We start from the raw sequence: 288358 nt of genomic DNA on the forward strand, positions 1-288358 counted from the left end.
AGAAGGTTTAAAAAATCATTTGAAATGGAGTCCGACTTATTATCAATGTGTAAGTTAAAATCACCAGTTAAAATGATTCTGTTGTATGTAGGGTGCACAAGTGATAGTAGGTCAGAGAATTCGCTGATAAAACCAGTGGAATGCTTGGGTGGCCTATAGATTGTGAGGCATAAAATAGGAGGTCTGCTAAAAACACTGGCGTGGTACTCAAAGGTGGTGTAGTGGTGTAGTGAAATCTCCTTGGATGTTAATGATCCTGAAATAATTGAGGCAGTACCACCACCTTTTTTGCCCATCCTGGTAGAAAATAAAAAATTAAAATTAGGAGGAGAGGCCTCAGTGAGAAAAACCGGTGCATCAGTGCCCAGCCAAGTTTCTGTTAAAAATAGACAGTCAATCTTATTATCTACTATCAAGTCGTTGATAATAAAAGTCTTGTTTAAAAGAGAGCGCACATTTAAAAGTGCCATGTTAATGGTCTGTGTTGGCTTGGGGTCCTTGGATGATGGTGTGATGGGTGTCTGTGGTTTGATATTAACCAGATTTTTACTGGTCACGCCGCCAGTCCGGTGCCGTTGGAGTCTATTGGAGATGATGGGGGGAATGGGGAAAGAGTTATGTGGCGGATGGCAAACAGAAGATGCGGCGGGGTGGAGGTCTGTGGTGGAAAGTGATGCTGGGTGAGAAGAAGTGGGCTGCTGGTGCCTGTAGGGGGAGCTGTTACGGGAGGGAGTACAGAGGGAGAGAACCATGGAAGAAGGATGACGGGGACAGGAAGGTGATGAGGGGGTTTGGCAGGTAAACAGTCACGCATGTGGTGTTGTTTGGACGGCGTGCTGGATATTAGCCGCAAGCATTTGGCTACCTAAGGAGCTGGGGTGGACTCCATCTCTGCTAAAAAGAGTCGGGCGGTTCCAAAACAAATTAAAATTGTCAATAAAACCAAAGTTGTGGATCCTGCATGCGGACTGAAGCCAGGTGCTGAGGGCAAGGACTCTGCTAAAACGCTCGGATCCATGGATACGCGCCGGGAGGGGCCCGCTAATGAAGACGGCCCTGTTACAAGTTTTTAAAAGACTAAAAAGGCTGTTGAAGTTCTTTTTTGTCAGTTCGGACTGGTGACGGGCCGTGTCATTTGATCCTACATGGATCAACACCCGGGTGATGGAGGATGGCAGTGAGCGCAGCAGTCCGGGGAGTTTATCCAGAATTAATGGGACAGTAGCACCAGGGAGGCAGTGGGTGATGGCGTTTATGAAGCGCATATCTCGGGTGTATGAGTCTCCTACAATTGCAGTGGAGGGTGGGAAAAGTGGTCGCGGTCTCCCATGGCTCACACACACACCCTCCGCGGTGTGCGTCAAGGTAGACAAGCCCCGCGGGTGCGTAGCAACGGCCGAGCCGGGGGAGAGGGAAGGGGACCCCGAAAGCTCCGGGCGGTGTCGGCCGCCGGAGTCAGGAGCGCCCTCATTCCCGAGAGGAGTGTCATGAGCCCGCCCGCCGAGGAGACCCCCGGAGCGCCTCAGCACTGCCTCCTTCAGAAGCCTCCGACGCGAGACAGAAGTCGTGGTCCGGGAGGACAGCTGTTGATCCGGGGCTCCAGCGGAACGACTCCGCGCACCACCTGGAAGCAGTGAAGATGACAATCCGGCTGAGTGGAGAGCCGCAGCCGCCTCGCCATCCGGTGGTGGAGATGGAGCCGTGGAGCCCGTGGGAGACGGGTCACCGGAGCGGGGAGCTGCAGGGACCGCACCGATCGGTGGCACGGAGGGAGCCGCAGCAGCCACTGGAGCCAGGTCCGAGCTCCAGCGCTGACCATCTACATTGTTTGAGGTGGAGCTGAACTTCATTGTTTGAGGTGGAGCTGAACCACATTGTTTGAGGTGGAGCTAATCTACATTGTTTGAGGTGGAGCTGAACTTCATTGTTTGAGGTGGAGCTGAACTACATTGTTTGAGGTGGAGCTAATCTACATTGTTTGAGGTGGAGCTGAACTTCATTGTTTGAGGTGGAGCTGAACTACATTGTTTGAGGTGGAGCTAATCTACATTGTTTGAGGTGGAGCTAAACTTCATTGTTTGAGGTGGAGCTAAACTACATTGTTTGAGGTGGAGCTGAACTTCATTGTTTGAGGTGGAGCTGAACTACATTGTTTGAGGTGGAGCTAATCTACATTGTTTGAGGTGGAGCTGAACTTCATTGTTTGAGGTGGAGCTAAACTACATTGTTTGAGGTGGAGCTGAACTTCATTGTTTGAGGTGGAGCTGAACTACATTGTTTGAGGTGGAGCTAATCTACATTGTTTGAGGTGGAGCTGAACTTCATTGTTTGAGGTGGAGCTAAACTACATTAAACTACATTGTTTGAGGTGGAGCTAAACTACATTGTTTGAGGGGAGTTAAACTACATTGTTTGAGGTGGAGCTAATCTACATTGTTTGAGGTGGAGCTAAACTACATTGTTTGAGGGGAGTTAAACTACATTGTTTGAGGGGAGTTAAACTACATTGTTTGAGGGGAGTTAAACTACATTGTTTGAGGTGGAGCTAATCTACATTGTTTGAGGTGGAGCTAAACTACATTGTTTGAGGGGAGTTAAACTACATTGTTTGAGGTGGAGCTAATCTACATTGTTTGAGGTGGAGCTGAACTTCATTGTTTGAGGTGGAGCTGAACTACATTAAACTACATTGTTTGAGGTGGAGCTAAACTACATTGTTTGAGGGGAGTTAAACTACATTGTTTGAGGTGGAGCTAATCTACATTGTTTGAGGTGGAGCTAAACTACATTGTTTGAGGTGGAGCTAAACTACATTGTTTGAGGTGGAGCTAAACTACATTGTTTGAGGTGGAGCTAAACTACATTGTTTGAGGTGGAGCTAAACTACATTGTTTGAGGTGGAGCTAAACTACATTGTTTGAGGTGGAGCTAATCTACATTGTTTGAGGTGGAGCTAATCTAGATTAACTGATTTGAATTTGTTTGCAGAAGCAGCTGAATGACTGTGGAGAGTTGTAATATTTGGGAAGATTCAATTGAACTGATAGTGAAGATTTGAATAAACCTCATGATGTATCAAAGACTCGGGCCATGGTTTGAAGGAGTCTTCAGTTTAAATTATGAAAGAGCAGATATAAATTGAACAGAGTGCTTGATGAAGTGAAAACATCAGAGATGTACACGTTTGATTGTGTGTTCTTGTGTCTGTGTGTCAAACTGCACTCATTACCAAATCAAAGACAGTAACTACCATCACCTAAAAGATGACATCATAAGAAATATGAGGTCCTGCTGAGCACAACGTGTCAAATTTCTGTGTCTGAAGAATTAAATGTGAATTTCCATCCTGGTGGTCTTCCTCTGTGTCTAACAGGATCTATAGGAGACCAGCTACTGCTGGACCTGGACCTGGACCTGAATCTGAATCTGAATCTGAACCTGATCCCAGCTGTGTGTCCTTGAAGAGTGACCAGTCATTTGGTCGCTACATTAATTTTAAAGGACAGCATGATTCAGACAGACAGTAAGTTGTTGGACAACATGATCTAAATGTTGATGTTCCCTCCTCATGTTGCTCTCTGCTGATGTCTGTCCTCAGTGAATCCAGTCTGACCGGTCGTCCTCATGATGTTCATGGTCTTTGATAATGATTCCTCATGTGGTTTCAGTGGCAGTGATGGAGGACAAAGTCCAGTCAGGATATTTGTGCTGAGACCTTTCAGTCCTGGTTTGGTTGAATATTTGATGTTAAAATGATCTGATGGCTGAAATCATTCAGCTTCATATTTTATTGAACTCTGGTGTCTTGATCCTTCTATGAAAGTATTCCAGGATCCTTATATCCCAGAATACTTTCTCTACAACAATAGCTGCTAGTTTCTCCAGCAGCTTCTGTGTCTGAAGACAAAAAGGTGGATTTCCATCTTGATGGTCTTCCTCTCAGTCCTACAAGAGACCAGACTCTGCTGGACCTGAACCTGGTCCCAGCTGTGTGTCCTTGAGAAGTGACTGGTCATATGGTCGCCTCATTGATTTTAAAGAAGATCAACCCTCTGCTGCACGGAGATAAACTGTTAATAACATTCATCTGATTGTCAGTGTGCATTATGATAATTATAATAATGATTTATTATAAATAAAGATACTTTTCCTGTATAATTGGGGAGTAAGAACACCTTCAGGTGTAGTCGGCACTATATAAGGGCTGTAGGTGTGTAATGGCTGTGCCACATGACACAACAGCTGCCTTGGTGTTACAAGAGGAGGTTGCAAATGCGCAAATTTTGGCTGGAGCGAGTTTTCAGTGACCGTACAGATGTTCACGCCCATGATGATGACATCATCAAGCGGAGAGAGTGCGGGGAACCACCTCTCCTCCTACAGTAGCTTATACACTCCAAAGTCTGTGGTTCTGAACTCACAGCGTTCACCGCTTCTGCCACTTTGTGCCACCCCACCTGCTTCATTTTGTTTTTAAAGCCAAAACTAAAGCCTTCAAGTAAAACTCTTTTTCATCTGTCAGTTTGATCAATCATTACATCCAGTTCATGGTCCGCAAAATTACACTTCCTGATCTTCAATCGCTTCCTTGCTTCTGACATTTCTCCTCAACACTGAACTAAATTCTGGCCCTTTATATGCAAACCAGGTAATTTGGGGCGTGTTTAAAGACATTTATAGTGAATTGTGAGGATGGTCAGACGGCTCGTGCTAGTGCATAAAATTTCAGGATGACTGAGATGAATGAGGAAAAGACACACAGAATCAGACAAGGGTTTTTATACATCTGATGAAAAGGTGCACACAGATTTCTACACCTGAACATACAGAGGTTTGGACATTTAACCCCTGATGTTTTTTGTTCTGTGACTTATCTGACCATCACCCTCTATTTTATCCAGTTGCTCAAGAAAGTCCTGTTAATGAGGTTGTTCTTCAGTATTTTCATAACAGTGATATTAATAAATACATCGGTCTGCTGTTGAAGATGAATAAGACACTGAAGTTGCATATGACATCTTCCATGGTATATTTGTTTAGATCTTTGAGGCTTTTCCACTTCAAAGAAACCAAAAAAGGCACCAACCCAAGCAAACTGTTGGTTAACTGATGGTTTGAAACGTTCTATTAACAAGAAGCATAAACTCTTTTTGGATTACCTCACAGATCCATCTCCACTATTTTTAAACCAATACAAAACATTCAGAAATACATCGAAATGTTCTGGTTGTCAAAAAATATATGAAAACTACATGGAAGAAGAGCAGCATTGATGAAATTGATGAAATTATACATAAAAAACTGATGACACTGTTCAAAGTAATTCAAAGGGGGTGACAAAATAATTTCTTATTTTTTAATAGCTAATGAATTCAATAATTTCTTTGTGAATTAAAAGTGAATTTTCATCCTGGTGGTCTTTGTGTGTAACAGGATCTATGGGAGAGCAAGCTCTGCTGTACTCCACCCTGGACCTGGACCTGGACCTGGACCTGGACCTCAGCTTAGCTTTGTGTCCTTCAAGAGTGACTGGTCACTTGATTGTCGCATTGAACTTAAAGGGGAACAAAACTCTGCTGCACAGAGGTAAACTAATAATAACATTAAATCTGACTGATTCATGTTTTTACTGTTAATTATCCAGAGAAGTTTTTTAAAGCTGTCAGTTTGTTTTCAGCATCGTTCTTCGTCACTCACTTTTATATTGTCACATCTGAAAGCTGCCCAGTATAACCAGTCTGCCATTCTCCAGTTTAACATTTTCTCCGGACACTGGTAGGGAAGGAGCTGGAGGTTTGACTGTCTGGTCAGTGGGGGGTCTGTCACCCTGACCAATAGTCGCTCAAAGCTGGGTCTCTTGGCAGTCTTTTCATATGGTGTGAAGACTGGAGAATTCTGTTGAACTGAGTTCAGACCAGAGTCCATTTTAATCCACAATGAATGACTTGATCTGTGGATTACAGAGTAAATAAGTAAATATAATTACCATGAAACAGCTGACGGAGCGGTGCGGTGTGTCAACAGGCGGAAGCGCGCAGTGATACGAAGGGAGGGGAAATAGTGCCAGGTGATCGTGAGGTCTGACTTTTTTGTCGTAAACGATTTTGTGATGCAAATGTTTTACTTTTTTGAACGGATATTGTTTTTTGAAGCAAAACACTTTATCTTCGTGACCCCGCAAACTAGCAGGAACTACTTTCTTCAGCAACAACAGCGGGACAGACCTCAGCTCACAGGACGCAGTGGGGGGAAAGTCACTGCTGATGCACGACACTGATGGTGAGGATGTCATACAACTTCATGTCAAAAAATCCGAACTATCCCTTTAATATGAAATTATACAGAAAGAAATAGAAAAAAATAGTTGTAAATGCAATCAGAGTCAGTGAAGAACAGGTCAGGTTGTGCTAATCACCTGGTGACAGTCTGTCAGAAAGTACAGAATCCAGTTACACAGTACGAGAAATTGAATCCTGGGTGAGAGGGAGGGCTCTTAGTTCAGATGAGGGATTTAACCAGCCTCTCAAGACATTTACTGGTGATTGGGGCGATGGCTATTGAGACTGGCCGCTTTCTGCTGTTTGGGGATGATGGTGGTGGATTTGAAGCTGGTGGGGACAGTCTGGAGGAAGAGGGACAGGTGAAATATGTCCATGAAAACTCCCACCAGCGGGTGGGCGCAGGTCCTCAGGACTTGTCCACGTATGCCAAGCAGGCCAGCTGCCTTGTGTGGGTTCGTCCACATGAATGACTGGCAAACTTCAATAACCTCAATAACCCTTTTCAGACAGAGATTCAACAATAATGCCACAACGAAGCCTTGCCTCTACACTGCCTTTGTTTGTTCACACTAACCAAGCAGCACCGGCATAAAGCATTTTATCTTCTTCTTCCTGATGTTTAGAATTACAACAGAAAAAATTCTAAGTAAGAGATGTCGAGGTGAGGGTTAGAAACACAAACTACCTGGCCTGCCTATAAACTACCTAGCGTAATTAAATAACTTAAAATAAACCAAATAAAGTAAGTAGTAAGTAAATATCAACACTGACAGCTGCATCACATCAGACTGAGTTCTGCCAGAGCTGCAGACTGGACTGTTGGTTCACAGTGGGATCAGCAGTACGACCAACACTTTGATGTCAGGGGAAACCATCTGATTCAATGATGTCATCAGCACTTTAACTCAAAGGACCTTCAGCTTGTGTTTGTCTCTGAGTGGACAGACATAATGTGGCTGATTCTTCATGATTCCTCCACAGAGTCGACCAGGAGAGCTCAGAGGTTCCCAGAGGTCCGTCTGCCCAGCAGCATCAAACACACCTGGACTCCATATTTATGGTCTGTACATGAACAAGAACTACTTTTACATCCAGTCTGTTCACAATAAGCTCCATGCTGCACTTTACAGACCAGTGGTGAATCTGTCCAACATGGATCTGATGTTTGGCTCCATGATGTTAAATGTTCACATAATATTCTGTTCCAGCTGCTGGAGGAGGACATTGTCACTTTTGTGAAGAACGAGCTGAAGAAGGTCCAGAAGGTTCTGACTTCAGATTACCCAGAATGCTTAGAGAGTCAGAGGGAGGATGAGGAGGTGTTGGATGGTGAGGATGAAGAGCAGAGGAGGAGCAGCAGAGAGGCATTTCTGAAGATCACACTTCACTTCCTGAGGAGAATGAAGCAGGAGGAGCTGGCTGACTGTCTGCAGAGCAGTAAGAGGATTTCTCTAAAGATTTAACACGATGGATCAATGAGTCAATTTTCTCAACAGAAGGAGGAAAACTTGTTTATGTGTGCAACTGTAGGGGAAGGAAATTGTCATATTTTCTTCATAAGTAACTTAATGAACTTGTTTGTTGTGTGTTTATTCAGGAAGTCATTCTGGAGTTTGTCAGCGTAAACTTAAATCTAACCTGAAGGAGAAGTTCCAGTGTGTGTTTGAGGGGATCGCTAAAGCAGGAAACCCAACCCTTCTGAATCAGATCTACACAGAGCTCTACATCACAGAGGGAGGGACTGCAGAGGTCAATGATGAACATGAGGTCAGACAGATTGAAGCAGCATCCAGGAAACCAGACAGACCAGAAACAACAGTCAGACAAGAAGACATCTTTAAAGCCTCACCTGGAAGAGATGAACCAATCAGAACAGTGATGACAAAGGGAGTGGCTGGCATCGGGAAAACAGTCTTAACACAGAAGTTCACTCTGGACTGGGCTGAAGACAAAGCCAACCAGGACATACAGTTCACATTTCCATTCACTTTCAGAGAGCTGAATGTGCTGAAAGAGAAAAAGTTCAGCTTGGTGGAGCTTGTTCATCACTTCTTCACTGAAACCAAAGAAATCTGCAGCTTTGAAGAGTTCCAGGTTGTGTTCATCTTTGACGGTCTGGATGAGTGTCGACCTCCTCTGGACTTCCACAAAACTGAGATCCTGACTGATGTTACAGAGTCCACCTCAGTGGATATGCTGCTGACAAACCTCATCAGGGGAAACCTGCTTCCCTCTGCTCGCCTCTGGATAACCACACGACCTGCAGCAGCCAATCAGATCCCTCCTGGGTGTGTTGACATGGTGACAGAGGTCAGAGGGTTCACTGACCCACAGAAGGAGGAGTACTTCAGGAAGAGGTTCAGAGATGAGGAGCAGGCCACCAGAATCATCTCCCACATCAAGACATCACGAAGCCTCCACATCATGTGCCACATCCCAGTCTTCTGCTGGATCACTGCTACAGTTCTGGAGGATGTGTTGAAGACCAGAGAGGCAGGAGAGCTGCCCAAGACCCTGACTGAGATGTACATCCACTTCCTGGTGGTTCAGTCCAAAGTGAAGAACGTCAAGTATGATGGAGGAGCTGAGACAGATTCACACTGGACTCCAGAGAGCAGGAAGATGATTGAGTCTCTGGGAAAACTGGCTTTTGATCAGCTGCAGAAAGGAAACCTGATCTTCTATGAATCAGACCTGACAGAGTGTGGCATCGATATCAGAGCAGCCTCAGTGTACTCAGGAGTGTTCACACAGATCTTTAAAGAGGAGAGAGGACTGTACCAGGACAAGGTGTTCTGCTTCGTCCATCTGAGTGTTCAGGAGTTTCTGGCTGCTCTTCATGTCCATCTGACATTCATCAACTCTGGAGTCAATCTCATGTCAGAAGAACAAACAACAGACCATCAATCTGCAGAGACACGTCTCTACCAGAGAGCTGTGGACGAGGCCTTACAGAGTCCAAATGGACACCTTGACCTGTTCCTCCGCTTCCTCCTGGGTCTTTCACTGCAGACCAATCAGACTCTCCTACAAGGTCTGCAGACACAGACAGGAAGTAGTTCACAGACCAATCAGGAAACAGTCGGTTACATCAAAAATAAGTTTGAAGAGACTCTGCCTGCAGAGAGAAGCATCAATCTGTTCCACTGTCTGAATGAACTGAACGACCGTTCTCTCGTGGAGGAGATCCAACAGTACCTGAGATCAGGAAGTCTCTCCACAAATAAACTGTCTCCTGCTCAGTGGTCAGCTCTGGTCTTCATCTTACTGTCATCAGCAGAAGATCTGGACGTGTTTGACCTGAAGAAATACTCTGCTTCAGAGGAGGCTCTTCTGAGGCTGCTGCCAGTGGTCAAAGCCTCCAACAAAGTTCTGTAAGTGTGGAGAAGTTTTTTCAGAATGCAGTAAATGTGCTGTTATTGACCCAAATAGAAATAATTTTCTTGTTCTGATCATTATTCTTTATCCAGACTGAGTGGCTGTAATCTCTCAGAGAGAAGCTGTGAAGCTCTGTCCTCAGTTCTCAGCTCCCAGTCCTCTAGTCTGAGAGAGCTGGACCTGAGTAACAACAACCTGCAGGATTCAGGAGTGAAGCTACTTTCTGCTGAACTGAAGAGTTCACACTGTGTCCTTGAAACTCTCAGGTCAGATAGATATTTCTTTAATGTTTGAATTAAATTCTTTCTCATGTCAGAACTCTCATGTTTTGAAACAATGCCACTTATTATTGTTTCATGTCTGTTTAGTCCAGATTTAGTCTTGTTGATTTTTCATATCTCCGACATATTAGAGTAAAACAGAAAGCAAGTTCACATGTGCTACAATGATATTATAAATACTGTAAATGTCTTTTTTACTGTTCACTCTCCAGGTTCAGTGCCTGTCACCTCTCAGAGAGAAGCTGTGAAGCTCTGTCCTCAGTTCTCAGCTCCCAGTCCTCTAGTCTGAGAGAGCTGGACCTGAGTAACAACAACCTGCAGGATTCAGGAGTGAAGCTACTTTCTGCTGAACTGAAGAGTTCACACTGTGTCCTTGAAACTCTCAGGTCAGGATTCATTACTTTATTTCATTATTTCATGTAACTTTACAATTGGAGTAGGTCTTGATCATACTCTTAATATTATTCAATTTGTTAAAGAGACGCAACATTTCACCTATGATCAAGCACTTGACACAGTGGCGAGAAGAAAAATACCTTTTAACAGGCAGAAAGCTCGAGCAGAACAGGACTTAGTGGTGGGCCGCCATCTGTCTCAACTGGTTGGGTTGAGAGAGAGAGAGACTGAAGCCCCATTCACACTGCCTTTTCAAGACGGGAATCTTGTGCCGATATTCCACCTCGCTGCAGAATAGAATAGATGTTTATTGTCATTGTTTGAAAAACAGCTAAACATAGATAGCAGCTCTTAGTTTGACAAATAGATATCAAATATAAACAAGTCTAACAAAATAGATAAAAATAGTAAAATATATACAACAAGATAAATAGACACAAGATTCAAGTATGTAGGTAATATGTACACAAGTGAGTATGTGTGTGAGGGGTGGTAGTGGAGGGTTATTGCACTGGTGTGAAGTCTTTAGAGAGTGAGGGGTGAAGGGAGGGTTGTGCATTTCACTGCCTATGGAAAGAAACTGTTCTTCAGTCTGTTTGTTGTAGATCTGATGGATCTATATCTCTTCCCAGAGGGGAGAGAACAGGTAATGTCAGGGGTGAGTGGGGTCCTTAACAATACAGCTGGCCTTCTTTTGGAGTCTGCCAGTGTAAATGTCTCTGAGAGGGGGTAGTGTCGTCCTGATGACACGCTCCGCTGCCCTCACCACCTGCTGCAGGTCCTTCCTGTCCTGTGTTGTGCAGCTGGAGAATCACACCGTGCAGCAGTAGGTCAGGAGGCTTTCTATCGCTGACTGATAGAAGTTGGTCAGCAGGTGGTGAGGGAGGTGAATGTGCTTTAGCTTCCTGTAGGTGTGAAAGTTACAAAGGTGGAATGGGGGGACAGTTTCATTCCACCTCTGATCCTCCAACAGAGGTAGTAACACAACCAAAACACAGGCGAGATGACCTGTGTGGACAGGAGTGTGATGTTCTGATAGTGTTCACAGTCTGACAACTTAACATATCCTTCACTCATCAAAGTAACGATACAAAACCAGTGACATCACTAATCTATTTATATATATACACATAAAATGTGGGTCTGTCAGTCTATTCTGCACTTTGGTCCCGACTTACATATCTCAACAACCATTGGATGGATTGTTATGAGGTTTGGTTCAGACATTCTTGCTCCCCTCAGGATGAACTGTAATTACTTTGGTGATCCTCCATCATCAGGTCATCATTTTAATCTGTACAATATGTTGGTTCATGACCAAATATTTGCAAAACTAATGGAATTTCCGTCATCTTCAGTTATACTCTGGGTTTAGTGCTGATAAGTAAATTAGTGAAATTAAGATGATGATATAATAAACGTTAAACCCTTAAACACCGATGTGCACTGAATCATCAGGACCCTCAGCTGATCTGTGATGTGTGTTGTTTTGTGTGTCTGCAGGCTGTCAGGCTGTCTGATCACAGAGGAAGGCTGTACTTCTCTGGCCTCAGCTCTGGACTCCAACCCCTCCCATCTGAGAGAGCTGGACCTGAGCTACAATCATCCAGGAGACTCAGGAGTGAAGCTGCTGTCTGCTCGACTGGAGGATCCAGGCTGGAGACTGGACACTCTCAGGTATGAAGAGTCCTGCTGCAGCCACAGACAGTCAGTGTGAGAGTCTGTATCTCGACTGTAGATGGTTCAGTGTCGGGAGGTCTGCTTCGTTTACTCCACCTCCAGTTGTTCAGTTCAGGTCAGGAGAAAAGGCAGCATGGCACGAAGCCAAGAGTTACAAGTGAAGAGAGGAAGATGAGAAGAAGAGATGAAGATCAGCGACCAGGAGAGTCTTGGCACAAACACTAAAGTTACACCTCTTTTTTCAGACTAGTTTAGTGCCTGTTCAAAATGTGCCTGTTTGATTTGTTGGCCTCTGGTTTTGCTGCTTGATGAACCGTCATCCAAACTACTTCACACTCCACACTGATTGCAGAGGGTTATCAAAACATTAACATTAAATCTAATTTCCACCACGTCACTGCTGTGTTATGATATTAATAATAACAATAGACCCTCTGTGTCAGATGTGTGATCAGAAAATACTGAACTGGACTGGAGAATCAGTGTTTCTGCCAAAGTGCTTGACTTTGAACTTAAAATGGTTCTGACATGGATCTTTATCAGCACTGGAGTAACTGCATTCTAGATCATCACTGACAAGTGTATCTGTGCCTCAGTGTGAAACCATTTACAGACTGTAACAACTGTCTGTGGCATCAGTTTAAAGTGAACAGAAGATATAAAACAGTCCAATAACAACGTTAGATGACACGAGGTGGAACATTCCCGTCACATCACCATAACAGCAGCAGTGCATAGGTTAATTTAAGATGGGTCAGTGGTGCCGTCTTGGCTCCTGTCATGAGGAAACTGCTGCTCCAGCTGAGTTTGGGCTGTTTTGGGTAGTTCTCATTATAACAGCCTGCAGGGGCAGGAAAGCTTCAGTGTTTTGCACCGTCAGCAAAATCAAATGACAAAAGAAAAGAAAACATTCAGCGATCAATCATCTGCTCCGTTGATTAACATGATATGTGACCTGTGCAGAGCTGCAGCTCTCTACAGTAGCTGGTGGACCTCTGGTTTAATGCTGTTGTAATGTACTTCAGCCTGGCTCGTAGCTGCTGACTCAGCTTCACTTTCAGCTGTTCTGGAGTCGTGTTCAGGTTCTGCTGGTGGAAATCCAATGTTTCCTCATTTTGCTGCTTCACAATAAAAGCTTTCAAATAACGACATAATGCAGGACCTTTATTGTGAAGGATGTATAGGAAGTGTTAAATGAAGGAAGATGGCGTGACAACATTGCATGAATGGACTTTTAATTTCTCTTCTGTGGCAGCAAACAACGCACATGGTTTCAGTTACTAACTGAGTCCATCCACACACTTTATGGCCAACTACAGTAATAACAGCGTGCACTTTACTGTGACTGCAGCAACGTGCTCGTAGCTCTGTCACATACCAGAGAGACTCACTCCTACCAACACAACACAGAGTAGTGTTTGTTGGCACTAATTATAGGGCTGCAACTAACAACTATTTTCATAACCCATTAATCACTTTAAAAGACAAAAGCAGGTTTATTTTACATTTCCAGCATTTTATTAAAAAATAAAACATTGCTGTCACATTTTCCTCTTTAGTCTTGTTCAGTTCACTTTCAAACAACTTCAAACTGTAAAAGCAACATAAATGTATTAGAGGTGTGGAAATGTCTCCATTATAAGATGCATCACGATGCAGAGACAGAGCAGAATCCAGAGTCTGCAGCTCGTGTTGATTGTTGATTGTTCGGCCTCAGCTGAACAATAAAGATACGTTGTGACGTTGCTCCCATGTTTTGAACTGTGGGAGGACTTCTGACTAACGTTCCTGATGTAGGAGGGATGTTGGAGGGAGGCAGAGATCATCTGAGAGGGATTAAAAAGAGTGTTTTTTAAACGGACATCTCGGGACACATGTCAGATTTTATGAACTTGCTGTGAAGCAGGAACTGGACGAGACTTCTGCCTCACAACAATCACTAATCACGTCGGCCATTTTCAGCTGAAGCTAACGTCTGCAGCCATAAATAATAACTGTTACAGCAGCCCAGCTGATCAGCCGAGATCTGAGGAGGTGCTGTCAACTCTGCTGTCCAACTCTGAGAGAGGTGTGTGCAGCAGAGTCAGTAGATGTTTCATCTTAAAGCTGCCATGTGAAAACTATATTATTGTAGACACACGTGAAAGACGCTGCAGATGGAGACATGTTTTGTTTGATTACTGAAAAGATGCAGCTTTTATTTTGTAGCCTGCTGTAGTCTGATGATTGGAAGGACTTTCAGAATAAAAGGGGGATTTAAATGATGAAAAGTAGCCGTGTGCAGTGATACAGATCATCGAGGATGACGAACACTGAGATGCATCGAGAATCGTCGACAGCTGAATCGTAATCGAATCGTGAGGCCGGTGAAGATTCACACCTCTAAAATGTTTGTTACATGAAGAATGCAAAAGTAAAATATAGTTTGTTTTCTAAAGTGCACATAGCACTCCTTCATCCTCCACCATTGATAGTGGCCTCATGTGTGTTAGCAGCATACTGAGGATAGCATCAGTCAGAGCAGCTGCTGGCTGTGGTGTCATGGGGCCTCCTTCCTCGCAACGTAGTCGCCATGTTGACTTGTTTCTTTGTGAAGTGAGAGACACAATATTATATAATATCAGTATGCAGAGTAGCACAATTCACATGAAGCTCAGTGAACTCAGTAACTGCCTTGTTGTTTGAGGTAATATGTGCTGATGTAAAGGGCAAATACAGATCAGGCCTGTACAATAAAACACAACAACAACAGAGCAGCACTTCCTCACAACATGTGAAAAGTATCAACACATTAGAGAAACACATGTTCAACATGTAATAGATTACAAAGGGTTTGTTGAGCCAGTAGATGAAGAAACATGAACAGTCCTACTAGGGGAGAACCCAAAGAGCTGTGATCCAGCAGCAGTCTATGTTCTGCTGCCACAAACTGAGGGACAGTGAGTGACAGTCAGCTGAGAGTTGTTCATGTTATATGTGACGACACTTATTATTTAGTGTTGTGCTGTTATTGTCAGCTTTGGTTATAGTTCTGTCTCTGTTGTGTTTTGATCTACTGTACTAGTCTTTACACCAGAATGTTCTTCTTCTTTATCTTCTCAATGTTTGTGCGCTTGCTTTGGCCACATGTTTGTGTTACATGGTGCCAATAAAGACAGTTTTGAATTTAGGAAACGAAATAAAACAATAACTGGACATTGTGAATGCAGCCTGAGCCGTGCACTGAGAATAAAAAGGACATGTAATATATATTTGAACAGAACAGATATGCTCAAGTTTCTATTGTGCAGAAATAAAGACTTGACTTCAGACGATCTCTTACTATGACATGAAATATTGTAAAAACTCCTCTTATGTACTCCAGTGTCTCTGAGCGTACTTCAGCTAATTACCCAGCAGGGGGCGACACTGATCCATCACAAACCTGAGAGCACAGGTGGAAGGTGTTTCTGTCTTAAACGCTGCTTTTTAAATTGAAAGCTGTGATGTAGCCGGGCCCTAATCTTGTGTTTGCAGGAACAACAGGTTTACTAATGGATGAAGTTCATCAGCTCCAAAAGTTCATCCTGTCCAAACTTTTGTCTGTCAGCCTGTCCAACAAACAAACACTGCTGCTCATTAAAACACTGAACAATCAGTGGCTAAAGGGACAGACACTACGGATCAGTGTAGACAGGTTCTGGGTTTGAAAGGTTTCCTAAGTTACCGTGCCGAGTCTCCTTCACCCATAGTGGCTCCGACCTGCTTTCTCTTCAGCTGCTCAGTGATGTGGTGCTACCGGGCCATGTGAGAGCAGCTCTGCACATCTTGCAGCTGTTTTCTTTGAACACTTTAATATAAAGTGCTGCCACTTTTGATGACTTGGCTCGTACACTTTTCTCTTCTGTAACGTTTGTAGTTCCCGTTGCCTCCGTGGCCTCCGCTATATTGCAAACGCTAACGGAGCCCATTCAGAAAGGAGACGGCGCGACTCCGAGTAGCTTCCTGTTTCATCACCTGAGCTACGCGAGGCGCCATTGGCTGGCTTACTGCTCCCCACCGCAGGAGACCAGAACTGCTGCACTGACTGTGTTTTCCTGACGTATCTTCGGCTCGGCCGTCTTTGACTATGAAGTGAAACAGCTCGCTCCGTGCCACAGCGCCTGCATCGTAACGTCAACCGACTAATCCACCGTGAAACTGGTCGGCAGCTGTTTTTATAATGGATTTAATGGGTCAGTTGTCACGGCCCTAAAAACTTCTAACATTGAATTCAAAGTCAACACTGCACTTCTGTGAGTCCTCAGCAACAAACCTGCCAAGTATAAAGTAGACTGGATGAACGGTTCTGGAGACATGTGGACCACAGACAGACAGACAGAAAGACAGATTCCTGGCTTCATAGTCAGATGTTCCTCTGTCACATCTGGACACATCATGTTTACCACAGCAGATTTCACACTAAGAGACATTTTCTGTCATTTGTTGTGCTTTTAATGGCATCAAACATGACATGAAGTTCTCCTCACAGTAACTATTACTGCTGTAACATCCATCAGATATCAATCCAGCACCAAACTATAGTAACATGAACATGAACACATGAAATGATGCTGTTTCTACCACAAACAGCTTCAGTGACACTTGTGAGCTTCTGGAGGGAAACAGTCTGGGAGTCTCTGTCTCTTGGTTTTGTGGCAGAGGTCGGGAACCAACGTCCAACGTTTCCTGATGATTTATTACGTATAAACTGTATTTGTTTCTTTGCACAGTGAAACAAAGCAGCAGAAACACAGCGAGAACAAAAAGCAGACTGTGCAGGTGAGATTCAGAAAAGCCCTGGAAGCTTCAAACAGGAATCTGACCTCAAAAGTTCTGACATCCAAATCCAAAAGTCCTGTAATATACAAACATAAGCACAAGCTGACATTGGATCAGACAGCAAGCGTCAGGTAGCCCACAGGAAACAGCAGCAACATCCAATAACATAAAGATGAAGTCATAAATCCAAACAGAGGTTTGTGTGTGTCCTCACATGTTGTCGTCCTCTTTCACACACACCAACATCCTGTGGCTCACTCTCAGTGTGTGAGGAGAGTGGCAGAGGTGAAGAGGTTCAGGGAAACAGGGAGAAGCAGCCTGATGGACATGTTGTGTTTCTGTGTATGAGTCATGTCATGTCCATGTTTGCATGCTGAAAGAGGATGTGCTGCTCTGACCCCCCTCCTCCTTTCAGGGTGGAGCCTGCTGGAGTCCGATGGTTGACACCAGGTCTGAGGAAGTGTGAGTGTGTTTTTACTTTGATTCAGCTTCACACTGTGACATCACTCAGTCACATCTGTGATGTCATCACCACACTGATGATACATTAATAACTGCAGCTGTGTTGTGTCTTTTTCTCTCCATCAGATTCCTGTGAGCTCACAGTCGACACAAACACAGTCAGCAGAGACATCAAACTGTCTGACAACAACAGGAAGATGACAAGTGTGAAGGAGGTTCAATCATATCCTGATCATCCAGAGAGGTTTGAGATCTACTGGCCTCAGCTGCTGTGTAGAACTGGTCTGACTGGTCGCTGTTACTGGGAGGTCGAGTGGAGAGGAGCTGTTTCTATATCAGTGAGTTACAGAAGAATCAGCAGGAAAGGAGACAGAGACTGTGTGTTTGGAGCGAATGATCAGTCCTGGAGTCTGATCTGCTTTGATGATGGTCGTTTCTCTGTCTGGCACAATAAGAGAAGAACAGACATCTCCTCCTCCTCCTCCTCCTCCTTCTCCTCCTCCTCCTCCTCCTCCTCCTCCTCCTCCTCCTCCTCTGGTAGAGTAGCAGTGTATGTGGACTGTCCTGCTGGCACTCTGTCCTTCTACAGAGTCTCCTCTGACTCACTGATCCTCCTCCACACCTTCAGCACCACATTCACTGAACCTCTTTATCCTGGATTTGGGCTCTTCGGGTCCAGTTCTGGTTCCTCCTCAGTGTGTCTGTGTGGTGTTTAGTCTGCAGAGTCTCCTCCTGTCACAGAAACATTGTCAGTGCTGAACAGTTGAGTCTGTACAGGATCACAGTCACATCAATCTTTCAGCTTCTTGTAATAAATTCATCAGTGAACTTTGTACAAAATGATTCAAACTGATTGTAAAGATTCTTCATTTACATTTTAAACTTCTTCCATTAAATTGCGTTGACTTGTACTTTCTGTCGTGTGTTGTTTTGAATTCTGGCTCTTGTTCCAATAAAATCCAGAAATATCAGTAAAATGTCAGAAACACTCTGACTTGTTTCATGTGTTTCTAATGATGAACAAAAGAGCACCTACAAATAAAGTAGGTGTAGAGCAGAGACACTGTTAGCTAGGTGTAGAGCAGAGACACTGTTAGCTAGGTGTAGAGTAGAGGCACTGTTAGCTAGGTGTAGAGTAGCATTTCTGTTAGCTAGGTGTAGAGCAGATGCACTGTTAGCTAGGTGTAGAGTAGCATTTCTGTTAGCTAGGTGTAGAGCAGACGCACTGTTAGCTAGGTGTAGAGCAGAGACACTGTTAGCTAGGTGTAGAGTAGCATTTCTGTTAGCTAGGTGTAGAACAGACGCACTGTTAGCTAGGTGCAGAGCAGAGGCACTGTTAGCTAGGTGTAGAGCAGAGACACTGTTAGCTAGGTGTAGAGTAGCATTTCTGTTAGCTAGGTGTAGAGCAGATGCACTGTTAGCTAGGTGTAGAGCAGAGGCACTGTTAGCTAGGTGTAGAGCAGAGGCACTGTTAGCTAGGTGTAGAGCAGAGGCACTGTTAGCTAGGTGTAGAGTAGCATTTCTGTTAGCTAGGTGTAGAGCAGATGCACTGTTAGCTAGGTGCAGAGCAGAGGCACTGTTAGCTAGGTGTTTAGTAGAGACACTGTTAGCTAGGTGTAGAGCAGATGCACTGTTAGCTAGGTGTTTAGTAGAGACACTGTTAGCTAGGTGTAGAGCAGAGGCACTGTTAGCTAGGTGTAGAGTAGCATTTCTGTTAGCTAGGTGTAGAGTAGAGGCACAGTTAGCTAGGTGTAGAGTAGCATTTCTGTTAGCTAGGTGTAGAGCAGATGCACTGTTAGCTAGGTGCAGAGTAGAGGCACTATTAGCTAGGTGTTTTGTAGAGACACTGTTAGCTAGGTGTAGAACAGACGCACTGTTAGCTAGGTGCAGAGCAGAGGCACTGTTAGCTAGGTGCAGAGCAGAGGCACTGTTAGCTAGGTGTAGAGTAGCATTTCTGTAAGCTAGGTGTAGAGCAGAGGCACTGTTAGCTAGGTGCAGAGTTGAGGCACTGTGAGCTAGGTGTAGAGTAGCATTTCTGTTAGCTAGGTGTAGAGTAGAGGCACAGTTAGCTAAGTGTAGAGTAGCATTTCTGTTAGCTAGGTGTAGAGTAGAGGCACTGTTAGCTAGGTGTAGAGCAGAGGCACTGTTAGCTAGGTGTGGAGCAGAGGCACTGTTATCTAGGTGTAGAGCAGAGGCACTGTTAGCTAGGTGCAGAGTAGAGGCACTATTAGCTAGGTGTTTTGTAGCGGCACTGTTAGCTAGCTGTAGAGTAGCATTTCTGTTAGCTAGGTGTAGAGCAGAGGCACTGTTAGCTAGGTGTAGAGTAGCATTTCTGTTAGCTAGGTGAAGAGCAGAGGCACTGCTAGCTAGGTGTAGAGTAGCGGCACTGCTAGCTAGGTGTAGAGTAGCGGCACTGTTAGCTAGGTGTAGAGTAGCATTTCTGTTAGCTAGGTGTAGAGTAGCGGCACTGTTAGCTAGGTGTAGAGTAGCATTTCTGTTAGCTAGGTGTAGAGCAGAGGCACTGCTAGCTAGGTGTAGAGCAGAGGCACTGTTAGCTAGGTGTAGAGTAGCATTTCTGTTAGCTAGGTATAGAGCAGCATTTCTGTTAGCTAGGTGTAGAGCAGAGGCACTGTTAGCTAGGTGTGGAGCAGAGGCACTGTTATCTAAGTGTAGAGCAGAGGCACTGTTAGCTAGGTGTAGAGTAGCATTTCTGTTAGCTAGGTGTAGAGCAGATGCACTGTTAGCTAGGTGCAGAGCAGAGGCACTGTTAGCTAGGTGTTTAGTAGAGACACTGTTAGCTAGGTGTAGAGCAGATGCACTGTTAGCTAGGTGTTTAGTAGAGACACTGTTAGCTAGGTGTAGAGCAGAGGCACTGTTAGCTAGGTGTAGAGTAGCATTTCTGTTAGCTAGGTGTAGAGTAGAGGCACAGTTAGCTAGGTGTAGAGTAGCATTTCTGTTAGCTAGGTGTAGAGCAGATGCACTGTTAGCTAGGTGCAGAGTAGAGGCACTATTAGCTAGGTGTTTTGTAGAGACACTGTTAGCTAGGTGTAGAACAGACGCACTGTTAGCTAGGTGTAGAGCAGAGGCACTGTTAGCTAGGTGCAGAGCAGAGGCACTGTTAGCTAGGTGTAGAGCAGATGCACTGTTAGCTAGGTGTAGAGCAGAGGCACTGTTAGCTAGGTGTAGAGTAGCATGTCTGTTAGCTAGGTGTAGAGCAGATGCACTGTTAGCTAGGTGCAGAGTAGAGACACTGTTAGCTAGGTGTAGATCAGATGCACTGTTAGCTAGGTGTAGAGCAGATGCACTGTTAGCTAGGTGCAGGGTAGAGGTACTATTAGCTATGTGTTTTGTAGAGACACTGTTAGCTAGGTGTAGAACAGACGCACTGTTAGCTAGGTGCAGAGCAGAGGCACTGTTAGCTAGGTGCAGAGCAGAGGCACTGTTAGCTAGGTGTAGAGTAGCATTTCTGTTAGCTAGGTGTAGAGCAGATGCACTGTTAGCTAGGTGCAGAGTTGAGGCACTGTTAGCTAGGTGTAGAACAGAGGCACTGTTAGCTAGGTGCAGAGCAGAGGCACTGTTAGCTAGGTGTAGAGCAGAGGCACTGTTAGCTATGTGTAGAGCAGAGGCACTGTTAGCTAGGTGTAGAGCAGAGGCACTGTTAGCTAGGTGTAGAGTAGCATTTCTGTTAGCTAGGTGTAGAGTAGCATTTCTGTTAGCTAGGTGTAGAGCAGATGCACTGTTAGCTAGGTGCAAAATAGAGACACTGTTAGCTAGGTGTAGATCAGATGCACTGTTAGCTAGGTGTAGAGTAGCATTTCTGTTAGCTAGGTGTAGAGCAGATGCACTGTTAGCTAGGTGTTTAGTAGAGGCACTGTTAGCTAGGTGCAGAGCAGAGGCACTGTTAGCTAGGTGTAGAGCAGAGGCACTGTTAGCTAGGTGTAGAGTAGCATTTCTGTTAGCTAAGTGTTGAGTAGAGACACTGTTAGCTAGGTGTAGAGTAGCATTTCTGTTAGCTAGGTGTAGAGCATATGCACTGTTAGCTACGTGTTAAGTAGAGACACTGTTAGCTAGGAGTAGAGTAGCATTTCTGTTAGCTATGTTTAGCATAGCATTTTTGTTAGCTAGGTGTAGAGTAGAGGCACTGTTAGCTAGGTGTAGAGCAGCATTTCTGTTAGCTAGGTGTAGATCAGAGGCACTGTTAGCTAGGTGTAGAGTAGCATTTCTGTTAGCTAGGTGTAGGGTAGAGGCACAGTTAGCTAGGTGTAGAGTAGCATTTCTGTTAGCTAGGTGCAGAGCAGAGGCACTGTTAGCTAGGTGTTTAGTAGAGACACTGTTAGCTAGGTGTAGAGCAGATGCACTGTTAGCTAGGTGTTTAGTAGAGACACTGTTAGCTAGGTGTTTAGTAGAGACACTGTTAGCTAGGTGTAGAGTAGCATTTCTGTTAGCTAGGTGTAGAGCAGATGCACTGTTAGCTAGGTGCAGAGTTGAGGCACTGTTAGCTAGGTGTAGAACAGAGGCACTGTTAGCTAGGTGCAGAGCAGAGGCACTGTTAGCTAGGTGTAGAGCAGACGCTCTGTTAGCTAGGTGTAGAGCAGAGGCACTGTTAGCTAGTTGTAGAGTAGCATTTCTGTTAGCTAGGTGTAGAGTAGCATTTCTGTTAGCTATGTGTAGAGCAGTGACACTGTTAGCTAGGTGTAGAGTAGCATTTCTTTTAGCTAGGTGTAGAGCAGAGGCACTGTTAGCTCGGTGTAGAGTAGCATTTCTGTTAGCTAGGTGTAGAGTAGCATTTCTGTTAGCTAGGTGTAGAGCAGAGGCACTGTTGGCTAGGTGTTTAGTAGAGACACTGTTAGCTAGGTGTAGAGCAGAGGCACTGTTAGCTCGGTGTAGAGTAGCATTTCTGTTAGCTAGGTGTAGAGTAGAGGCACAGTTAGCTAAGTGTAGAGTAGCATTTCTGTTAGCTATGTGTAGAGCAGTGACACTGTTAGGTAGGTGTAGAGTAGCATTTCTGTTAGCTAGGTGTAGAGCAGAAGCACTGTTAGCTAGGTGCAGAGTTGAGGCACTGTTAGCTAGGTGTAGAGTAGCATTTCTGTTAGCTAGGTGTAGAGTAGAGGCACAGTTAGCTAGGTGTAGAGTAGCATTTCTGTTAGCTAGGTGTAGAGTAGAGGCACTGTTAGCTAGGTGTAGAGCAGAGGCACTGTTAGCTAGGTGTGGAGCAGAGGCACTGTTAGCTAGGTGTGGAGCAGAGGCACTGTTATCTAGGTGTAGAGCAGAGGCACTGTTAGCTACGTGTAGAGTAGCATTTCTGTTAGCTAGGTGTAGAGCAGATGCACTGTTAGCTAGGTGCAGAGCAGAGGCACTGTTAGCTAGGTGTAGAGTAGCATTTCTGTTAGCTAGGTGTAGAGTAGAGGCACAGTTAGCTAGGTGTAGAGTAGCATTTCTGTTAGCTAGGTGTAGAGCAGATGCACTGTTAGCTAGGTGCAGAGTAGAGGCACTATTAGCTAGGTGCAGAGTTGAGGCACTGTGAGCTAGGTGTAGAGTAGCATTTCTGTTAGCTAGGTGTAGAGTAGAGGCACAGTTAGCTAAGTGTAGAGTAGCATTTCTGTTAGCTATGTGTAGAGCAGATGCACTGTTAGCTAGGTGCAGAGCAGAGGCACTGTTAGCTAGGTGTTTAGTAGAGACACTGTTAGCTATGTGTAGAGCAGAGGCACTGTTAGCTAGGTGTGGAGCAGAGGCACTGTTAGCTAGGTGTGGAGCAGAGGCACTGTTATCTAAGTGTAGAGCAGAGGCACTGTTAGCTAGGTGTAGAGTAGCATTTCTGTTAGCTAGGTGTAGAGCAGATGCACTGTTAGCTAGGTGCAGAGCAGAGGCACTGTTAGCTAGGTGTTTAGTAGAGACACTGTTAGCTAGGTGTAGAGCAGATGCACTGTTAGCTAGGTGTTTAGTAGAGGCACTGTTATCTAAGTGTAGAGCAGAGGCACTGTTAGCTAGGTGTAGAGTAGCATTTCTGTTAGCTCGGTGTAGAACAGAGACACTGTTAGCCAGGTGTAGAGCAGAGGCACTGTTAGCTAGGTGTAGAGTAGCATGTCTGTTAGCTAGGTGTAGAGCAGAGGCACTGTTAGCTAGGTGTATAGCAGAGGCACTGTTAGCTAGGTGTAGAGCAGAGGCACTGTTAGCTAGGTGTAGAGCAGAGGCACTGTTAGCTAGGTGTAGAGCAGAGGCACTGTTAGCTAGGTGTAGAGCAGAGGCACTGTTAGCTAGGTGTAGAGCAGAGGCACTGTTAGCTAGGTGTAGAGTAGCATTTCTGTTAGCTAGGTGTATAGCAGAGGCACTGTTACCTAGGTGTAGAGTAGCATTTCTGTTAGCTAGGTGTAGAGCAGAGGCACTGTTAGCTAGGTGTAGAGTAGCATTTCTGTTAGCTAGGTGTAGAGTAGCATTTCTGAGGCTGAGAGGAGAGGGAGGATGAGGGAGGAGGCTGAGAGGAGAGGGAGGATGGGGGAGGCTCAGATGGGAGCGATGGTGAATCAACAGGTTTCAGGTGAAGAACAGATTCTGGTTCTGGTCCTGGTCCAGGCTGACTGTCCACAGGGGGGCACAGTCGTCCATTACAGGGACCAGCTTGAGATCCAGGAGTCGGTGCCAAAGCTGCTTGTGGAGCCAACAACTCTGCAAATATTGCAAATAAAATAAAACACTTTTTAAACAGAATATTGAACTTGGCTTGATTTCAGGGCAGAACTTAGACAACTAGCAGTGAATTGATTTTGTATAAAGCTCCTTTAACAACTTGTTTATTTATTACAGACCATCATCATAATGGAAATGTAGTTACTGTCACTTAAAACGTGTGAGATGGATCATTGATGGCACTGCCATTACTGTGGGACGCTCATCACACTGTTTTGGTCTCCACAATAACTTTGTTTCCATCCAAACATTTTCATGCAAAGTCAGTAACACCAAATGAAAAATACCTTATGAAAAATGTAAAGTGTGATTTAATTTTATGAGTATCAACACAAAGTTTATGTGTTCAACCTCATCAGATTCTCTGTTAATGGTTAAAAGGCTGCGCAACAAATGCTACTGGAAACGTCACATTAACACAAATCTGTTTTGCCATTCAGTGTGAAAAATGACTGGATACACCTGAAAAAGTCTTCACAGGATTATTTGAGTTATTCATATTCATCACTCATTTCTGTTAGTGTAAGAAATGAGTTACACTAATAAGTAGACAGGACACAACGCAACGCAACTTTATTCATGCAGCAGTTTTCACAGTTAAAAAGGGCTTTACGAGGTTGAAACGGGATTAAAACATGTCAGAGTTGAGGCCAATAACAGCAGACGTGTATAAATAATACAATAAATAAAGAGCAATATGGAGGATAATCAAACAGACGAGACATGTTGAAATGAAGCAGCCTGGTGGCAGCATTAATAAAAGACTTCCTGCTGATTTAAAAGATGTCAGTGATTGTGCCGCCTCAGAACAACACTGAACATTTCCCTCATTTGACTCCAGGACGACAAACAGTGAAACATGTGCAGTGAAATGTGACAGACTGAGATTTATACAGACTGAACAGTGTGATATGAGCTCACTGGATACACAACAGCTGTGCTGTGTTTTCACCAGCAGAGGGCGGCAACGTCCTCCAACTCCAGCAGAATAAAGCTGAATAAAGAGCAGAGAAAACTCAAAGTACTGAGAAATACTTCAAGCTGAGGCTTCACACAAATATATGAGTTTTACTGTAACACACTTTATTTATACAGCAGCTTTAAACACAGTTCACAAAGTGCTCTGACAATCAAGCAAAAGCAGGAAAGTGAGGACGACGATATGACAGAATAAAGAGTGAAGAGTGGAGACGAACACGAGGAAGCCTCGTCTGAGGTCCAAACAAGAAGCAGAACAGAACATGTCAGAACACAAACAGGAAGTTGAGTCTGTGACAGAAACGTGACGACACGACGAGGACAAGATGACGGGAGAAAGTCACGACCACTTAAGTTACTTGATTCGATAGAGGAAAGAATTATATTTGGGCAGCAAATCCCCAAACTCTCTCCTGTTAATTGGTGGAGGCTGTAATATTGCTCTGGATAATGCTGTTGACAGGTGCCTCCCTCCCCCCTCAGCACAAACCTTACAACACTTATGGGAAAATGTAACATTGTGGATGTACGGAGAGAAAAATCCCCTGATGAAAGATCCTTCACTTGGAGCAACAGATCAGGATCCAGCCAGTCTCGCATTGATTTCTGTCTGCTGTCCAATAACATTGATAAAGAAAAAAGTACAGTACACATCGTTGCCGCGCCCTCACTGACCATAGAGCGATTCATATAAGCATCCAATTTAATGCATCTCATACAATCCGTAGATCTTGCTACTGGAAATGAAACAATTCCCTGGTAAAGCACGAAAAGGTTCAGACTGAAATTATTCATTTAATTACTCGTTTTTACAACAAGGCTGAAAGGGAAAAATCAACAACACTGACTGGGAACTACTGAAGTTTGAGTTGGGAAAATTCTTAAGTCAGTAAACAGGAACATTTATTGCCGAAGCTAAAAGAGCAGAAGACGAGAAAGTAAAATTCCTTCTTTTTATCAGAGACCCCCGATGAAGTTTCAGAGGAGGATGAGCTGCTTCTATTAGACCTCCAGAACAAATGAGACGAGTTGTATCGACAACAAGCAGAGGAGCCTTGAAGGTCCAGGAAGAGATGGCTGGAGGAGGGGGAGCAAAGTTCTGCCGACTTTCTCGTCTCCAAAAATACCGATCCAAAACCAATTCCATCCATAATTTAAATATTAATGGGGTCGTTACTGAAGACGAGAAATCAATTTCTACAGCTCAACATATAATGAGGAAGTTACCACTCGGTTTCTAACCTGAGTAAATAACGTGAGGAAGGTCGATCTGGCAGATAAAGATTAGTGTGACGCCCTCTTACAATGGCAGAGGTGACTGATTCGATCGCTCTGCTCAGAAACAATAAATCTCCCGGCACTGACGGTTTAACTGCAGAGTTTTATAAAGCGCTCTCAGATCAGTTCGCCCCGTTTTTACTACAGGTTTTTACGGAGAGTTCAGACGATGATGCCCTTCCTCCTCGTCTCACTCAAGGTCTGCTCACATTGATTCCCAAACCTAGAAAAGACCTGCTTTTTATTGATAACTGGAGACATTTGTCTGCTAAATAATGATTATAAAATGATGGCGTTAATATTTGCCAGGAGAATTAAAGAAAATCTTGACACAGTTATGGATGAGACACAGTCAGGCTTTATGAGGAACAGGCACATCTCTAATAATATTAGACTAGTATGAGATATTGTTGACTACTCTGACCTGATATCTGAAGATGGCTTCATCCTCTTCTTAGATTTCTATAAGGCCTTTGATGCAACACAACACCAATTTATTTTTCTCTCCTCAGAAAATGTTTTTTCTGCAAAGCAATTAAAACGTTATATGTTAATGGCAATAGCTCTGTTAAACTGAAACATGGGACTTCCCCTGGATTTAATCTGAAGCGGGGCCTTCGTCAGGGACGCCCCATTTCACCTCATCTGTTTCTACTTTGTACACAAACTCTCACATGTCATGTTGTAAACAGTGGTATACAAGGAATCTCTGCTGCGGGAAGGGAGATCATCAGTCAGCTCGCTGACGACACCACAGTCTTTCTAAAACATGCCGTCAGATACCTGTCGCCATTCATGTGATGAAGCAGTTTTCAGAGGCCTCTGGTCTGTGTCTGAATATAAATAAATGTGAACTGTCCCTTTAAAAGATCGAAATATACAAACTATTTGCAACATTACGATCGAGGAAGAAGTTACATACTCGGGTATTCTTATTGCTGAAGATGGGAAGGCGAGATGTCCTTTAAACTTCTCTCCAATCGTTAAAAACACTCAGAACAACTTGAATGAGTGGCTGCAAAGGGACTTGTCTCTAAAAGGCAGAGTGCTCCTGACCAAGGCTGAGGGGAAATCTGGGCTCACATACGCAGCTCTCTCTTTACAGCTGGACAGTCACATCTGGAAAGATGCTGATAGGATGCTTTTTGACTTCATCTGGAAAAATCGTACACGTTATATCAAAAAAAGTGTTGTTATGAATAATTACGAATCCGTGGGCTCAACTTTTTGGACTTTAACACACTAAACAATACTTTTAAGATCCATTGGGCTGAGCACTTTGTAAAAAACCTGCTGTCTCAATGTGGAGTTTTATTCCCCACTGTATATTCTCTGGCTTTGGTGGTCTGAGCTTTATTTTGAACCGTAATTACAATGTGGACAAACTCCCTGTGAAACTGTCCACTTCCAGGGGTGGACTGGGACAAAAATTCAGCCCTGGCAATATTCTGCCCGCTACATTATCAGCGACACCACGTAGAAGTCCACAAATCTCGCGGCGTCTTCTCTCACACATACTACAAAGCAGAGTCATATTCCTTGATAGCAGTTAACAAATAAAGCACGTAGCTATGAACTCAAGGACTAAAACTGACAGCTACAGCAATCAACCAATCAATCTGTGTTCATTATAGTGTCAAATCACTGACAAGTATATGAAGCCAAGTAGCCTTTTTGTGACGTGGTGACACCTGGTGAACACATTTAACTTGAACTTAAAAGATATGCAGATGTTGGAAAATTAAAATCATCAATATGAAAATCTTCAACAAGGAAATAATCATAATCAAACTCATTATTTCCTACAGGTTTACTCGTGTTTTGCATCTCTGTTTGCAGCTCATCAGGCCACGTGAATGTTCACTGTTGCTATGGCAACAAGAGACCGCCGACATTAGCATCTGTTAGCTAGCTTAGCTAAATCATCTGAACAATAATAATCCATAATATCAGAACAGAATCAGCCGCAGCTCCCAACAGTCACAGCCCTTTAACTCTGGGCTGATGTAATAATAACTGTATAATAATGTGCTGCCACATGTGAGATTGTCAAAGTGAGAACAATAACGGCTTCAGTCCCTGAGCAGCTGCGTTATTACATGCAAAGATATTAGCTTTTCTTTTTAACTTCATTCAATCTGAGCGATAAATCTACATGACACAGATCCGCTCCTGAGTCAGTGGAGTCAGGGACAGACAGTGTTACTGATGTATTAAATAACGCTGCGGGCACTTTCTGTTATTCCGACACCACACAGTCACATCTGCAGCACACGCATGATGAACACGCACACATGCTCGCTCAGACTCACCCCTCTGATCCCACTCTGACACTCACACACAACAGGACAAGCCTGTGTACACACACACGCACACATGAAACTACAGCAAGCAACAAAGTGCATCCAGCCCACAACCACAACCACAACTCATCTGGCTGCCTTGAATCTAAATCAGCATCATAGTCATGATCATCACAAGTCAACACTCATATCAGACTGATGTGCAGAGCCGCACACACACACACACACACACACACACACACACACACACTGACCTGCGTTAGTGGCCCTTGAACTTCCTGAAGACCAGTCTGCGTCGCTCATTTGCTGGATGAGCTCCTTTAACTTTTCCAAATTTCGTGTTGCAGTGACTGAAATGGTTTCGTTTGGGGGATTTGCTTAATCAGGTGTCACATCGTGCACAATATCCAATGCATCTGGCATCACTTTGCATTTTTTCCCAGCGTCTTGGAGGCATAAGTTTAGGCAGCGTGGCAAACAGTGCACAAATACAGCTGCAGGATCGTGCACGTTAAAGCTCGCAGCGACTCCCCTCAAGTGACCTGACATGTTGCAGATACTGTGTCACAGACAAGATAAAGGACGTTTCTTTTAAGATCATACATTCAATTTATCCTGTCAATCATCTCCACATCTGTGTTAATGTCAACTGCACTTCTTGTGAACAGGAGGAAAATATGCGTCATCTTTGTTTTGAATGTCGTTACACTTATTTGTTTTGGATGGAACTGGGAAACATGTTTGAACCTTTGACAGGCATCGAGCTTAAACTTAAAAACAAGATATAATTCTCACTCATGATGAAAAAAACTTAAGGGAAAGGAATTGTTTTTGTTGAATCTTTTTATTTTACAAGGAAAATATTACGTCCATAAATGTAAATGGTCACCAAAAAAACACATGTTTATGAATCTAAAATAGAAAACAGATTTTACATGCAGCTACTAAAAAACATGAAAGACAGAAAAGCTGCAAGAACCTTGAAATATTATAAATTATTACAAACAATTATATGATTTGCGAAAACTCCTATCTATGTATATATGTATATATATACTTGATTTGTTTGTTTATTGTCTGTTTATGCAATAAATGTTTTGTTTTTTTAAATGAACCCCCCCCCGCCCCCCCCCAGCTGTTTCCGGTTTAAAGTTAACTTTCACTTTCACTGATCCTCGTCGTGTCGCAGCAGCTTCTTCTCTCCGTTTGAAGGTAATTTAACGGTCATTTCTAATGTTTCACACTTTAATGACGCGGTGAAATCAGAGCAGAAGTGGAGTTAGTTGGTCAGTATCTGAGCACAGAGTGGTTGTCACTGTGTAGCTCCACTTACTGATGACTGAAGGCAGCTTTTCCTGCCTGAATCAGCCTGTGGAGGAGGCCGAGACGAGCCGCCGCTCTCCCGCTGTCTGACAAACGCGGCTGGAGAGCAGCTGTTCGCCTGGATGCGGGAGCTGGAGGTGCTGAGGGGGCTGCAGCACCCCCTAAAACGAGGCTGTAACATGGGCCGAACTTACAAGAAGGCCCGAATCATTCAGAATTTGTCATCGACAGCGTTTCACACAGTTTATAAAGGTCCTCTTAACTCAACAACTCACAAAATGGAGCGATTTTTCAAGGGAGTCTGGGGACTTCCTGTCCCTCCTCCTCTCCCTGCTGCTGCTGACTGCAGCTGATGTGACTTATAATATGTTGGTGTTCAGGTTCTTGTTCATAATGATCAGATACGTGTTGTCCTGGAGATTCAGATGAGTCCAAACACATGAGTGTGGCCCACCATTTACTATGACGTCATCATACAGACTGAGCCCTCAGCACCAGCTGCATGAAGTGGAAACACGTGGCTGAAGTACCTCAGGATTGTAGTTACGTGTAGTACTCGAGTAAATGAACTTTCCTCCACTGTTACTGGTGTTTCTAGAACAGTGAGTCCAGTCGTGTCTCGCTGGTTAAACTGGTGTTCAGAGCAGACGACTCACTTCCAGTCTGATGGCTCCATGACACCATCTAGTGGACTGACAGTAGAAGTGCAGCGTTCATGTGACGCTGATATGAAGCAGCCAATCAGTGGAGGAGCAGCTGATGTTCTGACAGGAGACATGATGGAAAGGCTGATTTCAGTTGATGTGCAGATGAATGATTTGTGTTTCCTCTCCAGATGAAAGTGTGAGTGAGCTGAGCAGCATGAATCAGTGTGAGGACAGAGAGGAGGGAGGCCCTCCCTCTAAAACCACTGGACCTGGACCTGGACCTGGACCTGGACCTGGACCTGGACCTGAACATGGAACTGGAGCTGGACATGGACCTGAAGCTGGACCTGAGCCCAGCTGTGTGTCCTTCAAGAGTGACCGGTCAAAGGAATTTTATATTGATTTTAAAGGACAACAGCCTCCTGCTGTAAAGAGGTGAGCTGTTAATAACATTAATATGTGACTGATTCCTGCTTTAACTGTGGAGAAAGATGTTTTTTGAAACCTGATGTTTATTTTCAGCTTCGTTCTTCTTCACTTAAATTTCTATTGTCACTTTAGAAAGCGGCCCAACAGAACCAGTCTTCAACTCTTCATTTCACTTTATTGAATTAGTTTGGTCCAATATTCTCTGAGGTTTATTCCTCATGTTTTCCACTATTTTATGGACACAAGCTTCTGTGTCTGAAGACTAGAAAGTCAATTTCCTTCATTGGTCGTTTCCCTTTCTGTCCAACAGGATCTATGGGAGACCAGCCTCTACTGGACCTGGACCTGGTGCTGGACCTGGAGTTGAACCTGGACCTGAGCCCAGCTGTATGTCCTTCAAGAGTGATCGGTCAAAGGAATTTTATATTGATTTTAAAGGACAACGACCTCCTGCTGTAAAGAGGTGAGCTGTTAATAACATGAAAATATGACTGATTCATGTTTTATGTTGTTTATTCAGAGAAATTTGTTTAAACTTGTTTTTTTCAGCATCGTTCTTCTTTACGTACATTTATATTGTCACATGTGAAGCTGCCCAGTAGAACCAGTCTTCATCTCTTGAGTCCAGTTTAACATTTGTCTGATGACTGGTTGAGTGTAACACAGTGATTTTATTCAGGCTAACAGATGCTAGCTGCTAACAAAGAGCTGCTGCTGCACCGTGGGCTCGTATTGTACGCAGGCAACACAAGTTCAATGTCCAAACAAAGTTCCTCTTCCTGTTGCAAATCCTGCAGCCTCTCCTGCTCTGGTAAGAAACTACAGGCCCGCCCAGGTGCATCATGGTCCTGCACCTACCCTGCTACCTATAAAACCCAGGGTGCCCACAGTGTTACCCAAAACAAAACAAAACAAAACACTAAGTAGACAAAACTGAACCTGATAAAGAAGGAAATAATTAAACTAAACAGATAAGTAGCAAAATAAAATGCTGTCAAACTCTAAATAAACTAAACATGTAGAATAATCAAACAGAAAGTGAAGCTTGTTATCACCAAAAATATGAACTAACAACAACACTGGATGTCATGGTTTGGGTTTTTGTTTGTTGATTTCCTGTTTTATTTTGTAGCTCTATCCTCACGTGTTTCACTTTCCACTTCCTCCCTTTGTTTGTTTTCCCGCTCTTTTTCTGTGCACACCAGGGATGTGCATCTTCAACACTGAGGTGATACGATACATTAAAGATTCATATGAAACAACCACTGATAAGATACGATACGATTCTCCCACCTACTGCGATACAGTACGATTTGATTTAACACAGTGCGATACAATGCGATACGATACGATGGGATATGATGCGATGCGATGCAGAAGAATATTGTACAATGTTTTACAAAGCGGTACAGATAGTTCATGCTCGTTCTTCATTTCTACAGTGTGCTTCACACTTTTAACAGGGACAATGGGACAATTCCCTAAACTCAAAGCAGTGGTGCCTTTTGGCCGTTACAAGCTGCTGACTGAATGCAAAAGCTGTACAGTTAAACAGATTACTCTCCATTTCTACAGTTTGCTTCACACTACAGGTGGGACAACTCAGCCCTAAACAGAAACAGTGCTGCTCTTCCTATGAGCAATTACGATAAATTACAAAACATTTTCACACAGGTTCACATTACAACTTCCTCCAAAAGCAAAAGGATGGAAAATGATGAACTAAGGGCATATTGGCAGTAACAGTCCCCATCTCGCAGTGTAGGCTACTTAATTCAAACATTTAACGCAGATGTTTCTTTTTAAGGTTTTTTTTTAGGAATATCAATTGATCAACATGATCAGGGTGAAGGAGACTGTGTTGGGCAGTAACAATATCACCCGCTGTGCTAAAGACACGCTCAGATGATCCTAGCCAAGGCTGAAAGCAGTGGTAGATCAACCTGCTTTTTCCACCATTGCAACACATCACCATCTAGATCTAAAGAATCCCTCTCTCTGTATTTTAACATTTCATCCTTAGCTTTCTCCCTTATGGTCTTCACTGGTGCTCTTGTGGTGAGGAAATCCCCAAACAGCTGGCCCAAGGCAGACTTCTTTTTGGGAGAGGCATCATCTATTAAGTGGAAGAAATGAGATGAGGGGATTATCAGTTGTGTTGAAAAATAAGAGCTGTCAACACAACACTCACACACAGTGCTTAACAATGATGACATGTATCTTTAAATCGACATTTTATAAGTCCTGGCACAGTTCCTATCAAAACAAACCTCTCTTCCTCTATGTCGGGATGCCTGTCACCTCCTCCTTCAGCTGCCTCTCCCTCATCCAGTACGCCACTGTCCCCTGTCTGATAATCCGCAGAACCAGAGACTAATTAGATTTCATTAAACTAAAAATTAAGAATTAAGACACATTTTAAATATGACATGGAAATTCAAGTAACAAATAGGAAAGAGACAGAGACAGATTGGAAGCTGACCTACATTCTATAAATTCCAAGTTGTTATCATCAGTATATCACCTTTTCATTCATCTTCACCACCTCTGTTGTTATTTTCACGAAGATGAAGTGTCTGGTGTCACCATCATCGAAAAACGTCAGGTCTTTAAAGCGGGGGTGGAGGGCCGCTGCACTGTGGAGGAGGTCTTTGAGGTGCATTCATTGAGATGGTTGGGTTTTTTTCCTCACTGAGGAGTGTGGTGGCCACTTTAAGAGGGGACAGAAATTTGATTAGTTCTTGGATCAGTTTCATGTCCTCCTCAGTCCAGCTGGCTGCAGCCAGGCCTTCTCCCCTCTTTATCCTCCTAGACAGCAAGGCGTTCAGCAAGGCAGGTTGTTGTTCCCAGAAACGCTCCAACATGTCCAAGGAGCTATTCCATCTTGTGGAAACATCATGGATCAGCTTGTGGTTGGGCAGGTGTATCTGGGCTTGTATCTCACGCAAAATTTCAGTTGCTTGTGGGCTTTTGGGAAAAAAAGTAATCACCTTCCTCACTTTCACTAAAAGCTCAGATACTCTTATCTCTATTCTTATATCTGATTTTCCACAAACATCCTGCAGTAAAGCTGCTAGATTAATTCCTGTGTGAGACTGGTTGAAAACTCTCGTTTGTAAAACGTGACTTTGCAAGTCCCACTCATGTAGTGTACTGTTACAGTGATGTAGGAGTCAGTGGCGCGAGATGTCCAACCACCAGCTGTAATCGCAACTCTCTGTGCTTTGCTCAGAGACTCGGCCACTTCTCTTCTTACTTTGTCGTACATGACCGGACTTTCCTGTCTGTGAACACTTTCCTGTTGGGTATGTGATACCTCGGCTCCAAGACTTCGAGTGGGTATAGGAACCCCTCGTTACACTGTAGGGCTGGATGTCTTTGCAAATAAAGAATGAGATGGCATCTGTTATTTTGGTCGAACCAACCGAATTGCTAGCCAGTGGGGCGTGAAAAAAAGTTGGGATGAGGCTACTTTGCTCACCAGTCATTGTGTTAGCAGCAGCTGCTCCGCTGGTGCTGACCGCTGGAGCCGAAGGGGACCTCTCTGTCACATTAACGCCATGTCGCCGCTTCAGGTGGGAGCTTAGATTGGTTGTGCTCCCTGTGTGTTTAATCGCAGCACGGCACATTTTACAGATGGCATTAGTTTTCTCAAGCTGACCATCTCTTTTATAAAAGCCGAAGTGTCCCCAAACACCAGACTTGTAAGTGACGGCGAGTGTATCTCTTCTTCATCCGTGCTTACTTTCTCTCTGACCGCCTCTGATTTCAAGCCTGCTGTTTGGTGCGCTGCTCACCCCGCCGCCAACTCGCGCGAGACTTGACTCTGGCTGAATTTGCCGATGACGGCCGTGGTGATGAGAACGCAAACAAGCACTTGGTCCTACTTCTGAATTAGTTTATTTTAAGTATAGATACAAGTCGGTTTTTATCGATGCAGAGATTTTATACATGATACATCTCGAGTTCATCCGGATTTTTAACCGATGCACACTTTTGTCATCGATGCAACCGCATCTTAAATGTTCATACCGATGTACCGATACGAATTGGTGAATCTTACCATCCCTAGTGTACACCTGTGTGTCATGAGTTCATCACAGCTGTACGACGGTGCACACAGTGAACAATTGCCCTTTGGCTCTGCCTCCTGGTCGCTCAATGCCCACCCCTGGTGCCTTTCACCCAAAAATCCCCAGTTGGCAGTTTTTGTCTTCTAGTTTCTCTTCACAGGGTGTTGGGGTTTCTATCTATTTGTTTTCTCAAGTGAATGCAACCTACGCTTCTGTAGATTCCAGTGTGGCGGTTGTGTCGATAATCAGTCAAAGCAACACACAAAAAGTCAATAAATAACTTTTGGGTCACACAAATCAGACAAATTAAACCTGAGGCCCTTTTTTATTTTCATGTCCTGTTTTTGATCTGAGAATAAAATCAAAGGTACGAAAAACAAACCGGAATTTGTTTTTTTGGTATCAGATTCATAAACAATTAAATAACAAATAATTTTTTCATTCTCCAATGCTGGAATTTCAATTGAATACAAGTTTATTGTGACTCTTCACCAATTTGCACTGGACAGTTAGCATCCAACTAGCTTGTGTTAGCTGTGTGTTACTGTCCACAGTATTATAGGGGTCAAGAGCTGGAGGGACTAAACCAGACAAGCTGCTGAACCAACCCAGTAAACTGACTGACTGTTGGTTCACAGTGGGATCAGCAGTACGACCAACACTTTGATGTCAGGGGAAACCATCTGATTCAATGATGTCATGAACGCTTTAACTCAAAGGACCTTCAGCTTGTGTTTGTCTCTGAGTGGACAGACATAATGTGGCTGATTCTTCATGATTCCTCCACAGAGTCGACCAGGAGAGCTCAGAGGTTCCCAGAGGTCCGTCTGCCCAGCAGCATCAAACACACCTGGACTCCATATTTATGGTCTGTACATGAACAACAACTACTTTTACATCCAGTCTGTTCACAATAATCTCCATGCTGCACTTTACAGACCAGTGGTGAATCTGTCCAACATGGATCTGATGTTTGGCTCCATGATGTTAAATGTTCTCATTCACATAATATTCTGTTCCAGCTGCTGGAGGAGAACATTGTGACCTTTGTGAAGAACGAGCTGAAGAAGGTCCAGAAGGTTCTGACTTCAGATTACCCAGAATGCCTTGAGAGTCAGAGGGATGATGAGGAGGTGTTGGATGGTGAGGATGAAGAGCAGAGGAGGAGCAGCAGAGAGGCATTTCTGAAGATCACACTTCACTTCCTGAGGAGAATGAAGCAGGAGGAGCTGGCTGACTGTCTGCAGAGCAGTAAGAGGATTTCTCTAAAGATTTAACATGATGGATCAATGAGACATTTTGTAATGTCTCAACAGAAGGAGGAAAACGTGTTTATGTGTGCAACTGTAGGGGAAGGAAATTGTCATATTTACTTCATAAGTAACTTAATGAACTTGTTTGTTGTGTGTTTATTCAGGAAGTCATTCTGGAGTTTGTCAGCGTAAACTCAAATCTAACCTTCAGAAGAAGTTCCAGTGTGTGTTTGAGGGGATCGCTAAAGCAGGAAACCCAACCCTTCTGAATCAGATCTACACAGAGCTCTACATCACAGAGGGAGGGACTGCAGAGGTCAATGATGAACATGAGGTCAGACAGATTGAAGCAGCATCCAGGAAACCAGACAGACCAGAAACAACAGTCAGACAAGAAGACATCTTTAAAGCCTCACCTGGAAGAGATGAACCAATCAGAACAGTGATGACAAAGGGAGTGGCTGGCATCGGGAAAACAGTCTTAACACAGAAGTTCACTCTGGACTGGGCTGAAGACAAAGCCAACCAGGACATACAGTTCACATTTCCATTCACTTTCAGAGAGCTGAATGTGCTGAAAGAGAAAAAGTTCAGCTTGGTGGAGCTTGTTCATCACTTCTTCACTGAAACCAAAGAAATCTGCAGCTTTGAAGAGTTCCAGGTTGTGTTCATCTTTGACGGTCTGGATGAGTGTCGACCTCATCTGGATTTCCACAACACTGAGATCCTGACTGATGTTACAGAGTCCACCTCAGTGGATGTGCTGCTGACAAACCTCATCAGGGGAAACCTCCTTCCCTCTGCTCGCCTCTGGATAACCACACGACCTGCAGCAGCCAATCAGATCCCTTCTGGGTGTGTTGACATGGTGACAGAGGTCAGAGGGTTCACTGACCCACAGAAGGAGGAGTACTTCAGGAAGAGATTCAGAGATGAGGAGCAGGCCAGCAGAATCATCTCCCACATCAAGACATCACGAAGCCTCCACATCATGTGCCACATCCCAGTCTTCTGCTGGATCACTGCTACAGTTCTGGAGGATGTGTTGAAGACCAGAGAGGGAGGAGAGCTGCCCAAGACCCTGACTGAGATGTACATCCACTTCCTGGTGGTTCAGTCCAAAGTGAAGAACATCAAGTATGATGGAGGAGCTGAGACAGATCCACACTGGACTCCAGAGAGCAGGAAGATGATTGAGTCTCTGGGAAAACTGGCTTTTGATCAGCTGCAGAGCGGCAACCTGATCTTCTATGAATCAGACCTGACAAAGTGTGGCATCGATATCAGAGCAGCCTCAGTGTACTCAGGAGTGTTCACACAGATCTTTAAAGAGGAGAGAGGACTGTACCAGAACAAGGTGTTCTGCTTCGTCCATCTGAGTGTTCAGGAGTTTCTGGCTGCTCTTCATGGCCATCTGACATTCATCAACTCTGGAGTCAATCTGATGTCAGAAGAGCAATCAACACCCTGGTGGTCTAAACTATTCAGAGACAAACCTGAACCAACACATCTCATCAAGTCTGAAGCAAGAAAAAACGAAGTTGCATTGACACAGTACCTCCAGAGTTCTATAGACGAGGCCTTACAGAGTCCAAATGGACACCTGGACTTGTTCCTCCGCTTCCTCGTGGGTCTTTCACTGGAGACCAGTCAGACTCTCCTAAAAGATCTGCTGACACCGACAGGAAGTAGCTCACAGACCAATCAGGAAACAGTCAGTTACATCAAGAAGAAGATCAGTGAGAATCTGTCTCCAGAGAGAAGCATCAATCTGTTCCACTGTCTGAATGAACTGAACGATGGTTCTCTAGTGGAGGAGATCCAACAGTACCTGAGATCAGGAAGTCTCTCCACAGATAAACTGTCTCCTGCTCAGTGGTCAGCTCTGGTCTTCATCTTACTGTCATCAGAAGAAGATCTGGATGTGTTTGACCTGAAGAAATACTCTGCTTCAGAGGAGGCTCTTCTGAGGCTGCTGCCAGTGGTCAAAGCCTCCAAGAAAGTTCTGTAAGTGTGGAGAAGTTTTTTCAGAATGCAGTAAATGTGCTGTTATTGACCCAAATAGAAATAATTTTCTTGTTCTGCTCATTATTCTTTGTCCAGACTGAGTGGCTGTGACCTCTCAGAGAGAAGCTGTGAAGCTCTGTCCTCAGTTCTCAGCTCCCAGTCCTCTAGTCTGAGAGAGCTGGACCTGAGTAACAACAACCTGCAGGATTCAGGAGTGAAGCAGCTGTCTGTTGGACTGGAGAGTCCACACTGCAATCTGGAAAGTTTGAGGTCAGATCATGTTACTGTTTGTTGTGAATCATTTATATATTTCTGGTAGATTTTTTTGCTGTCAAACTTGTTTTCTTTCAATGTACCTTTCATTAATTCAGCTCCTGTGCAGCACGAACAATGAGGATGGAGAACCTCATTTATGTTTGACATCATATTACTTTAATACCTGGATGTCTGTTTATTCTTGATTGAGTCATGATTTATTGTCACGTTGACAATATACTTAGAACTGAACAGCAGTGATCAGTGGAGCAAGAGATTATATATACCAGTCATTCCCAGCGAGTTTTTTATTTGGGTTGCCAAATAAATTGGCAGACTTTCCTTTATAGTCTTTAATTTAAGATCTCTATGTGCAGTACACCTTTGAGCCACATGGGGAGCTTGTTGGTATCCAGTGCTTGATTTATAAATCAGGCGGTCTCGAACACAGAGACAGTCCTACTCCGGTGGGTCCTTCCTGTGGACTGCTACAATGGTGGGGAGAAATGGACTTTAGGCCCAATGTTTTATTTACAACCACAAAAAGCAGCAGGCCAAGAAACCCTATGAAGTGACATGTTCCATCTGTCTATCTATCAGTCCATCTCTGCTCCATTTCAGTGAGATGGACAGCGTCACACTGAGACACACATCCTGACTGAGTTCATCATTTCACTGATTCACACCTAAAACACCCACTTGCTTGTAGGACTTACAGTGATCATGTGCCAAAATATTTAGACACTAAGAAGCATTGAACCACATTCCAGCATAGTTTATGTGACATACACAAAACTCACAGCTTCAGGAGACACTGAGTGACCTGACCGCTCTGTCTCTCTTTGAAAACTGCATTGAGATGATCTCATTCATAATGTATTTGTAACATATATGTTTTTGGTAAATACATTAGTTATTTAATGAAGTATCGCTTTGAAATGGCTGGTGTATTCAACACAATATAAGTGGACGTGGATAAATAGTTTGGAGTGTTAATTTATGCACAGATCTGCTCTTTTCAAGTTTATTAGGCCTATTGTGAATTGGGTTGCAATGTTATCATTTTTAAAATGTGGGACCCCCTGCGGTGCTCCTGTAGCTCAGTTGGTAGAGCATGTGTCCCATGTACAGAGGCTTTGTCCTCACTGCAGCGGCCCAGGTTTCAAGTTCGACCTCTGGTCCTTTGCTGCGTGTCATCCCCCCTCTCTCATCCCCATTTCCTGTCATCTCTGTGAGCTGTCCTATATAAATAATCCTCCTAATATAAAGACATGAAAAGGCCTATAAATACTTTTTTTTAAATGGGACCCCAGAAGAAAAGTTTGGGAAAACCTGATACTGTATCACCAAAACTCAACATTTACCATGTTATCTGTCTTCTTTTTTTTCTCCACAGAATAAGTAGCTGTGACCTCCCAGAGAGAAGCTGTGAAGCGCTGTCCTCAGTTCTCAGCTCCCAGTCCTCTAGTCTGAGAGAGCTGGACCTGAGTAACAACAACCTGCAGGATTCAGGAGTGAAGCAGCTCTCTGTTGGACTGGAGAGTCCACACTGCAATCTGGAAAGTTTGAGGTCAGATCACTGTTTGTTGTGAAATCATTTATGTATTTCTGGTAGATTGTTTTGCTATCAAACTTTTTTTCTTTCAATATACCTTTCAATAATTCAGCTCCTGCGCAGCACGACCAATGAGGATGGAGAACCTCATTTATGTTTGATATCATATGACTTTGATACCTGGATGTCTGTTTATTCTTGATTGAATTTTTATTTATTGTCACATTGACAATATACTTAGAACTGAAAAGCATTGGAGCAAGAGATTATATGTACCAGTCACCAGAGAGGATTTTATTTGGGTTGCCAAATATATTTGCAGACTTTCGTTCATAGTCTTTAATTTAAGATTTCTATCTGCAGTACACCTGTGAGCCACAAGGGGGAGCTTGTTGGTATCCAGTGCTTGATTTGTAAATCAGGAGGTGTCAAGCACAGAGACGGTCCTACTCTGGTGGGTCCTTCCTGTGGACTGCTACAATGGTGGGGAGAAATGGACTTTAGGCCCAATGTTTTATTTACAACCACAAAAATCAGCAGGCCAAGAAACCCTATGAAGTGACATGTTCCATCTGTCTGTCTATCAGTCCATCTCTGCTCCATTTCAGTGAGATGGACAGCGTCACACTTAGACACACATCCTGATTGAGTTCATCATTTCACTGATTCACAGCAGAACGCCCACTTGCTTGTAGGACTTACAGTGATCATGTGCCAAAATATTTAGACACTAAGAAGCATTGAACCACATTCCAGCATAGTTTATGTGACATACACAAAACTCACAGCTTCAGGAGACACTGAGTGACCTGACTGCTCCCTCTCTCTTAGAAAACTGCATTGAGATGATCTCATTCATAATGTATTTGTAACATATATGTTTTTGGTGAACACAGTAGTTATTTAATGAAGTATCTCTTTGAAATGGCTGGTGTATTCAGCAGAATATAAGTGGATGTGGATAAATAGTTTGGAGTGTTAATTTATGCACAGATCTGCTCTTTTCAAGTTCATTAGGCCTATTGCGAATTGGGTCGCAGTGTTATCATTTTTAAAAAGTGGGACCCCCTGGGGTGCTCCTGTAGCTTAGTCGGTAGAGCATGTGTCCCATGTACAGAGGCTTTGTCCTCACTGCAGCGGCCCAGGTTTCAAGATCGACCTCTGGTCCTTTGCTGCATGTCATCCCCCTCTCTCATCCCCATTTCCTGTCACATCTGTGAGCTGTCCTATATAAATAATCCTCCTAATATAAAGCCATGAAAAGGCAAATAAATACCTTTTTCCTTTAAATAAATAGATAAATACTTTTTTTTCTTAAATGGGACCCTAGAAGAAAAGTTTGGGAAAACCTGATACTGTATCACCAAAACTCAACATTTACCATGTTATCTGTCTTCTTTTTTTTCTCCCCAGAATAAGTAGCTGTGACCTCTCAAAGAGAAGCTGTGAAGCTCTGTCCTCAGTTCTCAGCTCCCAGTCCTCTAGTCTGAGAGAGCTGGACTTGAGTAACAACGACCTGCAGGATTCAGGAGTGAAGCTACTGTTTCCTGGAGTGGAGAGTCCACAATGTAGACTTGAAACTCTCAGGTCAGTTAGTTCAATTTGTCTCAAATTATTTGTTATTTCTTTAACTTTTGAATTCAATTCTCTCTCTCATGTCAAAACTGTCATGTTTTGAAACAATGCTACTTATTATTGGTTCATGTCTGTTTAGTCCAGATTTAGTCTTGTTGATTTTTCATATCTCCAACATATTAGACTAAAACAGAAAGTAAGTTCACATGTGCTACAATAATATTATAAATACTGTAAATGTCTTTTTTACTGTTCACTCTCCAGGTTCAGTGTCTGTCACCTCTCAGAGAGAAGCTGTGAAGCTCTGTCCTCAGTTCTCAGCTCCCAGTCCTCTAGTCTGAGAGAGCTGGACCTGAGTAACAACAACCTGCAGGATTCAGGAGTGAAGCTACTTTCTGCTGAACTGAAGAGTTCACACTGTGTCCTTGAAACTCTCAGGTCAGGATTCAATACTTTATTTCATTATTTCATGTAACTTTACAATTGGAGTAGGTCTTGATCATACTCTTACTATTATTCAGTTTATTTAAGAGACCCAACATTTCCCCTATGAACAATCACTTGACACAGTGGCATGAGGAAAAATGCCTTTTAACAGGCAGAAACCTCGAGCAGAACTGGACTTAGTGGTGGGCGCCCATCTCTCTCAACTGGTTGGGTTGAGAGAGAGAGAGACTGAAGCCCCATTCACACTGCCTTTTCAAGACGGGAATCTTGTGCTGACATTCCACCTCGCTGTAGAATAAAATAGATGTTTATTGTCATTGTTTCAAAAACAACGAAACATAGATAGCAGCTCTTAGTTTGACAAATAAATATCAAATATAAACAAGTATAACAAAATAGATAAAAATAGTAAAATATATACAACAAGATAAATAGACACAAGATTCAAGTATGTAGGTACACAATGTACACAAGTATGTACACAAGTGAGTATGTGTGTGAGGGGTGGTAGTGGAGGGTTATTGCACTGGTGTGAAGTCTTTAGAGAGTGAGGGGTGAAGGGGAGGGTTGTGCATTTCACTGCCTGTGGGAAGAAACTGTTCTTCAGTCTGTTTGTTCTAGATCTGATGGATCTATATCTCTTCCCAGAGGGCAGGGGGAGAACAGGTAATGTCCGGGGTGAGTGGGGTCCTTAACAATACAGCTGGCCTCCTTTTGGTGTCGGCCAGTGTAAATGTCTCTGAGAGGGGGTAGTGTCGTCCTGATGACACGCTCCGCTGCCCTCACCACCCACTGCAGGTCCTTCCTGTCCCGTGTTGTGCAGATGGAGAACCACACTGTGCAGCAGTAGGTCAGGAGGCTTTCTATCGCTGACCGATAGAAGTTGGTCAGCAGGTGGTGAGGGAGGTGAGCGTGCTTTAGCTTCCTGTAGGTGTGAAAGTTGTCAGTCTATTCTGCACTTTAGTCCCGACTTACATATCTCAACAACCATTGGATGGATTGCCATGAGGTTTGGTTCAGACATTCATGCTCCCCTCAGGATGAACTGTAATTACTTTGGTGATCCTCCATCATCAGGTCATCATTTTAATCTGTACAATATGTTGGTTCATGACCAAATATTTGCAAAACTAATGGCATTTCCATCAGCTTCAGTTACACTCCATGTTTAGTGCTAATTAGTAAATTAGTGAAAACTAAGATGATGAATATAATAAACGTTAAACCCTTAAATACAGATGTGCACTGAATCATCAGGACCCTCAGCTGATCTGTGATGTGTGTTGTTTTGTGTGTCTGCAGGCTGTCAGGCTGTCTGATCACAGAGGAAGGCTGTACTTCTCTGGCCTCAGCTCTGGACTCCAACCCCTCCCATCTGAGAGAGCTGGACCTGAGCTACAATCATCCAGGAGACTCAGGAGTGAAGCTGCTGTCTGCTCGACTGGAGGATCCAGGCTGGAGACTGGACACTCTCAGGTATGAAGAGTCCTGCTGCAGCCACAGACAGTCAGTGTGAGACTCTGTATCTCGACTGTAGATGGTTCAGTGTCGGGAGGTCTGCTTCGTTTACTCCACCTCCAGTTGTTCAGTTCAGGAGAAAAGGCAGCATGGCACGAAGCCAAGAGTTACAAGTGCAGAGATGAAGATCAGCGACCAGGAGAGTCTTGGCACAAACACTAAAGTTACACCTCTTTTTTCAGACTAGTTTAGTGCCTGTTCAAAATGTGCCTGTTTGATTTGTTGGCCTCTGGTTTTGCTGCTTGATGAACCGTCATCCAAACTATTTCACACTCCACACTGATTGCAGAGGGTTATCAAAACATTAACATTAAATCTAATTTCCACCACGTCACCGCTGTGTTATGATATTAATAATAACAATAGACCCTCTGTGTCAGATGTCTGATCAGAAAATACTGAACCTCAAATTCAAAAGATTTCTGTGACACATAAATGAATTTAATCACTGAATGTCATAGAAACTGTTTCCCTGCATTTTGACCCTTAAGTACGAATTGCTGCAGGTACAACAGATCCAGATCACAAACAACACATTTCGCCGGTTTCAGTTTCAGTTTCGGTACTCGGATTTTGACCCTTAAGTACGAATTGCTGCTCTCCAGGTACACATTTTGTTGCATCTCGCAGTTCGCCAGTTTCAGTTTCTATGCAAGTTCAATCTATGAAGTTGATTCTGCCGCTGAGCCACAACAGTCTGCATGTAAGTGGAAAAGCTTTTGGCCAATCAGAGCGCTACATTTTAACACCCTCGCCCACCTAACCCTCCAAATGCTTCGCACGTTCAATTCAATTCAGTGCCTCAAGCAAGCTGGCCGATCCCTCTTTGCCCGCTTGCTGTCACTGCATCCCTATAGTTCTCAGCCAATGCAAGCAGCATTGAAAAGGTAAAATTAAGACGTTGAGTTTACCCGACTGTGTTGTTAACCACTCCAAAACTGTAGTCTTGCGTGAACCGCCTCAAAAAAAGGTTTGGTATATTGTATATTATATATATATTATGGTGTTAGGTATCTCACTGGTGGGTGGGCACATTGAATTTCTTCAAGGTTGAAAGGTCACACTGACTGTCCTGATGTTGCTGCTTCAAAATATAAAATAAAAGCTTCCAAAAAACTACACAATGCAGGACCTTTATTGTGAAGGATTTATAGGAAGTGTTAAATGCAGGAAGATGCTGTGACGACGTTGCATGAATGGACTTTTAATTTCTCTTGTGTGGCAGCAAACAACACACATGGTTTCAGTTACTAATTGAGTCCATCCACACACTTTATGGCCGACTACAGTAATAACAGCGTGCACTTTACTGTGACTGCAGCAACGTGCTCGTAGCTCTGTCACATACCGGAGAGACTCACTCCTACCAACACAACACAGAGTAGTGTTTGTTGGCACTAATTATAGGGCTGCAACTAACAACTATTTTCATAACCCATTAATCACATGAAAAGACAAAAGCAGGTTTATTTTACATTTCTAGCATTTTATTAAAAAATAAAACATTGCTGTCACATTTTCCTCTTTAGTCTTGTTCAGTTCACTTTCAAACAACTTCAGACTGTAAAAGCAACATAAATGTATTAGAGGTGTGGAAATGTCTCCATTATAAGATGCATCACGATGCAGAGACAGAGCAGAATCCAGAGTCTGCAGCTCATGTTGATTGTTGATTGTTCGGCCTCAGCTGAACAATAAAGTAACGTTGTGACGTTGCTCCCATGTTTTGAACTGTGGGAGGATTTCTGACTAACGTTACTGATGTAGGAGGGATGTTGGAGGGAGGCAGAGATCATCTGAGAGGGATTAAAAAGAGTGTTTTTTAAACGGACATCTCGGGACACCTCAGATTTATGAACTTGCTGTGAAGCAGGAACTGGACGAGACTTCTGCCTCACAACAATCACTAATCACGTCGGCCATTTTCAGCTGAAGCTAACGTCTGCAGCCATAAATAATAACTGTTACAGCAGCCCAGCTGATCAGCCGAGATCTGAGGAGGTGCTGTCAACTCTGCTGTCCAACTCTGAGAGAGGTGTGTGCAGCAGAGTCAGTAGATGTTTCATCTTAAAGCTGCCATGTGAAAACTATATTATTGTAGACACACGTGAAATCGCTGCAGATGGAGACATGTTTTGTTTGATTACTGAAAAGATGCAGCTTTTATTTTGTAGCCTGCTGTAGTCTGATTATTGGAAGGACTTTCAGAATAAAAGGGGGATTTAAATGATGAAAAGTAGCCGTGTGCAGTGATACAGATCATCGAGGATGACGAACACTGAGATGCATCGAGAATCGTCGACAGCTGAATCGTAATGGAATCGTGAGGCCGGTGAAGATTCACACCTCTAAAATGTTTGTTACATGAAGAATGCAAAAGTAAAATACAGTTTGTTTTCTAAAGTGCACATAGCACTCCTTCATCCTCCACCATTGATAGTGGCCTAATGTGTGTTAGCAGCATACTGAGGATAGCATCAGTCAGAGCAGCTGCTGGCTGTGGTGTCATGGGGCCTCCTTCCTCACAACGTAGTCGCCATGTTGACTTGTTTCTTTGTGAAGTGAGAGACACAATATTATATAATATCAGTATGCAGAGTAGCACAATTCACATGAAGCTCAGTGAACTCAGTAACTGCCTTGTTGTTTGAGGTAATATGTGCTGATGTAAAGGGCAAATACAGATCAGGCCTGTACAATAAAACACAACAACAACAGAGCAGCACTTCCTCACAACATGTGAAAAGTATCAACACATTAGAGAAACACATGTTCAACATGTAATAGATTACAAAGGGTTTGTTGAGCCAGTAGATGAAGAAACATGAACAGTCCTACTAGGGGAGAACCCAAAGAGCTGTGATCCAGCAGCAGTCTATGTTCTGCTGCCACAAACTGAGGGACAGTGAGTGACAGTCAGCTGAGAGTTGTTCATGTTATATGTGACGACACTTATTATTTAGTGTTGTGCTGTTATTGTCAGCTTTGGTTATAGTTCTGTCTCTGTTGTGTTTTGATCTACTGTACTAGTCTTTACACCAGAATGTTCTTCTTCTTTATCTTCTCAATGTTTGTGCGCTTGCTTTGGCCACATGTTTGTGTTACATGGTGCCAATAAAGACAGTTTTGAATTTAGGAAATGAAATGAAACAATAACTGGACATTGTTGGACAGGTTCTGGGTTTGAAAGGTTCACTAAGTTACCGTGCCGAGTCTCCTTCACCCGTAGTGGCTCCGACGTGCTTTCTCTTCAGCTGCTCAGTGATGTGGTGCTACCGCGCCATGTGAGAGCAGCTCTGCACATCTTGTAGCTGTTTTCTTTGAACACTTTATTATAAAGTGCTGCCACACTTTTGATGACTTGGCTCGTACACTTTTCTCTTCTGTAACGTTTGTAGTTCCCGTTGCCTCCGTGGCCTCCGCTATATTGCAAACGCTAACGGAGCCCATTCAGAAAGGAGACGGCGCGACTCCGAGTAGCTTCCTGTTTCATCACCTGAGCTACGCCAGGCGCCATTGGCTGGCTTACTGCTCCCCACCGCAGGAGACCAGAACTGCTGCACTGAATGTGTTTTCCTGACGTATCTTCGGCTCGACCATCTTTGACTATGAAGTGAAACAGCTCGCTCCGTGCCACAGCGCCTGCATCGTAACGTCAACCAACTAATCCACCGTGAAACTGGTCGGCAGCTGTTTTTATAACGGATTTAATGGGTCAGTTGTCGCGGCCCTAAAAACTTCTAACATTGAATTCAAAGTCAACGCTGCACTTCTGTGAGTCCTCAGCAACAAACCTGCCAAGTATAAAGTAGACTGGATGAACGGTTCTGGAGACATGTGGACCACAGACAGAAAGACAGATTCCTGGCTTCATAGTCAGATGTTCCTCTGTCACATCTGGACACATCATGTTTACCACAGCAGATTTCACACTAAGAGACATTTTCTGTCATTTGTTGTGTTTTAATGGCATCAAACATGACATGAAGTTCTCCTCACAGTAACTATTACTGCTGTAACATCCATCAGATATCAATCCAGCACCAAACTATAGTAACATGAACATGAACACATGAAATGATGCTGTTTCTACCACAAACAGCTTCAGTGACACTTGTGAGCTTCTGGAGGGAAACAGTCTGGGAGTCTCTGTCTCTTGGTTTTGTGGCAGAGGTCGGGAACCAACGTCCAACGTTTCCTGATGATTTATTACGTATAAATTGAATTTGTTTCTTTGCACAGTGAAACAAAGCAGCAGAAACACAGCGAGAACAAAAAGCAGACTGTGCAGGTGAGATTCAGAAAAGCCCTGGAAGCTTCAAACAGGAATCTGACCTCAAAAGTTCTGACATCCAAATCCAAAAGTCCTGTAATATACAAACATAAGCACAAGCTGACATTGGATCAGACAGCAAGCGTCAGGTAGCCCACAGGAAACAGCAGCAACATCCAATAACATAAAGATGAAGTCATAAATCCAAACAGAGGTTTGTGTGTGTCCTCACATGTTGTCGTCCTCTTTCACACATACCAACATCCTGTGGCTCACTCTCAGTGTGTGAGGAGAGTGGCAGAGGTGAAGAGGTTCAGGGAAACAGGGAGAAGCAGCCTGATGGACATGTTGTGTTTCTGTGTATGAGTCATGTCATGTCCATGTTTGCATGCTGAAAGAGGATGTGCTGCTCTGACCCCCCTCCTCCTTTCAGGGTGGAGCCTGCTGGAGTCCGATGGTTGACACCAGGTCTGAGGAAGTGTGAGTGTGATTTTACTTTGATTCAGCTTCACACTGTGACATCACTCAGTCACATCTGTGATGTCATCACCACACTGATGATACATTAATAACTGCAGCTGTGTTGTGTCTTTTTCTCTCCATCAGATTCCTGTGAGCTCACAGTCGACACAAACACAGTCAGCAGACTCATCAAACTGTCTGACAACAACAGGAAGATGACACGTGTGAATAAGGATCAGTTATATCCTTTTCATCCAGAGAGGTTTGAGTCCAGGTCTCCTCAGCTGCTGTGTAGAACTGGTCTGACTGGTCGCTGTTACTGGGAGGTCGAGTGGAGAGGAAGAGTTTCTATATCAGTGAGTTACAGAAGAATCAGAAGGAGAGGAAACAGTGAAGACTGTTGGTTTGGATGTAATGATCAGTCCTGGAGTCTGTGGTGCTTTGATGATGGTCGTTACTCTGTCTGTCACAATAACAGACAAACAGACATCTCCTCCTCCTCCTCCTCCTCCTCCTCCTCCTCCTCCTCCTCCTCCTCCTCCTCCTCCTCCTCTGGTAGAGTAGCAGTGTATGTGGACTGTCCTGCTGGCACTCTGTCCTTCTACAGAGTCTCCTCTGACTCACTGATCCACCTCCACACCTTCAGCACCACATTCACTGAACCTCTTTATCCTGGATTTGGGCTCTTGTGGCTCAGTTCTGGTTCCTCAGTGTGTCTGTGTGGTGTTTAGTCTGCAGAGTCTCCTCCTGTCACAGAAACATTGTCAGTGCTGAACAGTTGAGTCTGTACAGGATCACAGTCACATCAATCTTTCAGCTTCTTGTAATAAATTCATCAGTGAACTTTGTACAAAATGATTCAAACTGATTGAAAAGATTCTTCATTTACATTTTAAACTTCTTCCATTAAATTGTGGAAATTGTGTTGACTTGTACTTTCTGTCGTGTTGTTTTGAATTCTGGCTCTTGTTCCAGTAAAATCCAGAAATATTAGTGAAATGTCAGAAACAGGAAACATTGTCTCGTCTGTAGCTTTAATTGTAAAGAGTCATTGTGAACAAAGTTGTAAAGTGACAGTAAAATATGATCAGATGTACTCGACACTCCACCTGAAACACTCTGACTTGTTTCATGTTTCTAATGATGAAACAAACAGTTTGATCGTGTTGGTTCACACATGTAATTATGTCCGTAGTGACGTCATAAACTGTCAACATCTGTTCATTTCTGTGTGATTATTATATGAGAAGAAAACACATTTTAATGACAATCATTGTGTTTCTCTCAGTGTTTTGTGGCTGTTGAAGTCCGGCTGTATTTTGAGGATGTTTGTTGGATTTGAATCTGTAAATATGAATCATCACTGACGTCCATTTGTTTGAGACGGTTCGTTGCATTATTAGTTGAAGCACTGGTGCTGAGTTCTGTATGTGTCATAATAATAATAATAAACTTTATTCACACAGCAGTTTTCACAGTTAAAAAGGATCTTTACGAGGTTGAAACGGGATTAAAACATGTCAGAGTTGAGGCCAATAACAGCAGACGTGTATAAATAATACAATAAATAAAGAGCAATATGGAGGATAATCAAACAGACGAGACATGTTGAAATGAAGCAGCCTGGTGGCAGCATTAATAAAAGACTTCCTGCTGATTTAAAAGATGTCAGTGATTGTGCCGCCTCAGAACAACACTGAACATTTCCCTCATTTGACTCCAGGACGACAAACAGTGAAACATGTGCAGTGAAATGTGACAGACTGAGATATATACAGACTGAACAGTGTGATATGAGCTCACTGGATACACAACAGCTGTGCTGTGTTTTCACCAGCAGAGGGCGGCAACGTCCTCCAACTCCAGCAGAATAAAGCTGAATAAAGAGCAGAGAAAACTCAAAGTACTGAGAAATACTTCAAGCTGAGGCTTCACACAAATATATGAGTTTTACTGTAACACACTTTATTTATACAGCAGCTTTAAACACAGTTCACAAAGTGCTCTGACAATCAAGCAAAATCAGAAAAGTCAGGACGACGATATGACAGAATAAAGAGTGAAGAGTGGAGACGAACAAGAGGAAGCCTCGTCTGAGGTCCAAACAAGAAGCAGAACAGAACATGTCAGAACACAAACAGGAAGTTGAGTCTGTGACAGAAACGTGACGACACGACGAGGACAAGATGACGGGAGAAAGTCACGACCACTTAAGTTACTTGATTCAATAGAGGAAAGAATTATATTTGGGCAGCAAATCCCCAAACTCTCTCCTGTTAATTGGTGGAGGCTGTAATATTGCTCTGGATAATGCTGTTGACAGGTGCCTCCCTCCCCCCTCAGCACAAACCTTACAACACTTATGGGAAAATGTAACATTGTGGATGTACGGAGAGAAAAATCCCCTGATGAAAGATCCTTCACTTGGAGCAACAGATCAGGATCCAGCCAGTCTCGCATTGATTTCTGTCTGCTGTCCAATAACATTGATAAAGAAAAAAGTACAGTCCACATCGTTGCCGCGCCCTCACTGACCATAGAGCGATTCATATAAGCATCCAATTTAATGCATCTCATACAATCCGGAGATCTTGCTACTGGAAATGAAACAATTCCCTGGTAAAGCACGAAAAGGTTCAGACTGAAATTATTCATTTAATTACTCGTTTTTACAACAAGGCTGAAAGGGAAAAATCAACAACACTGACTGGGAACTACTGAAGTTTGAGTTGGGAAAATTCTTAAGTCAGTAAACAGGAACATTTATTGCCGAAGCTAAAAGAGCAGAAGACGAGAAAGTGAAATTCCTTCTTTTTATCAGAGACCCCCGATGAAGTTTCAGAGGAGGATGAGCTGCTTCTATTAGACCTCCAAAACAAATGAGACGAGTTGTATCGACAACAAGCAGAGGAGCCTTGAAGGTCCAGGAAGAGATGGCTGGAGGAGGGGGAGCAAAGTTCTGCCGACTTTCTCGTCTCCAAAAATACCGATCCAAAACCAATTCCATCCATAATTTAAATATTAATGGGGTCGTTACTGAAGACGAGAAATCAATTTCTACAGCTCAACATATAATGAGGAAGTTACCACTCGGTTTCTGAACTGAGTAAATAACGTGAGGAAGGTCGATCTGGCAGATAAAGATTAGTGTGACGCCCTCTTACAATGGCAGAGGTGACTGATCCGATCGCTCTGCTCAGAAACAATAAATCTCCCGGCACTGACGGTTTAACTGCAGAGTTTTATAAAGCGCTCTCAGATCAGTTCGCCCCGTTTTTACTACAGGTTTTTACGGAGAGTTTAGACGATGATGCCCTTCCTCCTCGTCTCACTCAAGGTCTGCTCACATTGATTCCCAAACCTAGAAAAGACGTGCTTTTTATTGATAACTGGAGACATTTGTCTGCTAAATAATGATTATAAAATGATGGCATTAATATTTGCCAGGAGAATTAAAGAAACTCTTGACACAGTTATGGATGAGACACAGTCAGGCTTTCTGAGGAACAGGCACATCTCTAATAATATTAGACTAGTATGAGATATTGTTGACTACTCTGACCTGATATCTGAAGATGGCTTCATCCTCTTCTTAGATTTCTATAAGGCCTTTGATGCAACACAACACCAATTTATTTTTCTCTCCTCAGAAAATGTTTTTCTGCAAAGCAATTAAAACGTTATATGTTAATGGCAATAGCTCTGTTAAACTGAAACATGGGACTTCCCCTGGATTTAATCTGAAGCGGGGCCTTCGTCAGGGACGCCCCATTTCACCTCATCTGTTTCTACTTTGTACACAAACTCTCACATGTCATGTTGTAAACAGTGGTATACAAGGAATCTCTGTTGCGGGAAGGGAGATCATCAGTCAGCTCGCTGACGACACCACACTCTTTCTAAAACATGCCGTCAGACACCTGTCGCCATTCATGTGATGAAGCAGTTTTCAGAGGCCTCTGGTCTGTGTCTGAATATAAATAAATGTGAACTGTTCCTTTAAAAGATTGAAATATACAAACTATTTGCAACATTACGATTGAGGAAGAAGTTACATACTCGGGTATTGTTATTGCTAAAGATGGGAAGGCGAGATGTCCTTTAAACTTCTCTCCAATCGTTAAAAACACTCAGAACAACTTGAATGAGTGGCTGCAAAGGGACTTGTCTCTAAAAGGCAGAGTGCTCCTGACCAAGGCTGAGGGGAAATCTGGGCTCACAGACGCAGCTCTCTCTTTACAGCTGGACAGTAACATCTGGAAAGATGCTGATAGGATGCTTTTTGACTTCATCTGGAAAAATCGTACACGTTATATCAAAAAAAGTGTTGTTATGAATAATTATGAATCCGTGGGCTCAACTTTTTGGACTTTAACACACTAAACAATACTTTTAAGATCCATTGGGCTGAGCACTTTGTAAAAAACCTGCTGTCTCAATGTGGAGTTTTATTCCCCACTGTATATTCTCTGGCTTTGGTGGTCTGAGCTTTATTTTGAACCGTAATTACAATGTGGACAAACTCCCTGTGAAACTGTCCACTTCCAGGGGTGGACTGGGACAAAAATTCAGCCCTGGCAATATTCTGCCCGCTACATTATCAGCGACACCACGTAGAAGTCCACAAATCTCTGGGCGTCTTCTCTCACACATACTACAAAGGAGAGTCATACTCCTTGATAGCAGTTAACAAATAAAGCACGTAGCCATGAACTCAAGGACTAAAACTGACAGCTACAGCAATCAACCAATCAATCTGTGTTCATTATAGTGTCAAATCACAACAGAAGTGATGTCATGACCAGGGGCGGGACGAGACTAACGGGAAGAACCCAAAACCAGACTCGGGGTGGGCGCCACCTCTACCAGTTGGGTGGAGGGGGGAGAAAGAGCGAGAGACAAAGAGACAGAGACAGGGAGAAAAGGACAAACAGGGACAATAATAACAAAATATCCCCTCTGATCTGCCCTTTAACTCTGGGCTGATGTAATAATAACTGTATAATAATGTGCTGCCACATGTGAGATTGTCAAAGTGAGAACAATAACGGCTTCAGTCCCTGAGCAGCTGCGTTATTACATGCAAAGATATTAGCTTTTCTTTTTAACTTCATTCAATCTGAGCGATAAATCTACATGACACAGATCCGCTCCTGAGTCAGTGGAGTCAGGGACAGACAGTATTACCTTAAAAAAACCAAATTTCGTGTTGTAGTGACTGAAATGGTTTCGTTTGGGGGATTTGCTTAATCAGGTGTGTCACATCGTGCACAATATCCAATGCATCTGGCATCACTTTGCATTTTTTCCCAGCGTCTTGGAGGCATAAGTTTAGGCAGCGTGGCAAACAGTGCACAAATACAGCTGCAGGATCGTGCACGTTAAAGCTCGCAGCGACTCCCCTCAAGTGACCTGACATGTTGCAGATACTGTGTCACAGACAAGATAAAGGACGTTTCTTTTAAGATCATACATTCAATTTATCCTGTCAATCATCTCCACATTTGTGTTAATGTCAACTGTACTTTTTGTGAACAGGAGGAAAATATGCGTCATCTTTGTTTTGAATGTCGTTACACTTATTTGTTTTGGATGGAACTGGGAAACATGTTTGAACCTTTGACAGGCATCGAGCTTAAACTTAAAAACAAGACATAATTCTCACTGATGATGAAAAAAACTTAAGGGAAAGGAATTGTTTTTGTTGAATCTTTTTATTTTACAAGGAAAATATTACGTCCATAAATGTAAATGGTCACCAAAAAAACACATGTTTATGAATCTAAAATAGAAAACAGATTTTACATGCAGCTACTAAAAAACATGAAAGACAGAAAAGCTGTAAGAACCTTGAAATATTATAAATTATTACAAACAATTATATGATTTGCTAAAACTCCTATCTGTGTATATATGTATATATATATTTGTTTTGTTTGTTTGTTTATTGTAATAAAAAATGTTTTTAATAAAAATGACCCCCCCCCCCCCCCCCCCCAGCTGTTTCCGGTTTAGAGTTAACTTTCACTTTCACTGATCCTCGTCGTGACGCAGCAGCTTCTTCTCTCCGTTTGAAGGTAATTTAACGGTCATTTCTAATGTTTCACACTTTAATGACGCGGTGAAATCAGAGCAGAAGTGGAGTTAGTTGGTCAGTATCTGAGCACAGAGTGGTTGTCACTGTGTAGCTCCACTTACTGATGACTGAAGGCAGCTTTTCCTGCCTGAATCAGCCTGTGGAGGAGGCCGAGACGAGCCGCCGCTCTCCCGCTGTCTGACGCACTAAACGCGGCTGGAGAGCAGCTGTTCGCCTGGATGCGGGAGCTGGAGGTGCTGAGGGGGCTGCAGCACCCCCTAAAACGAGGCTGTAACATGGGCCGAACTTACGAGAAGGCCCGAATCATTCAGAATTTGTCATCGACAGCGTTTCACACAGTTTATAAAGGTCCTCTTAACTCAACAACTCACAAAATGGAGCGATTTTTCAAGGGAGTCTGGGGACTTCCTGTCCCTCCTCCTCTCCCTGCTGCTGCTGACTGCAGCTGATGTGACTTATAATATGTTGGTGTTCAGGTTCTTGTTCATAATGATCAGATACGTGTTGTCCTGGAGATTCAGATGAGTCCAAACACATGAGTGTGGCCCACCATTTACTATGACGTCATCATACAGACTGAGCCCTCAGCAGCAGCTGCATGAAGTGGAAACACGTGACTGAAGTACCTCAGGATTGTAGTTACGTGTAGTACTCGAGTAAATGTACTTTCCTCCACTGTTACTGGTGTTTCTAGAACAGTGAGTCCAGTCGTGTCTCGCTGGTTAAACTGGTGTTCAGAGCAGACGACTCACTTCCAGTCTGATGGCTCCATGACACCATCTAGTGGACTGACAGTAGAAGTGCAGCGTTCATGTGACGCTGATATGAAGCAGCCAATCAGTGGAGGAGCAGCTGATGTTCTGACAGGAGACATGATGGAAAGGCTGATTTCAGTTGATGTGCAGATGAATGATTTGTGTTTCCTCTCCAGATGAAAGTGTGTGTGAGCTGAGCAGCATGAATCAGTGTGAGGACAGAGAGGAGGGAGGCCCTCCCTCTAAAACCCCTGGACCTGGACCTGGACCTGGACCCGGACCTGGACCTGGTGCTGGACCTGAACCTGGACCTGGACCTGGACCTGGGCCTGGACCTGGACCTGGACCTGAGCCCAGCTGTGTGTCCTTCAAGAGTGACCGGTCAAATCCTCGTTACATTAATTTTAAAGGACAACAGCCTCCTGCTGTAAAGAGGTGAGCTGTTAATAACATTAATATGTGACTGATTAGTGCTTTAACTGTGGAGAAAGATGTTTTTTGAAACCTGATGTTTATTTTCAGCTTCGTTCTTCTTCACTTAAATTTCTATTGTCACTTTAGAAAGCGGCCCAACAGAACCAGTCTTCAACTCTTCATTTCACTTTATTGAATTAGTTTGGTCCAATATTCTCTGAGGTTTATTCCTCATGTTTTCCACTATTTTATGGACACAAGCTTCTGTGTCTGAAGACTAGAAAGTCAATTAACATCTCTGGTGGTCATCTTCTCTGTCCAACAGGAGACCAGCCTCTACTGGACCTGGACCTGGACCTGGACCTGAGCCCAGCTGTGTGTCCTTCAAGAGTGACCGGTCAAATCCTCGTTCCATTGATTTTAAAGGACAACGACCTCCTGCTGTAAAGAGGTGAGCTGTTAATAACATGAAAATATGACTGATTCATGTTTTATGTTGTTTATTCAGAGAAATTTGTTTAAACTTGTTTTTTCAGCATCGTTCTTCTTTACGTACATTTATATTGTCACATGTGAAGCTGCCCAGTAGAACCAGTCTTCATCTCTTGAGTCCAGTTCAACATTTGTCTGATGACTGGTTGAGTGTAACACAGTGATTTTACTCAGGCTAACAGATGCTAGCTGCTAACAAAGAGCTGCTGCTGCACCGTGCTCTCGTATTGTACGCAGGCAACACAAGTTCAATGTCCAAACAAAGTTCCTCTTCCTGTTGCAAATCCTGCAGCCTCTCCTGCTCTGGTAAGAAACTACAGGCCCGACCAGGTGCATCATGGTCCTGCACCTTCCCTGCTACCTATAAAACCCAGGGTGCCCACAGTGTTACCCAAAACAAAACAAAACAAAACACTAAGTAGACAAAACTGAACCTGATAAAGAAGGAAATAATTAAACTAAACAGATAAGTAGCAAAATAAATGCTGTCAAACTCTAAATAAACTTAACATGTAGAATAATCAAACAAAAAGTGAAGCTTGTTATCAGCACAAATATGAACTAACAACAAACAAGTAGCTCTTTGACGAGGACGTGGAGCAGCCAGCCAGTGGGGAGAAGAAGCCAGCCAGGAGTCTGAGGGCATCAAGTTCATCAAGACATGTCACAAGGATGGTTCATGTTTAACTCACAATATAAATGCAGTTATTCAACAAAAACAAACACCATTATTTTAGAGGACAGAATGTTTTTGCTCCCATTTCAAAAACTGTTTCACTGGATGTCATGGTTTGAGTTTTTGTTTGTTGATTTCCTGTTTTATTTTGTAGCTCTATCCTCACTTTCCACTTCCTCCCTTTGTTTCTTTTCCCGCTTTTTTTCTGTGCACACCAGGGATGTGCATCTTCAACACTGAGGCGATACGATACATTAAAGATTAATATGAAACAACCACTGATAAGATACGATACGATTCTCCCACCTACTGCGATACAGTACGATTTGATTTAACACAATGCGATACAGTGCGATACGATACGATGGGATATGATGCGATGCGATGCAGAAGAATATTGTACAATGAAATACAAAGCGGTACAGATAGTTCATGCTCGTTCTTCATTTCTACAGTGTGCTTCACACTTTTAACAGGGACAATGGGACAATTCCCTAAACTCAAAGCAGTGGTGCCTTTTGGCCGTTACAAGCTGCTGACTGAATGCAAAAGTTGTACAGATTGCTGTACAGTTAAACAGATTACTCTCCATTTCTACAGTTTGCTTCACACTACAGGAGGGACAACTCAGCCCTAAACAGAAACAGTGCTGCTCTTCCTATGAGCAATTACGATAAATAACAAAACATTTTCACACAGGTTCACATTACAACTTCCTCCAAAAGCAAAAGGATGGAAAATGATGAACTAAGGGCATATTGGCAGTAACAGTCCCCATCTCGCAGTGTAGGCTACTTAATTCAAACATTTAACGCAGATGTTTCTTTTTAAGGTTTTTTTTAAGGAATATCAATTGATCAACATGATCAGGGTGAAGGAGACTGCGTTGGGCAGTAACAATATCACCCGCTGTGCTAAAGACACGCTCAGATGATCCTAGCCAAGGCTGAAAGCAGTGGTAGATCAACCTGCTTTTTCCACCATTGCAACACATCACCATCTAGATCTAAAGAATCCCTCTCTCTGTATTTTAACATTTCGTCCTCAGCTTTCTCCCTTATGGTCTTCACTGTGCTCTCGTGGTGAGGAAATCCCCAAACAGCTGGCCCAAGGCAGGCTTCTTTTTGGGAGAGGCATCATCTATTAAGTGGAAGAAATAAGATGAGGGGATTATCAGTTGTGTTGAAAAATAAGAGCTGTCAACACAACACTCACACACAGTGCTTAACAATGATGACACATGTATCTTTAAAACAACATTTTATAACTCCTGGCACAGTTCCTATCAAAACAAACCTCTCTTCCTCTATGTCGGGATGCCTGTCACCTCCTCCTTCAGCTGCCTCTCCCTCATCCAGTACGCCACTGTCCCCTGTCTGATAATCCGCAGAACCAGAGACTAATTAGATTTCATTAAACTGAAAATTAAGAATTAAGACACATTTTAAATATGACATGGAAATTCAAGTAACAAATAGGAAAGAGACAGAGACAGATTGGGAGCTGACCTACATTCTATAAATTTCAAATTGTTATCATCAGTATATCACCTTTTCATTCATCTTCACCACCTCTGTTGTTATTTTCACGAAGATGAGGTGTCTGGTGTCACCATCATCGAAGAACATCAGGTCTTTAAAGTGGGGGTGGAGGGCCGCCGCACTGTGGAGGAGGTCTTTGAGGTGCATTCATTGAGATGGTTGGTTTTTTTTCCTCACTGAGGAGTGTGGTGGCCACTTTAAGAGGGGACAGAAGTTTGATTAGTTCTTGGATCAGTGTCATGTCCTCCTCAGTCCAGCTGGCTGCAGCCAGGCCTTCTCCCCTCTTTATCCTCCTAGACAGCAAGGCGTTCAACAAGGCAGGTTGTTGTTCCCAGAAACGCTCCAACATGTCCAAGAGCTTTTCCATCTTGTGGAAACATCATGGATCAGCTTGTGGTTGGGCAGGTGTAACTGGGCTTGTATCTCACGCAAAATTTCAGTTGCTTGTGGGCTTTTGTGAAAAAAATTAATCACCTTCCTCACTTTCACTAAAAGCTCAGACACTCTTATCTCTATTCTTATATCTGATGTTCCACAAACATCCTGCAGTAAAGCTGCTAGATTAATTCCTGTGTGAGACTGGTTGAAAACTCTCGTTTGTAAAACGTGACTTTGCAAGTCCCACTCATGTAGTGTACTGTTACAGTGATGTAGGAGTCAGTGGCGCGAGATGTCCAACCATCAGATGTAATCGCAACTCTCTGTGCTTTGCTCAGAGACTCGGCCACTTCTCGTCTTACTTTGTCGTACATGACCGGGACTTTGTTGTCTGTGAACACTTTCCTGTTGGGTATGTGATACCTCGGCTCCAAGACTTCGAACCCTCGTTCTCAGTTACACTGTAGGGCTGGATGTCTTTGCAAATAAAGAATGAGATGGCGTCTGTTATTTTGGTCGAACCAACCGAATTGCTAGCCAGTGGGGCGTTAAAAAAAGTTGGGATGAGGCTACTTTGCTCACCAGTCATTGTGTTAGCAGCAGCTGCTCCGCTGGTGCTGACCGCTGGAGCCGAAGGGGACCTCTCTGTCATGTCGCCGCTTCAGGTGGGAGCTTAGATTGGTTGTGCTCCCTGTGTGTTTAATCGCAGCACGGCACATTTTACAGATGGCATTAGTTTTCTCAAGCTGACCATCTCTTTTATAAAAGCTGAAGTGTCCCCAAACACCAGACTTGTAAGTGACGGCGAGTGTATCTCTTCTTCATCCGTGCTTACTTTCTCTCTGACCGCCTCTGATTTCAAGCCTGCTGTTTGGTGCGCTGCTCACCCGCCTCCAACTCGCGCGAGACATGACTCTGGCTGAATTGGCTGATGACGGCCGTGGTGATGAGAACACAAACAAGCACTTGGTCCTACTTCTGAATTAGTTTATTTTAAGTATAGATACAAGTCGGTTTTTATCGATGCAGAGATTTTATACATGATACATCTCAAGTTCATCCGGATTTTTAACCGATGCACACTTTTGTCATCGATGCAACCGCATCTTAAATGTTCATACCGATGTACCGATACGAATCGGTGAATCTTACCATCCCTAGTGTACACCTGTGTCTCATGAGTTCATCACAGCAGTAAGACGGTGCACACAGTGAACAATTGCCCTTTGGCTCTGCCTCCTGGTCGCTCAATGCCCACCCCCGGTGCCTTTCACCCAAAAATCCCCAGTTGGCAGTTTTTGTCTTCTAGTTTCTCTTCACAGGGTGTTGGGGTTTCTATCGATTTGTTTTCTCAAGTGAATGCAACCTATGCTTCTGTAGATTCCAGTGTGGCGGTTGTGTCGATAATCAGTCAAAGCAACACATGAAAAGTCAATAAATAACTTTTGGGTCACACAAATCAGACAAATTAAACCTGAGGCCCTTTTTTATTTTCATGTCCTGTTTTTGATCTGAGAATAAAATCAAAGGTACGAAAAACAAACCGGAATTTGTTTTTTTGGTATCAGATTCATAAACAATTAAATAACAAATAATTTTTTCATTCTCCAATGTTGAATCTCAACTGAATACAAGTTTATTGTGACTTTTCACCAATTTGCACTGGACAGTTAGCATCCAACTAGCTTGTGTTAGCTGTGTGTTGCTGTCCACAGTATTTTAGGGGTCAAGAGCTGGAGGGACTAAACCAGACAAGCTGCTGAACCAACCCAGTAAACTGACTGACTGTTGGTTCACAGTGGGATCAGCAGTACGACCGACACTTTGATGTCAGGGGAAACCATCTGATTCAATGATGTCATCAACATTTTAACTCAAAGGACCTTCAGCTTGTGTTTGTCTCTGAGTGGACAGACATAATGTGGCTGATTCTTCATGATTCCTCCACAGAGTCGACCAGGAGAGCTCAGAGGTTCCCAGAGGTCCGTCTGCCCAGCAGCATCAAACACACCTGGACTCCATATTTATGGTCTGTACATGAACAACAACTACTTTTACATCCAGTCTGTTCACAATAATCTCCATGCTGCACTTTACAGACCAGTGGTGAATCTGTCCAACATGGATCTGATGTTTGGCTCCATGATGTTAAATGTTCTCATTCACATAATATTCTGTTCCAGCTGCTGGAGGAGAACATTGTGACTTTTGTGAAGAACGAGCTGAAGAAGGTCCAGAAGGTTCTGACTTCAGATTACCCAGAATGCCTTGAGAGTCAGGAGGATGAGGAGGTGTTGGATGGTGAGGGTGAAGAGCAGAGGAGGAGCAGCAGAGAGGCATTTCTGAAGATCACACTTCACTTCCTGAGGAGAATGAAGCAGGAGGAGCTGGCTGACTGTCTGCAGAGCAGTAAGAGGATTTCTCTAAAGATTTAACATGATGGATCAATGAGACGTTTACTGAAGTCTGATGATGATGATGATGATGATGATGGAAAATCTGTTTATATATTCAATCTTTAAGGGAAGGAAATTGTCATATTTTCTTTATAAATAACTTAATGAACTATTTTGTTGTGTGTTCATTTAGAACATCTTGCTGCAGTTTGTCAGCGTGAACTTAAATCTCACCTTCAGAAGAAGTTCCAGTGTGTGTTTGAGGGGATCGCTAAAGCAGGAAACCCAACCCTTCTGAATCAGATCTACACAGAGCTCTACATCACAGAGGGAGGGACTGCAGAGGTCAATGATGAACATGAGGTCAGACAGATTGAAGCAGCATCCAGGAAACCAGACAGACCAGAAACAACAGTCAGACAAGAAGACATCTTTAAACCCTCACCTGGAAGAGATGAACCAATCAGAACAGTGATGACAAAGGGAGTGGCTGGCATTGGGAAAACAGTCTTAACACAGAAGTTCACTCTGGACTGGGCTGAAGACAAAGCCAACCAGGACATACAGTTCACATTTCCATTCACTTTCAGAGAGCTGAATGTGCTGAAAGAGAAAAAGTTCAGCTTGGTGGAGCTTGTTCATCACTTCTTCACTGAAACCAAAGAAATCTGCAGCTTTGAAGAGTTCCAGGTTGTGTTCATCTTTGACGGTCTGGATGAGTGTCGACTTCCTCTGGACTTCCACAAAACTGAGATCCTGACTGATGTTACAAAATCCACCTCAGTGGATGTGCTGCTGACAAACCTCATCAGGGGGAAACTGCTTCCCTCTGCTCGCCTCTGGATAACCACACGACCTGCAGCAGCCAATCAGATCCCTCCTGGGTGTGTTGACATGGTGACAGAGGTCAGAGGGTTCACTGACCCACAGAAGGAGGAGTACTTCAGGAAGAGATTCAGAGATGAGGAGCAGGCCAGCAGAATCATCTCCCACATCAAGACATCACGAAGCCTCCACATCATGTGCCACATCCCAGTCTTCTGCTGGATCACTGCTACAGTTCTGGAGGATGTGTTGAAGACCAGAGAGGGAGGAGAGCTGCCCAAGACCCTGACTGAGATGTACATCCACTTCCTGGTGGTTCAGTCCAAAGTGAAGAAGGTCAAGTATGATGGAGGAGCTGAGACAGATCCACACTGGACTCCAGAGAGCAGGAAGATGATTGAGTCTCTGGGAAAACTGGCTTTTGAGCAGCTGCAGAGCGGCAACCTGATCTTCTATGAATCAGACCTGACAGAGTGTGGCATCGATATCAGAGCAGCCTCAGTGTACTCAGGAGTGTTCACACAGATCTTTAAAGAGGAGAGAGGACTGTACCAGGACAAGGTGTTCTGCTTCGTCCATCTGAGTGTTCAGGAGTTTCTGGCTGCTCTTCATGTCCATCTGACGTTCATCAACTCTGGTGTCAATCTGATGTCAGAGGAAAAAACAGCAGACAATCAATCTGCAGAGACACGTTTCTACCAGAGTGCTGTGGACGAGGCCTTACAGAGTCCAAATGGACACCTGGACTTGTTCCTCCGCTTCCTCCTGGGTCTTTCACTGCAGACCAATCAGACTTTCCTGCGAGGTCTGCAGACACAGACAGGAAGTAGCTCACAGACCAATCAGGAAACAGTCAGTTACATCAAGAATAAGTTTGAAGAGACTCTGCCTGCAGAGAGAAGCATCAATCTGTTCCACTGTCTGAATGAACTGAACGACCGTTCTCTCGTGGAGGAGATCCAACGGTACCTGACATCAGGAAGTCTCTCCACAGATGAACTGTCTCCTGCTCAGTGGTCAGCTCTGGTCTTCATCTTACTGTCATCAGAAGAAGATCTGGACGTGTTTGACCTGAAGAAATACTCTGCTTCAGAGGAGGCTCTTCTGAGGCTGCTGCCAGTGGTCAAAGCCTCCAACAAAGTTCTGTAAGTGTGAAGAAGTTTTTTCAGAATGCAGTAAATGTGCTGTTATTGACCCAAATAGAAGTAATTTTCTTCTTCTGCTCATTATTCTTTATCCAGACTGAGTGGCTGTCACCTCTCAAAGAGAAGCTGTAAAGCTCTGTCCTCAGTTCTCAGCTCCCAGTCCTCTAGTCTGAGAGAGCTGGACCTGAGTAACAACAACCTGCAGGGTTCAGGAATGAAGCAGCTGTCGGCTGGACTGGAGAGTCCACACTGCAATCTGGAAAGTTTGAGGTCAGATCATGTTACTGTTTGTTTTGAAATCATTTATATATTTCTGGTAGATTTTTTTGCCATCAAACTTGTTTTCTTTCAATGTACCTTTCATTAATTCAGCTCCTGCGCAGCACGAACAATGAGGAGGGAGAACCTCATTTATGTTTGACATCATATGACTTTGATAGCTGGATGTCTCTTCATTCTTGATTGAATTTTTATTTATTGTCACGCTGACAACATGTTTAGAACTGAACAGCACTGGAGCAAGAGATTATATACAACAGTCTGTTTGTTTAGGATTTCATTTGAGTTGCCAAATATATTTGCAGACTTTCGTTCATAGTCTTTAATTCAAGATTTCTATCTGCAGTACACCTTTGAGCCACATGGGGAGCTTGTTGGTATCCAGTGCTTGATTTGTAAATCAGGAGGTCTCGAGCACAGAGACGGTCCTTCTCTGGTGGGTCCATCCTGTGGACTGCTACAATGGTGGGGAGAAATGGACTTTAGGCCCAATGTTTTATTTACAACCACATAAAGCAGCAGGTCAAGAAACCCTATGAAGTGACATGTTCCATCTGTCTGTCTATCAGTCCATCTCTGCTCCATCTCAGTGAGATGGACAGCGTCACACTTAGACACACATCCTGACTGAGTTCATCATTTCACTGATTCACAGCAGAACACCCACTTGCTTGTAGGACTTATAGTGATCATGTGCCAAAATATTTAGACACTAAGAAGCATTGAACCACATTCCAGCATAGTTTATGTGACATTACAACTCATAGCTTCAGGAAACCTGACCACTCTGTCTCTCTTAGAAAACTGCATTGAGATGATCTCATTCATAATGTATTTGTAACATATATGTTTTTGGTAAACACAGTAGTTATTTAATAAAGTATCTCTTTGAAATGGCTGGTGTATTCAGCAGAATATAAGTGGATGTGGATAAATAGTTTGGAATGTTAATTTATGCACAGATCTGCTCTTTTCAAGTTTATTAGGCCTATTGCGAATTGGGTCGCAGTGTTATCATTTTTAAAAAGTGGGACCCCCTGCGGTGCTCCTGTAGCTCAGTCGGTAGAGCATGTGTCCCATGTACAGAGGCTTTGTCCTCACTGCAGCGGCCCAGGTTTCAAGTTCGACCTCTGGTCCTTTGCTGCATGTCATCCCCCTCTCTCATCCCCATTTCCTGTCATCTCTGTGAGCTGTCCTATATAAATAATCCTCCTAATATAAAGCCATGAAAAGGCTGATAAATACTTTTCTCTTTTTTAATGCGTCCCCAGAAGAAAAGTTGGGGAAACCCTGATACTGTATCACCAAAACTCAACATTTACCGTGTTATCTGTCTTCTTTTTTTTCTCTCCAGACTAAGTAGCTGTGACCTCTCAGAGAGAAGCTGTGCAGCTCTGTCCTCAGTTCTCAGCTCCCAGTCCTCTAGTCTGAGAGAGCTGGACCTGAGTAACAACAACCTGCAGGATTCAGGAGTGAAGCTACTTTCTGCTGAACTGAAGAGTTCACACTGTGTCATGGAAACTCTCAGGTCAGGATTCATTACATTATTTCATTATTTCATGTAACTTTACAATTGGAGCAGGTCTTGATCATACTCTTAATATTATTCAATTCATTGAAGAGACCCAACATTTCCCCTATGAACAAGCACTTGAAACAGTGTTGAGAAAAAAAAGCCATTTAACAGGCAGAAACCTCAAGAAGAACCTGACTTAGTGGTGGGCCGCCATCTGGGTTGTATCGGCAAGATACAATTACACAAGATTCCCGCCTTTTCAAGAATCTTGTGCCGATATTCTGCCTCGCTGTAGGTGTGAAAGTTACAAAGGTGGAATGGGGGGACATTTTCATTCTGCCTCTCATCCTCCAACAGAGGTAGTAACACAGCCAAAACACAGGTGAGACGACCTCTGCGTTAACAGTAGTGTGATGTTCTGATAGTGTTCACAGTCTGACAACTTAACAGATCCTTCATTCATCAAAGTAACAATATAAAACCAATGACACCTCTAATCTATTTAGATATAATTAAAATGTGGGTGCCATGAGGTTTTTGACATTCATGCTCCCCTCAGGATGAACTGTAATTACTCTGTTGATCCTCCATCATCAGGTCATCATTTTAATCTGTACAATATGTTGGTTCATGAATATTTGCAAAACTAATGGCATTTCCATCAGCTTCAGTTATACTCTGTGTTTAGTGCTGAATAGTAAATTAGTGAAAACTAAGATGATGAATATAATAAACGTTAAACCCTTAAACACAGATGTGCACTGAATCATCAGGACCCTCAGCTGATCTGTGATGTGTGTTGTTTTGTGTGTCTGCAGGCTGTCAGGCTGTCTGATCACAGAGGAAGGCTGTACTTCTCTGGCCTCAGCTCTGGACTCCAACCCCTCCCAACTGAGAGAGCTGGACCTGAGCTACAATCATCCAGGAGACTCAGGAGTGAAGCTGCTGTCTGCTCGACTGGAGGATCCAGGCTGGAGACTGGACACTCTCAGGTATGAAGAGTCCTGCTGCAGCCACAGACAGTCAGTGTGAGACTCTGTATCTCGACTGTAGATGGTTCAGTGTCGGGAGGTCTGCTTCATTTACTCCACCTCCAGTTGTTCAGTTCAGTTCAGGAGAAAAGGCAGCACGGCACGAAGCCAAGAGTTACAAGTGTAGAGAGGAAGATGAGAAGAAGAGATGAAGATCAGCGACCAGGAGAGTCTTGGTACAAACACTAAAGTTACACCTCTTTTTTCAGACTAGTTTAGTGCCTGTTCAAAATGTGCCTGTTTGATTTGTTGGCCTCTGGTTTTGCTGCTTGATGAACCGTCATCCAAACTACTTCACACTCCACACTGATTGCAGAGAGTTATCAAAACATTAACATTAAATCTAATTTCCACCACGTCACTGCTGTGTTATGATATTAATAATAACAATAGACCCTCTGTGTCAGATGTCTGATCAGAAAATACTGAACCTCAAATTCAAAAGATTTCTGTGACACATAAATGAATTGAATCACTGAATGTCATAGAAACTCTTTCCCTGAACTGGAGAATCAGTGTTTCTGCCAAAGTGCTTGACTTTGAACTTAAAATGGTTCTGACATGGATCTTTATCAACACTGGAGTAACTGCATTCAAGATCATCACTGACAAGTGTATCTGTGCCTCAGTGTGAAACCATTTACAGACTGTAACAACTGCCTGTGGCATCAGTTTAAAGTGAACAGAAGATATAAAACAGTCCAATAACAACGTTAGATGACACGAGGTGGAACATTCCCGTCACATCACCATAACAGCAGCAGTGCATAGGTTAATTTAAGATGGGTCAGTGGTGCCGTCTTGGCTCCTGTCATGAGGAAACTGCTGCTCCAGCTGAGTTTGGGCTGTTTTGGGTAGTTCTCATTATAACAGCCTGCAGGGGCAGGAAAGCTTCAGTGTTTTGCACCGTCAGCAAAATCAAATGACAAAAGAAAAGAAAACATTCAGTGATCAATCATCTGCTCCATTGATTAACATGATATGTGACCTGTGCAGAGCTGCAGCTCTCTACAGTAGCTGGTGGACCTCTGGTTTAATGCTGTTGTAATGTACTTCAGCCTGGCTCGTAGCTGCTGACTCAGCTTCACTTCAGCTGTTCTGGAGTCGTGTTCAGGTTCTGCTGGTGGAAATCCAATGTTTCCTGATTTTGATGCTTCACAATAAAAGCTTTCAAATAACTACATAATGCAGGACCTTTATTGTTAAGGATTTATAGGAAGTGTTAAACGCAGGAAGATGACGTGACAACGTTGCATGAATGGACTTTTAATTTCTCTTGTGTGGCAGCAAACAACACACATGGTTTCAGTTACTAACTGAGTCTATCCACACACTTTATGGCCGACTACAGTAATAACAGCGTGCACTTTACTGTGACTGCAGCAACGTGCTCGTAGCTCTGTCACATACCGGAGAGACTCACTCCTACCAACACAACACAGAGTAGTGTTTGTTGGCACTAATTATAGGGCTGCAACTAACAACTATTTTCATAACCCATTAATCACATGAAAAGACAAAAGCTGATTTATTTATATTTTTATTAAAAAATAAAACATTGCTGAGGACTTCCGGTTGAGCAGCCATGTGGTAGGCAGCACAATAACAGAGCTCCCTGATCATCAAGATAAACGCCATATTTTTTCAAAAGATTGGTACACATTAACAGAAGAAGTTAAAGAGGCGTTTTAAAATATGCCCAAACCAAAACAAAAAAACGTTTCACAGACGAAGGAAAGGGCGCAAACAGCCGAGGAAGAGTCCGTCGAGGACGATACAGCTAGCAACCCTGACACAGGGGAGCTACAGGTGGATGCGGACATGGCTAACCTGCAAACGACGTGAAAATGCAGAGACTCTCCGTGAAATACGAGAGGACATTAAGGCAACTAACAGCAGAGTTGACGAAGCCGAAATGCGGATTTCAGAGACTGAGGAAAGAGTGCAGGGGCTGGAGGAGGCTACGAGGGAACTGCTAAAGCTACAGGCTAAGTTGGAAGATAAGCTAACGGATCAAGAGGGAAGAGCAAGACGGGAGAACATAAGAATTCACGGCATAGAAGAAGGGTCGGAGAGCAACTCCACATCGATGATAACATTTGTGGAAAATCTACTGAGGGAAAAACTGGAGTTGCCCCACACCGACGACCTAAAGATCGAGCGTGCGCATCGCGCACTGGGACCAAAACCACCGGCTGATTCTCCCCCGAGATCCATAGTTGTCAAGTTCTCCAGCAGCAAAACTAAAGAAGAAATCCTGAAACAGGTTTGGCGAAAAAAAAAGGGTTTCTGTATCAGGAGAAAAAAGTGTTTATGGATCACGACTATAAGACTTGTGTATACAAACTTAAGAGCAACATGTATAACTTGTCTTTTCTGCAAATAAAAAGTTTAATAACAAAAAAAAAAAAAAACATTGCTGTCACATTTTCCTCTTTAGTCTTGTTCAGTTCACTTTCAAACAACTTCAGACTGTAAAAGCAACATAAATGTATTAGAGGTGTGGAAATGTCTCCATTATAAGATGCATCACGATGCAGAGACAGAGCAGAATCCAGAGTCTGCAGCTCATGTTGATTGTTGATTGTTCGGCCTCAGCTGAACAATAAAGTTACGTTGTGACGTTGCTCCCATGTTTTGAACTGTGGGAGGACTTCTGACTAACGTGTCGGACACAGTCGTCTGCAGTACAGGGGCCCCACAGGGAACAGTCCTGGCCCCTTTCCTGTTCACCCTTTACACTGCTGATTTCTCCCACCAAACACCCCACAGCCATCTACAAAAGTTCTCTGACGACTCTGCTATCGTCGGCCTCATCAGGGACGGGGACGACAGAGCCTACAGAGAACTTATTCAGGACTTTGTGGACTGGTGCCAGCGGAACCACCTCCAGCTCAACGCCGGGAAGACCAAAGAGCTGGTGGTGGATTTCCGCAGGCGCAAACAACCCTGCACACAAGTGGACATCCTGGGAACAGACATTGAGATGGTGACGTCTTACAAGTACCTGGGAGTTCACCTGAACAATAAACTGGACTGGACTGATCACACTGCAGCAACATACAAGAAAGGTCAGAGCAGACTCCATCTGCTGAGGAAGCTCAGGTCCTTTGGGGTGCAGGGGGCACTCCTGACAACTTTCTATGACTCTGTGGTGGCATCAGCCATTTTCTATGGAGTAGTCTGCTGGAGCAGCAGCATCTCGGCAGCAGATAGGAAGAGACTTGATAAACTTATCAAGAAGGCCAGCTCCATCCTGGGATGCCCTCTTGACCCAGTGCAGGTGGTGGGAGAGAGCAGGATGATGGACAAGCTGTCATCGCTGCTGGTGAAGGAGTCCCACCCCCTGCAGGTCACTATCACTGCACTGGTCAGCTCCTTCAGCGACAGGTTGATACATCCCAAGTGTGTGACAGAGAGGTATCGCAGGTCCTTCCTTCCTGCTGCTGTCAGACTATACAACCAGCACTGCTCCCAGTAGACCTCACATGTGCACTGTGCAATACTAAACTCTACACATATCCACACACTCTCTGGTTTGCACTAATTGGACAATTTTTTAATACCCATATTTATTATTTAATGTTTGTAAATAAAATACAAAACTGCTTATACTTACACTGTTCATATTATAAATACTATGTCATATTGTAAATACCAAGTTCATATTGTAAATACTATGTATATACGAGTTAATTCTATTTCTTATCTCTATTATATTGTTTATTTTTTACTTTTTATTATTGTTTAAGTGTGATACTGTCCTTTGGCTGCTGTGACTAAGGAATTTCCCCATTTGCGGGACAAATAAAGGATTTCTGATTCTGATTCTGATTCTGGGTTACTGATGTAGGAGGGATGTTGGAGGGAGGCAGAGATCATCTGAGAGGGATTAAAAAGAGTGTGTTTTAAACGGACATCTCGGGACACGTCAGATTTTATGAACTTGCTGTGAAGCAGGAACTGGACGAGACTTCTGCCTCACAACAATCACTAATCACGTCGGCCATTTTCAGCTGAAGCTAACGTCTGCAGCCATAAATAATAACTGTTAGAGCAGCCCAGCTGATCAGCCGAGATCTGAGGAGGTGCTGTCAACTCTGCTGTCCAACTCTGAGAGAGGTGTGTGCAGCAGAGTCAGTAAATGTTTCATCTTAAAGCTGCCATGGGAAAACTATATTGTTGTAGACACACGTGAAAGACGCTGCAGATGGAGACATGTTTTGTTTGATTACTGAAAAGATGCAGCTTTTATTTTGTAGCCTGCTGTAGTCTGATTATTGGAAGGACTTTCAGAATAAAAGGGGGATTTAAATGATGAAAAGTAGCCGTGTGCAGTGATACAGATCATCGAGGATGACGAACACTGAGATGCATCGAGAATCGTCGACAGCTGAATCGTAATCGAATCGTGAGGCCGGTGAAGATTCACACCTCTAAAATGTTTGTTACATGAAGAATGCAAAAGTAAAATACAGTTTGTTTTCTAAAGTGCACATAGCACTCCTTCATCCTCCACCATTGATAGTGGCCTCATGTGTGTTAGCAGCATACTGAGGATAGCATCAGTCAGAGCAGCTGCTGGCTGTGGTGTCATGGGGCCTCCTTCCTCACAACGTAGTCGCCATGTTGACTTGTTTCTTTGTGAAGTGAGAGACACAATATTATATAATATCAGTATGCAGAGTAGCACAATTCACATGAGGCTCAGTGAACTCAGTAACTGCCTTGTTGTTTGAGTTAATATGTGCTGATGTAAAGGGCAAATACAGATCAGGCCTGTACAATAAAACACAACAACAACAGAGCAGCACTTCCTCACAACATGTGAAAAGTATCAACACATTAGAGAAACACATGTTCAACATGTAATAGATTACAAAGGGTTTGTTGAGCCAGTAGATGAAGAAACATGAACAGTCCTACTAGGGGAGAACCCAAAGAGCTGTGATCCAGCAGCAGTCTATGTTCTGCTGCCACAAACTGAGGGACAGTGAGCGACAGTCAGCTGAGAGTTGTTCATGTTATATGTGACGACACTTATTATTTAGTGTTGTGCTGTTATTGTCAGCTTTGGTTATAGTTCTGTCTCTGTTGTGTTTTGATCTACTGTACTAGTCTTTACACCAGAATGTTCTTCTTCTTTATCTTCTCAATGTTTGTGCGCTTGCTTTGGCCACATGTTTGTGTTACATGGTGCCAATAAAGACATTTTTGAATTTAGAAAATGAAATAAAACAATAACTGGACATTGTGAATGCAGCCTGAGCCGTGCACTGAGAATAAAAAGGACATGTAATATATATTTGAACAGAACAGATATGCTCAAGTTTCTATTGTGCAGAAATAAAGACTTGACTTCAGACGATCTCTTACTATGACATGAAATATTGTAAAAACTCCTCTTATGTCCTCCAGTGTCTCTGAGCGTACTTCAGCTAATTACCCAGCAGGGGGCGACACTGATCCATCACAAACCTGAGAGCACAGGTGGAAGGTGTTTCTGTCTTAAACGCTGCTTTTTAAATTGAAAGCTGTGATGTAGCCGGGCCCTAATGTTGTGTTTGCAGGAACAACAGGTTTACTAATGGATGAAGTTCATCAGCTCCAAAAGTTCATCCTGTCCAAACTTTTGTCAGTCAGCCTGTCCAACAAACAAACACTGCTGCTCATTAAAACACTGAACAATCAGTGGCTAAAGGGACAGACACTACGGATCAGTGTAGACAGGTTCTGGGTTTGAAAGGTTTACTAAGTTACCTTGCCGAGTCTCCTTCACCCGTAGTGGCTCCGACCTGCTTTCTCTTCAGCTGCTCAGTGATGTGGTGCTACCGCGCCATGTGAGAGCAGCTCTGCACATCTTGTAGCTGTTTTCTTTGAACACTTTAATATAAAGTGCTGCCACACTTTTGATGACTTGGCTCGTACACTTTTCTCTTCTGTAACGTTTGTAGTTCCTGTTGCCTCCGTGGCCTCCGCTATATTGCAAATGCTAACGGAGCCCATTCAGAAAGGAGACGGCGCAACTCCGAGTAGCTTCCTGTTTCATCACCTGAGCTACACCAGGCGCCATTGGCTGGCTTACTGCTCCCCACCGCAGGAGACCAGAACTGCTGCACTGAATGTGTTTTCCTGACGTATCTTCGGCTCGACCGTCTTTGACTATGAAGTGAAACAGCTCGCTCCGTGCCACAGCGCCTGCATCGTAACGTCAACCAGCTAATCCACCCTGAAACTGGTCAGCAGCTGTTTTTATAATGGATTTAATGGGTCAGTTGTCGCGGCCCTAAAAACTTCTAACATTGAATTCAAAGTCAACGCTGCACTTCTGTGAGTCCTCAGCAACAAACCTGCCAAGTATAAAGTAGACTGGATGAACGGTTCTGGAGACATGTGGACCACAGACAGACAGACAGAAAGACAGATTCATGGCTTCATAGTCAGATGTTCCTCTGTCACATCTGGACACATCATGTTTACCACAGCAGATTTCACACTAAGAGACATGTTCTGTCATTTGTTGTGCTTTTAATGGCATCAAACATGACATGTCTCCTCACAGTAACTATTACTGCTGTAACATCCATCAGATATCAATCCAGCACCAAACTATAGTAACATGAACATGAACACATGAAATGATGCTGTTTCTACCACAAACAGCTTCAGTGACACTTGTGAGCTTCTGGAGGGAAACAGTCTGGGAGTCTCTGTCTCTTGGTTTTGTGGCAGAGGTCGGGAACCAACGTCCAACGTTTCCTGATGATTTATTACGTATAAACTGTATTTGTTTCTTTGCACAGTGAAACAAAGCAGCAGAAACACAGCGAGAACAAAAAGCAGACTGTGTAGGTGAGATTCAGAAAAGCCCTGGAAGCTTCAAACAGGAATCTGACCTCAAAAGTTCTGACATCCAAATCCAAAAGTCCTGTAATATACAAACATAAGCACAAGCTGACATTGGATCAGACAGCAAGCGTCAGGTAGCCCACAGGAAACAGCAGCAACATCCAGTAACATAAAGATGAAGTCATAAATCCAAACAGAGGTTTGTGTGTGTCCTCACATGTTGTCGTCCTCTTTCACACACACCAACATCCTGTGGCTCACTCTCAGTGTGTGAGGAGAGTGGCAGAGGTGAAGAGGTTCAGGGAAACAGGGAGAAGCAGCCTGATGGACATGTTGTGTTTCTGTGTATGAGTCATGTCATGTCCATGTTTGCATGCTGAAAGAGGATGTGCTGCTCTGACCCCCCTCCTCCTTTCAGGGTGGAGCCTGCTGGAGTCCGATGGTTGACACCAGGTCTGAGGAAGTGTGAGTGTGTTTTTACTTTGATTCAGCTTCACACTGTGACATCACTCAGTCACATCTGTGATGTCATCACCACACTGATGATACATTAATAACTGCAGCTGTGTTGTGTCTTTTTCTCTCCATCAGATTCCTGTGAGCTCACAGTCGACACAAACACAGTCAGCAGAGACATCAAACTGTCTGACAACAACAGGAAGATGACACATGTGAGAGAGGATCAGTCACATCCTGATCATCCAGAGAGGTTTGAGTGGTCTCAGCTGCTGTGTAGAACTGGTCTGACTGGTCGCTGTTACTGGGAGGTCGAGTGGAGCGGAGATGTTTCTATATCAGTGAGTTACAGAAGAATCAGCAGGAGAGGAGACATTCATGACTGTGTGTTTGGATGGAATGATCAGTCCTGGAGTCTGGAGTGCTTTGATGATGGTCGTTACTCTGTCTGTCACAATAACAGAGACACAGACATCTCCTCCTCCTTCTCCTCCTCCTCCTTCTCCTCCTCCTCCTCCTCCTCCTCCTCCTCCTCCTCCTCCTCCTCCTCCTCCTCCTCCTCCTCCTCCTCTGGTAGAGTAGCAGTGTATGTGGACTGTCCTGCTGGCACTCTGTCCTTCTACAGAGTCTCCTCTGACTCACTGATCCACCTCCACACCTTCAGCACCACATTCACTGAACCTCTTTATCCTGGATTTGGATTCTACAGGTCCAGTTCTGGTTCCTCCTCAGTGCGTCTGTGTGGTGTTTAGTCTGCAGAGTCTCCTCCTGTCACAGAAACATTGTCAGTGCTGAACAGTTGAGTCTGTACAGGATCACAGTCACATCAATCTTTCAGCTTCTTGTAATAAATTCATCAGTGAACTTTGTACAAAATGATTCAAACTGATTGTAAAGATTGATGGTTTCCTCGTCATCAATGATTCTGTTCTGCACATTAAAACTGAGACATCACTTCACTTTGTTCTGCACTTGTTGTATTTGACAGTCGTCAGCATGAAGCTGGTGACTCACAGAAGGACTTTAACAGGCAGCCGCTGTAAAGACTTTAAAACAGGCGTAACGTGCGTCCACTTCTGGTCTGAGTCAGCAGTCGTGCAGCAGGATGTTGAATTAGCTGCTTTCATAATGTTTCTGTGCGAGTGTTACGGCCTCCGTTCATAAAAGTCAGAGCTGAGGCTCAGAAGGGGCTGGAGGATGCAACATATGAAGGACACCAGACACAAGGTTCATAGTTCACTCACAGCTTTTATTACATCATTCAAATTATTCCCAAAAGAAACCCAGGAACAAACAAAAAGGGGCTGAAAGGAACAAAAGATGGGAAGACGCTGGACCAACCAGGCAGTGGGCCGTCGTTCCCCGCGTCTCCCCCTGAACCACCTCGATGAAGACTGATCCTAAAACAAAGAAAAGGAACAACTGAACCAGCGGTGACCTCCGGCCCAAACTAACACAGTGAACTAAAATAACACAACCCCAGCACCGAAACTATGGAGGCTGACAAACCAACCTGTTGGAGGAGAGGAGGAAACTCTCCGACACGACGAGGACAAGATGACGGGAGAAAGTCACGACCATGTCCAAAATAAGAGCGAGAGCCAGATGGAGTAATGACACAAGTGGTTTCTTTGACCAATCAGAGGCCGGTAAAGTCAGCTGCGAGATGATGTCACAGAAGCTGTTGTGTGACTATTATTCCTGTAAGTGTGCAGATTCCAGATCCCAGTGTCAACTTGTGGACCAGAACCAGGTCACTGAATGCTTCCTACAGCACTGAAGATGTGGACTCCCATCAGGACGTCTCAACACAGCAAAGGATGTGAAGAGAAAAGTGAAGAATCCACTTTGTTGTTCTGATCCCTGCAGCTCTACGTGCACCAATCAGCTGCAGCACATGCATCATGTTCTGGTGGCCATGAAAGCGTTGGTTCTGTCTGCCGGTCCAGAATCTTCTAAAGAGCCTCAGTGTTTCCTAAACTGAGCCTCAGACTCTCAAGTGTTGATGTCAGAGTTTCCCACGTCCGCTCCAGAAATGATCAACCTGCGGCAAACACCGGTGTTGGATCGCAGCGTCGTAGTCCAGACCACCTAAACCGAGACCGGGTCCGGTGTCGGCGGCTCTCGTCCTCACATTCCCACCATGGTGCCGTACAGAAGATCTGGATTCTTCACTGCAGTCGTGTCCCTGCGGTCGTGCTCTCCACCGGTCTCCGGATCAAACCCGAGTCCTCTTTGTCCCAGACCGAGACCAGACCGGGAGACGTGTGGTGGATCTGGAGACGAGACGCATAAAAACACAAACATATGTGCTGTTGTCCCAGTTTAAAAATATAACAGTCATGAAATTTGGATTTCACTTCTACAAAACAACATCTTCAGATAAAACTGGCTAAAACAGTCGGTGTTGAACCTCAGCTCTCTGCACAGTGCCTCTGTGAGAACCGGCCATTTGTTACGGGAAGTCGGACCATCTCCATCCATGATCGGGGCGACTAAAACAAGTCAACCAAAGAAGGAGAAGAAGAGGAAGAAGAAGAAGGAGCATCTCCATCTGTGATTGTGTCGACCAAAACATATATTTTAAGTCAAACCACGATGTTTTCTAAACCTAACCAGGGTACAAGCAGAGTTGTGATGAGAAACAAATAGAAAATCGACTCTGCAATAAAAATGTTTTAAATGGAAGTAAAATGAGACGTAAAGAAAACAGCGCTGATTTAATTGATGTCGTTACCTTAGCATGTTAGCACTTCCTGTCCCCTCGTCTCAAACTCAATGTGTCTTTTAAATGTGTTTTCAGTTAAATGTGTGAATAAAGTGTGTGGTTACCAAAGTCTGAAGATATTTACATGTTTTGTTCTCCAACATAAACTCATCATTAAATGTCCACAGTTTAATTATAAAGCTCTTCATGTGTTAAAAACAGTTAGCGGTTGCTAACAAGTGTCTGAATGAGACTACAGAGGTTGTCGGGGACATTAAACGTCCTCACAGCGAACACGGAGACTCATCTGCTCACTAGTCCGTCTTTACAGGCCACTTTAGTTACACACTGTTCTGACTCTGACTTTACAACTCGTACATTGATCAGTTTATAGAAAACCTGGATAGTAATTGTGCAGTAAGACGCTCAGTGGTGGAGACGTTTAAGTCATGTGACCGTGATGTCGTCTGTTTGTAGCCTAGCATTAGCTTTTTACTGCTACACATTTAATTTACGCTCCGAAAATCAAAGACACAAAGATTATCTTGATGAACTAAACCTGTAAGTGTCATGAACTTATTCTTTAGATTAATTGGGAGATGAATCGATCAATCTACGGAAGCTCGCTGGGAAAACGGTGGAAGTAGTTGGACCATGATCGTTACGGGCTTCCGTAGATTCCCAAATTATATAAGAACAGAATAATATGATTAGTTTTTAATGTTTCGAAAAGTAATTTAGCCATTATTTAATAAACTAATTTTATTATTACAAATAAAGCAACATGAGCACTGAAAACACATAAAAATAAGATTACTATCTGATTAAAGATGATTTTTAACACGTTTAACTTACTTGAAAATGTTGATTTCTGCAGAAAAGCTCTCAAATGTCCCACAAAAACAAAGACATCAGAAGGTGTGGAGCTCCAACAGGTGACGGCGAGTCCTCCTGATTTCTATTGATTAATGAGCTCTTTGATTATTGACAGTGTTGCTCTGTTCAGCCTCTCAGATCTGCCTCCACCGAGTCATCACAGCAGCTCACTGACATCAGCACCTGTTCTCCACAACACGCCCCCTCCCGGGGACCAGCAGCGTCACAGCCTGCGTGTTGCCTTCAGGTGCGCCACGTAAAGTCGTTCATCCTTCTTTCTGTCCAAAGTCAGCTCGTTAAGTTTTAAGTTAAGCTTTATGTATCGCACTTCCTGTTTTATTTTGAAAGGAACAGCGGTTTCTCTCACGGTTCGTTGTTTCATAAAAACTTTGGTAGTGAATGAAAAGAGACTAATAATTATTTAATCCCGTTTGAATTGTGTCGTGAATCACACACATGATGGTTGTTAAGTTAAAAGATAATTTCCAAAATCAAGAAATTCTCAGTTTGTCATCAAACTAATGAAATAATTTGGTTTCTACGAGCCACAAACACAAACACAAACCATCTTCATCCATCATCCTTTCCCACGTTTCATCAGGTTCCGTGTCGGCGGCTCTCGTCCTCACATTCCCACCATGGTGCCGGACAGAAGGTCTGGATTCTTCACTGCGGTCGCGTCCCTGCGGTCCTGCTCTCCACCGGTCTCCGGATCAAACCCGAGTCCTCTTTGTCCCGGACCGAGACCGGACCGGGAGACGTGTGGTGGATCTGGAGACGAGACCTTCAGAAAGTGGACTTGAGAGCGAGGACACTTGAATAAAGACAGAAGAGTGACGGAGCTCGACTTGTGTGGATCAGAGAGCGGACGGTTCTGCCAAAAGTCCAACATGTCATAGTGTTGTATTAGTGGAGATGGACACCAGCAGACTCACACTGACGATTTACAAAGCGGTGCTGTTGAACAAAAGGAATATAGAGGTTTAGAAACAGCTGTTGTTGACGAACCAGAACCAGAACCTGAAACACTGATGGCTCATTTCATCATTTCATCATCCGGGCCACGGGCTGAACTGGACCTGGATATTGAATGTGTGTGATTGAGTGTGTGTGTGTTGAGTCACACAGTAGGTGTGGATCAGAACCGGCTCTGTTTGCTGCAGTTTGTCACTTTGTGTTTGTCTGTGAGTCACTTTAACAGTGATTAATATGAAGCATGAAGGTTTGTACTGAACTCAGCGCTGCTGCTATAAATGTGCTGAACAACATCATTAATACACTTTAAATAACAACATTTCAGTCTTTGTGTCGTGAAACACACTTCCTGCCCCCCAGCTGTTTCCGGTTTAGAGTTAACTTTCACTTTCACTCCTCCTCGTGTCGCAGCAGCTTCTTCTCTCCGTTTGAAGGTAATTTATTTAACGGACATTTGAGATGTTTCACACTTTAATGACTCTGCTCATCTTGTCACTGGTCACTTTTGTCCGCGTGTTGCGCTAAAAACAGCAGAAATCCGCTCGTTCAAACTGAACAAACTTCATAAAAGTCAACTCGGAGGCGGCTCTCCGCCAATTTGTCTGTGAAATCAGAGCAGAAGTGGAGTTAGTTGGTCAGTATCTGAGCAGAGTGGTTGTCACTGTGTAGCTCCACTTACTGATGACTGAAGGCAGCTTTTCCTGCCTGAATCAGCCTGTGGAGGAGGCCGAGACGAGCCGCCGCTCTCCCGCTGTCTGACGCACTAAACGCGGCTGGAGAGCAGCTGTTCGCCTGGATGCGGGAGCTGGAGGTGCTGAGGGGGCTGCAGCACCCCCTAAAACGAGGCTGTAACATGGGCCGAACTTACAAGAAGGCCCGAATCATTCAGAATTTGTCATCGACAGCGTTTCACACAGTTTATAAAGGTCCTCTTAACTCAACAACTCACAAAATGGAGCGATTTTTCAAGGGAGTCTGGGGACTTCCTGTCCCTCCTCCTCTCCCTGCTGCTGCTGACTGCAGCTGATGTGACTTATAATATGTTGGTGTTCAGGTTCTTGTTCATAATGATCAGATACGTGTTGTCCTGGAGATTCAGATGAGTCCAAACACATGAGTGTGGCCCACCATTTACTATGACGTCATCACACAGACTGAGCCCTCAGCACCAGCTGCATGAAGTGGAAACACGTGACTGAAGTACCTCAGGATTGTAGTTACGTGTAGTACTCGAGTAAATGTACTTTCCTCCACTGTTACTGGTGTTTCTAGAACAGTGAGTCCAGTCGTGTCTCGCTGGTTAAACTGGTGTTCAGAGCAGACGACTCACTTCCAGTCTGATGGCTCCATGACACCATCTAGTGGACTGACAGTAGAAGTGCAGCGTTCATGTGACGCTGATATGAAGCAGCCAATCAGTGGAGGAGCAGCTGATGTTCTGACAGGAGACATGATGGAAAGGCTGATTTCAGTTGATGTGCAGATGAATGATTTGTGTTTCCTCTCCAGATGAAAGTGTGTGTGAGCTGAGCAGCATGAATCAGTGTGAGGACAGAGAGGAGGGAGGCCCTCCCTCTAAAACCACTGGACCTGGACCTGGACCTGGACCTGGACCTGAGCCTGGACCTGAACCTGGACCTGAGCCCAGCTGTGTGTCCTTCAGGAGTGACGAGTCAAAGGAGATTATTATTAATTTTAAAGGACAACGACCTCCTGCTGTAAAGAGGTGAGCTGTTAATAACATTAATATGTGACTGATTCGTGCTTTAACTGTGGAGAAAGATGTTTTTTGAAACCTGATGTTTATTTTCAGCTTCGTTCTTCTTCACTTAAATTTATATTGTCACTTTAGAAAGCGGCCCAACAGAACCAGTCTTCAACTCTTCATTTCACTTTATTGAATTAGTTTGGTCCAATATTCTCTGAAGTTTATTCCTCATGTTTTCCACTATTTTATGGACACAAGCTTCTGTGTCTGAAGACTAGAAAGTCAATTAACATCTCTGGTGGTCGTCTTCTCTGTCCAACAGGAGACCAGCCTCTACTGGACCTGGACCTGGACCTGGACCTGAACCTGAACCTGAACATGGACCTGGACCTGGACCTGAGCCCAGCTGTGTGTCCTTCAAGAGTGACTGGTCAAAGGAGATTATTACTAATTTTAAACAACAGCGTTCATCAGACAGACAGTGAGTTGTCCTCATGTTGCTCTCTGTTGATGTTTGTCCTCATTAAATCCAGTCTGACCAGTTGTCCTGATGGTCTTCATGTCCTCAGAGTGATGATGGAGGTCAGAGCAGGATCAGTATTAAAGGACAGGTTCACAGTTTTTCATGTCTGTCCCTCAACAACTCTGACGACAGTGTTCCTCCTGTGTACAAACAGCAGTGACTCACCTCCTGCTGAGTTCTGACCCCTGCTGCTGAGGAGAGGAGAGGCTGTGTGTTATATCTAACGTTACAAGGGCCCGACCCATCCGGGCTTCATGGGGCCGGTACTGAAACCCATATTAAGGAGTAAAAAACTCTGATAACTGATATATCAGCTGATTAAACCTTTTAATTATGCAAACAAATATATAAAAACACATAACTTCTTTTTTGATCTGTTAAATATAGTTCAAACACTTGAGACAAAGATATGAACTGAAGGCAGAACATTTTACTGTTTTACAATATTTAGTGTTAAAGGCGTCTAAAGGTCAACTTCTGCCCAATAATGATTATTATCAGATCGGCTATAATCAGCTGATTAATCGGTCGGACCTCCAATTTTTACTTCATATAGTGTTTGTTTGTGAAACATGCAGTTAAAACACTTTGTGTTTCAAATAGTTTTATTATGAAGCTTCACACAAAACTATTATTACAGTGCTTCTTTTTTATATAAACAACATATCGAAAAGGACATGAACAAAAAATACAAATATAAATAAATAAAAGGAAAAACAGAGACCCACATCCCAACTTACAACAACCCACCCGGGACTGCAAGATGTTGCAGGTTTGCAAGATGCCAAGTTTTCTCAGTTTTCCTTTAGTTTGTCCTGAATGAAGAACCGGATCATCTCAAGGTGGAGTGTGTCCATCAGCTCTGTGAGCCACAACTTCAGTGTAAAAACAATTTGTAGGTTTATTCTCACTTTGATTCAGTTGATCTGAGCTCAGTCTCAGTCTCTGACAGTTTGTGTTAAGTGTCTTCAACTGTTAAATCAGCTGCTGTAGTTGATGTGAAGTTCAGACTTTCCATTCAAACACCTGCCAAACACAATGGCAACATCGCATGGTCTCAGGCCAACAGCTGACGGTTCACTATCAGTAATGCAGATTTTCGCCTTCATTTAACATCTCCTGCGTTACACCATTTGGAGTTAACAAAGACAGCAAGCCTTCCACCCAACACCTTGCTGCTCTGTTTGTCTCTGTGAAGCCGGCTAATTGCATTGAACAGTCTGGTATTTTCCTGTTCGGCCATGTCTTTGTCAGGCGGGACACACTGAACTCCCGGTACTGTCCACTGACTTAAAACTGGTTAAAGTACTTAAACCAATCTCCCTAAACTGTGGTACTAAAGTTAATAATAGTAAAATAGGGAAAAAACAAAAAAAATGACGGTAAGAAAGGGGAGAGGGGAGCTGGTGTGTCGGGCTGCCACTCCGTTTTGATGCTGGAAGTGGGAAGTCATGCCATTGTGACAGTATGAACCAACCAACAATGGACCCAGCAGACACAAACTCTTTGGAAGAGCTGAAGGAGTACTGCAAAATTTTTGAAAGACTGAACTGAGCCATCACAGGCTTCATGGACTTTAAGCACAGGCTATTCAGTGTTTCCCACACTTGGGCTCTACTTGGGCGGCCCACCCAGGTAAATTGAGACCCGCCCAGGAAGATAAAACAAACATTCCAATCTTTCCCAATCAAAGATGTAATTTTACAGTGCACACAGACAATCTGCCCTCCAGCCCCGCCCGCCTCATCACGCAGCATGCATCAGCTCTGGCATCAGCAATTTACTTCAGCTTTGGCGGTGTGGTTTTATAGTCCGCTGGTAAAAAACAAAGAAGAAGTGGAGTATTTAACGCAGTTGGCTTGACCGGAACTTCCGCTGCAAAGAAGACAGCTGACCATCATCGAGATCAAGCCCCAGGCAGAGCGCCAGGCCTTGAAGCCATTTTTAGTAGTGGCAAAGCCGTGTGACTAGATCGTCACGTGATGCACTGGGGCCCAAAAATTCTTCGCTATTTTTCTGTCTTCTAGTTTCTCCTCACAGGGTGTTGGGGTATCTCAGTATTTCAGAAAAAACATGCCAGAATTATTTCATTCAGTACATATCGATAGGTTAAAGTTCAGCCATTGTGTCAATAATCACCCAAAACAACACACGAACAAGTTGATGAATAACTTCAGAGTCACACAAATCAGACAAATTAAACATCATAATCAAGTTTGGCCCGGGTCCGTTGTTTAATGACCTGCTTTTGATGTGAGCATTAAATCAGAAGTACAAAAAAGAAACCTGTGTTTGTTTTTTGTTATCAGATTCATAAACAAATAAATAAATAATGAATCATTTTTTCATTCTCCAATGTTGGAATCTCAACTGAATACAAGTTTATTGTGACTCTTCACCAATTTGCACTGGACAGTTAGCATCCAACTAGCTTGTGTTAGCTGCGTGTTGCTGTCCACAGTATTTTAGGGATCAAGAGCTGGAGGGACTAAACCAGACAATCTGCTGAACCAACCCAGTAAACTGACTGACTGTTGATTCACAGTGGGATCAGCAGTACCATCAACACTTTGATGTCAGGGGAAACCATCTGATTCAATGATGTCATCAGCACTTTAACTCAAAGGACCTTCAGCTTGTGTTTGTCTCTGAGTGGACAGACATAATGTGGCTGATTCTTCATGATTCCTCCACAGAGTCGACCAGGAGAGCTCAGAGGTTCCCAGAGGTCCGTCTGCCCAGCAGCATCAAACACACCTGGACTCCATATTTATGGTCTGTACATGAACAACAACTACTTTTACATCCAGTCTGTTCACAATAATCTCCATGCTGCACTTTACAGACCAGTGGTGAATCTGTCCAACATGGATCTGATGTTTGGCTCCATGATGTTAAATGTTCTCATTCACATAATATTCTGTTCCAGCTGCTGGAGGAGAACATTGTCACTTTTGTGAAGAACGAGCTGAATAAGGTCCAGAAGGTTCTGAGTTCAGATTACCCAGAATGCCTCGAGAGTCAGAGGGAGGATGAGGAGGTGTTGGATGGTGAGGATGAAGAGCAGAGGAGGAGCAGCAGAGAGGCATTTCTGAAGATCACACTTCACTTCCTGAGGAGAATGAAGCAGGAGGAGCTGGCTGACTGTCTGCAGAGCAGTAAGAGGATTTCTCTAAAGATTTAACATGATGGATCAATGAGTCAATTTGTAATGTCTCAACAGAAGGAGGAAAACTTGTTTATATGTGCAACTGTAGGGGAAGGAAATTGTCATATTTTCTTCATAAGTAACTTAATGAACTTGTTTGTTGTGTGTTTATTCAGGAAGTCGTTCTGGAGTTTGTCAGCGTAAACTCAAATCTGACCTTCAGAAGAAGTTCCAGTGTGTGTTTGAGGGGATCGCTAAAGCAGGAAACCCAACCCTTCTGAATCAGATCTACACAGAGCTCTACATCACAGAGGGAGGGACTGCAGAGGTCAATGATGAACATGAGGTCAGACAGATTGAAACAGCATCCAGGAAACCAGACAGACCAGAAACAACAGTCAGACAAGAAGACATCTTTAAAGCCTCACCTGGAAGAGATGAACCAATCAGAACAGTGATGACAAAGGGAGTGGCTGGCATCGGGAAAACAGTCTTAACACAGAAGGTCACTCTGGACTGGGCTGAAGACAAAGCCAACCAGGACATACAGTTCACATTTCCATTCACTTTCAGACAGCTGAATGTGCTGAAAGAGAAAAAGTTCAGCTTGGTGGAGCTTGTTCATCACTTCTTCACTGAAACCAAAGAAATCTGCAGCTTTGAAGAGTTCCAGGTTGTGTTCATCTTTGACGGTCTGGATGAGTGTCGACTTCCTCTGGACTTCCACAACACTGAGATCCTGACTGATGTTACAGAGTCCACCTCAGTGGATGTGCTGCTGACAAACCTCATCAGGGGAAACCTGCTTCCCTCTGCTCGCCTCTGGATAACCACACGACCTGCAGCAGCCAATCAGATCCCTAGCGAGTGTGTTGACATGGTGACAGAGGTCAGAGGGTTCACTGACCCACAGAAGGAGGAGTACTTCAGGAAGAGATTCAGAGATGAGGAGCAGGCCAGCAGAATCATCTCCCACATCAAGACATCACGAAGCCTCCACATCATGTGCCACATCCCAGTCTTCTGCTGGATCACTGCTACAGTTCTGGAGGATGTGTTGAAGACCAGAGAGGGAGGAGAGCTGCCCAAGACCCTGACTGAGATGTACATCCACTTCCTGGTGGTTCAGGCCAAACTGAAGAAGGTCAAGTATGATGGAGGAGCTGAGACAGATCCACACTGGACCATAAAGAGCAGGGAGATGATTGAGTCTCTGGGAAAACTGGCTTTTGAGCAGCTGCAGAGTGGCGACCTGATCTTCTATGAATCAGACCTGACAAAGTGTGGCATCGATATCACAGCAGCCTCAGTGTACTCAGGAGTGTTCACACAGATCTTTAAAGAGGAGAGTGGACTGTACCAGGACAAGGTGTTCTGCTTCGTCCATCTGAGTGTTCAGGAGTTTCTGGCTGCTCTTCATGTCCATCTGACATTCATCAACTCTGGAGTCAATCTGATGTCAGAAGAAGAGCAATCAGCATCCTGGTTGTCTCAAGTGTTCGGAGGCAAATCAACACGTTTCTACCAGAGTGCTGTGGACGAGGCCTTACAGAGTCCAAATGGACACCTGGATTTGTTCCTCCGCTTCCTCCTGGGTCTTTCACTGCAGACCAATCAGAATCTCCTCCGAGGTCTGCAGACACAGACAGGAAGTAGCTCACAGACAAATCAGAAAACAGTCGAGTACATGAAGGAGAAGATCAGTGAGAATCTGTCTCCAGAGAGAAGCTTCAATCTGTTCCACTGTCTGAATGAACTGAATGATCGTTCTCTAGTGAAGGAGATCCAACAGTACCTGACATCAGGACGTCTCTCCACAGATAAACTCTCTCCTGCTCAGTGGTCAGCTCTGGTCTTCATCTTACTGACCTCAGAAGAGGATCTGGACGTGTTTGACCTGAAGAAATACTCTGCTTCAGAGGAGGCTCTTCTGAGGCTGCTGCCAGTGGTCAAAGCCTCCAACAAAGCTCTGTAAGTTTTTTTCAGAATGCAGTAAATGTGCTGTTATTGACCCAAATAGAAATAATGTTCTTGTTCTGCTCATTATTCTTTATCCAGGCTGAGTGGCTGTAACCTCTCAAAGAGAAGCTGTGAAGCTCTGTCCTCAGTTCTCAGCTCCCAGTCCTCTAGTCTGAGAGAGCTGGACCTGAGTAACAACAACCTGCAGGATTCAGGAGTGAAGCTACTGTTTCCTGGAGTGGAGAGTCCACACTGCAATCTGGATAGTTTGAGGTCAGATCACTGTTTGTTGTGAAATCATTTATATATTTCTGGTAGATTTTTTTGCTATCAAACTTGTTTTCTTTCAATGTACCTTTCATTAATTCATCTCCTGCGCAGCACGAACAATGAGGATGGAGAACCTCATTTATGTTTGACATCATATGACTTTGATAGCTGGATGTCCTTTTATTCTCGATTCAGTCATAATTTATTGTCACGCTGACAACATGTTTAGAACTGAACAGCACTGGGACAAGAGACTATATATACCAGTCATTCCCAGGGAGTTTTTTATTTGGGTTGCCAAATATATTTGCAGACTTTTCTTTATAGTCTTTAATATAAGATTTTTATCTGCAGTACACCTTTGAGCCAAATCAAGCACTTGTTGGTATCCAGTGCTTGATTTGTAAATCAGGAGGTGTCGAGCACAGAGATGGTCCTACTCTGGTGGGTCCTTCCTGTGGACTGCTACAATGGTGGGGAGAAATGGACTTTAGGCCCAATGTTTTATTTACAACCACAAAAATCAGCAGGCCAAGAAACCCTATGAAGTGACATGTTCCATCTGTCTGTCTATCAGTCCATCTCTGCTCCATCTCAGTGAGATGGACAGCGTCACACTTAGACACACATCCTGACTGAGTTCATCATTTCACTGATTCACAGCTAAAACACCCACTTGCTTGTAGGACTTACAGTGATCATGTGCCAAAATATTTAGACACTAAGAAGCATTGAACCACATTCCAGCATAGTTTATGTGACATTACAACTCATAGCTTCAGGAAACCTGACCACTCTGTCTCTCTTTGAAAACTGCATTGAGATGATCTCATTCATAATGTATTTGTAACATATATGTTTTTGGTGAACACAGTAGTTATTTAATGAAGTATCTCTTTGAAATGGCTGGTGTATTCAGCAGAATATAAGTAGACGTGGATAAATAGTTTGGAGTGTTAATTTATGCACAGATCTGCTCTTTTCAAGTTGATTAGGCCTATTGCGAATTGGGTCGCAGTGTTATCATTTTTAAAATGTGGGACCCCCTGGGGTGCTCCTGCAGCTCAGTTGGTAGAGCATGTGTCCCATGTACAGAGGCTTTGTCCTCACTGCAGCAGCCCAGGTTTCAAGTTCGACCTCTGGTCCTTTGCTGCGTGTCATCCCCCCTCTCTCATCCCCATTTCCTGTCATATCTGTGAGCTGTCCTATATAAATAATCCTCCTAATATAAAGCCATGAAAAGGCCGATAAATACTTTTTTTAAAAAATGGGACCCCAGAAGAAAAGTTTGGGAAAACCTGATACTTTATCACCAAAACTCAACATTTACCATGTTATCTGTCTTCTTTTTTTTCTCCCCAGAATAAGTAGCTGTAACCTCTCAGAGAGAAGCTGTGAAGCTCTGTCCTCAGTTCTCAGCTCCCAGTCCTCTAGTCTGAGAGAGCTGGACCTGAGTAACAACAACCTGCAGGATTCAGGAGTGAAGCAGCTGTCTGTTGGACTGGAGAGTCCACAATGTAGACTTGAAACTCTCAGGTCAGAGAGTTCAATTAGTCTCAAATGATTTGTTTTGTCTTTAACGTTTGAATTCAATTCTCTCTCATGTCAGAACTCTTATGTTTTAAAACAGTGCCACTTATTATTGTTTCATGTCTGTTTAGTCCAGATTTAGTCTTAGGCTGGATTGCACCAACAAAGTTTAACTTTAAAATCAGATTAAATCATGGTTTAAGTTTAAATTCTGTTGCACCAAACTTTAGACCTAGTTTAAAATTAAGAGAGATTAGATTTAAACCTCTCTTTAAACCTCAGTTTGATTTTTACTCTAACCCAAGTTTAAATTTAATTCTGTTGCACCAGAACTTTAAACTCCAGTTTAAACTGTGATCGAGAATTAATTTTAAACTGACAGTTGGGAAGGTTTAACTTTAACAATGGCTGCATTCCTGAGGTGGATGGAGCAAAATAATGAAGTTCCTCGATGAAAACTTAGAGACAGGCTCAATCCTTTTGAATTTTATAATGAAGATCACCCGGTGAAGATGGTAAGGATTACTTACCATCTTCCCCGGGTGAGTCTGAAGTGAGCTGGTCCAAGATGCCGTCGTCGTCATACGGATTTTGTAATGGCTCCATCTGCTGCGGGATGAGAGAATTGATTTTTTCCGCCAGTGAATCATCTTTCTTTGGCGGAGGACCTCCTCCTGTGATGAACATCTCTCGTCTCACGGTCGCCGCATCTTTTTTGGCTTTTGTTTTTAAGTTTTCCAGCAAGCTTTTAGCTGAGCGACGTCTCTTTTCTGTTTCACTCCGGTCAATCTGTTAAAACTGTCAGCCAGTTGCTGCCAAGCAATCTTTCTTTTTCACCGTGCTGTTGTCCGTTTTCTTGTCTTATATTATTTGCCCATATTGCTCCATTAATTCGTTTTTTTCAAAGGAGGAAAAGTTTGAGCTTCTCTGCCGAGCCATAGTAACGTAGCCAATCTGTCACAAGTGACGCTAGGCTAACGTTTTTGCTAGCTAGCAACAATGTAACGTTTAATCGGAAAAGCACCCGTTGAAACAATCCGGGGTCCTGACAGCACGCTTCTGATGTAGCCTATATATTTAATTGCATATTTAATTATTAATTTTAATTTCGATATCCACAATTATCCCTATTGATTTAAATCAGTTTAAAACTGAGTTTTACTAAACTGAGATTAATTTTAAATGGTGCAACAGAGCTCTGCTTAATTTTAAACCTGGATTAACTCATTTTAAACCTAGTTTTACTAATCTCTGATTAGAGCTAATCTTAGATTAAATTAAACCTTGTTGGTGCAATCCAGCCTTACTGATTTTTCATATTTCCGACATATTAGAGTAAAACAGAAAGCAAGTTCACATGTGCTACAATGATATTATAAATACTGTAAATGTCTTTTTTACTGTTCACGTTCCAGGCTGAGTGTCTGTGACCTCTCAGAGAGAAGCTGTGAAGCTCTGTCCTCAGTTCTCAGCTCCCAGTCCTCTAGTCTGAGAGAGCTGGACCTGAGTAACAACAACCTGCAGGATTCAGGAGTGAAGCTACTTTCTGCTGAACTGAAGAGTTCACACTGTGTCCTTGAAACTCTCAGGTCAGATAGTTTATTGTTTGTCTCAAATTATTTCAGCTATTTTCTTTTACGTTTGAATTCAATTCTCTCTCTCATATCAGAACTCTTATGTTTTGAAACAATTCCACTTATTATTGTTTCATGTCTGTTTAATCCAGATTTAGACATTTTGATTTTTCATATCTCCATCATGTTTAGAGTAAAACAGAAAGCAAGTTCACATGTTCTACAATGATATTATAAATACTGTTAAACCTAATGTCTTTTTTACTGTTCACGCTCCAGGTTGAGTAGCTGTAAACTCTCAGAGAGAAGCTGTGAAGCTCTGTCCTCAGTTCTCAGCTCCCAGTCCTCTAGTCTGAGAGAGCTGGACCTGAGTAACAACGACCTGCAGGATTCAGGAGTGAAGAAGCTGTCTGTTGGACTGGAGAGTTCACAATGTGGACTGAAAACTCTCAGGTCAGAGAGTTCAATCTGTCTCAAATTATTTGTTATTTCTTTAACATTTGAATTCAATTCTCTCTCTCATATCAGAACTCTTATGTTTTGAAACAATTCCACTTATTATTGTTTCATGTCTGTTTCATCCAGATTTAGACATTTTGATTTTTCATATCTCCATCATGTTTAGAGTAAAACAGAAAGCAAGTTCACATGTTCTACAATGATATTATAAATACTGTTAAACCTAATGTCTTTTTTACTGTTCACGCTCCAGGTTGAGTAGCTGTAAACTCTCAGAGAGAAGCTGTGAAGCTCTGTCCTCAGTTCTCAGCTCCCAGTCCTCTAGTCTGAGAGAGCTGGACCTGAGTAACAACGACCTGCAGGATTCAGGAGTGAAGAAGCTGTCTGTTGGACTGGAGAGTTCACAATGTGGACTGAAAACTCTCAGGTCAGAGAGTTCAATCTGTCTCAAATTATTTGTTATTTCTTTAACATTTGAATTCAATTCTCTCTCTCATATCAGAACTCTTATGTTTTGAAACAATTCCACTTATTATTGTTTCATGTCTGTTTCATCCAGATTTAGACATTTTGATTTTTCATATCTCCATCATGTTTAGAGTAAAACAGAAAGCAAGTTCACATGTTCTACAATGATATTATAAATACTGTTAAACCTAATGTCTTTTTTACTGTTCACGCTCCAGGTTGAGTAGCTGTAAACTCTCAGGGAGAAGCTTTGAAGCTCTGTCCTCAGTTCTCAGCTCCCAGTCCTCTAGTCTGAGAGAGCTGGACCTGAGTAACAACGACCTGCAGGATTCAGGAGTGAAGAAGCTGTCTGTTGGACTGAGGAGTTCCCAATGTGGACTGAAAACTCTCAGGTCAGAGAGTTCAATCCGTCTCAAATTATTTGTTATTTCTTTAACATTTGAATTAAATTCTCTCTCTCATATCAGAACTCTTATGTTTTGAAACAATTCCACTTAATATTGTTTCATGTCTGTTTAATCCAGATTTAGACATTTTGATTTTTCATATCTCCAACATGTTTAGAGTAGAACAGAAAGCAAGTTCACGTTTTACAATGATATTATAAATACTGTTAAACTAGGGGTGTGCGATATGACGATATTAGATCGTGAAGGATGAGAATGTGTAGACGATCTGCCAGAGTGCAGAGATCGCAGGATCGTCTAGGGCAAAGTCTATAAATTGCAGTTCTATGCTGATGCACAGACGCACCTAACGTATTACGTCGTCAACCTGACCGACCAATCATAGCGAATTACGGGCAGTGACGCGCTTTCTTACCGGCCTCCTTGTTTATGTGTGTAGCGGTAGCCACATGCAGAGCCATGGCTGAAAGCCAAACGGAGGAGTTGGTCGCTTTCTAAAAAAAACAAAAAAATCGCATTTCACCATCTCTCATCTCTGCCAGTTAGCCCCTCCACCTGCCGCCTCTCTCGGGTGCGCACGCACGCACGCACATATGAATAGGTCGCGCTTGGCCGCTAATAAACCGTAAATGCGCTAATTGTACAGTGTTCAAATTACCGCGACCCCCCCACCCCCGTCGGATAGTCCCACCACTGACGGACCCTTTTCAATAAGCTATTTAGTGTTTTGATATACTTAAATCCTGTTAAAATGACTGTGTTGAATAAAACAAACAGTAATGTCTTCATTGATATTTTACTTTCATGTTTCTTTTATGTTGCAAGAGTGCACTTTATCAGAGTGTTGTTGTTTACCTTTTAGTATGTTTACGTTGTTTGCACATGTTGGCAAAACTGCAACTATTTAAATTAAAATCTGTTCAGAAAGGTTCTTTGGCCTAAATTGTCTGTTTTTCTTTTTTTGATTTAAAATCGTGATAAAATCGAAATCGTGATTTTATTTTTAAAAAATCGTGATATGATATTTTTGCCATATCGCCCACCCCTATGTTAAACCTAATGTCTTTTTTACTGTTCACGCTCCAGGTTGAGTAGCTGTAAACTCTCAGAGAGAAGCTGTGAAGCTCTGTCCTCAGTTCTCAGCTCCCAGTCCTCTAGTCTGAGAGAGCTGGACCTGAGTAACAACAACCTGCAGGATTCAGGAGTGAAGCAGCTGTCTGTTGGACTGGAGAGTCCACACTGTAGACTTGAAACTCTCAGGTCAGATAGTTCAATTTGTCTCAAATTATTTGTTATTTCTTTAACATTTGAATTAAATTCTCTCTCTCATGTCAGAACTCTTATGTTTTGAAACAATGCTACTTATTATTGTTTCATGTCTGTTTAGTCCAGATTTAGTCTTGTTGATTTTTCATATCTCCAACATATTAGAGTAAAACAGAAGGCAAGTTCACATGTGCTACAATGATATTATAAATACTGTTAATGTCTTTTTACTGTTCATGTTCCAGGTTCAGTGTCTGTAACCTCTCAGAGAGAAGCTGTGAAGCTCTGTCCTCAGTTCTCAGCTCCCAGTCCTCTAGTCTGAGAGAGCTGGACCTGAGTAACAACGACCTGCAGGATTCAGGAGTGAAGAAGCTGTCTGTTGGACTGGAGAGTTCACAATGTGGACTGAAAACTCTCAGGTCAGAGAGTTCAATCTGTCTCAAATTATTTGTTATTCCTTTCACATTTGAATTCAATTCTCTCTCTCATATCAGAACTCTTATGTTTTGAAACAATTCCACTTATTATTGTTTCATGTCTGTTTAATCCAGATTTAGACATTTTGATTTTTCATATCTCCAACATGTTTAGAGTAAAACAGAAAGCAAGTTCACATGTTTTACAATGATATTATAAATACTGTTAAACCTAATGTCTTTTTTACTGTTCACGCTCCAGGTTGAGTAGCTGTAAACTCTCAGAGAGAAGCTGTGAAGCTCTGTCCTCAGTTCTCAGCTCCCAGTCCTCTAGTCTGAGAGAGCTGGACCTGAGTAACAACGACCTGCAGGATTCAGGAGTGAAGCTACTTTCTGCTGAACTGAAGAGTTCACACTGTGTCCTTGAAACTCTCAGGTCAGGATTTATTACTTTATTTCATTATTTCATGTAACTTTACAATTGGAGCAGGTCTTGATCATACTCTTAATATTATTCAATATATTTAAGAGACCCAACATTTCCCCTATGAACAAGCACTTGAAACAGTGTTGAGAAGAAAAATACTGCTTCCAATTAGGTAAAATTATTCTTCTCGCTAAGAGGGTGACAAAAGCAATGCTATCAGATTGTGCCCTTGGAAGATTATCATCCTCACATTGAATACCAAATATGGCCGTGAGAGGGTTCGGGTTTATTGGTCTTTTAAATATCTTGGATAGGGCATTGAATATAGAGGACCAGTAACCTGAGAGTCTCGGACAAAACCAGAATGTATGAGCTAATGTCGCAGGTGAAAAATTGCATCTATAACACAAATTATCCATTGCTGGATACATCTTTGCGATTCTGGCTTTAGACAAGTTCAGTCTGTGTGCAACTTTGAATTGAGGTAGGCCATGTCTGGCACAAATTGATGAGGAGTGTATTCTTGAAAATATGTCTGACCATTCAGTATTGTAATTTGTAAATTCAGATCAGCCTGCCATGTTTCTCTCAGTGCATCAATAGATGCCAGCTGTAAAGATGAGAGTTTCATATATATAGCGGATATTATGCCTTTGTTAGATGGAGCTGTTGGAAACAAAGTATCCATGGGCTGTTGTTCAGGGATTGCAGGATATGATCGTGTTTGGGTAAGAATCCAATCCCGGACCTGTAGAAATCTTAAAAAATGTGATTTTGGCAAATCAAATTTAGCTCTGAGCTGGTCAAATGAGGCAAAAGTACCTGCTATGTACAGATCTTTAAATGAGACAATACCTTTCTCGCGCCAGACTAAGAAAGAGTCATGTTCAAGTGAGGGGGGAAACTGATGGTTTGCCACGATTGGGGCACAAAGCGAGCCAGCCTGCCAGCCAAAGTGTTTTCGCACCTGAGCCCATATACGCAGAGATTGATAGACTAGGGGGGCAGTAGATGCACGGCGTGGTGCGATAGGCATTGCCGAATACAACAAGGCTGGGAGGGATAATGGGAGGCTTGCATCAGCCTCCATTTGGACCCAGGCGGGGGCCTCATTGTTAGCATGTGTTTGAAGCCAGTAAGCCAAGGCTCTCAGGTTACTCGCCCAATAGTATAATTGGAAATGGGGTAAAGCCATCCCACCCACAGATTTGGGTCTTTGTAAAAATTCCTTACGGATACGAGGTGGTTTCTTATTCCAAGTGAAGTCAGAGATAATCTTATTGAGATGTGAAAAGAAAGATTTGTTGATAAAGATTGGTATAGTTTGGAACAGGTATAATAATTTGGGTAATTGTTCATTTTTATTAGGTTAATTCTGCCAGCTAATGAGATAGGAAGTGTAGACCATTTGTCAAGGGCCATCTTGGTGCGCTCTAAAAGAGTAGCAAAATTAAGTTTAAAGAGGTCTGAAATTTTCCAAGTTACAACAATACCCAGGTACGTGAATTTATCAGTAGACACCTTAAAAGGGTAGGAGGTAAAAGACAGTGATTGTGCGGCAGAGTTGACAGGGAAAAGTTCACATCTGACATTAATCTTATACCCAGAAAGCTTGGTAAAACGATCTAGTGTAGTCATAACATGCGGTAGAGTATTCTGGGGGTCAGTGATATATAACAATAAATCCTTAGCATATAACGATAACTTATGTTGAATTTTGGAGCAAATTTAAATCTCTCTAGACACTGAAAAAGGTAGCCCCACTCGACCCGATCAAACGCTTTTTCAGCATCCAGAGAGACAATTATTTCGGGTAGTGGCTGATTGGGATCCGCGTCATGCATAATATTTAAAAGCCGACGAATATTAAAAAAAGAGAGGCGTTTTTTATAAAAACCAGTTTGATCTGGAGAAATAATCTACAGTAGGGTAGTTTCTAGGCGGTGAGCTAAGATCTTAGCTAACAATTTGCAGTCCACGTTCAGGAGTGATATCGGACAGTAAGACCCACAACTAAGGGGGTCCTTACCCTTTTTCAGTATAACTGAGATAGAAAAGAGAACCTGAGAGAACGTGGATGGAAGTTGGCCCTCGTATCATTCGTGGACAAGAAAAAATCTATTTGTGTGTTTATGTGGTTAACGAACCCTTCATCACTGAGTGAAGCATTGTTAAAGCGCCACGGGATATTTGCAAAACTACAGGCCCATGATCAGAAATGACAATGCCTTCGTACCTGCAATCTCTGACTGAGGTCAACAACTGGTTATCAATTAAAAAATAATCAGTGCGCGAGTAGGAATGATGCACAGGGGAGAAAAATGAATAATGTCTTAAATCAGGGTACAGGAAACGCCAGGGATCAGTTATATTATATACTTGAAGGAAGGAATTAATAATCCTCGCTGATCTTGTTATATTGTAGGGGGTGCTAGAGGAGTGGTCTAATACCGGCTGTAATACACAATTAAGGTCACCCCATAGAATAAGCCTGTGTGTGTTTTAAATTGGGTAATGAAGATAAAAATGTCTTCAAAAATTGTGCATCATCCCCGTTCGGCGCATATACATTAGCCAAAATTATAGGTATATTATATAAGGTACCTGTGACCACAACATATCTCTCTCGGTGGTCTGCAGTGACAGTTTGCATAATAAAAGGAGTATTGTTATCAACAAGAACTGCAGCTCCCCTAGACTTGCATTGATAATTGGAGTGATATAATTGCCTCACCCAGCCTTTGCGTAATCTGTTATGGTCGGAGGTCGTGAGATGGGTTTCTTGAAGGAAAGCGATATTAACATCAAAACTTCTCAAATAGGATAAAACTCTATTACGTTTGATAATGTGATTAACTCCCTTGGTGTTCCAACTAATACAGTTCACTGTGATATCGTCATTACTCCTGGTCAGCACTGAATTAACCATAATCAGAGGTAAACAGGGAATTGACTGCTGTTAAACCATCCACAGGATATCACTGACACTACCACGGACCCATTAATACAAAATAATAAGATAAACATACAGACAAAAAAAACATCATGCCCCTTCCCAGAATTACCTCTCCCCAAACGAGAGGTAAGAAGCCTCGTACACACTTGGTACTCTTCCATTGCGCTTTCATATGCAGAAAAAAAAAACACACTGCTTATTAGAGTGTTATATGTTTCAGTAGTCACAATTAAAGAAAAACTAAAATTTTCTATTCTGGTCTGCTAGAAACGAGGATATGAGCTTGCGAGCTGCATATCAAAATGTAAACATATGAACATACCAGTACTGTACCTCAGCTGAGGCTAGGATCACAAAGACTCAAGAAAAATATATGCAGTCAGTCTCTTGATATGCGTAATTGTTCATCCAGATACATCCCATACCAGAAAAAATAAATAAATAAATGTGACATAGTTGTCTCTCTTCCTTCCTCATTATTAATAGGTCTATAGAAAATAAATTAGGGACTGATCATAACTCGAGTCCAAGAAGACATGAAATAGATAATAAGGATAATAATAACAATGATGATGGTATTTGGATGGGAAGCAAAAAACTTGAAACTTAATTCAGTTCGAGGTAACAAAAATATAGCTACATCATTTAAGAGATCCGCATATACCACGAAATACCGATACCGTTTTCCTACGTCTTCGGTGAGGGTTGACTCCGTCTGGCGAGGAAATCTTCCACGTCCGCGGGATCCTTGAAGGAGTGTGAGATGCCGTCACAAGTGAGACGCAGGTCGGCTGGATGAAACATGCCATACTTGATGTCCGCCTTTCTGAGCTTCGCCTTGACCGGGTTAAAAGCTGCTCTGCGGCGGCTAAGCTCGGCGCTCGTATCCGGGAATATGTGGATCCTTGCCTCTCTGAATTTTAGTTCGCCCTTGTTTCTGGATAACTGCAGAATCTTTTCCTTATCCGAGTAGTAGTGAAGTCGCACAATCATGGGTCTGGGGCGGTTGCCAGGTTTGGGTTTCGCAGCCAGAGTCCTGTGAGCACAGTCGAGCACCAAAGGGCTCGGTATCTCCTCGCTCAACACCTCGGTAAAAAATGAGGCCATGAATGTAGTGGGATTGCCGTTTTCTGCGCTCTCAGGGATCCCGATAATCCTCAGATTCTGGCGGCGGCTTCTGTTCTCTAGGTCATCATTCCGGTCCTTTAATTTCCCGATTTCCCATTTGAGCTCCGAAACGACGCTCTCCATGCTGGTGATGCTGGAATCATGACGGTTCAACGCGCCCTCGATCTCCCGAACAGTAGTTGCCGTCTCTGTCTATGTGGAGTGCATAGACGTCATTTCAGCTCTGAACTCTGTTTTTAGAGAGCCGATGTCAGCCTTTGTTTCTCGACGGAGAGCCTCGAGGTCTTGTTTGATTTCAGCACGAAAAGTCACCATCTCTTGTTTAATTATATCGGCCAGTTGTTGCCGAGAAGCCTCCAATCTCGGCTTTAAGTAGCTGGGCAAGAGCGTTCTCCTCGGGTTGCTGTGGCGAAGATGGGAGGTCCGGGTGGTGGGTGGTGGTAGCGCTAGCATTAGCCATGAGCATTTGCTTGAGTGATGGGCTAGCTAAACTTTGTGCTGTTGCCTTGGTCGACTTCTTATGAGTTTTACTCGCCAACACAGACAAGTGTTTCTACAATATATGCGCAGCAGAGTTATGCCACCAAAAAGTTAAAATGTCGTGTCCTACTCAAAGTGTTACGTTAACATATACAGAGCGTGTTGGACCTGCGGCTACTCCATGTCTGGTGCAAACCGGAAGTCCCAAAAAAAACAACCTTTTTACTGGCAGAAACCTCGAGCAGAACCGGACTTAGTGGTGGGCCGCCATCCGTCTCAACTAGTTGGGTTGAGAGAGAGAGAGAGAGACAGAAGCCCCATTCACACTGCCTTTTCAAGGCGGGAATCTTGTGCCGATATTCCACCTCGCTGTAGAATAGAATAGATGTTTATTGTCATTGTTTCAAAAACAACGAAACATAAATAGCAGCTCTTAGTTTGACAAATAAATATCAAATATCAACAAGTATAACAAAATAGATAAAAATAGTAAAATATATACAACAAGATAAATAGACACAAGATTCAAGTATGTAGGTAATATGTACACAAGTGAGTATGTGTGTGGGGGTGGTAGTGGAGGGTTATTGCACTGGTGTGAAGTCTTTAGAGAGTGAGGGGTGAAGGGAGGGTTGTGCATTTCACTGCCTGTGGGAAGAAACTGTTCTTCAGTCTGTTTGTTCTAGATCTGATGGATCTATATCTCTTCCCAGAGGGCAGGGGGGAGAACAGGTAATGTCCGGGATGAGTGGGGTCCTTAACAATACAGCTGGCCTCCTTTTGGTGTCGGCCAGTGTAAATGTCTGTGAGAGGGGGTAGTGTCGTCCTGATGACACGCTCCGTTGCCCTCACTACCCGCTGCAGGTCCTTCCTGTCCTGTGTTGTGCAGCTGGAGAACCACACCGTGCAGCAGTAGGTCAGGAGGCTTTCTATCGCTGACCGATAGAAGTTGGTCAGCAGGTGGTGAGGGAGGTGAATGTGCTTTAGCTTCCTGTAGGTGTGAAAGTTACAAAGGTGGAATGGGGGGACAGTTTCATTCCACCTCTGATCCTCCAACAGAGGTAGTAACACAGCCAAAACACAGGCGAGATGACCTGCGTGGACAGGAGTGTGATGTTCTGATAGTGTTCATAGTCTGACAACTTAACAGATCCTTCACTCATCAAAGTAACGATACAAAACCAATGACATCACTAATCTATTTTTATATATACACATAAAATGTGGGTCTATCAGTCTATTCTGCACTTTAGTCCCGACTTACATATCTCAACAACCATTGGATGGGTTGTCATGAGGTTTTTCACATTCGTGCTCCCCTCAGGATGAACTGTAATTACTTTGGTGATCCTCCATCATCAGGTCATCATTTTAATCTGTACAATATGTTGGTTCATGACCAAATATTAGCAAAACTAATGGCATTTCCATCAGCTTCAGTTATACTCTGTGTTCAGTGCTGATTAGTAAATTAATGAAAACTAAGATGATGAATATAATAAACATTAAACCCTTAAATACAGATGTGCACTGAATCATCAGGACCCTCAGCTGATCGTTGATGTGTGTTGTTTTGTGTGTATGCAGGCTGTCAGGCTGTCTGATCACAGAGGAAGGCTGTACTTCTCTGGCCTCAGCTCTGGACTCCAACCCCTCCCATCTGAGAGAGCTGGACCTGAGCTACAATCATCCAGGAGACTCAGGAGTAAAGCTGCTGTCTGCTCGACTGGAGGATCCAGGTTGGAGACTGGACACTCTCAGGTATGAAGAGTCCTGCTGCAGCCACAGACAGTCAGTGTGAGACTCTGTATCTCGACTGTAGATGGTTCAGTGTCGGGAGGTCTGCTTCGTTTACTCCACCTCCAGTTGTTCAGCTCAGTTCAGGAGAAAAGGCAGCATGGCACGAAGCCAAGAGTTACAAGTGAAGAGATGAAGATCAGCGACCAGGAGAGTCTTGGCACAAACACTAAAGTTACACCTCTTTTTTCAGACTAGTTTAGTGCCTGTTCAAAATGTGCCTGTTTGATTTGTTGGCCTCTGGTTTTGCTGCTTGATGAACCGTCATCCAAACTACTTCACACTCCACACTAATTGCAGAGGGTTATCAAAACATTAACATTAAATCTAATTTCCACCACGTCACTGCTGTGTTATGATATTAATAATAACAATAGACCCTCTGTGTCAGATGTGTGATCAGAAAATACTGAACCTCAAATTCAAAAGTTTTCTGTGACACATAAATGAATTTAATCACTGAATGTCATAGAAACACTTTCCCTGAACTGGAGAATCAGTGTTTCTGCCAAAGTGCTTGACTTTGAACTTAAAATGGTTCTGACATGGATCTTTATCAACACTGGAGTAACTGCATTCTAGATCATCACTGACAAGTGTATCTGTGCCTCAGTGTGAAACTATTTACAGACTGTAACAACTGTCTGTGGCATCAGTTTAAAGTGAACAGAAGATATGAAACAGTCCAATAACAACGTTAGATGACACGAGGTGGAACATTCCCGTCACATCACCATAACAGCAGCAGTGCATAGATTAATTTAAGATGGGTCAGTGGTGCCGTCTTGGCTCCTGTCATGAGGAAACTGCTGCTCCAGCTGAGTTTGGGCTGTTTTGGGTAGTTGTCATTATAACAGCCTGCAGGGGCAGGAAAGTTTCAGTGTTTTGCACCGTCAGCAAAATCAAATGACAAAAGAAAAGAAAACATTCAGTGATCAATCATCTGCTCCATTGATTAACATGATATGTGACCTGTGCAGAGCTGCAGCTCTCTACAGTAGCTGGTGGACCTCTGGTTTAATGCTGTTGTAATGTACTTCAGCCTGGCTCGTAGCTGCTGACTGAGCTTCACTTTCAGCTGTTCTGGAGTCGTGTTCAGGTTCTGCTGGTGGAAATCCAATGTTTCCTGATTTTGCTGCTTCACAATAAAAGCTTTCAAATAACTACATAATGCAGGACCTTTATTGTGAAGGATGTATAGGAAGTGTTAAATGAAGGAAGATGGCGTGACAACGTTGCATGAATGGACTTTTAATTTCTCTTGTGTGGCAGCTGAAGTGTATGGGCTGTCGTCCTCGAAAGGTGTCGGCGTGTAGTATGTTGATAAGAGATTCTTCGGAGGCAAGGCGGAGTGTATTAGACAGAGCATTCTTTATTGAAACAGATTTCAAGCCAGCGTCCGAACCAGAGTGTGCACTCCCTGGTATTCTCAAATCTTGGCAAAGTGATGCCCAAAATACTTTGCCTTCTGCTCTATCAGAACTCCTCTCAGACCCTCAGTCTTAGGAGATCAACCAAAATCACCCCCGTTCTCTGGTGTGTGTGTCTTTTTAGAGTCTCTTCGCTCAGGTCCGCCTGTTTCTCTAATTGTTTCCTTTTTGGGGAACTAAGGGCCCTTCTATCCTATTAGAAAAGGATGGGTCTGCATAACATCTCTCTCTCAAGAGAAAACGTGTACATGGAGGTGTGTGCGTGACTATGTTAATGTTAGTCTCTATATACTTAAATGGAAATGTGTACATTAAATCAACCCTGAGTCCTCTTCCTATCCTTAGATGGAAATGTATACACTGAACCTCTGAATTCCTCAGTCCTTGGTGTGGGCCTCTTCCTTTAGCTATTCTCTGAAGCACACTACAGAACTAATGTGTTGTTATCCTGAACATGAGATCTCTACATTGTCTCCTTCCCAAATATACTTAAATGAAAGCATTTGATCCTGTCCTGTCACTCAGAGCTCAGAAGGTATAAGAAACACTCAGACACTACATAGCAAACAACACACATGGTTTCAGTTACTAACTGAGTCCATCCACACACTTTATGGCCGACTACAGTAATAACAGCGTGCACTTTACTGTGACTGCAGCAACGTGCTCGTAGCTCTGTCACATACCAGAGAGACTCACTCCTACCAACACAACACAGAGTAGTGTTTGTTGGCACTAATTATAGGGCTGCAACTAACAACTATTTTCATAATCCATTAATCACATGAAAAGACAAAAGCTGATTTCTTTTATATTTCCAGCATTTTATTAAAAAATAAAAAATTGCTGTCACATTTTCCTCTTTAGTCTTGTTCAGTTCACTTTCAAACAACTTCAGACTGTAAAAGCAACATAAATGTATTAGAGGTGTGGAAATGTCTCCATTATAAGATGCATCACGATGCAGAGACAGAGCAGAATCCAGAGTCTGCAGCTCATGTTGATTGTTGATTGTTCGGCCTCAGCTGGACAATAAAGTTACGTTGTGACGTTGCTCCCATGTTTTGAACTGTGGGAGGACTTCTGACTAACGTTACTGATGTAGGAGGGATGTTGGAGGGAGGCAGAGATCATCTGAGAGGGATTAAAAAGAGTGTTTTTTAAACGGACATCTCGGGACACATGTCAGATTTTATGAACTTGCTGTGAAGCAGGAACTGGACGAGACTTCTGCCTCACAACAATTACTAATCACGTCGGCCATTTTCAGCTGAAGCTAACGTCTGCAGCCATAAATAATAACTGTTACAGCAGCCCAGCTGATCAGCCGAGATCTGAGGAGGTGCTGTCAACTCTGCTGTCCAACTCTGAGAGAGGTGTGTGCAGCAGAGTCAGTAGATGTTTCATCTTAAAGCTGCCATGTGAAAACTATATTATTGTAGACACATGTGAAAGACGCTGCAGATGGAGACATGTTTTGTTTGATTACTGAAAAGATGCAGCTTTTATTTTGTAGCCTGCTGTAGTCTGATTATTGGAAGGACTTTCAGAATAAAAGGGGAATTTAAATGATGAAAAGCAGCCGTGTGCAGTGATACAGATCATCGAGGATGACGAACACTGAGATGCATCGAGAATCGTCGACAGCTGAATCGTAATGGAATCGTGAGGCCGGTGAAGATTCACACCTCTAAAGTGTTTGTTACATGAAGAATGCAAAAGTAAAATATAGTTTGTTTTCTAAAGTGCACATAGCACTCCTTCATCCTCCACCATTGATAGTGGCCTCATGTGTGTTAGCAGCATACTGAGGATAGCATCAGTCAGAGCAGCTGCTGGCTGTGGTGTCATGGGGCCTCCTTCCTCACAACGTAGTCGCCCATGTTGACTTGTTTCTTTGTGAAGTGAGAGACACAATATTATATAATATCAGTGTGCAGAGTAGCACAATTCACATGAAGCTCAGTGAACTCAGTAACTGCCTTGTTGTTTGAGGTAATATGTGCTGATGTAAAGGGCAAATACAGATCAGGCCTGTACAATATAACACAACAACATAAGAGCAGCACTTCCTCACAACATGTGAAAAGTATCAACACATTAGAGAAACACATGTTCAACATGTAATAGATTACAAAGGGTTTGTTGAGCCAGTAGATGAAGAAACATGAACAGTCCTACTAGGGGAGAACCCAAAGAGCTGTGATCCAGCAGCAGTCTATGTTCTGCTGCCACAAACTGAGGGACAGTGAGTGACAGTCAGCTGAGAGTTGTTCATGTTATATGTGACGACACTTATTATTTAGTGTTGTGCTGTTATTGTCAGCTTTGGTTATAGTTCTGTCTCTGTTGTGTTTTGATCTACTGTACAAGTCTTTACACCAGAATGTTCTTCTTCTTTATCTTCTCAATGTTTGTGCGCCTGCTTTGGCCACATGTTTGTGTTACATGGTGCCAATAAAGACATTTTTGAATTTAGAAAATGAAATAAAACAATAACTGGACATTGTGAATGCAGCCTGAGCCGTGCACTGAGAATAAAAAGGACATGTAATATATATTTGAACAGAACAGATATGCTCAAGTTTCTATTGTGCAGAAATAAAGACTTGACTTCAGACGATCTCTTACTATGACATGAAATATTGTGAAAACTCCTCTCGTACGTTTTCTGATGATTTATTACGTATAAACTGTATTTGTTTCTTTGCACAGTGAAACAAAGCAGCAGAAACACAGCGAGAACAAAAAGCAGACTGTGCAGCTGAGATTCAGAAAAGCCCTGGAAGCTTCAAACAGGAATCTGACCTCAAAAGTTCTGACATCCAAATCCAAAAGTCCTGTAATATACAAACATAAGCACAAGCTGACATTGGATCAGACAGCAAGCGTCAGGTAGCCCACAGGAAACAGCAGCAACATCCAATAACATAAAGATGAAGTCATAAATCCAAACAGAGGTTTGTGTGTGTCCTCACATGTTGTCGTCCTCTTTCACACACACCAACATCCTGTGGCTCACTCTCAGTGTGTGAGGAGAGTGGCAGAGGTGAAGAGGTTCAGGGAAACAGGGAGAAGCAGCCTGATGGACATGTTGTGTTTCTGTGTATGAGTCATGTCATGTCCATGTTTGCATGCTGAAAGAGGATGTGCTGCTCTGACCCCCCTCCTCCTTTCAGGGTGGAGCCTGCTGGAGTCCGATGGTTGACACCAGGTCTGAGGAAGTGTGAGTGTGTTTTTACTTTGATTCAGCTTCACACTGTGACATCACTCAGTCACATCTGTGATGTCATCACCACGCTGATGATACATTAATAACTGCAGCTGTGTTGTGTCTTTTTCTCTCCATCAGATTCCTGTGAGCTCACAGTCGACACAAACACAGTCAGCAGAGACATCAAACTGTCTGACAACAACAGGACGATGACACGTGTGGAGGAGGATCAGTCACATCCTGATCATCCAGAGAGGTTTGACCCCTGGCCTCAGCTGCTGTGTAGAACTGGTCTGACTGGTCGCTGTTACTGGGAGGTCGAGTGGAGAGGAGGTGTTGATATATCAGTGAGTTACAGAGGAATCAGCAGGAGAGGAGACAGTAAAGGCTGTTTGTTTGGAGTGAATGATCAGTCCTGGAGTCTGTGGTGTGATGATGATGGTGGTTACTCTGTCTGTCACAATAACAGAGAAACAAACATCTCCTCCTCCTCCTCCTCGTCCTCGTCCTCCTCCTCCTCCTCCTCCTCCTTCTTCTTCTCCTCCTCCTCCTCTGGTAGAGTAGCAGTGTATGTGGACTGTCCTGCTGGCACTCTGTCCTTCTACAGAGTCTCCTCTGACTCACTGATCCACCTCCACACCTTCAGCACCACATTCACTGAACCTCTTTATCCTGGATTTGGGTTCTTCGGGTCCAGTCCTGGTTCCTCAGTGTGTCTGTGTGGTGTTTAGTCTGCAGAGTCTCCTCCTGTCACAGAAACATTGTCAGTGCTGAACAGTTGAGTCTGTACAGGATCACAGTCACATCAATCTTTCAGCTTCTTGTAATAAATTCATCAGTGAACTTTGTACAAAATGATTCAAACTGATTGTAAAGATTGATGGTTTCCTCGTCATCAATGATTCTGTTCTGCACATTAAAACTGAGACATCACTTCACTTTGTTCTGCACTTGTTGTATTTGACAGTCGTCAGCATGAAGCTGGTGACTCACAGAAGGACTTTAACAGGCAGCCGCTGTAAAGACTTTAAAACAGGCGTAACGTGCGTCTCCTTCTGGTCTGAGTCAGCAGTCGTGCAGCAGGATGTTGAATTAGCTGCTTTCATAATGTTTCTGTGTGAGTGTTACGGCCTCCGTTCATAAAAGTCAGAGCTGAGGCTCAGAAGGGGCTGGAGGATGCAACATATGAAGGACACCAGACACAAGGTTCATAGTTAACTCACAGCTTTTATTACATTGTTCAAATTATTCCCAAAAGAAACCCAGGAACAAACAAAAAGGGGCTGAAAGGAACAAAAGAAGGGAAGACGCTGGACCAACCAGGCAGTGGGCCGTCGTTCCCCGCGTCTCCCCCTGAACCACCTCGATGAAGACTGATCCTAAAACAAAGAAAAGGAATAACTGAACCAGCGGTGACCTCCGGCCCAAACTAACACAGTGAACTAAAATAACACAACCCCAGCACCAAAACTATGGAGGCTGACAAACCAACCTGTGGGAGGAGAGGAGGAAACTCTCCGACACGACGAGGACAAGATGACGGGAGAAAGTCACGACCACGTCCAAAATAAGAGCGAGAGCCAGATGGAGGAATGACACAAGTGGTTTCTTTGACCAATCAGAGGCCAGTAAAGTCAGCTGTGAGATGATGTCACCGAAGCTGTTGTGTGACTATTATTCCTGTAAGTGTGCAGATTCCAGATCCCAGTGTCAACTTGTGGACCAGAACCAGGTCACTGAATGCTTCCTACAGCACTGAAGATGTGGACTCCCATCAGGACGTCTCAACACAGCAAAGGATGTGAAGAGAAAAGTGAAGAATCCACTTTGTTGTTCTGATCCCTGCAGCTCTACGTGCACCAATCAGCTGCAGCACATGCATCATGTTCTGGTGGCCATGAAAGCGTTGGTTCTGTCTGCCGGTCCAGAATCTTCTAAAGAGCCTCAGTGTTTCCTAAACTGAGTCTCAGACTCTCAAGTGTTGATGTCAGAGTTTCCCACGTCCGCTCCAGAAATGATCAACCTGCGGCAAACACCGGTGTTGGATCGCAGCGTCGTAGTCCAGACCACCTAAACCGAGACCGGGTCCGGTGTCGGCGGCTCTCGTCCTCACATTCCCACCATGGTGCCGTACAGAAGGTCTGGATTCTTCACTGCAGTCGTGTCCCTGCGGTCGTGCTCTCCACCGGTCTCTGGATCAAACCCGAGTCCTCTTTGTCCCAGACCGAGACCAGACCGGGAGACGTGTGGTGGATCTGGAGACGAGACGCATAAAAACACAAACATATGTGCTGTTGTCCCAGTTTAATAATACAACAGTCATGAAATTTGGATTTCACTTCTACAAAACAACATCTGCAGATAAAAACTGGCTAAAACAGTCGGTGTTGAACCTCAGCTCTCTGCTCAGTGCCTCTGTGAGAACCGGCCATTTGTTACGGGAAGTCAGACATCTCCATCCATGATCGGGGCGACTAAAACAGGTAAACCAAAGAAGGAGAAGAAGAGGAAGAAGAAGAAGGAGCATCTCCATCTGTGATTGTGTCGACCAAAACATATATTTTAAGTCAAACCACGATGTTTTCTAAACCTAACCAGGGTACAAACAGAGTTGTGATGAGAAACAAATAGAAAATAGACTCTGCAATAAAAATGTTTTAAATGGAAGTAAAATGAGACGTAAAGAAAACAGCGCTGATTTAATTGATGTCGTTACCTTAGCATGTTAGCACTTCCTGTCCCCTCGTCTCAAACTCAACGTGTCTTTTAAAGGTGTTTTCAGTTAAATGTGTGAATAAAGTGTGTGGTTACCAAAGTCTGAAGATATTTACATGTTTTGTTCTCCAACATAAACTCATCATTAAATGTCCACAGTTTAATTATGAAGCTCTTCATGTGTTAAAAACAGTTAGCGGTTGCTAACAAGTGTCTAAATGAGACTACAGAGGTTGTCGGGGACATTAAACGTCCTCACAGCGAACACGGAGACTCATCTGCTCACTAGTCCGTCTTTACAGGCCACTTTAGTTACACACTGTTCTCACTCTGACTTTACAACTTGTACATTGATCAGTTTATAGAAAACCTGGATAGTAATTGTGCAGTAAGACGCTCAGTGGTGGAGACGTTTAAGTCATGTGAGCGTGATGTCGTCTGTTTGTAGCCGAGCATTAGCTTTTTACTGCTACACATTTAATTTACACTTCAAACATCAAAGACACAAAGATTATCTTGATGAACTAAACCTGTAAGTGTCATGAACTTATTTTTTAAATTAATTGGGAGATGAATCGATCAATCTACGGAAGCTCGCTGGGAAAACGGTGGAAGTAGTTCGACCATGATCGTTACGGGCTTCCGTAGATTCCCAAATTATATAAGAACAGAAAAATGTGATTAGTTTTTAATGTTTTGAAAAGTAATTTAGCCATTATTTAATAAACCAATAATTATTTTTTATTATTACAAATAAAGCAACATGATCACTGAAAACACATAAAAATAAGATTACTCTCTGATTAAAGATGATTTTTAACACGTTTAACTTACTTGAAAATGTTGATTTCTGCAGAAAAGCTCTCAAATGTCCCACAAAAGCAAAGATATCAGAAGGTGTGGAGCTCCAACAGGTGACGGCGAGTCCTCCTGATTTCTACTGATTAATGAGCTCTTTGATTATTGACAGTGTTGCTCTGTTCAGCCTCTCAGATCTGCCTCCACCGAGTCATCACAGCAGCTCACTGACATCAGCACCTGTTCTCCACAACACGCCCCCTCCCGGGGACCAGCAGCGCCACAGCCTGCGTGTTGCCTTCAGGTGCGCCACGTAAAGTCGTTAATCCTTCTTTCTGTCCACTTTTTATTTTTATTTATTCATATTGAACAATTGGTAACTTCCATCTGTTATCACAGAAGAGGCTGCACACATGAAATCACTGGAGAGGAGGTGTCAGGAGCAGAAAGCTGCTGCAAACACTCAGAGACCAAACATGCATCTGTGGACGATGCTCCCAAAAAGGTAATCGTTTGGACTGATTCTGTGATTTATGTGATTTGTTCCTGCTGTAGGACTGCTGGTGCTGTGTACAGGTACACACCTGACCTGCACTGATATATTCTGATCAACAGTGCAGCTCGCCCCTCATGGTTTTCAACTTCAGTCTCAAAGTCCCTGAACAGCCTCATGTGCAGAACATGTCTCCACACTCAGCCCCTAAAAAGTGCCACTGTTCTGCTGTGGGTAATAAATATGAATAGTATTATAAATATAGACATTAAAAAGAGCACACAGAGGGTCAGCTGGCTAACCTCACGCTGCTGACAGAGGTGAACTCTGAGCTGCCTGCAGACGCACTGAAACAGGACTTGCTGAGTGAATGCTGTCATGACGAGCGGGAATCATGTATAACGTGGTAATTAACATGTTTGTGTCGGACTACAGCAGGAAATAGAAAGATTAATTATAAAATGGAGATTGAATAACAGGATTTCTTTTACTTCCCAGTACTTTTCAGTTCATAGTGACTCCAGTTGTGTCTCACTGGTTAAACTGGTGTTCAGAGCAGCAGACTCACTTCCAGTCTGTCAGTCCGATGTGTTTTTTTTCTGGACTCATTCACAAACTACTCAACAAGAGCTGAACACTGATAAACCATCAATACCACATACAATTAAAACTTTTTTTAAAAATTCTGTAAAATGAAATCTTATTTTGAAAATCTACTTCCTCCCTGGCTTGGCCTGCTTCCATTACAGGTGCAGCTCTGACTCGTTCCAGGAAACAGCTCACCTGCACTGTTGGCGTCGAGTGAGAGTCTTCTGACTGTAAGTTGACTTTGTTTGATAGTTTAACAATGAGTTTGTCTTTGGTCACGTCAGGGTTTGTTCCTGTTTGAGCTTCAGTTCATGATGAAGTTTGGGGAGAAGATAAATCTACATGTTGTTGGATTGTTGATGTACTGAAATCAGACACTAGTCAGTTTGTATGAGTATTATTGTGTCTATAGACATGGGACATAATGTTTCTTATTATCTGACTGCACTCATGATTTGTGATCTATTTGTGATGAGCAAAGCAGAGCGTCGTGTCATTTTTAAAATCACATGACTACTCCCTGTCCTACCTGGCCTGCTTCCATCACAGGTGCAGCTCTGACTCGTTCCAGGAAACAGCTCACCTTTTTCTGTCGAGGCGTCGAGTGAGAGTCTTCTTCAAGTCTTTGGACTGTTTGGAGAAACTGTAAGTTGACTTCTTTTGACAGCTTAACAATGAGTTTGTCTTTGGTCACTTCAGGGTTTGTTTCTTGCTGTATTCAGGATGTTTCTCTGAGAATCTGGATCAGCTTCATGAGCTGTGTGTCTCAGCCACTGCTGCAGCTCTGCTGCTGCTGACAGTGTTGGTGAGCGGCTCATTCATGTCAAACTGAAATGTTCAGTGAAAAGATACTCAGATATTAAAGACAAATTCAGTCGCTGTGTGTCAGTGAATGTAATGTGTGTGTGCTGGGCTGCTCTTCACTGCAGCTGCATGACACCATCTAGTGGACTGACAGTAGAAGTGCAGCCTTCATGTGACGCTGATATGAAGCAGCCAATCAGTGGAGGAGCAGCTGATGTTCTGACAGGAGACATGATGGAAAGGCTGATTTCAGTTGATGTGCAGATGAATGATTTGTGTTTCCTCTCCAGATGAAAGTGTGTGTGAGCTGAGCAGCATGAATCAGTGTGAGGACAGAGAGGAGGGAGGCCCTCCCTCTAAAACCACTGGACCTGGACCTGGACCTGAAGCTGGACCTGGACCTGGACCTGGACCTGGACCTGGTGCTGGACCTGGACCTGGACCCAGCTGTGTTTCCTTCCAGAGTGACCGGTCAATAGTTCACCTCATTCATTTTTTTGAAGGACAACAGCCTCCTGCTGTAAAGAGGTGAGCTGTTAATAACATTAATATGTGACTGATTCCTGCTTTAACTGTGGAGAAAGATGTTTTTTGAAACCTGATGTTTATTTTCAGCTTCGTTCTTCTTCACTTAAATTTATATTGTCACTTTAGAAAGCGGCCCAACAGAACCAGTCTTCAACTCTTCATTTCATTTCACTTCATTGAATTAGTTTGGTCCAATATTCTCTGAGGTTTATTCCTCATGTTTTCCACAATTTTATGGACACAAGCTTCTGTGTCTGAAGACTAGAAAGTCAATTTCCTTCATTGGTCATTTCCCTCTCTGTCCAACAGGATCTATGGGAGAGCAGCATCAGCTGGACCTGAACATGGACCTGGACCTGAGCCCAGCTGTGTGTCCTTCAAGAGTGACAAGTCAATAGATCGTCTCATTGATTTTAAAGAAGAACAACCTCCTGCTGTAAAGAGGTGAGCTGTTAATAACATGAAAATATGACTGATTCATGTTTTATGTTGTTTATTCAGAGAAATATGTCTAAACTTGTTTTTTTCAGCATCGTTCTTCTTTACGTACATTTATATAGTCACATGTGAAGCTGCCCAGTAGAACCAGTCTTCATCTCGTGAGTCCAGTTTAACATTTGTCTGATGACTGGTTGAGTGTAACACAGTGATTTTACTCAGGCTAACAGATGCTAGCTGCTAACAAAGAGCTGCTGCTGCACCGTGCTCTCGTATTGTACGCAGGCAACACAAGTTCAATGTCCAAACAAAGTTCCTCTTCCTGTTGCAAATCCTGCAGCCTCTCCTGCTCTGGTAAGAAACTACAGGCCCGCCCAGGTGCATCATGGTCCTGCACCTACCCTGCTACCTATAAAACCCAGGGTGCCCACAGTGTTACCCAAAACAAAACAAAACAAAACAAAACACTAAGTAGACAAAACTGAACCTGATAAAGAAGGAAATAATTAAACTAAACAGATAAGTAGCAAAATAAAATGCTGTCAAACTCTAAATAAACTTAACATGTAGAATAATCAAACAAAAAGTGAAGCTTGTTATCAGCAAAAATATGAACTAACAACAAACAAGTAGCTCTTTGACGAGGACGTGGAGCAGCCAGCCAGTGGGGAGAAGAAGCCAGCCAGGAGTCTGAGGGCATCAAGTTTATCAAGACATGTCACAAGGATGGTTCATGTTTAACTCACAATATAAATGCAGTTATTCAACAAAAACAAACACCATTATTTTAAAGGACAGAATGTTTTTGCTCCCATTTCAAACTGTTTCACTGGATGTCATGGTTTGAGTTTTTGTTTGTTGATTTCCTGTTTTATTTTGTAGTTCTGTCCTCACGTGTTTCACTTTCCACTTCCTCCCTTTGTTTCTTTTCCCGCTTTTTTTCTGTTGCTCATTCTTCATTTCTACAGTGTGCTTCACACTTTTAACAGGGACAATGGGACAATTCCCTAAACTCAAAGCAGTGGTGCCTTTTGGCCGTTACAAGCTGCTGACTGAATGCAAGAGTTGTACAGATTGCTGTACAGTTAAACAGATTACTCTCCATTTCTACAGTTTGCTTCACACTACAGGAGGGACAACTCAGCCCTAAACAGAAACAGTGCTGCTCTTCCTATGAGCAATTACGATAAATAACAAAACATTTTCACACAGGTTCACATTACAACTTCCTCCAAAAGCAAAAGGATGGAAAATGATGAACTAAGGGCATATTGGCAGTAACAGTCCCCATCTCGCAGTGTAGGCTACTTAATTCAAACATTTAACCCAGATGTTTCTTTTTAAGGTTCTTTTTTAGGAATATCAATTGATCAACATGATCAGGGTGAAGGAGACTGTGTTGGGCAGTAACAATATCACCCGCTGTGCTAAAGACACGCTCAGATGATCCTAGCCAAGGCTGAAAGCAGTGGTAGATCAACCTGCTTTTTCCACCATTGCAACACATCACCATCTAGATCTAAAGAATCCCTCTCTCTGTATTTTAACATTTCATCCTTAGCTTTCTCCCTTATGGTCTTCACTGGTGCTCTCGTGGTGAGGAAATCCCCAAACAGCTGGCCCAAGGCAGACTTCTTTTTGGGAGAGGCACCATCTATTAAGTGGAAGAAATGAGATGAGGGGATTATCAGTTGTGTTGAAAAATAAGAGCTGTCAACACAACACTCACACACAGTGCTTAACAATGATGACATGTATCTTTAAATCGACATTTTATAACTCCTGGCACAGTTCCTATCAAAACAAACTCTCTCTTCCTCTGTGTCGGGATGCCTGTCACCTCCTCCTTCAGCTGCCTCTCCCTCATCCAGTACGCCACTGTCCCCTGTCTGATAATCCGCAGAACCAGAGATTAATTAGATTTCATTAAACTGAAAATTAAGAATTAAGACACATTTTAAATATGACATGGAAATTCAAGTAACAAATAGGAGAGAGACAGAGACAGATTGGGAGCTGACCTACATTCTATAAATTTCAAGTTGTTATCATCAGTATATCACCTTTTCATTCATCTTCACCACCTCTGTTGTTATTTTCACGAAGATGAGGTGTCTGGTGTCACCATCATCGAAGAACGTCAGGTCTTTAAAGCGGGGGTGGAGGGCCGCCGCACTGTGGAGGAGGTCTTTGAGGTGCATTCATTGAGATGGTTGGGTTTTTTTCCTCACTGAGGAGTGTGGTGGCCACTTTAAGAGGGGACAGAAGTTTGATTAGTTCTTGGATCAGTGTCATGTCCTCCTCAGTCCAGCTGGCTGCAGCCAGGCCTTCTCCCCTCTTTATCCTCCTAGACAGCAAGGCGTTCAACAAGGCAGGTTGTTGTTCCCAGAAACGCTCCAACATGTCCAAGGAGCTATTCCATCTTGTGCAAACATCATGGATCAACTTGTGGTTGGGCAGGTGTAACTGGGCTTATATCTCACGCAAAATTTCAGTTGCTTGTGGGCTTTTGTGAAAAAAAGTAATCACCTTCCTCACTTTCACTAAAAGCTCAGACACTCTTACCTCTATTCTTATATCTGATGTTCCACAAACATCCTGCAGTAAAGCTGCTAGATTAATTCCTGTGCGAGACTGGTTGAAAACTCTCGTTTGTAAAACGTGACTTTGCAAGTCCCACTCATGTAGTGTACTGTTACAGTGATGTAGGAGTCAGTGGTGCGAGATGTCCAACCATCAGCTGTAATCGCAACTCTCTGTGCTTTGCTCAGAGACTCGGCCACTTCTCGTCTTACTTTGTCATACATGACCGGGACTTTCCTGTCTGTGAACACTTTCCTGTTGGGTATGTGATACCTCGGCTCCAAGACTTCGAACCCTCGTTCTCAGTTACACTTTAGGGCTGGATGTCTTTGCAGATAAAGAATGAGATGGTGTCTGTTATTTTGGCCGAACGAACCGAATTGCTAGCCAGTGGGGCTTGAAAAAAAGTTGGGATAAGGCTACTTTGCTCACCAGTCATTGTGTTAGCAGCAGCTGCTCCGCTGGTGCTGACCGCTGGAGCCGAAGGGGACCTCTCTGTCACATTAACGCCATGTCGCCGCTTCAGGTGAGAGCTTAGATTGGTTGTGCTCCCTGTGTGTTTAATCGCGGCACGGCACATTTTACAGATGGCATTAGTTTTCTCAAGCTGACCATCTCTTTTATAAAAGCCGAAGTGTCCCCAAACACCAGACTTATAAGTGACCGGCGAGTGTATCTCTTCTTCATCCGTGCTTACTTTCTCTCTGACCGCCTCTGATTTCAAGCTTGCTGTTTGGCGCTGCTCACCCCGCCTCCAACTCGCACGAGACGTGACTCTGGCTGAATTGGCCGATGACAGCCGTGGTGATGAGAACGCAAACAAGCACTTGGTCCTACTTCTGAATTAGTTTATGTTAAGTATAGATACAAGTCGTTTTTTATCGATGCAGAGATTTTATACATGATACATCTCGAGTTCACCCGGATTTTTAACCGATGCACACTTTTGTCATCGATGCAACTGCATCTTAAATGTTCATACCGATGTACCGATACGAATTGGTGAATCTTACCATCCCTAGTGCACACCTGTGTCTCATGAGTTCATCACAGCAGTACGACGGTGCACACAGTGAACAATTGCCCTTTGGCTCTGCCTCCTGGTCGCTCAATGCCCACCCCCGGTGCCTTTCACCCAAAAATCCCTAGTTGGCAGTTTTTGTCTTCTAGTTTCTCCTCACAGGGTGTTGGGGTTTCTATGTATTTGTTTTCTCCAGTGAATGCAACCTACGCTTCTGTAGGTTCCAGTGTGGCCGTTGTGTCGATAATCACCCAAAAGCAACACACGAACAAGTTGATGAATAACTTTAGAGTCACACAAATCAGACGAATTAAACATCAATATCAAGTTTGGCCTGGGGCCGTTCTTTAATGACCTGCTTTTGATGTGAGCATAAAACCAAAAAAAAAAAGAAACCTGTGTTTGTTTTTTGGTATCAGATTCATAAACAAATAAATAAATGATGAATCATTTTTTCATTCTCCAATGTTGGAATCTTCAGTTCAGTTCAGTTAACTGAACTGAACTGAACTGAACTGAACTGAATGTTGGAATCTCAACTGAATACAAGTTTATTGAGACTCTTCACCAATTTGCACTGACAGTTAGCATCCAACTAGCTTGTGTTAGCTGTGTGTTGCTGTCCACAGTATTTTAGGGGTCAAGAGCTGGAGGGACTAAACCAGACAAGCTGCTGAACCAACCCAGTAAACTGACTGACTGTTGATTCACAGTGGGATCAGCAGTACGACCAACACTTTGATGTCAGGGGAAACCATCTGATTCAATGATGTCATCAGCACTTTAACTCAAAGGACCTTCAGCTTGTGTTTGTCTCTGAGTGGACAGACATAATGTGGCTGATTCTTCATGATTCCTCCACAGAGTCGACCAGGAGAGCTCAGAGGTTCCCAGAGGTCCGTCTGCCCAGCAGCATCAAACACACCTGGACTCCATATTTATGGTCTGTACATGAACAACAGCTACTTTTACATCCAGTCTGTTCACAATAATCTCCATGCTGCACTTTACAGACCAGTGATGAATCTGTCCAACATGGATCTGATGTTTGGCTCCATGATGTTAAATGTTCTCATTCACATAATATTCTGTTCCAGCTGCTGGAGAAGAACATTGTCACTTTTGTGAAGAACGAGCTGAAGAAGGTCCAGAAGGTTCTGAGTTCAGATTACCCAGAATGCTTAGAGAGTCAGAGGGAGGATGAGGAGGTGTTGGATGGTGAGGATGAAGAGCAGAGGAGGAGCAGCAGAGAGGCATTTCTGAAGATCACACTTCACTTCCTGAGGAGAATGAAGGAGGAGGAGCTGGCTGACTGTCTGCAGAGCAGTAAGAGGATTTCTCTAAAGATGTAACATGATGGATCAATGACACATTTTCTGAAGTCTGATGTTGATGATGATGGAAAATCTGTTTATATATGCAATCTTTAGGGGAAGGAAATTGTCTTATTGTCTTTATAAATAACTTAATGAACTTGTTTGTTGTGTGTTTATTCAGGAAGTTATTCTGGAGTTTGTCAGCGTAAACTTAAATCTAACCTTCAGAAGAAGTTCCAGTGTGTGTTTGAGGGGATCGCTAAAGCAGGAAACCCAACCCTTCTGAATCAGATCTACACAGAGCTCTACATCACAGAGGGAGGGACTGCAGAGGTCAATGATGAACATGAGGTCAGACAGATTGAAGCAGCATCCAGGAAACCAGACAGACCAGAAACAACAGTCAGACAAGAAGACATCTTTAAAGCCTCACCTGGAAGAGATGAACCAATCAGAACAGTGATGACAAAGGGAGTGGCTGGCATCGGGAAAACAGTCTTAACACAGAAGTTCACTCTAGACTGGGCTGAAGACAAAGCCAACCAGGACATACAGTTCACATTTCCATTCACTTTCAGAGAGCTGAATGTGCTGAAAGAGAAAAAGTTCAGCTTGGTGGAGCTTGTTCATCACTTCTTCACTGAAACCAAAGAAATCTGCAGCTTTGAAGAGCTCCAGGTTGTGTTCATCTTTGACGGTCTGGATGAGTGTCGACTTCCTCTGGACTTCCACAACACTAAAATCCTGACTGATGCCACAAAATCCACCTCAGTGGATGTGCTGCTGACAAACCTCATCAGGGGGAAACTGCTTCCCTCTGCTCGCCTCTGGATAACCACACGACCTGCAGCAGCCAATCAGATCCCTCCTGGGTGTGTTGACATGGTGACAGAGGTCAGAGGGTTCACTGACCCACAGAAGGAGGAGTACTTCAGGAAGAGATTCAGAGATGAGCAGCAGGCCAGCAGAATCATCTCCCACATCAAGACATCGCGAAGCCTCCACATCATGTGCCACATCCCAGTCTTCTGCTGGATCACTGCTACAGTTCTGGAGGATGTGTTGAAGACCAGAGAGGCAGGAGAGCTGCCCAAGACCCTGACTGAGATGTACATCCACTTCCTGGTGGTTCAGTCCAAACTGAAGAAGGTCAAGTATGATGGAGGAGCTGAGACAGATTCACACTGGACCACAAAGAGCAGGGAGATGATTGAGTCTCTGGGAAAACTGGCTTTTGAGCAGCTGCAGAGTGGCAACCTGATCTTCTATGAATCAGACCTGACAGAGTGTGGCATCGATATCAGAGCAGCCTCAGTGTACTCAGGAGTGTTCACACAGATCTTTAAAGAGGAGAGAGGACTGTACCAGGACAAGGTGTTCTGCTTCGTCCATCTGAGTGTTCAGGAGTTTCTGGCTGCTCTTCATGTCCATCTGACATTCATCAACTCTGGAGTTAATCTCATGTCAGAAGAACAAACAACAGACCATCAATCTGCAAAGACACATTTCTACCAGAGTGCTGTGGACGAGGCCTTACAGAGTCCAAATGGACACCTGGACTTGTTCCTCCGCTTCCTCCTGGGTCTTTCTTTGCAGACCAATCAGAATCTCCTCCGAGGTCTGCAGACACAGACAGGAAGTAGTTCACAGACAAATCAGGAAACAGTCGGTTACATCAAGAATAAGTTTGAAGAGACTCTGCCTGCAGAGAGAAGCATCAATCTGTTCCACTGTCTGAATGAACTGAACGATCGTTCTCTCGTGGAGGAGATCCAACAGTCCCTGAGATCAGGAAGTCTCTCCACAGAGAAACTGTCTCCTGCTCAGTGGTCAGCTCTGGTCTTCATCTTACTGTCATCAGAAAAAGATCTGGACGTGTTTGACCTGAAGAAATACTCTGCTTCAGAGGAGGCTCTTCTGAGGCTGCTGCCAGTGGTCAAAGCCTCTAAGAAAGCTCTGTAAGTGTGGAGACGTTTTTTTCAGAATGCAGTAAATGTGCTGTTATTGACCCAAATAGAAATAATTTTCTTGTTCTGATCATTATTCTTTATCCAGACTGAGTGGCTGTAACCTCTCAGAGAGAAGCTGTGAAGCTCTGTCCTCAGTTCTCAGCTCCCAATCCTCTAGTCTGAGAGAGCTGGACCTGAGTAACAACAACCTGCAGGATTCAGGAGTGAAGCAGCTGTCTGTTGGACTGGAGAGTCCACACTACAATCTGGAAAGTTTCAGGTCAGATCATGTTACTGTTTGTTGTGAAATCATTTATATATTTCTGGTAGATTTCTTTTGCTATCAAACTTGTTTTCTTTCAATGTACCTTTCCTTAATTCAACTCCTGCACAACATGAACAATGAGGATGGAGAACCTCATTTATGTTGGATATCATATGACTTTGATACCTGGATGTCTGTTCATTCTCAATTCAGTCTTAATTTATTGCCACATTGACAACATCCTTAGAACTGAACAGCAATGGAGCAAGAGATTATATATACCAGTCATTCCCAGAGAGGATTTTATTTGGGTTGCCAAATATATTTGCAGACTTTCGTTCATAGTCTTTAATTTAAGATCTCTATCTACAGTACACCTGTGAGCCACATGGGGGTTTGAGTTCATCATTTCACTGATTCACAGCTAAAACACCCACTTGCTTGTAGGACTTACAGTGATCATGTGCCAAAATATTTAGACACTAAGAAGCATTGAACCACATTCCAGCATAGTTTATGTGACATTACAACTCATAGCTTCAGAAGACACTGAGTGACCTGACTGCTCCCTTCTCTTTGAAAACTGCATTTAATTGATCTCATTTATAATGTTTTTGTCACATATATATGTTTTTGGTAGCACAAGCATTAAACACAGTAGTTATTTAATAAAGTATCTCTTTGAAATGGCTGGTGTATTCAACACAATATAAGTGGACGTGGATAAATACTTTGGAATGTTAATTTATGCACAGATCTGCTCTTTTCAAGTTTATTAGGCCTATTGTGAATTGGGTCGCAATGTTATAATTTTTAAAAAGTGGGACCCCCTGGGGTGCTCCTGTAGCTCAGTTGGTAGAGCATGTGTCCCATGTACAGAGTCTTTGTCCTCACTGCAGCGGCCCAGGTTTCAAGTTCGACCTCTGGTCCTTTGCTGCATGTCATCCCCCCTCTCTCATCCCCATTTCCTGTCATATCTGTGAGCTGTCCTATATAAATAATCCTCCTAATATGAAGACATGAAAAGTTATTCATAAGTTATATTATCTGTCTTCTTTTTTTTCTCTCCAGACTAAGTGGCTGTAACCTCTCAGAGAGAAGCTGTGAAGCTCTGTCCTCAGTTCTCAGCTCCCAGTCCTCTAGTCTGAGAGAGCTGGACCTGAGTAACAACAACCTGCAGGATTCAGGAGTGAAGCTACTTTCTGCTGAAATGAAGAGTTCACACTGTGTCCTTGAAACTCTCAGGTCAGGATTCATTACTTTATTTCATTATTTCATGTAACTTTACAATTGGAGTAGGTCTTGATCATACTCTTAATATTATTCAATTTATTAAAGAGACACAACATTTCACCTATGAACAAGCACTTGACACAGTGGCGAGAAGAAAACTGCCTTTTAACAGGCAGAAAGCTCGAGCAGAACCGGACTTAGTGGTGGGCCGCCATCTGTCTCAACTGGTTGGGTTGAGAGAGAGAGAGAGACAGAAGCCCCATTCACACTGCCTTTTCAAGAGGGGAATCTTGTGCCAATATTCCACCTCGCTGCAGAATAGAATAGATGTTTATTGTCATTGTTTCAAAAACAACGAAACATAGAAGCAGCTCTTAGTTTGACAAATAGATATCAAATATAAACAAGTACAACAAAATAGATAAAAATAGTAAAATATATACAACAAGATAAATAGACACAAGATTCAAGTATGTAGGTAATATGTACACAAGTGAGTATGTGTGTGAGGGGTGGTAGTGGAGGGTTATTGCACTGGTGTGAAGTCTTTAGAGAGTGAGGGGTGAAGGGAGGGTTGTGCATTTCACTGCCTGTGGGAAGAAACTGTTCTTCAGTCTGTTTGTTCTAGATCTGATGGATCTATATCTCTTCCCAGAGGGCAGGGGGAGAACAGGTAATGTCCGGGGTGAGTGGGGTCCTTATCAATACAGGTGGCCTTCTTTTGGTGTCAGCCAGTGTAAATGTCTCTGAGAGGGGGTAGTGTCGTCCTGATGACACGCTGCGCTGCCCTCACCACCCGCTGCAGGTCCTTCCTGTCCTGTGTTGTGCAGCTGGAGAACAACACCGTGCAGCGGTAGGTCAGGAGACTTTCTATCGCTGACAGATAGAAGTTGGTCAGCAGGTGGTGAGGGAGGTGAGCGTGCTTTAGCTTCCTGTAGGTGTGAAAGTTACAAAGGTGGAATGGGGGGACAGTTTCATTCCACCTCTGATCCTCCAACAGAGGTGGTAAAACAGCCAAAACACAGGCGAGACGACCTGCATGAACAGGAGTGTGATGTTCTGATAGTGTTCACAGTCTGACAACTTAACAGATCCTTCACTCATCAAAGTAACAAAGCAAAAAAACAAAACCAATGACACCACTAATCTATTTACATATATATATATATATATATATATATATATATATATATATATATATATATATATATATATACATACATATATATATATATATATATGAGAGAGAGAGAGAGAGAGAGAAAATGTACTGTATATATATATAAAATGTGGGTCTGTCAGTCTATTCTACACTTTGGTCCCGACTTACATATCTCAACAACCATTGGATGGATTGCCATGAGGTTTGGTTCAGACATTCGTGCTCCCCTCAGGATGAACTGTAATTACTTTGGTGATCCTCCATCATCAGGTCATCATTTTAATCTGTACAATATGTTGGTTCATGACCAAATATTTGCAAAACTAATGACATTTCCATCAGCTTCAGTTATACTCTGTGTTTAGTGCTGATTAGTAAATTAGTGAAAACTAAGATGATGAATATAATAAACGTTAAACCCTTAAACACAGATGTGCACTGAATCATCAGGACCCTCAGCTGATCTGTGATGTGCGTTGTTTTGTGTGTCTGCAGGCTGTCAGGCTGTCTGATCACAGGGGAAGGCTGTACTTCTCTGGCCTCAGCTCTGGACTCCAACCCCTCCCATCTGAGAGAGCTGGACCTGAGCTACAATCATCCAGGAGACTCAGGAGTGAAGCTGCTGTCTGCTCGACTGGAGGATCCAGGCTGGAGACTGGACACTCTCAGGTATGAAGAGTCCTGCTGCAGCCACAGACAGTCAGAGTGAGACTCAGTTCAGTGTCGGGAGGTTTGCTTCGTTTACTCCACCTCCAGTTGTTCAGCTCAGTTCAGGAGAAAAGGCAGCATGGCGCGAAGCCAAGAGTTACAAGTGAAGAGAGGAAGATGAGAAGAAGAGATGAAGATCAGCGACCAGGAGAGTCTCGGCACAAACACTAAAGTTACACCTCTTTTTTCAGACTAGTTTAGTGCCTGTTCAAAATGTGCCTGTTTGATTTGTTGGCCTCTGGTTTTGCTGCTTGATGAACCGTCATCCAAACTATTTCACACTCCACACTGATTGCAGAGGGTTATCAAAACATTAACATTAAATCTAATTTCCACCACGTCACTGCTGTGTTATGATATTAATAATAACAATAGACCCTCTGTGTCAGATGTCTGATCAGAAAATACTGAACCTCAAATTCAAAAGATTTCTGTGACACATGAATGAATTTAATCACTGAATGTCATAGAAACTCTTTCCCTGAACTGGAGAATCAGTGTTTCTGCCAAAGTGCTTGACTTTGAACTTAAAATGGTTCTGACATGGATCTTTATCAACACTGGAGTAACTGCATTCTAGATCATCACTGACAAGTGTATCTGTGCCTCAGTGTGAAACCATTTACAGACTGTAACAACTGTCTGTGGCATCAGTTTAAAGTGAACAGAAGATATAAAACAGTCCAATAACAACGTTAGATGACACGAGGTGGAACATTCCCGTCACATCACCATAACAGCAGCAGTGCATAGGTTAATTTAAGATGGGTCAGTGGTGCCGTCTTGGCTCCTGTCATGAGGAAACTGCTGCTCCAGCTGAGTTTGGGCTGTTTTGGGTAGTTCTCATTATAACAGCCTGCAGGGGCAGGAAAGCTTCAGTGTTTTGCACCGTCAGCAAAATCAAAAGATAAAAGAAAAGAAAACATTCAGCGATCAATCATCTGCTCCATTGATTAACATGATATGTGACCTGTGCAGAGCTGCAGCTCTCTGGAGCTGGTGGACCTCTGGTTTAATGCTGTTGTAATGTACTTCAGCCTGGCTCGTAGCTGCTGACTCAGCTTCACTTTCAGCTGTTCTGGAGTTGTGTTCAGGTTCTGCTGGTGGAAATCCAATGTTTCCTGACTTTGATGCTTCAAAATAAAAGCTTTCAAATAACTATGTAATGCAGGACCTTTATTGTGGAGGATTTATAGGAAGTGTTAAATGCAGGAAGATGGTGTGACGACGTTGCATGAATGGACTTTTAATTTCTCTTGTGTGGCAGCAAACAACACACATGGTTTCAGTTACTAACTGAGTCCATCCACACACTTTATGGCCGACTACAGTAATAACAGCGTGCACTTTACTGTGACTGCAGCAACGTGCTCGTAGCTCTGTCACATACCGGAGAGACTCACTCCTACCAACACAACACAGGGTAGTGTTTGTTGTCACTAATTATAGGGCTGCAACTAACAACTATTTTCATAACCCATTAATCACATAAAAAGACAAAAGCTGATTTATTTTATATTTCCAGCATTTTATTAAAAAATAAAACATTGCTGTCACATTTTCCTCTTTAGTCTTGTTCAGTTCACTTTCAAACAACTTCAAACTGTAAAAGCAACATAAATGTATTAGAGGTGTGGAAATGTCTCCATTATAAGATGCATCACGATGCAGAGACAGAGCAGAATCCAGAGTCTGCAGCTCATGTTGATTGTTGATTGTTCGGCCTCAGCTGGACAATAAAGTTACGTTGTGACGTTGCTCCCATGTTTTGAACTGTGGGAGGACTTCTGACTAACGTTACTGATGTAGGAGGGATGTTGGAGGGAGGCAGAGATCATCTGAGAGGAATTAAAAAGAGTATTTTTTAAACGGACATCTCGGGACACATGTCAGATTTTATGAACTTGCTGTGAAGCACAAACTGGACGAGACTTCTGCCTCACAACAATCACTAATCACGTCGGCCATTTTCAGCTGAAGCTAACGTCTGCAGCCATAAATAATAACTGTTACAGCAGCCCAGCTGATCAGCCGAGATCTGAGGAGGTGCTGTCAACTCTGCTGTCCAACTCTGAGAGAGGTGTGTGCAGCAGAGTCAGTAAATGTTTCATCTTAAAGCTGCCATGTGAAAACTATATTATTGTAGACACACGTGAAAGACGCTGCAGATGGAGACATGTTTTATTTGATTACTGAAAAGATGCAGCTTTTATTTTGTAGCCTGCTGTAGTCTGATTATTGGAAGGACTTTCAGAATAAAAGGGGGATTTAAATGATGAAAAGTAGCCGTGTGCAGTGATACAGATCATCGAGGATGACGAACACTGAGATGCATCGAGAATCGTCGACAGCTGAATCGTAATCGAATCGTGAGGCCGGTGAAGATTCACACCTCTAAAATGTTTGTTACATGAAGAATGCAAAAGTAAAATATAGTTTGTTTTCTAAAGTGCACATAGCACTCGTTCATCCTCCACCATTGATAGTGGCCTCATGTGTGTTAGCAGCATACTGAGGATAGCATCAGTCAGAGCAGCTGCTGGCTGTGGTGTCATGGGGCATCCTTCCTCACAACGTAGTCGCCATGTTGACTTGTTTCTTTGTGAAGTGAGAGACACAATATTATATAATATCAGTGTGCAGAGTAGCACAATTCACATGAAGCTCAGTGAACTCAGTAACTGCCTTGTTGTTTGAGGTAATATGTGCTGATGTAAAGGGCAAATACAGATCAGGCCTGTACAATAAAACACAACAACAACAGAGCAGCACTTCCTCACAACATGTGAAAAGTATCAACACATTAGAGAAACACATGTTCAACATGTAATAGATTACAAAGGGTTTGTTGAGCCAGTAGATGAAGAAACATGAACAGTCCTACTAGGGGAGAACCCAAAGAGCTGTGATCCAGCAGCAGTCTATGTTCTGCTGCCACAAACTGAGGGACAGTGAGCGACAGTCAGCTGAGAGTTGTTCATGTTATATGTGACGACACTTATTATTTAGTGTTGTGCTGTTATTGTCAGCTTTGGTTATAGTTCTGTCTCTGTTGTGTTTTGATCTACTGTACTCGTCTTTACACCAGAATGTTCTTCTTCTTTATCTTCTCAATGTTTGTGCGCTTGCTTTGGCCACATGTTTGTGTTACATGGTGCCAATAAAGACATTTTTGAATTTAGGAAATGAAATAAAACAATAACTGGACATTGTGAATGCAGCCTGAGCCGTGCACTGAGAATAAAAAGGACATGTAATATACATTTGAACAGAACAGATATGCTCAAGTTTCTATTGTGCAGAAATAAAGACTTGACTTCAGACGATCTCTTACTATGACATGAAATATTGTAAAAACTCCTCTTATGTACTCCAGTGTCTCTGAGCGTACTTCAGCTAATTACCCAGCAGGGGGCGACACTGATCCATCACAAACCTGAGAGCACAGGTGGAAGGTGTTTCTGTCTTAAACGCTGCTTTTTAAATTGAAAGCTGTGATGTAGCCGGGCCCTAATCTTGTGTTTGCAGGAACAACAGGTTTACTAATGGATGAAGTTCATCAGCTCCAAAAGTTCATCCTGTCCAAACTTTTGTCAGTCAGCCTGTCCAACAAACAAACACTGCTGCTCATTAAAACACTGAACAATCAGTGACTAAAGGGACAGACACTACGGATCAGTGTAGACAGGTTCTGGGTTTGAAAGGTTTACTAAGTTACCGTGCCGAGTCTCCTTCACCCGTAGTGGCTCCGACCTGCTTTCTCTTCAGCTGCTCAGTGATGTGGTGCTACCGGGCCATGTGAGAGCAGCTCTGCACATCTTGTAGCTGTTTTCTTTGAACACTTTAATATAAAGTGCTGCCACTTTTGATGACTTGGCTCGTACACTTTTCTCTTCTGTAACATTTGTAGTTCCCGTTGCCTCCGTGGCCTCCGCTATATTGCAAATGCTAACGGAGCCCATTCAGAAAGGAGACGGCGCGACTCCGAGTAGCTTCCTGTTTCATCACCTGAGCTACGCGAGGCGCCATTGGCTGGCTTACTGCTCCCCACCGCAGGAGACCAGAACTGCTGCACTGAATGTGTTTTCCTGACGTATCTTCGGCTCGACCGTCTTTGACTATGAAGTGAAGCAGCTCGCTCCGTGCTACAGCGCCTGCATCGTAACGTCAACCGACTAATCCACCGTGAAACTGGTCGGCAGCTGTTTTTATAATGGATTTAATGGGTCAGTTGTCGCGGCCCTAAAAACTTCTAACATTGAATTCAAAGTCAACGCTGCACTTCTGTGAGTCCTCAGCAACAAACCTGCCAAGTATAAAGTAGACTGGATGAACGGTTCTGGAGACATGTGGACCACAGACAGACAGACAGAAAGACAGATTCCTGGCTTCATAGTCAGATGTTCCTCTGTCACATCTGGACACATCATGTTTACCACAGCAGATTTCACACTAAGAGACATGTTCTGTCATTTGTTGTGTTTTAATGGCATCAAACATGACATGAAGTTCTCCTCACAGTAACTATTACTGCTGTAACATCCATCAGATATCAATCCAGCACCGAACTATAGTAACATGAACATGAACACATGAAATGATGCTGTTTCTACCACAAACAGCTTCAGTGACACTTGTGAGCTTCTGGAGGGAAACAGTCTGGGAGTCTCTGTCTCTTGGTTTTGTGGCAGAGGTCGGGAACCAACGTCCAACGTTTCCTGATGATTTATTACGTATAAACTGTATTTGTTTATTTGCACAGTGAAACAAAGCAGCAGAAACACAGCGAGAACAAAAAGCAGACTGTGCAGGTGAGATTCAGAAAAGCCCTGGAAGCTTCAAACAGGAATCTGACCTCAAAAGTTCTGACATCCAAATCCAAAAGTCCTGTAATATATAAACATAAGCACAAGCTGACATTGGATCAGACAGCAAGCGTCAGGTAGCCCACAGGAAACAGCAGCAACATCCAATAACATAAAGATGAAGTCATAAATCCAAAAAGAGGTTTGTGTGTGTCCTCACATGTTGTCGTCCTCTTTCACACACACCAACATCCTGTGGCTCACTCTCAGTGTGTGAGGAGAGTGGCAGAGGTGAAGAGGTTCAGGGAAACAGGGAGAAGCAGCCTGATGGACATGTTGTGTTTCTGTGTATGAGTCATGTCATGTCCATGTTTGCATGCTGAAAGAGGATGTGCTGCTCTGACCCCCCTCCTCCTTTCAGGGTGGAGCCTGCTGGAGTCCGATGGTTGACACCAGGTCTGAGGAAGTGTGAGTGTGTTTTTACTTTGATTCAGCTTCACACTGTGACATCACTCAGTCACATCTGTGATGTCATCACCACACTGATGATACATTAATAACTGCAGCTGTGTTGTGTCTTTTTCTCTCCATCAGATTCCTGTGAGCTCACAGTCGACACAAACACAGTCAGCAGATACATCAAACTGTCTGACAACAACAGGAAGATGAGATATGTGAGAGAGGATCAGTCATATCCTCGTCATCCAGAGAGGTTTGAGACCTGTTATCAGCTGCTGTGTAGAACTGGTCTGACTGGTCGCTGTTACTGGGAGGTCGAGTGGAGAGGAAATGTTTCTATATCAGTGAGTTACAGAAAAATCAGAAGGAGAGGAGGCAGTGAAGACTGTGTGTTTGGATGGAATAATCAGTCCTGGAGTCTGAGGTGTGTTAATGGTCGTTACTCTGTCAGTCACAATAAGAGACAAACAAACATCTCCTCCTCCTCCTCCTCCTCCTCCTCCTCCTCCTCCTCTGGTAGAGTAGCAGTGTATGTGGACTGTCCTGCTGGCACTCTGTCCTTCTACAGAGTCTCCTCTGACTCACTGATCCACCTCCACACCTTCAGCACCACATTCACTGAACCTCTTTATCCTGGATTTGGGCTCTTCTGGTCCAGTTCTGGTTCCTCAGTGCGTCTGTGTGGTGTTTAGTCTGCAGAGTCTCCTCCTGTCACAGAAACATTGTCAGTGCTGAACGGTTGAGTCTGTACAGGATCACAGTCACATCAATCTTTCAGCTTCTTGTAATAAATTCATCAGTGAACTTTGTACAAAATGATTGCAAGTGATTGAAAAGATTCTTCATTTACATTTTAAACTTCTTCCATTAAATTGCGTTGACTTGTACTTTCTGTCGTGTGTTGTTTTGAATTCTGGCTCTTGTTCCAGTAAAATCCAGAAATATCAGTAAAATGTCAGAAACACTCTGACTTGTTTCATGTGTTTCTAATGATGAACAAAAGAGCACCTACAAATAAAGTAGGTGTAGAGTAGTGGCACTGTTAGCTAGGTGTAGAGTAGCATTTCTGTTAGCTAGGTGTAGAGCAGATGCACTGTTAGCTAGGTGTAGAGCAGAGGCACTGTTAGCTAGGTGTAGAGTAGCATTTCTGTTAGCTAGGTGTAGAGCAGATGCACTGTTAGCTAGGTGTAGAGCAGAGGCACTGTTAGCTAGGTGTAGAGCAGAGGCACTGTTAGCTAGGTGTAGAGCAGAGGCACAGTTAGCTAGGTGTAGAGTAGCATTTCTGTTAGCTAGGTGTAGAGTAGAGGCACTGTTAGCTAGGTGTAGAGCAGAGGCACTGTTAGCTAGGTGTGGAGCAGAGGCACTGTTAGCTAGGTGTGGAGCAGAGGCACTGTTATCTAGGTGTAGAGCAGAGGCACTGTTAGCTAGGTGTTTAGTAGAGACACTGTTAGCTAGGTGTAGAGTAGCATTTCTCTTAGCTAGGTGTAGAGTAGAGGCACAGTTAGCTAGGTGTAGAGTAGCATTTCTGTTAGCTAGGTGTAGAGCAGATGCACTGTTAGCTAGGTGCAGAGTAGAGGCACTATTAGCTAGGTGTTTTGTAGAGACACTGTTAGCTAGGTGTAGAACAGACGCACTGTTAGCTAGGTGCAGAGCAGAGGCACTGTTAGCTAGGTGTAGAGCAGAGACACTGTTAGCTAGGTGTAGAGTAGCATTTCTGTTAGCTAGGTGTAGAGCAGATGCACTGTTAGCTAGGTGCAGAGTTGAGGCACTGTTAGCTAGGTGTAGAGTAGCATTTCTGTTAGCTAGGTGTAGAGTAGAGGCACAGTTAGCTAGGTGTAGAGTAGCATTTCTGTTAGCTAGGTGTAGAGCAGATGCACTGTTAGCTAGGTGCAGAGTAGAGGCACTATTAGCTAGGTGTTTTGTAGAGACACTGTTAGCTAGGTGTAGAACAGACACACTGTTAGCTAGGTGCAGAGCAGAGGCACTGTTAGCTAGGTGCAGAGCAGAGGCACTGTTAGCTAGGTGTAGAGTAGCATTTCTGTAAGCTAGGTGTAGAGCAGAGGCACTGTTAGCTAGGTGCAGAGTTGAGGCACTGTGAGCTAGGTGTAGAGTAGCATTTCTGTTAGCTAGGTGTAGAGTAGAGGCACAGTTAGCTAGGTGTAGAGTAGCATTTCTGTTAGCTAGGTGTAGAGTAGAGGCACAGTTAGCTAGGTGTAGAGTAGCATTTCTGTTAGCTAGGTGTAGAGTAGAGGCACTGTTAGCTAGGTGTAGAGTAGCATTTCTGTTAGCTAGGTGTAGAGCAGATGCACTGTTAGCTAGGTGCAGAGCAGAGGCACTGTTAGCTAGGTGTAGAGTAGCATTTCTCTTAGCTAGGTGTAGAGCAGAGGCACTGTTAGCTAGGTGTAGAGTAGCATGTCTGTTAGCTAGGTGTAGAGCAGATGCACTGTTAGCTAGGTGCAGAGTAGAGACACTGTTAGCTAGGTGTAGATCAGATGCACTGTTAGCTATGTGTAGAGCAGTGACACTGTTAGCTACGTGTAGAGTAGCATTTCTGTTAGCTAGGTGTAGAGCAGAGGCACTGTTAGCTAGGTGCAGAGTTGAGGCACTGTTAGCTAGGTGTAGAGTAGCATTTCTGTTAGCTAGGTGTAGAGTAGCATTTCTGTTAGCTAGGTGTATTGTAGCATTTCTGTTAGCTAGGTGTAGAGCAGATGCACTGTTAGCTAGGTGTTTAGTAGAGACACTGTTAGCTAGGTGTAGAACAGAGGCACTGTTAGCTAGGTGCAGAGTAGAGACAGTGTTAGCTAGGTGTAGAGTAGCATTTCTGTTAGCTAGGTGTAGAGCAGATGCACTGTTAGCTAGGTGCATAGTAGAGACACTGTTAGCTAGGTGTAGATCAGATGCACTGTTAGCTAGGTGTAGAGTAGCATTTCTGTTAGCTAAGTGTTGAGTAGAGACACTGTTAGCTAGGTGTAGAGTAGCATTTCTGTTAGCTAGGTGTAGAGCATATGCACTGTTAGCTACGTGTTAAGTAGAGACACTGTTAGCTAGGAGTAGAGTAGCATTTCTGTTAGCTATGTTTAGCATAGCATTTCTGTTAGCTAGGTGTAGAGTAGAGGCACTGTTAGCTAGGTGTAGAGCAGCATTTCTGTTAGCTAGGTGTAGATCAGAGGCACTGTTAGCTAGGTGTAGAGTAGCATTTCTGTTAGCTAGGTGTAGGGTAGAGGCACAGTTAGCTAGGTGTAGAGTAGCATTTCTGTTAGCTAGGTGCAGAGCAGAGGCACTGTTAGCTAGGTGTTTAGTAGAGACACTGTTAGCTAGGTGTAGAGCAGATGCACTGTTAGCTAGGTGTTTAGTAGAGACACTGTTAGCTAGGTGTAGAGTAGCATTTCTGTTAGCTATGTGTAGAGCAGTGACACTGTTAGCTAGGTGTGGAGTAGCATTTCTTTTAGCTAGGTGTAGAGCAGAGGCACTGTTAGCTCGGTGTAGAGTAGCATTTCTGTTAGCTAGGTGTAGAGTAGCATTTCTGTTAGCTAGGTGTAGAGCAGAGGCACTGTTGGCTAGGTGTTTAGTAGAGACACTGTTAGCTAGGTGTAGAGCAGATGCACTGTTAGCTAGGTGTTTAGTAGAGACACTGTTAGCTAGGTGTAGAGCAGATGCACTGTTAGCTAGGTGCAGAGCAGAGGCACTGTTAGCTAGGTGTAGAGCAGAGGCACTGTTAGCTAGGTGTAGAGTAGCATTTCTGTTAGCTAGGTGTAGAGCAGAGGCACTGTTAGCTAGGTGCAGAGTTGAGGCACTGTTAGCTAGGTGTAGAGTAGCATTTCTCTTAGCTAGGTGTAGAGTAGAGGCACAGTTAGCTAGGTGTAGAGTAGCATTTCTGTTAGCTAGGTGTAGAGCAGATGCACTGTTAGCTAGGTGCAGAGTAGAGGCACTATTAGCTAGGTGTTTTGTAGAGACACTGTTAGCTAGGTGTAGAGCAGATGCACTGTTAGCTAGGTGCAGAGTTGAGGCACTGTTAGCTAGGTGTAGAGTAGCATTTCTGTTAGCTAGGTGTAGAGTAGAGGCACAGTTAGCTAGGTGTAGAGTAGCATTTCTGTTAGCTAGGTGTAGAGCAGATGCACTGTTAGCTAGGTGCAGAGTAGAGGCACTATTAGCTAGGTGTTTTGTAGAGACACTGTTAGCTAGGTGTAGAACAGACACACTGTTAGCTAGGTGCAGAGCAGAGGCACTGTTAGCTAGGTGCAGAGCAGAGGCACTGTTAGCTAGGTGTAGAGTAGCATTTCTGTAAGCTAGGTGTAGAGCAGAGGCACTGTTAGCTAGGTGCAGAGTTGAGGCACTGTGAGCTAGGTGTAGAGTAGCATTTCTGTTAGCTAGGTGTAGAGTAGAGGCACAGTTAGCTAAGTGTAGAGTAGCATTTCTGTTAGCTATGTGTAGAGCAGTGACACTGTTAGCTACGTGTAGAGTAGCATTTCTGTTAGCTAGGTGTAGAGCAGAGGCACTGTTAGCTAGGTGCAGAGTTGAGGCACTGTTAGCTAGGTGTAGAGTAGCATTTCTGTTAGCTAGGTGTAGAGCAGATGCACTGTTAGCTAGGTGTAGAGCAGAGGCACTGTTAGCTAGGTGTAGAGCAGAGGCACTGTTAGCTAGGTGTAGAGCAGAGGCACAGTTAGCTAGGTGTAGAGTAGCATTTCTGTTAGCTAGGTGTAGAGTAGAGGCACTGTTAGCTAGGTGTAGAGCAGATGCACTGTTAGCTAGGTGTGGAGCAGAGACACTGTTAGCTAGGTGTAGAACAGAGGCACTGTTAGCTAGGTGCAGAGTAGAGACAGTGTTAGCTAGGTGTAGAGTAGCATTTCTGTTAGCTAGGTGTAGAGTAGATGCACTGTTAGCTAGGTGCATAGTAGAGACACTGTTAGCTAGGTGTAGATCAGATGCACTGTTAGCTAGGTGTAGAGTAGCATTTCTGTTAGCTAAGTGTTGAGTAGAGACACTGTTAGCTAGGTGTAGAGTAGCATTTCTGTTAGCTAGGTGTAGAGCATATGCACTGTTAGCTACGTGTTAAGTAGAGACACTGTTAGCTAGGAGTAGAGTAGCATTTCTGTTAGCTATGTTTAGCATAGCATTTCTGTTAGCTAGGTGTAGAGTAGAGGCACTGTTAGCTAGGTGTAGAGCAGCATTTCTGTTAGCTAGGTGTAGATCAGAGGCACTGTTAGCTAGGTGTAGAGTAGCATTTCTGTTAGCTAGGTGTAGGGTAGAGGCACAGTTAGCTAGGTGTAGAGTAGCATTTCTGTTAGCTAGGTGCAGAGCAGAGGCACTGTTAGCTAGGTGTTTAGTAGAGACACTGTTAGCTAGGTGTAGAGCAGATGCACTGTTAGCTAGGTGTTTAGTAGAGACACTGTTAGCTAGGTGTAGAGTAGCATTTCTGTTAGCTATGTGTAGAGCAGTGACACTGTTAGCTAGGTGTGGAGTAGCATTTCTTTTAGCTAGGTGTAGAGCAGAGGCACTGTTAGCTCGGTGTAGAGTAGCATTTCTGTTAGCTAGGTGTAGAGTAGCATTTCTGTTAGCTAGGTGTAGAGCAGAGGCACTGTTGGCTAGGTGTTTAGTAGAGACACTTTTAGCTAGGTGTAGAGCAGAGGCACTGTTAGCTCGGTGTAGAGTAGCATTTCTGTTAGCTAGGTGTAGAGTAGCATTTCTGTTAGCTAGGTGTAGAGCAGAGGCACTGTTAGCTAGGTGCAGAGCAGAGGCACTGTTAGCTAGGTGCAGAGCAGAGGCACTGTTAGCTTGGTGTAGATCAGAGGCACTGTTAGCTATGTGTAGAGTAGCATTTCTGTTAGCTAGGTGTAGAGCAGAGGCACTGTTAGCTAGGTGTAGAGTAGCATTTCTGTTAGCTAAGTGTTGAGTAGAGACACTGTTAGCTAGGTGTAGAGCATATGCACTGTTAGCTACGTGTTAAGTAGAGACACTGTTAGCTAGGTGTAGAGTAGCATTTCTGTTAGCTATGTTTAGCATAGCATTTCTGTTAGCTAGGTGTAGAGTAGAGGCACTGTTAGCTAGGTGTAGAGCAGCATTTCTGTTAGCTAGGTGTAGATCAGAGGCACTGTTAGCTAGGTGTAGAGTAGCATTTCTGTTAGCTAGGTGTAGAGTAGAGGCACAGTTAGCTAGGTGTAGAGTAGCATTTCTGTTAGCTATGTGTAGAGCAGAGGCACTGTTAGCTAGGTGTAGAGTAGCATTTCTGTTAGCTAGGTGTAGAGTAGCATTTCTGTTAGCTATGTGTAGAGCAGTGACACTGTTAGCTAGGTGTAGAGTAGCATTTCTTTTAGCTAGGTGTAGAGCAGAGGCACTGTTAGCTCGGTGTAGAGTAGCATTTCTGTTAGCTAGGTGTAGAGTAGCATTTCTGTTAGCTAGGTGTAGAGCAGAGGCACTGTTGGCTAGGTGTTTAGTAGAGACACTGTTAGCTAGGTGTAGAGCAGAGGCACTGTTAGCTCGGTGTAGAGTAGCATTTCTGTTAGCTAGGTGTAGAGTAGCATTTCTGTTAGCTATGTGTAGAGCAGATGCACTGTTAGCTAGGTGTAGAGCAGATGCACTGTTAGCTAGGTGCAGAGCAGAGGCACTGTTAGCTAGGTGTAGAGCAGATGCACTGTTAGCTAGGTGTTTAGTAGAGGCACTGTTAGCTAGGTGCAGAGCAGAGGCACTGTTAGCTAGGTGTAGAGCAGAGGCACTGTTAGCTAGGTGCAGAGCAGAGGCACTGTTAGCTAGGTGCAGAGCAGAGGCACTGTTAGCTTAGTGTAGATCAGAGGCACTGTTAGCTATGTGTAGAGTAGCATTTCTGTTAGCTAGGTGTAGAGCAGAGGCACTGTTAGCTAGGTGTAGAGTAGCATTTCTGTTAGCTAAGTGTTGAGTAGAGACACTGTTAGCTAGGTGTAGAGCATATGCACTGTTAGCTACGTGTTAAGTAGAGACACTGTTAGCTAGGTGTAGAGTAGCATTTCTGTTAGCTATGTTTAGCATAGCATTTCTGTTAGCTAGGTGTAGAGTAGAGGCACTGTTAGCTAGGTGTAGAGCAGCATTTCTGTTAGCTAGGTGTAGATCAGAGGCACTGTTAGCTAGGTGTAGAGTAGCATTTCTGTTAGCTAGGTGTAGATCAGAGGCACTGTTAGCTAGGTGTGGAGCAGAGGCACTGTTATCTAGGTGTAGAGCAGAGGCACTGTTAGCTAGGTGTAGAGTAGCATTTCTGTTAGCTAGGTGTAGAGCAGATGCACTGTTAGCTAGGTGCAGAGTAGAGGCACTATTAGCTATGTGTTTAGTAGAGACACTGTTAGCTAGGTGCAGAGCAGAGGCACTGTTAGCTATGTGTTTAGTAGAGACACTGTTAGCTAGGTGTAGAGCAGAGGCACTGTTAGCTAGGTGTAGAGTAGCATTTCTGTTAGCTAGGTGTAGAGTAGAGGCACAGTTAGCTAGGTGTAGAGTAGCATTTCTGTTAGCTAGGTGTAGAGCAGATGCACTGTTAGCTAGGTGCAGAGTAGAGGCACTATTAGCTAGGTGTTTTGTAGAGACACTGTTAGCTAGGTGTAGAAAAGACGCACTGTTAGCTAGGTGCAGAGCAGAGGCACTGTTAGCTAGGTGCAGAGCAGAGGCACTGTTAGCTAGGTGTAGAGTAGCATTTCTGTTAGCTAGGTGTAGAGCAGATGCACTGTTAGCTAGGTGTAGAGTAGCATTTCTCTTAGCTAGGTGTAGAGCAGATACACTGTTAGCTAGGTGTAGAGCAGAGGCACTGTTAGCTAGGTGTAGAGTAGCATTTCTGTTAGCTAGGTGCAGAGTTGAGGCACTGTTAGCTAGGTGTAGAGTAGCATTTCTGTTAGCTAGGTGTAGAGCAGAGGCACTGTTAGCTAGGTGTAGAGTAGCATTTTTCTTAGCTAGGTGTAGAGCAGAGGCACTGTTAGCTAGGTGTAGAGTAGCATGTCTGTTAGCTAGGTGTAGAGCAGATACACTGTTAGCTAGGTGCAGAGTAGAGACACTGTTAGCTAGGTGTAGATCAGATGCACTGTTAGCTAGGTGTAGATCAGAGGCACTGTTAGCTAGGTGTAGAACAGAGGCACTGTTAGCTAGGTGCAGAGCAGAGGCACTGTTAGCTAGGTGTAGAGCAGAGGCACTGTTAGCTACGTGTAGAGTAGCATTTCTGTTAGCTAGGTGTAGAGCAGATGCACTGTTAGCTAGGTGCAGAGTAGAGGCACTATTAGCTATGTGTTTTGTAGAGACACTGTTAGCTAGGTGTAGAACAGACGCACTGTTAGCTAGGTGCAGAGCAGAGGCACTGTTAGCTAGGTGTAGAGCAGAGGCATTGTTAGCTAGGTGCAGAGCAGAGGCACTGTTAGCTAGGTGCAGAGCAGAGGCACTGTTAGCTAGGTGCAGAGCAGAGGCACTGTTAGCTTAGTGTAGATCAGAGGCACTGTTAGCTAGGTGTAGAGTAGCATCTCTGTTAGCTAGGTGTAGAGCAGATGCACTGTTAGCTAAGTGTTGAGTAGAGACACTGTTAGCTAAGTGTTGAGTAGAGACACTGTTAGCTAGGTGTAGAGCAGAGGCACTGTTAGCTAGGTGTAGAGTAGCATGTCTGTTAGCTAGGTGTAGAGCAGATACACTGTTAGCTAGGTGCAGAGTAGAGACACTGTTAGCTAGGTGTAGATCAGATGCACTGTTAGCTAGGTGTAGATCAGAGGCACTGTTAGCTAGGTGTAGAACAGAGGCACTGTTAGCTAGGTGCAGAGCAGAGGCACTGTTAGCTAGGTGTAGAGCAGAGGCACTGTTAGCTACGTGTAGAGTAGCATTTCTGTTAGCTAGGTGTAGAGCAGATGCACTGTTAGCTAGGTGCAGAGTAGAGGCACTATTAGCTATGTGTTTTGTAGAGACACTGTTAGCTAGGTGTAGAACAGACGCACTGTTAGCTAGGTGCAGAGCAGAGGCACTGTTAGCTAGGTGTAGAGCAGAGGCATTGTTAGCTAGGTGCAGAGCAGAGGCACTGTTAGCTAGGTGCAGAGCAGAGGCACTGTTAGCTAGGTGCAGAGCAGAGGCACTGTTAGCTTAGTGTAGATCAGAGGCACTGTTAGCTAGGTGTAGAGTAGCATCTCTGTTAGCTAGGTGTAGAGCAGATGCACTGTTAGCTAAGTGTTGAGTAGAGACACTGTTAGCTAAGTGTTGAGTAGAGACACTGTTAGCTAGGTGTAGAGTAGCATTTCTGTTAGCTAGGTGACTGACGTCCATTTGTTTGAGACGGTTCGTTGCATTATTAGTTGAAGCACTGGTGCTGAGTTCTGTACGTGTCATAATAATAATAATAAACTTTATTCATGCAGCAGTTTTCACAGTAAAAAAGGGCTTTACGAGGTTGGAACGGGATTAAAACATGTCAGAGTTGAGGCCAATATCAGCAGACGTGTATAAATAATACAATAAATAAAGATCAATATGGAGGATAATCAAACAGACGAGACCTGTTGAAATGAAGCAGCCTGGTGGCAGCATTAATAAAAGACTTCCTGCTGATTTAAAAGATGTCAGTGATTGTGCCGCCTCAGAACAACACTGAACATTTCCCTCATTTGACTCCAGGACGACAAACAGTGAAACATGTGCAGTGAAATGTGACAGACTGAGATTTATACAGACTGAACAGTGTGATATGAGCTCACTGGATACACAACAACTGTGCTGTGTTTTCACCAGCAGAGGGCGGCAACGTCCTCCAACTCCAGCAGAATAAAGCTGAATAAAGAGCAGAGAAAACTCAAAGTACTGAGAAATACTTCAAGCTGAGGCTTCACACAAATATATGAGTTTTACTGTCACACACTTTATTTATACAGCAGCTTTAAACACAGTTCACAAAGTGCTCTGACAATCAAGCAAAAGCAGGAAAGTGAGGACGACGATATGACAGAATAAAGAGTGAAGAGTGGAGACGAACACGAGGAAGCCTCGTCTGAGGTCCAAACAAGAAGCAGAACAGAACATGTCAGAACACAAACAGGAAGTTGAGTCTGTGACAGAAACGTGACGACACGACGAGGACAAGATGACGGGAGAAAGTCACGACCACTTAAGTTACTTGATTCAATAGAGGAAAGAATTATATTTGGGCAGCAAATCCCCAAACTCTCTCCTGTTAATTGGTGGAGGCTGTAATATTGCTCTGGATAATGCTGTTGACAGGTGCCTCCCTCCCCCCTCAGCACAAACCTTACAACACTTATGGGAAAATGTAACATTGTGGATGTACGGAGAGAAAAATCCCCTGATGAAAGATCCTTCACTTGGAGCAACAGATCAGGATCCAGCCAGTCTCGCATTGATTTCTGTCTGCTGTCCAATAACATTGATAAAGAAAAAAGTACAGTACACATCGTTGCCGCGCCCTCACTGACCATAGAGCGATTCATATAAGCATCCAATTTAATGCATCTCATACAATCCGTAGATCTTGCTACTGGAAATGAAACAATTCGCTGGTAAAGCACGAAAAGGTTCAGACTGAAATTACTCATTTAATTACTCGTTTTTACAACAAGGCTGAAAGGGAAAAATCCTACAACACTGACTGGGAACTACTGAAGTTTGAGTTGGGAAAATTCTTAAGACAGTAAACAGGGAACATTTATTGCCGAAGCTAAAAGAGCAGAAGACGAGAAAGTAAAATTCCTTCTTTTTATCAGAGACCCCCGATGAAGTTTCAGAGGAGGATGAGCTGCTTCTATTAGACCTCCAGAACAAATGAGACGAGTTGTATCGACAACAAGCAGAGGAGCCTTGAAGGTCCAGGAAGAGATGGCTGGAGGAGGGGGAGCAAAGTTCTGCCGACTTTCTCGTCTCCAAAAATACCGATCCAAAACCAATTCCATCCATAATTTAAATATTAATGGGGTCGTTACTGAAGACGAGAAATCAATTTCTACAGCTCAACATATAATGAGGAAGTTACCACTCGGTTTCTAAACTGAGTAAATAACGTGAGGAAGGTCGATCTGGCAGATAAAGATTAGTGTGACACCCTCTTACAATGGCAGAGGCGACTGATTCGATCGCTCTGCTCAGAAACAATAAATCTCCCGGCACTGACGGTTTAACTGCAGAGTTTTATAAAGCGCTCTCAGATCAGTTCGCCCCGTTTTTACTACAGGTTTTTACGGAGAGTTTAGACGACGATGCCCTTCCTCCTCGTCTCACTCAAGGTCTGCTCACATTGATTCCCAAACCTAGAAAAGACGTGCTTTTTATTGATAACTGGAGACATTTGTCTGCTAAATAATGATTATAAAATGATGGCGTTAATATTTGCCAGGAGAATTAAAGAAACTCTTGACACAGTTATGGATGAGACACAGTCAGGCTTTATGAGGAACAGGCACATCTCTAATAATATTAGACTAGTATGAGATATTGTTGACTACTCTGACCTGATATCTGAAGATGGCTTCATCCTCTTCTTAGATTTCTATAAGGCCTTTGATGCAACACAACACCAATTTATTTTTCTCTCCTCAGAAAATGTTTTTCTGCAAAGCAATTAAAACGTTATATGTTAATGGCAATAGCTCTGTTAAACTGAAACATGGGACTTCCCCTGGATTTAATCTGAAGCGGGGCCTTCGTCAGGGACGCCCCATTTCACCTCATCTGTTTCTACTTTGTACACAAACTCTCACATGTCATGTTGTAAACAGTGGTATACAAGGAATCTCTGCTGCGGGAAGGGAGATCATCAGTCAGCTCGCTGACGACACCACAGTCTTTCTAAAACATGCCGTCAGACACCTGTCGCCATTCATGTGATGAAGCAGTTTTCAGAGGCCTCTGGTCTGTGTCTGAATATAAATAAATGTGAACTGTCCCTTTAAAAGATTGAAATATACAAACTATTTGCAACATTACGATCGAGGAAGAAGTTACATACTCGGGTATTCTTATTGCTAAAGATGGGAAGGCGAGATGTCCTTTAAACTTGTCTCCAATCGTTAAAAACACTGAGAACAACTTGAATGAGTGGCTCCAAAGGGACTTGTCTCTAAAAGGCAGAGTGCTCCTGACCAAGGCTGAGGGGAAATCTGGGCTCACAGACGCAGCTCTCTCTTTACAGCTGGACAGTCACATCTGGAAAGATGCTGATAGGATGCTTTTTGACTTCATCTGGAAAAATCGTACACGTTATATCAAAAAAAGTGTTGTTATGAATAATTATGAATCCGTGGGCTCAACTTTTTGGACTTTAACACACTAAACAATACTTTTAAGATCCATTGGGCTGAGCACTTTGTAAAAAACCTGCTGTCTCAATGTGGAGTTTTATTCCCCACTGTATATTCTCTGGCTTTGGTGGTCTGAGCTTTATTTTGAACCGTAATTACAATGTGGACAAACTCCCTGTGAAACTGTCCACTTCCAGGGGTGGACTGGGACAAAAATTCAGCCCTGGCAATATTCTGCCCGCTACATTATCAGCGACACCACGTAGAAGTCCACAAATCTCTGGGCGTCTTCTCTCACACATACTACAAAGCAGAGTCATATTCCTTGATAGCAGTTAACAAATAAAGCACGTAGCTTTGAACTCAAGGACTAAAACTGACAGCTACAGCAATCAACCAATCAACCTTTGTTCATTATAGTGTCAAATCACTGACAAGTATATGAAGCCAAGTAGCCTTTTTGTGACGTGGTGGCACCTGGTGAACACATTTAACTTGAACTTAAAAGATATGCAGATGTTGGAAAATTAAAATCATCAATATGAAAATCTTCAACAAGGAAATAATCATAATCAAACTCATTATTTCCTGCAGGTTTACTTGTGTTTTGCATCTCTGTTTGCAGCTCATCAGGCCACGTGAATGTTCACTGTTGCTATGGCAACAAGAGACCGCCGACATTAGCATCTGTTAGCCAGCGTAGCTAAATCATCTGAACAATAATAATCCATAATATCAGAACAGAATCAGCCGCAGCTCCCAACAGTCACAGCCCTTTAACTCCGGGCTGATGTAATAATAACTGTATAATAATGTGCTGCCACATGTGAGATTGTCAAAGTGAGAACAATAACGGCTTCAGTCCCTGAGCAGCTGCGTTATTACATGCAAAGATATTAGCTTTTCTTTTTAACTTCATTCAATCTGTGCGATAAATCTACATGACACAGATCCGCTCCTGAGTCAGTGGAGTCAGGGACAGACAGTGTTACTGATGTATTCAATAACGCTGCGGGCACTTTCTGTTATTCCGACACCACACAGTCACATCTGCAACACACGCATGATGAACACGCACACATGCTCGCTCAGACTCACCCCTCTGATCCCACTCTGACACTCACACACAACAGGACAAGCCTGTGTACACACACACGCACACATGAAACTACAGCAAGCAACAAAGTGCATCCAGCCCACAACCACAACCACAACTCATCTGGCTGCCTTGAATCTGAATCAGCATCATAGTCATGATCATCACAAGTCAACACTCATATCAGACTGATGTGCAGAGCCGCACGCACACACGCACACGCACACACACACACACACACACACACACACACACACACACACACTCACACACACACACACTGACTGACTGGTCCTTGAACTTCCTGAAGACCAGTCTGCGTCGCTCATTTGCTGGATGAGCTCCTTTAACTTTTCAGTTTTAAAAAAACCCAAATTTCGTGTTGTAGTGACTGAAATGGTTTCGTTTGGGGGATTTGCTTAATCAGGTACCTGATTAAGCAAATCCCCCACACACACGTGTGTCACATCGTGCACAATATCCAATGCATCTGGCATCACTTTGCATTTTTTCCCAGCGTCTTGGAGGCATAAGTTTAGGCAGCGTGGCAAACAGTGCACAAATACAGCTGCAGGATCGTGCACGTTAAAGCTCGCAGCGACTCCCCTCAAGTGACCTGACATGTTGCAGATACTGTGTCACAGACAAGATAACGGACGTTTCTTTTAAGATCATACATTCAGTTTATCCTGTCAATCATCTCCACATCTGTGTTAATGTCAACTGCACTTCTTGTGAACAGGAGGAAAATATGCGTCATCTTTGTTTTGAATGTCGTTACACTTATTTGTTTTGGATGGAACTGGGAAACATGTTTGAACCTTTGACAGGCATCGAACTTAAACTTAAAAACAAGATATAATTCTCACTTATGATGAAAAAAACTTAAGGGAAAGGAATTGTTTTTGTTGAATCTTTTTATTTTACAAGGAAAATATTACGTCCATAAATGTAAATGGTCACCAAAAAAACACGTTTATGAATCTAAAATAGAAAACAGATTTTACATGCAGCTACTAAAAAACATGAAAGACAGAAAAGCTGTAAGAACCTTGAAATATTATAAATTATTACAAACAATTATATGATTTGCTAAAACTCCTATCTATGTATATATGTATATATATATATTTGTTTTGTTTGTTTGTTTATTGTAATAAAAAATGTTTTTAATAAAAATGACCCCCCCCCCCCCCCCCCCCCAGCTGCTTCCGGTTTAAAGTTGACTTTCACTTTCACTGATCCTCGTGTCGCAGCAGCTTCTTCTCTCCGTTTAAAGGTAATTTAACGGTCATTTCTAATGTTTCACACTTTAATGACGCGGTGAAATCAGAGCAGAAGTGGAGTTAGTTGGTCAGTATCTGAGCAGAGTGGTTGTCACTGTGTAGCTCCACTTACTGATGACTGAAGGCAGCTTTTCCTGCCTGAATCAGCCTGTGGAGGAGGCCGAGACGAGCCGCCGCTCTCCCGCTGTCTGACGCACTAAACGCGGCTGGAGAGCAGCTGTTCGCCTGGATGCGGGAGCTGGAGGTGCTGAGGGGGCTGCAGCACCCCCTAAAACGAGGCTGTAACATGGGCCGAACTTACGAGAAGGCCCGAATCATTCAGAATTTGTCATCGACAGCGTTTCACACAGTTTATAAAGGTCCTTAACTCAACAACTCACAAAATGGAGCGATTTTTCAAGGGAGTCTGGGGACTTCCTGTCCCTCCTCCTCTCCCTGCTGCTGCTGACTGCAGCTGATGTGACTTATAATATGTTGGTGTTCAGGTTCTTGTTCATAATGATCAGATACGTGTTGTCCTGGAGATTCAGATGAGTCCAAACACATGAGTGTGGCCCACCATTTACTATGACGTCATCATACAGACTGAGCCCTCAGCAGCAGCTGCATGAAGTGGAAACACGTGACTGAAGTACCTCAGGATTGTAGTTACGTGTAGTACTCGAGTAAATGTACTTTCCTCCACTGTTACTGGTGTTTCTAGAACAGTGAGTCCAGTCGTGTCTCGCTGGTTAAACTGGTGTTCAGAGCAGACGACTCACTTCCAGTCTGATGGCTCCATGACACCATCTAGTGGACTGACAGTAGAAGTGCAGCGTTCATGTGACGCTGATATGAAGCAGCCAATCAGTGGAGGAGCAGCTGATGTTCTGACAGGAGACATGATGTTACCCCACATTTCCTGTTTTTTTTAAAAGAGCTGTCTATATTTTTTGACTCCTTGAAAGATATCAAATCTAAAAATACACAGTAGATGTGACTCAATTCAGGGGCTACGTTCGAAGGACGCATTTGAAGGCCAATTACGTCACAACGCTGCGCGAAGGCCGTCCCAATTCGAAGGTTCCTTCAAATGCGGCCTTCTTTTCCTCTTTCTGGAGGACGCACCGCTACTATCCTTCCCAAGATATGCAAGTAAGATTTGTCTTCACTAGTAAAGTTTATAAAAAAACAAACAAAACAACAACAACATGTTAGCATGTTAGCCAGCTGAAGTACACACTCTACAACCACCTCTAACTAGTGAGCACAGTGTTGGAGGCGGAGCCCCGTTCATTCCTATAAAAGCTGCTCAGTGACGCATGAAGCAAAAAACGCTCTACTTCCGTCCGGGCTTCTTCTGCAGCTTCCACATTGTGTGGCCGAGGGAGCGTGCACACTAGAGACTTCTGCCAACCGAGCCGGCTAACTTCCTGTTTAGCACCCAGCTAACGTGAACGAAGATGAAATAATTTAATTGCGCGGCTCTTCTCGACTTTTTGAATGTTATTGGACCGAATGGATCAAACTCTGACAGTAAACGGGTCATGTCTCAGAGGTTGTGACACTCAAACAAATCCACCATTTTACAGCCCCTTTCTTTCACCATGTTAGCTTGTGAGGAAAAGTCTTTTTGGACCGCAGGACATCACGTGACGATGTAGTTACACAGTTCAACCACTACGAAAACTGTCGCTGTCAGTTCGCTCCAGCCTTCTTAAACTTCCTGTTTAAAGTTTAGTTTCGGTTCCTGTGATCATTGAGGCGCAGACAGTTGTGTCTGTGTGAACCTCCAGCTGAAGGTAATGTAACACATTTAAAATGTTTCACTCGTTAACACGAGGAAGAGCAGAGGTGGAGTTAGTTGGTCGTCAGTAGTTGGTGTGGAGACAGCAGGAAGCAGCATTCAGAGGACGGTGAGCAGATGAAAGCTTTTATTTTGTAATGAAAGAATAAAAATGTAAGTGTGTCACTAAATGAGCTGTCAGAGCTGTGAACACTCCTCCAACAGGAAGTGTCGCCTCTTTCTGTCACTGTCCACTGAAATGTGATCAATAATCAAATCAGACACATTTACTTTACATCAGTCTGTTCTACATCAACTGACACACTTTTATTTTGAAGGATTTGTTCCACAGGTGGAAAGTAACTAAGTACATTTACTCCAGTACTGTAGTTGAAGTACTTGAAGTATTGATAGTATAGTATAGTATGACGCCATCTAGTGGACTGATGGCAGAAGTGCAGCAGCTGGTGGCAGCTTCCTCTGCTGTCTGGTGACACTGATATGAAGCAGAACATCAGAGGAGCAGCTGATCTCTGACAGGAGATATGATGTAAACTATGATCTCAGTCAATCAATGATTTGTGTTTCCTCTGCAGATCAATGTGTGTGTGAGCTGAGCAGCATGAATCAGTGTGAGGACAGAGAGGAGGGAGACCCCGCAGGACCTGGACCTGGACCTGGACCTGGACCTGGACCTGATCCCAGCTGTGTGTCCTTGAAGAGTGACCGGTCATTTGGTCGCAACATTAATTTTAAAGGACAGCAAGATTCAGACAGACAGTAAGTTGTTGGACAACATGATCTAAATGTTGATGTTCCCTCCTCATGTTGCTCTCTGCTGATGTCTGTCCTCAGTGAATCCGGTCTGACCGGTCGTCCTCATGATGTTCATGGTCTTTGATAATGATTCCTCATGTGGTTTCAGTGGCAGTGATGGAGGACAAAGTCCACAGTGGTCGTTCTGTGTAAAGACACTTTGAAAAGTTCAGCTGAGGATAATCTGAAGCTTCAGCAGTCTGACTGACACAAATCAAGAGAGGATCTTCCAAAGTCTTTCCACTCTGAAATGGACTTTGTTGTAAAATGTTTCAGCTACCAGAGTCTATAAAGTCCAGTCAGGATATTTGTGCTGAGTCATTAGAAAACAGGCCCACAGTGTTGCTGCTGATGTAGTTCAGTCTGTTATCTGTCAATACCAGGAAAACCTTTCAGTCCCAGCTGGGTTCAGTACTTATTGTAAATACTATGTATATATGAGTTAATTCTATTTTTTATCTCTTATTATATCGTTTATTTTTTACTTTTTATTATTGTTTAAGTGTGATACTGTCCTTTGGCTGCTGTGACTAAGAAATTTCCCCATTTGCGGGACAAATAAAGGAATTCTGATTCTGATGTAGAAATGACCCGTTTATTCACGGGAGTTAATCTACATTGTTTGAGGTGGAGCTAATCTAGATTAGCTGACTTGAATTTGTTTGCAGAAGCAGCTGAATGACTGTGGAGAGTTGTAATATTTGGGAAGATTCAATTGAACTGATAGTGAAGATTTGAATAAACCTCATGATGTATCAAAGACTCGGGCCATGGTTTGAAGGAGTCTTCAGTTTAAATTATGAATGAGCAGATATAAGTTGAACAGAGTGCTTGATGAAGTGAAAACATCAGAGATGTACATGTTTGATTGTGTGTTCTTGTGTCTGTGTGTCAAACTGCACTCATTACCAAATCAAAGACAGTAACTGCCATCACCTAAAAGATGACATCATAAGAAATATGAGATCCTGCTGAGCACAACGTGTCAAATTTCTGTGTCTGAAAAATTAAATGTGAATTTCCATCCTGGTGGTCTTCCTCTGTGTCTAACAGGATCTTTAGGAGACCAGCTACTGCTGGACCTGGACCTGAATCTGAACCTGATCCCAGCTGTGTGTCCTTGAAGAGTGACCGGTCATTTGGTCGCAACATTAATTTTAAAGGACAGCAAGATTCAGACAGACAGTAAGTTGTTGGACAACATGATCTAAATGTTGATGTTCCCTCCTCATGTTGCTCTCTGCTGATGTCTGTCCTCAGTGAATCCAGTCTGACCGGTCGTCCTCATGATGTTCATGGTCTTTGATAATGATTCCTCATGTGGTTTCAGTGGCAGTGATGGAGGACAAAGTCCAGTCAGGATATTTGTGCTGAGACGTTTCAGTCCTGGTTTGGTTGAATATTTGATGTTAAAATGATCTGATGGCTGAAATCATTCAGCTTCATATTTTATTGAACTCTGGTGTCTTGATCCTTCTATGAAAGTATTCCAGGATCCTTATATCCCAGAATACTTTCTCTACAACAATAGCTGCTAGTTTCTCCAGCAGCTTCTGTGTCTGAAGACAAAAAGGTGGATTTCCATCTTGATGGTCTTCCTCTCAGTCCTACAAGAGACCAGACTCTGCTGGACCTGAACCTGGTCCCAGCTGTGTGTCCTTGAGAAGTGACTGGTCATATGGTCGCCTCATTGATTTTAAAGAAGATCAACCCTCTGCTGCACGGAGATAAACTGTTAATAACATTCATCTGATTGTCAGTGTGCATTATGATAATTATAATAATGATTTATTATAAATAAAGATACTTTTCCTGTATAATTGGGGAGTAAGAACACCTTCAGGTGTAGTCGGCACTATATAAGGGCTGTAGGTGTGTAATGGCTGTGCCACATGACACAACAGCTGCCTTGGTGTTACAAGAGGAGGTTGCAAATGCGCAAATTTTGGCTGGAGCGAGTTTTCAGTGACCGTACAGATGTTCACGCCCATGATGATGACATCATCAAGCGGAGAGAGTGCGGGGAACCACCTCTCCTCCTACAGTAGCTTATACACTCCAAAGTCTGTGGTTCTGAACTCACAGCGTTCACCGCTTCTGCCACTTTGTGCCACCCCACCTGCTTCATTTTGTTTTTAAAGCCAAAACTAAAGCCTTCAAGTAAAACTCTTTTTCATCTGTCAGTTTGATCAATCATTACATCCAGTTCATGGTCCGCAAAATTACACTTCCTGATCTTCAATCGCTTCCTTGCTTCTGACATTTCTCCTCAACACTGAACTAAATTCTGGCCCTTTATATGCAAACCAGGTAATTTGGGGCGTGTTTAAAGACATTTATAGTGAATTGTGAGGATGGTCAGACGGCTCGTGCTAGTGCATAAAATTTCAGGATGACTGAGATGAATGAGGAAAAGACACACAGAATCAGACAAGGGTTTTTATACATCTGATGAAAAGGTGCACACAGATTTCTACACCTGAACATACAGAGGTTTGGACATTTAACCCCTGATGTTTTTTGTTCTGTGACTTATCTGACCATCACCCTCTATTTTATCCAGTTGCTCAAGAAAGTCCTGTTAATGAGGTTGTTCTTCAGTATTTTCATAACAGTGATATTAATAAATACATCGGTCTGCTGTTGAAGATGAATAAGACACTGAAGTTGCATATGACATCTTCCATGGTATATTTGTTTAGATCTTTGAGGCTTTTCCACTTCAAAGAAACCAAAAAAGGCACCAACCCAAGCAAACTGTTGGTTAACTGATGGTTTGAAACGTTCTATTAACAAGAAGCATAAACTCTTTTTGGATTACCTCACAGATCCATCTCCACTATTTTTAAACCAATACAAAACATTCAGAAATACATCGAAATGTTCTGGTTGTCAAAAAATATATGAAAACTACATGGAAGAAGAGCAGCATTGATGAAATTGATGAAATTATACATAAAAAACTGATGACACTGTTCAAAGTAATTCAAAGGGGGTGACAAAATAATTTCTTATTTTTTAATAGCTAATGAATTCAATAATTTCTTTGTGAATTAAAAGTGAATTTTCATCCTGGTGGTCTTTGTGTGTAACAGGATCTATGGGAGAGCAAGCTCTGCTGTACTCCACCCTGGACCTGGACCTGGACCTGGACCTGGACCTCAGCTTAGCTTTGTGTCCTTCAAGAGTGACTGGTCACTTGATTGTCGCATTGAACTTAAAGGGGAACAAAACTCTGCTGCACAGAGGTAAACTAATAATAACATTAAATCTGACTGATTCATGTTTTTACTGTTAATTATCCAGAGAAGTTTTTTAAAGCTGTCAGTTTGTTTTCAGCATCGTTCTTCGTCACTCACTTTTATATTGTCACATCTGAAAGCTGCCCAGTATAACCAGTCTGCCATTCTCCAGTTTAACATTTTCTCCGGACACTGGTAGGGAAGGAGCTGGAGGTTTGACTGTCTGGTCAGTGGGGGGTCTGTCACCCTGACCAATAGTCGCTCAAAGCTGGGTCTCTTGGCAGTCTTTTCATATGGTGTGAAGACTGGAGAATTCTGTTGAACTGAGTTCAGACCAGAGTCCATTTTAATCCACAATGAATGACTTGATCTGTGGATTACAGAGTAAATAAGTAAATATAATTACCATGAAACAGCTGACGGAGCGGTGCGGTGTGTCAACAGGCGGAAGCGCGCAGTGATACGAAGGGAGGGGAAATAGTGCCAGGTGATCGTGAGGTCTGACTTTTTTGTCGTAAACGATTTTGTGATGCAAATGTTTTACTTTTTTGAACGGATATTGTTTTTTGAAGCAAAACGCTTTATCTTCGTGACCCCGCAAACTAGCCGTAACTACTTTCTTCAGCAACAACAGCGGGACAGACCTGAGCTCACAGGACGCAGTGGGGGGAAAGTCACTGCTGATGCACGACACTGATGGTGAGGATGTCATACAACTTCATGTCAAAAAATCCGAACTATCCCTTTAATATGAAATTATACAGAAAGAAATAGAAAAAAATAGTTGTAAATGCAATCAGAGTCAGTGAAGAACAGGTCAGGTTGTGCTAATCACCTGGTGACAGTCTGTCAGAAAGTACAGAATCCAGTTACACAGTACGAGAAATTGAATCCTGGGTGAGAGGGAGGGCTCTTAGTTCAGATGAGGGATTTAACCAGCCTCTCAAGACATTTACTGGTGATTGGGGCGATGGCTATTGAGACTGGCCGCTTTCTGTTGTTTGGGGATGATGGTGGTGGATTTGAAGCTGGTGGGGACAGTCTGGAGGAAGAGGGACAGGTGAAATATGTCCATGAAAACTCCCACCAGCTGGTGGGCGCAGGTCCTCAGGACTTGTCCACGTATGCCAACCAGGCCAGCTGCCTTGTGTGGGTTCGTCCACATGAATGACTGGCAAACTTCAATAACCTCAATAACCCTTTTCAGACAGAGATTCAACAATAATGCCACAACGAAGCCTTGCCTCTACACTGCCTTTGTTTGTTCACACTAACCAAGCAGCACCGGCATAAAGCATTTTATCTTCTTCTTCCTGATGTTTAGAATTACAACAGAAAAAATTCTAAGTAAGAGATGTCGAGGTGAGGGTTAGAAACACAAACTACCTGGCCTGCCTATAAACTACCTAGCGTAATTAAATAACTAAAAATAAACCAAATCAAGTAAGTAGTAAGTAAATATCAACACTGACAGCTGCGTCACATCAGACTGAGTTCTGCCAGAGCTGCAGACTGGACTGTTGATTCACAGTGGGATCAGCAGTACGACCAACACTTTGATGTCAGGGGAAACCATCTGATTCAATGATGTCATCAACACTTTAACTCAAAGGACCTTCAGCTTGTGTTTGTCTCTGAGTGGACAGACATAATGTGGCTGATTCTTCATGATTCCTCCACAGAGTCGACCAGGAGAGCTCAGAGGTTCCCAGAGGTCCGTCTGCCCAGCAGCATCGAACACACCTGGACTCCATATTTATGGTCTGTACATGAACAAGAACTACTTTTACATCCAGTCTGTTCACAATAATCTCCATGCTGCACTTTACAGACCAGTGGTGAATCTGTCAAACATGGATCTGATGTTTGGCTCCATGATGTTAAATGTTCTCGTTCACATAATATTCTGTTCCAGCTGCTGGAGGAGGACATTGTCACTTTTGTGAAGAACGAGCTGAAGAAGGTCCAGAAGGTTCTGACTTCAGATTACCCAGAATGCTTAGAGAGTCAGAGGGAGGATGAGGAGGTGTTGGATGGTGAGGATGAAGAGCAGAGGAGGAGCAGCAGAGAGGCATTTCTGAAGATCACACTTCACTTCCTGAGGAGAATGAAGCAGGAGGAGCTGGCTGACTGTCTGCAGAGCAGTAAGAGGATTCTCTAAAGATTTAACACGATGGATCAATGAGTCAATTTTCTCAACAGAAGGAGGAAAACTTGTTTATGTGTGCAACTGTAGGGGAAGGAAATTGTCATATTTTCTTCATAAGTAACTTAATGAACTTGTTTGTTGTGTGTTTATTCAGGAAGTCATTCTGGAGTTTGTCAGCGTAAACTTAAATCTAACCTGAAGGAGAAGTTCCAGTGTGTGTTTGAGGGGATCGCTAAAGCAGGAAACCCAACCCTTCTGAATCAGATCTACACAGAGCTCTACATCACAGAGGGAGGGACTGCAGAGGTCAATGATGAACATGAGGTCAGACAGATTGAAGCAGCATCCAGGAAACCAGACAGACCAGAAACAACAGTCAGACAAGAAGACATCTTTAAAGCCTCACCTGGAAGAGATGAACCAATCAGAACAGTGATGACAAAGGGAGTGGCTGGCATCGGGAAAACAGTCTTAACACAGAAGTTCACTCTGGACTGGGCTGAAGACAAAGCCAACCAGGACATACAGTTCACATTTCCATTCACTTTCAGAGAGCTGAATGTGCTGAAAGAGAAAAAGTTCAGCTTGGTGGAGCTTGTTCATCACTTCTTCACTGAAACCAAAGAAATCTGCAGCTTTGAAGAGTTCCAGGTTGTGTTCATCTTTGACGGTCTGGATGAGTGTCGACCTCCTCTGGACTTCCACAAAACTGAGATCCTGACTGATGCTACAGAGTCCACCTCAGTGGATATGCTGCTGACAAACCTCATCAGGGGAAACCTGCTTCCCTCTGCTCGCCTCTGGATAACCACACGACCTGCAGCAGCCAATCAGATCCCTCCTGGGTGTGTTGACATGGTGACAGAGGTCAGAGGGTTCACTGACCCACAGAAGGAGGAGTACTTCAGGAAGAGGTTCAGAGATGAGGAGCAGGCCAGCAGAATCATCTCCCACATCAAGACATCACGAAGCCTCCACATCATGTGCCACATCCCAGTCTTCTGCTGGATCACTGCTACAGTTCTGGAGGATGTGTTGAAGACCAGAGAGGCAGGAGAGCTGCCCAAGACCCTGACTGAGATGTACATCCACTTCCTGGTGGTTCAGTCCAAAGTGAAGAACGTCAAGTATGATGGAGGAGCTGAGACAGATTCACACTGGACTCCAGAGAGCAGGAAGATGATTGAGTCTCTGGGAAAACTGGCTTTTGATCAGCTGCAGAAAGGAAACCTGATCTTCTATGAATCAGACCTGACAGAGTGTGGCATCGATATCAGAGCAGCCTCAGTGTACTCAGGAGTGTTCACACAGATCTTTAAAGAGGAGAGAGGACTGTACCAGGACAAGGTGTTCTGCTTCGTCCATCTGAGTGTTCAGGAGTTTCTGGCTGCTCTTCATGTCCATCTGACATTCATCAACTCTGGAGTCAATCTCATGTCAGAAGAACAAACAACAGACCATCAATCTGCAGAGACACGTCTCTACCAGAGTGCTGTGGACGAGGCCTTACAGAGTCCAAATGGACACCTTGACCTGTTCCTCCGCTTCCTCCTGGGTCTTTCACTGCAGACCAATCAGACTCTCCTACAAGGTCTGCAGACACAGACAGGAAGTAGTTCACAGACCAATCAGGAAACAGTCGGTTACATCAAAAATAAGTTTGAAGAGACTCTGCCTGCAGAGAGAAGCATCAATCTGTTCCACTGTCTGAATGAACTGAACGACCGTTCTCTCGTGGAGGAGATCCAACAGTACCTGAGATCAGGAAGTCTCTCCACAAATAAACTGTCTCCTGCTCAGTGGTCAGCTCTGGTCTTCATCTTACTGTCATCAGAAAAAGATCTGGACGTGTTTGACCTACAGAAATACTCTGCTTCAGAGGAGGCTCTTCTGAGGCTGCTGCCAGTGGTCAAAGCCTCCAACAAAGTTCTGTAAGTGTGGAGAAGTTTTTTCAGAATGCAGTAAATGTGCTGTTATTGACCCAAATAGAAATAATTTTCTTGTTCTGATCATTATTCTTTATCCAGACTGAGTGGCTGTAATCTCTCAGAGAGAAGCTGTGAAGCTCTGTCCTCAGTTCTCAGCTCCCAGTCCTCTAGTCTGAGAGAGCTGGACCTGAGTAACAACAACCTGCAGGATTCAGGAGTGAAGCTACTTTCTGCTGAACTGAAGAGTTCACACTGTGTCCTTGAAACTCTCAGGTCAGATAGATATTTCTTTAATGTTTGAATTAAATTCTTTCTCATGTCAGAACTCTCATGTTTTGAAACAATGCCACTTATTATTGTTTCATGTCTGTTTAGTCCAGATTTAGTCTTGTTGATTTTTCATATCTCCGACATATTAGAGTAAAACAGAAAGCAAGTTCACATGTGCTACAATGATATTATAAATACTGTAAATGTCTTTTTTACTGTTCACTCTCCAGGTTCAGTGCCTGTCACCTCTCAGAGAGAAGCTGTGAAGCTCTGTCCTCAGTTCTCAGCTCCCAGTCCTCTAGTCTGAGAGAGCTGGACCTGAGTAACAACAACCTGCAGGATTCAGGAGTGAAGCTACTTTCTGCTGAACTGAAGAGTTCACACTGTGTCCTTGAAACTCTCAGGTCAGGATTCATTACTTTATTTCATTATTTCATGTAACTTTACAATTGGAGTAGGTCTTGATCATACTCTTAATATTATTCAATTTGTTAAAGAGACGCAACATTTCACCTATGATCAAGCACTTGACACAGTGGCGAGAAGAAAAATACCTTTTAACAGGCAGAAAGCTCGAGCAGAACAGGACTTAGTGGTGGGCCGCCATCTGTCTCAACTGGTTGGGTTGAGAGAGAGAGAGACTGAAGCCCCATTCACACTGCCTTTTCAAGACGGGAATCTTGTGCCGATATTCCACCTCGCTGCAGAATAGAATAGATGTTTATTGTCATTGTTTGAAAAACAGCTAAACATAGATAGCAGCTCTTAGTTTGACAAATAGATATCAAATATAAACAAGTCTAACAAAATAGATAAAAATAGTAAAATATATACAACAAGATAAATAGACACAAGATTCAAGTATGTAGGTAATATGTACACAAGTGAGTATGTGTGTGAGGGGTGGTAGTGGAGGGTTATTGCACTGGTGTGAAGTCTTTAGAGAGTGAGGGGTGAAGGGAGGGTTGTGCATTTCACTGCCTATGGAAAGAAACTGTTCTTCAGTCTGTTTGTTGTAGATCTGATGGATCTATATCTCTTCCCAGAGGGGAGAGAACAGGTAATGTCAGGGGTGAGTGGGGTCCTTAACAATACAGCTGGCCTCCTTTTGGAGTCGGCCAGTGTAAATGTCTCTGAGAGGGGGTAGTGTCGTCCTGATGACACGCTCTGCTGCCCTCACCACCTGCTGCAGGTCCTTCCTGTCCTGTGTTGTGCAGCTGGAGAATCACACCGTGCAGCAGTAGGTCAGGAGGCTTTCTATCGCTGACAGATAGAAGTTGGTCAGCAGGTGGTGAGGGAGGTGAGCGTGCTTTAGCTTCCTGTAGGTGTGAAAGTTACAAAGGTGGAATGGGGGGACAGTTTCATTCCACCTCTGATCCTCCAACAGAGGTAGTAACACAACCAAAACACAGGCGAGACGACCTGTGTGGACAGGAGTGTGATGTTCTGATAGTGTTCACAGTCTGACAACTTAACATATCCTTCACTCATCAAAGTAACGATACAAAACCAGTGACATCACTAATCTATTTATATATATACACATAAAATGTGGGTCTGTCAGTCTATTCTGCACTTTGGTCCCGACTTACATATCTCAACAACCATTGGATGGATTGTTATGAGGTTTGGTTCAGACATTCTTGCTCCCCTCAGGATGAACTGTAATTACTTTGGTGATCCTCCATCATCAGGTCATCATTTTAATCTGTACAATATGTTGGTTCATGACCAAATATTTGCAAAACTAATGGAATTTCCGTCATCTTCAGTTATACTCTGGGTTTAGTGCTGATAAGTAAATTAGTGAAATTAAGATGATGATATAATAAACGTTAAACCCTTAAACACAGATGTGCACTGAATCATCAGGACCCTCAGCTGATCTGTGATGTGTGTTGTTTTGTGTGTCTGCAGGCTGTCAGGCTGTCTGATCACAGAGGAAGGCTGTACTTCTCTGGCCTCAGCTCTGGACTCCAACCCCTCCCATCTGAGAGAGCTGGACCTGAGCTACAATCATCCAGGAGACTCAGGAGTGAAGCTGCTGTCTGCTCGACTGGAGGATCCAGGCTGGAGACTGGACACTCTCAGGTATGAAGAGTCCTGCTGCAGCCACAGACAGTCAGTGTGAGAGTCTGTATCTCGACTGTAGATGGTTCAGTGTCGGGAGGTCTGCTTCGTTTACTCCACCTCCAGTTGTTCAGTTCAGGTCAGGAGAAAAGGCAGCATGGCACGAAGCCAAGAGTTACAAGTGAAGAGAGGAAGATGAGAAGAAGAGATGAAGATCAGCGACCAGGAGAGTCTTGGCACAAACACTAAAGTTACACCTCTTTTTTCAGACTAGTTTAGTGCCTGTTCAAAATGTGCCTGTTTGATTTGTTGGCCTCTGGTTTTGCTGCTTGATGAACCGTCATCCAAACTACTTCACACTCCACACTGATTGCAGAGGGTTATCAAAACATTAACATTAAATCTAATTTCCACCACGTCACTGCTGTGTTATGATATTAATAATAACAATAGACCCTCTGTGTCAGATGTCTGATCAGAAAATACTGAACCTCAAATTCAAAAGATTTCTGTGACACATAAATGAATTTAATCACTGAATGTCATAGAAACACTTTCCCTGAACTGGAGAATCAGTGTTTCTGCCAAAGTGCTTGACTTTGAACTTAAAATGGTTCTGACATGGATCTTTATCAACACTAGAGTAACTGCACTCTAGATCATCACTGACAAGTGTATCTGTGCCTCAGTGTGAAACCATTTACAGACTGTAACAACTGTCTGTGGCATCAGTTTAAAGTGAACAGAAGATATAAAACAGTCCAATAACAACGTTAGATGACACGAGGTGGAACATTCCCGTCTCATCACCATAACAGCAGCGGTGCATAGGTTAATTTAAGATGGGTCAGTGGTGCCGTCTTGGCTCCTGTCATGAGGAAACTGCTGCTCCAGCTGAGTTTGGGCTGTTTTGGGTAGTTCTCATTATAACAGCCTGCAGGGGCAGGAAAGCTTCAGTGTTTTGCACCGTCAGCAAAATCAAATGACAAAAGAAAAGAAAACATTCAGTGATCAATCATCTGCTCCACTGATTAACATGATATGTGACCTGTGCAGAGCTGCAGCTCTCTACAGTAGCTGGTGGACCTCTGGTTTAATGCTGTTGTAATGTACTTCAGCCTGGCTCGTAGCTGCTGACTCAGCTTCACTTCAGCTGTTCTGGAGTCGTGTTCAGGTTCTGCTGGTGGAAATCCAGTGTTTCCTGATTTTGCTGCTTCAAAATAAAAGCTTCCAAATAACTACAGTACATAATGCAGGACCTTTATTGTGAAGGATTCATAGGAAGTGTTAAATGAAGGAAGATGGCGTGACAACGTTGCATGAATGGACTTTTAATTTCTCTTGTGTGGCAGCAAACAACACACATGGTTTCAGTTACTAACTGAGTCCATCCACACACTTTATGGCCGACTACAGTAATAACAGTGTGCACTTTACTGTGACTGCAGCAACGTGCTCGTAGCTCTGTCACATACCGGAGAGACTCACTCCTACCAACACAACACAGAGTAGTGTTTGTTGTCACTAATTATAGGGCTGCAACTAACAACTATTTTCATAACCCATTAATCACATAAAACGACAAAAGCTGATCTATTTTACATTTCCAGCATTTTATTAAAAAATCCAGAGTCTGCAGCTCAGCTTGTTCGGCCTCAGCTGGACAATAAAGTTACGTTGTGACGTTGCTACTATGTTTTGAACTGTGGGAGGACTTCTTTTTTTTTTTGAATATTTTATTTTCACTTTTTTACATTTTTTACAAAAAATAGAAGGAAGAAAAAAAAACAACACAAAAACCTACATACAAAATAGACATACACCACCTGACATTGTTAAATGAAGTAAATGAAGTAAGAAAAGTAAAGACAAAGGCTATATGAGGATATATACTATAAGCCAAGTCGTCCAGTGCCTTCTGTCTCAAAATACCATCAGGGGTATGAATAGAAAACAAAACCAAACACAAACAAAAAAAAAAACCCTGAGAGGAATATCAAAGCCTTGATCAGTACCGCAACAGTACAGGAAAAATAATTGAATTACAAATACCACCTAGCAGCCTGATTCTTCTTATTATTGGTCGTTTAAGTCTCATCCAATAAAGCCAAAAATGGTTTCCATGTTTTCTCATAATATTTAGGTGCATTCCCTCTACTGAGGCGAATCTGTTCCATCCTCGAAACAAAAACCATTTCGTTAAGCCACCTCTTAACCCTCCTGTTGTCTTCGGGTCTTTTTGACCCGAAGACCCGCTTCAATACGTCAGAACTTTGGTTTTCTTCCATATAATTGCCTCAAAATTACATGGATGGTTCCACACTATGCTCTTTGCAAGTAAAATTAATTATGACTATTTTTTTAAAATTATGTGTGTTTTATTAAAATTTATAGCATCTGTGGTCTTCCCGGGTCAATTTGACCCGGCCACATTTAGTGGTGCAATGGGTCACACTATTGCGCTTTCCAGCACAATGAACATACACACACACACATACACGCACACACACATGTACACACACACACACAATGACCTCTAACACTCACTCTCACACACACGCACACACACACACACACACACACACACACACACACACACACACAGATACACACAACTTCAAAGCTACAGATGTGTAAACCTAATTTCATCACAACTTCTGATCTACCTACATGGGGCTACACACACGCGCGCACACACACACACACACACACAATGGCCTCTAACACTCACTCTCACTCTCTCTCTCACACACACGCACACACACACACATGCACACACACACAGATACACACAACTTCAAAGCTACAGATGTGTAAACCTAATTTCATCACAACTTCTGATCTACCTACAGAGAGAGGAGGACAACAGAATTTTTTTTTAATGGTTTCAAAACAATATCCTGACTAAACTTTGACATATACCAGTCTGTGCATCAACATATGTGCCTCTGATCCTAACTAGAGTCAAAATAATTCATAATTCCTGCTTTTTTACTCAAAAATGAGGTATAATTCCATGGAAATTAGGTATATTATACCATACATTACAAAAATTTATGTAAAATTTGTGGTAATGTGTTGGAAACAAGTTGACTAAAAGGTATAACACAGAATTGTGTTATCATTTTATACTTCATGCTTTATAAACAGTCAAACAAGACCGGGTCAATTTGACCCGGGAGGACAACAGGTGTGACTATTTGCTGCCATTCAAAAAAATTAAGTGGTTTAAAAAAAATATCCTGACTAAACTTTGACATGTACCAGTCTGTGATATTCCATCTACTTGTGTGCCTGTGATCATAACCATAGTGAAAATAATTGAGAATTTCTGCTTTTTTTTACTCAAAAATTAGGTATAATTTTATGTAAATGAGGTCTATCATACCATAAATTACAAAAATAAGTGTAAAATATATGTTAGATATGTAAGATATATGTTCACTAAAAAGTTGAAACAAAAAAATTTGGTGACCATTTCATACCTCATGCTTTATAAGCAGTCAAAACAGACCGGGTCAATTTGACCCGAGAGGACAAAAGGTGCATAGTAAATGGGAAGACAATACGAGGGTTAAAGCAAGGGGATGATGGAGATTTCCAGTTAAGTAAAATTAATTTTTTGGCTGCTACCATGCCTGTTTTGAGAGCCTGCTTACAGTGGGAAGGGAGGGTCGATGTCCTTTCAGAGGAACCAAAAATCGCCAGGTTACAGTCTGGTTGAATATTTATTTTATATTGCTTAGAGAACCAACTGAATATGTCGCTCCAAAAGCTGTCCAGTACTGGGCAATACCAGAATAAATGTGAGAGTGAACCTTCGGCTGTGTTACATCTATCACACATGGGAGACACTGATTCAAATATTCTATTAAGTTTAATTTTGGAATAATGCAGTCTATGTACGACTTTAAATTGAATCAACCGATATCTTGAATTTATAGAACACTTCTGTATACTGGACAGGCTCTCCTCCCATAGTTCCTCTGAAAGTGGAACTCCCAGTTCTTTTGACCATGTATCCCTAAGATGACTGGAACTCACTGGTGACTCAAAAACAGTGACAAAGCGGGAAATCAAATGTTTAAAGTTTGGTTGTAAGAGAAATGTATCATAAAAATTATAATTATGTGGTCTTAATGGGAAATCAGAATCATGTTCTCTTACAAAATGTCTGATCTGTAAATACCGATAAAAATGCGACTGAGGGAGGTGATATCTAGCCTGGAGCAAAGGGAAGGAAGCAAAATTGTTATCTATGTAAAGATCTGAAATGTAACGTAAGCCTCTCTTCCTCCAGTCCAGAAACACCCCACCAGTCAAGCCTGGTTTAAACAAATGATTACCTGTTATTGGGGCATTTATTGAAACATTTGGTAATCTAAGGACTTTTCTTATTTGATTCAATATCTTCAAAGAATTACTAAGAACAAAATTGTCACCAAATAACTTGTGGGAAGGCTTTGCAATTGAAAAGAGCAATGCTGGGAGCGAAGTTTGTGATACAGACATGGATTCAATCTTTAGCCAGAGCGGAGAGGAACAGTCATCATGAGGAGATCCCCCCTTCCAGAAAATGAGAGCCCTTGCATTTGCAGCCCAGTAATAATGCCTAAAAACCAAGGCCAAGACCCCCGCTTTTTACGTTCTTCTGCAGATGGGCTTTAGAAATGCGAGGGGGTTTATTTGCCCAAACAAATGACAGGACAACTGAATCTAGTTGTTTAATTGTGGGAGGACTTCTGACTAAGACGCTGCAGATGGAGACATGTTTTGTTTGATTACTGAAAAGATGCAGCTTTTATTTTGTAGCCTGCTGTAGTCTGATTATTGGAAGGACTTTCAGAATAAAAGGGGGATTTAAATGATGAAAAGTAGCCGTGTGCAGTGATACAGATCATCGAGGATGACGAACACTGAGATGCATCGAGAATTGTCGACAGCTGAATCGTAATGGAATCGTGAGGCCGGTGAAGATTCACACCTCTAAAATGTTTGTTACATGAAGAATGCAAAAGTAAAATATAGTTTGTTTTCTAAGGTGCACATAGCACTCCTTCATCCTCCACCATTGATAGTGGCCTCATGTGTGTTAGCAGCATACTGAGGATAGCATCAGTCAGAGCAGCTGCTGGCTGTGGTGTCATGGGGCATCCTTCCTCACAACGTAGTCGCCATGTTGACTTGTTTCTTTGTGAAGTGAGAGACACAATATTATATAATATCAGTATGCAGAGTAGCACAATTCACATGAAGCTCAGTGAACTCAGTAACTGCCTTGTTGTTTGAGGTAATATGAGCTGATGTAAAGGGCAAATGCAGATCAGGCCTGTACAATAAAACACAACAACAACAGAGCAGCACTTCCTCACAACATGTGAAAAGTATCAACACATTAGAGAAACACATGTTCAACATGTAATAGATTACAAAGGGTTTGTTGAGCCAGTAGATGAAGAAACATGAACAGTCCTACTAGGGGAGAACCCAAAGAGCTGTGATCCAGCAGCAGTCTATGTTCTGCTGCCACAAACTGAGGGACAGTGAGTGACAGTCAGCTGAGAGTTGTTCATGTTATATGTGACGACACTTATTATTTAGTGTTGTGCTGTTATTGTCAGCTTTGGTTATAGTTCTGTCTCTGTTGTGTTTTGATCTACTGTACTAGTCTTTACACCAGAATGTTCTTCTTCTTTATCTTCTCAATGTTTGTGCGCTTGCTTTGGCCACATGTTTGTGTTACATGGTGCCAATAAAGACATTTTTGAATTTAGGAAATGAAATAAAAGAATAACTGGACATTGTGAATGCAGCCTGAGCCATGCACTGAGAATAAAAAGGACATGTAATATATATTTGAACAGAACAGATATGCTCAAGTTTCTATTGTGCAGAAATAAAGACTTGACTTCAGACGATCTCTTACTATGACATGAAATATTGTAAAAACTCCTCTTATGTACTCCAGTGTCTCTGAGCGTACTTCAGCTAATTACCCAGCAGGGGGCGACACTGATCCATCACAAACCTGAGAGCACAGGTGGAAGGTGTTTCTGTCTTAAACGTTGCTTTTTAAATTGAAAGCTGTGATGTAGCCGGGCCCTAATCTTGTGTTTGCAGGAACAACAGGTTTACTAATGGATGAAGTTCATCAGCTCCAAAAGTTCATCCTGTCCAAACTTTTGTCAGTCAGCCTGTCCAACAAACAAACACTGCTGCTCATTAAAACACTGAACAATCAGTGACTAAAGGGACAGACACTACGGATCAGTGTAGACAGGTTCTGGGTTTGAAAGGTTTACTAAGTTACCGTGCCGAGTCTCCTTCACCCGTAGTGGCTCCGACGTGCTTCCTCTTCAGCTGCTCAGTGATGTGGTGCTACCGGGCCATGTGAGAGCAGCTCTGCACATCTTGTAGCTGTTTTCTTTGAACACTTTAATATAAAGTGCTGCCACACTTTTGATGACTTGGCTCGTACACTTTTCTCTTCTGTAACGTTTGTAGTTCCCGTTGCCTCCGTGGCCTCCGCTATATTGCAAATGCTAACGGAGCCGATTCAGAAAGGAGACGGCGCGACTCCGAGTAGCTTCCTGTTTCATCACCTGAGCTACGCGAGGCGCCATTGGCTGGCTTACTGCTCCCCACCGCAGGAGACCAGAACTGCTGCACTGGATGTGTTTTCCTGACGTATCTTCGGCTCGACCGTCTTTGACTATGAAGTGAAACAGCTCGCTCCGTGCCACAGCGCCTGCATCGTAACGTCAACCAGCTAATCCACCATGAAACTGGTCGGCAGCTGTTTTTATAATGGATTTAATGGGTCAGTTGTCGCGGCCCTAAAAACTTCTAACATTGAATTCAAAGTCAACACTGCACTTCTGTGAGTCCTCAGCAACAAACCTGCCAAGTATAAAGTAGACTGGATGAACGGTTCTGGAGACATGTGGACCACAGACAGACAGACAGAAAGACAGATTCCTGGCTTCATAGTCAGATGTTCCTCTGTCACATCTGGACACATCATGTTTACCACAGCAGATTTCAAACTAAGAGACATTTTCTGTCATATGTTGTGCTTTTAATGGCATCAAACATGACATGAAGTTCTCCTCACAGTAACTATTACTACTGTAATATCCATCAGATATCAATCCAACACCAAACTATAGTAACATGAACATGAACACATGAAATGATGCTGTTTCTACCACAAACAGCTTCAGTGACACTTGTGAGCTTCTGGAGGGAAACAGTCTGGGAGTCTCTGTCTCTTGGTTTTGTGGCAGAGGTCGGGAACCAACGTCCAACGTTTTCTGATGATTTATTACGTATAAACTGTATTTGTTTCTTTGCACAGTGAAACAAAGCAGCAGAAACACAGCGAGAACAAAAAGCAGACTGTGCAGGTGAGATTCAGAAAAGCCCTGGAAGCTTCAAACAGGAATCTGACCTCAAAAGTTCTGACATCCAAATCCAAAAGTCCTGTAATATACAAACATAAGCACAAGCTGACATTGGATCAGACAGCAAGCGTCAGGTAGCCCACAGGAAACAGCAGCAACATCCAATAACATAAAGATGAAGTCATAAATCCAAACAGAGGTTTGTGTGTGTCCTCACATGTTGTCGTCCTCTTTCACACACACCAACATCCTGTGGCTCACTCTCAGTGTGTGAGGAGAGTGGCAGAGGTGAAGAGGTTCAGGGAAACAGGGAGAAGCAGCCTGATGGACATGTTGTGTTTCTGTGTATGAGTCATGTCATGTCCATGTTTGCATGCTGAAAGAGGATGTGCTGCTCTGACCCCCCTCCTCCTTTCAGGGTGGAGCCTGCTGGAGTCCGATGGTTGACACCAGGTCTGAGGAAGTGTGAGTGTGTTTTTACTTTGATTCAGCTTCACACTGTGACATCACTCAGTCACATCTGTGATGTCATCACCACACTGATGATACATTAATAACTGCAGCTGTGTTGTGTCTTTTTCTCTCCATCAGATTCCTGTGAGCTCACAGTCGACACAAACACAGTCAGCAGAAGGATCAAACTGTCTGACAACAACAGGAAGATGACACGTGTGGAGGAGGTTCAGTCATATCCTTTTCATCCAGAGAGGTTTGAGATCTACTCCTGGTGTCCTCAGCTGCTGTGTAGAACTGGTCTGACTGGTCGCTGTTACTGGGAGGTCGAGTGGAGAGGAGATGTTTCTATATCAGTGAGTTACAGAAGAATCAGAAGGAGAGGAGACAGTGACTGTGTGTTTGGAGATAATGATCAGTCCTGGAGTCTGAGGTGCTTTAATGATGGTTACTGTGTGTGTGATGATGGTCGTTACTGTGTCAGTCACAATAACAGAAAAACATTCATCTCCTCCTCCTCCTCCTCCTCCTCCTCTCGTAGAGCAGCAGTGTATGTGGACTGTCCTGCTGGCACTCTGTCCTTCTACAGAGTCTCCTCTGACTCACTGATCCACCTCCACACCTTCAGCACCACATTCACTGAACCTCTTTATCCTGGATTTGGGTTCTGGCCCAGTTCTGGTTCCTCAGTGTGTCTGTGTGGTGTTGAGTCTGCAGAGTCTCCTCCTGTCACAGAAACATTGTCATTGCTGAACAGTTGAGTCTGTACAGGATCACAGTCACATCAATCTTTCAGCTTCTTGTAATAAATTCATCAGTGAACTTTGTACAAAATGATTCAAACTGATTGTAAAGATTGATGGTTTCCTCGTCATCAATGATTCTGTTCTGCACATTAAAACTGAGACATCACTTCACTTTGTTCTGCACTTGTTGTATTTGACAGTCGTCAGCATGAAGCTGGTGACTCACAGAAGGACTTTAACAGGCAGCCGCTGTAAAGACTTTAAAACAGGCGTAACGTGCGTCTCCTTCTGGTCTGAGTCAGCAGTCGTGCAGCAGGATGTTGAATTAGCTGCTTTCATAATGTTTCTGTGCGAGTGTTACGGCCTCCGTTCATAAAAGTCAGAGCTGAGGCTCAGAAGGGGCTGGAGGATGCAACATATGAAGGACACCAGACACAAGGTTCATAATTAACTCACAGCTTTTCTTACATCATTCAAATTATTCCCAAAAGAAACCCAGGAACAAACAAAAAGGGGCTGAAAGGAACAAAAGATGGGAAGACGCTGGACCAACCAGGCAGTGGGCCGTCGTTCCCCGCGTCTCCCCATAAACCACCTCGATGAAGACTGATCCTAAAACAAAGAAAAGGAACAACTGAACCAGCGGCGACCTCCGTCCCAAACTAACACAGTGAACTAAAATAACACAACCCCAGCACCTAAACTATGGAGGCTGACAAACCAACCTGTTGGAGGAGAGGAGGAAACACTCTGCTCATGTGTGTGTCTCCTTAGCTAGCTACAGACTGCAGTTAATGTTAGCTAGCTACACACTGTAAGCTATGTATAAGTAGAGACATTGTTAGCTAGGTGTAGAGCAGAGGCACTGTTAGCTAGGTGTAGAGTAGCATTTCTGTTAGCTAGGTGTAGAGCAGAGACACTGTTAGCTAGGTGTAGAGCAGAGGCACTGTTAGCTAGGTGTAGAGCAGAAGCACTGTTAGCTAGGTGTAGAGTAGCATTTCTGTTAGCTAGGTGAAAAACGATTCAAAGTGATTGAAAAGATTCTTCATTTACATTTTAAACTTCTTCCATTAAATTGTGGAAATTGCGTTGACTTGTACTTTCTATCGTGTGTTGTTTTGAATTCTGGCTCTTGTTCCAATAAAATCCAGAAATATTAGTGAAATGTCAGAAACAGGAAACATTGACTCGTCTGTAGCTTTAATTGTAAAGTTTCATTGTGAACAAAGTTGTAAAGCGACAGTAAACTGTGTAAACAGTGATCTATTGAAAATCGTATCTTATTGTTCATCATAACTAATAATTATCCCTGATAATCATTAATTATTATTGATGGACATATTTAACCATAAACTTCCTAATAATGTTGCTCAACGCACTACATATGGTGCCCCGTGTGAGGCAGTGTACTGTTGGCAGTCATTCATAACTGTGCAATATTAATTTCAGCATAATTTGGACAGTGCTGAAATTTGAGTTTCACATCTTGAACCCTTTAGCCAAAAGTCTTTACATTGAACCTCACTAGTCTATTACAGGAGTAGACGTTGATTTGTACTTACAAACAGTTGCGTTGTGGTAAGAATTGATTTATCAATCAAATTTATAACCAAATGGATTAACCAAAATCTTTTAGGTTATTAACTGCCACTTTGAGCCATTTGCTATTGCTGCTTTTGATTCAAGTTGAAAGTGCTCTGTAGAAATTGTAAGAATTTCAGTTCAGCATGTGAATATCCCGTATTTGTTGCATTGTAGTCAAGCTGTCAGAATTTGATGAAAATTTAAATGCTCCTCGTGTTAATCACAGCGTCCCACCGGCCCTGTGATACATAGAAGTTTATATGTGGCTGTTACTGCCTTGCATTTCAGCCTGAGTAAGAAGTAGAGCCGGAGATAGAGCCACAGCCCTGTGAAACAGAGGTTTTGTTCTTAGCTGTTACTACCACGTGTTTCCAACCGAGTCGACTTTAAGAGACAATCCTCTGAATGTTACTGCCCTGCATTCCAATTAGTGCATGTACCCGCCAATAGTGTAGGCCAGCATACTGTTTGGTTAGGCTAGTGTACTCCCAAAGCTACGCTACAGAGTGTCTGCCAAAGCAACACCATAGCCAACCACACTGATCGTTGTTGGACAATTTGTTTAATAATGGAGAGCCCCTGTGTAGAATGATTTATTTCTTCCCTGGCACAGAGTGTAAAACCTGGCTGCCCTGAAGTCATTAGCAGGTTACATCTCAGTTTCCTCCAGTTACGACCAGTTTCATCCACCTGCTGTCTTTTATAAGACTTTGCACAGCAAGGTCAGCACTGTTGGGATTGGGATTACAACCTTCTCCTGCTTGGCTTATCAGGCAAGGAACCACCAGCACCTTTTCTTCAAAGACTGGTAACGTTTAATTGTGCCTAGATAGCACACAGCATAGCATAGCACGGCTAAGCACAGGACTGTTTAACTCTGGTCGATGTAATGCAAATGTGTTCAATCTATGTGTTTGTTAACTGTTTGGGTGTTATTGTGGTCTTAGGTCAGGTTATTGGCAATTTGCTTTGCTGCACGGCTAATTTGATGTTAGTTGAATTATGCTTCACACAGACTCAGGATCTTTGCATGCAGCTAACCATCTTCTCCAACGTGGCATCACGTTACACACACACACACACACACACACACACACACACACACACACACACACAGAACACCGATGTGAAAGGAGACAGTGGAGACGCACATGGGATTAAACGATCAACACACAAAAAAATTTGCTCCCAAAACTTTGTGCTTTGTCTCATAGTGGCGTTTCACATTGACACTTTTTATGAGTATCGCTGTCTCTGAGCATATGAGACAGACTGGTTTTGTGCTTCCAGTGGGAAGAATGAACATGAATGAGTCCATCCATTCTGGGTTGAAAACTTTGTTTTCGCTGTCCAGTTTTCTCTTCTTGACAACACTGCCATCTACTGATCATGTGGAGAATCGGCTCCGATCTTTAGACTTGAGATTATTTTTTATCACAGTGAGTAAAGAAGCTGCTGCAGAAGATCCACTTATTGTTTCCACTCTGCTTCTATAAAGTGTTGATGAGTGTATTGATGAATGTATTGATCCTTCTACATGTTGCTTATTTTACTGGATGACTGACATGTGATGACATGTGAAGTTCGAACAGCTGACACAAAGACAGCGGAAGGAAGAGTCCTTTTTGTTTGTGAGTTCAGATCAGTGCAACCGAACGTGACAGCGCCAGAACATCACATGTATCTGTAACCACGGCAACTGCTCAGCATCACTCATGTTTACTGCATTTACACATTTTCTCCTTTTTAGCTCCTCATCATGTTTCAAAATCAACTTTGTCCTGCATTTAAACAAGCAATTTAACATGTTTATCAGACTTTTAACACATTTGAGTTTTTTAAAAAAAATATATACATATACATATATATATATATATATATATATATGTATATATATATATATATTTATATATATATATATATATATATATATATATATATATATATATATATATATATATATATATATAAATATACATATATATATGTTTTAAAAAAATAATTTGTCTGATCTGAGGTCTGATGTGTTTCACAACAGTCAGGACTTGTATTGATGTGGAGGGGAAGGCAGCACAGGGTTGAGCACTAGGACCCAGCAGGCATCAGGGCATGTAAACAGAGTGTGAGAGCTCACCTGGGCTCCTCCTCCTGTGATGAAGCACACCTGAGAGACCGTCAGCAGCTGAGGACGGACTGTGTTTGCTCTCACCTGCTGCTTTCAGCCCTTTAAAGGTAAGATATGATTTAACTTTACAATAACATTCAGCTAACGAGCTAACATTAAGCTAACGAGCTAACATCCAGCTAACGAGCTAACATTCTGACCAGAGTGAAGAAACAACAGTGTTGACGTCCTGTCAAAGACGTCTCTGTCTCTGTCGTCCTGTCTCCTAACAGCACTCTGTAGCTCAGAGGTGACAGTCTGACAGCCTGTAGTTTCAGCTGGAGATGTAAAAGCAGCCAGTTCACTCCTGAGTCTAACAAGTCAACAAGATAAACTCACTAAATGTCAAGAAAGGAAATATTCTGACACCTATTTTCCTTGTGAACAGAGAAATCCAACTGTCCACTGTCTGAACTCAAGTTTCTCTCTGTGACTGAACTGAGACGAGTTTAAGCGCCTCGTGAACTCATCGTCAAACACACTTCATTCAAACTGGACCTGAACTGAACCACAGTCACAAACACTAACATGTAACTTTACTGTGTGTTTGAAGGAGATCATGTGGATCAGCAGCTCCATGTGTTGTTAGCTGATGAACACTGGTTACATATTAAACACTGTGACTTTATAGGACTGCGTGTAAAATGACAGACGAGCTGACGTGTTGTTAATGTGGTTTAAAGGGTCAAGTGAAGGTAAATCTGTATTCTGAGGTTACCATAGCAGCTGGTACATTCAAGTACAAATACAATCAAAATACAAGGGCAAATACAGAAACAATGAGAAACAATAAAGTACGATATACAATAAAATGCTTAAGTAGTTATGAAATAAAATAAAATGAAATAAAATGCTGAGGTATCGAGGAGTAAAGTGGAACATAAGGTGATTAATTTAACAGACAGCAGCCGTTCAAATAGTGAAGTTCAACAAGATTTTTTACATGTTTTCTACGAATCAAACATTCAAATTAACTGTCTGACTCATTTCTTCTGTTTTCTCTTCAGAGGAGCTGAGCAGCACTGACGCCATTTTGAATGTTTGTTTCCTCGACCGTCACTGTGAAGACAACTGAAGTCAGAAGTGAAGTCGTGCCAACAAACCAAGGTAACGAGGTTTGTTTTGTCTTGATCTGATTCATTCTCCTGCCTGATGACGCATTCAGGTGCTCTTTGAAAACCTGTAAAACAAGTTGTCACTGTACAATCTAATCTGACGTGTTTCACATGTTTCAGCATCTGAACAACAGAGTTCATACAGGCACTGATGTATTCAGGCTGATGACACGTGATGGTGATCAGACAATCAGAGGCCTTGAATGACTAACATGTTGAAAACAGAGACAGGATACAACCAATCAAATCACTGCTAAAGTGAGAAGAAACACTGTGTCAGACCAAATGTAAAGATTCAAATGTACAAATATTATTACGACGTACATTAATTAATTCTTGTATATTTCTAATAGCTTTAAATAAAAAATTAAACATCAGCTCTTAATGAACATCATGAACACCTTGATCTACAGAGCCTATAACAAGTTTTCACCCTCTTGGATGTGTCACACTTTTATTGCTTTTACAAATGGAGTCATGATCAAAAGACAAAAATATACAAAACAAAACCTCTTTACTGTCAAAGTGAAGACAGATTTCTACACAGTGATGTCAATGAAGTAAACATATATAATGTAAAATAAGTGATTGTATAAGAATTGAGCCCCTTCAAGTCTTTGGCTCGATCACAGCACTGAGTCTGTGTGGAGTCTCAATCAGGCTTCAACATCTGGACGCTGCAATTTTACTCATTCTTCTTTGTAAAACTGCTCCAGCTCTGTCAGGTTGAGGGGATCAGGTGTGAACAGTACTTTTCAAGTCCAGCCACATGTTCTCTATTGGACTGAGGTCTGGGCTTTGACTGGGCCACTCCAGAACATTCACCTTGTTGTCTTTAAACCATTGCTGTGTAGCTTTCTCTGTTTGCTTCGGGTCATTGTCTTTCTGGAAAATAAATCTTCTCCCGAGTCGTAGTTCTCTTGCTGACTGAATCAGGTTGTCCTCCAGGATCAGGGTTAATCAGTTGAACCCTCTACCTTTACAAGCCTTCAGGACCTGCTGCTGAGAAACATCCCCACAGCGTGATGCTGCCACCACCCTGCTTCAGGGTGGAGATGGTGTGTTTGTGGTGATGTGCAGTGTTTGGTGATCCTTCTTGCAGTGGACCTTGGAGTCTCTCACATGTCTGTGGATGAACTCTAGTGGAGATTTAATGAGCTTTCTTCAACAGTGGCTTTCTCTTTGTGACTCTCCCATAAAGCTTTGACTGGTGAAGAATAGGCTTGTACGGTATACCGGTACTAAATTGGTACCGCGGTACCGACGCATTTAAAAAGGTACTATACTGCGCTTGGATGAGACCGGTACTTTTTTCATTTCATTTTAGCGCCGTCAGAGCAAGCGAGGGAGCGAGCGAGTTACTGGAGCAACAGACGGAGCAGGAGGAAAGCTTGGACACAGGGAGAGATAATGGAGAGAAAGAGAGAGAGAGAGAGAGGAGCAGGGAGAGAATGGCAGCTGCTGCAACCGTCACCACTCCGCAACTTACGGACAAATCAGGTGCGCGAAGTGCATGGCGAAGTCATAAACACCGAAGCACCACTGTGCAAACGGTGTTATAAAACATGTCTCGCAAAGGGTGGAAACACATCCAACCTGGCCAAACATTTGAAGGACAAGCACCCAGACCTGCACAAGGAGTTCAAAGAACGACAGGTAATAACTTAGATACCCTACCCATGAAAAAAAAAAAGCCACATTCAGTATTAAAAGCAACGCCAGCCCCCTTCACTCTCCACAAAAGTAGCTCTGGAAAAAAATTAAAGCTGCTTTTCAATTACCACTTTCTCTGGTTTAAATAGCCTATTTATATTATTATATATTATATAATTATATTATATTATATTTATATTCTCAGTCAGTGATTTTTAAACTTTTTAGACATGCTGATTTATAATAAATGAATGGTGGTCCCTTCATTTTTTTTCCAGAGCTGTAAATGCACACATGCATGGTCTTTATGAAGTAATACACTTTTACATACATATTTAGCCATTTAATATGTTATAAAGAGTACAGCATAGTAATGTAACGTATCATTTAAAGACATTGGTCCTACATAAGACAGGCTATATTTAATGAAAATATTTTTTAGGTTATGTATCTCAACGTAATTAAGGCCTCAGCTTGTATGACAAATGTATCACCTTCATTTTATCTTTTCACTACAGAGTCTTTATGGTATTTTATTTTATTTACTGATGTATAGTTCTAAGATTTTAAAGATTTTCTATGAAAATAAAGCCATTAATGACATTTTTTGTGTTCTCTTTTTATTTGGAAAAGTATCGAAAAGTATCGAAATACATGTTGGTACCGGTATCGATACCAAAATGTTGATATCGTGACAACACTAGTGAAGAACCCAGCAACAGTGGTTGTATGCAGAGTCTCTCCTATCTCAGCTGCTGAAGCTTTAACTCCTTCAGAGGAGTCATAGGTGTCTTGTCGGCTCCCTCACTGGCCTCCTTCTTGCACCATCACTCAGTTTGTGAGGACGACCTGTTCCATGTGTCATAGTCCTTCCATTTCTTATGATGGAGTTAACTGAACTCTGGGGGATGTTCAATGACGTGGAAATGTTTTTGTATCCGTCCCCTGACTTATACTTTTCAGTAACCTTCTCACAGAGGTGCTTGGAGTGTTCTGTTGTCTTCATGGTGTAATTGTAGCCATGAATACTGATTAACAGTGACTGGACCTTCAGACACAGGTGTCTTTATACTACAGTCACTGAGACACATTCACTGCACTCAGGTGATCACAAGTTCACTAAGTGTGACACTACTAGCACCAACTGGACTTCTGTTGAATTCGGTCAGTCACTTTTAAGGGGGTGAATACTTACGCAATCACTTATTTTACATTAAATATTTCTAATTTATTGACATAACTTTTTTTCACAATAAGTGTGGACTCATTACAGACAACACAATCACTAAAATGATGACATTTAGCTCAAAAACTCACAACTAACAAAGTATTTGCAGTACAGCTGTGGGATTTTACAAAGTCCATCAACTTAATACAAGTTTTTAGTCTGCTTTTGAGTCTTTGAGTCAACCGTCACTGTGAAAACAACCAAAGTTAAAACTGAACTGGTGCCAACAAACCAAGTCGACCTGTTTGTTCAGATGAAGGTTGCTTAACATGTCGTCAGTTGTGAAACGCAGGAAAACCAGTTCTCAGTCTCTGTTTGCTGCCAGCTGCTGGTTTGAGGCAGTGTTGTTGAATGTACCCTCCTCTTCTCTACTTCCTCTGCCTGTCTGCTGTCATGTGATTCTGACCCGTCTCCATTTGGACTTAAAGTTCTGAGGATGTGACGGCTGTCAGTCGGATGAGCGGACACCAGCAGCGTCTGTGGGTGTCTGCAGACGAAGGTAGACGTCCTGTTTGAGCTCATCTGGACTTTAACAGGTCAGAATCCTGACAGGTAACAGGACACACCTTTGATGAAGAAACTCTGCTGTCATTGAGTTACATTTTATACCTGATGACAGCAGTGCTTCATTCTTTCCACACTGTTACTTCCTGTTTGTACATCTGTATTTTCATGAATTAATCCACTGACTCTTCTATGATCTGTGACTTTTGGTCAGACTGAGTCTCTTCATGTTTCTGTGATGTAGTCAGTTTTTCAGTTAAAACTGAACTGGTGCCAACAAACCAAGTCGACCTGTTTGTTCAGGTGAAGGTTTGTTAACTTATCTTCAGTTGTGAAACGCAGGAAAACCAGTTTTCAGTCTCGGCTCTGATGCAGCATGTAATCTGTAATGTAACTAAAGTTATCAAACAGATGCAGTTGAGTAAAAAGTAAAATATTTGCCTCCAAAATGTGGAAGAATAAAGTTGCAGTGCAGAACAGACGGATCAGGAGCTGCAGTTTCCGGCTTAGCAGGATAGACTGACGAGAGAGAAGCTGCAGGCTGGAACATGAACTAATGTTTGCTGCTCAGTGTCACGGTGCTTTTTCCTCTTCTGGTGACCAGAAGGATCCTGATGAGATGAGAGGACGAAGCATAACCTGCCATCAAAGCTTTAAACAATTACGCCTGCATTCACACGATGGGAAGACGTGTTGCATCATTTCTGGGGCCCAACGCAACTTGAATAGTCAGAATGCAGCGTCGTTGTAGGATCGTTGAGGAAGATGTTTTTCAGCACAGAACTGACTCGTGTCGTGGAACATTGGACGCTTTATTGGTTAACATCTAAGAACTTTTGTTTTATTCACTTTTATCTGTGTTGATCTTAAAGTTGTGTTTTCATGTTTTCATCTTTCTTGCACAGTGTTTGGTGTCATGAGACGACAGCTTCATTTCAAGAAGTAACAGCTGGGGGAACAGAAGCTGATGGGACATGGGACAGAGGGTCAGCTGTTCACATCTGGGGACAGAAGGACGTGTAAGCAGAGCACCACTTCAGAGTTACATTAAGTCCAGCCCACGGAGCAGCAGCAGGAGCTCTGACTGGCCAGACTCTACTGCTGTGTCGGCCAATCAGAACTCCTGTTGCTGCTGTGATATATTTGTGTCACAGTTTTCCTTCAGGTTGATAATACTGCCTTTTATTAGCAGGGAGCCACTCTGAAGAAAGCGGACCTCTTGAATACTCTGGAAGATTTAACAGAAGATGAATTTAAGAAGCTCAAATGGTTTCTGCAGCAGCCCGACATCCTGAAAAACTACAACTACAAATCCATCAAAGTGTCCAAACTGGAGAATGCAGACAGGTTGACAACAGTGGACCTGATGGTGAAAACCTATAAACTGCGTGGAGCTGTGAAGGTGACCAAGAAGGTTTTACAGGAGATACCCAGGATTGACCTGCTGCAGAACCTGCCAGAAACCAGCTCAGGATCAGAAGGTCAGTCACAGTTTAATATTTTTTGTATTTTCAGAGAAAGATAGCCGGTGGAAACTGGTGACACAATACTTGAAGGAGCAGAGTCTCAGTAGGGAAGCTCATTGAATTCACCAGAGAATAAAATTAAAGGCCACAACTTGTTTTTATGAGAAAAGGTTGAAGTTATCAATCATTGTTCTTTATTAAGAGGACAGAGACATGATGGAGCTCCCTGATTAATTCTCTTTATGTGACTCTTTGGTTTAAGACTCTTCTGTCACTTACTAATGTGGATGGTTTTATATGAATTGAATGATTACTTTTATTATTGTGATATGCATACATGTATGCCCAGCCCGCATGGGCTTATAAGACACCAAGAAAACAAACCGGATCTAGAGCACATCATCAGCACATCAAAGAAGTAAGAAAACAAACAGGGGTTCAAAACCATTATCTAAAGAAAAAAGAAAGGGAAGACAAGGTTCAAGAGAAATCATCAAAAATTAATTAAACAAATTTACCTGTCCTCTTTTCCAAGCTTGAGAAATGAAGCTAGCAGTTTTAAACACATTGAAATTAAACAACCACTCCAGCTTCTGCTCATCAGAGCACCAAAATATTTCAGGGTTTTGTCCACAGATTTCATGAAATAATACCTCTCTCAAATCATCATACTTTGTACAATATAAAAGGAAATGAGACTCACTTTCTACTTCATCTAGCTCACACATTTCACATATTCTATTCTCCTCGGGAATATTTTTAAATCGACCAACCTCAATGGCCAGAGGAAGAATACCAGATCTTATAATTAGTGTGGTATTTTATGAATTCCTCAAATAACCAATGAGATGTTGTGATGTTAATGTGTTTGTTCAGGAGCAGTTAAACAAGTATGAGATGCTTCATGGCACAAAATCAAGCAAGAATACATCACTGCGATCATCTAGAACATTAATAATTACTGTATTTTAGGACTCCCAGCATGTGAGCTATGTAACCTACAGTACGTAACACAGGCACATTTAAAAAAACAAGTATGAAGTTAAACTGAAATAATATCACACAATGTCTCTTTCTCTCTCAGTGTCAGTGGATGTGAAAGATGCTGGAGGAGCTTCAGAGAACAGAGGAGCGTCCTCCTCTCAGACTGAAGGTAAAGCTGCTGTTTTCTCTGGTTTGTGTGGAAGCCCTGAAAGACCAAGTGTAGTTTGACTCAATTATAACTGAGTGAAAGCAAAGATAGAAAAACTTCATCAACCAACTTCAGGATTTGGTCTGTGACACTTTTTTTTTTTGAAGATTTTGAATAAAAGTTTATCTTTGATACTGGTCTATAATTGTGTGAAAGGGCTGGTCAAGACTTTTCTTTAAAGGTGTCTGAACACTGGCCTTTTTCTGAATAGCCGGTTATTGAACCAGCACTGAGAGAGTAGTTAATAGTAGAGAACACAGTGGGACGAGAAACAGGAAGGACGGATTTTATAAATTTTGTAGGATCTGTATCACCGGACTAGAGGAGACAATCATATCAGCTACAGCAGAGGCTTCAAAGTGAGATGTGGATCTTCTCAGGGAGGCTCTGAACAGTTTGAGGAGAGGCTCAGTGAATGGAGGTGAAAAATATGACAGTAGTTATTGTCTTAGTTATCAAAAGGACTTCACAAAGAATATGATAAATCTGTGTGATTTGGTTAAAGAGAGTTCAGAGTTACAGTCGTTTGGGGGAATCGGTTACTGTTTTCTCACTTTGCTGTCTATTTGGTGATGTTTGAATTCATGTCAGACAGCATAAATAATAACAGGATATTTTTGCTCAATTGTTGAATGTCTCTTGAAATGAATCACATGATGATGTCATAGACATCCAGGAATTAAGCCAAACTGAGCAGGGGTGTCCAGGCTTTGTGTGAGGGGAGGCCCACAGACTGAGACTTTAAAAACCTCTGAGCTACAGTTATTTAAAGGATCTGCAGGCCGAAAACATTCAATACAATAAACTGTAGTGTCTCCTTTAAGTGAATGAACAAATAATGTAAGAAGAGTAAAGATGTTCAGAGTTCCAACATATCTCAACATCAGCCTAACTCTTTGTTTATCCGCTCTGTGATCCCAAACATACGAGTCAAGTTATAACGACTGATGACATCATAGATTCTATACAGTTTAGCTGTGGATTAACCAAATGTACAAACTTAAAGTCGCCAAACAAAAAGATTTTGGGGTAGTACAACTTCGATCCAGGCGTAGTGGCAGAGATTGTGGATGAGCAGCAGACTTGAAAAGGTGAGGAGAAGAAGCAGCGCTGGAGTCAGGACAGGCAGGATTAAAAGAAGACAGACAGCTAAGCTGACACTTTATTTTTTCTGACACATATCCAAAGGACAGAGCTAGCTTACCGGTAGCGTGCAACTGCACTTCATGCATGTGTAGAAGCAGAGACAGCAGCCTTCTCAGCTGTCAGAAGTTTGTTCAGATAATAACACAAACTGCCAACGCTGATGATCTTTGTTGTGTGTTCATTCAGGAAGTCATTCTGCAGTTTGTCAGCGTAAACTCAAATCTGACCTTCAGAAGAAGTTCCAGTGTGTGTTTGAGGGGATCGCTAAAGCAGGAAACCCAACCCTTCTGAATCAGATCTACACAGAGCTCTACATCACAGAGGGAGGGACTGCAGAGGTCAATGATGAACATGAGGTCAGACAGATTGAAACAGCATCCAGGAAACCAGACAGACCAGAAACAACAGTCAGACGAGAAGACATCTTTAAAGCCTCACCTGGAAGAGATGAACCAATCAGAACAGTGATGACAAAGGGAGTGGCTGGCATCGGGAAAACAGTCTTAACACAGAAGTTCACTCTGGACTGGGCTGAAGACAAAGCCAACCAGGACATACAGTTCACATTTCCATTCACCTTCAGAGAGCTGAATGTGCTGAAAGAGAAAAAGTTCAGCTTGGTGGAGCTTGTTCATCACTTCTTCACTGAAACCAAAGAAATCAGCAGGTTTGAAGAGTTCCAGGTTGTGTTCATCTTTGACGGTCTGGATGAGTGTCGACTTCCTCTGGACTTCCACAACACTGAGATCCTGACTGATGTTACAGAGTCCACCTCAGTGGATGTGCTGCTGACAAACCTCATCAGGGGGAAACTGCTTCCCTCTGCTCGCCTCTGGATAACCACACGACCTGCAGCAGCCAATCAGATCCCTCCTGAGTGTGTTCACGTGGTGACAGAGGTCAGAGGGTTCACTGACCCACAGAAGGATGAGTACTTCAGGAAGAGATTCAGAGATGAGGAGCAGGCCAGCAGAATCATCTCCCACATCAAGACATCACGAAGCCTCCACATCATGTGCCACATCCCAGTCTTCTGCTGGATCACTGCTACAGTTCTGGAGAATGTGTTGAAGACCAGAGAGGGAGGAGAGCTGCCCAAGACCCTGACACAGATGTACATCCACTTCCTGGTGGTTCAGGCCAAACGGAAGAAGGTCAAGTATGATGGAGGAGCTGAGACAGATCCACACTGGACTCCAGAGAGCAAGAAGATGATTGAGTTTCTGGGAAAACTGGCTTTTGAGCAGCTGAAGAAAGGAAAACTGATCTTCTATGAATCAGACCTGACAGAGTGTGGCATCGATATCAGAGCAGCCTCAGTGTACTCAGGAGTGTTCACACAGATCTTTAAAGAGGAGAGTGGACTGTACCAGGACAAGGTGTTCTGCTTCGTCCATCTGAGTGTTCAGGAGTTTCTGGCTGCTCTTCATGTCCATCTGACATTCATCAACTCTGGAGTCAATCTCATGTCAGAGGAAAAAACAGCAGCCAATCAATCTGCAGAGACACGTTTCTACCAGAGTGCTGTGGACGAGGCCTTACAGAGTCAAAATGGACACCTTGACTTGTTCCTCCGCTTCCTCCTGGGTCTTTCACTGCAGACCAATCAGACTCTCCTGCGAGGTCTGCAGACACAGACAGGAAGTAGCTCACAGACCAATCAGGAAACAGTCAGTTACATCAAGAATAAGTTTGAAGAGACTCTGCCTGCAGAGAGAAGCATCAATCTGTTCCACTGCCTGAATGAACTGAACGATCGTTCTCTAGTGGAGAAGATCCAACAGTCCCTGAGATCAGGAAGTCTCTCCACAGATAAACTGTCTCCTGCTCAGTGGTCAGCTCTGGTCTTCATCTTACTGTCATCAGAAAAAGATTTGGACGTGTTTGACCTGAAGAAATACTCTGCTTCACAGGAGGCTCTTCTGAGGCTGCTGCCAGTGGTCAAAGCCTCCAACAAAGCTCTGTAAGTGTGAAGAAGCTTTTTCAGAATGCAGTAAATGTGCTGTTATTGACCCAAATAGAAATAATGTTCTTGTTCTGCTCATTATTCTTTGTCCAGGCTGAGTGGCTGTAACCTCTCAGAGAGAAGCTGTGAAGCTCTGTCCTCAGTTCTCAGTTCCCAGTCCTCTAGTCTGAGAGAGCTGGACCTGAGTAACAACGACCTGCAGGATTCAGGAGTGAAGCAGCTGTCGGCTGGACTGGAGAGTCCACACTGCAATCTGGAAAGTTTGAGGTCAGATCATGTTACTGTTTGTTGTGAAATCATTTATATATTTCTGGTAGATTTCTTTGCTATCAAACTTGTTTTCTTTCCTTAATTCAACTCCTGCACAACATGAACAATGAGGAGGGAGAACCTCATTTATGTTGGATATCATATGACTTTGATACCTGGATGTCTGTTCATTCTCAATTCAGTCTTAATTTATTGCCACATTGACAACATCCTTAGAACTGAACAGCAATGGAGCAAGAGATTATATATACCAGTCATTCCCAGAGAGGATTTTATTTGGGTTTCCAAATATATTTGCAGACTTTCGTTCATAGTCTTTAATTTAAGATCTCTATCTACAGTACACCTGTGAGCCACATGGGGGATTGAGTTCATCATTTCACTGATTCACAGCTAAAACACCCACTTGCTTGTAGGACTTACAGTGATCATGTGCCAAAATATTTAGACACTAAGAAGCATTGAACCACATTCCAGCATAGTTTATGTGACATTACAACTCATAGCTTCAGAAGACACTGAGTGACCTGACTGCTCCCTTCTCTTTGAAAACTGCATTTAATTGATCTCATTTATAATGTTTTTGTCACATATATATGTTTTTGGTAGCACAAGCATTAAACACAGTAGTTATTTAATAAAGTATCTCTTTGAAATGGCTGGTGTATTCAACACAATATAAGTGGACGTGGATAAATACTTTGGAATGTTAATTTATGCACAGATCTGCTCTTTTCAAGTTTATTAGGCCTATTGTGAATTGGGTCGCAATGTTATAATTTTTAAAAAGTGGGACCCCCTGGGGTGCTCCTGTAGCTCAGTTGGTAGAGCATGTGTCCCATGTACAGAGTCTTTGTCCTCACTGCAGTGGCCCAGGTTTCAAGTTCGACCTCTGGTCCTTTGCTGCGTGTCATCCCCCCTCTCTCATCCCCATTTCCTGTCATCTCTGTGAGCTGTCCTATATAAATAATCCTCCTAATATGAAGACATGAAAAGTTATTCATAAGTTATGTTATCTGTCTTCTTTTTTTTCTCTTCAGACTAAGTGGCTGTAACCTCTCAGAGAGAAGCTGTGAAGCTCTGTCCTCAGTTCTCAGCTCCCAGTCCTCTAGTCTGAGAGAGCTGGACCTGAGTAACAACAACCTGCAGGATTCAGGAGTGAAGCAGCTGTCTGTTGGACTGGAGAGTTCACACTGTGTCCTTGAATCTCTCAGGTCAGGATTAATTATTTTTTTCATTATTTCATGTAACTTTACAATTGGAGTAGGTCTTGATCATACTCTTAATATTATTCAATTTATTAAAGAGACACAACATTTCACCTATGAACAAGCACTTGACACAGTGGCGAGAAGAAAACTGCCTTTTAACAGGCACAAAGCTCGAGCAGAACCGGACTTAGTGGTGGGCCGCCATCTGTCGCAACTGGTTGGGTTGAGAGAGAGAGAGAGACAGAAGCCCCATTCACACTGCCTTTTCAAGACGGGAATCTTGTGCCGATATTCCACCTCGCTGCAGAATAGAATAGATGTTTATTGTCATTGTTTCAAAAACAACGAAACATAGAAGCAGCTCTTAGTTTGACAAATAGATATCAAATATAAACTCCTCCTTGAACCGACACCTTACCGTGGTGGAGGGGTTTGCGTACCTGAATGATCCTAGGAGCTATGTTGTCCGGGGCTTAATGCCCCTGGTAGGGTCTCCCAAGGCAGACAGGTCCTAGGTGACAGGTCAGACTAAGAGCGGTTCCAGCCCCCTATGATTAAGAAGACATCTAGGAAGTGTACGTCGCCCGGAATGGCGTCACCGGGGCCCCACCCTGGAGCCAGGCCCGGGGTTGGGGCTCGCAGGCGAGCGCCTGGTGGCCGGGTCTTTGCCCACGGGACCCGGCCGGGCACAGCCCGAAGGAGCGATGTGGGCCCGCCCTCCAGTAGGCCCACCACCCGCAGGAGGGTTCAGAAGGGGCCGGTGCGGTGTGATTTGGGTGGCTGTCCTGGGCGGGTGCCCCGGCGACCCAATCCCCGGACGGTGACTCTAGCCATGGGGACATGGAATGTCACCTCGCTGAGGGGGAAAGAGCCTGAACTGGTGTGGGAGGTTGAGCGCTACCGGCTAGAGATAGTCGGGCTCTCCTCCACGCACAGTCTGGGCTCTGGAACCCAACTCCTTGAGAGAGGCTGGACTCTCTTCTACTCTGGAGTTGCCCGCGGTGAGAGGCGGCGAGCTGGTGTGGGCTTGCTCATAGCTCCCCAGCTCAGCCGCCATGTGTTGGAGTTTTCCCCGGTGAACGAGAGGGTCGTTTCCCTGCGCCTCCGGGTCGGGGATAGGTCTCTCACTGTTGTTTCGGCCTATGGGCCAAACGGCAGTGCAGAGTACCCGGCCTTCTTGGGGTCCCTGGGAGGGGTACTGGAGAGTGCTTCAACTGGGGACTCCATCGTTCTGCTGGGGGACTTCAACGCTCACGTAGGCAGCGACAGTGTTGCCTGGAGGGGAGTGATTGGGAGGAACGGCCTCCCTGATCTGAACCCGAGTGGTGTTCTGTTGTTGGACTTCTGTGCCAGTCACAGTTTGTCCATAACGAACACCATGTTCAAGCATAAGGGTGTTCATCAGTGCACATGGCACCGGGACACCCTAGGCCGGAGGTCGATGATCGACTTTGTGGTCGTGTCATCTGACCTCCGGCCGTATGTCTTGGACACTCGGGTGAAGAGAGGGGCTGAGCTGTCAACTGATCACCACCTGGTGGTGAGTTGGTTTCGCTGGCAGGGGAGGAAGCTGGACAGACTTGGCAGACCCAAACATACTGTGAGGGTCTGCTGGGAACGTCTGGTGGAACCCTCTGTCGGGGAGGTCTACAACTCCCACCTCCGGGAGAGCTTTGACCAGATCCCGAGGGAGGCTGGGGACATTGAGTCCGAATGGGCCTTGTTCTCTGCCTCCATTGTTGACGCGGCTGTTCGGAGCTGTGGCCGTAAGGTCTCCGGTGCCTGTCGTGGCGGCAATCCCCGAACTCGGTGGTGGACACCGACAGTAAGGGATGCTGTCAAGCTGAAGAAGGAGTCCTATCGAGCCTGGCTGGCTCGGGGGACTCCTGAGGCAGCTGACGGGTACCGGCAGGCCAAGCATGCTGCAGCACGGGCGGTCGCGGAAGCAAAGACTCGGGCCTGGGAAAAGTTCGGGGAGGCCATGGAGAAGGACTACCGGTCGGCCTCGAGGAAATTCTGGCAAACCATCCGGCGCCTTAGGAAGGGGAAGCAGCACCCCGCCAACACTGTTTACGGTGGAGGCGGGGAGCTGTTGACCTCGACTGGGGATATCGTCGGGCGGTGGAAGGAGTACTTCGAGGATCTCCTCAATCCCACTGACACGTCTTCCATAGAGGAAGCAGAGGCTGGGGACTCGGAGGTTGATCCATTCATCACCCAAGCTGAAGTCACCGAGGTAGTCCGGAAGCTGCCCGGTGGCAAAGCACCGGGGGTGGATGAGATCCGCCCTGAGTACCTCAAGTCTTTGGATGTTGTGGGGCTGTCTTGGCTGACACGTCTCTGCAACATCGCGTGGCAGTCGGGGACAGTGCCTCTGGACTGGCAGACCGGGGTGGTGGTCCCTCTATTCAAAAAGGGGGACCGGAGAGTGTGTTCCAACTACCGGGGGATCACACTCCTCAGCCTCCCTGGTAAAGTCTATTCCAGGGTACTGGAGAGGAGAATTCGGCCGATAGTCGAACCTCGGATTCAGGAGGAACAATGCGGTTTTCGTCCTGGCCGTGGAACACTGGACCAGCTCTATACCCTCAGCAGGGTGCTGGAGGGTTCATGGGAGTTTGCCCAACCAGTCCACATGTGTTTTGTGGACTTGGAGAAGGCATTCGACCGTGTCCCTCGTGGCATTCTGTGGGGGGTGCTTCGGGAGTACGGGGTCGAGGGCCCTCTACTAAGGGCTGTACGGTCCCTGTACGACCGGAGCAGGAGCTTGGTTCGCATTGCCGGCAGTAAGTCAGACCTGTTTCCAGTGCATGTTGGACTCCGGCAGGGCTGCCCTTTGTCACCGGTTCTGTTCATTATTTTTATGGACAGAATTTCTAGGCGCAGTCATGGGCTGGAGGGGATCTGGTTCGGGAGCCACCGGATTTCATCCCTGCTTTTCGCAGATGATGTTGTCTTGTTGGCTCCTTCGAGCCGGGACCTCCAGCATGTTCTGGGGCGGTTTGCAGCCGAGTGTGAAGCAGTTGGGATGAGAATCAGCACCTCCAAGTCTGAGGCCATGGTTCTCGACCGGAAAAAGGTGGCTTGTTCCCTCCAGGTTGGGGGAGAGTTCCTGCCTCAAGTGGAGGAGTTTAAGTATCTTGGGGTCTTGTTCACGAGTGAGGGAAGGATGGAGCGTGAGATTGACAGGTGGATCGGTGCAGCGGCCGCAGTAATGCGGTCGTTGTATCGGTCTATCGTGGTGAAGAGAGAGCTGTGCCGAAAGGCGAAGCTCTCGATTTACCGGTCAGTCTACGTTCCTACCCTCACCTATGGTCATGAACTTTGGGTCATGACCGAAAGAATAAGATCCCGGATACAAGCGGCCGAAATGAGTTTCCTCCGCAGGGTGGCAGGGCGCTCCCTTAGAGATAGGGTGAGGAGCTCTGTCACGCGGGAGGAGCTCGGAGTAGAACCGCTGCTCCTCCACATCGAGAGGAGTCAGCTGAGGTGGCTCGGGCATCTGTATCGGATGCCCCCTGGACGCCTCCCTCGGGAGGTGTTCCAGGCATGCCCCACCGGGAGGAAGAGACCCCGAGGAAGACCCAGGACACGCTGGAGTGACTATGTCACCCGGCTGACCTGGGAACGCCTTGGGATCCTCCCGGAGGAGCTGGAGGAAGTGTCCGGGGAGAGGGAAGTCTGGGTATCCCTGCTCAGGCAGCTGCCCCCGCGACCCGGCCCCGGATAAGCGGCAGATAATGGATGGATGGATGGATATAAACAAGTACAACAAAATAGATAAAAATAGTAAAATATATACAACAAGATAAATAGACACAAGATTCACACAAGTATGTAGGTAATATGTACACAAGTGAGTATGTGTGTGAGGGGTGGTAGTGGAGGGTTATTGCACTGGTGTGAAGTCTTTAGAGAGTGAGGGGTGAAGGGAGGGTTGTGCATTTCACTGCCTGTGGGAAGAAACTGTTCTTCAGTCTGTTTGTTCTAGATCTGATGGATCTATATCTCTTCCCAGAGGGCAGGGGGGGAGAACAGGTAATGTCCGGGGTGAGTGGGGTCCTTAACAATACAGCTGGCCTTCTTTTGGTGTCGGCCAGTGTAAATGTCTCTGAGAGGGGGTAGTGTCGTCCTGATGACACGCTCTGCTGCCCTCACCACCCGCTGCAGGTCCTTCCTGTCCTGTGTTGTGCAGCTGTAGAACCACACCGTGCAGCAGTAGGTCAGGAGGCTTTCTATCGCTGACCGATAGAAGTTGGTCAGCAGGTGGTGAGGGAGGTGAGCGTGCTTTAGCTTCCTGTAGGTGTGAAAGTTACAAAGGTGGAATGGGGGGACAGTTTCATTCCACCTCTGATCCTCCAACAGAGTTGGTAAAACAGCCAAAACATAGGCGAGACGACCTGCGTGAACAGGAGTGTGATGTTCTGATAGTGTTCACAGTCGGACAACTTAACAGATCCTTCACTCATCAAAGTAACAAAACAAAACCAATGACACCACTAATCTATTTACATATATATATATATATATATATATATATATATATATATATATATATATATATATATATATATATATGAGAGAGGGAGAGAGAAAATGTACTGTATATATATATATAAAATGTGGGTCTGTCAGTCTATTCTACACTTTGGTCCCGACTTACATATCTCAACAACCATTGGATGGATTGCCATGAGGTTTGGTTCAGACATTCGTGCTCCCCTCAGGATGAACTGTAATTACTTTGGTGATCCTCCATCATCAGGTCATCATTTTAATCTGTACAATATGTTGGTTCATGACCAAATATTTGCAAAACTAATGACATTTCCATCAGCTTCAGTTATACTCTGTGTTTAGTGCTGATTAGTAAATTAGTGAAAACTAAGATGATGAATATAATAAACGTTAAACCCTTAAACACAGATGTGCACTGAATCATCAGGACCCTCAGCTGATCTGTGATGTACGTTGTTTTGTGTGTCTGCAGGCTGTCAGGCTGTCTGATCACAGAGGAAGGCTGTACTTCTCTGGCCTCAGCTCTGGACTCCAACCCCTCCCATCTGAGAGAGCTGGACCTGAGCTACAATCATCCAGGAGACTCAGGAGTGAAGCTGCTGTCTGCTCGACTGGAGGATCCAGGCTGGAGACTGGACACTCTCAGGTATGAAGAGTCCTGCTGCAGCCACAGACAGTCAGTGTGAGACTCTGTATCTCGACTGTAGATGGTTCAGTGTCGGGAGGTCTGCTTCGTTTACTCCACCTCCAGTTGTTCAGTTCAGTTCAGGAGAAAAGGCAGCATGGCACGAAGCCAAGAGTTACAAGTGAAGAGAGGAAGATGAGAAGAAGAGATGAAGATCAGCGACCAGGAGAGTCTCGGCACAAACACTAAAGTTACACCTCTTTTTTCAGACTAGTTTAGTGCCTGTTCAAAATGTGCCTGTTTGATTTGTTGGCCTCTGGTTTTGCTGCTTGATGAACCGTCATCCAAACTACTTCACACACTCCACACAGATTGCAGAGGGTTATCAAAACATTAACATTAAATCTAATTTCCACCACGTCACTGCTGTGTTATGATATTAATAATAACAATAGACCCTCTGTGTCAGATGTGTGATCAGAAAATACTGAACCTCAAATTCAAAAAATTTCTGTGACACACAAATGAATTTAATCACTGAATGTCACAGAAAGTCTTTCCCTGAACTGGAGAATCAGTGTTTCTGCCAAAGTGCTTGACTTTGAACTTAAAATGGTTCTGACATGGATCTTTATCAACACTGGAGTAACTGCATTCTAGATCATCACTGACAAGTGTATCTGTGCCTCAGTGTGAAACCATTTACAGACTGTAACAACTGCCTGTGGCATCAGTTTAAAGTGAACAGAAGATATAAAACAGTCCAATAACAATGTTAGATGACACAAGGTGGAACATTCCCATCACATCACCATAACAGCAGCAGTGCATAGATTAATTTAAGATGGGTCAGTGGTGCCGTCTTGGCTCCTGTCATGAGGAAACTGCTGCTCCAGCTGAGTTTGGGCTGTTTTGGGTAGTTCTCATTATAACAGCCTGCAGGGGCAGGAAAGTTTCAGTGTTTTGCACCGTCAGCAAAATCAAATGACAAAAGAAAAGAAAACATTCAGTGATCAATCATCTGCTCCATTGATTAACATGATATGTGACCTGTGCAGAGCTGCAGCTCTCTACAGTAGCTGGTGGACCTCTGGTTTAATGCTGTTGTAATGTACTTCAGCCTGGCTCGTAGCTGTTGACTCAGCTTCACTTTCAGCTGTTCTGGAGTCGTGTTCAGGTTCTGCTGGTGGAAATCCAATGTTTCCTGATTTTGATGCTTCACAATAAAAGCTTTCAAATAACTATGTAATGCAGGACCTTTATTGTGGAGGATTTATAGGAAGTGTTAAATGCAGGAAGATGGCGTGACAACGTTGCATGAATGGACTTTTAATTTCTCTTGTGTGGCAGCAAACAACACACATGGTTTCAGTTACTAACTGAGTCCATCCACACACTTTATGGCCGACTACAGTAATAACAGCGTGCACTTTACTGTGACTGCAGCAACGTGCTCGTAGCTGTCACATACCGGAGAGACTCACTCCTACCAACACAACACAGAGTAGTGTTTGTTGGCACTAATTATAGGGCTGCAACTAACAACTATTTTCATAACCCATTAATCACATGAAAAGACAAAAGCAGGTTTATTTTATATTATGCATTTTATTAAAAAATAAAACATTGCTGTCACATTTTCCTCTTTAGTCTTGTTCAGTTCACTTTCAAACAACTTCAAACTGTAAAAGCAACATAAATGTATTAGAGGTGTGGAAATGTCTCCATTATAAGATGCATCACGATGCAGAGACAGAGCAGAATCCAGAGTCTGCAGCTCATGTTGATTGTTGATTGTTCGGCCTCAGCTGGACAATAAAGTTACGTTGTGACGTTGCTCCCATGTTTTGAACTGTGGGAGGATTTCTGACTAACGTTACTGATGTGGGAGGGATGTTGGAGGGAGGCAGAGATCATCTGAGAGGGATTAAAAAGAGTGTTTTTTTAAACGGACATCTCGGGACACACGTCAGATTTTATGAACTTGCTGTGAAGCAGGAACTGGACGAGACTTCTGCCTCACAACAATCACTAATCACGTCGGCCATTTTCAGCTGAAGCTAACGTCTGCAGCCATAAATAATCACTGTTACAGCAGCCCAGCTGATCAGCCGAGATCTGAGGAGGTGCTGTCAACTCTGCTGTCCAACTCTGAGAGAGGTGTGTGCAGCAGAGTCAGTAGATGTTTCATCTTAAAGCTGCCATGTGAAAACTATATTATTGTAGACACACGTGAAAGACGCTGCAGAAGGAGACATGTTTTGTTTGATTACTGAAAAGATGCAGCTTTTATTTTGTAGCCTGCTGTAGTCTGATTATTGGAAGAACTTTCAGAATAAAAGGGGGATTTAAATGATGAAAAGTAGCCGTGTGCAGTGATACAGATCATCGAGGATGACAAACACTGAGATGCATCGAGAATCGTCGACAGCTGAATCGTAATGGAATCGTGAGGCCGGTGAAGATTCACACCTCTAAAATGTTTGTTACATGAAGAATGCAAAAGTAAAATATAGTTTGTTTTCTAAAGTGCACATAGCACTCCTTCATCCTCCACCATTGATAGTGGCCTCATGTGTGTTAGCAGCATACTGAGGATAGCATCAGTCAGAGCAGCTGCTGGCTGTGGTGTCATGGGGCATCCTTCCTCACAACGTAGTCGCCATGTTGACTTGTTTCTTTGTGAAGTGAGAGACACAATATTATATAATATCAGTATGCAGAGTAGCACAATTCACATGAAGCTCAGTGAACTCAGTAACTGCCTTGTTGTTTGAGGTAATATGTGCTGATGTAAAGGGCAAATACAGATCAGGCCTGTACAATAAAACACAACAACAACAGAGCAGCACTTCCTCACAACATGTGAAAAGTATCAACACATTAGAGAAACACATGTTCAACATGTAATAGATTACAAAGGGTTTGTTGAGCCAGTAGATGAAGAAACATGAACAGTCCTACTAGGGGAGAACCCAAAGAGCTGTGATCCAGCAGCAGTCTATGTTCTGCTGCCACAAACTGAGGGACAGTGAGTGACAGTCAGCTGAGAGTTGTTCATGTTATATGTGACGACACTTATTATTTAGTGTTGTGCTGTTATTGTCAGCTTTGGTTATAGTTCTGTCTCTGTTGTGTTTTGATCTACTGGGTTTGAAAGGTTTCCTAAGTTACCGTGCCGAGTCTCCTTCACCCATAGTGGCTCCGACCTGCTTTCTCTTCAGCTGCTCAGTGATGTGGTGCTACTGGGCCATGTGAGAGCAGCTCTGCACATCTTGTAGCTGTTTTCTTTGAACACTTTAATATAAAGTGCTGCCACTTTTGATGACTTGGCTCGTACACTTTTCTCTTCTGTAACGTTTGTAGTTCCCGTTGCCTCCGTGGCCTCCGCTATATTGCAAACGCTAACGGAGCCCATTCAGAAAGGAGACGGCGCGACTCCGAGTAGCTTCCTGTTTCATCACCTGAGCTACGCGAGGCGCCATTGGCTGGCTTACTGCTCCCCACCGCAGGAGACCAGAACTGCTGCACTGACTGTGTTTTCCTGACGCATCTTCGGCTCGACCGTCTTTGACTATGAAGTGAAACAGCTCGCTCCGTGCCACAGCGCCTGCATCGTAACGTCAACCAGCTAATCCACCGTGAAACTGGTCGGCAGCTGTTTTTATAACGGATGTAATGGGTCAGTTGTCGCGGCCATAAAAACTTCTAACATTGAATTCAAAGTCAACGCTGCACTTCTGTGAGTCCTCAGCAACAAACCTGCCAAGTATAAAGTAGACTGGATGAACGGTTCTGGAGACATGTGGACCACAGACAGACAGACAGAAAGACAGATTCCTGGCTTCATAGTCAGATGTTCCTCTGTCACATCTGGACACATCATGTTTACCACAGCAGAACCAACGTCCAACGTTTTCTGATGATTTATTACGTATAAATTGTATTTGTTTATTTGCACAGTGAAACAAAGCAGCAGAAACACAGCGAGAACAAAAAGCAGACTGTGCAGGTGAGATTCAGAAAAGCCCTGGAAGCTTCAAACAGGAATCTGACCTCAAAAGTTCTGACATCCAAATCCAAAAGTCCTGTAATATACAAACATAAGCACAAGCTGACATTGGATCAGACAGCAAGCGTCAGGTAGCCCACAGGAAACAGCAGCAACATCCAATAACATAAAGATGAAGTCATAAATCCAAACAGAGGTTTGTGTGTGTCCTCACATGTTGTCGTCCTCTTTCACACACACCAACATCCTGTGGCTCACTCTCAGTGTGTGAGGAGAGTGGCAGAGGTGAAGAGGTTCAGGGAAACAGGGAGAAGCAGCCTGATGGACATGTTGTGTTTCTGTGTATGAGTCATGTCATGTCCATGTTTGCATGCTGAAAGAGGATGTGCTGCTCTGACCCCCCTCCTCCTTTCAGGGTGGAGCCTGCTGGAGTCCGATGGTTGACACCAGGTCTGAGGAAGTGTGAGTGTGTTTTTACTTTGATTCAGCTTCACACTGTGACATCACTCAGTCACATCTGTGATGTCATCACCACACTGATGATACATTAATAACTGCAGCTGTGTTGTGTCTTTTTCTCTCCATCAGATTCCTGTGAGCTCACAGTCGACACAAACACAGTCAGCAGACTCATCAAACTGTCTGACAACAACAGGAAGATGACAAGTGTGGAGGAGGATCAGTCACATCCTGATCATCCAGAGAGGTTTGAGTCCTGGCCTCCTCAGCTGCTGTGTAGAACTGGTCTGACTGGTCGCTGTTACTGGGAGGTCGAGTGGAGCGGAGATGTTTCTATATCAGTGAGTTACAGAAGAATCAGCAGGAGAGGAGACAGTAAAGACAGTAAAGACTGTGTATTTGGATGTAATGATCAGTCCTGGAGTCTGAGGTGGTTTAATGGTCGTTACTATGTCTGTCACAATAACAGAAGAACAAACATCTCCTCCTCCTCCTCCTCCTCCTCCTCCTCCTCTGGTAGAGTAGCAGTGTATGTGGACTGTCCTGCTGGCACTCTGTCCTTCTACAGAGTCTCCTCTGACTCACTGATCCGCCTCCACACCTTCAGCACCACATTCACTGAACCTCTTTATCCTGGATTTGGGCTCTGGTGGTCCAGGTCTGGTTCCTCAGTGTGTCTGTGTGGTGTTTAGTCTGCAGAGTCTCCTCCTGTCACAGAAACATTGTCAGTGCTGAACAGTTGAGTCTGTACAGGATCACAGTCACATCAATCTTTCAGCTTCTTGTAATAAATTCATCAGTGAACTTTGTACAAAATGATTCAAACTGATTCTTCATTTACATTTTAAACTTCTTCCATTAAATTGTGGAAATTGCGTTGACTTGTACTTTCTGTCGTGTGTTGTTTTGAATTCTGGCTCTTGTTCCAGTAAAATCCAGAAATATCAGTGAAATGTCAGAAACAGGAAACATTGACTCGTCTGTAGCTTTAATTGTAAAGAGTCATTGTGAACAAAGTTGTAAATGGACAGTAAAATATGATCAGATGTACTCGACACTCCACCTGAAACACTCTGACTTGTTTCATGTGTTTCTAATGATGAAAGGAACAAAAGATCCTACACCTACACTATGTATAAAGTAGAGGCACTGTTAGCTCGGTGTAGAGTAGCATTTCTGTTAGCTAGGTGTAGAGTAGCATTTCTGTTAGCTAGGTGTAGAACAGAGACACTGTTAGCTAGGTGTAGAACAGAGGCACAGTTAGCCAGGTGTAGAGCAGAGGCACTGTTAGCTAGGTGTAGAGTAGCATGTCTGTTAGCTAGGTGTAGAGCAGAGGCACTGTTAGCTAGGTGTATAGCAGAGGCACTGTTAGCTAGGTGTAGAGCAGAGGCACTGTTAGCTAGGTGTAGAGCAGAGGCACTGTTAGCTAGGTGTAGAGCAGAGGCACTGTTAGCTAGGTGTAGAGTAGCATTTCTGTTAGCTAGGTGTATAGCAGAGGCACTGTTAGCTAGGTGTAGAGTAGCATTTCTGTTAGCTAGGTGTAGAGCAGAGGCACTGTTAGCTAGGTGTAGAGTAGCATTTCTGTTAGCTAGGTGTAGAGCAGAGGCACTGTTAGCTAGGTGTTTAGTAGCATTTCTGAGGCTGAGAGGAGAGGGAGGATGAGGGAGGAGGCTGAGAGGAGAGGGAGGATGGGGGAGGCTCAGATGGGAGCGATGGTGAATCAACAGGTTTCAGGTGAAGAACAGATTCTGGTTCTGGTCCTGGTCCAGGCTGACTGTCCACAGGGGGGCACAGTCGTCCATTACAGGGACCAGCTTGAGATCCAGGAGTCGGTGCCAAAGCTGCTTGTGGAGCCAACAACTCTGCAAATATTGCAAATAAAATAAAACACTTTTTAAACAGAATATTGATCTTGGTTTGATTTCAGGGCAGAACTTAGACAACTAGCAGTGAATTGATTTTGTATAAAGCTCCTTTAACAACTTGTTTATTTATTACAGACCATCATCATAATGGAAATGTAGTTACTGTCACTTAAAACGTGTGAGATGGATCATTGATGGCACTGCCATTACTGTGGGACGCTCATCACACTGTTTTGGTCTCCACAATAACTTTGTTTCCATACAAACATTTTAATGCAAAGTCAGTAACACCAAATGAAAAATACCTTATGAAAAATGTAAAATGTGATTTAATTTTATGAGTATCAACACAAAGTTTATGTGTTCAACCTCATCAGATTCTCTGTTAATGGTTAAAAGGCTGTGCAACAAATGCTGCTGGAAACGTCACATTAACACAAATCTGTTTTGCCATTCAGTGTGAAAAATGACTGGATACACCTGAAAAAGTCTTCACAGGATTATTTGAGTTATTCATATTCACTCATTTCTGTTAGTGTAAGAAATGAGTTACACTAATAAGTAGACAGGACACAACGCAACGCAACTTTATTCATGCAGCAGTTTTCACAGTTAAAAAGGGCTTTACAAGGTTGAAACGGGATTAAAACATGTCAGAGTTGAGGCCAATAACAGCAGACGTGTATAAATAATACAATAAATAAAGAGCAATATGGAGGATAATCAAACAGACGAGACATGTTGAAATGAAGCAGCCTGGTGGCAGCATTAATAAAAGACTTCCTGCTGATTTAAAAGATGTCAGTGATTGTGCCGCCTCAGAACAACACTGAACATTTCCCTCATTTGACTCCAGGACGACAAACAGTGAAACATGTGCAGTGAAATGTGACAGACTGAGATTTATACAGACTGAACAGTGTGATATGAGCTCACTGGATACACAACAGCTGTGCTGTGTTTTCACCAGCTGAGGGCGGCAACGTCCTCCAACTCCAGCAGAATAAAGCTGAATAAAGAGCAGAGAAAACTCAAAGTACTGAGAAATACTTCAAGCTGAGGCTTCACACAAATATGAGTTTTACTGTAACACACTTTATTTATACAGCAGCTTTAAACACAGTTCACAAAGTGCTCTGACAATCAAGCAAAAGCAGGAAAGTGAGGACGACGATATGACAGAATAAAGAGTGAAGAGTGGAGACGAACACGAGGAAGCCTCGTCTGAGGTCCAAACAAGAAGCAGAACAGAACATGTCAGAACACAAACAGGAAGTTGAGTCTGTGACAGAAACGTGACGACACGACGAGGACAAGATGACGGGAGAAAGTCACGACCACTTAAGTTACTTGATTCAATAGAGGAAAGAATTATATTTGGGCAGCAAATCCCCAAACTCTCTCCTGTTAATTGGTGGAGGCTGTAATATTGCTCTGGATAATGCTGTTGACAGGTGCCTCCCTCCCCCCTCAGCACAAACCTTACAACACTTATGGGAAAATGTAACATTGTGGATGTACGGAGAGAAAAATCCCCTGATGAAAGATCCTTCACTTGGAGCAACAGATCAGGATCCAGCCAGTCTCGCATTGATTTCTGTCTGCTGTCCAATAACATTGATAAAGAAAAAAGTACAGTACACATCGTTGCCGCGCCCTCACTGACCATAGAGCGATTCATATAAGCATCCAATTTAATGCATCTCATACAATCCGGAGATCTTGCTACTGGAAATGAAACAATTCCCTGGTAAAGCACGAAAAGGTTCAGACTGAAATTATTCATTTAATTACTCGTTTTTACAACAAGGCTGAAAGGGAAAAATCCTACAACACTGACTGGGAACTACTGAAGTTTGAGTTGGGAAAATTCTTAAGTCAGTAAACAGGAACATTTATTGCCGAAGCTAAAAGAGCAGAAGACGAGAAAGTAAAATTCCTTCTTTTTATCAGAGACCCCCGATGAAGTTTCAGAGGAGGATGAGCTGCTTCTATTAGACCTCCAGAACAAATGAGACGAGTTGTATCGACAACAAGCAGAGGAGCCTTGAAGGTCCAGGAAGAGATGGCTGGAGGAGGGGGAGCAAAGTTCTGCCGACTTTCTCGTCTCCAAAAGTACCGATCCAAAACCAATTTCATCCATAATTTAAATATTAATGGGGTCGTTACTGAAGACGAGAAATCAATTTATACGGCTCAACATATAATGAGGAAGTTACCACTCGGTTTCTAAACTGAGTAAATAACGTGAGGAAGGTCGATCTGGCAGATAAAGATTAGTGTGACACCCTCTTACAATGGCAGAGGTGACTGATTCGATCGCTCTGCTCAGAAACAATAAATCTCCCGGCACTGACGGTTTAACTGCAGAGTTTTATAAAGCGCTCTCAGATCAGTTAGCCACGTTTTTACTACAGGTTTTTACGGAGAGTTTAGACGATGATGCCCTTCCTCCTCGTCTCACTCAAGGTCTGCTCACATTGATTCCCAAACCTAGAAAAGACGTGCTTTTTATTGATAACTGGAGACATTTGTCTGCTAAATAATGATTATAAAATGATGGCGTTAATATTTGCCAGGAGAATTAAAGAAACTCTTGACACAGTTATGGATGAGACACAATCAGGCTTTATGAGGAACAGGCACATCTCTAATAATATTAGACTAGTATGAGATATTGTTGACTACTCTGACCTGATATCTGAAGATGGCTTCATCCTCTTCTTAGATTTCTATAAGGCCTTTGATGCAACACAACACCAATTTATTTTTCTCTCCTCAGAAAATGTTTTTCTGCAAAGCAATTAAAACGTTATATGTTAATGGCAATAGCTCTGTTAAACTGAAACATGGGACTTCCCCTGGATTTAATCTGAAGCGGGGCCTTCGTCAGGGACGCCCCATTTCACCTCATCTGTTTCTACTTTGTACACAAACTCTCACATGTCATGTTGTAAACAGTGGTATACAAGGAATCTCTGCTGCGGGAAGGGAGATCATCAGTCAGCTCGCTGACGATACCACAATCTTTCTAAAACATGCCGTCAGATACCTGTCGCCATTCATGTGATGAAGCAGTTTTCAGAGGCCTCTGGTCTGTGTCTGAATATAAATAAATGTGAACTGTTCCTTTAAAAGATTGAAATATACAAACTATTTGCAACATTACGATCGAGGAAGAAGTTACATACTCGGGTATTCTTATTGCTAAAGATGGGAAGGCGAGATGTCCTTTAAACTTCTCTCCAATCGTTAAAAACACTCAGAACAACTTGAATGAGTGGCTGCAAAGGGACTTGTCTCTAAAAGGCAGAGTGCTCCTGACCAAGGCTGAGGGGAAATCTGGGCTCACAGACGCAGCTCTCTCTTTACAGCTGGACAGTCACATCTGGAAAGATGCTGATAGGATGCTTTTTGACTTCATCGGGAAAAATCGTACACGTTATATCAAAAAAAGTGTTGTTATGAATAATTATGAATCCGTGGGCTCAACTTTTTGGACTTTAACACACTAAACAATACTTTTAAGATCCATTGGGCTGAGCACTTTGTAAAAAACCTGCTGTCTCAATGTGGAGTTTTATTCCCCACTGTATATTCTCTGGCTTTGGTGGTCTGAGCTTTATTTTGAACCGTAATTACAATGTGGACAAACTCCCTGTGAAACTGTCCACTTCCAGGGGTGGACTGGGACAAAAATTCAGCCCTGGCAATATTCTGCCCGCTACATTATCAGCGACACCACGTAGAAGTCCACAAATCTCTGGGCGTCTTCTCTCACACATACTACAAAGGAGAGTCATATTCCTTGATAGCAGTTAACAAATAAAGCACGTAGCTATGAACTCAAGGACTAAAACTGACAGCTACAGCAATCAACCAATCAATCTGTGTTCATTATAGTGTCAAATCACTGACAAGTATATGAAGCCAAGTAGCCTTTTTGTGACGTGGTGACACCTGGTGAACACATTTAACTTGAACTTAAAAGATATGCAGATGTTGGAAAATTAAAATCATCAATATGAAAATCTTCAACAAGGAAATAATCATAATCAAACTCATTATTTCCTGCAGGTTTACTTGTGTTTTGCATCTCTGTTTGCAGCTCATCAGGCCACGTGAATGTTCACTGTTGCTATGGCAACGAGAGACCGCCGACATTAGCATCTGTTAGCCAGCGTAGCTAAATCATCTGAACAATAATAATCCATAATATCAGCACAGAATCAGCCGCAGCTCCCAACAGTCACAGCCCTTTAACTCTGGGCTGATGTAATAATAACTGTATAATAATGTGCTGCCACATGTGAGATTGTCAAAGTGAGAACAATAACGGCTTCAGTCCCTGAGCAGCTGCGTTATTACATGCAAAGATATGAGCTTTTCTTTTTAACTTCATTCAATCTGAGCGATAAATCTACATGACACAGATCCGCTCCTGAGTCAGTGGAGTCAGGGACAGACAGTATTACCTTAAAAAAAACAAATTTCGTGTTGTAGTGACTGAAATGGTTTCGTTTGGGGGATTTGCTTAATCAGGTGTGTCACATCGTGCACAATCTCCAATGCATCTGGCATCACTTTGCATTTTTTCCCAGCGTCTTGGAGGCATAAGTTTAGGCAGCGTGGCAAACAGTGCACAAATACAGCTGCAGGATCGTGCACGTTAAAGCTCGCAGCGACTCCCCTCAAGTGACCTGACATGTTGCAGATACTGTGTCACAGACAAGATAACGGACGTTTCTTTTAAGATCATACATTCAATTTATCCTGTCAATCATCTCCACATTTGTGTTAATGTCAACTGCACTTCTTGTGAACAGGAGGAAAATATGCGTCATCTTTGTTTTGAATGTCGTTACACTTATTTGTTTTGGATGGAACTGGGAAACATGTTTGAACCTTTGACAGGCATCGAGCTTAAACTTAAAAACAAGATATAATTCTCACTTATGATGAAAAAAACTTAAGGGAAAGGAATTGTTTTTGTTGAATCTTTTTATTTTACAAGGAAAATATTACGTCCATAAATGTAAATGGTCACCAAAAAAACACGTTTATGAATCTAAAATAGAAAACAGATTTTACATGCAGCTACTAAAAAACATGAAAGACAGAAAAGCTGCAAGAACCTTGAAATATTATAAATTATTACAAACAATTATATGATTTGCTAAAACTCCTCTATGTATATATGTATATATATATTTGTTTTGTTTGTTTATTGTCTGTTTATGTAATAAATGTTGTTGTTTTTTTAAATGAACCACTCCTCCTCCTCCCCCCCCCCCAGCTGTTTCCGGTTTAGAGTTGACTTTCACTTTCACTGATCCTCGTCGTGACGCAGCAGCTTCTTCTCTCCGTTTGAAGGTAATTTAACGGTCATTTCTAATGTTTCACACTTTAATGACGCGGTGAAATCAGAGCAGAAGTGGAGTTAGTTGGTCAGTATCTGAGCACAGAGTGGTTGTCACTGTGTAGCTCCACTTACTGATGACTGAAGGCAGCTTTTCCTGCCTGAATCAGCCTGTGGAGGAGGCCGAGACGAGCCGCCGCTCTCCCGCTGTCTGACGCACTAAACGCGGCTGGAGAGCAGCTGTTCGCCTGGATGCGGGAGCTGGAGGTGCTGAGGGGGCTGCAGCACCCCCTAAAACGAGGCTGTAACATGGGCCGAACTTACAAGAAGGCCCGAACCATTCAGAATTTGTCATCGACAGCGTTTCACACAGTTTATAAAGGTCCTCTTAACTCAACAACTCACAAAATGGAGCGATTTTTCAAGGGAGTCTGGGGACTTCCTGTCCCTCCTCCTCTCCCTGCTGCTGCTGACTGCAGCTGATGTGACTTATAATATGTTGGTGTTCAGGTTCTTGTTCATAATGATCAGATACGTGTTGTCCTGGAGATTCAGATGAGTCCAAACACATGAGTGTGGCCCACCATTTACTATGACGTCATCACACAGACTGAGCCCTCAGCACCAGCTGCATGAAGTGGAAACACGTGACTGAAGTACCTCAGGATTGTAGTTACGTGTAGTACTCGAGTAAATGTACTTTCCTCCACTGTTACTGGTGTTTCTAGAACAGTGAGTCCAGTCGTGTCTCGCTGGTTAAACTGGTGTTCAGAGCAGACGACTCACTTCCAGTCTGATGGCTCCATGACACCATCTAGTGGACTGACAGTAGAAGTGCAGCGTTCATGTGACGCTGATATGAAGCAGCCAATCAGTGGAGGAGCAGCTGATGTTCTGACAGGAGACTTGATGGAAAGGCTGATTTCAGTTGATGTGCAGATGAATGATTTGTGTTTCCTCTCCAGATGAAAGTGTGTGTGAGCTGAGCAGCATGAATCAGTGTGAGGACAGAGAGGAGGGAGGCCCTCCCTCTAAAACCACTGGACCTGGACCTGGACCTGAACCTGGACCTGAACCTGGACCTGGACCTGGACCTGGACCTGGACCTGAGCCCAGCTGTGTGTCCTTCAAGAGTGACCGGTCAAAAGGTCGTTACATTAATTTTAAAGGACAACAGCCTCCTGCTGTAAAGAGGTGAGCTGTTAATAACATTAATATGTGACTGATTCGTGCTTTAACTGTGGAGAAAGATGTTTTTTGAAACCTGATGTTTATTTTCAGCTTCGTTCTTCTTCACTTAAATTCATATTGTCACTTTAGAAAGCGGCCCAACAGAACCAGTCTTCAACTCTTCATTTCACTTTATTGAATTAGTTTGGTCCAATATTCTCTGAGGTTTATTCCTCATGTTTTCCACTATTTTATGGACACAAGCTTCTGTGTCTGAAGACTAGAAAGTCAATTTACATCTCTGGTGGTCGTCTTCTCTGTCCAACAGGAGACCAGCCTCTACTGGACCTGGACCTGAGCCCAGCTGTGTTTCCCTCAGGAGTGACTGGTCAAAGGATTATTTCATTGATTTTAAACAACAGCGTTCATCAGACAGACAGTAAGTTGTCCTCATGTTGCTCTCTGTTGATGTTTGTCCTCATTAAATCCAGTCTGACCAGTTGTCCTGATGGTCTTCATGTCCTCAGAGTGATGATGGAGGACAAACTTCTTTTTTTTTTTTTTTTTAATTTAGTTTTTATTGACATTCTGCCACAAATATGACATGTATTTCCATTTAAAATATTCGTCACAAAATCAGCATAAATGTCTTTTTTCTAGTAATAAAAGAACACAAAAAACAAAACTAAAACATGAACATTTAGGGAGTTAGGTATGGTTACTATTACATATACAGCCTATTTATCTCAGGTTAAGTAAGTCAAAGTCCGGCCTGCGTGGTGTGATATAGTCTATCCATTTCTTCCAGCGTGAAGTAAACAAGTCCTTCTTGTAATTCAGATCTGCAGTTAATTTCTCCATTCTGCATATATCCATCGTAATGTCCATCCACATGGTCAATGTTGGACTCTCATGTGAAAGCCATTTTCTCGTAAGTGCCTTTTTGCCTGCCACCAGCAAAATACTAAATAAATGTTTGTCTCTCTTTGTCCATCCTTCAGGCATGAGTCCAAAAAAAATAACTTTGCTTTGCAAGGGCAGGTGACTCCCAAAAATGTCTTGTATTTCCTTCCAATAATTTTTAATAACATGACATTCCCAAAAAACATGATAATGATTTGCATTCATACTTCCACAATTTCGCCAGCAGGCTGGGGAATTACCTTTATAATGAGATTTTTGGTAAGGTGTAATAAAATATCTAATCAGGCTCTTCCAGCCAAACTCCTTCCAACTCTGTGAGCTGCTACACTTCCATTGATATTCCCAGATTATTCCCCATTCATCCTCTGACAAATCTATTCCTCCTTCCATTTCCCATTTTGTTTTAATGTACAGGGTTGAATGTGCTTTCTTGTTTATAAGCCCTTTATATAAACCTGAAATAATACCTCTATCTTTGTTCGCACCATATGCCCTTTTAAATACATCTAACAGCTGTTTGCTCGATTCTGATATAAATATCAACTTGTTACTGATAAAATGTCTCAGCTGCAGGTAGCGGTAAAAGTCCTGTGCCTCTAGAGCATATTTCTCTTTAATTTGTTCAGAACTAAGTAGTGTATTTTCCTTTATTATCTTACATAAAGCTGTTAATCCTTTATTTGTCCATTCCTTGAATCTCATATCTAATTTATTTGGAACAAATTGTGTGTCATATGCACACCATTTAAGGACCACAATATCCTCTTCTAATTTGTATTCTGTTATTACTGTTTTCCATATTTTAAGTGTCAACTTGAACCATGGGTTTTCTGTATTTTTTATAAATTCTTGAAGGCTGCTATCGGCTATAAGTGCTTGTATGGGAATGGAAGTCAGACCCTCTTCAATATTTTTCCACTGAGCATCGTAGGAAGGATTACACCAGCATATCATAGGTCTCAGTTGTGCTGCCCAGTAGTAATCTCTAAGGGAAGGAAGGCCCCATCCTCCTTTTGCTTTTGTCAATTGGAGGGTTTTAAATCGGATTCGAGGTCTCTTACCTTGCCATATGTATCTGGACAACATTTTGTCCCATTCATTAAATTGTTTTTGGCTTATTTCTATTGGTAAGGTTTGAAATAAGTACAGTAATTTGGGTAGAATGTTCATTTTAATTGAGTCTATTCTTGAACTGAAACTTAAGTATGGGATTAGATTCCATCTTCCTATATCCTCTTTAATTTTTTTTTGTATCGGTGAATAATTATATTGCAATAGTTCTGTGAGGTCCTTCGGTATTACTACCCCCAAATACTTAAAATATTCTGTTTCCCACGCTAAATTATACTTACTCCTAATTTCACCTGGTGGCCTGTAGTTGTATTTAAGCAGTTGTGTTTTACTTATGTTAATTTTGTATCCTGATAGTCGGCCAAAGTATTCTAATGACTGCATTAGTTTGGGTAGGGAATTTGTTGGTTGACCCAGAAAAATCAAAATATCATCCGCGTAGCAGGCCAATTTGTGCTCTTTACCCTGAATGTTAATGCCTATTATTTCTTTGTTTTGTCTTATATATTGGGTTAATGGTTCTAAATATAATGCAAATAAAAGTGGTGAACATGCACATCCTTGCCTTGTGCCCCTTTCCAAGATAATACTATTTGATAAGCTGCCGTTTACTTTAATTCTAGCACTGGGTTTATTATATAATGCTTGTATTGTTTTAATTATAGTTTCGTGTAGGCCAAATTTATGTAAAACTCGATAAAGGAAACTCCAATTCACTGAGTCGAAGGCCTTTTCCGCATCAATACTGATTACCATAGCTGCTATTTTATTCTTTTGGATATGATCAATGATTTGTAATGTTCGTCGTATATTATCTTGCGTTTGGCGTTCTCGAATAAAACCTGTTTGGTCATTATGTATCAGATTAGGTAAGAATATTTCTAGTCGTCTAGCCATAATAGATGTAAATAGCCTGTAATCTATGTTGAGAACCGATATAGGTCTATATGATCCACACTCTAATTTATCTTTATTTTCTTTTGGAATAGCAGATATTATTGCTTCCTTCCAACTGGGTGGTGTTTGTGCTTTCTTTAGAGCCCAATTCAAAGTAGGAAGCATCACCGGTATTAACTCTTCTTTCAGCTCCTTATACCATTCGGCTGTATAGCCGTCTGATCCTGGTGATTTATTTGATTTGAGTTTACTTATTGCTATTTTTAGTTCTTTTTCTGTTATGTCCTCAATCATTCTTTTATTCTGTTCTTCATCTAACACTGGTAATTCCAGAGAATCCAAGAATGTATCTATTTCAGCTATGCTGCCTCCTGCCTTTTTAGTGTAGAGAGTCTTATAAAATGTTTCAAACGCTCCCAGAATTTCGTTTAATTTATTTTTTGTTGTTTTAGTCACTGGGTCTTTGATTTTATGAATTGTGTTCTGTGCTATTTTCTTTTTAAGTTTCCAGGCCAAAACTTTCATTGATTTGGATCCGCCTTCGTAGTATCTTTGTTTAAGAAACATCAGATTTTTTTTTATTTCATGCGTTGTCAAATTATTAATTTCGTTTCTTGTTTTCGTAGTTTCCTCCAATAGAGCCTGTGTTGTTTTCTCTTTATGTTTTTTCTCTAATTCTTTTAATTTATTTTGTAATTCTCCCAGTTTTTCATTTCTCATCTTTTTTTTATAGGAGGATATGGCTATAATTTTACCTCTCAGGACAGCCTTTAGGGCATCCCACAGAATGGGAGGGGATACATCCCCCTTGTCATTCATGTCTAAATAGAAATGGATCTCTCTTTTCATCTGTTCTTTAAAGTGAGGATCATTGAGCAGGCTTGAATTTAGTTTCCAGTTGTTAATTTTTGGTTGTAGGTTTAGATCTACGGACAGGTTTATAGGCGCATGATCACTTAAATCTATTGTCCCAATTTCACATGTGTTTATTTTATCTTTGTCTCTTCCAAATATTAGAAAATAATCTATTCTTGTGTATAATGAATGGGGTGAGGAGTAATGGGTATAATCCCTTTGATTGGGATGCAAGTCTCTCCATATATCAATTAAACCGACCTCCTCAAATAATGTATTAATTTTCTTAACCATTGACTTCGTATTCTGTGATTTCCCATTGGAAGTATCCAGTTTTGGTTGTAGATGTATGTTTAAATCTCCCCCACAGATTAGAAGGCCTACTGTCTCTGATACCATCATATTAACAACTTTCTTGAAGAAATGGATATCACTTCCAGGTGGCGCGTATATATTTAGCAGTGTTATCGGTTCCCCCTCGATGTTTCCTCTTACTAATATAAATCGTCCCTCCCTATCACTTATCTCAGATATTTTTTCAAAGTGTACTTTGCTTGATAGAAGGATAGCGACTCCTCTCCTTCGTCCAAATTTATAAGAAGAGGAAAACACGCTTGTAAAACCCATTCTTTTTAATTTCTCATGTTCCTTAAAGTCCAGGTGGGTTTCTTGTAGATATACTATTTGTGCTTGTTCTTTTCTCATTTTAGTTATTATCTTATTACGTTTTATTGGATTTAACAAGCCGTTTACATTATATGAAGTAATTTTTATCTTGCCACTAGCCATAATCTATTTGTTTGGATGCTTTTGAGATAGCATAACCTGGTGCAATCCATACACTCCCTGAACATAAATAAACAACCATTATATGAACATTAGAGCTGTATAGAACGACAGCTGTAGAAAAAACCTTAAGTTGTCTTTGAACAGATACAGAATATAAAGAAAATATGTTGACTTCCAACTGTGGGGTCATCAATATGACCCTTAGCAAGCCCCGATGAAAGGGGGGCTTTGAGGGGGGGCCTCTCTCACCTGTAGGTGAGAAAGGGCCTTCATGTGCTGTCTGACCGCTGTCCATTCTTTTCACAGCACAGATAGAACACCCGACGATTTTAATTGTCTCTGTTGCCACATATAGTTCCTATATTTAAGATAAAGAAATCCCTTATGCGTCTCACCATAACTGTCTCTTCGGAGACATCTCACCGTCGGTCCTCATAATATGTCAGTTTTTCGCGTCCTGTAATCACTCCTGTTCCTGTCGTCTGAATGCTTGAAGTCTCTCCTTGTAGTCTCGGGTCCGATCTTTATTCACCTGGCCCCTGGTCTTTCTGGCTGTGCGCCACGAGAGATGTCGGATCTGTTCCAGGAAAGTCTCCGGGCGTTTGATGACCGTTACCGGGAATCCCCTCTTTGACATGTCGCTGGTCGCCTCCTCCACCGAGCCGTATAACACAGTTCCCTCCGGATAAAATACTCTCATCTTTGCTGGGAACGGGGTTTGGAACCGGATTTTCTTCTCCTTTAACACAGATTTCACCTCTGCATATTCCTTCCGTTGCTTCAAAACTTCAGGTGCATAATCATGATCCAGGTTTACTTTGTTTCCCTGATATTCAAACCCACGTTTCTGCCAGGCTAGTTTTAATATTTCTTCTTTTGTTCTGAAGCTGGCCATTTTGGCAACGATGGATCGTGGCGCCGCATTTGGTGGGGGCTTTGGCACCAAAGCGCGGTGCGCTCTCTCAACTCGTAACTCAGCTGATTCGGGCAACTCCAGTTTATGCCTTAGTAAACGCTCCACAAAAACAACCATTGACGGTGCGTCGTCTTCCGATCCCTCTTTGACTCCGTGTATTCTAATATTTTCTCTTCTGGATCGTCCCTCCAGGTCCGTCAGCTTGGCATCCATTTCAGTTTGCAGTTTAAGCATCTCAGTTACTGCTTCCTCATTAGTTTGTATTCGAGTTTCGGTGTCTTTGATCCTTTCCTCAGCTTCTTCCACTCTTGTGTTTGTCTTATTTATTTCCTCTCGGATTCCCTTCAGTTGCGCATCATTGTCTTTTCTAAATTCCCTCAGTTCTCTGAGTATCAGCTGACCTAGGTCCAGACTTGCGTTGCTAGCTTGTTCTCCTTCGTCTGTTAGCATGTCATTGTCCTCTATGGCGCTGCTAGCAGGCGATGTCTGGTCGTCTCCGTCTCTCTCTTCTAGCTCACTCTCTGTAGTTTTCTTTTTGTTTTTGGTTCTTGGCATCTTAAGCCCCTTACTTTATCTTTACTTTGGTAATAGTCTTTACGAATTCGAGTCGCTGTGGGCTGTTTTTATCTCAAACGTCGGGAGCACGTTCTCCTATGCTGCCATCCTCTTTCGTGCCAAACCGGAAGTCGGAGGACAAACTTCAGTCCTTGTTCTGTGTAAAAATACTTTATAAAGTTCAGCTGAGGATAATATGAAGCTTCAGAAGTCTGAGCTACACAGAACAAGTGGAGATCCTCCAAAGACTTGTTGGTCTGATGTACCGACAGTAAAGTTGTTGTCTGTCAGAATGAATTCAGGATCCACAGACTGAAATCATTCAGCTTCATGTTTACTGAACTCTGGTGTGTTGATCCTTTTCTTGTTGATAGCTGCTAGTTTCTCCAGCAGCTTCTGTGTCTGAAGAATAAAAAGTGAATTAACATCTCTGGTGGTCGTCTTCTCTGTCCAACAGGAGACCAGCCTCTACTGGACCTGGACCTGGACCTGGACCTGGACCTGGACCTGGACCTGGACCTGAGCCCAGCTGTGTGTCCTTCAGGAGTGACCGGTCAATGGATGATATTATTCATTTTAAACAACAGCGTTCATCAGACAGACAGTAAGTTGTCCTCATGTTGCTCTCTGTTGATGTTTGTCCTCATTAAATCCAGTCTGACCAGTGGTCCTGATGGTCTTCATGTCCTCAGAGTGATGATGGAGGTCAGAGCAGGATCAGTATTAAAGGACAGGTTCACAGTTTTTCATGTCTGCCCCTCAACAACTCTGACGACAGTGTTCCTCCTGTGTACAAACAGCAGTGACTCACCTCCTGCTGAGATCTGACCCCTGCTGCTGAGGAGAGGAGAGGCTGTGTGTTATATCTAACGTTACAAGGGCCCGACCCATCCGGGCTTCATGGGGCCGGTACCGAAACCCATATTAAGGAGTAGAAAACTCTGATAACTGATATATCAGCTGATTAAAAGTTTTTAATTATTCAAAGAATAAATAAAAACAAGTAACTTCTTTTTTGATCTGTTAAATATAGTTCAACACTTGAGACAAAGATATGAACTGAAGGCAGAACATTTTACTGTTTTACAATATTTAGTGTTAAAGGCGTCTAAAGGTCAACTTCTGCCCAATAATGATTATTATCAGATTGGCTATAATCACCTGATTAATCGGTCGGACCTCCAATTTTTACTTCATATAGTGTTTGTTTGTGAAACATGCAGTTAAAACACTTTGTGTTTCAAATAGTTTTATTATGAAGCTTCACTTCAAAATATCAAGACACAAAACTGCTTCTTTTTTATATGAACAACATATCAAAAAGGACATGAACAACAAATACAAATATAAATAAATAAAAAGAAAAACAGAGACCCACATCCCGACTTACAACAACCCACCCAGGACTGCAAGATGTTGCAGGTTTGCAAGATGCCAAGTTTTCTCAGTTTTCCTTTATTTTGTCCTGAATGAAGAACTGGATCATCTCAAGGTGGAGTGTGTCCATCAGCTCTGTGAGCCACAACTTCAGTGTAAAAACAATTTGTAGGTTTATTCTCACTTTGATTCAGTTGATCTGAGCTCAGTCTCAGTCTCTGACAGTTTGAGTTAGCAGCCGACTCCTCCTGTCTTTTCTTAAAGTGCCCTCAACTGTTAAATCAGCTGCTGTAGTTGATGTGAAGTTCACAGACTTTCCATTCAAACACCTGCCAAACACAGTGGCAACATCGCATGGTCTCAGGCCAACAGCTGACAGTTCCCCATCAGGAATGCAGATTTTCGCCTTCTTAGTAACCTCTACTGCGTTACACCATTTGGAGTTAACAAAGACAACAAGCCTTCCACCCAACATCTTACTGCTCTGTTTGTCTCTGTGAAGCTAATTGCATTGAACAGTCTGGTATTTTCCTGTTCGGCCATGTCTTTGTCAGGCAGGACACACTGCACTCCTGGTACTTGCGCTGTCCACTGACTTAAAACTGGTTTAAGTACTTAAACCAATCTCCCTAAACTTAAAATACTCTTTGGAAGAGCTGAAGGAGTACTGCAAAATTTTTGAAAGACTGAACTGAGCCATCACAGGCTTCATGGACTTTAAGCACAAGCTATTCAGTGTTTCCCACACTTGGGCTCTACTTGGGCGGCCCGCCCAGGTAAATTGAGACCCGCCCAGGAAGATAAAACAAACATTCCAATCTTTCCCAATCAACGATGTCATTTTACAGTGCACACAGACAATCTGCCCTCCAGCCCCGCCCACCTTGTCACGCAGCATGCAGCACACATCACGCAGCATGCAGCATGCAGCATGCAGCATGCAGCATGCAGCATGTATCAGGAATTTACTTCAGCTTTGGCGGTGTGGTTTTTAGTCTGCTGGTAAAAACCAAAAAAGAAGAGGAGTATTTAATGCGGTTGGCTTGACCGGAACTTCCACTGCAAAGAAGACAGCTGCCCTCATCGTCGAGATCAAGCCCCAGGAAGAGCGCCAGGCCTTGAAGCCATTTTTAGTAGTGGCAAAGCTGTGTAACTAGATCGTCACGTGATGCACTGGGGCCCAAAAATTCTTCTTCCCGTAAGCAAACATTGTGAAAGAAGCAGCTGTAAAACGGTGGATAATTGTTTTGGAGCATCACAACCCCCGCGAAATGACTCGTCTTACTGTCAGAATTTGAGCCATTTGGTCCGAATAAAATTTGAAAATTATTGGAATTATTTTATCCCCATTCAAGATAGCCAGGCACCACCCCTTTCCTTGTTGCCTCCTAGATCAGTCTTTGAAACAAATAAATAAATAAATAACAAATAATTTCTTCATTCTCCAATGCTGGAATTTCAATTGAATACAAGTTTATTGAGACTCTTCACCAATTTGCACTGGACAGTTAGCATCCAACTAGCTTGTGTTAGCTGCGTGTTGCTGTCCACAGTATTATAGGGGTCAAGAGCTGGAGGGACTAAACCAGACAAGCTGCTGAACCAACCCAGTAAACTGACTGACTGTTGATTCACAGTGGGATCAGCAGTACATCCAACACTTTGATGTCAGGGGAAACCATCTGATTCAATGATGTCATCAACGCTTTAACTCAAAGGACCTTCAGCTTGTGTTTGTCTCTGAGTGGACAGACATGATGTGGCTGATTCTTCATGATTCCTCCACAGAGTCGACCAGGAGAGCTCAGAGGTTCCCAGAGGTCCGTCTGCCCAGCAGCATCAAACACACCTGGACTCCATATTTATGGTCTGTACATGAACAACAACTACTTTTACATCCAGTCTGTTCACAATAATCTCCATGCTGCACTTTACAGACCAGTGGTGAATCTGTCCAACATGGATCTGATGTTTGGCTCCATGATGTTAAATGTTCTCATTTACATAATATTCTGTTCCAGCTGCTGGAGGAGAACATTGTGACTTTTGTGAAGAACGAGCTGAAGAAGGTCCAGAAGGTTCTGACTTCAGATTACCCAGAATGCTTAGAGAGTCAGAGGGAGGATGAGGAGGTGTTGGATGGTGAGGATGAAGAGCAGAGGAGGAGCAGCAGAGAGGCATTTCTGAAGATCACACTTCACTTCCTGAGGAGAATGAAGCAGGAGGAGCTGGCTGACTGTCTGCAGAGCAGTAAGAGGATTTCTCTAAAGATTTAACATGATGGATCAATGAGACGTTTACTGAAGTCTGATGATGATGATGATGATGATGATGATGATGATGGGAAATCTGTTTATATATGCAATCTTTAGGGGAAGGAAATTGTCATATTGTTTTCATAAATAACTTAATGATCTTGTTTGTTGTGTGTTTATTTAGAACATCTTGCTGCAGTTTGTCAGCGTAAACTTAAATCTAACCTTCAGAAGAAGTTCCAGTGTGTGTTTGAGGGGATCGCTAAAGCAGGAAACCCAACCCTTCTGAATCAGATCTACACAGAGCTCTACATCACAGAGGGAGGGACTGCAGAGGTCAATGATGAACATGAGGTCAGACAGATTGAAGCAGCATCCAGGAAACCAGACAGACCAGAAACAACAGTCAGACAAGAAGACATCTTTAAAGCCTCACCTGGAAGAGATGAACCAATCAGAGCAGTGATGACAAAGGGAGTGGCTGGCATCGGGAAAACAGTCTTAACACAGAAGTTCACTCTGGACTGGGCTGAAGACAAAGCCAACCAGGACATACAGTTCACATTTCCATTCACTTTCAGAGAGCTGAATGTGCTGAAAGAGGAAAAGTTCAGCTTGGTGGAGCTTGTTCATCACTTCTTCACTGAAACCAAAGAAATCTGCAGGTTTGAAGAGTTCCAGGTTGTGTTCATCTTTGACGGTCTGGATGAGTGTCGACCTCCTCTGGACTTCCACAAAACTGAGATCCTGACTGAATCATCTCCCACATCAAGACATCACGAAGCCTCCACATCATGTGCCACATCCCAGTCTTCTGCTGGATCACTGCTACAGTTCTGGAGGATGTGTTGAAGACCAGAGAGGGAGGAGAGCTGCCCAAGACCCTGACTGAGATGTACATCCACTTCCTGGTGGTTCAGGCCAAAGTGAAGAAGGTCAAGTATGATGGAGGAGCTGAGACAGATTCACACTGGACCACAAAGAGCAGGGAGATGATTGAGTCTCTGGGAAAACTGGCTTTTGAGCAGCTGCAGAAAGGAAACCTGATCTTCTATGAATCAGACCTGACAGAGTGTGGCATTGATATCACAGCAGCCTCAGTGTACTCAGGAGTGTTCACACAGATCTTTAAAGAGGAGAGAGGACTGTACCAGGACAAGGTGTTCTGCTTCATCCATCTGAGTGTTCAGGAGTTTCTGGCTGCTCTTCATGTCCATCTGACGTTCATCAACTCTGGTGTCAATCTGATGTCAGAAGAACAAACAACAGACCGTCAATCTGCAGAGACACGTTTCTACCAGAGTGCTGTGGACGAGGCCTTACAGAGTCCAAATGGACACCTGGACTTGTTCCTCCGCTTCCTCCTGGGTCTTTCACTGCAGACCAATCAGACTCTCCTACAAGGTCTGCAGACACAGACAGGAAGTAGTTCACAGACCAATCAGAAAACAGTCAGTTACATCAAGAATAAGTTTGAAGAGACTCTGCTTGCAGAGAGAAGCATCAATCTGTTCCACTGCCTGAATGAACTGAACGATCGTTCTCTAGTGGAGGAGATCCAACAGTACCTGAGATCAGGAAGTCTCTCCACAGATAAACTGTCTCCTGCTCAGTGGTCAGCTCTGGTCTTCATCTTACTGTCATCAGAAAAAGATCTGGACGTGTTTGACCTGAAGAAATACTCTGCTTCAGAGGAGGCTCTTCTGAGGCTGCTGCCAGTGGTCAAAGCCTCCAACAAAGCTCTGTAAGTGTCGAAGTTTTTTTCAGGATGCAGTAAATGTGCTGTTATTGACCCAAATAGAAATAATTTTCTTGTTCTGATCATTATTCTTTATCCAGACTGAGTGGCTGTAACCTCTCAGAGAGAAGCTGTGAAGCTCTGTCCTCAGTTCTCAGCTCCCAGTCCTCTAGTCTGAGAGAGCTGGACCTGAGTAACAACAACCTGCAGGATTCAGGAGTGAAGCTACTTTCTGCTGAACTGAAGAGTTCACACTGTGTCCTTGAAACTCTCAGGTCAGGATTCATTACTTTACTTCATTATTTCATGTAACTTTACAATTGGAGCAGGTCTTGATCATACTCTTAATATTATTCAATTTATTAAAGAGACGCAACATTTCACCTATGAACAAGCACTTGACACAGTGGCGAGAAGAAAAATACCTCTTAACAGGCAGAAACCTCGAGCAGAACCGGACTCAGTGGTGGGCCGCCATCTGTCTCAACTGGTTGGGTTGAGAGAGAGAGAGACTGAAGCCCCATTCACACTGCCTTTTCAAGGCGGGAATCTTGTGCTGATATTCCACCTCACTTTAGAATAGAATAGATGTTTATTGTCATTGTTTCAAAAACAACGAAACAGAGATAGCAGCTCTTAGTTTGACAAATAAATATCAAATATAAACAAATACAACAAAATAGATAAAAATAGTAAAATATATACAACAAGATAAATAGACACAAGATTCAAGTATGTAGGTAATATGTACACAAGTGAGTATGTGTGTGGGGGTGGTAGTGGAGGGTTATTGCACTGGTGTGAAGTCTTTAGAGAGTGAGGGGTGAAGGGAGGGTTGTGCATTTCACTGCCTGTGGAAAGAAACTGTTCTTCAGTCTGTTTGTTCTAGATCTGATGGATCTATATCTCTTCCCAGAGGGAAGGGGGGAGAACAGGTAATGTCAGGGGTGAGTGGGGTCCTTAACAATACAGCTGGCCTTCTTTGGAGTCGGCCAGTGTAAATGTCTCTGAGAGGGGGTAGTGTCGTCCTGATGACACGCTCCGCTGCCCTCACCACCTGCTGCAGGTCCTTCCTGTCCTGTGTTGTGCAGATGGAGAACCACACCGTGCAGCAGTAGGTCAGGAGGCTTCCTATCGCTGACCGATAGAAGTTGGTCAGCAGGTGGTGAGGGAGGTGAGCGTGCATTAGCTTCCTGTAGGTGTGAAAGTTACAAAGGTGGAATGGGGGGACAGTTTCATTCCACCTCTGATCCTCCAACAGAGGTAGTAACACAGCCAAAACACAGGCGAGACGACCTGTGTGGACAGGAGTGTGATGTTCTGATAGTGTTCACAGTCTGACAACTTAACAGATCCTTCACTCATCAAAGTAACGATACAAAACCAATGACACCACTAATCTATATATTGTATATACATAAAATGTGGGTCTGTCAGTCTATTCTGCACTTTAGTCCCGACTTGCATATCTCAACAACCATTGGATGGATTGCCATGAGGTTTTTGACATTCATGCTCCCCTCAGGATGAACTGTAATTACTCTGGTGATCCTCCATCATCAGGGCCCAGTATTTCAAAACTTGTAATCTGGATCAGAGTAATCCAGATAATGAAATCCTCCTTTTCTCAGTCATGGATCACGGTGATCCTGCTGACTTTATCTGAGTATTTCAAAACACTGGCAGGGTGGATCACCTGATCCCAACCGGGCCGGATACGGATTTCCAAATCTCAAGTCTCCGCCTCCGGGATCTGAAACATGGCGGACTACTTCACGAAAGGAGAAGCTGAGCGCGACTTTCACGTCAAAAGTGTAGGTTTACCGTCTAATGTGTAGCGGTTTTAAGACCATACGAACGCCAACCAACATATCATGCAAGCCAACTATTTGAATTGTCACCTTATTAAAACGAGGCCGTAGCGATCTCTAACTGAACCGCGGCCGTGCTAACGGGAGCTAACCCACTCCATTGACTTGTGTGTTAAGCAGCTTGCGGGCTATCGTTAGCGTGACGTCATTGGAAACACAGCAGACTTATAAATAGGCTACATGTGTACAGACCTGCTGCAGTACTTAGAAAACACAACGCTACACAGTATGAGTATTAACTATACGGTTGGTTCAGAAGTGTCAGAATGCTACAGTAGTGCTGGTGATGACGTCATGTTTTTGTGTACATAAACACAATTTGGGATTGTGGATTAAGATACTCACACACCTTCTACTTTCAGAGCCACTCACAGCCATGGACCACTCAGCTACAACAGGGCGAGTGCTGGAAATCCTTGGAAATGCTTTAATTATATTGATACATTTAAGGTTTTCAAGTAATTGGAGTTTGAATAAAGTGCTTGAAACTGCTCAAAATTGTAATAGCATTACTTTCATGGTATATACCTTGGTCAGTGACACAATTAGAAACATTTTTTCATCCTAACTTCTCTGCCGTATATAGAAGCTCTCACTTAACATAATGATGGTCATTTATAAAAGGATCTGATTTGATGAAGTAAAATAATCAGTGTGTACACAAACACTTATTGAAATACATTGCTGCATGTTTTAAAATCACATTCAAGCTATATCCAAACATTTTAAAAGTGCATTATTAGAGACGGAGACGGAAGAGGCATGCTGCTGATGAGGACGCCTATGAAAAGCTCCTCAAAATGGAGACCGAGAGGGCGGTCAAACAAATTGAACTGGCCAACGAACAAATAAAGCTGACGCTGCTTCAGCAAAGAAAAAACGGAATTGAAAATAAAGCTATTGGAGAAACAGCTCACTTCTAACCTCTGAGATGGGTTAGGTCCCTGTTTTAGTTAGTGGCCACATTATTTGAAATGTCTTTGTTTTGTTGGAATTAAACTTTGTTTGGACCCTGCATTCCTGTTGTCTTTCTCTGATGTTTTGGTACATGCAAGTTACAATGTTCGGTGAACTAGAATTTGAGAAATGGGTTTGTAATTGTTACTTTTCTTTACAGCAGTTTCAGAAAGTGTGGTCAAAAATATTTTACTATGCTTTAAATTTCTCACAATTACTTTAATTATTTGTTAAAAGTAAAACACTAACACTTTAGATAAAGTGTAATGAACATCTTGAGTAACAATATCTAGGAGAAGTGGAGCTGAGACTGAGTCAATCCAAGTCAAATCCACCTCTGAGGTGCGATTCAAGTGATCCTGAAATTTTGGTATCGAGTTGATCCAGATATTTGCCTTGCGTTTTGAAATACCCAAATCCAGCCTTTTATCTGGATTCAAGGGAGGATTGGACTACCAGAGCTGAATCCTGATCTTCAGGATCAGGATTCTCTGGATCTGTGTTGAAATACCCAGTTTTCAGATCAGATCTAGATTTAATCCAATCCGACCAGGATAATCCTGTCAGATCACTTTTGAAATACTGGGCCCTGGTCATCATTTTAATCTGTACAATGTTGGTTCATGACCAAATATTTGCAAAACTAATGGCATTTCCATCATCTTCAGTTATACTCTGTGTTTAGTGCTGATCAGTAAATTAGTGAAAACTAAGATGATGAATATAATAAACGTTAAACCCTTAAACACAGATGTGCACTGAATCATCAGGACCCTCAGCTGATCTGTGATGTGTGTTGTTTTGTGTGTCTGCAGGCTGTCAGGCTGTCTGATCACAGAGGAAGGCTGTACTTCTCTGGCCTCAGCTCTGGACTCCAACCCCTCCCATCTGAGAGAGCTGGACCTGAGCTACAATCATCCAGGAGACTCAGGAGTGAAGCTGCTGTCTGCTCGACTGGAGGATCCAGGCTGGAGACTGGACACTCTCAGGTATGAAGAGTCCTGCTGCAGCCACAGACAGTCAGTGTGAGACTCTGTATCTCGACTGTAGATGGTTCAGTGTCGGGAGGTCTGCTTCGTTTACTCCACCTCCAGTTGTTCAGTTCAGTTCAGGAGAAAAGGCAGCATGGCACGAAGCCAAGAGTTACAAGTGAAGAGAGGAAGATGAGAAGAAGAGATAAAGATCAGTGACCAGGAGAGTCTTGGCACAAACACTAAAGTTACACCTCTTTTTTCAGACTAGTTTAGTGCCTGTTCAAAATGTGCCTGTTTGATTTGTTGGCCTTTGGTTTTGCTGCTTGATGAACCGTCATCCAAACTCCTTCACACTCCACACTGATTGCAGAGGGTTATCAAAACATTAACATTAAATCTAATTTCCACCACGTCACTGCTGTGTTATGATATTAATAATAACAACAGACCCTCTGTGTCAGATGTCTGATCAGAAAATACTGAACCTCAAATTCAAAAGATTTCTGTGACACATGAATGAATTTAATCACTGAATGTCATAGAAACTCTTTCCCTGAACTGGAGAATCAGTGTTTCTGCCAAAGTGCTTGACTTTGAACTTAAAATGGTTCTGACATGGATCTTTATCAACACTGGAGTAACTGCATTCTAGATCATCACTGACAAGTGTATCTGTGCCTCAGTGTGAAACCATTTACAGACTGTAACAACTGTCTGTGGCATCAGTTTAAAGTGAACAGAAGATATAAAACAGTCCAATAACAACGTTAGATGACACAAGGTGGAACATTCCCGTCACATCACCAAAACAGCAGCAGTGCATAGGTTAATTTAAGATGGGTCAGTGGTGCCGTCTTGGCTCCTGTCATGAGGAAACTGCTGCTCCAGCTGAGTTTGGGCTGTTTTGGGTAGTTCTGATTATAACAGCCTGCAGGGGCAGGAAAGCTTCAGTGTTTTGCACCGTCAGCAAAATCAAATGACAAAAGAAAAGAAAACATTCAGTGATCAATCATCTGCTTCATTGATTAACATGATATGTGTCCTGTGCAGAGCTGCAGCTCTCTGCAGTAGTTGGTGGACCTCTGGTTTAATGCTGTTGTACTTCAGCCTGGCTCGTAGCTGCTGACTCAGCTTCACTTTCAAGATGGCGTGACGACGTTGCATGAATGGACTTTTAATTTCTCTTGTGTGGCAGCAAACAACACACATGGTTTCAGTTACTAACTGAGTCTATCCACACACTTTATGGCCGACTACAGTAATAACAGCGTGCACTTTACTGTGACTGCAGCAACGTGCTCGTAGCTCTGTCACATACCGGAGAGACTCACTCCAACCAACACAACACAGAGTAGTGTTTGTTGGCACTAATTATAGGGCTGCAACTAACAACTATTTTCATAACCCATTAATCACATGAAAAGACAAAAGCTGATTTATTAATATTTTTATTAAAATATAAAACATTGCTGTCACATTTTCCTCTTTAGTCTTGTTCAGTTCACTTTCAAACAACTTCAAAGTGTAAAAGCAACATAAATGTATTAGAGGTGTGGAAATGTCTCCATTATAAGATGCATCACGATGCAGAGACAGAGCAGAATCCAGAGTCTGCAGCTCATGTTGATTGTTGATTGTTCGGCCTCAGCTGGACAATAAAGTTACGTTGTGACGTTGCTCCCATGTTTTGAACTGTGGGAGGACTTCTGACTAACGTTACTGATGTAGGAGGGATGTTGGAGGGAGGCAGAGATCATCTGAGAGGGATTAAAAAGAGTATTTTTTAAACGGACATCTCGGTACACGTCAGATTTTATGAACTTGCTGTGAAGCAGGAACTGGACGAGACTTCTGCCTCACAACAATCACTAATCACGTCGGCCATTTTCAGCTGAAGCTAACGTCTGCAGCCATAAATAATAACTGTTACAGCAGCCCAGCTGATCAGCCGAGATCTGAGGAGGTGCTGTCAACTCTGCTGTCCAACTCTGAGAGAGGTGTGTGCAATGTTTCATCTTAAAGCTGCCATGGGAAAACTATATTGTTGTAGACACACGTGAAAGACACTGCAGATGGAGACATGTTTTGTTTGATTACTGAAAAGATGCAGCTTTTATTTTGTAGCCTGCTGTAGTCTGATTATTGGAAGGACTTTGTGAATAAAAGGGGGATTTAAATGATGAAAAGTAGCCGTGTTCAGTGATACAGATCATCGAGGATGACGAACACTGAGATGCATCGAGAATCGTCGACAGCTGAATCGTAATCGAATCGTGAGGCCGGTGAAGATTCACACCTCTAAAATGTTTGTTACATGAAGAATGCAAAAGTAAAATATAGTTTGTTTTCTAAAGTGCACATAGCACTCCTTCATCCTCCACCATTGATAGTGGCCTCATGTGTGTTCGCAGCATACTGAGGATAGCATCAGTCAGAGCAGCTGCTGGCTGTGGTGTCATGGGGCATCCTTCCTCACAACGTAGTCGCCATGTTGACTTGTTTCTTTGTGAAGTGAGAGACACAATATTATATAATATCAGTATGCAGAGTAGCACAATTCACATGAAGCTCAGTGAACTCAGTAACTGCCTTGTTGTTTGAGGTAATATGTGCTGATGTAAAGGGCAAATACAGATCAGGCCTGTACAATAAAACACAACAACAACAGAGCAGCACTTCCTCACAACATGTGAAAAGTATCAACACATTAGAGAAACACATGTTCAACATGTAATAGATTACAAAGGGTTTGTTGAGCCAGTAGATGGAGAAACATGAACAGTCCTACTAGGGGAGAACCCAAAGAGCTGTGATCCAGCAGCAGTCTATGTTCTGCTGCCACAAACTGAGGGACAGTGAGTGACAGTCAGCTGAGAGTTGTTCATGTTATATGTGACGACACTTATTATTTAGTGTTGTGCTGTTATTGTCAGCTTTGGTTATAGTTCTGTCTCTGTTGTGTTTTGATCTGCTGTACTAGTCTTTACACCAGAATGTTCTTCTTCTTTATCTTCTCAATGTTTGTGCGCTTGCTTTGGCCACATGTTTGTGTTACATGGTGCCAATAAAGACATTTTTGAATTTAGGAAATGAAATGAAACAATAACTGGACATTGTGAATGCAGCCTGAGCCGTGCACTGAGAATAAAAATATGTACATGTAATATATATTTGAACAGAACAGATATGCTCAAGTTTCTATTGTGCAGAAATAAAGACTTGACTTCAGACGATCTCTTACTATGACATGAAATATTGTAAAAACTCCTCTTATGTCCTCCAGTGTCTCTGAGCGTACTTCAGCTAATTACCCAGCAGGGGGCGACACTGATCCATCACAAACCTGAGAGCACAGGTGGAAGGTGTTTCTGTCTTAAACGCTGCTTTTTAAATTGAAAGCTGTGATGTAGCCGGGCCCTAATCTTGTGTTTGCAGGAACAACAGGTTTACTAATGGATGAAGTTCATCAGCTCCAAAAGTTCATCCTGTCCAAACTTTTGTCAGTCAGCCTGTCCAACAAACAAACACTGCTGCTCATTAAAACACTGAACAATCAGTGACTAAAGGGACAGACACTACGGATCAGTGTAGACAGGTTCTGGGTTTGAAAGGTTTACTAAGTTACCGTGCCGAGTCTCCTTCACCCGTAGTGGCTCCGACGTGCTTTCTCTTCAGCTGCTCAGTGATGTGGTGCCACCGGGGGAACTGCCCATTGGTCCGACCTCCCATTGGTTCGACCTCCCGTTACTCCGACAAAATACCCACTGGTCCGACCTCCCATTGGTTCGACCTCCCGTTACTCCGACAAAATCAACCACAAGTCGGACCAATAGGAGGTCGAACCAATGGGTGGTCCCGTTAGTTCGACCTGTCATCCCTACTTTCTGACAAGCGCTTTCATTGCGAGCATGCGTCTCTCTCTCTCTCTCTCTCTCTCTCTCTGAGAGTTTGTTTTAACTCTGCTGTCCCAATGCTTTGGCAACATTGTATATCACAGTCGTGCCAATAAAGCAAATTGAAAGAGAGAGAGAGAGAGAGAGAGAGAGAGAGCTCTCGGAAACGCGCGCACACACACACACACACACACACACACACACACACACACACACACACACACACACACACGGACGGAGCGGAGCCAGTTTCCTCTCGGTGCCGTTAACCGATTGTGCCAGATGCGCGCACCTCTGCAGTGCGTAAAAGCCGTGCGTAATGACAGCTCCTCCCCGGTGAAACACAATAAACTGCACCTCTTCTCTCACGTGTGTCTCATTGACAGGTGGAGCCTATATGAATAATTACATAAATTAATATACGCTGTAACGTCGGGCTTTTCCTTGCTCAGCAGCCTCGGTGAGCGGAGAGAGATAAACACAATGTAAACAGCTGAGAATTTGGACACCCATTTCTCGCAACTTCATGATATGTCTCTCCATTCATGAACATATCATTAATAATAGAGATGTATGGCTCGACTTAGGTAATTATAACGTATTATATACAGAAAAAATAAATATTGACCGTTTTTTTGTTTTTGTTTTTTGTTTTCCTTTGCAAGATTGAATGGAATAATCGAATGGACGATTGCGAGGTGTGGAGAGATCTGGCACCTTTGATTTTAAATCAGCAGTTGCACATTTCTGCAAAATGCTAAAAAGTAAATTGCCATAAGGCAGAAATAGGTTAAGAGATTTTTCTGGTTTGTTTCCAAAGAGTTTTTACTCCGCTTTATTTCAAACACAGACTGTACAGTGAAAGGACATTTTTTAATTTCAAGTTGGCAGCTCTCAAATATCCGACCTGTCTGTTTAGATTACAGATGCATTAGTCCAGTTCGAACCTATTTAGTTCGAACTCTCATTACTCCGATTGTCGGAACAATGGGAGTTCGAACTAATGGGAGGTCGGACCAATGGGTGGTCGGACCAGTGCCATGGACCCGCTACCGGGCCATGTGAGAGCAGCTCTGCACATCTTGTAGCTGTTTTCTTTGAACACTTTTGATGACTTGGCTCGTACACTTTTCTCTTCTGTAACGTTTGTAGTTCCCGTTGCCTCTGGGCCTCCGCTATATTTCAAATGCTAACGGAGCCCATTCAGAAAGGAGACGGCGCGACTCCGAGTAGCTTCCTGTTTCATCACCTGAGCTACGCCAGGCGCCATTGGCTGGCTTACTGCTCCCCACCGCAGGAGACCAGAACTGCTGCACTGAATGTGTTTTCCTGACGTATCTTCGGCTCGACCGTCTTTGACTATGAAGTGAAACAGCTCGCTCCGTGCCACAGCGCCTGCATCGTAACGTCAACCGACTAATCCACCGTGAAACTGGTCGGCAGCTGTTTTTATAACGGATTTAATGGGTCAGTTGTCGCGGCCCTAAAAACTTCTAACATTGAATTCAAAGTCAACACTGCACTTCTGTGAGTCCTCAGCAACAAACCTGCCAAGTATAAAGTAGACTGGATGAACGGTTCTGGAGACATGTGGACCACAGACAGACAGAAAGAAAGACAGATTCCTGGCTTCATAGTCAGATGTTCCTCTGTCACATCTGGACACATCATGTTTACCACAGCAGATTTCACACTAAGAGACATGTTCTGTCATTTGTTGTGCTTTTAATGGCATCAAACATGACATGAAGTTCTCCTCACAGTAACTATTACTGCTGTAACATCCATCAGATATCAATCCAGCACTAAACTATAGTAACATGAACATGAACACATGAAATGATGCTGTTTCTACCACAAACAGCTTCAGTGACACTTGTGAGCTTCTGGAGGGAAACAGTCTGGGAGTCTCTGTCTCTTGGTTTTGTGGCAGAGGTCGGGAACCAACGTCCAACGTTTCCTGATGATTTATTACGTATAAATTGTATTTGTTTCTTTGCACAGTGAAACAAAGCAGCAGAAACACAGCGAGAACAAAAAGCAGACTGTGCAGGTGAGATTCAGAAAAGCCCTGGAAGCTTCAAACAGGAATCTGACCTCAAAAGTTCTGACATCCAAATCCAAAAGTCCTGTAATATACAAACATAAGCACAAGCTGACATTGGATCAGACAGCAAGCGTCAGGTAGCCCACAGGAAACAGCAGCAACATCCAATAACAGAAAGATGAAGTCATAAATCCAAACAGAGGTTTGTGTGTGTCCTCACATGTTGTCGTCCTCTTTCACACACACCAACATCCTGTGGCTCACTCTCAGTGTGTGAGGAGAGTGGCAGAGGTGAAGAGGTTCAGGGAAACAGGGAGAAGCAGCCTGATGGACATGTTGTGTTTCTGTGTATGAGTCATGTCATGTCCATGTTTGCATGCTGAAAGAGGATGTGCTGCTCTGACCCCCCTCCTCCTTTCAGGGTGGAGCCTGCTGGAGTCCGATGGTTGACACCAGGTCTGAGGAAGTGTGAGTGTGTTTTTACTTTGATTCAGCTTCACACTGTGACATCACTCAGTCACATCTGTGATGTCATCACCACACTGATGATACATTAATAACTGCAGCTGTGTTGTGTCTTTTTCTCTCCATCAGATTCCTGTGAGCTCACAGTCGACACAAACACAGTCAACATAAACATCAAACTGTCTGACAACAACAGGAAGATGACACGTGTGACAGAGGATCAGTCATATCCTCGTCATCCAGAGAGGTTTGAAACCTCCGTGTGGCCTCAGCTGCTGTGTAGAACTGGTCTGACTGGTCGCTGTTACTGGGAGGTCGAGTGGAGAGGAGGAGTTTCTATATCAGTGAGTTACAGAAGAATCAGAAGGAAAGGAGACATTAATGACTGTTTGTTTGGATTGAATGATCAGTCCTGGAGTCTGTGGTGTGATGATGATGATGATGATGATGGTTACTCTGTCTTTCACAATAACAGACAAACAAACATCTCCTCCTCCTCCTCCTCCTCCTCCTCCTCCTCCTCCTCTGGTAGAGTAGCAGTGTATGTGGACTGTCCTGCTGGCACTCTGTCCTTCTACAGAGTCTCCTCTGACTCACTGATCCACCTCCACACCTTCAGCACCACATTCACTGAACCTCTTTATCCTGGATTTGGGTTCTACAGGTTGAGTTCTGGTTCCTCAGTGTGTCTTTGTGGTGTTTAGTCTGCAGAGTCTCCTCCTGTCACAGAAACATTGTCAGTGCTGAACAGTTGAGTCTGTACAGGATTACAGTCACATCAATCTTTCAGCTTCTTGTAATAAATTCATCAGTGAACTTTGTACAAAATGATTCAAACTGATTGTAAAGATTGATGGTTTCCTCGTCATCAATGATTCTGTTCTGCACATTAAAACTGAGACATCACTTCACTTTGTTCTGCACTTGTTGTATTTGACAGTCGTCAGCATGAAGCTGGTGACTCACAGAAGGACTTTAACAGGCAGCCGCTGTAAAGACTTTAAAACAGGCGTAACGTGCGTCTCCTTCTGGTCTGAGTCAGCAGTCGTGCAGCAGGATGTTGAATTAGCTGCTTTCATAATGTTTCTGTGTGAGTGTTACGGCCTCCGTTCATAAAAGTCAGAGCTGAGGCTCAGAAGGGGCTGGAGGATGCAACATATGAAGGACACCAGACACAAGGTTCATAGTTCACTCACAGCTTTTATTACATCATTCAAATTATTCCCAAAAGAAACCCAGGAACAAACAAAAAGGGGCTGAAAGGAACAAAAGATGGGAAGACGCTGGACCAACCAGGCAGTGGGCCGTTGTTCCCCGCGTCTCCCCCTGAACCACCTCGATGAAGACTGATCCTAAAACAAAGAAAAGGAACAACTGAACCAGCGGTGACCTCCGGCCCAAACTAACACAGTGAACTAATATAACACAACCCCAGCACCGAAACTATGGAGGCTGACAAACCAACCTGTTGGAGGAGAGGAGGAAACTCTCTGCTCATGTGTGTGTCTCCTTAGCTAGCTACAGACTGCAGTTAATGTTAGCTAGCTACACACTGTAAGCTATGTATAAGTAGAGACATTGTTAGCTAGGTGTAGAGCAGAGGCACTGTTAGCTAGGTGTAGAGTAGCATTTCTGTTAGCTAGGTGTAGAGCAGAGACACTGTTAGCTAGGTGTAGAGCAGAGACACTGTTAGCTAGGTGTAGAGCAGAGGCACTGTTAGCTAGGTGTAGAGTAGCATTTCTGTTAGCTAGGTGTAGAGCAGAAGCACTGTTAGCTAGGTGTAGAGTAGCATTTCTGTTAGCTAGGTGAAAAACGATTCAAAGTGATTGAAAAGATTCTTCATTTACATTTTAAACTTCTTCCATTAAATTGTGGAAATTGCGTTGACTTGTACTTTCTGTCGTGTGTTGTTTTGAATTCTGGCTCTTGTTCCAATAAAATCCAGAAATATTAGTGAAATGTCAGAAACAGGAAACATTAACTCGTCTGTAGCTTTAATTGTAAAGTTTCATTGTGAACAAAGTTGTAAAGCGACAGTAAACTGTGTAAACAGTGATCTATTGAAAATCGTATCTTATTGTTCATCATAACTAATAATTATCCCTGATAATCATTAATTATTATTGATGGACATATTTAACCATAAACTTCCTAATAATGTTGCTCAACGCACTACATATGGTGCCCCGTGTGAGGCAGTGTACTGTTGGCAGTCATTCATAACTGTGCAATATTAATTTCAGCATAATTTGGACATTGCTGAAATTTGAGTTTCACATCTTGAACCCTTTAGCCAAAAGTCTTTACATTGAACCTCACTAGTCTATTACAGGAGTAGACGTTGATTTGTACTTACAAACAGTTGCGTTGTGGTAAGAATTGATTTATCAATCAAATTTATAACCAAATGGATTAACCAAAATCTTTTAGGTTATTAACTGCCACTTTGAGCCATTTGCTATTGCGACTTTTGATTCAAGGTGAAAGTGCTCTGTAGAAATTGTAAGAATTTCAGTTCAGCATGTGAATATCCTGTATTTGTTGCATTGTAGTCAAGCTGTCAGAATTTGATGAAAATTTAAATGCTCCTCGTGTTAATCACAGCGTGCCACCGGCCCTGTGATACATAGAAGTTTATATGTGGCTGTTACTGCCTTGCATTTCAGCCTGAGTAAGAAGTAGAGCCGGAGATAGAGCCAAAGCCCTGTGAAACAGAGGTTTTGTACTTAGCTGTTACTACCACGTGTTTCCAACCGAGTCGACTTTAAGAGACAATCCTCTGAATGTTACTGCCCTGCCTTCCAATTAGTGCATGTACCCGCCAATAGTGTAGGCCAGCATACTGTTTGGTTAGGCTAGTGTACTCCCAAAGCTACGCTACAGAGTGTCTGCCAAAGCAACACCATAGCCAACCACACTGATCGTTGTTGGACAATTTGTTTAATAATGGAGAGCCCCTGTGTAGAATGATTTATTTCTTCCCTGGCACAGAGTGTAAAACCTGGCTGCCCTGAAGTCATTAGCAGGTTACATCTCAGTTTCCTCCAGTTACGACCAGTTTCATCCCCCTGCTGTCTTTTATAAGACTTTGCACAGCAAGGTCAGCACTGTTGGGATTGGGATTACAACCTTCTCCTGCTTGGCTTATCAGGCAAGGAATGACCAGCACCTTTTCTTCAAAGACTGGTAATGTTTAATTGTGCCTAGATAGCACACAGCATAGCATAGCACGGCTAAGCACAGGTGTGTTTAACTCTGGTCGATGTAATGCAAATGTGTTCAATCTATGTGTTTGTTAACTGTTTGGGTGTTATTGTGGTCTTAGGTCAGGTTATTGGCAGTTTGCTTTGCTGCACGGCTAATTTGATGTTAGTTGAATTATGCTTCACACAGACTCAGGATCTTTGCATGCAGCTAACCATCTTCTCCAACGTGGCATCACGTTACACACACACACACACACACACACACACACACACACAGAACACTGATGTGAAAGGAGACAGTGGAGACACACATGGGATTAAACGATCAACACACAAAAAAATTTGCTCCCAAAACTTTGTGCTTTGTCTCATAGTGGTGTTTCACATCGACACTTTTTATGAGTACCGCAGTCTCTGAGCATATGAGACAGACTGGTTTTGTGCTTCCAGTGGGAAGAATGAACATGAATGAGTCCATCCATTCTGGGTTGAAAACTTTGTTTTCGCTGTCCAGTTTTCTCTTCTTGACAACACTGCCATCTACTGATCATGTGGAGAATCGGCTCCGATCTTTCGACTTGAGATTATTTTTATCACAGTGAGTAAAGAAGCTGCTGCAGAAGCTCCACTTATTGTTTCCACTCTGCTTCTATAAAGTGTTGATGAGTGTATTGATGAATGTATTGATCCTTCCACATGTTGCTTATTTTACTGGATGACTGACATGTGATGACGTGAAGTTCGAACAGCTGACACAAAGACAGCAGAAGGAAGAGTCCTTTTTGTTTGTGAGTTCAGATCAGTGCAACCGAATGTGACGGCGCCAGAACATCACATGTATCTGTAACCACGGCAACTGCTCAGCATCACTCATGTTTACTGCATTTACACATTTTCTCCTTTTTAGCTCCTCATCATGTTTCAAAATCAACTTTGTCCTGCATTTAAACAAGCAATTTAACATGTTTATCAGACTTTTAACACATTTGAGTTTTTTAAAAAAAATATATACATATACATATATATATATATATATATATATATATGTATATATATATATATGTATATATATATATATATTTATATATATATATATATATACATATATATATGTTTTAAAAAAATAATTTGTCTGATCTGAGGTCTGATGTGTTTCACAACAGTCAGGACTTGTATTGATGTGGAGGGGAAGGCAGCACAGGGTTGAGCACTAGGACCCAGCAGGCATCAGGGCATGTAAACAGAGTGTGAGAGCTCACCTGGGCTCCTCCTCCTGTGATGAAGCACACCTGAGAGACCGTCAGCAGCTGAGGACGGACTGTGTTTGCTCTCACCTGCTGCTTTCAGCCCTTTAAAGGTAAGATATGATTTAACTTTACAATAACATTCAGCTAACGAGCTAACATTAAGCTAACGAGCTAACATCCAGCTAACGAGCTAACATTCTGACCAGAGTGAAGAAACAACAGTGTTGACGTCCTGTCAAAGACGTCTCTGTCTCTGTCGTCCTGTCTCCTAACAGCACTCTGTAGCTCAGAGGTGACAGTCTGACAGCCTGTAGTTTCAGCTGGAGATGTAAAAGCAGCCAGTTCACTCCTGAGTCTAACAAGTCAACAAGATAAACTCACTAAATGTCAAGAAAGGAAATATTCTGACACCTATTTTCCTTGTGAACAGAGAAATCCAACTGTCCACTGTCTGAACTCAAGTTTCTCTCTGTGACTGAACTGAGACGAGTTTAAGCGCCTCGTGAACTCATCGTCAAACACACTTCATTCAAACTGGACCTGAACTGAACCACAGTCACAAACACTAACATGTAACTTTACTGTGTGTTTGAAGGAGATCATGTGGATCAGCAGCTCCATGTGTTGTTAGCTGATGAACACTGGTTACATATTAAACACTGTGACTTTATAGGACTGCGTGTAAAATGACAGACGAGCTGACGTGTTGTTAATGTGGTTTAAAGGGTCAAGTGAAGGTAAATCTGTATTCTGACACACAGATGTTGGACTAATTAAAGTTTAATTTAGATAGATAGTTAACTTTATTAATCCCTGAGGGGAAATTAGGTTACCATAGCAGCTGGTACATTCAAGTACAAATACAATCAAAATACAAGGGCAAATACAGAAACAATGAGAAACAATAAAGTACGATATACAATAAAATGCTTAAGTAGTTATGAAATAAAATAAAATGAAATAAAATGCTGAGGTATCGAGGAGTAAAGTGGAACATAAGGTGATTAATTTAACAGACAGCAGCCGTTCAAATAGTGAAGTTCAACAGGATTTTTTACATGTTTTCTACGAATCAAACATTCAAATTAACTGTCTGACTCATTTCTTCTGTTTTCTCTTCAGAGGAGCTGAGCAGCACTGACGCCATTTTGAATGTTTGTTTCCTCGACCGTCACTGTGAAGACAACTGAAGTCAGAAGTGAAGTCGTGCCAACAAACCAAGGTAACGAGGTTTGTTTTGTCTTGATCTGATTCATTCTCCTGCCTGATGACGCATTCAGGTGCTCTTTGAAAACCTGTAAAACAAGTTGTCACTGTACAATCTAATCTGACGTGTTTCACATGTTTCAGCATCTGAACAACAGAGTTCATACAGGCACTGATGTATTCAGGCTGATGACACGTGATGGTGATCAGACAATCAGAGGCCTTGAATGACTAACATGTTGAAAACAGAGACAGGATACAACCAATCAAATCACTGCTAAAGTGAGAAGAAACACTGTGTCAGACCAAATGTAAAGATTCAAATGTACAAATATTATTACGACGTACATTAATTAATTCTTGTATATTTCTAATAGCTTTAAATAAAAAATTAAACATCAGCTCTTAATGAACATCATGAACACCTTGATCTACAGAGCCTATAACAAGTTTTCACCCTCTTGGATGTGTCACACTTTTATTGCTTTTACAAATGGAGTCATGATCAAAAGACAAAAATATACAAAACAAAACCTCTTTACTGTCAAAGTGAAGACAGATTTCTACACAGTGATGTCAATGAAGTAAACATATATAATGTAAAATAAGTGATTGTATAAGAATTGAGCCCCTTCAAGTCTTTGGCTCGATCACAGCACTGAGTCTGTGTGGAGTCTCAATCAGGCTTCAACATCTGGACGCTGCAATTTTACTCATTCTTCTTTGTAAAACTGCTCCAGCTCTGTCAGGTTGAGGGGATCAGGTGTGAACAGTACTTTTCAAGTCCAGCCACATGTTCTCTATTGGACTGAGGTCTGGGCTTTGACTGGGCCACTCCAGAACATTCACCTTGTTGTCTTTAAACCATTGCTGTGTAGCTTTCTCTGTTTGCTTCGGGTCATTGTCTTTCTGGAAAATAAATCTTCTCCCGAGTCGTAGTTCTCTTGCTGACTGAATCAGGTTGTCCTCCAGGATCAGGGTTAATCAGTTGAACCCTCTACCTTTACAAGCCTTCAGGACCTGCTGCTGAGAAACATCCCCACAGCGTGATGCTGCCACCACCCTGCTTCAGGGTGGAGATGGTGTGTTTGTGGTGATGTGCAGTGTTTGGTGATCCTTCTTGCAGTGGACCTTGGAGTCTCTCACATGTCTGTGGATGAACTCTAGTGGAGATTTAATGAGCTTTCTTCAACAGTGGCTTTCTCTTTGTGACTCTCCCATAAAGCTTTGACTGGTGAAGAATAGGCTTGTACGGTATACCGGTACTAAATTGGTACCGCGGTACCGACGCATTTAAAAAGGTACTATACTGCGCTTGGATGAGACCGGTACTTTTTTCATTTCATTTTATATAGCGCCGTCAGAGCAAGCGAGGGAGCGAGCGAGTTACTGGAGCAACAGACGGAGCAGGAGGAAAGCTTGGACACAGGGAGAGATAATGGAGAGAAAGAGAGAGAGAGAGGAGCAGGGAGAGAATGGCAGCTGCTGCAACCGTCACCACTCCGCAACTTACGGACAAATCAGGTGCGCGAAGTGCATGGCGAAGTCATAAACACCGAAGCACCACTGTGCAAACGGTGTTATAAAACATGTCTCGCAAAGGGTGGAAACACATCCAACCTGGCCAAACATTTGAAGGACAAGCACCCAGACCTGCACAAGGAGTTCAAAGAACGACAGGTAATAATTTAGATACCCTACCCATGAAAAAAAAAAAGCCACATTCAGTGTTAAAAGCAAGCAACGCCAGCCCCCTTCACTCTCCACAAAAGTAGCTCTGGAAAAAAATTAAAGCTGCTTTTCAGTTACCACTTTCTCTGGTTTAAATAGCCTATTTATATTATTATATATTATATAATTATATTATATTATATTTATATTCTCAGTCAGTGATTTTTAAACTTTTTAGACATGCTGATTTATGATAAATGAATGGTGGTCCCTTCATTTTTTTTCCAGAGCTGTAAATGCACACATGCATGGTCTTTATGAAGTAATAAACTTTTACATACACATTTAGCCATTTAATATGTTATAAAGAGTACAGCATAGTAATGTAACGTATCATTTAAAGACATTGGTCCTACATAACACAGGCTATATTTAATGAAAATATTTTTTAGGTTATGTATCTCAACGTAATTAAGGCCTCAGCTTGTATGACAAATGTATCACCTTCATTTTATCTTTTCACTACAGAGTCTTTATGGTATTTTATTTTATTTACTGATGTATAGTTCTAAGATTTTAAAGATTTTCTATGAAAATAAAGCCATTAATGACATTTTTTGTGTTCTCTTTTTATTTGGAAAAGTATCGAAAAGTATCGAAATACATGTTGGTACCGGTATCGATACCAAAATGGTATCGTGACAACACTAGTGAAGAACCCAGCAACAGTTGTTGTATGCAGAGTCTCTCCTATCTCAGCTGCTGAAGCTTTAACTCCTTCAGAGGAGTCATAGGTGTCTTGGTGGTTCCCTCACTGGTCTCCTTCTCCCACCATCACTCAGTTTGTGAGGACGACCTGCTCCAGGCAGATTTACATGTGTCATACTCCTTCCATTTCTTAATGATGGAGTTAACTGAACTCTGGGGGATGTTCAGTGACGTGGAAATGTTTTTGTATCCGTCCCCTGACTCATACATTTCAGTTACCTTCTCACAGAGGTGCTTGGAGTGTTCTGTTGTCTTCATGGTGTAATTGTAGCCATGAATACTGATTAACAGTGACTGGACCTTCAGACACAGGTGTCTTTATACTACAGTCACTGAGACACATTTACTGCACTCAGGTGATCACAAGTTCACTAAGTGTGACACTACTAGCACCAACTGGACTTCTGTTGAATTCGGTCAGTCACTTTTAAGGGGGTGAATACTTACACAATCACTTATTTTACATTAAATATTTCTAATTTATTGACATAACTTTTTTTCACAATAAGAGTGGACTCATTACAGACAACACAATCACTAAAATGATGACATTTAGCTCAAAAACTCACAACTAACAAAGTATTTGCAGTACAGCTGTGGGATTTTACAAAGTCCATCAACTTAATACAAGTTTTTAGTCTGCTTTTGAGTCTTTGAGTCAACCGTCACTGTGAAAACAACCAAAGTTAAAACTGAACTGGTGCCAACAAACCAAGTCGACCTGTTTGTTCAGATGAAGGTTGCTTAACTTGTCGTCAGTTGTGAAACGCAGGAAAACCAGTTCTCAGTCTCTGTTTGCTGCCAGCTGCTGGTTTGAGGCAGTGTTGTTGAATGTACCCTCCTCTTCTCTTCTTCCTCTGCCTGTCTGCTGTCATGTGATTCTGACCCGTCTCCATTTGGACTTAAAGTTCTGAGGATGTGACGGCTGTCAGTCGGATGAGCGGACACCAGCAGCATCTGTGGGTGTCTGCAGATGAAGGTAGACGCCCTGTTTGAGCTCATCTGGACTTTAACAGGTCAGAACCCTGACAGGTAACAGGACACACCTTTGATGAAGAAACTCTGCTGTCATGGAGTTACATTTTATACCTGATGACAGCAGTGCTTCATTCTTTCCACACTGTTACTTCCTGTTTGTACATCTGTATTTTCATGAATCCACTGACTCTTCTATGATCTGTGACTTTTGGTCAGACTGAGTCTCTTCATGTTTCTGTGATGTAATCAGTTTTTCCTCATGTGCTTTGAGTCGACCGTCACTGTGAAAACAACCAAAGTTAAAACTGAACTGGTGCCAACAAACCAAGTCGACCTGTTTGTTCAGGTGAAGGTTTGTTAACTTATCTTCAGTTGTGAAACGCAGGAAAACCAGTTTTCAGTCTCGGCTCTGATGCAGCATGTAATCTGTAATGTAACTAAAGGTATCAAACAGATGTAGTTGAGTAAAAAGTAAAATATTTGCCTCCAAAATGTGGAAGAATAAAGTTGCAGTGCAGAACAGACGGATCAGGAGCTGCAGTGTCCGGCTTAGCAGGATAGACTGACGAGAGAGAAGCTGCAGGCTGGAACATGAACTAATGTTTGCTGCTCAGTGTCACAGTGTTTTTTCCTCTTCTGGTGACCAGAAGGATCCTGATGAGATGAGAGGACAAAGCACAACCTGCCATCAAAGCTTTAAACAATTATATAGGAGCCTAAATGCTATTTTTTGTTGATAAGTATTTAAATAATAATTTAAGTTGATATGTGAAAAAAGATTGTTGTTAATTATGGTAAAGAAGAGGTTATTTACAGGTGAACAGTTCATATTAATAAGTTAGTACTTGATTCATTTCACTTAAAAGTGTGTGGATGTTTTTTGGTTTAAAAATCGCACATGTAACCTTTAATGCAGATGAGTGTGGGTGCGTGGTTGACGTAAAACAGTCAGTCAGGTCAGTGTCATGGAGTGGAGCCACACAGTTTTTTGACCTCTTTGCTCTTTGCTTTCACTTTACCTTTAGACTCCGCATTTTTTCTGTCTTTGGCTCTTACCTGTTTTTATTTTCATAATGCTGGACTATTGTATTGTGCCTTATTTCACGGAGTAAACGGTGAAAAGAAACGAAGGAATCGTGTGGAGTTTTTTATGTCGTAAAAGTGGACAACGAGGGAGGAGAGCGTCAAGCTCATGGCTTCGCTGATTAGGAACCTACAAATTACACCTGCATTCACACGAGGGGAAGACGTGTTGCATCATTTCTGGGGCCCAACGCAACTTAAATAGTCAGAATGCAGCGTCGTTGTAGGATCGTTGAGGAAGATGTTTTTCAGCACAGAACTGACTCGTGTCGTGGAACATTGGACGCTTTATTGGTTAACAACTTTTGTTTTATTCACTTTTATCAGTGTTGATCTTAAAGTTGTGTTTTCATGTTTTCATCTTTCTTGCACAGTGTTTGGTGTCATGAGACGACAGCTTCATTTCAAGAAGTAACAGCTGGGGGAACAGAAGCTGATGGGACATGGGACAGATGGTCAGCTCTTCACATCTGGGGACAGAAGGACGTGTAAGCAGAGCACCACTTCAGAGTTACATTAAGTCCAGCCCACGGAGCAGCAGCAGGAGCTCTGACTGGTCAGACTCTACTGCTGTGTCGCCCAATCAGAACTCCTGTTGCTGCTGTGATATATTTGTGTCACAGTTTTCCTTCAGGTTGATAATACTGCCTTTTATTAGCAGGGAGCCACTCTGAAGAAAGTGGACCTCTTGAATACTCTGGAAGATTTAACAGAAGATGAATTTAAGAAGTTCAAATGGTTTCTGCAGCAGCCCGACATCCTGAAAAACTACAACTACAAATCCATCAAAGTGTCCAAACTGGAGAATGCAGACAGGTTGACAACAGTGGACCTGATGGTGAAAACCTATAAACTGCGTGGAGCTGTGAAGGTGACAAAGAAGGTTTTACAGGACATACCCAGGATTGACCTGCTGCAGAACCTGCCAGAAACCAGCTCAGGATCAGAAGGTCAGTCAGTTTAATATTTTTTGTATTTTCAGAGAAAAGACAGCCGGTGGAAACTGGTGACACAATACTTGAAGGAGCAGAGTCTCAGTAGGGAAGCTCATTGAATTCACCAGAGAATAAAATTAAAGGCCACAACTTGTTTTTATGAGAAAAGGTTGAAGTTATCAATCATTGTTCTTTATTAAGAGGACAGAGACATGATGGAGCTCCCTGATTAATTTTCTTTATGTGACTCTTTGGTTTAAGACTCTTCTGTCACTTACTAATGTGGATGGTTTTATATGAATTGAATGATTACTTTTATTATTGTGATATGCATACATGTATGCCCAGCCCGCATGGGCTTATAAGACACCAAGAAAACAAACCGGATCTAGAGCACATCATCAGCACATCAAAGAAGTAAGAAAACAAACAGGGGTTCAAAACCATTATCTAAAGAAAAAAGAAAGGGAAGACAATGCCAAGGTTCAAGAGAAATCATCAAAAATTAATTAAACAAATTTACCTGTCCTCTTTTCCAAGCTTGAGAAATGAAGCTAGCAGTTTTAAACACACTGAAATTAAACAACCACTCCAGCTTCTGCTCATCAGAGCACCAAAATATTTCAGGGTTTTGTCCACAGATTTCATGAAATAATACCTCTCTCAAATCATCATACTTTGTACAATATAAAAGGAAATGAGACTCACTTTCTACTTCATCTAGCTCACACATTTCACATATTCTATTCTCCTCGGGAATATTTTTAAATCGACCAACCTCAATGGCCAGAGGAAGAATACCAGATCTTATAATTAGTGTGGTATTTTATGAATTCCTCAAATAACCAATGAGATGTTGTGATGTTAATGTGTTTGTTCAGGAGCAGTTAAACAAGTATGAGATGCTTCATGGCACAAAATCAAGCAAGAATACATCATCTAGAACATTAATAATTACTGTATTTTAGGACTCCCAGCATGTGAGCTATGTAACCTACAGTACGTAACACAGGCACATTTAAAAAAACAAGTATGAAGTTAAACTGAAACAATATCACACAATGTCTCTTTCTCTCTGTGTCAGTGGATGTGAAAGATGCTGGAGGAGCTTCAGAGAACAGAGGAGCGTCCTCCTCTCAGACTGAAGGTAAAGCTGCTGTCTTCTCTGGTTTGTATGGAAGCCCTGAAAGACCAAGTGTAGTTTGACTCAATTATAACTGAGTGAAAGCAAAGATAGAAAAACTTCATCAACCAACTTCAGGATTTGGTCTGTGACACTTTTTTTTTGAAGATTTTGAATAAAAGTTTATCTTTGATACTGGTCTATAATTGTGTGAAAGGGCTGGTCAAGACTTTTCTTTAAAGGTGTCTGAACACTGGCCTTTTTCTGAATAGCCGGTTATTGAACCAGCACTGAGAAGGTAGTTAATAGTAGAGAACACAGTGGGACGAGAAACAGGAAGGACGGATTTTATAAATTTTGTAGGATCTGTATCACCGGACTAGAGGAGACAATCATATCAGCTACAGCAGAGGCTTGAAAGTGAGAGGTGGATCTTCTCAGGGAGGCTCTGAACAGTTTGAGGAGAGGCTCAATTAATGGGGGTGAAAAATATGACAGTAGTTATTGTCTTAGTTATCAAAAGGACTTCACAAAGAATATGATAAATCTGTGTGATTTGGTTAAAGAGAGTTCAGAGTTACAGTCGTTTGGGGGAATCGGTTACTGTTTTCTCACTTTGCTGTCTATTTGGTGATGTTTGAATTCATGTCAGACAACATAAATAATAACAGGATATTTTTGCTCAATTGTTGAATGTCTCTTGAAATGAATCACATGATGATGTCATAGACATCCAGGAATTAAGCCAAACTGAGCAGGGGTGTCCAGGCTTTGTGTGAGGGGAGGCCCAGACTGAGACTTTAAAAACCTCTGAGCTACAGTTATTTAAAGAATCTGCAGGCCAAAAACAGTCAATACAATAAACTGTAGTGTCTCCTTTAAGTGAATGAACAAATAATGTAAGAAGAGTAAAGATGTTCAGAGTTCCAACATATCTCAACATCAACCCAACTCTTTGTTTATCCGCTCTGTGATCCCAAACATATGAGTCAAGTTATAACGACTGATGACATCATATATTCTATACAGTTTAGCTGTGGATTAACCAAATGTACAAACTTAAAGTCGCCAAACAAAAAGATTTTGGGGTAGTAGAACTTCGATCCAGGCGTAGTGGCAGAGATTGTGGATGAGCAGCAGACTTGAAAAGGTGAGGAGAAGAAGCAGCGCTGGAGTCAGGACAGGCAGGATTAAAAGAAGACAGACAGCAAAGCTGACACTTTTTTCTGGCACCTATCCAAAGGAAAGCACTTCCTGATCACAGAGGACACAGCTAGCTTACCGGTAGCGTGCAACTGCACTTCATGCATGTGTAGAAGCAGAGGCAGCAGCCTTCTCAGCTGTCAGAAGTTTGTTCAGATAATAACACAAACTGCCGACCCTGATGATCTTTGTTGTGTGTTTTATTCAGGAAGTCATTCTGCAGTTTGTCAGCGTAAACTCAAATCTGACCTTCAGAAGAAGTTCCAGTGTGTGTTTGAGGGGATCGCTAAAGCAGGAAACCCAACCCTTCTGAATCAGATCTACACAGAGCTCTACATCACAGAGGGAGGGACTGCAGAGGTCAATGATGAACATGAGGTCAGACAGATTGAAGCAGCATCCAGGAAACCAGGCAGACCAGAAACAACAGTCAGACAAGAAGACATCTTTAAAGCCTCACCTGGAAGAGACAAACCAATCAGAACAGTGATGACAAAGGGAGTGGCTGGCATCGGGAAAACAGTCTTAACACAGAAGTTCACTCTGGACTGGGCTGAAGACAAAGCCAACCAGGACATACAGTTCACATTTCCATTCACTTTCAGAGAGCTGAATGTGCTGAAAGAGAAAAAGTTCAGCTTGGTGGAGCTTGTTCATCACTTCTTCACTGAAACCAAAGAAATCTGCAGCTTTGAAGAGTTCCAGGTTGTGTTCATCTTTGACGGTCTGGATGAGTGTCGACTTCCTCTGGACTTCCACAACACTGAGATCCTGACTGATGTTACAGAGTCCACCTCAGTGGATGTGCTGCTGACAAACCTCATCAGGGGGAAACTGCTTCCCTCTGCTCGCCTCTGGATAACCACACGACCTGCAGCAGCCAATCAGATCCCTCCTGAGTGTGTTGACGTGGTGACAGAGGTCAGAGGGTTCAATGACCCACAGAAGAAGGAGTACTTCAAGAAGAGATTCAGAGATGAGGAGCAGGCCAGCAGAATCATCTCCCACATCAAGACATCACGAAGCCTCCACATCATGTGCCACATCCCAGTCTTCTGCTGGATCACTGCTACAGTTCTGGAGGATGTGTTGAAGACCAGAGAGGGAGGAGAGCTGCCCAAGACCCTGACACAGATGTACATCCACTTCCTGGTGGTTCAGGCCAAACGGAAGAACGTCAAGTATGATGGAGGAGCTGAGACAGATCCACACTGGACTTCAGAGAGCAGGAAGATGATTGAGTCTCTGGGAAAACTGGCTTTTGAGCAGCTGCCGAGTGGCGACCTGATCTTCTATGAATCAGACCTGGCAGAGTGTGGCATCGATATCAGAGCAGCCTCAGTGTACTCAGGAGTGTTCACACAGATCTTTAAAGAGGAGAGTGGACTGTACCAGGACAAGGTGTTCTGCTTCGTCCATCTGAGTGTTCAGGAGTTTCTGGCTGCTCTTCATGTCCATCTGACGTTCATCAACTCTGGTGTCAATCTGTTGTCAGAGGAACAAACAACATACCATCAATCTGCAAAGACACGTCTCTACCAGAGTGCTGTGGACGAGGCCTTACAGAGTCCAAATGGACGTCTTGACTTGTTCCTCCGCTTCCTCCTGGGTCTTTCACTGCAGACCAGTCAGACTCTCCTGCGAGGTCTGCAGACACAGACAGGAAGTAGCTCACAGACCGATCAGGAAACAGTCCAGTACATCAAGAAGAAGATCAGTGAGAATCTGTCTGCAGAGAGAAGCATCAATCTGTTCCACTGTCTGAATGAACTGAACGATCGTTCTCTAGTGGAGGAGATCCAACAGTACCTGAGATCAGGAAGTCTCTCCACAGAGAAACTGTCTCCTGCTCAGTGGTCAGCTCTGGTCTTCATCTTACTGTCATCAGAAAAAGATCTGGATGTGTTTGACCTGAAGAAATACTCTGCTTCAGAGGAGGCTCTTCTGAGGCTGCTGCCAGTGGTCAAAGCCTCCAAGAAAGTTCTGTAAGTGTGGAGAAGTTTTTTCAGAATGCAGTAAATGTGCTGTTATTGACCCAAATAGAAATAATTTTCTTGTTCTGCTCTTTATCCAGACTGAGTGACTGTAACCTCTCAGAGAGAAGCTGTGAAGCTCTGTCCTCAGTTCTCAGCTCCCAGTCCTCTAGTCTGAGAGAGCTGGACCTGAGTAACAACAACCTGCAGGATTCAGGAGTGAAGCAGCTGTCTGTTGGACTGGAGAGTCCACAATGTAGACTTGAAACTCTCAGGTCAGGATTCATTACATTATTTCATTATTTCATGTAACTTTACAATTGGAGCAGGTCTTGATCATACTCTTAATATTATTCAATTCATTGAAGAGACCCAACATTTCCCCTATGAACAATCACTTGACACAGTGGCACGAAGAAAAATGCCTTTTAACAGGCAGAAAGCTCGAGCAGAACCGGACTTAGTGGTGGGCGGCCATCTCTCTCAACTGGTTGGGTTGAGAGAGAGAGAGAGAGACAGAAAGAAAGAAAGATAGAAGCCCCATTCACACTGCCTTTTCAAGGCGGGAATCTTGTGCTGATATTCCACCTCGCTGTAGAATAGAATAGATGTTTATTGTCATTGTTTCAAAAACAACGAAACATAGATAGCAGCTCTTAGTTTGACAAATAAATATCAAATATCAACAAGTATAACAAAATAGATAAAAATAGTAAAATATATACAACAAGATAAATGGACACAAGATTCAAGTATGTACGTACACAATGTACACAAGTATGTACACAAGTACGAGTATGTGTGTGAGGGTGGTAGTGGAGGGTTATTGCACTGGTGTGAAGTCTTTAGAGAGTGAGGGGTGAAGGGGGGGTTGTGCATTTCAGTGCCTGTGGGAAGAAACTGTTCTTCAGTCTGTTTGTTCTGATGGATCTATATCTCTTCCCAGAGGGCAGGGGGGAGAACAGGTAATGTACACGATGAATATAATAAACGTTAAACCCTTAAATACAGATGTGCACTGAATCATCAGGACCTTCAGCTGATCTGTGATGTGTGTTGTTTTGTGTGTCTGCAGGCTGTCAGGCTGTCTGATCACAGAGGAAGGCTGTACTTCTCTGGCCTCAGCTCTGGACTCCAACCCGTCCCATCTGAGAGAGCTGGACCTGAGCTACAATCATCCAGGAGACTCAGGAGTGAAGCTGCTGTCTGCTCGACTGGAGGATCCAGGCTGGAGACTGGACACTCTCAGGTATGAAGAGTCCTGCTGCAGCCACAGACAGTCAGTGTGAGACTCTGTATCTCGAGTGTAGATGGTTCAGTGTCGGGAGGTCTGCTTCGTTTACTCCACCTCCAGTTGTTCAGTTCAGTTCAGGAGAAAAGGCAGCACGGCACGAAGCCAAGAGTTACAAGTGAAGAGAGGAAGATGAGAAGAAGAGATGAAGATCAGCGACCAGGAGAGTCTTGGCACAAACACTAAAGTTACACCTCTTTTTTCAGACTAGTTTAGTGCCTGTTCAAAATGTGCCTGTTTGATTTGTTGGCCTCTGGTTTTGCTGCTTGATGAACCGTCATCCAAACTACTTCACCCTCCACACTGATTGCAGAGGGTTATCAAAACATTAACATTAAATCTAATTTCCACCACGTCACCGCTGTGTTATGATATTAATAATAACAATAGACCCTCTGTGTCAGATGTCTGATCAGAAAATACTGAACCTCAAATTCAAAAGATTTCTGTGACACATAAATGAATTTAATCACTGAATGTTATAGAAACTCTTTCCCTGAACTGGAGAATCAGTGTTTCTGCCAAAGTGCTTGACTTTGAACTTAAAATGGTTCTGACATGGATCTTTATCAACACTGGAGTAACTGCATTCTAGATCATCACTGACAAGTGTATCTGTGCCTCAGTGTGAAACGATCTACAGACTGTAACAACTGTCTGTGGCATCAGTTTAAAGTGAACAGAAGATATAAAACAGTTCAATAACAACGTTAGATGACACAAGGTGGAACATTCCCGTCACATCACCAGAACAGCAGCAGTGCATAGATTAATTTAAGATGGGTCAGTGGTGCCGTCTTGGCTCCTGTCATGAGGAAACTGCTGCTCCAGCTGAGTTTGGGCTGTTTTGGGTAGTTCTCATTATAACAGCCTGCAGGGGCAGGAAAGCTTCAGTGTTTTGCACCGTCAGCAAAATCAAATGACAAAAGAAAAGAAAACATTCAGTGATCAATCATCTGCTCCATTGATTAACATGATATGTGACCTGTGCAGAGCTGCAGCTCTCTACAGTAGCTGGTGGACCTCTGGTTTAATGCTGTTGTAATGTACTTCAGCCTGGCTCGTAGCTGCTGACTCAGCTTCACTTCAACTGTTCTGGAGTCGTGTTCAGGTTCTGCTGGTGGAAATCCAATGTTTCCTCATTTTGTTGCTTCAAAATAAAAGCTTAACTACATAATGTAGGACTTTTATTGTGAAGGATTTATAGGAAGCGTTAAATGCAGGAAGATGCTGTGACGACGTTGCATGAATGGACTTTTAATTTCTCTTGTGTGGCAGCAAACAACACACATGGTTTCAGTTACTAACTGAGTCCATCCACACACTTTATGGCCGACTACAGTAATAACAGCGTGCACTTTACTGTGACTGCAGCAACGTGCTCGTAGCTCTGTCACATACCGGAGAGACTCACTCCTACCAACACAACACAGAGTAGTGTTTGTTGGCACTAATCATAGGGCTGCAACTAACAACTATTTTCATAACCCACTAATTACATGAAAAGACAAAAGCAGGTTTATTTTATATTTCCAGCATTTTATTAAAAAATAAAACATTGCTGTCACATTTTCCTCTTTAGTCTTGTTCAGTTCACTTTCAAACAACTTCAAAGTGTAAAAGCAACATAAATGTATTAGAGGTGTGGAAATGTCTCCATTATAAGATGCATCACGATGCAGAGACAGAGCAGAATCCAGAGTCTGCAGCTCATGTTGATTGTTGATTGTTCGGCCTCAGCTGAACAATAAAGATACGTTGTGACGTTGCTCCCATGTTTTGAACTGTGGGAGGATTTCTGACTAACGTTACTGATGTAGGAGGGATGTTGGAGGGAGGCAGAGATCATCTGAGAGGGATTAAAAAGAGAATTTTTTTAAACGGACATCTCGGGACACATGTCAGATTTTATGAACTTGCTGTGAAGCAGGAACTGGACGAGACTTCTGCCTCACAACAATCACTAATCACGTCGGCCATTTTCAGCTGAAGCTAACGTCTGCAGCCATAAATAATCACTGTTACAGCAGCCCAGCTGATCAGCCGAGATCTGAGGAGGTGCTGTCAACTCTGCTGTCCAACTCTGAGAGAGGTGTGTGCAGCAGAGTCAGTAAATGTTTCATCTTAAAGCTGCCATGTGAAAACTATATTATTGTAGACACACGTGAAAGACGCTGCAGATGGAGACATGTTTTGTTTGATTACTGAAAAGATGCAGCTTTTATTTTGTAGCCTGCTGTAGTCTGATTATTGGAAGGACTTTCAGAATAAAAGGGGGATTTAAATGATGAAAAGTAGCCGTGTGCAGTGATATAGATCATCGAGGATGACGAACACTGAGATGCATCGAGAATCGTCGACAGCTGAATCGTAATCGAATCACGAGGCCGGTGAAGATTCACACCTCTAAAATGTTTGTTACATGAAGAATGCAAAAGTAAAATACAGTTTGTTTTCTAAAGTGCACATAGCACTCCTTCATCCTCCACCATTGATAGTGGCCTCATGTGTGTTAGCAGCATACTGAGGATAGCATCAGTCAGAGCAGCTGCTGGCTGTGGTGTCATGGGGCATCCTTCCTCACAACGTAGTCGCCATGTTGACTTGTTTCTTTGTGAAGTGAGAGACACAATATTATATAATATCAGTATGCAGAGTAGCACAATTCACATGAAGCTCAGTGAACTCAGTAACTGCCTTGTTGTTTGAGGTAATATGTGCTGATGTAAAGGGCAAATACAGATCAGGCCTGTACAATAAAACACAACAACAACAGAGCAGCACTTCCTCACAACATGTGAAAAGTATCAACACATTAGAGAAACACATGTTCAACATGTAATAGATTACAAAGGGTTTGTTGAGCCAGTAGATGAAGAAACATGAACAGTCCTACTAGGGGAGAACCCAAAGAGCTGTGATCCAGCAGCAGTCTATGTTCTGCTGCCACAAACTGAGGGACAGTGAGTGACAGTCAGCTGAGAGTTGTTCATGTTATATGTGACGACACTTATTATTTAGTGTTGTGCTGTTATTGTCAGCTTTGGTTATAGTTCTGTCTCTGTTGTGTTTTGATCTACTGTACTCGTCTTTACACCAGAATGTTCTTCTTCTTTATCTTCTCAATGTTTGTGCGCTTGCTTTGGCCACATGTTTGTGTTACATGGTGCCAATAAAGACAGTTTTGAATTTAGGAAATGAAATAAAACAATAACTGGACATTGTGAATGCAGCCTGAGCCGTGCACTGAGAATAAAAAGGACATGTAATATATATTTGAACAGAACAGATATGCTCAAGTTTCTATTGTGCAGAAATAAAGACTTGACTTCAGACGATCTCTTACTATGACATGAAATATTGTAAAAACTCCTCTTATGTCCTCCAGTGTCTCTGAGCGTACTTCAGCTAATTACCCAGCAGGGGGCGACACTGATCCATCACAAACCTGAGAGCACAGGTGGAAGGTGTTTCTGTCTTAAACGCTGCTTTTTAAATTGAAAGCTGTGATGTAGCCGGGCCCTAATCTTGTGTTTGCAGGAACAACAGGTTTACTAATGGATGAAGTTCATCAGCTCCAAAAGTTCATCCTGTCCAAACTTTTGTCAGTCAGCCTGTCCAACAAACAAACACTGCTGCTCATTAAAACACCGAACAATCAGTGACTAAAGGGACAGACACTACGGATCAGTGTAGACAGGTTCTGGGTTTGAAAGGTTTCCTAAGTTACCGTGCCGAGTCTCCTTCACCCGTAGTGGCTCCGACCTGCTTTCTCTTCAGCTGCTCGGTGATGTGGTGCTACCGGGCCATGTGAGAGCAGCTCTGCACATCTTGTAGCTGTTTTCTTTGAACACTTTAATATAAAGTGCTGCCACACTTTTGATGACTTGGCTCGTACACTTTTCTCTTCTGTAACGTTTGTAGTTCCCGTTGCCTCCGTGGCCTCCGCTATATTGCAAATGCTAACGGAGCCCATTCAGAAAGGAGACGGCGCGACTCCGAGTAGCTTCCTGTTTCATCACCTGAGCTACGCGAGGCGCCATTGGCTGGCTTACTGCTCCCCACCGCAGGAGACCAGAACTGCTGCACTGAATGTGTTTTCCTGACGTATCTTCGGCTCGACCGTCTTTGACTATGAAGTGAAGCAGCTCGCTCCGTGCCACAGCGCCTGCATCGTAACGTCAACCAGCTAATCCACCGTGAAACTGGTCGGCAGCTGTTTTTATAATGGATTTAATGGGTCAGTTGTCGCGGCCCTAAAAACTTCTAACATTGAATTCAAAGTCAACGCTGCACTTCTGTGAGTCCTCAGCAACAAACCTGCCAAGTATAAAGTAGACTGGATGAACGGTTCTGGAGACATGTGGACCACAGACAGACAGACAGAAAGACAGATTCCTGGCTTCATAGTCAGATGTTCCTCTGTCACATCTGGACACATCATGTTTACCACAGCAGATTTCACACTAAGAGACATGTTCTGTCATTTGTTGTGTTTTAATGGCATCAAACATGACATGAAGTTCTCCTCACAGTAACTATTACTGCTGTAACATCCATCAGATATCAATCCAGCACCAAACTATAGTAACATGAACATGAACACATGAAATGATGCTGTTTCTACCACAAACAGCTTCAGTGACACTTGTGAGCTTCTGGAGGGAAACAGTCTGGGAGTCTCTGTCTCTTGGTTTTGTGGCAGAGGTCGGGAACCAACGTCCAACGTTTCCTGATGATTTATTACGTATAAACTGTATTTGTTTCTTTGCACAGTGAAACAAAGCAGCAGAAACACAGCGAGAACAAAAAGCAGACTGTGCAGGTGAGATTCAGAAAAGCCCTGGAAGCTTCAAACAGGAATCTGACCTCAAAAGTTCTGACATCCAAATCCAAAAGTCCTGTAATATACAAACATAAGCACAAGCTGACATTGGATCAGACAGCAAGCGTCAGGTAGCCCACAGGAAACAGCAGCAACATCCAATAACATAAAGATGAAGTCATAAATCCAAACAGAGGTTTGTGTGTGTCCTCACATGTTGTCGTCCTCTTTCACACACACCAACATCCTGTGGCTCACTCTCAGTGTGTGAGGAGAGTGGCAGAGGTGAAGAGGTTCAGGGAAACAGGGAGAAGCAGCCTGATGGACATGTTGTGTTTCTGTGTATGAGTCATGTCATGTCCATGTTTGCATGCTGAAAGAGGATGTGCTGCTCTGACCCCCCTCCTCCTTTCAGGGTGGAGCCTGCTGGAGTCCGATGGTTGACACCAGGTCTGAGGAAGTGTGAGTGTGTTTTTACTTTGATTCAGCTTCACACTGTGACATCACTCAGTCACATCTGTGATGTCATCACCACACTGATGATACATTAATAACTGCAGCTGTGTTGTGTCTTTTTCTCTCCATCAGATTCCTGTGAGCTCACAGTCGACACAAACACAGTCAGCAGAGAGATCAAACTGTCTGACAACAACAGGAAGATGACACGTGTGTTAGAGGTTCAGTCATATCCTCGTCATCCAGAGAGGTTTGAGACCAGCTGTCAGCTGCTGTGTAGAACTGGTCTGACTGGTCGCTGTTACTGGGAGGTCGAGTGGAGAGGAGATGTTTATATATCAGTGAGTTACAGAAGAATCAGCAGGAGAGGAGGCAGAGAAGACTGTGTGTTTGGACTGAATGATCAGTCCTGGAGTCTGTGGTGTGTTAATGGTCGTTACTCTGTCTGGCACAATTACAGAAGAACCTCCTCCTCCTCCTCCTCCTCCTCTGGTAGAGTAGCAGTGTATGTGGACTGTCCTGCTGGCACTCTGTCCTTCTACAGAGTCTCCTCTGACTCACTGATCCACCTCCACACCTTCAGCACCACATTCACTGAACCTCTTTATCCTGGATTTGGGCTCTGGCCCAGTTCTGGTTCCTCAGTGTGTCTGTGTGGTGTTTAGTCTGCAGAGTCTCCTCCTGTCACAGAAACATTGTCAGTGCTGAACAGTTGAGTCTGTACAGGATCACAGTCACATCAATCTTTCAGCTTCTTGTAATAAATTCATCAGTGAACTTTGTACAAAATGATTCAAACTGATTGAAAAGATTCTTCATTTACATTTTAAACTTCTTCCATTAAATTGTGGAAATTGCGTTGACTTGTACTTTCTGTCGTGTGTTGTTTTGAATTCTGGCTCTTGTTCCAGTAAAATCCAGAAATATCAGTGAAATGTAAGAAACAGGAAACATTGACTCGTCTGTAGCTTTAATTGTAAAGAGTCATTGTGAACAAAGTTGTAAATGGACAGTAAAATATGATCGAATGTACTCGACACTCCACCTGAAACACTCTGACTTGTTTCATGTGTTTCTAATGATGAAAGGAACAAAAGAGCCTACACCTACACTATGTATAAAGTAGAGGCACTGTTAGCTAGGTGCAGAGTAGCATTTCTGTTAGCTAGGTGTAGAGTAGCATTTCTGTTAGCTAGGTGTAGAGCAGAGGCACTGTTAGCTAGGTGTAGAACAGAGGCACTGTTAGCTATGTGTAGAGTAGCATTTCTGTTAGCTAGGTGTAGAACAGAGGCACTGTTAGCTAGGTGTAGAGCAGAGGCACTGTTAGCTAGGTGTAGAGTAGCATTTCTGTTAGCTAGGTGTAGAACAGAGGCACTGTTAGCTAGGTGTAGAACAGAGGCACTGTTAGCTAGGTGTAGAGTAGCATTTCTGTTAGCTAGGTGTAGAACAGAGGCACTGTTAGCTAGGTGTAGAACAGAGGCACTGTTAGCTAGGTGTAGAGCAGAGGCACTGTTAGCTAGGTGTAGAACAGAGGCACTGTTAGCTAGGTGTAGAGTAGCATTTCTGTTAGCTAGGTGTAGAACAGAGGCACTGTTAGCTAGGTGTAGAGCAGAGGCACTGTTAGCTAGGTGTAGAGTAGCATTTCTGTTAGCTAGGTGTAGAGTAGAGACACTGTTAGCTAGGTGTAGAGCAGAGTCACTGTTAGCTAGGTGTAGAGCAGAGACACTGTTAGCTAGGTGTAGAGTAGCATTTATGTTAGCTAGGTGTAGAGCAGAGGCACTGTTAGCTAGGTGTAGAGTAGCATTTCTGTTAGCTAGGTGTAGAGTAGCATTTCTGTTAGCTAGGTGTAGAACAGAGGCACTGTTAGCTATGTGTAGAGTAGCATTTCTGTTAGCTAGGTGTAGAACAGAGGCACTGTTAGCTAAGTGTAGAACAGAGGCACTGTTAGCTAGGTGTAGAGCAGAGGCACTGTTAGCTAGGTGTAGAACAGAGGCACTGTTAGCTAGGTGTAGAGTAGCATTTCTGTTAGCTAGGTGTAGAACAGAGGCACTGTTAGCTAGGTGTAGAGCAGAGGCACTGTTAGCTAGGTGTAGAGTAGCATTTCTGTTAGCTAGGTGTAGAGTAGAGACACTGTTAGCTAGGTGTAGAGCAGAGTCACTGTTAGCTAGGTGTAGAGCAGAGACACTGTTAGCTAGGTGTAGAGTAGCATTTATGTTAGCTAGGTGTAGAGCAGAGGCACTGTTAGCTAGGTGTAGAGTAGCATTTCTGTTAGCTAGGTGTAGAGTAGCATTTCTGTTAGCTAGGTGTAGAACAGAGGCACTGTTAGCTATGTGTAGAGTAGCATTTCTGTTAGCTAGGTGTAGAACAGAGGCACTGTTAGCTAGGTGTAGAGCAGAGGCACAGTTAGCTAGGTGTAGAGCAGAGGCACTGTTAGCTAGGTGTAGAGCAGAGGCACTGTTAGCTAGGTGTAGAACAGAGGCACTGTTAGCTAGGTGTAGAGTAGCATTTCTGTTAGCTAGGTGTAGAACAGAGGCACTGTTAGCTAGGTGTAGAACAGAGGCACTGTTAGCTAGATCCTTCACTTGGAGCAACAGATCAGGATCCAGCCAGTCTCGCATTGATTTCTGTCTGCTGTCCAATAACATTGATAAAGAAAAAAGTACAGTACACATCGTTGCCGCGCCCTCACTGACCATAGAGCGATTCATATAAGCATCCAATTTAATGCATCTCATACAATCCGTAGATCTTGCTACTGGAAATGAAACAATTCCCTGGTAAAGCACGAAAAGGTTCAGACTGAAATTATTCATTTAATTACTCGTTTTTACAACAAGGCTGAAAGGGAAAAATCCTACAACACTGACTGGGAACTACTGAAGTTTGAGTTGGGAAAATTCTTAAGACAGTAAACAGGAACATTTATTGCCGAAGCTAAAAGAGCAGAAGACGAGAAAGTAAAATTCCTTCTTTTTATCAGAGACCCCCGATGAAGTTTCAGAGGAGGATGAGCTGCTTCTATTAGACCTCCAGAACAAATGAGACGAGTTGTATCGACAACAAGCAGAGGAGCCTTGAAGGTCCAGGAAGAGATGGCTGGAGGAGGGGGAGCAAAGTTCTGCCGACTTTCTCGTCTCCAAAAATACCGATCCAAAACCAATTCCATCCATAATTTAAATATTAATGGGGTCGTTACTGAAGACGAGAAATCAATTTCTACAGCTCAACATATAATGAGGAAGTTACCACTCGGTTTCTGAACTGAGTAAATAACGTGAGGAAGGTCGATCTGGCAGATAAAGATTAGTGTGACGCCCTCTTACAATGGCAGAGGTGACTGATTCGATCGCTCTGCTCAGAAACAATAAATCTCCCGGCACTGACGGTTTAACTGCAGAGTTTTATAAAGCGCTCTCAGATCAGTTCGCCCCGTTTTTACTACAGGTTTTTACGGAGAGTTTAGACGATGATGCCCTTCCTCCTCGTCTCACTCAAGGTCTGCTCACATTGATTCCCAAACCTAGAAAAGACGTGCTTTTTATTGATAACTGGAGACATTTCTCTGCTAAATAATGATTATAAAATGATGGCGTTAATATTTGCCAGGAGAATTAAAGAAACTCTTGACACAGTTATGGATGAGACACAGTCAGGCTTTATGAGGAACAGGCACATCTCTAATAATATTAGACTAGTATGAGATATTGTTGACTACTCTGACCTGATATCTGAAGATGGCTTCATCCTCTTCTTAGATTTCTATAAGGCCTTTGATGCAACACAACACCAATTTATTTTTCTCTCCTCAGAAAATGTTTTTCTGCAAAGCAATTAAAACGTTATATGTTAATGGCAATAGCTCTGTTAAACTGAAACATGGGACTTCCCCTGGATTTAATCTGAAGCGGGGCCTTCGTCAGGGACGCCCCATTTCACCTCATCTGTTTCTACTTTGTACACAAACTCTCACATGTCATGTTGTAAACAGTGGTATACAAGGAATCTCTGCTGCGGGAAGGGAGATCATCAGTCAGCTCGCTGACGACACCACACTCTTTCTAAAACATGCCGTCAGATACCTGTCGCCATTCATGTGATGAAGCAGTTTTCAGAGGCCTCTGGTCTGTGTCTGAATATAAATAAATGTGAACTGTTCCTTTAAAAGATTGAAATATACAAACTATTTGCAACATTACGATCGAGGAAGAAGTTACATACTCGGGTATTCTTATTGCTGAAGATGGGAAGGCGAGATGTCCTTTAAACTTCTCTCCAATCGTTAAAAACACTGAGAACAACTTGAATGAGTGGCTGCAAAGGGACTTGTCTCTAAAAGGCAGAGTGCTCCTGACCAAGGCTGAGGGGAAATCTGGGCTCACATACGCAGCTCTCTCTTTACAGCTGGACAGTCACATCTGGAAAGATGCTGATAGGATGCTTTTTGACTTCATCTGGAAAAATCGTACACGTTATATCAAAAAAAGTGTTGTTATGAATAATTATGAATCCGTGGGCTCAACTTTTTGGACTTTAACACACTAAACAATACTTTTAAGATCCATTGGGCTGAGCACTTTGTAAAAAACCTGCTGTCTCAATGTGGAGTTTTATTCCCCACTGTATATTCTCTGGCTTTGGTGGTCTGAGCTTTATTTTGAACCGTAATTACAATGTGGACAAACTCCCTGTGAAACTGTCCACTTCCAGGGGTGGACTGGGACAAAAATTCAGCCCTGGCAATATTCTGCCCGCTACATTATCAGCGACACCACGTAGAAGTCCACAAATCTCTGGGCGTCTTCTCTCACACATACTACAAAGGAGAGTCATATTCCTTGATAGCAGTTAACAAATAAAGCACGTAGCTATGAACTCAAGGACTAAAACTGACAGCTACAGCAATCAACCAATCAACCTTTGTTCATTATAGTGTCAAATCACTGACAAGTATATGAAGCCAAGTAGCCTTTTTGTGACGTGGTGACACCTGGTGAACAAATTTAACTTGAACTTAAAAGATATGCAGATGTTGGAAAATTAAAATCATCAATATGAAAATCTTCAACAAGGAAATAATCATAATCAAACTCATTATTTCCTACAGGTTTACTTGTGTTTTGCATCTCTGTTTGCAGCTCATCAGGCCACGTGAATGTTCACTGTTGCTATGGCAACGAGAGACCGCCGACATTAGCATCTGTTAGCCAGCGTAGCTAAATCATCTGAACAATAATAATCCATAATATCAGAACAGAATCAGCCGCAGCTCCCAACAGTCACAGCCCTTTAACTCTGGGCTGATGTAATAATAACTGTATAATAATGTGCTGCCACATGTGAGATTGTCAAAGTGAGAACAATAACGGCTTCAGTCCCTGAGCAGCTGCGTTATTACATGCAGAGATATTAGCTTTTCTTTTTAACTTCATTCAATCTGTGCGATAAATCTACATGACACAGATCCGCTCCTGAGTCAGTGGAGTCAGGGACAGACAGTGTTACTGATGTATTAAATAACGCTGCGGGCACTTTCTGTTATTCCGACACCACACAGTCACATCTACAGCACACGCATGATGAACACGCACACATGCTCGCTCAGACTCACCCCTCTGATCCCACTCTGACACTCACACACAACAGGACAAGCCTGTGTACACACACACGCACACATGAAACTACAGCAAGCAACAAAGTGCATCCAGCCCACAACCACAACCACAACTCATCTGGCTGCCTTGAATCTGAATCAGCATCATAGTCATGATCATCACAAGTCAACACTCATATCAGACTGATGTGCAGAGCCGCACGCACACGCACGCACACACACACACACACACACACGCACACACACACTGACTGACTGGTCCTTTAACTTCCTGAAGACCAGTCTGCGTCGCTCATTTGCTGGATGAGCTCCTTTAACTTTTCCAAATTTCGTGTTGCAGTGACTGAAATGGTTTCGTTTGGGGGATTTGCTTAATCAGGTGTGTCACATCGTGCACAATATCCAATGCATCTGGCATCACTTTGCATTTTTTCCCAGCGTCTTGGAGGCATAAGTTTAGGCAGCGTGGCAAACAGTGCACAAATACAGCTGCAGGATCGTGCACGTTAAAGCTCGCAGCGACTCCCCTCAAGTGACCTGACATGTTGCAGATACTGTGTCACAGACAAGATAAAGGACGTTTCTTTTAAGATCATACATTCAATTTATCCTGTCAATCATCTCCACATTTGTGTTAATGTCAACTGCACTTTTTGTGAACAGGAGGAAAATATGCGTCTTCTTTGTTTTGAATGTCGTTACACTTATTTGTTTTGGATGGAACTGGAAAACATGTTTGAACCTTTGACAGGCATCGAGCTTAAACTTAAAAACAAGATATAATTCTCACTGATGATGAAAAAAACTTAAGGGAAAGGAATTGTTTTTGTTGAATCTTTTTATTTTACAAGGAAAATATTACGTCCATAAATGTAAATGGTCACCAAAAAAACACGTTTATGAATCTAAAATAGAAAACAGATTTTACATGCAGCTACTAAAAAACATGAAAGACAGAAAAGCTGCAAGAACCTTGAAATATTATAAATTATTACAAACAATTATATGATTTGCGAAAACTCCTCTATGTATATATGTATATATATATTTGTTTTGTTTGTTTATTGTCTGTTTATGTAATAAATGTTGTTTTTTAAAATGAACCACTCCTCCTCCTCCCCCCCAGCTGTTTCCGGTTTAAAGTTGACTTTCACTTTCACTGATCCTCGTCGTGACGCAGCAGCTTCTTCTCTCCGTTTGAAGGTAATTTAACGGTCATTTCTAATGTTTCACACTTTAATGACGCGGTGAAATCAGAGCAGAAGTGGAGTTAGTTGGTCAGTATCTGAGCACAGAGTGGTTGTCACTGTGTAGCTCCACTTACTGATGACTGAAGGCAGCTTTTCCTGCCTGAATCAGCCTGTGGAGGAGGCCGAGACGAGCCGCCGCTCTCCCGCTGTCTGACGCACTAAACGCGGCTGGAGAGCAGCTGTTCGCCTGGATGCGGGAGCTGGAGGTGTTGAGGGGGCTGCAGCACCCCCTAAAACGAGGCTGTAACATGGGCCGAACTTACAAGAAGGCCCGAACCATTCAGAATTTGTCATCGACAGCGTTTCACACAGTTTATAAAGGTCCTCTTAACTCAACAACTCACAAAATGGAGCGATTTTTCAAGGGAGTCTGGGGACTTCCTGTCCCTCCTCCTCTCCCTGCTGCTGCTGACTGCAGCTGATGTGACTTATAATATGTTGGTGTTCAGGTTCTTGTTCATAATGATCAGATACGTGTTGTCCTGGAGATTCAGATGAGTCCAAACACATGAGTGTGGCCCACCATTTACTATGACGTCATCATACAGACTGAGCCCTCAGCACCAGCTGCATGAAGTGGAAACACGTGGCTGAAGTACCTCAGGATTGTAGTTACGTGTAGTACTCGAGTAAATGTACTTTCCTCCACTGTTACTGGTGTTTCTAGAACAGTGAGTCCAGTCGTGTCTCGCTGGTTAAACTGGTGTTCAGAGCAGACGACTCACTTCCAGTCTGATGGCTCCATGACACCATCTAGTGGACTGACAGTAGAAGTGCAGCGTTCATGTGACGCTGATATGAAGCAGCCAATCAGTGGAGGAGCAGCTGATGTTCTGACAGGAGACATGATGGAAAGGCTGATTTCAGTTGATGTGCAGATGAATGATTTGTGTTTCCTCTCCAGATGAAAGTGTGTGTGAGCTGAGCAGCATGAATCAGTGTGACGACAGAGAGGAGGGAGGCCCTCCCTCTAAAACCACTGGACCTGGACCTGGACCTGGACCTGGACCTGAACCTGGACCTGGACCTGGGCCTGGACCTGGGCCTGGACCTGGACCTGGACCTGGACCTGAACCTGGACCTGGGCCTGGACCTGGACCTGGACCTGAACCTGGACCTGAGCCTGGACCTGGACCTGAGCCCAGCTGTGTGTCCTTCAGGAGTGACGAGTCAAAGGATTTTATTATTAATTTTAAACAACAGCGTTCATCAGACAGACAGTAAGTTGTCCTCATGTTGCTCTCTGTTGATGTTTGTCCTCATTAAATCCAGTCTGACCAGTTGTCCTGATGGTCTTCATGTCCTCAGAGTGATGATGGAGGTCAGAGCAGGATCAGTATTAAAGGACAGGTTCACAGTTTTTCATGTCTGTCCCTCAACAACTCTGACGACAGTGTTCCTCCTGTGTACAAACAGCAGTGACTCACCTCCTGCTGAGATCTGACCCCTGCTGCTGAGGAGAGGAGAGGCTGTGTGTTATATCTAACGTTACAAGGGCCCGACCCATCCGGGCTTCATGGGGCCGGTACTAAAACCCATATTTAGGAGTAAAAAACTCTGATAACTGATATTGGCCGATTAAATGTTTTTAATTTTTCAAAGAATAAATAAAAACAAATAACTTCTTTTCTGATCTGTTAAATGTTAGTTCAAACACTTGAGACAAAGATATGAACTGAAGGCAGAACATTTTACTGTTTTACAATATTTATAAAACATGCACAAAAAAATAAGGTGTTACAAATACGTCTAAAGTTACGTGGAGCATTTTGAAACTCAAACGTTCAGTATTTCTTCTTACTGCAAGACTTGTCTACATGAATATAGCTTATATTTACAAATGATGAATTTATTATTATCTTTATATTTAGGTAATAGGTCGCTGTATAAGCAACATAATAAGTCACTGGCAAAACATTATTTGAAATGCCTCCTCCCGAGGGCTTCAGCCCTTTCTTGTTGCCCCCTGGACCTGCTTTACTCTACAGACATGGTTTGCCCTTCGGCTCTGCCTCCTGGTCACTCAATGCCCACCCCCCGGGCCTTACGTCCAAAAATCCCCAGTTGCCGGTTTTCTCTCTTCTAGTTTCTCCTCACAGGGTGTTGTGTTTCTCAGTAATTCAGAAATACAGCAGATTTTTTTTGCAATGCAATACGCTTCTGTAGATTCCAGTGTGGCCGTTATGTCGATAATCACCCAAAAGCAACACACAAAAAAGTCGATAAGTAACTTTCGGGTCACACAAATCAGACAAATTAAATATCAATATCAAGTTTGGCCTGGGCCCTGTTTTTTCATGTCCTGTTTTTGATCTGAGCATAAAATCAAAGGTACAAAAAACAAACCGGTATTTCTTTTTTGGTATCAGATTCATTGAAGAACAATGAAATATCATTGTTTGAATAGTTTATTGTGACACCAATTTGCACTGAACAATTAGCATCCAACTAGCTTGTGTTAGCTGTGTGTTCCTGTCCACAGTATTTTAGGGGTCAAGAGCTGGAGGGACTAAACCAGACGAGCTGCTGAACCAACCCAGTAAACTGACTGACTGTTGATTCACAGTGGGATCAGCAGTACGACCAACACTTTGATGTCAGGGGAAACCATCTGATTCAATGATGTCATCAGCACTTTAACTCAAAGGACCTTCAGCTTGTGTTTGTCTCTGAGTGGACAGACATAATGTGGCTGATTCTTCATGATTCCTCCACAGAGTCGACCAGGAGAGCTCAGAGGTTCCCAGAGGTCCGTCTGCCCAGCAGCATCAAACACACCTGGACTCCATATTTATGGTCTGTACATGAACAACAACTACTTTTACATCCAGTCTGTTCACAATAATCTCCATGCTGCACTTTACAGACCAGTGGTGAATCTGTCCAACATGGATCTGATGTTTGGCTCCATGATGTTAAATGTACTCATTCACATAATATTCTGTTCCAGCTGCTGGAGGAGAACATTGTGACCTTTGTGAAGAACGAGCTGAATAAGGTCCAGAAGGTTCTGAGTTCAGATTACCCAGAATGCTTAGAGAGTCAGAGGGAGGATGAGGAGGTGTTGGATGGTGAGGCATTTCTGAAGATCACACTTCACTTCCTGAGGAGAATGAAGCAGGAGGAGCTGGCTGACTGTCTGCAGAGCAGTAAGAGGATTTCTCTAAAGATTTAACATGATGGATCAATGACACATTTACTGAAGTCTGATGATGGAAAATCTGTTTATATATGCAATCTTTAGGAGAAGGAAATTGTCTTATTTTCTTTATAAATAACTTAATGATCTTGTTTGTTGTGTGTTTATTTAGAAAGTCATTCTGGAGTTTGTCAGCGTAAACTTAAATCTAACCTTCAGAAGAAGTTCCAGTGTGTGTTTGAGGGGATCGCTAAAGCAGGAAACCCAACCCTTCTGAATCAGATCTACACAGAGCTCTACATCACAGAGGGAGGGACTGCAGAGGTCAATGATGAACATGAGGTCAGACAGATTGAAGCAGCATCCAGGAAACCAGACAGACCAGAAACAACAGTCAGACAAGAAGACATCTTTAAAGCCTCACCTGGAAGAGATGAACCAATCAGAACAGTGATGACAAAGGGAGTGGCTGGCATCGGGAAAACAGTCTTAACACAGAAGTTCACTCTGGACTGGGCTGAAGACAAAGCCAACCAGGACATACAGTTCACATTTCCATTCACTTTCAGAGAGCTGAATGTGCTGAAAGAGGAAAAGTTCAGCTTGGTGGAGCTTATTCATCACTTCTTCACTGAAACCAAAGAAATCTGCAGCTTTGAAGAGTTCCAGGTTGTGTTCATCTTTGACGGTCTGGATGAGTGTCGACTTCCTCTGGACTTCCACAACACTAAAATCCTGACTGATGCAACAAAATCCACCTCAGTGGATGTGCTGCTGACAAACCTCATCAGGGGAAACCTCCTTCCCTCTGCTCGCCTCTGGATAACCACACGACCTGCATCAGCCAATCAGATCCCTCCTGGGTGTGTTGACATTGTGACAGAGGTCAGAGGGTTCACTGACCCACAGAAGGATGAGTACTTCAAGAAGAGATTCAGAGATGAGGAGCAGGCCAGCAGAATCATCTCCCACATCAAGACATCACGAAACCTCCACATCATGTGCCACATCCCAGTCTTCTGCTGGATCACTGCTACAGTTCTGGAGGATGTGTTGAAGACCAGAGAGGGAGGAGAGCTGCCCAAGACCCTAACTGAGATGTACATCCACTTCCTGGTGGTTCAGGTCAAAGTGAAGAAGGTCAAGTATGATGGAGGAGCTGAGACGGATTCACACTGGACTCCAGAGAGCAGGGAGATGATTGAGTCTTTGGGAAAACTGGCTTTGGTGCAGCTGCAGAGCGGCAACCTGATCTTCTATGAATCAGACCTGACAGAGTGTGGCATCGATATCAGAGCAGCCTCAGTGTACTCAGGAGTGTTCACACAGATCTTTAAAGAGGAGAGAGGACTGTACCAGGACAAGGTGTTCTGCTTTGTCCATCTGAGTGTTCAGGAGCTTCTGGCTGCTCTTCATGTCCATCTGACGTTCATCAACTCTGGAGTCAATCTTATGTCAGAAGAACAGTCAATCTACCATGCATCAGAAGTGACACAGTACCTCCAGAGTGCTGTGGACGAGGCCTTACAGAGTCCCAATGGACACCTGGACTTGTTCCTCCGCTTCCTCCTGGGTCTTTCACTGCAGACCAATCAGACACTTCTGCGAGGTCTGCTGACAGAGACGGGTAGGAGCTCAAAAACCAATCACTTGATAATTGAGTACATGAAGAAGAAGATCAGTGAGAATCTGTCTCCAGAGAAAAGCATCAATCTGTTCCACTGCCTGAATGAACTGAACGATGGTTCTCTAGTGGAGGAGATCCAACAGTACCTGACATCAGGACGTCTCTCTACAGATAAACTGTCTCCTGCTCAGTGGTCAGCTCTGGTCTTCATCTTACTGACATCAGAAGAAGATCTGGACGTGTTTGACCTGAAGAAATACTCTGCTTCAGAGGAGGCTCTTCTGAGGCTGCTGCCAGTGGTCAAAGCCTCCAACAAAGCTCTGTAAGTGTGGAGAAGTTTTTGAATGCAATAAATGTGCTGTTATTGACCCAAATAGAAATAATTTTCTTGTTCTGCTCATTATCCTTTATCCAGACTGAGTCGCTGTAACCTCTCAGAGAGAAGCTGTGAAGCTCTGTCCTCAGTTCTCAGCTACCAGTCCTCTAGTCTGAGAGAGCTGGACCTGAGTAACAACAACCTGCAGGATTCAGGAGTGAAGCAGCTGTCTGTTGGACTGGAGAGTCCACACTGTGTCCTTGAAACTCTCAGGTCAGATAGTTCAGTCTGTCTCAAATTATTTGTTTTTTCTTTATTATTGAATTCACTTCTCTCTCTCATGTCAGAACTCTTATGTTTTGAAACAATGCCACTTATTATTGTTTCATGTCTGTTTAGTCCAGATTTAGTGTTATTGATTTTTCATATCTCCAACATAGAGTAAAACAGAAAGCAAGTTCACATGTGCTACAATGACATTATAAATACTGTAAATGTCCTCTTTACTGTTCACTCTCCAGGTTTAGTGTCTGTCACCTCTCAGAGAGAAGCTGTGAAGCTCTGTCCTCAGTTCTCAGCTCCCAGTCCTCTAGTCTGAGAGAGCTGGACCTGAGTAACAACGACCTGCAGGATTCAGGAGTGAAGCAGCTGTCTGCTGAACTGAAGAGTTCGCACTGTGTCCTTGAAACTCTCAGGTCAGGATTCATTACTTTATTTCATTATTTCATGTAACTTTACAATTGGAGCCGGTCTTGATCATACTCTTAATATTATTCAATTTATTTAAAAGACCTAACATTTCTCTTATGAACAATCACTTGACACAGTGGCATGAAGAAAAATGCATTTTAACAGGCAGAAACCTTGAGCAGAACCGGACTTAGTGGTGGGCTGCCATCTGTCTCAACTGGTTGGGTTGAGAGAGAGAGAGACTGAAGCCCCATTCACACTGCCTTTTCAAGGTGGGAATCTTGTGCTGATATTCCACCTCGCTGCAGAATAGAATAGATGTTTATTGTCATTGTTTCAAAAACAACGAAGCATAGATAGCAGCTCTTAGTTTGACAAATAAATATCAAATATCAACAAGTATAACAAAATAGATAAAAATAGTAAAATATATACAATAATATAAATAGACACAAGATTCAAGTATGTAGATAATATGTACACAAGTGAGTATGTGTGTGGGGGTGGTAGTGGAGGGTTATTACACTGGTGTGAAGTCTTTAGAGAGTGAGGGGTGAAGGGTGGGGTTGTGCATTTCCCTGCCTGTGGGAAGAAACTGTTTTTCAGTCTGTTTGTTCTAGATCTGATGGATCTATATCTCTTCCCAGAGGGCAGGGGGGAGAACAGGTAATGTCTGGGGTGAGTGGGGTCCTTATCAATACAGGTGGCCTTCTTTTGGAGTCGGCCAGTGTAAATGTCTCTGAGAGGGGGTAGTGTCATCCTGATGACACGCTCCGCTGCCCTCACCACCCGCTGCAGGTCCTTCCTGTCCTGTGTTGTGCAGCTGGAGAACTACACCGTGCAGCAGTAGGTCAGGAGGCTTTCTATCGCTGACCGATAGAAGTTGGTCAGCAGGTGGTGAGGGAGGTGAGCGTGCTTTAGCTTCCTGTAGGTGTGAAAGTTACAAAGGTGGAATTGGGGGACAGTTTCATTCCGCCTCTCATCCTCCAACAGAGGTAGTAACGCAGCCAAAACACAGGCGAGACGACCTGCGTGAACAGTAGTGTGATGTTCTGATAGTGTTCACAGTCTGACAACTTAACAGATCCTTCACTCATCAAAGTAACAATATAAAACCAATGAAACCACTAATCTATTTATATAATGTATATAATTAAAATGTGGGTCTGTCAGTCTATTCTGCACTTTAGTCCCGACTTACATATCTCAACAACCATTGGATGGATTGTCATGAGGTTTGGTTCAGACATTCATGCTCCCCTCAGTATGAACTGTAATTACTTTGGTGATCCTCCATCATCAGGTCATCATTTTAATCTGTACAATATGTTGGTTCATGACCAAATATTTGCAAAACTAATGACATTTCCATCATCTTCAGTTATACTTTGTGTTCAGTGCTGATTAGTAAATAATGAAAACTAAGATGATGAATATAATAAACATTAAACCCTTAAACACAGATGTGCACTGAAACATCAGGACCCTCAGCTGATCTGTGATGTGTGTTGTTTTGTGTGTCTGCAGGCTGTCAGGCTGTCTGATCACAGAGGAAGGCTGTACTTCTCTGGCCTCAGCTCTGGACTCCAACCCCTCCCATCTGAGAGAGCTGGACCTGAGCTACAATCATCCAGGAGACTCAGGAGTGAAGCTGCTGTCTGCTCGACTGGAGGATCCAGGCTGGAGACTGGACACTCTCAGGTATGAAGAGTCCTGCTGCAGCCACAGACAGTCAGTGTGAGACTCTGTATCTCGACTGTAGATTGTTCAGTGTCGGGAGGTCTGCTTCGTTTACTCCACCTCCAGTTGTTCAGTTCAGTTCAGGAGAAAAGGCAGTATGGCACGAAGCCGAGAGTTACAAGTGAAGAGAGGAAGATGAGAAGAAGAGATGAAGATCAGCGACCAGGACAGTCTTGGCACAAACACTAAAGTTACACCTCTTTTTTCAGACTAGTTTGGTGCCCGTTCAAAATGTGCCTGTTTTGATTTGTTGGCCTCTGGTTTTGCTGCTTGATGAACCGTCATCCAAACTACTTCACACTACACACTGATTGCAGAGGGTTATCAAAACATTAACATTAAATCTAATTTCCACCACGTCACTGCTGTGTTATGATATTAATAATAACAACAGACCCTCTGTGTCAGATTTCTGATCAGAAAATACTGAACCTCAAATTCAAAAGATTTCTGTGACACATAAATGAATTTAATCACTGAATGTCATAGAAACTCTTTCCCTTAACTGGAGAATCAATGTTTCTGCCAAAGTGCTTGACTTTGAACTTAAAATGGTTCTGACATGGATCTTTATCAGCACTGGAGTAACTGCATTCAAGATCATCACGACAAGTGTATCTGTGCCTCAGTGTGAAACCATTTACAGACTGTAACAACTGTCTGTGGCATCAGTTTAAAGTGAACAGAAGATATAAAACAGTCCAATCACAACTTTAGATGACACGAGGTGGAACATTCCCGTCACATCACCATAACAGCAGCAGTGCATAGATTAATTTAAGATGGGTCAGTGGTGCCGTCTTGGCTCCTGTCATGAGGAAACTGCTGCTCCAGCTGAGTTTGGGCTGTTTTGGGTAGTTCTCATTATAACAGCCTGCAGGGGCAGGAAAGCTTCAGTGTTTTGCACCGTCAGCAAAATCAAATGACAAAAGAAAAGAAAACATTCGTGACAACGTTGCATGAATGGACTTTTAATTTCTCTTGTGTGGCAGCAAACAACACACATGGTTTCAGTTACTAACTGAGTCCATCCACACACTTTATGGCCGACTACAGTAATAACAGCGTGCACTTTACTGTGACTGCAGCAACGTGCTCGTAGCTCTGTCACATACCGGACAGACTCACTCCTACCAACACAACACAGACTAGCGTTGGTAGGAGTGAGTCCTATAATTAGGCACTAATTATAGGGCTGCAACTAACAACTATTTTCATAACCCATTAATCACATGAAAAGACAAAAGCTGATTTATTTATATTTTTATTAAAAAATAAGATTTCAAACTAAGAGACATTTTCTGTCATTTGTTGTGCTTTTAATGGCATCAAACATGACATGAAGTTCTCCTCACAGTAACTATTACTGCTGTAATATCCATCAGATATCAATCCAGCACCAAACTATAGTAACATGACATGAACACATGAAATGATGCTGTTTCTACCACAAACAGCTTCAGTGACACTTGTGAGCTTCTGGAGGGAAACAGTCTGGGAGTCTCTGTCTCTTGGTTTTGTGGCAGAGGTCGGGAACCAACGTCCAACTTTTCTGATGATTTACAACATTACGTATAAACTGTATTTGTTTATTTGCACAGTGAAACAAAGCAGCAGAAATACAGCGAGAACAAAAAGCAGACTGTGCAGGTGAGATTCAGAAAAGCCCTGGAAGCTTCAAACAGGAATCTGACCTCAAAAGTTCTGACATCCAAATCCAAAAGTAATATATAAACATAAGCACAAGCTGACATTGGATCAGACAGCAAGCGTCAGGTAGCCCACAGGAAACAGCAGCAACATCCAATAACATAAAGATGAAGTCATAAATCCAAAAAGAGGTTTGTGTGTGTCCTCACATGTTGTCGTCCTCTTTCACACACACCAACATCCTGTGGCTCACTCTCAGTGTGTGAGGAGAGTGGCAGAGGTGAAGAGGTTCAGGGAAACAGGGAGAAGCAGCCTGATGGACATGTTGTGTTTCTGTGTATGAGTCATGTCATGTCCATGTTTGCATGCTGAAAGAGGATGTGCTGCTCTGACCCCCCTCCTCCTTTCAGGGTGGAGCCTGCTGGAGTCCGATGGTTGACACCAGGTCTGAGGAAGTGTGAGTGTGTTTTTACTTTGATTCAGCTTCACACTGTGACATCACTCAGTCACATCTGTGATGTCATCACCACACTGATGATACATTAATAACTGCAGCTGTGTTGTGTCTTTTTCTCTCCATCAGATTCCTGTAAGCTCACAGTCGACACAAACACAGTCAGCAGAGACATCAAACTGTCTGACAACAACAGGAAGATGAGACGTGTGGAGGAGGTTCAGTCATATCCTGATCATCCAGAGAGGTTTGAGTCCTGGCCTCCTCAGCTGCTATGTAGAACTGGTCTGACTGGTCGCTGTTACTGGGAGGTCGAGTGGAGAGGAGAAGTTTCTATATCAGTGAGTTACAGAAGAATCAGCAGGAGAGGAGACAGAGACTGTGTGTTTGGATGTAATGATCAGTCCTGGAGTCTGAGGTGGTTTAATGGTCGTTATTCTGTCTGTCACAATAACAGAAGAACAAACATCTCCTCCTCCTCCTCCTCCTCCTCTGGTAGAGTAGCAGTGTATGTGGACTGTCCTGCTGGCACTCTGTCTTTCTACAGAGTCTCCTCTGACTCACTGATCCACCTCCACACCTTCAGCACCACATTCACTGAACCTCTTTATCCTGGATTTGGGCTCTGGTGGTCCAGTCCTGGTTCCTCAGTGTGTCTGTGTGGTGTTTAGTCTGCAGAGTCTCCTCCTGTCACAGAAACATTGTCAGTGCTGAACAGTTGAGTCTGTACAGGATCACAGTCACATCAATCTTTCAGCTTCTTGTAATAAATTCATCAGTGAACTTTGTACAAAATGATTCAAACTGATTGTAAAGATTGATGGTTTCCTCGTCATCAATGATTATGTTCTGCACATTAAAACTGAGACATCACTTCACTTTGTTCTGCACTTGTTGTATTTGACAGTCGTCAGCATGAAGCTGGTGACTCACAGAAGGACTTTAACAGGCAGCCGCTGTAAAGACTTTAAAACAGGCGTAACGTGCGTCTCCTTCTGGTCTGAGTCAGCAGTCGTGCAGCAGGATGTTGAATTAGCTGCTTTCATAATGTTTCTGTGTGAGTGTTACGGCCTCCGTTCATAAAAGTCAGAGCTGAGGCTCAGAAGGGGCTGGAGGATGCAACATACGAAGGACACCAGACACAAGGTTCATAGTTCACTCACAGCTTTTATTACATTGTTCAAATTATTCCCAAAAGAAACCCAGCAACAAACAAAAAGGGGCTGAAAGGAACAAAAGATGGGAAGACGCTGGACCAACCAGGCAGTGGGCCGTCGTTCCCCGCGTCTCCCCCTGAACCACCTCGATGAAGACTGATCCTAAAACAAAGAAAAGGAATAACTGAACCAGCAGTAACCTCCAGCCCAAACTAACACAGTAAACTAAAATAACACAACCCCAGCACCTAAACTATGGAGGCTGACAAACCAACCTGTTGGAGGAGAGGAGGAAACACTCTGCTCATGTGTGTGTCTCCTTAGCTAGCTACAGACTGCAGTTAATGTTAGCTAGCTACACACTGTAAGCTATGTATAAGTAGAGACATTGTTAGCTAGGTGTAGAGCAGAGGCACTGTTAGCTAGGTGTAGAGTAGCATTTCTGTTAGCTAGGTGTAGAGCAGAGACACTGTTAGCTAGGTGTAGAGCAGAGGCACTGTTAGCTAGGTGTAGAGTAGCATTTCTGTTAGCTAGGTGTAGAGCAGAAGCACTGTTAGCTAGGTGTAGAGTAGCATTTCTGTTAGCTAGGTGAAAAACGATTCAAAGTGATTGAAAAGATTCTTCATTTACATTTTAAACTTCTTCCATTAAATTGTGGAAATTGCGTTGACTTGTACTTTCTATCGTGTGTTGTTTTGAATTCTGGCTCTTGTTCCAATAAAATCCAGAAATATTAGTGAAATGTCAGAAACAGGAAACATTGACTCGTCTGTAGCTTTAATTGTAAAGTTTCATTGTGAACAAAGTTGTAAAGCGACAGTAAACTGTGTAAACAGTGATCTATTGAAAATCGTATCTTATTGTTCATCATAACTAATAATTATCCCTGATAATCATTAATTATTATTGATGGACATATTTAACCATAAACTTCCTAATAATGTTGCTCAACGCACTACATATGGTGCCCCGTGTGAGGCAGTGTACTGTTGGCAATCATTCATAACTGTGCAATATTAATTTCAGCATAATTTGGACAGTGCTGAAATTTGAGTTTCACATCTTGAACCCTTTAGCCAAAAGTCTTTACATTGAACCTCACTAGTCTATTACAGGAGTAGACGTTGATTTGTACTTACAAACAGTTGCGTTGTGGTAAGAATTGATTTATCAATCAAATTTATAACCAAATGGATTAACCAAAATCTTTTAGGTTATTAACTGCCACTTTGAGCCATTTGCTATTGCGACTTTTGATTCAAGGTGAAAGTGCTCTGTAGAAATTGTAAGAATTTCAGTTCAGCATGTGAATATCCTGTATTTGTTGCATTATAGTCAAGCTGTCAGAATTTGATGAAAATTTAAATGCTCCTCGTGTTAATCACAGCGTGCCACCGGCCCTGTGATACATAGAAGTTTATATGTGGCTGTTACTGCCTTGCATTTCAGCCTGAGTAAGAAGTAGAGCCGGAGATAGACCCACAGCCCTGTGAAACAGAGGTTTTGTACTTAGCTGTTACTACCACGTGTTTCCAACCGAGTCAACTTTAAGAGACAATCCTCTGAATGTTACTGCCCTGCATTCCAATTAGTGCATGTACCCGCCAATAGTGTAGGCCAGCATACTGTTTGGTTAGGCTAGTGTACTCCCAAAGCTACGCTACAGAGTGTCTGCCAAAGCAGCACCATAGCCAACCACACTGATCGTTGTTGGACAATTTGTTTAATAATGGAGAGCCCCTGTGTAGAGCGATTTATTTCTTCCCTGGCACAGAGTGTAAAACCTGGCTGCCCTGAAGTCATTAGCAGGTTACATCTCAGTTTCCTCCAGTTACGACCAGTTTCATCCACCTGCTGTCTTTTATAAGACTTTGCACAGCAAGGTCAGCACTGTTGGGATTGGGATTACAACCTTCTCCTGCTTGGCTTATCAGGCAAGGAACCACCAGCACCTTTTCTTCAAAGACTGGTAACGTTTAACTGTGCCTAGATAGCACCAGCATAGCATAGCACGGCTAAGCACAGGACTGTTTAACTCTGGTCGATGTAATGCAAATGTGTTCAATCTATGTGTTTGTTAACTGTTTGGGTGTTATTGTGGTCTTAGGTCAGGTTATTGGCAGTTTGCTTTGCTGCACGGCTAATTTGATGTTAGTTGAATTATGCTTCACACAGACTCAGGATCTTTGCATGCAGCTAACCATCTGTTACACACACACACACACACACACACAGAACACTGATGTGAAAGGAGACAGTGGAGACGCACATGGGATTAAACGATCAACACACAAAAAAATTTGCTCCCAAAACTTTGTGCTTTGTCTCATAGTGGCGTTTCACATTGACACTTTTTATGAGTACCGCAGTCTCTGAGCATATGAGACAGACTGGTTTTGTGCTTCCAGTGGGAAGAATGAACATGAATGAGTCCATCCATTCTGGGTTGAAAACTTTGTTTTCGCTGTCCAGTTTTCTCTTCTTGACAACACTGCCATCTACTGATCATGTGGAGAATCGGCTCCGATCTTTAGACTTGAGATTATTTTCACAGTGAGTAAAGAAGCTGCTGCAGAAGCTCCACTTATTGTTTCCACTCTGCTTCTATAAAGTGTTGATGAGTGTATTGATGAATGTATTGATCCTTCTACATGTTGCTTATTTTACTGGATGACTGACATGTGATGACATGTGAAGTTCTAACAGCTGACACAAAGACAGCAGAAGGAAGAGTCCTTTTTGTTTGTGAGTTCAGATCAGTGCAACCGAACGTGACGGCGCCAGAACATCACATGTATCTGTAACCACGGCAACTGCTCAGCATCACTCATGTTTACTGCATTTACACATTTTCTCCTTTTTAGCTCCTCATCGTGTTTCACATCAACTTTGTCCTGCATTTGAACAAGCAATTTAACATGTTTATCAGACTTTTAACACATTTGAGTTTTTTTTAAAAATATATATGTAACCCGTACTAACAATACCTTTTCATAATGTGTGACAACGCCACTCTCTTTAAAGGGGAGAGACCCTGAACCACATACAGCGTGACCTTAGTCTGAACTCACAGCAAAAGCTCCCCACTGGGTTAATGCTTATTAGGCAAGGAAACAGCAGAGACTTCTTAGTGTAATTACAAAAATAACAATTTTATTCACCAGTATCTCACATGAAATAAAATGAACACATTTACATCTGGGGCAGATATCAACTAGTACCAGGAGCTCGACCGAACCATGACCCTAGGTGAGTAACATTGTACACTTAAAGGTTAGAGAACACTGCCCCTTGAACTCGTGGAATATTAGTGAGCACTGCAAAGAGACACATCAAACTAAAACACAAATGGGAAGGTGAATGGTCACAACACATCAAGGTACAAGCGTCCTACACCCACATGAAGCAAACTGACTAATTACTCTAATAGTTTGGGAGGAGAGAACAGTGGCTGCCCTGCGGACGTGTGTCACCAGTTCAGCCTAAAAACAAAATCAATATGTTACTAGGACTGCCACCGCATAATTAAAACAAGATCAGATAATACCGATATGCCCAATCTCATACCTTTTAGAGCTGAGGTGAAGCACATGCAGGAATAGTACAGCGGATAGGCTGAAGAAGATAAAATGCTGGTGTCTACAAATATAATGAAAGAAACACGAGGTTAAATAAACCAGCAAGATCTAGAAGTCAACTGATAATAAAAAAACACCATATTAGGTGGACCCGCTATTAATGATTCCTACCGTACTAGGCTGCTACGAGATGAACTGTGTTTAGTACAGCTTAACCGCCATGGCACCACCAGACACTCTTAAAACTCTTTTCTCTCTCAATCTTCTCAGCCACACAGCGCCGGCAGCAGGAGCATGAACGAGGTGAGCAAGAGAACAAACGTGGACTTATAAAGTCCCGCGAGATCCTAATCTCCTGCACTATGCGGCTGCTGTTGCTAGGTTACCCACCTGGTGACCTGGGTCCTAGCGTCCCACATGTTACATATATATGTTTTAAACAAATCATTTGTCTGATCTGAGGTCTGATGTGTTTCACAACAGTCAGGACTTGTATTGATGTGGAGGGAAAGGCAGCACTGGGTTGAGCACTAGGACCCAGCAGGCATCAGGGCGTGTAAACAGAGTGTGAGAGCTCACCTGGGCTCCTCCTCCTGTGATGAAGCACACCTGAGAGACCGTCAGCAGCTGAGGACGGACTGTGTTTGCTCTCACCTGCTGCTTTCAGTCCTTTAAAGGTAAGATATGATTTAACTTTACAATAACATTCAGCTAACGAGCTAACATTCAGCTAACGAGCTAACATTCAGCTAACGAGCTAACTTTCTGACCAGAGTGAAGAAACAACAGTGTTGACATCCTGTCAAAGACGTCTCTGTCTCTGTCGTCCTGTCTCCTAACAGCACTCTGTAGCTCAGAGGTGACAGTCTGACAGCCTGTAGTTTCAGCTGGAGATGTAAAAGCAGCCAGTTCACTACTGAGTCTAACAAGTCAACAAGATAAACTCACTAAATGTCAAGAAAGGAAATATTCTGACACCTATTTTCGAGTTTAATCGCCTCGTTAACTCATCGTCAAACACACTTCATTCAAACTGGACCTGAACTGAACCACAGTCACAGACACTAACATGTAACTTTACTGTGTGTTTGACCAGGTTCTAGTTAAAAACTGAAGGATTTTATAACACAAGTTTTTACTTGAATGTTTCTTCGTGACAACTTGTGAGTTGTGTGTGAGTTGTTGTGTAGTGACCTCATAGAAACTAACAGTCAGTTAAAGTGATGTTTGTCTCTAAAAGCCACTAAAGCTGCTTTGTTGAACCAAAGTAACTCCAACTGAACATGTATTTGACCTTTACACTCTCATTAAACACATCATCAGATTTCACTGACACTTCACAGATATGATTCATACGATGTGATTAAGGAGTAACTCTAACAGCCTCTTTGGGCGGCGCCGGTCCAAAGTCTCATCCACTGTTAATGTTGTGGCGCAGACAGTTGTGTCCGTGTGAACCTCCAGCTGAAGGTAATGTAACACATTTAAAATGTTTGACTCGTTAACACAAGCTGTCGTTAGCTTAGCGACACTAGAAACAGCAACAAGCTGCCGCTCCATTGTTCATTTCTACAAACTCTCAGCTGTGCGTTCAAACAGCCGCCATTACAAACATCATCCTCCATGTTGAGAGGAGAACGGTGCAGGAAGAGCAGAGGTGGAGTTAGTTGGTCGTCAGTAGTTGGTGTGGAGACAGCAGGAAGCAACATTCAGAGGACGGTGAGCAGATGAAAGCTTTTATTTTGTAATGAAAGAATATAAATGTAAGTGTGTCACTAAATGAGCTGTCAGAGCTGTGAACACTCCTCCAACAGGAAGTGTCGCCTCTTTCTGTCACTGTCCACTGAAATGTGATCAATAATCAAATCAGACACATTTACTTTACATCAGTCTGTTCTACATCAACTGACACACTTTTATTTTGAAGGATTTGTTCCACAGGTGGAAAGTAACTAAGTACATTTACTCCAGTACTGTAGTTGAAGTACTTGAAGTATTCCTGCTCCGTTGTACTTTTCCTGCGCTACATCTCAGAGGAGATATTTGACTTTTTAGTCCATTTAGTTACTTTTGAGATGAAAAGTGAAATAAATGAAATGTGAGTGTTGAACATTAAAGGAGCTCAGAGTGAAGAAACACTTCAGCTGACTCCAGATCAGTGACACAGTGACACAGTCATATAACAGACAGAGAGGAGACGCTCACATCAACATGTTGCTGCCTCTTCAGTTTGTCTCAAGTTAAAGTTTAACAGCCGCGCTGAACTTCAGCTCCTTATCAAGACTCAACGTTCAGCTTTATTGTCTTTATAACACAGTCACAGTTTAAATGTAACTGTTGCATCTCAGAGTTTATTTGGAGGATCATTCAGACAGAACTGAAACTTGTTGAACTGACTGAATATTAAAGAAACTGAAGCTTCCTGTCAGATTCAGTCAGTGTGTCAGTGAACGCATCACTGCAGCTCCATGTCGCCATCTAGTGGACTGATGGCAGAAGTGCAGCAGCTGGTGGCAGCTTCCTCTGATGTCTGGCTGCGTTCAGCTGACACTGATATGAAGCAGAACATCAGAGGAGCAGCAGCTGATCTCTGACAGGAGACATGATGTAAACCATGATCTCAGGTGATGTGCACATCAATGATCTGTGTTTCACATGTAACGATTCAAATGTACAATTATTTTTATTAAATACCTTCAAAATGTTAAAAGAACAATAATTCTGGTAGATTTCTACTTAAAAAACTCCAAACTCACAGTATCTGCAGCACAGCTGAAGGATTTTATAACACAAGTTTTTACTTGAATGTTTCTTCATGACAACTTGTGAGTTGTGTGTGAGTTGTTGTGTAGTGACCTCATAGAAACTAACAGTCAGTTAAAGTGATGTTTGTCTCTAAAAGTCACAAAGCTGCTTTGTTGAACCAAAGTAACTCCAACTGAAGAAACAGTTCAACTGGCTCCAGATCAATGATACAGCGAGATAGATAACTTTATTAATCCCCAAAGGGAAATTAGGATATCATAGCAGCGGGTTCGTTTAAATACAAATACAATCAAAATACAAGGACAATTATAGAAACAATAAAATCCTTAAGTGGCTATAAAATAAAATAAGAGGTAGTAAAATGAAATAAAATAAATACTGAGGTAGAGGAGTAAAGATAAGTGGAACATAAGGTGTGAGAGGATAAAGTTCAGTATTTACAGTCATAATAATTTCAGATTATTTGTGTTTATTTATTATTTGTGTGTATTGTTATTTGTTATAAAGTCTGATGGCAGCAGGTAGGAATGATTTCCTGTGCCGTTCCTTTAGGTTGAATGAGTCTGTTGCTGAAGCTGCTCTTAAGCTTGTCCAGGGTTTTGTGGAGGGCTGAGAGACATTGTCCATGACAGCCAGCAGTTCTGCCAGCATCCTGTCCTCCACCACCTTTCATGTTTTCATCTTTCTTGTACAGTGTCTGGTGTCATGAGACGACAGCTTCATTTCAAGAAGTAACAGCTGGGGGAACAGAAGCTGATGAAACATGGGACAGTTGTTCAGCTATTCACATCTGGGGACAGAAGGACGTGTAAGCAGAGCACCACTTCAGAGTTACATTAAGTCCAGCCCACGGAGCAGCAGCAGGAGCTCTGACTGGCCAGACTCTACTGCTGTGTCGGCCAATCAGAACTCCTGTTGCTGCTCTGATACATTTCTTTTCCTTCAGGTTGATAATACTGCCTTTTATTAGCAGGGAGCCAAACGGATGGATAAGGACCTCTTGAGTATTCTGGATGATTTAACAGACGAAGAATTTAAGCGGTTCAAATGGTATCTGCAGCGCGACAACCTGAAAAACTACAAATCCATCAAAGTGTCCAAACTGGAGAATGCAGACAGGTTGACAACAGTGGACCTAATGGTGAACAACTATGAACTTCATGGAGCTGTGGAGGTGACCAAGCAGGTTTTACAGGAGATACCAAGGAATGACCTGCTGCAGAACCTGCCAGAAACCAGCTCAGGATCAGAAGGTCAGTCAGTTTAATATTTTTTGTATTTTCAGAGAAAAGACAGCCGGTGGAAACTGGTGACACAATACTTGTGAAGGAGCAGAGTCTCAGTAGGGAAGCTCATTGAATTCACCAGAGAATAAAATTAAAGGCCACAACTTGTTTTTATGAGAAAAAGTTGAAGTTATCAATCATTTTTCTTTATTAAGAGAACAGAGACATGATGGAGCTCCCTGATTTATTCTCTTTATGTTACTCTTTGGTAGGGCTGCCCGATAAATCGAATTTTCATCGTCATCATGATATGAACATGTGCGATAAACACATCGCAAAAGACAGAGCCCTGGATACAAGGGCCAATCAGATGAAGCCCCAGGTAGCCGTTAGCTACCCTGACAAAATTAATCGGCATCAGTTTGGTGGTGATTGCCAGGTTATGATGGCTGAGGGAGGAGAGAAAAGCGATGAAAATGGTTGACAAAGATCTTGTGGTGAAAAGAAACAGCACTTCTGCTATATGAACTTATTTTGGATTCAGGAGAGACGACGTTGTAACGTGGGCTGGTGAAGGGGAAGGTGATGGTCCACTTTAGTGCGGTTGCTCTGGTTACTCAAGAGACGGCAGGCAACATGTGGGTTTCCGCATGGCACTTTTATTCATAACACTGACCGCACCATGCCAGGTCTCTACGGCACTAATGTTACAGGCATACACGCAAATGAACACAGGCCGAGGTTCTTCTACCAACACTTCACAAAATAAAGACAAAATAAAAAGGGAAGTCTTCGCTCTGTTAGCGGTATCCTTTCTCATGGGGAGCGGAAGTACACCTGCTCTTCTTCATCGTACAGGTTACATTACCCACTAAACAAAAGGAGGCGCCACCTAGTGCCACTACATTAAATAACTGACTGTTACAACGTGTTACAATGACAGGTACTGTGTGAGCACATCAGCACATCTGGGAATGTGGTAACAACCTAACAAAGTTAACATGCTGGTTTTCTTGGCCAAGAACTTGTGTTAAGGGAATAACTAAGGTTGTAACTTTCCCTAACGGGTAGATATTTTTTCCTGATTTTATTTTCTCTTGATTTAGTGGGCTGGCCCTACTCTATTTCAGTTTTGTCCCTCATACTATAGATCTCTGCACCTTGTTAGGCAGAGTCAAGGGCCTTGATGATTGTGATGACAGACATTACAGTTAATTTAAAGTGCCATGTTTAATTTATATTTATTTAATTATTTAAGTTGTTTCCCCCTGGATGTTTTATTTATTTCAACTCTGCATGGTAAGAGATGTTTTGGTTGAGTTTACAAGAAAATAGTTTAAAGGGAGCAGGGGAAATTAAACTTTAATTTCATATAGTTATAATGTCTTATTTAAATTAATGTTCTGCTTAATTGGTTGGGTATTCATGTGCAGTTTGTTCAATAAAAGCATGTTCGAAATAATTTATTTCATTCTTTATTCAGTGGACATTGGCTATTCAATGTTTGGGGTCTATGTTAGCAGTGTACCTATTAATGCGGAAACATTATTATTAACTGTATAGTTAATAATATGCAAACGTCAATATTTGTTTATTTATCGCAAGTTATATCGTCATCGCAATACTGAACAGTGTTATCGCACACCGCAGATTTTCCTCATATCGTGCAGGCCTACTCTTTGGTTTAAGACTCTTCTGTCACTGACTAATGTGGATGGTTTTATAATTAGTGTGGTATTTTATGAATTCATTAAATAACCAGTGAGATGTTGTGAAGTTAATCTGTTTGTTCAGGAGCAGTTAAACCAGTATGAGATGCTTCATGGCACAAAATCAAGCAAGAATACATCACTGTGATCATCTAGAACATAAATAATTAGTGAATTTTAGGACTCCCAGCATGTGAGCTGGAGATGCTGTTTGATTGCAGTAACAGCAGCACTGCTTTCTTGCAGGGACATCAGGAGTCTTTCCTTCTTTAAATATCTTACATTTTGTTTATTTAACATGACATAATGTAGATTTTTCAAACAAATCTATGTTCAACAACCAAAGACATGTCCACCTTCAGTTGTTAGAAGCCATCTCAGAGTCTAGAGACAACTCTATTAGATGATCATGTGTTTTCTGGCCAGATTCGCTCACAGCATGCAGGAAAAATAGAGAAGACACAAACTATGGCTGCAGATTGCTCGCTGGCTGTGAAGCTCTGCTCCTGGGTGCAGCGCTCGCTGTCTGAACAGACCAAACATGGGAACTATATTAGATCATTAGCAGAGTGATGCTTACAAATTATTGACCGACTGTGAGGAGTATTTGTATGTCAGTAAACTGAACTCAATGTTAAAGTGCAGTAGATGTTTATGATTTGTCACATTTCAGTGATTTATCAATGGGACTTGAAATGTTTCTGTGCTACAGATGTGCTCACTTGTCTTTATAGTTGATCTCAGTCTTTATTATTTCATAGTTTGAATGATTTTATTCACAGACTTTTTTAACAACCACAGTCCAGAATAATTTGATCTGAAAGTGAAGATGAATTGGTGGAGATCACACTCTAACTTATCAACTATCCAAAAATAAACTTTGTAACCTACAGTACGTAACACAGGCACATTTAAAAAACAAATATGAAGTTAAACTGAAACAATATCACACAATGTCTCTTTCTCTCTCAGGGTCAGTGGATGTGAAAGGTGCTGGAGGAGCTTCAGAGAACAGAGGAGTGTCCTCCTCTCAGACTGAAGGTGAAGCTGCTGTCTTCTCTGGTTTGTATGGAAGCCCTGAAAGACCAAGTGTAGTTTGACTCAAGTATAACTGAGTGAAAGCAAAGATAGAAAAACTTCATCAACCAACTCCAGTTATTGTCTTAGTTATGAAAAGGACTTCACAAAGAATATGATAAATCTGTGTGATTTGGTTAAAGAGAGTTCAGAGTTACAGTCGTTTGGGGGAATCGGTTACTGTTTTCTCACTTTGCTGCCTATTTGGTGATGTTTGAATTCATGTCAGACAGCATAAATAATAACAGGATATTTTTGCTCAATTGTTGAATGTCTCTTGAATTGAATAACATGATGATGTCATAGACATCCAGGAATTAAGCCAAACTAAGCAGGGGTGTCCAGGCTTTGTTTGAGGGGAGGCCCACAGACTGAGACTTTAAAAACCTCTGAGCTACAGTTATTTAAAGGACCTGCAGGCCGAAAACATTCAATACAATAAACTGTAGTGTCTCCTTTAAGTGAATGAACAAATAATGTAAGAAGAGTAAAGATGTTCAGAGTTCCAACATATCTCAACATCAACCTAACTCTTTGTTTACCCGCTCTGTGATCCCAAACATACAAGTCAAGTTATAACGACTGATGACATCATAGATTCTATACAGTTTAGCTGTGGATTAACCAAATGTACAAACTGAAAGTGGCCAAACAAAAAGATTTTGGGGTAGTAGAACTTGTATCCAGGTAGAGAGGCAGAGATTGTGGATGAGCAGCAGACTTGATAAGGTGAGGAGAAGAAGCAGTGCTGGAGTCAGGACAGGCAGGATTAAAGAAGACAGACAGCTAAGCTGGCACTTTTTTCTGGCACGTATCCAAAGGAAAGCACTTCCTGATCACAGAGGACACAGCTAGCTTACCGGTAGCGTGCAACTGCACTTCATGCATGTGTAGAATCAGAGGCAGCAGCCTTCTCTGCTGTCAGAAGTTTGTTCAGACAAAGTCAATATAAATACAAAACTGGCTCATCCCGACACACGAACTGCCAACGCTGATGATCTTTGTTGTGTGTTTATTCAGGAAGTAATTCTGGAGTTTGTCAGCGTAAACTCAAATCTAACCTTCAGAAGAAGTTCCAGTGTGTGTTTGAGGGGATCGCTAAAGCAGGAAACCCAACCCTTCTGAATCAGATCTACACAGAGCTCTACATCACAGAGGGAGGGACTGCAGAGGTCAATCAAGAACATGAGGTCAGACAGATTGAAGCAGCATCCAGGAAACCAGACAGACTAGAAACAACAGTCAGAAAAGAAGACATCTTTAAAGCCTCACCTGGAAGAGATGAACCAATCAGAAGAGTGATGACAAAGGGAGTGGCTGGCATCGGGAAAACAGTCTTAACACAGAAGTTCACTCTGGACTGGGCTGAAGACAAAGCCAACCAGGACATACAGTTCACATTTCCATTCACTTTCAGAGAGCTGAATGTGCTGAAAGAGAAAAAGTTCAGCTTGGTGGAGCTTGTTCATCACTTCTTCACTGAAACCAAAGAAATCTGCAGCTTTGAAGAGTTCCAGGTTGTTTTCATCTTTGACGGTCTGGATGAGTGTCGACCTCCTCTGGACTTCCACAACACTGAGATCCTGACTGATGTTACAGAGTCCACCTCAGTGGCTGTGCTGCTGACAAACCTCATCAGGGGAAACCTGCTTCCCTCTGCTCGCCTCTGGATAACCACACGACCTGCAGCAGCCAATCAGATCCCTCCTGAGTGTGTTGACATGGTGACAGAGGTCAGAGGGTTCACTGACCCCCAGAAGGAGGAGTACTTCAGGAAGAGGTTCAGAGATGAGAAGCAGGCCAGCAGAATCATCTCCCACATCAAGACATCACGAAGCCTCCACATCATGTGCCACATCCCAGTCTTCTGCTGGATCACTGCTACAGTTCTGGAGGATGTGTTGAAGACCAGAGAGGGAGGAGAGCTGCCCAAGACCCTGACTCAGATGTACATCCTCTTCCTGGTGGTTCAGGCCAAAGTGAAGAACATCAAGTATGATGGAGGAGCTGAGACAGATCCACACTGGACTCCAGAGAGCAGGGAGATGATTGAGTCTCTGGGAAAACTGGCTTTTGATCAGCTGCAGAGCGGCAACCTGATCTTCTATGAATCAGACCTGACAAAGTGTGGCATCGATATCAGAGCAGCCTCAGTGTACTCAGGAGTGTTCACACAGATCTTTAAAGAGGAGAGTGGACTGTACCAGTACAAGGTGTTCTGCTTCGTCCATCTGAGTGTTCAGGAGTTTCTGGCTGCTCTTCATGTCCATCTGACGTTCATCAACTCTGGAGTCAATCTGCTGGCAGAGGAACAAACAACAGACCATCAATCTGCAGAGACACGTTTCTACCAGAGTGCTGTGGACGAGGCCTTACAGAGTCCAAATGGACACCTGGACTTGTTCCTCCGCTTCCTCCTGGGACTTTCATTGCAGACCAATCAGAATCTCGTCCGAGGTCTGCAGACACAGACAGGAAGTAGTTCACAGACCAATCAGAAAACAGTCGGTTACATCAAGAAGAAGTTAGAAGAGCCTCTGCCTGCAGAGAGAAGCATCAATCTGTTCCACTGTCTGAATGAACTGAACGATCATTCTCTTGTGGAGGAGATCCAACAGTACCTGAGTTCAGGACGTCTCTCCACAGATAAACTGTCTCCTGCTCAGTGGTCAGCTCTGGTCTTCATCTTACTGTCATCAGAAAAAGATCTGGACGTGTTTGACCTGAAGAAATACTCTGCTTCAGAGGAGGCTCTTCTGAGGCTGCTGCCAGTGGTCAAAGCCTCCAAGAAAGTTCTGTAAGTGTGGAGAAGTTTCTTCAGAATGCAGTAAATGTGCTGTTATTGACCCAAATAGAAATAATGCTCTTGTTCTGCTCATTATGCTTTATCCAGACTGAGTCGCTGTAACCTCTCAGAGAGAAGCTGTGAAGCTCTGTCTTCAGTTCTCAGCTCCCAGTCCTCTAGTCTGAGAGAGCTGGACCTGAGTAACAACAACCTGCAGGATTCAGCAGTGAAGCAGCTGTCTGTTGGACTGGAGAGTCCACAATGTGTCCTTGAAAGTCTCAGGTCAGGATTCATTACTTTATTTCATCATTTCATGTAACTTTACAATTGGAGCAGGTCTTGATCATACTCTTAATATTTTTCATTTTATTTAAGAGACCCAACATTTCACCTATGAACAAGCACTTGACACAGTGGCATGAGGAAAAATGCCTTTTAACAGGCAGAAACCTCAAGCAGAACCGGACTCAGTGGTGGGCCGCCATCCATCTCAACTGGTTGGGTTGAGAGAGAGAGACTGAAGCCCCATTCACACTGCCTTTTCAAGGCAGGAATCTTGTGCTGATATTCCACCTCACTATAGAATAGAATAGATGTTTATTGTCATTGTTTCAAAAACAACAAAACATAGATAGCAGCTCTTAGTTTGACAATTAATATCAAATATAAACAAGTATAACAAAATAGATAAAAATAGTAAAATATATACAACAAGATAAATAGACACAAGATTCAAGTATGTAGGTACACAATGTACACAAGTGAGTATGTGTGTGAGGGGTGGTAGTGGAGGGTTATTGCACTGGTGTGAAGTCTTTAGAGAGTGAGGGCTGAAGGGGGGGTTGTGCATTTCACTGCCTGTGGGAAGAAACTGTTCTTCAGTCTGTTTGTTCTAGATCTGATGGATCTATATCTCTTCCCAGAGGGCAGGGGGGAGAACAGGTAATGTCCGGGGTGAGTGGGGTCCTTAACAATACAGCTGGCCTCCTTTTGGAGTCGGCCAGTGTAAATGTCTGTGAGAGGGGGTAGTGTCGTCCTGATGACACGCTCTGCTGCCCTCACCACCCGCTGCAGGTCCTTCCTGTCCTGTGTTGTGCAGCTGGAGAACCACACCGTGCAGCAGTAGGTCAGGAGGCTTTCTATCGCTGACCGATAGAAGTTGGTCAGAAGGAGGTGAGGGAGGTGAATGTGCTTTAGCTTCCTGTAGGTGTGAAAGTTACAAAGGTGGAATGGGGGGACAGTTTCATTCCACCTCTGATCCTCCAACAGAGGTAGTAACACAGCCAAAACACAGGCGAGACGACCTGCGTGGACAGGAGTGTGATGTTCTGATAGTGTTCACAGTCTGACAACTTAACAGATCCTTCACTCATCAAAGTAATGATACAAAACCAATGACACCACTAATCTATTTACATATATACATATATATGTGTGTGTGTATGTGTGTATATATATATATATATATATATATATATATATGTATATGTATATATGTATATATATATGTATATATATATATATATATATGTATATATATTTATATATATACACACACATATGAGAGAGAGAGAGAGAATATGTGGGTCAGTCTATTCTGCACTTTAGTCCCGACTTACATATCTCAACTACCATTGGATGGATTGCCATGAGGTTTTTGACATTCATGCTCCCCTCAGGATGAACTGTAATTACTTTGGTGATCCTCCATCATCAGGTCATCATTTTAATCTGTACAATATGTTGGTTCATGACCAAATATTTGCAAAACTAATGACATTTCCATCAGCTTCAGTTATACTCTGTGTTCAGTGCTGATTAGTAAATTAGTGAAAACTAAGATGATGAATATAATAAACGTTAAACCCTTAAACACAGATGTGCACTGAATCATCAGGACCCTCAGCTGATCTGTGATGTGTGTTGTTTTGTGTGTCTGCAGGCTGTCAGGCTGTCTGATCACAGAGGAAGGCTGTACTTCTCTGGCCTCAGCTCTGGACTCCAACCCCTCCCATCTGAGAGAGCTGGACCTGAGCTACAATCACCCAGGAGACTCAGGAGTGAAGCTGCTGTCTGCTCGACTGGAGGATCCAGGCTGGAGACTGGACACTCTCAGGTATGAAGAGTCCTGCTGCAGCCACAGACAGTCAGTGTGAGAGTCTGTATCTCGAGTGTAGATGGTTCAGTGTCAGGAGGTCTGCTTCGTTTACTCCACCTCCAGTTGTTCAGTTCAGTTCAGGAGAAAAGGCAGCATGGCACGAAGCCAAGAGTGACAAGTGAAGAGAGGAAGATGAGAAGAAGACCAGGAGAGTCTTTGCACAAACACTAAAGTTACACCTCTTTTTTCAGACTAGTTTAGTGCCTGTTCAAAATGTGCCTGTTTGATTTGTTGGCCTCTGGTTTTGCTGCTTGATGAACCGTCATCCAAACTACTTCACACTCCACACTGATTGCAGAGGGTTATCAAAACATTCACATTAAATCTAATTTCCACCACGTCACTGCTGTGTTATGATATTAATAATAACAATAGACCCTCTGTGTCAGATGTCTGATCAGAAAATACTGAACCTCAAATTCAAAAGATTTCTGTGACACATGAATGAATTTAATCACTGAATGTCATAGAAACTCTTTCCCTGAACTGGAGAATCAGTGTTTCTGCCAAAGTGCTTGACTTTGAACTTAAAATGGTTCTGACATGGATCTTTATCAACACTGGAGTAACTGCATTCTAGATCATCACTGACAAGTGTATCTGTGCCTCAGTGTGAAACCACTTACAGACTGTAACAACTGTCTGTGGCATCAGTTTAAAGTGAACAGAAGATATAAAACAGTCCAATAACAACGTTAGATGACAAAAGGTGGAACATTCCCGTCACATCACCATAACAGTGCATAGATTAATTTAAGATGGGTCAGTGGTGCCGTCTTGGCTCCTGTCATGAGGAAACTGTGCTCCAGCTGAGTTTGGGCTGTTTTGGGTAGTTCTCATTATAACAGCCTGCAGGGGCAGGAAAGCTTCAGTGTTTTGCACCGTCAGCAAAATCAAATGACAAAAGAAAAGAAAACATTCAGTGATCAATCATCTGCTCCATTGATTAACATGATATGTGACCTGTGCAGAGCTGCAGCTCTCTACAGTAGCTGGTGGACCTCTGGTTTAATGCTGTTGTAATGTACTTCAGCCTGGCTCGTAGCTGCTGACTCAGCTTCACTTTCAGCTGTTCTGGAGTCGTGTTCAGGTTCTGCTGGTGGAAATCCAGTGTTTCCTGATTTTGATGCTTCACAATAAAAGCTTTCAAATAACTACATAATGCAGGACCTTTATTGTGAAGGATTTATAGGAAGTGTTAAACGCAGGAAGATGGCGTGACAACGTTGCATGAATGGACTTTTAATTTCTCTTCTGTGGCAGCAAACAACACACATGGTTTCAGTTACTAACTGAGTCTATCCACACACTTTATGGCCGACTACAGTAATAACAGCGTGCACTTTACTGTGACTGCAGCAACGTGCTCGTAGCTCTGTCACATACCGGAGAGACTCACTCACAACACAACACAGAGTAGTGTTTGTTGTCACTAATTATAGGGCTGCAACTAACAACTATTTTCATAACCCATTAATCACATGAAAAGACAAAAGCTGATTTATTTATATTTTTATTAAAAAATAAAACATTGCTGAGGACTTCCGGTTGAGCAGCCATGTGGTAGGCAGCACAATAACAGAGCTCCCTGATCATCAAGATAAACGCCATATTTTTTCAAAAGATTGGTACACATTAACAGAAGAAGTTAAAGAGGCGTTTTAGATTATGCCCAAACCAAAACAAAAAAACTTTTCACAGACGAAGGAAAGGGCGCAAACAGCCGAGGAAGAGTCCGTCGAGGACGATACAGCTAGCAACCCTGACACAGGGGAGCTACAGGTGGATGCGGACATGGCTAACCTGCAAACGACGTGAAAATGCAGAGACTCTCCGTGAAATACGAGAGGACATTAAGGCAACTAACAGCAGAGTTGACAAAGCCGAAATGCGAATTTCAGAGACTGAGGAAAGAGTGCAGGGGCTGGAGGAGGCTACGAGGGAACTGCTAAAGCTACAGGCTAAGTTGGAAGATAAGCTAACGGATCAAGAGGGAAGAGCAAGACGGGAGAACATAAGAATTCACGGCATAGAAGAAGGGTCGGAGAGCAACTCCACATCGATGATAACATTCGTGGAAAATCTACTGAGGGAAAAACTGGAGTTGCCCCACACCGACGACCTAAAGATCGAGCGTGCGCATCGCGCACTGGGACCAAAACCACGGGCTGATTCTCCCCCGAGATCCATAGTTGTCAAGTTCTCCAGCAGCAAAACTAAAGAAGAAATCCTGAAACAGGTTTGGCGAAAAAAAAGGGTTTCTGTATCAGGAGAAAAGAGTGTTTGTGGATCACGACTATGCACCGGAGACCTTCAAGAAGCGCCGGGAATACGCGGAGGCGAAGAAGGTGCTGAGGGAGAATAATATTTGGTTCCAAACTCCTTTTCCAGCCAGAATGAGGGTGTTTTACGAGGGAGAGACATGCCTATACAACTCGGCAGAGGAGGCTACGAAGGACATGGTGAAGAGAGGTCTGTCCGTGTCGATATATAAACCACCGGCGAGCTGGGCTGATAGAGTCAAGAACCTGATGTGGCGCAAAATCCGGTCCCCGGGTGGAGGAGAGCAGCAGCCAGAGGCTCCGCGGGATGGTTTTAAAAAGAAACTGGACACTTTCAGACGGACTGACCGATGAACTTGTTTTGTCTTGGCGCGGATTCTCCACGGTAAGGAGGCATAATAGTAGTGACTGTGGAACAAACAATTAAAAAAAAAAAAAAACTGCCATGGGAGGCGTTTGGGTTAGTTTAATGACATTAATAATATAATATGTAAGATCGGGGGAGATCTGACTAAGCTAAAAGCATGGACCACTTTGAAAACTTAAAGGAGGGCCCTCCAAAGCTGGAGACGCATGGAGGCTTTCCCTCCAAGCCGGCAAAACATCTCAGCTCTTTCAGGGTCACAAACAAGACCTCAAAACAGGAAGTTCAACTTGAGACGCTGGTGAAATGTACAAAGTTCTCGTTTTTTCTGGAACTGTTCTATTCATGTTTTTTTTGTATTCATGTTTTTACAAAGTTCGAGTGGAGGGGGGGTAGTAAGACTAAAGATGTTTTACAATGGAAAGTCAAAAAGTTCCACTTAGGTTGGCTTCTTACAATGTGAAGGGAGTACTTAACCCGGTAAAAAGAAGCAAAATTCTGGGTAAAATGAAAAAAGACATGGTAGATATAATATTTCTGCAAGAGACCCATTTAACTGATTTGGAGCATGCTAAACTTAAAAGGCAGGGCTTCAATCAGGTTTACTCAGCGTCATACAAAACAGGACACAGACGGGGGGTGGCAACACTGATATCGAAAAGAGTAATCTTTGAAAAGGTAGCAGAAATCACAGACAAGGAAGGAAGGTATAATATGGTTATAGGAAAATTAGAAGGGTCAGAAACCACTCTCTTAAATGTCTATGCACCTCCAGGTGCGACGTGGGGGCTCTATAAACAAATCTTTGATCTAATGATTACGAAAGCTCAGGGAATGGTGATTTGTGGTGGTGACTTTAATCTGAGACTGAACCCAAAGTGGGATGTGTCAAGATTAACTCAAACCCAGAATAACACTGTAGGCAAAAAGGTAAGAAAGATGATAAGAGAGATGGGTATTTGTGATGTATGGAGGGAGTTCAATTCCACAACTAGAGATTATACCTTTTACTCCTCACCACATAAAACTTATTCAAGGATAGATTATTTTTTTATGTACAGTAAAGATATAGGTTTTGTAAGGTCATGTAAAATTGGGATAATGGACTTGTCGGACCACAGTGTGGTGTATCTAGATTTAAATTTAAAAAACAGCAAAAATACTTTTTCCTGGAGACTTAATCTAAATGTACTTAAGGGAAAAATGAAGGAAGAACTCCAAGAGGAAATTAAGTTATACCTGTCAGAAAATGATAATGGGGAGGTTTCCCCCCTTATGGTATGGGATGCAGGTAAGGCTGTTTTGAGAGGGAAAATCATTGCGAAATTGGCACTACAAAAGAGGCTCAGACAGGAGAAATTGGATAAACTAGAAAAAGAGTTGGAAAACTTGGAAAAAAGACCCAATTGGACATTAGTCAGAAAATTGGGGAAATTAAAAATCAGATCAAAGAAATTTATGAGGCAGACATTCAGAAAAAACTAACCTTTTTGAAACAGAGGTATTATGAAGTAGGTAGAAAATCATCCAAAATTCTGGCATACAAATTAAGAAAACAACAAGCAGAGAGGGTAGTACATAAAATTAAAGACCCAATCACCAAACAAATGAAACATAAGTTTCAAGACATCCACAGTTGTTTTGAAAAATATTACAAAAACCTATATGCCCGGATGGCCTGTAAGGGGGACAAGTCACCTGAATCCCTGCTTGCATCACTTAATCTCCCAACAATTACAGAAGATCAGAATACAGCCTTACTGGCCAATGTGACTATAGGAGAACTCCAAAAGGAAATATCTAGACTCAAACCTAATAAGTCTCCGGGCTCTGATGGGTTTACAGCGGAATGGTATAAGACTTTTAGTGACTCTTTATCACCATTGTTGCTCAGAACTTTCAATTGGGTCCTTAAGAAAGGAGAAATTCCTCCATCTTGGAGGGAAGCGATTATAACTGTGATACCAAAAGAAGGGAAAGATGGGACAGATTGCTCTAATTACCGCCCAATTAGTTTGTTGAACCAGGATTATAAACTCTTCACATCAATTCTAGCAAAACACTTAGAAATAATACTTCCAGATATTATACAGTTGGATCAAACAGGTTTCATTAGGCAGAGGCAAACACAGGATAACGTTAGGAGGACATTACATGTAATTAACCATATAAACAAAGATAATTTAGAGGCTGTCCTGCTAGGGCTAGATGCAGAGAAGGCTTTCCACTCTGTTGATTGGTCTTTCTTATATAAGATACTAGAGAGATTCCAGTTCCACGATGATTTTGTTAGGACAATACAAGCTTTATACTGGAAGCCAACAGCTAAAATTCGGATAAACGGAGGAGTATCAAACATTTTTGAATTAAAAAGGGGATGTCGACAAGGTTGTCCCGTGTCCCCGCTCTTATTCGCCATCTTTATAGAGCCCTTGAGTCAGTGGATAAGACAGAATGAAAAGATAAAGGGGATCATGGTGTCTCAAGAAGAACACAAAACTGCCCTGTTCGCAGATGATATTTTGATACAGTATACTTGGGGCATCCATCTGCTTCCCTTCCAGAATTGCTCATAACCCTGAGGGAATATGGCTTATTATCAGGTTATAAACTAAACGCCCACAAATCTCAAATTTTGACATTTAATTATTCTCCTAGCCAATCCATCAAAGAGGAATTCAAAGTCAATTGGGAATCAAAGTCAGTTAAATACCTTGGTGTGAATATTCCTAAACATTTGAACACGATTATATCAGAGAACTATGACCCTCTAATTTCCAAAATTAAATCCGATCTGACCAGATGGAATCTAGTCCCCTTTTTAGGATTAGGTCAGAGGGTGGAAGCTATAAAAATGAATGTGTTACCCAGATTATTATATCTGTTCCAAAACACACCAGCAGAACTTCCAAAGGAGAAATTTCAAGAATTAGACAAATTAATATCACGATTCATCTGGGAAGAGGCCAAGAATTCGCTATAAGACTCTTCAACTAGCAAAAGACAAAGGAGGCCTCTCTCTCCCGAATATTAAAAATTATTACAAAGCGGTGCAGATAAAAACTTTAGTTAACATTTGCAACCCTTCTTATAAAGCAGAGTGGAAAGACATAGAATGTCAGATATCTAGTGATATTCCATTACAAGCAATCATAGGGGACAGTGGGTTGGTTGCCTGTCTAAAAGACATAAACCCATTGATAAAAATGTCAATTAAGATTTGGCACAGGATAGTCAGCGAAAACAAGGCCAAAGAACCATACTGGATCATAAGATGGATTGGATATGACTCAGATTTCTTACCAAAGAGGATGGATGCAAGATTTAAACAGTGGGCCGATAAAGGGTTAATAAAACACTGTGATCTCTACGAGGGGGGCACGCTGCGACAATTCCAGGATCTTAAAAATCGATTCGATCTAACCAATCAGGATTTTTATAGATTTCTGCAACTTAGACATTACCTTGAGAAAATAATGAGAAAGGAAGAATTGCAACAAACTAATTTGGGTATAGTGAAGATATTTCTACTCGGCTACAGGTCAGACCCTGGACGTGGAAACACATCAAAGATATACAAGGTGTTACAAGAGGTAGAAGGGAATGATATTGCATATATAAAGGAGAAATGGGAGAAGGAGAGTAACATCGTAATACAGATGGAAATGTGGGGAAAAATAATCTCACAACAGTGGAAAAGTACATCTGCTCTGTCCTGGAGAGAATTTGGGTGGAAGACTATAGTTGGGTTTTTTAGAGTTCCAGCTCAAAGGATTTCTCTGGGAGTACATCCTGTTGGAGATCCTGTGGCGAGAATAAGGCAACACATCTTCATGTGTTTTGGGACGGCCCGGTCATTTCAAAATATTGGAAAGAAATTAAATTGACCATGGAGAAAACCATGAAAATAGTGATTCCATCAGAGTTTGAGACTTTATGTATGGGATTAATACCAGACACTGTGAAGGGATCTGAAAACAAATATATGTATAATATCCTATTACTAGCGAGTAAGAAAGCAATCACAAGAAAATGGTTGGTAAAAGATTGGATAAACTTTATAACAACTTTATAAACTTTATAACTTTACTTTATAACAACTTTATAACAACTTTTAGGCAAGATACTGGGTAATGTGATAAAACCCCCTAGTTTTTGACTCCACTCATCTGGTTAAATTTTCTTTCTTTGTTTCAGCAATTACACAGTTACCAGTCAGCGTTATACATGTATTCTTTATTTAATCTATAATAATTATTATTTGTGTTGTTGATTTTGCCACCGCAGTCATTATTACCCCACTATAAGATATTGTTTGCAGGAGAAGTTATGAATGAAGAAAGGTGCATATGGGGCTGACAAATGTATTAATTTCAGAGCTGTTATTGTCTACTTTTATTTACTGCTGTATATTTATCTATTTTATTTGTTCTATTTTTATTTCTCTAGTTATCATTATCACTTCTCACTTGTTGGATCCTTAAGTTCCCTACCAGTCCAGAACTTGTAAAGGATGTGATAGAAGAGAGTATGGGTGCTTTTGTAATGATGTGAATTTTTTTTAAATTAATTAATTTTTTTAATTATTTACCTGTTTTTCTTTCATTATCTACTTGGATGATAAGACTTGTGGCATGTAAACAAACTTAAGAGCAACATGTATAACTTGTCTTTTCTGCAAATAAAAAGTTTAATAACAAAAAAACAAAACAAAACATTGCTGTCACATTTTCCTCTTTAGTCTTGTTCAGTTCACTTTCAAACAACTTCAAAGTGTAAAAGCAACATAAATGTATTAGAGGTGTGGAAATGTCTCCATTATAAGATGCATCATGTCAGCGCGTTCGTTGATTTGCATAGAAGAATTCTATAGCCGAATTGTTCCTTAGTACAAGTATTTATTTAGCAGCCGGCTTTACCATCAATCGTACTAGCCAATGTACGCTCCTTGGACAATAAACTGGATTGCATACAGCTCATGAGATCGACCCAGCGGACTGTTAGAGAGTGCTGTGTTTTTGTTTTCACGGAAACATGGCTGAACAACAACACACCGGACTCCGCCATCCAGCTCGACCAGCTAACGTGCCACCGAGCAGACAGAGCCCTCATTGAAGGAGGTAAGACCCGCGGTGGCGGGGTCTGTGTGTACATCAGGGATGCTTGGTGTCAGGATGCTGTGGTGGTTTGCAGACACTGTTCACCCCTTGTGGAGTTTATGATCATCAAGTGCCGGCCTTTCTATCTACCGAGGGAGTTTTCTGCCATCCTGCTGGTCGCAGTCTACATCCCTCCCAGCTGTAACAACAATGATAGAGACAAGGCACTGAGTGAACTGTACAGCTCCATCAGTGAACAGCAGACTGCCCATCCAGAGGGACTTCTCATCGTGGCTGGAGATTTCAATCATGCAAATCTCAAAACAGTGTTTCCTAATGTGTACCAACACATTGACTTTGCAACAAGGGGAAACAACACACTGGACCAGGTTTACACAACATTGAGAGGAGCATACAAGGCCTCACCCCTCCCCCATCTCGGCGCTTCGGACCACATCACTGTTATACTAGTGCCAGCATACAGGCCTAAGGTCAAAGTCACCAGACCGGTTCAGAAGCAGGTACGGGTGTGGCCAGAGGGTGCCTCCTCAGCACTCCAGGACTGCTTTGACACCACAGACTGGGACATGTTCAAGCAGGCAGCCACCTACAACCACCACATCAACATACAGGAGTACTCAGACACTGTTACTGCCTACATCAGCAAATGCATTGATGATGTCACGGACACCAAGACCATCACAGTACGGGCCAATCAGAAACCATGGCTGACGGGGGAAGTCCATCGGTTACTGAAAGCCCGGAACGCTGCTTTCAGAGCAGGTGATGAGGCTGGTCTGAGATCAGCAAGAGCCAACCTGTCCCGTGGCATCGGACTTGCAAAGAGGCAGTACAGCAACAGGATAACCCACCACTTCACCGACAGCAGAGACACAAGGAGCTTGTGGCAGGGGTTACAGACCATCACGGACTACAAACCTCGACCACAGACCTGTGACAACAACATCACTCTGCTGAACGATCTGAACCACTTCTTTGGATGGTTTGAAGCCGACAACACCACACCTGCACAGAAGACAACACCCCCTCCAGATGACCAGGTGCTGTCCCTGTCTCCAGCCAGCGTGAGGAGATCCCTCTCCAGGATCAACGCTCGCAAAGCTGCAGGACCTGAAAACATTCCTGGTCGTGTGCTGAAGGACTGTGCAGAGGAGCTCACAGATGTCCTCACAGACATCTTCAGCACCTCCCTGAGCCAAGCTGTTGTCCCCACCTGCTTCAAGAACACCACCATCATCCCGGTTCCAAAGAAGACCTCCCCATCGTGCTTCAACGACTACCGCCCCGTGGCACTGACCCCCATCATCATGAAGTGCTTCGAGCGGTTAGTCATGCAGCACATCAAATCCATCCTACCTCCCTCCCTGGACCCGTACCAGTTTGCATATCGGGCCAACCGGTCCACTGATGATGCAATCTCCACCACCCTCCACTCAGCTCTCACCCACCTGGACTCTAAGGACTCATATGTGAGGATGTTGTTCTTGGATTTCAGTTCAGCTTTTAATACAATCATCCCCCAGCAGCTGATACAGAAACTGGACTGTTTAGGACTAAACACCTCACTCCGTAACTGGTTGCTGGACTTCCTGACAGGAAGACCACAGGCAGTCCGGGTCGGCAGCAGCGCATCCAGCACCATCGTGCTGAACACAGGGGCTCCCCAAGGATGCGTGCTCAGCCCCTTACTGTTCACCCTGCTGACCCATGACTGCACACCAACACACAACACCAACCTCTTCGTCAAGTTTGCGGATGACACGACTGTGGTGGGGCTCATCAACAACAACGATGAGTCAAACTACAGGGATGAGGTGAGCCAACTGGCCAAGTGGTGCAGAGACAACAATCTCTCTCTGAACGTGGAGAAGACGAAGGAGATTGTTGTCGACTTCCGGAGAGCCTCCACCCAGCACCCTCCACTGACTTTCAATGGAGCTGCTGTGGAGAGAGTGAGCAGCACCAGGTTCCTGGGTGTGCACCTCTCTGAGGACCTCTCCTGGAGCAGGAACACCGCATCACTGGCCAGGAAAGCTCAGCAGCGCCTCTACTTCCTCCGCAGACTGAGAAGAGCCAGAGCACCAGTCCACATCATGACAACCTTCTACCGTGGAACCACCGAGAGCATCCTGACCAGCTGCATCACTGTGTGGTACGGCAGCTGCACTGCATCCTGCAAGAAGACCCTGCAGCGCATAGTGAGAGCAGCTGGGTGCCTCCCTCCCCTCCCTCCAGGACATTTACAGCACACGTCTGGCCCGCAAAGCACTCAGCATTGCGGGCGACCCCACCCACCCCAACCACCAACTCCTGCCTTCCGGGAGGAGGATGAGGAGCCTCCGAGCGAGAACCAGCAGACTGAGAGACAGTTTCATTCACCAGGCCATCAGGATGCTGAACTCCATCCCAGCGCTGCCCCCCCTTCCTTCTCCGCCCGCTGCCCCCACTAACTCTGGACATTGTTGATTCCCCCCCCCCCAAATGGCACCAGCCACTTTTACAACTCAAAAACACTTTAAAATCTACTTGCACTGTGTAAGAATGTTTACAATTTCATTGTCATAGACCAGTTTAGACCATTTTATACTGTCATATTTATATCAAACTGCCATATTTATATCTATATTTATATCCAATCCCAATACTGACATATCTATTCCACACTATTTATATCTCCGGACTTTATATTCCCGAATGTCTCTTAGCTGTACATATTTTATTTTTATTTTTATTTTTAGATCTTATATTTCTTATTTCTGCTTTTTTTTTTTTACATATTCACTTATATTGTCTGGATAGAGGGAAACACAATTTCAGTTCTCTGTATGTCTTGTACTTATTGCAGTTTTGACAATAAAGTCGACTTTGAACTTTGAAAAAAAATCTTTTTACATGTACATGGACCCCTTTTGTTCAGCCAATCGCAGTCTGCAAGCAGTTAGCTGCAACCAACTTCCCAAAAGAGAGTGTCCTACTTAGAATTTACACAAAGTTATATAGTATGTGTTCCTATCTAATTGATCCAAAAACTGTTGGGGAGCGGCCCTGGTTTAAACTTGGCTCTCCCTTGTTGGTGCACAGGCTGGTCCCAGCCTCTTGGCACTGCTCCAACCGTCTTCAGCCAGCATCCTAAAGGGGAGGAAAACCTAAACCCTAGACTCCTCCTTCAATATTCAATTGTACCAACTCAGCGATCTGAGACCTCTATCTTACAGTATGCCTCACATGACTAACTGCATACTGAACTTTGGGGTTTGACTTTTGACCCTGACGATGTCTTGTCCCTCTGTTTTCAACCAGCTGATAATCTACCTTCTGCTCTATGGATCTATAGAAACTACAGTGATGAGTTTACAAAACAACTAACAGGTCACAGAATACAGATTACAAATACAAAGACATTTTATTCTAACAATCACTATGCAGAGACAGAGCAGAATCCAGAGTCTGCAGCTCATGTTGATTGTTGATTGTTCGGCCTCAGCTGGACAATAAAGTTACGTTGTGACGTTGCTCCCATGTTTTGAACTGTGGGAGGACTTCTGACTAACGTTACTGATGTAGGAGGGATGTTGGAGGGAGGCAGAGATCATCTGAGAGGGATTAAAAAGAGTGTTTTTTTAAACGGACATCTCGGGACACATGTCAGATTTTATGAACTTGCTGTGAAGCAGGAACTGGACGAGACTTCTGCCTCACAACAATCACTAATCACGTCGGCCATTTTCAGCTGAAGCTAACGTGTGCAGCCATAAATAATAACTGTTACAGCAGCCCAGCTGATCAGCCGAGATCTGAGGAGGTGCTGTCAACTCTGCTGTCCAACTCTGAGAGAGGTGTGTGCAGCAGAGTCAGTAAATGTTTCATCTTAAAGCTGCCGTGTGAAAACTATATTATTGCAGACACACGTGAAAGACGCTGCAGATGGAGACATGTTTTGTTTGATTACTGAAAAGATGCAGCTTTTATTTTGTAGCCTGCTGTAGTCTGATTATTGGAAGGACTTTCAGAATAAAAGGGGGATTTAAATGATGAAAAGTAGCCGTGTGCAGTGATACAGATCATCGAGGATGACGAACACTGAGATGCATCGAGAATCGTCGACAGCTGAATCGTAATCGAATCGTGAGGCCGGTGAAGATTCACACCTCTAAAATGTTTGTTACATGAAGAATGCAAAAGTAAAATATAGTTTGTTTTCTAAAGTGCACATAGCACTCCTTCATCCTCCACCATTGATAGTGGCCTCATGTGTGTTAGCAGCATACTGAGGATAGCATCAGTCAGAGCAGCTGCTGGCTGTGGTGTCATGGGGCATCCTTCCTCACAACGTAGTCGCCATGTTGACTTGTTTCTTTGTGAAGTGAGAGACACAATATTATATAATATCAGTATGCAGAGTAGCACAATTCACATGAAGCTCAGTGAACTCAGTAACTGCCTTGTTGTTTGAGGTAATATGTGCTTATGTAAAGGGCAAATACAGATCAGGCCTGTACAATAAAACACAACAACAACAGAGCCAGTAGATGAAGAAACATGAACAGTCCTACTAGGGGAGAACCCAAAGAGCTGTGATCCAGCAGCAGTCTATGTTCTGCTGCCACAAACTGAGGGACAGTGAGTGACAGTCAGCTGAGAGTTGTTCATGTTATATGTGACGACACTTATTATTTAGTGTTGTGCTGTTATTGTCAGCTTTGGTTATAGTTCTGTCTCTGTTGTGTTTTGATCTACTGTACTCGTCTTTACACCAGAATGTTCTTCTTCTTTATCTTCTCAATGTTTGTGCGCTTGCTTTGGCCACATGTTTGTGCTACATGGTGCCAATAAAGACAGTTTTGAATTTAGGAAATGAAATAAAAGAATAACTGGACATTGTGAATGCAGCCTGAGCCATGCACTGAGAATAAAAAGGACATGTAATATATATTTGAACAGAACAGATATGCTCAAGTTTCTATTGTGCAGAAATAAAGACTTGACTTCAGACGATCTCTTACTATGACATGAAATATTGTAAAAACTCCTCTTATGTCCTCCAGTGTCTCTGAGCGTACTTCAGCTAATTACCCATCAGGGGGCGACACTGATCCATCACAAACCTGAGAGCACAGGTGGAAGGTGTTTCTGTCTTAAACGCTGCTTTTTAAATTGAAAGCTGTGATGTAGCCGGGCCCTAATCTTGTGTTTGCAGGAACAACAGGTTTACGAATGGATGAAGTTCAGCAGCTCCAAAAGTTCATCCTGTCCAAACTTTTGTCAGTCAGCCTGTCCAACAAACAAACACTGCTGCTCATTAAAACACTGAACAATCAGTGACTAAAGGGACAGACACTACGGATCAGTGTAGACAGGTTCTGGGTTTGAAAGGTTTACTAAGTTACCGTGCCGAGTCTCCTTCACCCGTAGTGGCTCCGACGTGCTTTCTCTTCAGCTGCTCAGTGATGTGGTGCTACCGGGCCATGTGAGAGCAGCTCTGCACATCTTGTAGCTGTTTTCTTTGAACACTTTAATATAAAGTGCTGCCACTTTTGATGACTTGGCTCGGACACTTTTCTCTTCTGTAACGTTTGTAGTTCCCGTTGCCTCCGTGGCCTCTATATTGCAAATGCTAATGGAGCCCATTCAGAAAGGAGACGGCGCGACTCCGAGTAGCTTCCTGTTTCATCACCTGAGCTACGCGAGGCGCCATTGGCTGGCTTCCTGCTCCCCACCGCAGGAGACCAGAACTGCTGCACTGGATGTGTTTTCCTGACGTATCTTCGGCTCGACCGTCTTTGACTATGAAGTGAAACAGCTCGCTCCGTGCCACAGCGCCTGCATCGTAACGTCAACCAGCTAATCCACCGTGAAACTGGTCGGCAGCTGTTTTTATAATGGATTTAATGGGTCAGTTGTCGCGGCCCTAAAAACTTCTAACATTGAATTCAAAGTCAACACTGCACTTCTGTGAGTCCTCAGCAACAAACCTGCCAAGTATAAAGTAGACTGGATGAACGGTTCTGGAGACATGTGGACCACAGACAGACAGACAGAAAGACAGATTCCTGGCTTCATAGTCAGATGTTCCTCTGTCACATCTGGACACATCATGTTTACCACAGCAGATTTCACACTAAGAGACATGTTCTGTCATTTGTTGTGTTTTAATGGCATCAAACATGACATGAAGTTCTCCTCACAGTAACTATTACTGCTGTAACATCCATCAGATATCAATCCAGCACCAAACTATAGTAACATGAACATGAACACATGAAATGATGCTGTTTCTACCACAAACAGCTTCAGTGACACTTGTGAGCTTCTGGAGGGAAACAGTCTGGGAGTCTCTGTCTCTTGGTTTTGTGGCAGAGGTCGGGAACCAACGTCCAACGTTTTCTGATGATTTATTACGTATAAACTGTATTTGTTTATTTGCACAGTGAAACAAAGCAGCAGAAACACAGCGAGAACAAAAAGCAGACTGTGCAGGTGAGATTCAGAAAAGCCCTGGAAGCTTCAAACAGGAATCTGACCTCAAAAGTTCTGACATCCAAATCCAAAAGTCCTGTAATATACAAACATAAGCACAAGCTGACATTGGATCAGACAGCAAGCGTCAGGTAGCCCACAGGAAACAGCAGCAACATCCAGTAACATAAAGATGAAGTCATAAATCCAAACAGAGGTTTGTGTGTGTCCTCACATGTTGTCGTCCTCTTTCACACACACCAACATCCTGTGGCTCACTCTCAGTGTGTGAGGAGAGTGGCAGAGGTGAAGAGGTTCAGGGAAACAGGGAGAAGCAGCCTGATGGACATGTTGTGTTTCTGTGTATGAGTCATGTCATGTCCATGTTTGCATGCTGAAAGAGGATGTGCTGCTCTGACCCCCCTCCTCCTTTCAGGGTGGAGCCTGCTGGAGTCCGATGGTTGACACCAGGTCTGAGGAAGTGTGAGTGTGTTTTTACTTTGATTCAGCTTCACACTGTGACATCACTCAGTCACATCTGTGATGTCATCACCACACTGATGATACATTAATAACTGCAGCTGTGTTGTGTCTTTTTCTCTCCATCAGATTCCTGTGAGCTCACAGTCGACACAAACACAGTCAACAGTAGGATCAAACTGTCTGACAACAACAGGAAGATGACACGTGTGGACAAGGATCAGTCACATCCTGATCATCCAGAGAGGTTTGAGTACTGGCCTCAGCTGCTGTGTAGAACTGGTCTGACTGGTCGCTGTTACTGGGAGGTCGAGTGGAGAGGAGATGTTGATATATCAGTGAGTTACAGAAGAATCAGAAGGAGAGGAAAGAGAAATGACTGTGTGTTTGGACGGAATTATCAGTCCTGGAGTCTGTGGTGTGTTAATGATGGTCGTTACTCTGTCAGACACAGTAACAGAGACACAGACATCTCCTCCTCCTCCTCCTCCTCCTCCTCCTCCTCTGGTAGAGTAGCAGTGTATGTGGACTGTCCTGCTGGCACTCTGTCCTTCTACAGAGTCTCCTCTGACTCACTGATCCGCCTCCACACCTTCAGCACCACATTCACTGAACCTCTTTATCCTGGATTTGGGTTTGGGTTCAGTTCTGGTTCCTCAGTGAGTCTGTGTGGTGTTTAGTCTGCAGAGTCTCCTCCTGTTACAGAAACATTGTCAGTGCTGAACAGTTGAGTCTGTACAGGATCACAGTCACATCAATCTTTCAGCTTCTTGTAATAAATTCATCAGTGAACTTTGTACAAAATGATTCAAACTAATTGTAAAGATTGATGGTTTCCTCGTCATCAATGATTCTGTTCTGCACATTAAAACTGAGACATCACTTCACTTTGTTCTGCACTTGTTGTATTTGACAGTCGTCAGCATGAAGCTGGTGACTCACAGAAGGACTTTAACAGGCAGCCGCTGTAAAGACTTTAAAACAGGCGTAACGTGCGTCTCCTTCTGGTCTGAGTCAGCAGTCGTGCAGCAGGATGTTGAATTAGCTGCTTCATAATGTTTCTGTGCGAGTGTTACGGCCTCCGTTCATAAAAGTCAGAGCTGAGGCTCAGAAGGGGCTGGAGGATGCAACATATGAAGGACACCAGACACAAGGTTCATAGTTAACTCACAGCTTTTATTACATCATTCAAATTATTCCCAAAAGAAACCCAGGAACAAACAAAAAGGGGCTGAAAGGAACAAAAGATGGGAAGACGCTGGACCAACCAGGCAGTGGGCCGTCGTTCCCCGCGTCTCCCCCTGAACCCCCTCGATGAAGACTGATCCTAAAACAAAGAAAAGGAATAACTGAACCAGCGGTGACCTCCAGCCCAAACTAACACAGTGAACTAAAATAACACAACCCCAGCACCGAAACTATGGAGGCTGACAAACCAACCTGTTGGAGGAGAGGAGGAAACTCTCTGCTCATGTGTGTGTCTCCTTAGCTCCAGACTGCAGTTCATGTGAGCTAGCTACACACTGTAAGCTATGTACAAAGTAGAGACACTGTTAGCAGCGACACACTGAAAAATGATTCAAAGTGATTGAAAAGATTCTTCATTTACATTTTAAACTTCTTCCATTAAATTGTGGAAATTGCGTTGACTTGTACTTTCTGTCATGTGTTGTTTTGAGTTCTGGCTCTTGTTCCAATAAAATCCAGAAATATCAGTGAAATGTCAGAAACAGGAAACATCGACTCGTCTGTAGCTTTAATTGTAAAGAGTCATTGTGAACAAAGTTGTAAATGGACAGTAAAATATGATGAAATGTTCTCGACACTCCACCTGAAACACTCTGACTTGTTTCATGTGTTTCCAATGATGAAACAAAAAGTTTGATCGTGTTGGTTCACACATGTAATTATGTCCGTAGTGACGTCATAAACTGCACAACATCTGTTCATTTCTGTGTGATTATTATATGAGAAGAAAACACATTTTAATGACAATCATTGTGTTTCTCTCAGTGTTTTGTGGCTGTTGAAGTCCGGCTGTATTTTGAGGATGTTTGTTGGATTTGAATCTGTAAATATGAATCATCACTGACGTCCATTTGTTTGAGACAGTTCATTGCATTATTAGTTGAAGCACTGGTGCTGAGTTCTGTATGTGTTATAATAATAATAATAATAAACTTTGTTCATACAGCAGTTTTCACAGTTAAAAAGGGCTTTACGAGGTTGAAACGGGATTAAAACATGTCAGAGTTGAGGCCAATAACAGCAGACATGTATAAATAATACAATAAATAAAGAGCAATATGGAGGATAATCAAACAGACGAGACATGTTGAAATGAAGCAGCGTGGTGGCAGCATTAATAAAAGACTTCCTGCTGATTTAAAAGATGTCAGTGATTGTGCCGCCTCAGAACACCACTGAACATTTCCCTCATTTGACTCCAGGACGACAAACAGTGAAATATGTGCAGTGAAATGTGACAGACTGAGATATATACAGACTGAACAGTGTGTTATGCGCTCACTGGATACACAACAACTGTGGTTTGTTTTCACCAGCAGAGGGCGTCAACGTCCTCCAACTCCAGCAGAATAATGCTGAATAAAGAGCAGAGAAAACTCAGAAAGTACTGAGAAATACTTCAAGCTGAGGCTTCACACAAATATATGATTTTTACTGTAATACACTTTATTTATACAGCAGCTTTAAACACAGTTTACAAAGTGCTCTGACAATCAAGCAAAATCAAGAACATTACAGAATAAACACTTAACAGTCAAAGCAAACACAGTCAGTATGAATCAATACAATCAAAATGAACATCACATCACAAAAATTAAAAGCAGATTAAAGATTCAGAGCAGTGTTGGGACCCACAGACGAGGTCGTTCATTGTGGATTTCAAAATGGACTCTGTCTTCACACTGGTGATCTAATGAAAATTGAATCTTATTGTTCATCATAATTAATAATTATCCCTGATAATTATTAATTATTATTGATGGACACATTTAACCCCAAACTCCCTAATAATGTTGCTCGACGCACTACATATGGTGCCCCGTGTGAGGCAGTGTACTGTTGGCAATAATTCATAACTGTGCCTTGCATTTCAGCCTGAGTAAGAAATAGAGCCGGAGATAGAGCCACAGCCCTGTGAAACAGAGGTTTTGTACTTAGCTGTTACTACCACCTGTTTCCAACCGAGTCGACTTTAAGAGACAATCCTCTGAATGTTACTGCCCTGCCTTCCAATTAGTGCATGTACCCGCCAATAGTGTAGGCCAGCATACTGTTTGGTTAGGCTAGTGTACTCCCAAAGCTACGCTACAGAGTGTCTGCCAAAGCAACACCATAGCCAACCACACCGATCGTTGTTGGACAATTTGTTTAATAATGGAGAGCCCCTGTGTAGAGCGATTTATTTCTTCCCTGGCACAGA

At 43.0% G+C, this 288358-nt stretch overlaps 10 protein-coding genes and 2 long non-coding RNA genes across 12 annotated transcripts; all 12 read left to right on the plus strand.

Moving 5' to 3' along the window:
- The first annotated feature begins 6550 nt into the window (after positions 1 to 6550).
- On the plus strand, positions 6551 to 18118 carry LOC141020483 (protein NLRC3-like). The gene is made up of 8 exons (XM_073495570.1): positions 6551 to 6733; positions 7255 to 7341; positions 7490 to 7718; positions 7879 to 9655; positions 9752 to 9925; positions 10153 to 10326; positions 17232 to 17278; positions 17405 to 18118. The coding sequence occupies exons 1-8, from the start codon at positions 6551 to 6553 to the stop codon at positions 17992 to 17994; spliced, it is 3261 nt and encodes a 1086-aa protein (XP_073351671.1). The 3' UTR covers positions 17995 to 18118.
- A 12579-nt stretch (positions 18119 to 30697) lies between these two features.
- LOC141020411 (NACHT, LRR and PYD domains-containing protein 3-like) lies at positions 30698 to 49560 on the plus strand. The gene is made up of 9 exons (XM_073495466.1): positions 30698 to 30926; positions 31231 to 31383; positions 35783 to 35861; positions 36016 to 36244; positions 36411 to 38253; positions 38350 to 38523; positions 43388 to 43561; positions 48310 to 48356; positions 48483 to 49560. The coding sequence occupies exons 1-9, from the start codon at positions 30706 to 30708 to the stop codon at positions 49067 to 49069; spliced, it is 3507 nt and encodes a 1168-aa protein (XP_073351567.1). The 5' UTR covers positions 30698 to 30705; the 3' UTR covers positions 49070 to 49560.
- Positions 49561 to 55063: 5503 nt separating this feature from the next.
- Positions 55064 to 74147, plus strand: LOC141020401 (protein NLRC3-like). Its single transcript, XM_073495458.1, has 9 exons — positions 55064 to 55625; positions 55930 to 56055; positions 60642 to 60720; positions 60875 to 61100; positions 61281 to 63057; positions 63154 to 63327; positions 64691 to 64864; positions 65671 to 65844; positions 73151 to 74147. The coding sequence occupies exons 1-9, from the start codon at positions 55345 to 55347 to the stop codon at positions 73284 to 73286; spliced, it is 3147 nt and encodes a 1048-aa protein (XP_073351559.1). The 5' UTR covers positions 55064 to 55344; the 3' UTR covers positions 73287 to 74147.
- Positions 74148 to 78120: 3973 nt separating this feature from the next.
- On the plus strand, positions 78121 to 103844 carry LOC141020484 (NLR family CARD domain-containing protein 3-like). Its single transcript, XM_073495571.1, has 9 exons — positions 78121 to 78180; positions 79256 to 79472; positions 82674 to 82752; positions 82907 to 83135; positions 83302 to 85096; positions 90879 to 91052; positions 98053 to 98226; positions 102872 to 102983; positions 103017 to 103844. The coding sequence occupies exons 2-9, from the start codon at positions 79282 to 79284 to the stop codon at positions 103635 to 103637; spliced, it is 3375 nt and encodes a 1124-aa protein (XP_073351672.1). The 5' UTR covers positions 78121 to 78180; positions 79256 to 79281; the 3' UTR covers positions 103638 to 103844.
- Positions 103845 to 107659: 3815 nt separating this feature from the next.
- On the plus strand, positions 107660 to 108716 carry LOC141020413 (uncharacterized). Its single transcript, XR_012180838.1, has 3 exons — positions 107660 to 107730; positions 108050 to 108145; positions 108595 to 108716. It is a non-coding gene; the product is annotated as an uncharacterized lncRNA (long non-coding RNA).
- A 32417-nt stretch (positions 108717 to 141133) lies between these two features.
- On the plus strand, positions 141134 to 160390 carry LOC141020405 (NACHT, LRR and PYD domains-containing protein 3-like). The gene is made up of 11 exons (XM_073495462.1): positions 141134 to 141158; positions 141739 to 141922; positions 143012 to 143143; positions 145054 to 145206; positions 146883 to 146961; positions 147116 to 147344; positions 147504 to 149280; positions 149377 to 149550; positions 151465 to 151638; positions 159439 to 159485; positions 159612 to 160390. Exons 2-11 carry the CDS (start codon positions 141765 to 141767, stop codon positions 160232 to 160234), a joined length of 3546 nt encoding a protein of 1181 aa, XP_073351563.1. The 5' UTR covers positions 141134 to 141158; positions 141739 to 141764; the 3' UTR covers positions 160235 to 160390.
- A 9352-nt stretch (positions 160391 to 169742) lies between these two features.
- On the plus strand, positions 169743 to 186148 carry LOC141020406 (protein NLRC3-like). Its single transcript, XM_073495463.1, has 8 exons — positions 169743 to 169948; positions 171018 to 171086; positions 172458 to 174234; positions 174331 to 174504; positions 175548 to 175721; positions 180709 to 180882; positions 185289 to 185335; positions 185462 to 186148. Exons 1-8 carry the CDS (start codon positions 169834 to 169836, stop codon positions 186022 to 186024), a joined length of 3093 nt encoding a protein of 1030 aa, XP_073351564.1. The 5' UTR covers positions 169743 to 169833; the 3' UTR covers positions 186025 to 186148.
- Positions 186149 to 192611: 6463 nt separating this feature from the next.
- Positions 192612 to 238144, plus strand: LOC141020400 (NLR family CARD domain-containing protein 3-like). Its single transcript, XM_073495457.1, has 8 exons — positions 192612 to 193750; positions 202899 to 202977; positions 203132 to 203360; positions 228939 to 230715; positions 230805 to 230978; positions 231779 to 231952; positions 237235 to 237281; positions 237408 to 238144. Exons 1-8 carry the CDS (start codon positions 193500 to 193502, stop codon positions 237938 to 237940), a joined length of 3264 nt encoding a protein of 1087 aa, XP_073351558.1. The 5' UTR covers positions 192612 to 193499; the 3' UTR covers positions 237941 to 238144.
- LOC140992411 (protein NLRC3) lies at positions 204160 to 206221 on the plus strand. The gene is made up of 3 exons (XM_073462716.1): positions 204160 to 205109; positions 205205 to 205378; positions 206170 to 206221. Exons 1-3 carry the CDS (start codon positions 204160 to 204162, stop codon positions 206219 to 206221), a joined length of 1176 nt encoding a protein of 391 aa, XP_073318817.1.
- LOC141020412 (uncharacterized) lies at positions 208631 to 216221 on the plus strand. The gene is made up of 2 exons (XR_012180837.1): positions 208631 to 208920; positions 215267 to 216221. It is a non-coding gene; the product is annotated as an uncharacterized lncRNA (long non-coding RNA).
- Positions 238145 to 246667: 8523 nt separating the features above from the next.
- LOC141020402 (NLR family CARD domain-containing protein 3-like) lies at positions 246668 to 255579 on the plus strand. The gene is made up of 8 exons (XM_073495459.1): positions 246668 to 246932; positions 247087 to 247285; positions 247448 to 249224; positions 249318 to 249491; positions 249740 to 249913; positions 251436 to 251609; positions 253709 to 253755; positions 253882 to 255579. Exons 1-8 carry the CDS (start codon positions 246930 to 246932, stop codon positions 254421 to 254423), a joined length of 3090 nt encoding a protein of 1029 aa, XP_073351560.1. The 5' UTR covers positions 246668 to 246929; the 3' UTR covers positions 254424 to 255579.
- A 6659-nt stretch (positions 255580 to 262238) lies between these two features.
- Positions 262239 to 285590, plus strand: LOC141020485 (NLR family CARD domain-containing protein 3-like). The gene is made up of 6 exons (XM_073495572.1): positions 262239 to 262506; positions 266286 to 268062; positions 268159 to 268332; positions 269993 to 270166; positions 284867 to 284913; positions 285040 to 285590. The coding sequence occupies exons 1-6, from the start codon at positions 262239 to 262241 to the stop codon at positions 285588 to 285590; spliced, it is 2991 nt and encodes a 996-aa protein (XP_073351673.1).
- The last annotated feature ends 2768 nt before the right edge of the window (positions 285591 to 288358 follow it).

The sequence above is a fragment of the Pagrus major genome, chromosome 24 (assembly GCF_040436345.1).
Source record: "Pagrus major chromosome 24, Pma_NU_1.0".
NCBI lineage: Eukaryota > Metazoa > Chordata > Actinopteri > Spariformes > Sparidae > Pagrus > Pagrus major.

Bases quoted from the DNA above. Each gene is read 5' to 3' on its own strand.
- LOC141020411 (XM_073495466.1), top strand. From the start codon at position 30,706: ATGAATCAGTGTGAGGACAGAGAGGAGGGAGGCCCTCCCTCTAAAACC. The intron at 31,384-35,782 runs GTGAGCTGTTAA...ATTCCTCCACAG, and splicing joins CGACCTCCTGCTGTAAAGAG to AGTCGACCAGGAGAGCTCAG. The intron at 48,357-48,482 runs GTGAGTGTGATT...TCTCTCCATCAG, and splicing joins GACACCAGGTCTGAGGAAGT to ATTCCTGTGAGCTCACAGTC.
- LOC141020484 (XM_073495571.1), top strand. From the start codon at position 79,282: ATGAATCAGTGTGAGGACAGAGAGGAGGGAGGCCCTCCCTCTAAAACC. The intron at 83,136-83,301 runs GTAAGAGGATTT...GTGTTTATTCAG, and splicing joins GGCTGACTGTCTGCAGAGCA to GAAGTCGTTCTGGAGTTTGT. The intron at 85,097-90,878 runs GTAAGTTTTTTT...TTCACGCTCCAG, and splicing joins AAAGCCTCCAACAAAGCTCT to GTTGAGTAGCTGTAAACTCT.
- LOC141020401 (XM_073495458.1), top strand. From the start codon at position 55,345: ATGATTTGTGTTTCCTCTCCAGATGAAAGTGTGTGTGAGCTGAGCAGC. The intron at 63,328-64,690 runs GTCAGATCATGT...TTTTCTCTCCAG, and splicing joins TGCAATCTGGAAAGTTTGAG to ACTAAGTAGCTGTGACCTCT. The intron at 64,865-65,670 runs GTCAGGATTCAT...GTGTGTCTGCAG, and splicing joins TGTGTCATGGAAACTCTCAG to GCTGTCAGGCTGTCTGATCA.
- LOC141020485 (XM_073495572.1), top strand. From the start codon at position 262,239: ATGGATAAGGACCTCTTGAGTATTCTGGATGATTTAACAGACGAAGAA. The intron at 268,063-268,158 runs GTAAGTGTGGAG...TGCTTTATCCAG, and splicing joins AAAGCCTCCAAGAAAGTTCT to ACTGAGTCGCTGTAACCTCT. The intron at 268,333-269,992 runs GTCAGGATTCAT...GTGTGTCTGCAG, and splicing joins TGTGTCCTTGAAAGTCTCAG to GCTGTCAGGCTGTCTGATCA.
- LOC141020406 (XM_073495463.1), top strand. From the start codon at position 169,834: ATGGTGAAAACCTATAAACTGCGTGGAGCTGTGAAGGTGACCAAGAAG. The intron at 169,949-171,017 runs GTCAGTCACAGT...TTTCTCTCTCAG, and splicing joins AACCAGCTCAGGATCAGAAG to TGTCAGTGGATGTGAAAGAT. The intron at 174,505-175,547 runs GTCAGATCATGT...TTTTCTCTTCAG, and splicing joins TGCAATCTGGAAAGTTTGAG to ACTAAGTGGCTGTAACCTCT.
- LOC140992411 (XM_073462716.1), top strand. From the start codon at position 204,160: ATGTGCCACATCCCAGTCTTCTGCTGGATCACTGCTACAGTTCTGGAG. The intron at 205,110-205,204 runs GTAAGTGTCGAA...TTCTTTATCCAG, and splicing joins AAAGCCTCCAACAAAGCTCT to ACTGAGTGGCTGTAACCTCT. The intron at 205,379-206,169 runs GTCAGGATTCAT...CACCTGCTGCAG, and splicing joins TGTGTCCTTGAAACTCTCAG to GTCCTTCCTGTCCTGTGTTG.
- LOC141020402 (XM_073495459.1), top strand. The intron at 247,286-247,447 runs GTAAGAGGATTT...GTGTTTATTTAG, and splicing joins GGCTGACTGTCTGCAGAGCA to AAAGTCATTCTGGAGTTTGT. The intron at 249,492-249,739 runs GTCAGATAGTTC...TTCACTCTCCAG, and splicing joins TGTGTCCTTGAAACTCTCAG to GTTTAGTGTCTGTCACCTCT.
- LOC141020400 (XM_073495457.1), top strand. From the start codon at position 193,500: ATGATTTGTGTTTCCTCTCCAGATGAAAGTGTGTGTGAGCTGAGCAGC. The intron at 202,978-203,131 runs GTCTGTACATGA...ATTCTGTTCCAG, and splicing joins ACCTGGACTCCATATTTATG to CTGCTGGAGGAGAACATTGT. The intron at 203,361-228,938 runs GTAAGAGGATTT...TGTTTTATTCAG, and splicing joins GGCTGACTGTCTGCAGAGCA to GAAGTCATTCTGCAGTTTGT.
- LOC141020483 (XM_073495570.1), top strand. From the start codon at position 6,551: ATGGCTATTGAGACTGGCCGCTTTCTGCTGTTTGGGGATGATGGTGGT. The intron at 6,734-7,254 runs GTTCGTCCACAT...TCTTCATGATTC, and splicing joins AGGCCAGCTGCCTTGTGTGG to CTCCACAGAGTCGACCAGGA. The intron at 9,926-10,152 runs GTCAGATAGATA...TTCACTCTCCAG, and splicing joins TGTGTCCTTGAAACTCTCAG to GTTCAGTGCCTGTCACCTCT.
- LOC141020405 (XM_073495462.1), top strand. From the start codon at position 141,765: ATGAATCAGTGTGAGGACAGAGAGGAGGGAGACCCCGCAGGACCTGGA. The intron at 143,144-145,053 runs GTAAGTTGTTGG...TGTGTGTAACAG, and splicing joins CAGCAAGATTCAGACAGACA to GATCTATGGGAGAGCAAGCT. The intron at 151,639-159,438 runs GTATGAAGAGTC...TCCTCCTTTCAG, and splicing joins TGGAGACTGGACACTCTCAG to GGTGGAGCCTGCTGGAGTCC.